The 288,358-nt window shown below is 49.3% G+C and overlaps 3 protein-coding genes across 15 annotated transcripts; 1 reads left to right on the top strand and 2 right to left on the bottom strand.

The window, feature by feature from the left end:
- Positions 1-19,171: 19,171 nt before the first annotated feature.
- Positions 19,172-28,576, top strand: smim1 (small integral membrane protein 1). The gene is made up of 4 exons (XM_052039490.1): positions 19,172-19,636; positions 20,576-20,765; positions 25,910-26,046; positions 28,054-28,576. Exons 2-4 carry the CDS (start codon positions 20,628-20,630, stop codon positions 28,178-28,180), a joined length of 402 nt encoding a protein of 133 aa, XP_051895450.1. The 5' UTR covers positions 19,172-19,636; positions 20,576-20,627; the 3' UTR covers positions 28,181-28,576.
- A 25,697-nt stretch (positions 28,577-54,273) lies between these two features.
- lrrc47 (leucine rich repeat containing 47) lies at positions 54,274-77,438 on the bottom strand. Of its 2 annotated transcripts, XM_052039257.1 has the most exons (8): positions 76,878-77,438; positions 74,025-74,480; positions 72,053-72,169; positions 67,792-67,907; positions 63,348-63,450; positions 61,837-61,926; positions 58,643-58,736; positions 55,498-55,631 (listed from the first exon to the last, which is right to left on the bottom strand). In XM_052039257.1, exons 1-7 carry the CDS (start codon positions 77,427-77,429, stop codon positions 58,683-58,685), a joined length of 1,488 nt encoding a protein of 495 aa, XP_051895217.1. In that variant the 5' UTR covers positions 77,430-77,438; the 3' UTR covers positions 55,498-55,631; positions 58,643-58,682. The 2 variants fall into 2 exon arrangements, with proteins under 2 accessions (XP_051895216.1, XP_051895217.1); XM_052039256.1 differs by lacking the exon at positions 58,643-58,736 and having other exon boundaries at positions 54,274-55,631.
- Positions 77,439-86,544: 9,106 nt separating this feature from the next.
- On the bottom strand, positions 86,545-285,829 carry phc2a (polyhomeotic homolog 2a (Drosophila)). Of its 12 annotated transcripts, none has more exons than XM_052039333.1 (16): positions 285,802-285,829; positions 261,839-261,938; positions 194,457-194,642; positions 182,144-182,302; positions 160,011-160,088; positions 155,015-155,179; positions 147,885-148,037; positions 140,414-140,699; positions 112,863-113,290; positions 106,674-106,830; positions 104,212-104,414; positions 97,911-98,046; positions 97,101-97,218; positions 96,412-96,565; positions 93,055-93,301; positions 86,545-90,657 (listed from the first exon to the last, which is right to left on the bottom strand). In XM_052039333.1, exons 3-16 carry the CDS (start codon positions 194,559-194,561, stop codon positions 90,503-90,505), a joined length of 2,544 nt encoding a protein of 847 aa, XP_051895293.1. In that variant the 5' UTR covers positions 194,562-194,642; positions 261,839-261,938; positions 285,802-285,829; the 3' UTR covers positions 86,545-90,502. The 12 variants fall into 12 exon arrangements, with proteins under 12 accessions (XP_051895293.1, XP_051895287.1, XP_051895295.1 ...); XM_052039327.1 differs by having other exon boundaries at positions 93,055-93,304; positions 285,802-285,828; XM_052039335.1 differs by having other exon boundaries at positions 93,055-93,304; positions 147,885-147,971; positions 285,802-285,827.
- Positions 285,830-288,358: the final 2,529 nt, after the last annotated feature.

Below are 288,358 nucleotides of genomic sequence, written 5' to 3'. Positions count from 1 at the left end.
AGGAGGGATAAAAGCCCCAGGGTTAATGTATGAGGAGCGTTTGATGGCTCTGGGCCTGTACTCTCTGGAGTTTAGAAGGATGAGGGGGAATCTCATTGAAACCTACCGAATATTGAAAGGCCTGGATAGAGTGGACGTGGAGAGGATGTTTCCAGTGGTGGGAGAGTCTAGGACCAGAGGGCACAGTCTTAGGATAGAAGGATGTCCCTTTAGAACAAAGATGAGGAATTTCTTCAGCCAGAGGGTGGTGAATCTGTGGAATTCATTGCCACAGACGGCTGTGGAGGCCAAATCATTGGGTGTATTTAAAGTGGAGATTGATAGGTTCTTGATTAGTGAGGGTGTCAAAGGTTACGAGGAGAAGGCAGGAGAATGAGGTTGAGGGGGAAAAATAAATCAGCCATGATCGAATGGCAGAGCAGATTCAATGGGCCAAATGGCCTAATTCTGTTCCTATATCTTATGGTCTTACTAAATGGTGAGAGATTGCAGAGCTTGGAGAGTGGTGTCGTGGTCACTTTGGACACATTGGGTGGAGCTCACCATCATTTGCAGTCAGTTAGTCACCACTGGAACCATGGTGAGGGTTCCATAGAACATAGAACATAGAACAGCACAGGAACAGGCCCTTCGGCCCATGATGTCGTGCCGAACTAATTAAACTAGTAATTAAACACCTAACTATACTAATCTCTTCTGCCTGCACATGGTCCACTTCCCTCCATTCTCTGCACATTCATGTGCCTAAGAGCCTCTTAAACCCCTCCATCGTATCTGCCTCCACCACCACCCCTGGCAGCACATTCCAGGCACCCACCACTCCCTGTGTTTCTGGCTGGATTCACCTTGGATCAGACCACAGCGTTTCCTCCTCAGCCACAGTATGGGAGAAATTGGTGTCTTTTCAGTAAAATATTTGCAGAGCATGACACAAGGTTTGAGAAGGAATCAGCAGTGGAAGGGCCTGACACTGCCCATTGATTCCTCACACAGTGTCCCCTGCCTCACACTCCTGTGACCCGCCCAATGGTAAAGAATTGACTGGAGCCTCTCACTGATCCCTTGAGTTCGGAGGTATGATGACCACCCCTCGGACCGGCCCGGACACTATGCTTTCCTCACCCCCCGCAAGCCCTTCAGCTGCTGAGCTGGGGCTGTTGCTGAGGATCCACCTCCTGTCCCAGGCAGATGTGTGTGGAGATGCCCTGGTTCTGCTTGGTGTGCAGAACACCACGGCACCGCTTCCACTGTATTTTTGCCCAATGTTGTGAATGTTCTGGTGAATTGGAGTGGGTGTTAGTCCCAGACACAGCACAAGTCCAATAAACCAGAAGGACGTGAACTCCCATGTCTAGGAAATAATGTCCTGTACGATTTCACTGATGGGACATCCATTGATAACGTCCTCAGCCTCCCAAGGCACCAGCAGAGAAATCAAGTGATGAAAGCAAACTAGAGAGGCATGCAGAGTGGGAAGAGAGAGCATCGAGCCCCGATGACTATAGAAGGCCTCAGGAGCACCTTGTGTCTGAATCAGTCAAATCTGTCAGCTCAGTGAAATCAACTGATGGGGAGGAAGATGAATTGCTCACATCGGAAGATGAGGCGGTGAAGTTGTTGGTGATCAGGAATGAGGAGCTGGAGAAGAAGGTGAAGGAAATGGAAGAGAACTACAACATGTCGACAGGTAATGGGATGCAGGGTAGCAGGGAGCACTGCAGATACTCAGCAGGTCAGGCAGCATCTGTGGAGGGAGGGGTAGAGGTGAGGGTACTGGATCACAATGATTCCAACCTGTGCCTCCAGCCCAAACTCTCCCAGCCCTGGAAACAACCCAAGCTTCAGCCACAGCTCCCACCGCCCTGCGCCGTTCCATGAGGCAGTGCAGTCCGCAAGTGGACAGTGTGCCTTGGGCAGTGGACATTACCCTCACCCAGGGGAGATTGTGTGGTCAGAGGCCTTCTCACTGCTTCTGAATTTCACTGATGGACAGTAACATTTGGAAACAATTGAAAAAATATTAACAAATGCAAAAATTAAGCATGCAACATTTTTATGAACTAATTAAAAATATAACTTTACATTGAAATAAAGAAACATAAGAATAAAGCTTCACTGAACTTTTTAATTAAGGTCATGACCCCATTCAAATGATGGGCTTTGTCTGCCACACCAAAGGTGAAGGATCAGATGTGAAGTGCAATCTGCTCCTTGGATCAGCATCTTACAGATGCTGCCTGACCTGCTGAGTGTTTCCAGATTTCTATGTTTTTATTTTATTTTAAAATGTTGGATTCAGATGGGAGTAACCTGCAGCCTCAGATACATCCCATCAGATCTGATGACTTGTCTGCCAGATTGTGAATAAGGGCAGGCATGGTAGTGTAGCAGTTAGCGTAACGCTATTACAGCACCAGTGACCTGGATTCAATTCTGGCTACTGTCTGTAAGGAGCTTGCATGTTCTCCCCATGTCTGTGTGGGTTTCCTCCAGGTGCTCCAATTTCCTCCCACATTCCAAAGACGTACAGGTTAGGAAGTTGTGGGCATGCTATGTTGGCGCTGGAAGCGTGGCGACACTTGCGGGCTGTCCCCAGAACAATCTACAGAAAAGATGTATTTCACTGTGTGTTTCGATGTACGTGTGACTAACAAAGATAGCTGATCTTATGATTGATCTGAATGTGCCTCCGCTGATGTGTTACGTTATGAACTTATAAACAGCTGCCGCTTTTGTAGGTTTGATAGATCAACTGGTGAGACTAGAGGCCAAAATTCATCTTATGTACATACAAAAAGCACTATATATTAAGTATACATTTTCATCTGAGATTTGGTTCCATTGGGGTCAGATGACTTTCAGAAGCAGAGTTTAATGTGTATCTCTCATTATTCTCCATGTTTGCCTCTGAAATAAAAGCAGAGGATGAGTTTCAGGGTGTTATGGGAAGCTGTTGGAACTTTGGAACAATTTTAAGTTAATGCACTTTGTCACAGGGACAGTCAGTACCCTGAACAGAAAACTCTCACGAACTGAAGATCAGCTGAGGAACACGGAGACTGCGGTGGCAAGGCTGCAGAAGGAGCTGAGCGAGAGATGTTCCCAGCTGCAGGACATGTCCAACAAGGTGGGAAATATCACTTTGGGCACCCAGATTATTGGTTACCATGCTGCCAACTAGGTGGGCATCATGAGTGCCAGCAACCCTGCAGAGGGACAACCCCCACACACCCCACCCCCAACCTTGCAACACCCAATCTCCACACACCCCACTCCCCAACCTCGCAGAGGGACAACCCCCACACACCCCACCCCCAACCTTGCAACACCCAATCTCCACACACCCTATACCCCAACCTCGCAGAGGGACAACCCCCACACACCCCACCACCAACCTTGCAACACCCAATCTCCACACACCCCACACCCCAACCTCACAGAGGGACAACCCCCACACACCCAGCACTGGAGGAGTTGGAAAGAATATCATGGAGTGGGGCGGTAGGGCGGTGGGACGGTAGATTCAGTTTAGCAAGGCTTTTGACAAAGTCCCGCACACTGGGGTGGTCCAGAAGATTTAAGCACAAGGGATTCGACGTGTGTTGGCAAACTGGATCCAAAACTGGCCTGCTGATAGGAGGCAGAAGGTAGTGGTCCAGGGGTTTTCTGACTGAAAGTCTGTAACCAGTAGTGTACCACAGGGATCGGTGGTGGGACCATTGTTTGTCCGACGCATATAAGTGGCTTGGGTGAGAATGTAGGTGGACTGATTAGTAAGTTTGCAGAAAACATAAAAATTGGTGGAGTAGTGGATGGTGAAGAAGGTTGTGAAAGAATGGAGAGGGACATGGACCGGTTGGGAAGTTGGGCAGAGCGGTGGCAGATGGAATTTAATCTGGACAAGTCTGAGGTCATGCACTTTGGAACATATACAGTAAATGGCAGGAACCTCGGGGGTGTTGATGTACAGAGGGACCTTGGGGTGCAAGTTCAAATGCTGACACAGGTGGATAGGGCTGTGAAGAAGGTATTGGCAGACTTGCCTTCATCGGGCGAGCATTGAGTTGGGAGGTCATGTTACAGATGTACAAAACATTAGGAGCACTTGGAGTACTGTGTACGGTTCTGGTCACCACGCTACAGGAAGGATGTGGTGGCACTGGAGAGAGTGCAGAAGAGATTCATCAGGATGTTGCCTGGAATGAAGGGCTGTGGTTATAAGGAGAGATCAGATAGGCCGGGTTTATTCTCGTTGGAACGTAGGAGGCTGAGGGATGAGGGATTATAAAATTACGAGGGGCAAAGTAGAAATTCAGAGCCTTTTTCCTTGCATGGGGGAGCCTACAACTAGAGGGCATAGGTTTAGGTGAGAGGGGAGAAATTTAAAGGATATCTGAGGGTCAGGTTTTTCATCTGGAAGGTGGTGGGTGTGTGGAATGAGCTGCCAGAGGAAGTGGTAGAGGGGGTACAATTACAATGTTTAACAGGCATTTGGACAGGGTCATGGATAAGAAAGGAGTAGAGGGATACTGGCCTAATGCGGGATAGGGATCACAGTCGGCACGGACGAGGTGGGCCGAAGGGCCTGTTTCCACGCGGTACACTCCATGACTCTGTAAGTATACCGACAAATTATTTGAGAGATTGAAATGTTTTGGATTTAATCTTCAACAGTGAGTCTGATTTCTCCCCATGTACAGTTCTCCAGTCTGCGAGAGGAAAATAATCAGCTTAAGACGGTGACAGAGCTGCAGAATGAAAACGTCAAGCTCAGGGAGGTAGGCTCCTGCAAACCTCACCCCCTCAGTCGTGTGGGGAGTGTCCTCAAACTGCACAAGCTCCTGAAATCCACTATTGTCAATGATCATCATTGTACTCTAATCAATTCTGGGACAATTAATCATTGACTCCAAAACTCAGTGCAGGAGCAACCAACCCCTCCTGATCCAGGGGCTGGTGGGATTGGGAAAGGTCCAGGGTCCAGAGTCTAAGCTCATTTGATGGTGCATTTAGATCCTGGGGTAGGGCCATCAGGTCACTGCTCTCTGACGCATCAATAGCTCTGTGATTTGATGCTGAATACATTTAGTAGACTGAAGTCCAAGGTACCAGAGATCCAAGCATTCTTTTACACAGCCATTAAAGGTTGACACAATCCCAGAAGGTGTCATCTCTGATCAGAGGTTTGGACTCAGCTCCCGTCCAGAGAGAGCTAGGCTGGTCCCCAGTGCAAGAGTAAGGAGTACTGCCATGTTGCCTTTGTTAAAGACACCAGGGTTCATTTTCAAAGGAGGAGAGGGAGTTCTCCCCAGTATTCTGGGGCCAATATTTACAAATTATTGATCACCACTAAAGCAATTGTTCTAGTCCGTATTACATCAAAATCTGGTTTATTATCACTGACTTATATGACATGATGTGTGTTGTTTTGCAGCAGCACTACAGTGCAAGACGTAAAATTACTATAGATTACAAAATAAATAAATAGTGCAAAGAAAGGAGTAATGAGGCAGTGTTCATGGGTTCATGGACCATTCAGAAATCTGACGGCGGAGGGGAAGAAGCTGTCCCTGAATTGTTGAGTGTGGGTCTTCAGGCTCCTGTACCTCCTCCCCGGTGGGAGTAACATGGGCAACCAAAACTGTACAAATTCCCCCTGGGATTAATTCCAAAGATAATCCATCATCTTTGAAACTACAGCAACTGTCCTTGTTTGAGACAATTACTGGGCGACTGTTCTCACTTCCGATGCTTAGGATGGACCGCTGACACAGGCAAGTGATATCGCTTTAAAAATTAACTTCTGATTTACCCTTAGATGGTTGCTAAACTGCAGGCAGAGGCAACAGAGGCAAGAGACACAGTGGGGAGGCTGAAGGAGCAGACAGACAATCTGCTGCTTCACAGCAGTGCAGCAGAGGCAAGGAAAAGGCAGCTGCAGGAGGAGTGTGACACCACCAAGGCAGAAAACCGCATGCTCCAGCGCAACCTCCAGGAGCAGCAAGTGGTGCTGCAGGCAACCAGCACCAGGGTAGGAGCATCCTCCCCTCCTCAGATCCAGAACCCTGGCTCCTGTCACGGCGCCGGTCCTCACGTCTCACCCACCAGTCCTCTTCCAGCATCGTCCCAAAATATCTTTTTCAAATGAAAAGTTGGGGTGGGCTGGGGGAATGCCGAGATCCCAGCCCAGCTTTGGAATGCTGCCTGATTGGTCTGAGGAATTTTCAGGAGTTGGATCCATTATTTCGGGAAAAGTAAAATCACAACTTGCAAAGTGAACAGCATCCACTTCCGCAGGATTGTCCAGTCCTCAGTCAGATGCAGCCTGTGACTGAGCTTCGGTCCTTCCTTCCATGGACCCTCCCATTCCTGTGCTGTATTTACCAAGGACACACTGACATTACCCAGTGATGGAAGGTCCTCTTGGTTTCTGCCACTGAAGTGTCTTGAGATCACTGGTCATCTTCATTAAAGTCATCACTGGGCATTACTCTGGGCACCCAACACCTTAACGCTCGCTAATCGCAAAAACCCAGCTGGAAAATTCCACTCAGTCATGTTTCGTATCACTCTGAACAATTCTGTCTCTTCCTCGTAAAAATGTTTGCATCTTCTAAGGCCAAACCTTTCCTTGCCATTTCCCTTCACCCAATCTCTCCCCTTCTGTAAAAACCTCTCTGAAACACCTTGTGACTTACTTTGGGGATGCTGCTTAAACACAGGCATTTGTTATTGTTGAGATTGAACCAGACATCAGTCTCAGAAAATGAGGGCCAACCTTGCTGAAACATTCTGAGGGTACCAGACTGGCTGAATGCTGAGAGGATGCTTCCACGAGAGGGCAGGGTCTCAGAATATAGGCACACTCATCTAACACAGAGATGAGGAAGGACTTCTCAGTGTTTGGAGCTCCTTGCCACAGAGAGCTGAGGGGGCAGAGTCCTTGGTATATGTAAGGCTGAGGTAGCTACGTGTGTAATCAGTGACAGAATCAAGGGTTGTGAGAAGAGGCGGGAAAGTGGACTTGCAGAAGGTTGGACCAGCCAGATGGTTTGACGGGCTGAATGGCCTTCTCCTATCCTACTTCTGGTCCTATAGAAGGGAGCAGAGGGTCACACTGATAGGGTTAGCTGAGGAAGGATACGAGGAGGCTTAAGTGGAGTGTGGAGGCCTGTTCCTGCACAATCTTTTGTCACATAAATTACACAGATTTTACCGCACAAAAACTCTCGCTTCCCATTGTCCTGTCACCACACACTCCCTGAACGTATGGAGTTTTTCTTAAGCAGAAGCTCATTTTTAAAGTCTGTCATCAGTACTTCAAGTCCCTTTCGAATCTCCCCATCCTCAAAACCCTCCAAGATACTTGCTTTTCCCCAACCCTGACCGCATGACGTCTCCAAGGTTAAATCACTCCACTATTGCGGGCAGGCACAGTAGTGTAGTGGTTAGCGTAACGCCATTACAGCGCCAGCGACCCGTGTTCAATTCCAGCCACTGTCTGTAAGGAGTTTGTACGTTCTCCCCGCGTCTGTGAGGGTTTCCTCCGGGTGTTCCGGTTTCCTCCCACATTCCAAAGACGTACAGGTTAGGAAGTTGTGGGCATGCTATGTTGGCGCCGGAAGCGTGGCGACACTTGCGGGCTGCCCCCAAAACACTCGATGCAAAAAGATGCATTTCACTGTGTGCTTTGATGTACATGTGACTAATAAAGATATCTGATCTTTTCTTATCTAACTGGCTGCTGCTACCTGGGCCCTGACCCTGGAATTCCCCCACAAACCTCTCTCTCCCCATTTAAGATAATGCTTTAAAACCCATCCCTTTGGCCCAATATCTCCTTAAGTGTCTTGTTTCAATTATTGGAGACACAATAGTCCGCAGATGCTGGAATTGGGAACAACAAACAATCTGCTGGAGGAACTCAGCGGGTCGGGCAGCATCTGTGGAGGGAGATGGACAGTCGACGTTTCAGGCCGACACCCTGCATCTGGACTGAATCACGTGGCCAAGCTGGGGGAGTCTGTACCATCCACGGTTTCTGGCAGAGGTTCAGGTGGGACATGCCGACCTGCGCACTCCCTCAGCGGTGCTGCTCCCAGCCAGTCCCTTCATCTGGATCGGACTGATGAAGTGTCCATTTTTGTCTGGTTACGTCCCTGTGAAGCATTTTGTTTTTTAACATTAAAAGTGCTAGAGAAATGAAAGTTTGAAATGAAAGTTGTTGCAGTTGTTGTTGGATAGGGAAGGATTATTTGTTGCTTTAATGTGATCTTTATACTTACCTGTAGCTGGAAAGATTCATCAGTAGAATGGTGCAAGCTATCTACAGTGCACCTGGGATTGAACAGCCAACCACAGAGATTACTGATGAGGATACTCTGAGAGCATTCAAGGTAAGAATTATTGGCATTATTTCATTCGTCCCTTCACCCTGATGAATATAAATGGCTCCATACAGATGTACCTTCACATCCACTGTGATCTCCCTGTCTGACAACCAGACCCAATGTTTCTGGTAGAGGTTAACTTGCAAAACTGTAAACGTCAAATCTGACTGCAACAACTTTTCTCAGAAAAAACATGAAGAGGAGCAGGAGGAGGCCATTCAGTCCCTCGAGCCTGTGCTGCCATTTGAGAAGGTCATTCTGTGAGCCGTCTCTGTTCAACTCACTGCCCACATTGCTGATCAGTCTCACTGCTGAACTCAGTTCACAACGGGGCCCACAGCCTTCCTGGGAAGAGAACTGCAGTTTTACAATCATCTGAGTGAAGAAGTTCCTCCTGGTGTACAGGGTCCGCCCTTCACCCTGAGATTGTGCCCACCCCACGAGCCTGTCCTTGACCACCCCAAGCTGCAGAAACATCGGAGGTGTCAGTCCCTCTCCGAATTTGTACATAAGGGCGGTGTGTTGGGTGGACACTCTGAGGTCTCACTGAGGGGTGGATAATCACAGTGATGTGGCAGGTAGTACTGCTGTCTCACAGCTCCAGAGACCCGGGTTCAATTTTGACCTCAAGTGCTGTGTGCGTGGAGTTTGCACATTCTCCCTGTGACCTCGTGGGTTTTCCCCAGGGTGCTCCAGTTTCCTCTCACGTCCCAAAAGTCTGCAGGTTGGTAGGGTAATTGTCTCCTGTAAGTTGCCCTCAGCATAGGTTAGTGGGAGGAGAACAGGGGAGAGTCCATGGGCATGTGAGGGAGAACAGGTAACGGGGAAGGTGTGGATTGCTCTGAGTGCCAGCAGTAGACCTGATGGGCCAAATGGTCTCCTCCTATGGTAGGATGAAATATCAAGTAGTGATGTCAGTAGTGAAGCTGGGGGAAAGCTGGAGAGTGTTAGGATCTACTGGAACTGACAGAAGTCTGATTGACAACAGCGTCCAAATATGGACCAACTTTAACAGAGTAAATCACCCCAAGGCACATCACTGGGGCCAGAACCAATACAGTCTGACACTGTCATCTAAGAGGATAGGAGACAGCATGTGGTGCAACTGGTGAAGCCGCTGCCTCACAGCTCCAGTGAATTGGGCTTGATCCCGACCTCTAGTGCTGTCTGTGTGGAGTTTGCATGTTCTCCCTGTGACTGCGTGAGCTTACCCGAGAGCTCCAGTTTCCTCCCACATCCCAAAGACGTGCAGATCAGCAGGTTAATGGACCGCTGTAAATTGCCCCCAAGTGTGTAGGAGAGAGGCAGAGTCCGGGGCGAATTGATGGGAATGTGGGGAGAATAAAATAGGATTGGTGTAAATAGATGTTTAATGGTTGGCATGGACTTGGTGGGCTGAAGGGTCTGTTTCCGTGCTGTGTCTCTATGTGACTAATAGCTTGGCCACAACGAGAGTCCCAAGAGACATTGGTGGAGGAGAGAGGTCAGAAACCGTGGGGTTTGTTGAGAGAATTCCAGGCAGTGAAAGGCAGGAAAGCCAATGGTGGAGTGAATAAATCTGGGAACATCCCTCGGAGGTTGGACATAGTTACAGAAAATGGGAGGGGCAAGACCACGGAGGGATTTGAAAATGAAGATGACAGGTCTCCAATTTGAAGCCTGAACTCTGCATCTCTCCACAGTCGCTGCCTGACTCACTGAGTGTTTCCAGCATTTCCTGTTTTATTTCAGATTTTGTTCCTGTATTTCCATGCATCGATTGTTGCTTAAACCAGGATAAGATAAGATAAGACCTTTATTAGTCACATGTACATCGAAACACACACAGTGAAATACATCTTTTGCGTAGTAATTTTGGGGAGCAGCCCGCAAGTGTTGCCACGCTTCCGGCGCCGACATAGCATGCCCACAACTTCCTAACCCATACGTCTTTGGAATGTGGGAGGAAACCGGAGCACCTGGAGGAAACCCACGCAGACATAGGGAGAACGTACAAACTCCTTACAGACAGTGGCCGGATTTGAACCCGGGTCGCTGGCCCCGTAATAGCGTTATGCTAACCACTGTTAGAATTTCTTCAGCTCATTTATTATTTTATGCATCATTCAACATTGCTGGAATGCACTCTTTTTGCCAGGGAGGGGGAGCTAAAAACAAGAGGGCATAGGTTTAAGGTCAGAGGCAAGAGATTTAAAAGGGACATCAGGGGCAGCTTCTTCACGCAAAGGGTGGTGCGTATTCGGAATGAGCTGCCAGAAATAGTGGTTGAGGCGGGCACATTAGCAACATTTAAAAGCCATCTAGATAAGTCCATGGATAGGAAAGGTTTAGAGGGCTCTGGGCCAAACGTGGGCAGATGGGACCAGCTCGCTGGGCAACACAATCAACATGGATGAGTTGGGCTGAAGGGCCTGTTTCCATGCTGTATGACTCTAGAATAAGATTTTCAGATTGTTATTGTCCTGGTGCCAGTGGGATATTGCTCTGTACACGTTGACTGCTGTGTTTCCTATATCTCAACAGTGACAAGGCTTCAGAATTACTTCATTGGCTGTAAGTTTTTCAGGAATGTGAGTCTTTCCTCTCTATGTTCCCACGTCAGTAGGTCAAGAGCTAACAAGCAAGGCAGCAAAATGGGATCCATTGATTTACTAGCTCTTGGCTTCACCCTATAGTTTCCCATACCTGGAATTGGTTTATTATTGTCACATGTACTGAGGTACAGTGGAAAAACTTGTCTAGCATACCGTTCATACAGATCAATTCATTACACAGTGCATTGAGGTAGTACAGGGTAAAACAATAACAGAATGCTGAATAAAGTGTAACAGTTACAGAGAAAGTGCAGTGCAGGCAGACAATAAGGTACAAGGTCATAACGAGGTAGATTGTGAGGTCAAGAGTCCATCTTCTCATACCAGGGAACCATTCAGTAGTCTTATAACAGTGGGATAGAAGCTGTCCTTGAGCCTGGTGGTATGTGCTTTCAGGCTTTTGTATCTTCTGCCCGATGGGAGGGGGGAGAAGAGAGAATGTCTAGGGTGGGCGGGTCTTTGATTACGTTGGCTGCTTTACCAAGGCAGCGAGAAGTATAGACAGAGTCCATGGAGGGGAGGCTGGTTTCTGTGATGTGCTGAGCTGTGTCTACAACTCTCTGCAGTTTCTTGTAGTCATGGGCAGAGCAGTCACCATACCAAGCCATGATGCATCCAGATAGGATGCTTTCTGTGGTGCATTCATAAAAGTTGGGGAGTGTCAAAGGGGACATGCCAAATTTCTTTAGCCTCCTGAGGAATTGGAGGCGCCAGTGAGCTTTCTTGGCTGTGGCATCTACATGGTTAGACCAGGACAGGCTATAGGTGATGTTCATTCCTAGGAACTTGAAGCTCTCAACCCTCTCGACCTCAGCACCATTGATGTAGACAGGTGCATGTATACCGCCCCCTTTCCTGAAGTCAATGACCAGCTCTTTTGTTTTGTTGACATTGAGGGAAAGGTTGTTGTCATGACACCATTCCACTAAGCTCTCTCTCTCTTCCTGTACTCCGACTCATCATTATTTGAGACACAGCCCACTACGGTGGTGTCATCTGCAAACTTGTAGATGGAGTTAGAGCAGAATCTGGCCACACAGTCATGAGTGTATAGAGAGAAGAGTAGGGGGCTGAGGACGCAGCCTTGTGGGGCACCAGTGTTGACAATAATCGTGCCGGAGGTATTGCTGCCTATCCTCACTGATTGCAGTCTGTTTGTCAGAAAGTCAAGGATCCAGTTACAGAGGGAGGTGTTGAGTCCCAGGTCTCAGAGTTTGGTGATGAGCTTGCTTGAAATTATTGTATTGAAGGCAGAGCTGTAGTCAATAAACAATAGTCTAACATAGGAGTCTTTACTGCCCAGATGCTTCAGAGCTGAGTGTAGGGCCAGGGAGATGGCATCCACCGTAGACCTGTTTCGGCGGTAGGCGAATTGCGGTGGGTGGAGGTTGTCTGGGAGGCTGGAGTTGATGTGTGCCATGACCAACCTCTCGAAGCACTTTATGATGGTGGATGTCAGAGCCACTGGGCGGTAGTCATTGAGGCACGTTACCTTGTTTTTCTTAGGTACCGGGATGATAGCGGTCTCCTGAAAGCGGGTGGGAACCTCAGATTGAAGCAGGGAGAGGTTAAAAATACTCATTATTTTCAACAGGCTGTGATATAATGTTTCACTGAACTCTAACTTCAACTTTACTGCAAACAAATGCATTGAGCTGTGGAAAGGGCTGAAGATAGAGCAGAGATACAGCACAGACTTTTACAGTAACATAAAGAAAGTGAAAAGCTGTTAACCACTGCACTGAGCTATGTTGAAAGCAAAATGACGAAGTTACAGTTATATTCCTTCCCCTGTCAGCTATTGAATCTGTTGATCCGGACAATTTAAAATCTATAAGCAGTGGTGTAGCTGTTAGAGCCACTGCCTCACAGCAGCAGAGACTTGGGTTAAATCCTGACTTCTGGTGCTGTCTGTGTGGAGTTTGCACGTTCTCCCTGTGACCATGTGTGTTTCCCCTGGGTGCTCTGGTTTCCGCCCACATCCCAAAGACGTTCAGGGTCAGTGGGTTAACTGGCTGCTGTAAATTATGCTTAGTGTAGGTGAGTGGTAGAGAGTCAAGGGGAGGAGCTGGGCATGTGAAAGGGAACAGGTTACGGGGAAATAGAGGGGGACAGGGAATGCTGGGATCACTCTGGGAACCAGCATAGACAATGGGCTGAATAGCCTCCTTCTGATTGGAATCATTCACTGATTGGAAAATGACTTATTAATAAATACTTTGAAGAAGTATGTTGGACACCACACAGAAAAATAACTAACTGATTGCCTAATGAATGACACAATCAGATCTTCTGAAATGAATCCCATCAGTACTGGCACTGAATTCTTGGGCCTTCGCTCTAACATCAAGCAGAGCAAAGTGTGACATTTGCAACAGCTGAGTGAAACTAAAAGAGATGTTCTTTAACAGCTGTTCTAAGAACTGATGAATGCTACAGCATTGAAAGAGGCCATTCAGCCCATTGCCCCACATTGGCTGACTATCCAGCCTAGCCTTCACCAGCATCCAGTTGAGGCAGCGGTTTGACAGGGCCTTGATTCCCACACATCAGGGTTTTGGTGTACTTCAGCTGGTCACTGGGAGGGGCTGTGTTCCTCCCGAGTTACCACCTCTCCCACTCCTGAGCTCCAGCCCGTCTCTCCAGCTGCGTCTGGGCAGGGAGCTGTTCCACCAGACTGTCTAAGATTTAACTGTTTCCTCTGACCCTGTGATATTTTAGTGAAGAGGACAGTGGTGTGAGCTGTCCATGGATTTATAGCCTTATTGAACAGGACATGCCTTCCTTGTCGATGACTGTCAAATTACTAAACAGTGGGGCACAACAAAGAAAGTGTCGAGAAGTCGACAGTTTCCTTGCGGGTCGGGCTTTCCAATTCTGGAAACTTGCAGGAATCAAAGTACAGAAATTGCAGGGGCCCTGGCAGAGGTATTTGAGACATCCTCAGCCACGGGTGAGGTGCCGGAGGACTGGAGGATAGCTAATGTTGCTCCATTGTTCAAGAAAGGCTCTAAGAATAAGCCGGGAAATTATAGGCCAATAAGCCTGATGTCAGTCGTGGGTAAATTATTGGAAGGTATTCTGAGGGACAGGATATATAAGTATTTGGATATTTGGGGCCCGATTAGGGATAGTCAACATGGCTTTGTGCATGGTAGGTCATGTCTAACCAATCTCAAATGTTGTGAGAGTCTCTGCCTCCAACTCCCCCAATTGGATTCAACGTTGGCTTAGCGGGAGAAGTCAGAGAGTGGTAGTAGATGGTTGTCTCTCTGACTGGAGGCCTGTGACTAGTGGTGTGCCATGGGGATCGGTGCTGGGTCCGTTGCTGTTTATCATCTATATTAATGACTTAGATGATAATGTGGTAAACTGGATCAGCAAATTTGTGGATGACACCAAGATTGGGGGTGTAGTGGACAGCGAGGAAGGCTGTCAAAGCTTGCAGCGTGATCTGGACCAGCTGGGAAAATGGGCTGAAAAATGGCAGATGGAATTTAATGCAGACAAGTGTGAGGTGATGCACTTTGAGAGGGCAAACCAGGGTAAGACTTATACAGTGAATGGTAGGGCTCTGAGGTGTGCGGTAGAACAGAGGGACCTGGGAATACAGGTCCATAGTTCCTTGAAAGTGGTGTCACAGGTAGATAAGGTCATAAAGAGAGCTTTTGGCACATTGGCCTTCATAAATCAGGGCATTCAAGATGTTGGTGAGGCCGAATTTAGAGCATTGTGTGCAGTTCTGGTCACCTACCTACAGGAAAGATTCCAATAAGCTTGAAAGAGTGCAGAGAAAATTTACACGGCTGTTGCTGGGACTTGAGGAACTGAGTTATAGGGAAAGGTTGAATAGGTTAGACTTTATTCCCTGGAGTGCAGGAGAATGAGGGGAGATCTTGTAGAGGTATACAAAATGATGAGGGGTATAGATAGGGTGAATGCATGCAGGCTTTTTCCCCTCAGGTTGGGTGAGACTAGAACTAGAGGACGTAGGTTTAGGGTGAAAGGTGAAATATTTAAGGGGAATCTGAGGGGGAATTTCTTCACTCAGAGGGTGGTGCGAGTGTGGAACGAGCTGCCAGCGGAAGTGGTGGATGTGGGTTAAATTGTAATATTTAGGAGAGGTTTGAATAGGGGTGGGGTTTGGAGGGATATGATCTGGGTGCAGGTAGATGGGACTAGGCAGAAGATCAGGTCGGCATGGACTAGATGGGCCGAAGGGCCTGTTTCTGCGCTGTAGTGCTCTGTGACTAGTCACCTGGATAGTGCTGTGAGCAACAGCTGGAGAGAAAAGCCCTGGAGGCATTAAAACTCTTTCCACTTCCTTTTGTGGAACTACCGCAGAGGGGGCAAGACTCTGGAACAACCCCCAGGAACAAATCCCGAGCTGGAGGTGCAGGGATGTGTCCGCATCATCTGGAGAGCGAAACCTTATCCTCCCAGACTTTCTTCTTCCTACGCTTCTTCACTGGAATATCCACAGCTTCAGTTCCGGCACCTTCAGTGTAACTTCTTGCCTCTCTGGCAAGGTTACGTTAAGACCGGTTTTGAGTTGTCAGCGGTTTGGACTCTGCCAATTCTTTTGATTTACTTTTGCTGATTCTGCAGTTTGGCGTGTGTGAAATCCCTGTTATCAGTGAAATGTTCAAAGCCACTACATCTAGGGAAATGCTTGATTTGTGCTTTGTATTTCCAAATATTTTGAGTAATCACAAAGGGAAATAAATAGTAGTTCTTAGGGAATTAATAATTAACTTGTTTCCCTTTTCAGAAAATACTAGATGAGCGCCTTGAATTTTATGGGATGCTGACAGTTCATGAAATACCAGTGCAGCCTCTCTTCACCGGCAACACCAAGGAAACCGAAGTGGCTCCATAACTGGGTCAGCAGACGTGCTCCCTGACATCTAGTTGGGTGTTTAATGAATGACTAGCACCCAGAAATAATAAGAGAATAAAGGCAGCATACATTATGTTTTCAATGCTTTTCATGTTTAATTATTTTACTTGGTGAAGTGGACAGAGATGTGGGGAATAAAGGATTGTGGTTAAATCACTGCATGTATTCCAAAGTTGTGAGTTTGACACCCACCGTTGTAACTCAGGAAGTTAAAGTCAAACGACTAACTGCTGGCCTGGGTTCCTTTGTACCAGTAAGTTTCGGTACAAAAGTAGCAGTGTCCAGTTCCCAGATGGACTCCTGGCGGAGTGGGAAACCTGCAGATATTCCCAGGATCTGTCGAACCCGCTCAGGATGTGCAGATTGTCGGGCTGTAGGGAAGGAGGTGTTAATTATCTGTATTTTGTTTAATATTTCAAATTATTTAAATGCCTTTGATTAATTTTATTTTTAAAAGGTTTTCATTAACTTTCATAAGGTTTCCTATTTGCTTCATGTTAACTGTCACAGAATTCAGAAATATCTAAATATTTGACAAGGAGACACAAGAGACTGCAGATGCCGAAATCCGGAGTGAAAACGAGCGGCTGGAGGGACTCAGCGGGTCGGGCAGCATCTGTGGAGGGAAATGGACAGTTGACGTTTCGGGTTGAGACGCTGCATCTGGACTGAATCATCTGGCCAAGCTGGGGGAGGCTGTCCTATCCACGGCCCACTCCCCCAGCGGAGATCCTCAAGCCCCTGCTCCCATCTAGGGCTGTGTGGCCCAGCAAAACCAGCTGCTGGATTGGGTCAGGACTGGAGGGAGTGAAGACTGTGCCAGCAGAGAGTCAGGAAAATATGGGTCAATGGAAAGAATCTGGAATTTTAAACCTGGCATCAGTAATGGTGATCAAAACATTTCCTGGTTCTAGCATGAAGGATACAATTCTAAAGAGGAAGGTGTAGGAACAGTGGGTTCTGGGTGGACATTCCCTCCCTCCCTCAGTCTCAGCCCTCTGGCAGCCCTGGTGTCACAGTTAACCACAAAAGCTGAGCTCCTTGCACCGTGACTGAGATTGTGAACTCCCACCTCTGCAACGTTCCCTGCCGCATCCAGACCTCGGCTCGCCTGCTGCTGAGACGATCAAACATCCCCAGAAGCACCGGTCTTATCTGCCTGAACTTTGTTAAATAATTTATCCAAAAGAAATCTATTCAAACAATAACATCTACATTTGTATAGCACTTTCACCGTAATGACATATCCAAAGCAGCTGGGCAACGACAACTGTTAAACTGAATGTGACACTGGGTTATCCAATGGGAAAGCTGAGAAGACATCACATGTACGGGAAGAAGGAGCTTCAACGGGGAAGGATTTCTTCAGATAAGGTTACTTTTAGGGAATTATCTTTGATGTTATTATATCGTTGAAGATTTAAATATCTGTACATGGACATTTTATGTTGGAAGAATTGATTATTTCCCAGTGATTTGACAGCCTCTGATCCCTGGACAAACGATTCCAAGTCGACTCCAGTTGACTGAGGTGCCGGTTACAAGGCCTGGTCCTTGTACATCGCACTTTGATCCATGATCTTCAGCACAGCTCAGAAGTGGCTGACAGATTTCAGACTGTCTAATTTACTAGCAAAGTAAATAAAGTTGTTTTGCAAAAGTAAATCTCTGTTTGACAGAAGTCAACTTTGAAAATGTGTTTCTGTTGTAATGAACTAATTGATATTTATTTTGAAATATAATTACAAAGGTCATCAATTTACATTGTCTGCCTATGTTCCTGTTCTAAATGTTATCTTATTATTCTGCCAATAACTAGCACCAAACTACAATACCTAATGCACCTCCCTGGGTAGAACATCCCAAGGTGAGTTATTGAGCAAATTTGAGAACAAGCCACAGGAGATATCAGAAGAGGTGAATAAAAGTGTGATCAAGGAGGAGAGAGAAGGAGGGAGGTGGAGAGACATGGGGACGAAACAAACCCAGGCACAGCAGCCAACAGTGGAGTCAGGGATGGCCAAGATGCCAGAATTGGGTGAGTGTAGAGACCTTGGATGGCTGTGGGGCTGGAGGATGCTGCCAAGATAGGAAACTCAATAGTTTACTAATGTTGACAGTCACAAGAAGCAGGCTTGAATCTTGAGGAAATGAAAGCTGTACAACTGGTGGAGAGTTGGAGGGGAGTAATCATCCACACCTGAGACACCACGGCCAGGAGATCACACGGGCAGCTCACCCTGTCCTCCACATTTAGGCAACTGCATTCAAAACCCACTGTCTGATTTATTTGTAAGCAGACAAGTAAGTTGGAGCCAGGAATACACAGCAAGGAAAAAAGGGGTCGTTCGATCTATTTCACAGGGAGAGAGATCCCATGAATTTGGGTGGAGTCCCTGCTACAATGGGCAGGATGTGAATGGGTGGACAGGAAACTGGGACAGGATAAATGGGACTCTCCTTGGGTGGCAGGCGGTAACTAGTGGGATACGGCAGGGATTGGTGCTTGGGGACCAGCCATTCACAACATATGTTAGTGACTTGGATGAGGGACCTGAGTGTAATACTGCCAAGTTTGCCAAAGATATGAAACTGGGAGGGATTGTGAACTGTGAGCAGAAAGCAAAGTTTTTCTATTTAGTGATGTCCAAGTGGCCAGACTGGGAGGAGAACAGAGAGTGGAATGTTGTAGGGTGGAGGTTGTAGGGTGGAGGTTGTAGGGTGGAGGTTTTAGGGTGGAGGTTGTAGGGTGGAGGTTGTAGGGTGGAGGTTTTAGGGTGGAGGTTGTAGGGTGGAAGGTTGTAGGGTGGAGGTTTTAGGGTGGAGGTTGTAGGGTGGAGGTTGTAGGGTGGAGGTTTTAGGGTGGAGGTTGTAGGGTGGAAGGTTGTAGGGTGGAGGTTGTAGGGTGGAGGTTGTAGGGTGGAAGGTTGTAGGGTGGAGGTTGTAGGGTGGAGGTTGTAGGGTGGAAGGTTGTAGGGTGGAGGTTTTAGGGTGGAAGAGGTTCTGGAGATAAGAGGGGTAAGGAAGGAGATATTTAAAAATGAAAGTGTTTTAAAATCAAGGCTTTGTCCAACTGGCTCCATTATCTCAATGAAATAATTATCTTGGAATCTGTTGCCTCTGTTGGGCTCTGCACTGTATTTGCTGATGTGTATCGATGCAAAGCAGGGATTTGTCCAAGGCCAGGTCAGTGCTCGATCCAATTTTGTTTTTCCGGGAGGGTGGGGGGTGGGGACTGAGTGAGGTAGGTTAATAAGTGCCCTGGAAGGGATGAGGCAGAGCACTTTGACCCTGAACAGCTTCAGTTTACTGAATTTTGTAATGTGTTGCTACAAAACAAGCGATTCGAAGTCCAGCCCCTGGCCAAGAGCTCTTTGACTTCTTTCAGGATTATCACTGAAGAGTCACCGAGGCCGTTGGATTTTACTGCTGGCTGTTCGACAGCAGCCCGTAGTTGCTGGCAGCAACTACTGGTTGAAGTATCTGCTGAGTCTCTTCCAAACCCACATGACAGAATTCACTGGCAGGCAGCTGCACTATCTGTAAACTCCTCCAAGACTTGATTGCACAATCGTCTGCAAACTATCGGCTTGGCATTCTCCGATTTACAGCAAACTTGTAAGAAATTTAAAGGGGAAAAGTTTGGCAAAACTCTGATCTGGCTGCAGTTAAACCTTGAAGTAATTTCAAACACAGCGACCAAGGAAAGATCGGTTGCTCTATAACGAAGTGTTTACTTCTGACCGCAGTGGGTAAGCTCATCTCTCTACTTTGTTTTGGCTTGTAACAGTCGGTAAAATTTAGCACAAGGCTTGCTTGTTTTTGGTTTAAGTTTAGGAATAATCAGACGTCATTAATGGTATTGTTGGAATAGAGAAGTGGACCTCAATTGTTATTCCAACTTCAAGTAAAGCTATTTATTATTTGAACTAAGGTTCATTTATGAATTTTGCCCTACAAATCATCTGTCAGTTTGTCAAATGATACAATATTTAATCAACGTTGCTACTAGCAAGGTTGTTATGTCAGAAAGCACCGTGACTCCTGAAGTGTGATCCACATTAAGACACTGGCAGCATCGTGATTGCTTGCAGTTGGACACTGACTTCGTTTTCAGATAAAGTCCAGTCCACTGGGATTCCTCAGCTGGTTCTGAACCTCAGAACAATCCCTGACTGGGATCCTCTGGGCTGACGGACCTCGTTGGCACAAAGGACGTAACAAAATCAACTGGGCTTCCCGTCACTCTGACAGGGCACAGTTTGAGTTTACTTCACTCCTCAGCAGCACCTTAGAGGACCAGGGGCTGTGAAGGACAATCCAGAAACATGTTTTGTCCTGATCCCACTCCACATAACCTTTTAATTTGGATTAAATCCCCCAATTCATTCTGAACCCCAAACCACAAGGAATGCCACCCACTGCCCCATTAACTCAGTGCTTGGACCAGGAATCAAATCCCCCACAGGGTGAGGGGTCTGACCCCTTAAACCCCAGGCATGCTACTGCACATTGGAGGTTGGAACTCTGCACCATGTTCAGCTACAGCTGGGTCCTCCTGCCTGACTGGTAGCCAAGCCTGTCAGTCACACTAACTTCCGGGTGGGAATCCAGTTTAGATGTGGAGGAACTCTGGCTTTTCCCTGTGATAGTCTGTCCACTGCTCCTGAAATCCACTTGTCCCAATCCAGGCATCAGCTCCGGAAGTGGTAACTCTGGGCGAGATGGTCAGTGGAAGCCACAATGAGTTATCCGCAGTGCTGGCAAGCACCGGGCAATTATTGGATCTGGAGCTTCAGTGCCAACATTACAACACACCGCACTCCAACTTGCTTCCCACAACAGTGGCTGTATTTCAACATGCTCATCATTGCTTGCAAGGTACTTTGCAAGAAATCCAAGTCTTTCTTTACAGCAATGAATATTTCTTCTTGTATTTTTCAATTCTGACCAAACCCCTAAATACAGACTCCCACTGACCAGTGTAACTGGGGCCTCAGTGCCTATTCTTAGCCACAGGTGGGCATTGCAGAGGTAGTGAACTCTGCAGTGGGCTTGTCAACCAGAGGTAGTGGACTTGTCAGCTCTTCGGACTGTCAGGAAGTTTCCTAGTTAAATAAAATCCCTCGGGACTACTGAGAGTGACTTGGGAGAAAACTATCTCAGTCAGTGTGTGGGAGCCCAGGGATTGAACCAGCCTAGAGGACAACAGCCCAGACATCAAACCAGTTGGGCTGACAGATTCAGAGGGGCCAGAGCTTCCTATTTGTGGGGGGTGCAGTGCAGCTGTGTTGGGACACTCCCTCTCCTTCCCAGAGAGAATGTCAGGTGGGGACGGGTCCGGCGCTGTGGAATTTCACACATAACAACACAGTCTAACTGAAGGTCCAGCTCCGACATCAGTCCCTGGTGTGTCTGGCCCATCCTGTGATGAGACTTCCCACCAGCTCAAACACAGCTGGCAGCTCTGGCCGTCAGGGGCAACAGTCTGGGTATTTATCTGTAACCTGTGTTCATTGTTAAGCACAGTACAGAGTGTGCACAGAATCTCCCAGCTGGACATTTGAATATTCCTCAAATTAAAAATATCACGGCAGCCAGCCGGGTGTCCAGCACTGCCCAGCAGCAATCTCCGTATGTTCCAACTGATTGCACAGAGACAGGGTGTTCTAGCACAGCCTGATTGGTACAGCTCGTGCTGAAGTGTTAACGACGTGACTCCCAGGCTCAGTCACCGACCTGCTGCCTTGTGATAGATAACAGCACAAAGCAGTGTGTGACCTGGCTTCAGCAATGCCAAGGAACAAACTGTCCTGTGTCAGAGAGGAAATGTCAGACTGTGTCAGGGTCCACTGTGCCATTAAGGTCTGCCGGGAGGTGAATATCTCCAACCAAACCCAGTCAGTCAATCCTTGCCTTAAATATCTCCAATATCCAGACCACGATCTCAGTGTGAGGGTGGAGCACCACCATATTCCACAGTTCATACAGTCGACTGGTTCATGGTAACACACCAGTTACGTGGTTGGACAAAGGGCACGGCAGGACCAGCACACGATGTACCTACGTCCCAACCTCCAGTTACAGCACAGAGCTGCGTGCATCCAACAGGGTGAGAGCAGCAAATGTGGGCTGACCCATGCTGAGCCATGGCCACGAGTCCTGATGAGAGCTCCGTAGGACTGCCAGGGATGGTGCTGGACAGGAGGAGGAATCTCTGGGAACAATCCCATCCTTGGTGATGGTCGGGCACTGTGTGTGATCCTGGCAGCAAGGCTGAAGCATCACAAATATCTCTAGCCAGAAGCCCTTGGCCTTCTCTGTGTACCCACAAAGCTCCTCTGGTACAGTTCCAGTGCTGGCATCTGACCAACCTTGCAGAAACTTACACAGATAAATCCTGCCCAGATAAAGCAGAACAAATCCAACATCCTGCTAATTAATCCCATCAATCCACTTCCAATCATCAGCTTGATGGCGGGAGGTGTCATTGACTGTGCTACCAGCAGCTCTCACCAATAACCACTTGGCTCTGGATATCATCACAGCCTGGGTCCAAGCACAGAGTCATAGAGTTATACAGTATGGAAACAGGCCCTTTGGCCGAACTGGTCCATGCTAACCAAGATGCCCTTCCAAGCTAGTCCCATTTGCCCACATTAGGCCCATAACCAAAGGCCAAAGTTCAGGAGGTGAGGTGAGAGTGACTGCCCTTGACATCAGGGCAGTGTCCCAGACCCAACGTCAGCCTCATCATAACTTCACAAGCGGGATGTTCAGTGATGAACGCAGAGCTCAATTCAGTTGGTTAGTGGCAAATAATTTCCTGCTACACAAGTGCCAGACAACGACTGTCTCCAACAAGGGAACATCTAACCACCTCCACTTGACATTCAACAGCAATATCATTTAGAAAGATCAATTTCCTAGAGAATGGAGACACAAGAGACGGCAGACACTGCAATCTGGAGCAACAAACAGTCTGCTGGAGGAACTCAATGGGTCAAGCAGCAAAGATCAACATGCTGAAGAACATTGTTGAACAGAACTTCAACTGGACCAGTAACATTCATACTTTATACCAAAGACAGAGGCTTAGTTCTGAAGCAGTGTGTGAACTTTACCATTGATGGGGAGTGTTTGAAAGCATGCAATTCTCCAGCAAGTCCTTGCCACAGATAGTGCAGGTCAGAAGTCGGAAGTTGTGTGGTACTGAGACACGACCTGCTTCCCTCTCCTTCCTCCATTTCAACTTCCTTTCAGCCTCTGGCTCTCTGCACCTGGGTGTCCCTCCAGATGTGACCAGCTGTTGGCCACCCTGCCATTGGCTCTATCAGCACTGAAGATTTTCCAGTGTTCTGTGCACCTTAGTTGGTCCAGAGGCATGGAGCATCTGCAGTCTCCTCCCACTGTGTGCTCAGGCCTCTCCCCCTCCTGACCCTCCTTCCTTCACTCTGCCTCACTCAGGAGCTGGGACTGAACAGCCACGGTGGAGTGCGGAGAGGAAAGGCCAGTAACTGTGGCGTTGCTGTTTCTGAGACAGCTTCTTTTTCAAATTCCAAAGTTAGTTAACTTCTGAATTTAAATTCCCAGCTGCCCTGGTGGGATTTGAACTCACATCTCTAACCAGTGGTCTGAGTGCTAGTCTAGTAACTGAACCACTAAACCACCATAGCCCATTTGTGCACAGATGGTGGTAGATATTTGGAATTTATCCAAAAACAGCAACAGATGTCGATTAGTTATTAAATGTTGAGCTGACATTGACAGGTTTTGTTAAGCAAAGGCCTGAGGGATGATGGGATATGGAGTAGGGCACAGCCCCGTCAGGATCCCACTGTGACAGAACAGACTAGAGGGGACAAACAACCTTCTCCTGTCGCAGAGCAAAGTTTCACAAACAGCAATGGCAACAGACTATTCACTTAATGACCAGTTACAATGATACATTTTTGCTGTGTGGGTTAATGGACAGGTTTTGGTCAGGCCTCGTGGAAAATTTCCTGCTCTTATTATTAGTGATAGGGTCACAGAGCCACAGAGCACAGAAACAGGCCCTTTGGCCCAACTTGTCCATGCTGAACAAGGTGCCTTCCTGAGCTAGTCCCACTTCCCCCTGTTTGGTCTGTATCCCTCTCAACCTTCCGTCCATGTAGCTGTCCAAGTGTCTTTTAAACGTTGTAATTGTACCCACATTTACCGCTTCCTCTGGCAGCTCGTTCCACACACCCACCACCCTCTGTGTGAGAAACTTGCTCCTCAGGCCTCTTTGAAACCTTGCCCCCTCACCTTAAACCCATGCCCTCTAGTTTTAGACTCCCCGACCCTGGGGAAAAGACTGTGACCGTCCACCTTATCCACACCCCTCATGATTTTATAAACCTCTATAAGGTCACCCCTCAGCTGCCTGTGCTCCAGGGAAACCATCCCGGCCTATCCAGTCTCTCCTTAATAACCCAAGCCCTCCAGTCCCAGTAACATCCTCATGAGTCATCTCTGCACCTTTCCAGCTTAATGCCATCCTTCCCATAGCTGGGCGACCAGAACTGCACACAGTGCTCCAAGTGTGGTCTCACCAACCTCCTGTACAGTTGCACCATGACACTCCAACTTCTGTACTCAGTGCCGTGGTGTCATGAAATCCTTCAACATCCTCTGCCACTGGGAATGGGCCTGGGACACACAGGGATGCAGCATCCCATTTTTGATTACTTTCCGCAATCATGCTGTGCTTTATAAAATCTCAAATGGGAACATATCCTTAAATTATTAGTTACTAAAGATTTGAAGTCTATGGCAGAGGATTGTATCAGTGATAGGAACGATGGAACGTTCAAGCAAGTTTGTTCTGTAAAGTTTTATAGAGGGTTTAGGGTGACGAGTAAGAGACTTTGAGGGGATCTGAGGAAGAACTTCTTCACGGGGGGGGGGGGGGGCGGTTTGGGATCTGGAACTCACTGCCTGAGGGGGAGGTGGAGGCAGAGACTCTCACAACATTTAAGAAGCATCTGGACCAGGACTTGAATTACCAAGGCAGAGAAGGCCAGGGACCTATTGCTGGTAACTGGGGTTGGTGTAGATAGGTCCTTGATGGTCTGCATGGACATTGTGGGCTGAAAGGCCTGTTTCTGTTCCATCTGATGCTATGATTACACAGGATTGCAGCACAGAAACAGGCCATTCAGCCCATCTGGACCCTGCTGCTGATTATTCTCCATTGAACCTCCTCCCATCTCTCTAAACCTGTGAGTTTGACCTCAGTTCCCCTCCCTATCCATTGTTCCAGCTTCCTGTTACTGCGTCCACACTACTGCCCTCAGCCCCTCCCTGTGGGTGTAAGCCCCACATTCTCCCCGCTCTCTGGGTAGAGATAGTTCTCTGTACTGTCAGTTGGATTCTCAGTGACCACCTTGTACCTACAACCTCTGCCTATACCTTTCCCATCTAACAAGGCCCTGCATCATTCTAAATGTCTCTCTTAGGTCACCCCTCAATCCTTTCTTAAGGCACCCAACCTGCTCTTCCTTTCCCAAAGTACAACTAAGTTAGGATCCAGATTAGCCCCCACTGAACTGAATGGGTTTGAGGGGCTGAATGGCCTCCTCCCATGGTTATGGTGGCCTTCTGGCTCTTATTATCGTATCAACTCTGGGAAATTAGATTCTATTTCCAACTTTGACTAACTACAAGAGTGTCACACAAAACGCTGGAGGAACTCAGCGGGTCGGGCAGCGTCTGTGGAGGGAAATGGGCAGTCGATGTTTTGTGTTGAGACCTTTCACCAGGACTGAAAGAGTAGAAGGGAGAGAGCCAGTTCCCTCCACCTTCTTGTACTGGCTATCTCCCCTCTATCTTTCAGATGAAGGGTCTCGACCCGAAACGCTGATTTCCCCCCACAGATGCTGCCTGACCTGCTGAGTTCCTCCAGCACCTTGTGTGTTGCTCCAGATTCCAGCGTCTGCAGTCTCTGTGTCTCCTTGTAACTACAAGAGTGTGTTAGACCTTCGAGTTTTGTGTCATAACAGCTGCTGCTAATCCTCAGTGCCAGGAACTTGACAATGAACACCAATGCGACAGATGTACAGTACAGCCGGTGGAACGACAATGCTCACGAACAAGTCACCATAAGTGTTTCTGCAATTGAAGCCTCGGGCTGTAAAAGGTAAGGCCCATTCCAAGACAAGCGTGTCCATACCTGCCGTGTGTTTCAGGACAGGTACACAACGACTATCCCCCACCCTCCAGCCAGCTTCACCTGCCAGCTGTTTCAGCCCAGTTATAATAGAGGGACTCAGCCCAGGTTGAAGCTTGTAACAACCAAAAACATCATTAAATTGTAAAGGTGTATTTGTGTAAAACAGGAAGTGCTGGAATTACTCAGCAGGTCAGGCAGCATCTGTGGAGAAAGAAGTAGAGATGATATTTCAGGTTGAACTTTCAATGGAACTGGTTTACTTCAGATTTCCAGCATCTGCAGGCTTTTATCTTTAGGTCTATTTATGTGATAGGAGTTTCAGCACATTAACTGATGCCCTTAAAATTTATGTACATTGTGTTGGGAAAACTCTGAGAAATAATTCTAAGGCAGTGAAATGAAAAAATAGCCAGATGGCTTCTGAACAGATATGTGTTTACATTGGTTTGGTTGTAATTACGATTCATTTCTCCCATATTTAGTTTCCAGCCAAAAGTTCCATCCTTCCCTGAAAAACCACTTGCATTTCTAAGGCACTTCACAGGAAGTGGTGGTGGGGGCAGATACATTGGACAGGTTCAAGAGTTTGTTGGATAGGCATATGGAGGAACGTGAGATAGAGGGATATGCGGGAGCAAGGGGTTAAGTAGTGTGAGGGTGGTCTGATGGACGGCACAACATGGTGGGCCGAAGGGCCTGTTTTGTGCTGTATGGTTCTATGGTTCTATGGTTACCGAAGAAGATTTGACACCAAATGACACAATATTTCACATCAGCAGTCAAAGACAAATTCCTTTCCTGCGGTGTTCATTGGCTGGAATGCAAATATTTTATTGATTTAAAATGGTTAAAAACCCTTTCTAAACAATGCAAAACTGTCAAAGAGAGAATAAGTGATGGGAAATAAAGATAACATAAGAAATAAGACAGTGCACCGAATACTGACATTTGTCAAGTGTGGTTATTTCAGAGGAACGGGGTTACAGCAAAGTAATTAAATTGCGTGAAAATCAACAAGGTGCCGAGCTAGAAATCTAAAACAGTTCATAGGCTTCAACTCCCCTCTTCACCCTACAGACACACAATATGTTAGCCTTCTTAATACAGTGTTGGGTCCCAAGCTTTCCCTGGGATTGCTCTGATTCTGGTAAGAGTGGTTGGAAGTCACAGAGAGGGGGTGGATGACAGTGACAATCTAGGGACCCAGTGTTTGCTTCAGCGTCAGGCTCTGCAGGCTGGAAACAATAAATCAGATTGAAGGCTTGTGTCCAGCATTCTGTGACGCACAGAGTCAGTCACACAACACAGAAACAGGCCCTTCGGCCCAACTCGTCCGTGCTGACCAAGATGCCCATCCTAGCTAGTCCTAGTTGCCCGTGTTTAACCCACATCCCTCTAAACTTTTCTTATCCATGTACTTGTCTAAACGCCTTTTATATGTTGTTATTGTAGCTGCCTCAAGCACTTCCTCTGGCAGCTCGTTCCAAAAAGTTGCCCCTCAGGTTCCTATTGAATTTTTCCCCTCTCACCTTAAACCAATGCACTCTAGTTCTTGATTATCAAAGTCAAAGTCAAGCTTATTGTCACATGCACGTCCATGTGTGCACAGGTCCAGTGAAAAACTTGTAGCAGCATCGCAGTCACATAGCACAGAAGCAGCATTCACAAGAAAAACATAAATTAAACATCATTTTTACATGAAAGAACATAATTAGAACAAAAAAAAGTCCATTTTAGTGCAAAGTGATCAAAATCGTCATAGTGTTGCTAAACTGTAGTGATTGGGGTTGTGCCGGTTGGTTCAAGACCGAATGGTTGAAGGGAAGTAGCTGTTCCTGAACCTGGTGGTGTGGGACTTCAGGCTTCTGTACCTCCTGCCCGATGCTTCTGATTTCCTGCATGTGCCCCTGTCAAACCTGCTGATGGTTCATCTGACTTCAGCTGAGAACACTTCTTGTCTGCTTCCCTCCTCAGGGTATACAATAAACTCTGCACCGGGAGACTAGGCATTGCAATGAAAGGCCTCGGTGGGATGGCTACTTTCGTGATCATCTTCATCATTGGATACATGACAGGTTACTATGTGCACAGGTGCAAGTAGGCATGGTGAAAGCAGGAAGCTACTTCATGACTACAGCTAGATCAAGAATGCACCTCATAATCCTTCAGGTCTGACCTCTGCAGCTGCTGCTTGAATCTATGTGTAAAAGTTTTCAACCAGTCAAAGAGCAAACACGACAGGATAAAAAATAATCTTTTTCCTTTTTACCTTTGGGTCCAAAATGTATTTGTCCAAAATGTATAAGTTGCTGGAGTTGTCATTTACCTGACTGATCTTGATGGAATTTGCTTTACTTTCTTTAAGGAATATTGTAGTTATGGGGTTGTGTTGAGGAAAGTCACGGTTACAATGAAGAGCCGTCAGTGACACAGGGGCATCAGTACAAAGTCACCAGCAGCAGAATAAATTGCAGCAGTGCTAATTTAATGATTTTTCATTTTTAAAGAATTAAAAGCTAAAGTGCCTTCCTCCCACTGACCCGTTCCACTAACACAGGTAAAATACTGCAGAGGTGGAGTATTTGAAATAGGACGTGAGATGTTGGGGATCCTCAGGCAGAATCAACAGAGTTAACATTTCAGTTCAGCAACTTTCCCCAGCTCCGGTGAAAGGTGACAGACCTGAAACATTGACTCTGTTCCTCTCCACACTGAGGCTGACTGACCTGCAGAGTCATCCAGCAGCCACTGTTCATATCCTGTGCTGGTGTTACTGGGTTGGCTAGACCAGGCTCTCCCAGGTACCTTGTCCCTGCTGCTAATTCCTCTCAGTGTCCTCAAAGGTCAGGAGGGAAGCATCCTGAAGGTGCTTCTCCAGCGTGTTACCCTATGATATCCTCCCTCCAGCCACGATAGAGAAGGGGGTAGGTGAGGAGTGGAAGGGTGCTTGATCAGAAAGGGAGGGGCTTCGACCAACTGTGGCTAGGTCAGCTCTGAGTCAGCACACCACAGGTCCAGGTACCACTACTGACACTTAGCCACAGAGTCCTAGAGCAATACAGCACAGATACAGGCCCTTCGGCCCAACCAGTCCATGCTGACCACAGTGCCCACCCAGCTAGTCCCAATTTCCCATGTTCAGCCTATATCCCTCCAAGCCCCGCCCCTCCATGTACCTATCCAAGCGCTTCTTAAATGATCCTGTTGTGCCTGCCTCACCCACTTCCTCTGGCAGCTCGTTCCGTACACTCACCACCCTCTGTGCGAAAAAGTTGCCCCTTAAGTCCCTTTTAAATCTTTCCCCTCTTACCCTAAACCTATGCCCCCTAGTTTTGGACTCCCCTACCCTGGGAAAAAGACTGTTACCGTCCACCTTATCTATGCCTCTCATGATTTTATAAACCTCTGTAAAATCACCCCTCATTCTCCTATGCTCCAAGGAATAAAGACCTCGCCTGGCCAACCTCTCCCTATAACTCAGGCCCTCGAGTCCTGGCAACATCCTCGTAAATCTCCTCTGCGCTCTTTCCAGTTTAACCACACCTTTCCTATAACAGGGCGACCAAACCTGCACACAGTGCTCCAAGTGTGGCCTCACCAATGACTTATACAACTGCAACGTAATGTCTGAAGTCCTGTACTCAGTGCCCTGACTGATGAAGGCCAGCGTGCCAAATGCCTTTTTTACCACCCTGTCTACCTGTGACACCACTTTCAATGAACTATGCACTTGTACTTGTACAAATGGAGGGTGCAATAGTTCAATCTAAAACCAGTGTATTAGGCCTAAGCGAGGGAGACTGCAGTAGGATGAGGGAGGAGTTGGCCAGCGCAGACTGGGAACACAGGCTGTGTGGTGGGACGGTTGAGGAACAGTGGAAGACTTTCAAAGAGATTTTTCACGGTGCTCAACAAAACTATGTTCCAGCTAAAAGCAAGGACAGGAAGGGTGGGGAGAGCTAGCCGCGGATAACTAAGGAAATAAAAGAAGGCATCAAGCTAAAAGCTCATGCAGACAAAGTCGCCAAGAGTAGTGGGAAACTGGAAGATTGGGAAAACTTTAGAAAGCAACAAAGAACCACTAAGCAAGCAATAAGGAAAGGGAAGAGAGATTATGAAAGTAAACTAGCACAAAATATAACAACAGATAGTAAAAGTTTTTACAATTATATAAAGCAGAAAAGGGCGGCTAAAGTGAACGTAGGTCCCTTGGAAGATGAGAAGGGGGAATTAATATTGGGTGATGTGGAAATGGCCGAGGCCTTGAACGACTATTTTGTGTCAGTTTTCACGGTGGAGGACATGTCTAACATGCTAAAGAGAGATGTTGTGGATGTGATGGGAGGTGAGGACCTCGATACACTCACTATCACTAAAGAGGTAGTGATGAGCAAACTAGTGGGTCTGAAGGTAAACAAGTCCCCGGTCCTGATGGGATGCATCCCAGGGAACTGAAAGAAATGGCGGAGGTTATAATAGACACGTTTGTGATAATTTACCAAAATTCTCTGGACTCTGAGCAGGTCCCAGCAGATTGGAAGACAATGAATATCACGCCACTGTTTAAAAAAGGATGTAGGCAAAAGGCAGGTAACTATAGGCCAGTTAGCTTAACGTCTGTAGTTGGGAAAATGCTTGAAGCTATCATTAAGGAAAAAAAAATAGTGAGATCTGGATAGACACAGTGTGGATACAGGAAAGGCAGGTCCTGTTTGACAAACTTACTGGAGTTCTTTGAGGATATAATGAGCGCAGTGGATAGAGGGGAATGTTGTGTACTTGGATTTCCAGAAGGCGTTTGATAAGGTGCCGCATCAAAGACTTACCCGTAAGGGTGCATGGAGTTGGGGGTAAGGTATTAGCACGGATAGAGGATTGGTTAACCAATAGAAGGCAGAGAGTTGGGGTAAGTGGGTGTTTCTCTGGTTGGCGATCAGTGGTGAGCGGGGTGCCGCAGGGGTCGGTGCTGGGCCCACAACTGTTCACGATCTACATTAATGATTCAGAAGAGGGGACCGAGTGTAGCGGATCTAAGTTTGCTGATGACACTAAATTGAGTGGGAAAGCAACTTGTGCAGAGGATGCGGAGAGTCTGCAGAGAGATATAGATAGGTTAAGTGAGTGGGCAAGGGTCTGGCAGATTGAGTAAGATGTTGGTAAATGCGAGGTCATCCACTTTTGAAAGAAAAGTAGAAGATCAGATTATTATTTAAATGGTGAAAGATTGCAGCATGCTGTTGTGCAGAGGGACTTGGGAGTGCTTGTCTGTGAATCACAAAAGGTTGGTTTGCAGGTGCAACAGGTCATCAAGGCGGCAAATGGAAGGTTGGCCGTCATTGCTGGAGGGATTGAATTTAAGAGCAGGGAGGTTATGCTGCAATTGTACAGGGTACTGGTGAGGCCGCACCTGGAGTACTGCGTGCAGTTCTGGTCTCCTTACTTGAGGAAGGATATACTGGCTGTGGAGGTGATGCAGAGGAGGTTCACCAGGTTGATTCCGGAGATGAGGGGGTTAGCCTATGAGGAGAGATTGAATCACCTGGGACTATACTCGCTGTAATTCAGAAGAATGAGAGGGGATCTTATAGAAACAAATAAAATTATGAAAGGGATAGACAAGATAGAGGCAGGAAGGTTGTTTCCACTGGTTGGTGAGACTAGATCTAGGGGACATAGCCTCAAGATTCAGGGGAATAGATTTAGGATGAAGATGAGGATAAACTGCTTTTCCCAGAGCGCAGTGAATCTGTGGAATTCTCTGCCCAGGGAAGCAGTAGAGTCTACCTCATTAAATATATTTAAGACGCAGTTAGATTCTTGTATAGTAGGGGAATTAAGGGTTATGGGGAAAAGGCAGGTAGGTGGATCTGAGTCCACGGCCAGATCAGCCATGATCTTATTGAATGGCGGAGCAGGCTCGTCGGGCCAGATGGCCGACTCCTGCTCCTATTTCTTATGTTCTTATGTACTCCTAGGTCCCTCTGTTCCATTACACTCCCTAGTGCCCTACCATTCACAGTATAAGTCCTATGGTAGTTTGACTTTCCAAAATGCATCACCTCACACTTCTCTGAATTGAAATCCATTTGCCACTCCTCGGCCCACTTCCCTGAATGATCAAGATCCCCCTGTAACCTACAACAACCTTCTTCACTACCAACAACACCTCCTAATTTCATGTTATCCACAAACTTACTGATCAAGCCTTGTGCACTCGCATCCAAATCATTTATATAAGTAATGAATAACAAGGTCCCAACACCGAACCCTGCGGCACACCACTAGTCACTGGCCTCCATTCCGAGAAACAGCCTTCAACCACCAGCCTCTGCTTCCTAACTCTGAGCCAATTTTGAATCCACCTAACTAGCTCTCCCTGGATTGCATGGGACCTAACCTTCCAGACCTGCCCACCATGCGGGACCTTGTCGAAGGCCTTGCTAAAGTGCAAATAGACAACATCCACTGCCGTCCCCTCAGCTACCTTCCTAGCTACCTCTTCAAAAACTCTAAAAGGTTCGTCAAGCATGACTTTCCACCCACAAAGCCACGCTGACTCCTCCTGATCAGACACTATCTATCCAAACACTGGTAGATCCTGTCCCTCAGAATTCCATCCATAACTTCCCCACCACTGATATCAGACGTCACAAAATACACACTGCACTGTGGGAGGCATGGGACTGAGGGAGTGTTGCACTGTGGGACGGGCGGTACTGAGGGAGTGTCGCACTGTGGGAGGGGCAGTACTGAGGGAGGGTCCCACTATGGGAGGGGCAGTACTGAGGGAGGTTCCCACTATGGGAGGGGTGGTACTGTCACACTGTGGGAGGAGGGTACTTGAGGAAGGGTCACACTGTGGGAGGGCGGTACTGAGGGAAGGTCACACTGTGAGAGGGGTGGTGCTGAGGGAGGGTCACACTGTGGGAGGAGGGTACTTGAGGAAGGGTCACACTGTGGGAGGGGTGGTGCTGAGGGAGGGTCACACTGTGGGAGGGGTGGTGCTGAGGGAGGGTCACACTGTGGGAGGGGTGGTACTGAGGGGGTGTCGCAGTGTGGGGGGGCAGCACTGAGGGAGCTCCCTTGTCCAGTTGGATGTTGTGGGTGTGAAAATCCAAAGGTACTGTTGTGGAGAACGCTGGAAGGTGGGGAGTGTGGGTTTCATCCATGGCGGTGGACTTCAGCAGCTGTCTTCTCGGAAGCGCCGTGTTTTGCCAGGTGTTAGAGTCCATGCTCCTAGTGCTGTGGGGGTGGCAGTGGCTGGCGGGTTGCCAGGGTTCGTCTCTGAACTTTGGTGGAGCCGGGACAGGATTTATTCCAGTCAGTAACATCGATCGGCTCCCTCCCACCCGAGGACTTGGCCTGGAGTGACTGGGTGAAGAGTTTTCTGGACAACTCTTTGGACTTTCGTGTGGCCGGAGGAACATTGGATTGGCCCGGAGGCGGACATTTTTCCCTGCACAGTGGGAGGGACGGTGCTGGAGTTTCATTGAACAGACCGTCTGCTTCTCTGGAGAAGTCTCCCACCTTCTCCCTTCTCCACACTGCTCCTTTACAGAACTAATTACTGGTGAGCCCTGCTGTTGTGTCGCTCTTTATCGCACCAGCAGTGTTCTGTGATCACTGACTGCGTAGTGCCTTGTCATGGCAGCTGTAAAGGCTCTAAGATGGCGGGGCCTCGGTCCTACGCAGCAGTTGCAGCTCCTGGAGGCATGGCTCCTGCGAAGTTGTCACCTTTCTGTCTGTTGACTGAAGAATGCTGTGTGCAATACTGTGCCTCCGTCAGTCGGTCTGGATGGTGGTTTACAGGCCATGACCGAGACTGTGGGGGGTGAGGCAAGTGTTGTTGCATTTACCTAGATGTTCGGTAAAATTGTGTTTATCCTGCGGTGAGGTGGAGGTGTCCTTCGCCTCGAGTAGGGGGCAGACGTTGGGGGAGGTCTTCATGCCGGTGGAGCCAGTGGGGGCCCGTGCAGCAGGTTGTCTTTTCTGATGTCATTCCCCATATCCCTGATGAGGTCCTCCCCCTCACTTGCGGTCTCTGGGTGAGGTGCGGTCGGACATCACTCCAATGTTGCACAAGCCAGCCGTACCTGGCTTCAAGAACGTGTATTCCTTCAAGCACTCTCTGTTCATGCAGTTGGTGCGGGGTGGGGATGCTGAGGGGCAGTTTCTGATCTAGTATGCGGGGCAATACTATCCCGTCACTGTGGGGGATACCCGGGAGTTCCTGGTGGACACCCGGGGGAGGAGGAAGCCCAAGGCCCAACTGGTCACCTCCTGCTGGATCTGCCAGGGCTCGTGCGGTCCGTCCACGACATCCTTGGGCAGGGGAGAGAGTTGGGAGTGTCCGGGGAGACGCCAGTTCAAGGAGCTGCTGCAGGTTCTGGCAGCTGGGTGTAGGGTGCAAGGGAGCTCGGTGGGGAGCCCTGCTCCTTCTTTCTACCTGTAGCGCTAGTGAGGGCAGTGTAGTGTAATCGTCATGAAGATCACTGTCGCCTGTCTGAACATCAATGGCGGCAGGGGGTCTCTCCGCAGGTTCCACCATCTCTCGGTCCTGCGGGATGGGAGGTACACAGTGAGCTTCCTGCAGGAGACCCGCACCGTTCCGGGAGACGAGTCAGCCCGGCTCCTGGAGTGGCACGGGGGGGTGTCTACATGAGTCACCTCAGCTCCACTTCGAGCGGGGTGGCGATTCTGTTGGCCCCAGCCTTCCAGCCTGAAATATTGAAGGTTCAGGAACTGGTGCCGGGCTGTCTGCTTCATATCGCCGTAAGCTTGGATGGTGTACCATTGCACCTTGTCAACGTGTACACCCCCGAGCTCGGCCCGATGCAAGCGCGTCTGTTTCGGGAGGTGTCTGCTCTGGTGGGCTCCTTTGACCAAGGCGAGTGCATCGTCCTCGGTGGTGACTTCAACTGCACCCTCGAGGAGAGGGATCGCTCCGGGCCCCAGTGTAGCCGCACGTCTGTGCGGCTGTTGCGGGATCTGGTTGGATCCTTTGACCTGTCGATATCTGGCAGAACCTTCATCCCGACGCCTGCGCCTTCTCGCAGAGGTCCGGGGGAGGTGGAGGTTCGCGGATGGATTGGCTGTACATGTCCAAGGTGCACATCTCCCTTGTGTCGGCAGCCTCCATGTGGCTGGTGGTGTGCTTGGACCACCGCCTGGTATGGGTGGCGCTCAATCCGCGGCCCGCAAGGGCGGGGTCCACGTATTGGCATTTCAACAACTGGCTGCTGAACGACTGGCAATTCCGGGATTCGTCCCGCCTGTTCTGGGCAGCTTGGAGGGAGGAGCTGAAGGGTTTCTCCTCCCTCAGGCTCTGGTGGGATGTGGGCAAGGCTCACGTCCGGCTTTTCTGCCAGGAGTACGTGCGGGTGGGGGGGGGGCGACCAAGGGGCGGATGTCCGAGGACTCACCCCTTTGGCGCAGGTATCAGGAGGCGAGAAAGGCGCTGAGGGACCTGCAGCTCGAGAGGTCCCGAGGCATATACATGAGTTGGCGGGATCTGGGCCACGCCTTGCCTTTCTATTCTCTAGTCCTGCCCACTGCCTTCATCGTCACCAGCCAGAGGAGGTTGATGGACTTCTTCTGGGGCGGCCGGAGGCACTGGGTCTCTGTGGCGGTCCTGAGTCTGCCAATGGCAGAGGGGGGTCTGTTGCTGGTGTGAGTGCATACCCGGCTAGTGGCCCTCTGCCTCGGGGCGCTGCAGAGGTACCTGTACACAGAGCACTCCCCGAGGTGGCAAGCTGGCCACCTATTTCCTCCGCCGGGGACGCTGCCTCCGGGAGGGGGCGCGTCTCCCAGTGGCAGGCGTCGGCTGTGCCGCTCTGCGGGAGCTGCCCGGGTTCTATGGGGATCTGATGCGGGTGTGGGGCGTGGTGTCTTGCGGCGAGTGCGAGGCCGCTCCCCCTCCCGTCGCAGCGGGCGCCGGTGGGGAGAAGTGCCGGGGGTGGGGGGGGAGTCCCAGCCGCGCTGGCCCCTGCCCAGCTGGAGTTGCTGGTCGGGCCCAGGGCCCGGCGTCTCTCACGGGAGGCGGCGCAGCGCAACCTGAGCTGCCTAGAGGACACGCCGACGGTGCTGTTCCGCGAGGTGCTGAGGCGTTTCTTGTGTGGGCTGCTCCTACACACCTTTCACTTCCTCGCCCTGGTCTGCCTGCTGGACACGCCGTGGCGGTTCGTCCTGCTGGCGGGCGGCGAGGGACAGCTCCCCGGTGGGGGTCTCTCTACGCGGGGGTCCTCCCGCTGTACATCGGGGACCTGGGGTGGAGGGTGCTGCACCGGGCCGTGCCGTGCAACCGTTTCCTGAGCCGGTTCACCGACACCCCGGCCGCCTGTCACTTTTGCGGCTGGAAGGAGACGGTGTACCACGCGTATGTGGAGTGCGAGAGGTTGCAGCCCCTCTTTGTGCATCTGAGGGGGATGCTGCTCAAGTTCTGGCCGCACTTCAGCCCGTCGCTGCTGATCTACAGTCACCCGCTGCAGCGCAGGGCGGGTCGCGCTGGGGATCTCCTGGTGGGTCTTCTGCTGGGCCCGGGCAAGCTGGCCATCCACGGGATGCGGCGACGGGCGGCCGAGGATTCCAGCCGGTCGGCCTGCCTGCCCGTCTTCTGGGTTTACGTCCATGGGCAGGTGTCCTTGGAGAGGGAGCACGCGGTATCCGCAGGCACCCTGGGAGAATTCCAGGATTGGTGGGCCCCTCAGGGGATTGCGTGTGTCGTGGACGGTGTTCAGGGTATTTTGATTTTAGTGTGTTTTGCTGTGGTTTAGTTTGGATCTGCTGTAGTTATACATCTGTCTGATTAATGGGGATTTAACAGAAGTTCAATTTCCCAGCTGCTGAGATGGAATTTAAACTCGTCTCCAATCATTTGTCCAGTGACAGAATCAATCCTCAGGAGGTAGAAACTCCCAGGACCTAGTGGATTGTCGGAGGACTAAATATCCCAGGGGGTTTGTGGATACTCCCAGAGAAGTGTGAACATGGTGAGGTGAGGTGTGGATATTCCCAGCATGTTCCTGGTGAGTGTGGGAATATTCCCAGATTGACAGGATATTCCTGTACAGAATGTGAACATTCCAAGGGAAAGTACGAATAATCCCAGGACATGAGGATATTTGCAGCAGGAGTGAGGGTAATCCCAGAGATGGTGTGGCTATTCCCAGTGAGAATGTGGAAATTCCCAGGTGGGAATATGAATTTTCCCAGGGAATGAGGAAATTCCCAGGCTGTGCAGAAATTTCTAGGGTGTGTGGATGTTCCTGGGAAGCATGTGAATACTCCAGGATGGGGATGGATATTCATGGAATTTTGTGTATTCCCAGAGTGACTCAGATGGGGTGAAAATTCCAAGGGTGAGTGTAGATGATCCCTGAGAGAGTGCCAATATTCCCTGGTGAGTAGGAAGATTCCCAGAGTGAGTGTGGATATTGTCAAGGTGACTGGGATTATATCACACTGATGCAATCACGAAGAAGGCACGAGGCACGCCAGAGGCTCTGCTTCATTAGGAGTTTGAGAGATTCGGTATGTCAGCAAAGACTCTTGCAAATTTCTACAGCTGTACGGTGGAGAGCATTCTGACTGGTTGCATCACCACCTGGTGTGGAAGCTCCAATGTGCAGGAATGACAGAGGCTGCAGAGGGTTGTAGACTCAACCAGCTCCATCACGGGCACAACCCTCCCCGCCACCGAGGACATCTTCAACAGGCGGTGCCTCAAGAAGGCGGCATCCATCACTAAGGACCCTCACCACCCGGGAAATGCCCTCATCTCGTTACTACCATCGGGGAGGAGGTACAGGAGCCTGAAGACCCACACTCAACAATTCAGGAACAGCTTCTTCCCCTCTGCCAGATTTAGGAATGGTCCATGGATATGACCTCGTTATTCCTCTTTCGCACTACTTATTTGCAACTTATATGACCTGCACTGCACTGCTGCCACAAAACAACACGTTTCACGACATCCGTCAGCGATAATAAACCTGATTCTGATTTCCAGGAAGAAAGTGACTATTCCAATGATGTGTGAAAAATCCGGGGCTGACTCAGCCCATTCCCAGACATGGTGTGCTCTTTCCACTGAGAGTGTGGAGATTCCCAGGAAGTGAGGAAGGGCATTGAGTGCAGGACTGGGAGCTGGTGTCACAGCTGCACAAGGCATTAGTGAGACCACAGCTGGGGCACTGGGTGGGTGCAGTTCTGGTCGCCCAGCTACAGGGAGGGTGGGATTCAGCTGGGGACGGGGCAGAAAAGTTCAAGAGGATGTTACTGCAACTGGAGGGAGGGACTGGACAGGCTGCAACTGTTTTCCTTGGAGTGTAGGAGGCTGAGGCCTGACCTCATCCAGGGTTATAAAATCATGAGAAGAGTTCTTTTCCCCAGGGGTAGGGGAGTCTAAATCTGGAGGATATAGATTTCAGGTGAGAGGGGAAAGATTTAACGGAGACCTGAGGGGCAATTTATTCACACACAGGGTAATGGATACATGACTGTATGAAATTCCCAGGGAGTAAATATTTACAGGAATAATGTAAAAAGAAATTCCCAGGAAAAGTGGGGAACCCCGGGAAGAGAACGGCAATACCCTGGAGAGTGGTTGTCCCCGGGACGGGTGTGGACGTTCCCGGGACGGGTGCAGACATTCCCTGGACGGTCCCCGGTCTGCGCCTCCCCTGGGCGGGCCCGGAACGGGTGGGGCGCGGCGGCCGTTCATAAGGCGGGAGGCAGCGGCCCGGCGGCTCTCGGGTCCCGGGAGCAGCGCCGAGTCCAGCCGGATGCCGCCGCCGGCGCGGAGCGGGAAACCGGCCTGGCGGAGCCGTGGGCGCGGAGCCGTCCCGGGACAGAGGCAGACGCTGGCCCGCGGCACCCTGGGGTGCGCCCGGCAGCCGCCGCTCCTCCCGCCCATCGCCAAGCCCCCGGGGGCCGCGCCGAAGCCGGAGCCCCGCAGACTGGCCGGGACCTGGCCGGGAACCGGCGGCACCGCCGCCGCGGGCAAGGAAAATTTCCCGCCGGTGCTGCGCCGGGCGCAGAACGGGCGCAAAACGAGCGCACGGAGTCAGCCCGCGGGCGGCGGGGCGGCGGAGCGTCCGGAGCGGGGAGCGGCCGGTCCCGGAGCCGACAGGGAGGTCGGGCCGGACAGCGAGCCCGGCAGCGAGGGGTCGGGGTCGGAGGAGGAGGAGCCGGGGTCCCGGGACAGGATCCTGGAGTGGCTGCAGGAGGTGAACCTGTGTCTGTTCCGGGCGCACGACCCCCGGGCCTGGGGCCCCCCCACCCGCGCCGACCGGGAGCTGGACACCTCCATAAAGATCGTGTACCAGGAGGAGTGAAGGACCCCCGAACCCGGGACTGTGGGACCCCCGGCTGTGGGGCCCCCGACCAGGGACTGTGGGACCCCCGGCTGTGGGGCCCCCGACCAGGGACTGTGGGACCCCCGACTGTGGGGCCCCCGACCAGGGACTGTGGGACCCCCGGCTGTGGGGCCCCCGACCAGGGACTGTGGGACCCCCGGCTGTGGGGCCCCCGACCAGGGACTGTGGGACCCCCGACTGTGGGGCCCCCGACCCGGGACTGTGGGGCCCCCGACCCGGCATCAGACATCAGACGCACAAAGGTGCTGGAGGAACTCAGCGTGTCGAGCAGCGTCTGTGGAGGGAGAGGAACTATCGACGTTTCGGGTGGAGACCCCCCCCCCCCCCGATGCCGGGACCGGTGGAGATCCCCGATGCCGGGATGAAGACCCCCGATGCGGCCATGGTCCCGGCCTCCCACCGCTGTCCGTGCACTCTCCCCCCACCGGGTCCGGTCTGTGCTGCGGATCGGGTGTCCGGTGTCCGCCGCCGGTCCTCACCGGTTCCTCACGGGACGTCCGACCGCCCGGTACCGGAGAACAGTTTTCATCCGAGATACTCTGACGGCGTCAGAAGCAGCCCAGGCGGACGGTGGTTCAGTGTGACACAACCCGCCGCTGGCACTTGGGTCAGGTCTGTCGTGTGCACCTCCAGCGGGCACGGAGGTCTCTCCCTCGGACCGGGGGTCGCGGACGGAGCCCCGCCGGGTGGATGTGAACGATGCCGAGGCAACGCAGGCGGGTGTCCCCGTGTCCTCGGCCATATCCCCTCCCCCTCCCACTTGTGGGAGCTTGCTGTGCACTAATTGACCGGGTTCGGGAGCTGGGCTGTGTCACGTTGGGTTAGTGAGCGTGCCCGCGGTGGGGGACCACAGAGGGACATTCACCCCAAACCTGGTGCCACTGAAGGAGTGTGTGACCGCCGCCCCTCCACAGACAGTCCGTGCTCGGTCACCATGGGTGGGGGTGGGGGGGGGGGGTGTCCGCATCCCTTCACGTTCTGTATTCCCCGTGTGGAATAAATCCGCGACAGGCAAAGAACTGACGGGATCTGCGATATGAACCATGCGGAACGATTGCGCGCCCCAGACACGGATCCCCCTGCAGTGGACTCATGTTGTAACAGACCCTGGGGAGATGGTTCTGCATCTGTTGCGGATATTTTTCTGTTTAAAAAAAACTTTTATAAAAAACCCGCTTTTTTCTGTAAAGAACATTTGACTTCTTAATAAATCATTTTGAATAAATAACCATTTCCCGTGCCTGCTGCAATAGCTCGTGTGTGTGCCTCTGGGTTTACGTTATTTAGTGTAAAGATCATAATTCAATGCGTCCATCTGCTTCATACACCTCCTGCTGTTTGGGTGCACCAGGGCAGACACAGGGACAGATAGAACACAGGCCCTTCGGCCCACCGTGTCTGTGCCGACCATGACGCCTATTTTAACCAATCCCATCTGCCTGCAGATGGTCCGTGTCCCTCCCCTGCATTCCCTGCCCGTTCGTCTGTTTGCCTCAATCGTCAAACATTGCTGTATCCAGCTCCACCACCTCCCCCGGCAGCCCGTTCCAGGCACCCACCTTCTGTAAAAAAAAGTCTCATAAACCCCCCTTTAACTTTCCCCTCTCACCTTAAACCTCTGCCCTGGAGTATTTGACATTTCTATCCAGAGGAAAAGACTCGGACCATCTACCCTATCTCTGCCTCTCATAGTTTGATAAACTTCTTTCAGGTCTCCCCTCAGCCTCCGACGCTCCAGAGAAAACAAGCCGGGTTTGACCAACCTCTGCTTATAATTATTGTAGCTACAGTTGTGTAATAACACGGAGAACTGTGGGCTGAGGCTCTGCGCGACTCGATATGATGTTGGATGGGGAAATGTTGTCCACGGTGAGAGAGATTGGAATTAGAAAGTTGAAGTTTGGTTGTGACTCGTTGGAAGAAAAAATCAGCTTGACAAATGCCTGAATGAGTTTGTGGAAAATCTTGACGTGGCATTGGGATTATCGCTGTATTTAGGGAAATAATCCTGGTGCTTGTGATGCGACATTGTGCAGAAGGATGTCATCCTTGAGGTGAGCTGGGAAGGTGACACTTGCAGGTTAAAGTACTGAGTCTCTTGCTTCATGCTGCAAGTTCTGGATATGGAATAATTCCACAGACAGTCCCCCAGCTCTGATCCCAAACTCAGACCACCTGTTGGTATTATCCCCACCCGTCTACCTGTGGCCGTCACTGAGTGAGGCCGCGCCGGAGTGTGGAGACTCTGCGGATCCACTCACTGCTTCCCTTGTAATCGTTCTACTCCTTTAAATCTAAATTCTATGTTTAAATCTAAATTCCATGACTCTAAGACACGTTATTCTGCATTCTGTTACTGTTCTCCCCTTGTGTTGCCTCACTACACTGATGTGATGAAATGATCTGCATGGACGGCATGCAGAACAAAGGCCAGGAGCTGCTCACAAACGGATAACCACACGCAGTCCAGCTGTGAACTGGGTTGGATGTGTGTGTGTGTGATTAATGAATGAAAAGTCTGGAGCCGGCCAGACCGGGTACAACGGCCGCATGCTCCCTGTGTTGGGGGAGCTGTTCCCAGGATGCCCGGCAGCCGGTGGCCAGCGGTGTAACACACCAGACCGAGTGAGCTTGTGATCGTTCAATCTCCCCTCCCGCTATTTGCAAACTGTAACCTGAAGTAATTTCTGAGAAGGTCAGCAAGTCCCTCAAACGGGGCAGTGAAACCTGCCTGGTGGGAATAGAGAGGTTTTTATTGTGTTTGGTGAGAACAACCCACCTTCACATCACTGACAGCCCAGCTCACCGACATCAATAAACACCACCGGGTCACACACCGACACAGTGCCAGGCCATTCAGTCCAGCACCAGAGCACCAATCAACCACTTCCCCTTTGGCACCGGGTTTCCTTAATTTCACACTGGGCCTATCTTACACTTGAAAGTTTTTCAATTCTATTCGTCGATTCTCTTTCAAGTGATGTAGCTGTGTCGGGCTCAGCAACCAGGGAGTTATTACTGGCACCCTTCTGCAGAGGAGTGATTCTTCTCACTGCCTCAGTTCAGAGACCAGTGAACCTTCCATTGGTTTAAACACCTATCGCATTCACATTATCCCGATTAAGCAATAGACATGGTGAATCGGGCATCACTGCCAATCCATCAATGGGCCGACAGTCACCATTCACAGAGCTGTGGCAACCCATGAAATATAGGATGGGCAGTACCACTTATTACGGCGACGTGGGCATCGCTGGCCTTGCCAGCATTTATTCCCCATCCCTAGTTGCCCTTGAGAAGGTGGTGGTGAGGGGAGTCCCTGAACTGCCAAAGCCCTTGTGGTGAAGGGCTCTCACTGTGCTGTTGAGTGGGGAGTGTTCGGAGTTAGAAAAAGCACCAGCAATGACAATTATACTTCCAAATTATACCTATAACCCCAGCAACACTACCTTGTTATTCACCTTTTGCACTATATATTTAGTTTTGTAACTTACAGTAATTTTTATGATTTTCTGTCTTGCACTGTACTGTACTGTTGCCGCAGAACAACACATTTCACGGCATATGTCAGTGGTAATAAACCTGATTCTGATTCCAAATCAGGATTGCTTTTGGTGAAGGGGAATCTGCAGGTAGTGGTGCTTTCTGCTTCACTTTTTTCTTGATGACAGCTCATGGGTTTGGGAGGTGCTGTCGGAGCAGCCTGGGTGAGTAACTGCGGGGCATTTTGTGGATGGGACACACTATAGCCACTGTGCCCAGGGGAGAAGGGAATTCATTTTTAGGGTGCTGTACGGGACACCAGTCAAGTGGCTGCCTTGTCCTGGATGGTGTTGAACTTGAGATTTAATCACTTTTTGGTAATTGGTATATTATTGTCACATGTACCAGAATACTCTTTAAAAAAACTTAGTTTTGCATGCCATCCATACAGATCACTCCAAAGCATCAGCACATCGAGGCAGTGCAAAGGAAAAAGCCGTAACAGAATGCAGAATATAGTGTTACAGAGAAAGTGCAGTGCAGGCAGACAACTAAGGTGCAAAGGCCACCGTGAGGTAGATTGTGAGATCAAGAGTTCATCTTTATTGCACAAGAAGTCCATTGAAGAGTCTTATAACCGCGGGATGAAGCTGACCTTGAACCTGATAGTACGTGTTTTCAAGTTTGTATCTTCTGCTCGATGGAAGGGGGGAGGAGAGAGAGAGTCTGTCAGTAGATGGTCTTTCAGGCATTAGAACTGAAGTGTGTGAATCAATGATTTCTAGACTCTAACCACAAGAGGAAGTTAATTAATAGAAAATATGTAGCAGCAAATGATTAAACTGATGATGAGGGAACTTCTAGTGAATTAAAAACTCAGAGAGGGTCAGGCGGGATAACTGAACATGGAGTGAGACCAGTGAATTAATAAATTACTTGCAAAACAATAAAATACTGCAGAGCTGGCTACAGAGGACAGAGGAGCCATCCAGACCAACGAGTTAATAAATACTGTACCAGGACCTGGAGGCATGTCCGTGAAATAAGAAATTACAGGAACTGCTAATACCAGCAAAGTCAATATTGCAGTTACAGTGCGGAGAGGGTGAGACACTCGGGGATAATAATTGATCAATAAGGTATAGAGGAAGGTATAAGGGGGATGTCAGGGGTAAGTTTTTTACACAGGGTGGTGGGTGTGTGGAACGCACTGCCGGCAGAGGTTGTGGGGGCAGATACATTAGGGACATTTAAGAGACTCTTAGATAGACACATGAATGACAGAGAAATGGGGAGCTATGTGGGAGGGAAGGGTTAGATAGATCTTAGAGCAGGATAAAATGTCTGCTCAACATTGTGGGCCGAAGGGCCTGTACTGTGCTGTAATGTTCTGTGGAGGAACAACAAATCCACAAATCGCTGGAGCCTTGAGAACCAAACAGTTAATGATTCCATCGGTAGCAGACTGTAGTTAAACGCCACATTTGGCTGATGATGTCCCTGCTTCCCCTGCCCATGGCCGTGAGCTGACCCCACCTGTTCACCGGACAGCTCGTTTCCAGGGAATTGCAAACACTTCCAAGGGTTGTTCTACAGCTGGGTGACCCTGGAGTGGATCAGTACAGGAAACCGCTGTGGTTTAATTGCTCCATTAATTTAAGTGGACGGAAACCAGACATTGATCCTGCGATCACTTGGCAGCCCTTCTGTGAGACTTAAACAGCCAACCGCGGGACTAACCCTTCCAAGGTGACAGAGAGAAAGGGTGTACACTGGGTGTGCTGGAGGGGATGCAGGATTAGTGGGGAGTCACAACGCACTTACCTCAGAAGGCCACCAGCACCAGTAAAAAGAGCTGCATTTGTATAGCAGCTTTCATGTCCCACTCAGAACATCCCATAGCGCTTGGAGCCACTAAGAGTGCAGAAAACAGGGGGAGGGTACTTGTGTACAGAGGGAGAACTGACAACCAGCTCACAACCGAGACTAAAGCAGGACGCAGAGCTGCAGCAATCAAGGCTGGAAACTCCCTGGAACTGCCTCAAGGACTCCGGTAGTTTCCCATCTATTTGGGAATAAACCAGATCACTCCAGATGGAAACTCACCCGAAACCAGCCAACCTCGTACCGGCGGTTTTCAAACTGAGGTCTGGGGTCCCTGGGGGTCTGTGGGAGAATGCGTCTGTATGGAGCGAGGGGTCTGTGGCTGGGAGGTGAGGGCTGGCTCTCTCGCTTCGGTCTGGTTCTCAGGCTGGCCAGGGGTCTGGTTGTGGCCATTCGGCCCCTCCTGCCTGGGCTGCCATTCATCTTTCACCTGCAATAACCCCACATCCCTTGATTCTCTTCATGTCTAAAAAACCATTGATCTGTCTTGAACGTACTCAGTACTGGGCAGAGAATCCCAGAGGTTCACAATCTGAAGGAATCTCTTAGCTCTGTCCATTCAAGTCATTTTAAGTTTAGTTTGGTAAAGTTTACAGTTTGTTCTCAATGAAATGGCCGATTCCTCAGGTCCTTCAACGTTAGTTACTTCAGAACCAGAGATTGCATTGTGGCTGGGCATGCGGAATCCCAATCCAAACGTGGGAATTCCATGGATTTTTCAGAGGGAAAGTGGATGGTGGGAACGTGGAGAAAGGTTGGGAGAGTGCTCTTGAGGGCAAATGACTGGCGATTTATCAAGCAACAAATGCCGAGAGAAGGATGTGACGAATGTTTAACCTCAACGGGTGCAGAGTCTGCCAGGTTATTGGGCTAGGTTAGTTCCTCACTGGGGGGGGGGGGGGGGGGGGGGGGGGGGGAGAGAGGACAATAAAGGTAATGGGAACACGGATTTGGAACATTGTTCACATAGACCACAGGGGCTTGTTGGTCCAAATGGGCTGTTCTTGCTTCACAGTTTCCTTGTAATTCAACACAAGTTGCTGGGCTGTGGGACATTGTGCAAATTAGCTGTTCCTTTACTGGGGTGGTCATGGTGATTGCGAGCTTCATCTATCCCTGGCAATATTTCTACAGAGCAAATAGAAATCTAGCTGGTATCAGGTAGCAAAACCTGAAATACAGGGCTCTGAAAAATGGGAGAGGAGGCAGTGAAATGAAAGAGGGCCAGAACTACAATGATCTGGGCTCCTTCTGACCATGGAAACTGGAAAGATTCCGAATTTCCGAATGTGAACTTCAGAATTTTTGGAAGCCTTTTGAAGGAAAGAGGGTCTCAACAACACATCTTTGAAAGGATTTTAGGTTATTTTTGGCTGTTAATTAATTTCAATATCATATAGATTTGTTTTCTAGAAGTACAAATATTATAACAGACAAAAAACAAGATATACACAGAAAATGTTCAAAACACTGGAGTCAGGAGGTATTTGCGGAAAGAGGAACAGAATCAATGTTTCAAGTATCTCTCCACAGACGCTGCCTGACCTGTAAAGTGTTGCCCACATTTTCAGATCTCCAGCCCTTGCAACTTCTGGACTTTCAAGGTGTATAGAGTGTTCACGGCAGATTTCCAAGGGATTTAGTTCCAATTATTACCAGTGCTAAGCTTACTGTTAATATATAATTCCACTCTATTATAGGTCTGAACAAGAACCAAGTAATTAAAAAAGTAACCTGATAATGAGATCACACAAAACTCTAATCAGTATTTCTCACAAATTTCTCTAGATGTACGGTGGAGAGCATTCTGACTGGTTGCATCACTGCCTGGTATGGAGGCTCCATGCAGGGGGTTGTAGACTCAGCCAGCTCCATCATGGGCACAACCCTCCCCACCATCGAGGACATCTTCAAGAGGCAGTGCCTCAAGAAGGCAGCATCCATCATTAAGGACCCTCACCCTGTGGGACATGCCCTCTTCTCGTTACTACCATTGGGGAGGAGGTACAGGAGCCTGAAGACCCACACTCAATGATTCAGGAACAGCTTCTTCCCCTCCGCCATCAGATTTCTGAGCGGTCCATGAACACTACCTCGTTATTCCTTTTGTTTTTACTAATTATTTATTTTTGCAATTGATAAATTTTGATGTCTTTGCACTGTGCTGCTACTGCAAAACAACACATTTCACGTGTCAGTGATAATAAATCTGATTCTGATTCAGTAGAAAGGTGACAGATTGTGCACTGGCACCAGCCCACCAACAAACATGAACTATGAACACTTCAGTGTGATTTATCACCTCGGAGTCAGACAGCCACTCCAGGTACATCAGCACCGTGTACTATTGACAGAGTGCCGCACTGTCAGAGATGTCGACTTGCAGATGAGATTTTAAATCAAGACCTTGTGTCACCCCTTCCCTGGGTATAAGAGATCCCCGGTCTCTACTTCAACAAGAGTGGAGTGTACCACTAGATGTCTGTCTTTCACAGTTGGGGCTGAACATAACTCTGCAGAGTTTCCAGGTTTGAACAGCATATTGTCAATTGGAAGCTGCCTTGGTGGTTCCTTTAACGTGGGGTGACCGTTACCAGACCGGCTTCACAGAGCAAGCTCTTGGTCAGTGGCAAAGAGGACCTAGACCCCTGGAGATCAGACTCCGCTGCATGGGCACAATATTCATCCCTCAATCAATGCCAAGCTCAGATTACATGACCAAGATGACCATGGGTGTTTGTGGGAGCTTGCTGTGCACATATTAGTCCCTGACTTACAACAGTGACTACTGATGTGCTTTGGGTCTGAGGGTCCCCTGGACATTCTGAGGTGGTGGAAATGTTAACCTTTCCCAAATTACTGCAGAGATAAAACTACAAGAACAAAGAGGACCAAGTTTGAAAGCAACGGATAGGAAATGGTTAGAGGGATATGGGCCAAGTGCAGGCAGATGGGACTAGATCAGGTAGGCAACTTGGTCAGCATGGACAAGTTGGGCCGAAGGGCCTGTTTCCATGCTGTATGACTCTATGACTCTATAATGTCTGATATTTTTTCATGTAACTAATAACAAATCATTTTATTTTTATAAAACATCCCCTTTCTCTTCCCTCCTTTTCCTCAACCCCTCACTCTGGGACACACAGTATGGTCCGAAATATTTGGGGAAGGTGTCATTCAATTCAGCCTTACAGGCAGATCAAAGTAATGATGGAAGTTTAGAAAAGGACGATTGCACGATTATAAATTCTGCATCACTTCCGATTTCAAAGTCACGGCCCTAATAATCCAGTGATAATTCACACAGGGTTTGTACCTAATGGACCCCCAGCTCACTTCTGTGGCCAGTCTCCACAGCTGATCCCACCCCAGCACTGAGCTGGCTGGAGCAACACACAAAACGCTGGAGGAACTCAGCGGGTCAGGCAGCATCTGTGGAGGGAAATCGACAGTCGACGTTTCCTTTCATCTGGATCTGTTGCTCCAGATTCCGGCATCTGCAGTCCCTTGCGTCTCCACTGAGCTTGCTGGGTTTGATCCAATCAGAAGATGTTGCTTTGCAAAAGCCATCACTCAGGCATTCATCAATCCATCGTGGGATAGAAGGACATTCAGCCCATTTAATCTGTGCTGGCTCTTTATACAACAGATTCAGAATTATACAATCAGACCCAGATCAGAACCATTCCCTGCATGAAAATCTTCCTGCTGTCAGGCCCCCTCTCTAGTTCTTCAGTTTGAATGTCTCACTGAGCCATCCATGAATGGCAAGAGGTTGTCTCTGCTGATGCAGCAGGCACGTTAATCCAGAGCCAAATTGTTTTTGAATGCAAGTTGTCAGACTGCAACCTTTGAATCTGGCATCTGGAAACATTCACCCCCTTCCCTCCTTCACACAATAAAATTTTATCCCATGGATTTGTGTCGGATTGGACATGGAATTTCACTCCTGGAATTTCACATCCCTTTGAAGTTTGTCTTTTAAAGGCATCTTTCCAAACTTACAGAACACACAACGGGGAGGGCACAGTGCACGTTTCAAGGGCTGGGAGGCTGGAGGAGAGTTCATCGAGGTGCATAAAATCATGAGGGGCCCAGACAGAGTGAACGGAAAGAACTTGTTTTCTCAGTGGGAAGGTCAGTAACCACGATGGAGAGATTTCGGGGAATTGCTCAAAGGATCAGAGGAAGCTGAGGATTTTTTCCTTCAACGGATGTGGGGATTGAACCTCACTGCCTCGGATGGAGGTAGAAACCTTCACCATATTTAAACAGGGCCTGCACAAGCACTCAAAGAGCTGTGGCCAGCAGGGCTACAAGCCAAGAGTTGGGAGGTGGGGTTAAGGTTGGCATGGACACAATGGGATGAATGGTCTCCTTATGAGCCACAAATATACGCGACTCTGCAAAACACGACAGGTGATTGGCCAATTCAGTGACATTTGTCTACAGAGATCCCAGGAACAAAGGCTTCGTGAAAAGGAGCAGCACGGCACGCCAGGTGTGGTCAGTGCTGCTGTTTGACATCAGTTCTCCTGTAGTGAAGCATCAACAGCATCAGGATGCAGAACTTCACACCAGCCAAAATAACAGAGACCTGACAACTGTAAGGAATTCAGGATGCAGTAGGTGAGACCTCTTTGAAGAACCCATCCTGAGAGATGCTAATTACTGACTTAAAACTATCAACAAACAGCACAGATCTGTGAATTAGTCACAGTTGAGTTTCTGTATGCAGCACCACAGGCACACAGCATCATATAAGCAGCACTCGCAAGCAAAAATATAAATTAAACATAAATTATACACAACTTTTACAAGAACACAATTAGAACAAAAAATAGTCCATTTTAGTGCAAAGTGATCATAGTGTTGCTTACCTGATCTAGTCCCATCTGCCTGCACTTGACCCATATCCCTCTAACCATTTCCTATCCGTTGCTTTCAAACTTGGTCCTCTTTGTTCTTGTAGTTTTATCTCTGCAGTAATTTGGGAAAGGTTAACATTTCATGCGTAAATGGGGATGCCATTCCATTCCCCCCACACTCCGATAAACTCCCCCAGAATCCACCCCTCCCCTACACACTGGGGGCAAGTTACAGTGGCTAATTAACCTACCAACCCACACATCTTTGGGATGTGGGAGGAAACTGAAGCACCCGGGGGAAACCCATACAGTCACAGGGAGAACGTGCAAACTCCACACTGACAGCACTGGAGGTCGGATCGAACCCGGGTCACTGGGGCTGTGAGGCAGCGGCTCTTCTATCCTGGTGAAACAGCAATAAACCTCATTATAGAGCATGCAGTGAGGATGTCAAGGAGTTAATGATTTCCTGAGGCAGCCCTTTCAGAAAGTGGTTGAGAGCAGATGCCAAGACAAGGAGTATCCCAGGGTGACCCCCGGTGCAGTGAGCTGCAGTAGCAGGGTCCCGTGGTGACTGGTGACATTGCCCCCCCGCCCCGACCTCATGTACCCTTGCAAGGCTGGTCAACTCTAGTGAAACCAGCCCATCACATCAAATGGCCACCTGCCTCCAATTATCCCCAGCACCACTTCCCATCGTTGTCTCTTGTTGTGACACATCGCTCTCCCAAGGAGAGCAGAAAGACTGGGATTCGTTCTTGATCTCCAGTCTAACTGCCTTTTACCCCTCTACCTTGAGTATCAGCCCACACAAGAATGAGAGGGGAATCACTGACACATACAGGATTGTGAGAGGAATGGACGGGTAGACACTGGTTCCTAGGCTGGAGAGTCCAGAACAGGGGGCCACAGTCCCAGGGCAAGGGGTCAGCCATTGGGACAGAGATGAGGAGAAATCCCTTCATAGTTTGCAGTCAACACCGGCAGTTATTGTCCACTCCTGGCTGCCCTTCATCCTGAGAAGCAGTTAAGCATCAACCACATGGAATCAGGTATAGGCTGGAGAGAGTAAGGGTGGTACATCAGTGAAACAGATGGGCTTGCATGACAATCCAGCAATGTTACTATCGCTGAGACTCCCTTTTCCGCAAGCACCACATTTAATTATTTGAATTTCGATTTCCTGTTTACCTGGTGGGATCAATGGTCCAGAACTCAGGCTGCTAGGGCAGTAAGTGAACCCTGTGCCACCTCTCCAGAGCTCCACGAGAGACGGCTGTAGGTGCTCAGTCACTGAGTACATCAGAGGCAGAGACACCGATGGGATCAGCTGTGATCCTATCGAATGGTGAAGCAGGCTCAAGGGGCTGTGAGACCAACTCCCACCCTGATCCTCCATGAGCCTGGAAGTTTGGTAACATTAATCCTTGGACATGAAGAACTCACCAGTTGCTCTCCGATAACTCAATAGAATGGCATCAACTCAGCCTCGTGGTCTGGGATCACAGGCCTAGGGAGGCCAATCAAAGTCATAACAGCACAGGAGGCCATTCAGCCCTTTGCATCTATGCTGGATCTCCATAGAACAACCCAATCAGACCCAGTCCCTGCCTCTCCCCGTAAACCTGCAAATGCATGTCCCTCAAGTGCCAAAACCATTGATCGCCTCCCACCATCATCTCCCTCATAGGCAGCAAGTTTCAGCTCATTAACACATCCTCATATTCCCCCAACACCTCTTGCTCCCAGTCCTTATACCATCAGCTAATGGGAACAGCTCTTCTTATATAAACCCATCATGATCTTGTCTACCTCTTTCAAATCTCCCCTCAACCTCTCTGCTCCAAAGCTAACTACCACAGCTTTTCCAACCGAATTTTGTGACTAAAATCGCTCATCCCCAGAACCATTCTGGCGAATCTTCCCAGGACCTCTCATCCCATGTTGTAATGAAATAATGAGCTCTTTGTGAATTACACATTGGCTGTTTCTTCATAATTCTTAAAACCTCTGAATCTTAATTTTGCAATTAACCCCACAACAAAATGAATCCGACTTTGCATAAAAATTTCTATGATCACTGAACTTCTTACGAGGATGACTGAATATAACAGACACTAAGCAGCAAAATTACTTGAGGTTGCCAGAGTTACACACACACACACACACTTACACCACAGTACAGTCATGGTATTTAATGGACTACTTACCTCATGCCGGAGATGTCCAACAGTGTGTCTGCTGCGGGCTTTGAACTGTTCAGGTCACCACCCATGACAAGGTCTGGCTTGGCAGAAAGGAAATGATTTCTGCTCATTGTGAGTCTGACGTGATGGCATCACAAGGCACGAATAACACAGATACAATTAATTACGTGTGACAGCACAGGAATAGTAATAGTAAAGTCAGGTGAAGCATAACATCTGCGTGAGGAAATAACTTTTGAGAAGTGACTCCATAGAAGAGGAAGCAGACTGAAACCTGCATTAACAGATTATTCATAGTTACACAGCACAGAACCAGGTCCTTCAGCTCAACTCGTCCATGCCGACCAAGATACCCACCTACACTAATCCCAGTTGCCTGCATTTGGCCCATATCCCACTAAACCTTCCTATCCACGTACCTGTCCAAGTGTCTTTGAAAACGTTGTAACTGTACCTGCCTCTACTACATCCTCTGGCAGCTCGCTCCATATACCCACCACCCTGTATATGAAAAACCTGACCCTTTAAATCTTTCCCCTCTCACCTTAAACCTGTGCCCTCTAATTTTAAGACTACCCTACCCTGGGGAAAAGACTGCGACCATCCACCTTATCCTTGCCTCTCATGAATTTATAAACCTCTATAAGGTCACCCCTCAGTCTCCTTTGCTCCAGGGAGAACAGTCCCAGCCTGTCCGGTCTGTCCTTATAACTCAAGCCCTCCAGTCCCGGCAACATCCCTGTGAATCTTTTCTGCAGCCTCTCCAGCTCAATCACATCCTTCCTAGAGCACATCCAACAATGCAGCACTCCCTCAATGTTATACAGCAATGTCAGGTTAGGTTTTTTGTTCTCAAACCTCTAGAGAGAACATATGTGGAGTATCGTGTACAGTTTTGGTTGCCTTACTTAAAAAAGGATGTACTTGCGGCAGAGGGAGTGCAGCAGAGATTCACCAGACTGGTGCCAGGTGTGTTTGTCGTATGGGGAGAAATTGAATAAACTGGGATTGTATTCTCTAGAGTTGTGAGGAACAAGGGGAGATCTCACTGAAACACTAATCACTACAGTACACCAACACTATGAACACTTTGCGTTAACATGGACAGTTCTTTTTTGGTTTAATTTGTGCTCTTTCTTGTAAAAATTGTGTATAATTTACATTTGTTTTTCTTGTGAATGCTGCTTATCTGATGCTATGTGCCTGTGATGCTGCTGCAAGTAAGTTTTCCATTGCACCTGTGAACACAGGTATTTGTGCACATGACACTAAACTCGACTTCGAAACTTACAAAATTCTTACAGAACTTGACAAGATGGATGCAGGGAGGATGTTTCCCTCGGCTGAAGAGTTTAGAAGCAGGGGTCACAATATCAGAAGAAAGGGTAGGCCAATTAGGATGAGATGAGGCTGTTTCCTCACAGAGGGGGTGGTGAATCTTTGGAATTCTCTGTCCCGGAAGACTGAGGAGCCTCATTCGAAGCAGGGATGAGAGAGTTCCAGATATTAAGGGAATCAATGATATGAGATGGTGCAGGAAAGTGGCAATGAGGTAGATCAGCCAAGATGATGAATGATGGAGCAGGCTCAAAGGAGCAAATGGCTCACTTCTGCTCCTAATTCTTATACTCTCAGCTTGAAAATTAACCAAAACTTGGAATTTCATACATTGCGATATAGTTTGAAAACCTAAACAAATTGCATTACATCTGTAATGACACAGTGGAGAGACAGTGGAATGATAAATGAAGCAGTGTGCTCTCATGCTGAACTCATGGACCACTGGAAACTGTCCTCAACCAGCTTCACTAGAGAGAGGCACTGAGCAGCAGGAATTTCTGGTCAGGTAGCATGAGCCGTTAGTTCACTTATTTCCCCCTCCAACACACACACCAAGCCAGGGAGGCTCACTACATTTCCTGCTCAGGCTGCTCAGCTGCACCCAGTAAAAGCAACTGAAACCAAGAACTGCATCAGGACTTGTCTGCTGGCCTGTGTAAATGGGAGGAACTTCGGGAAAATCAACAGAACTTTGGATTCAAAAGGAATCATATGTAGTGGGAGACTAGGTTGAAAAAATGGCCGAGCAGACTCAAGAGGCCATGCAATCTACTGCTATTTGTTTTTACAATGCTCAGTAAATTGTAATATAGCAATGGAAGATATCACAGAAATAGGGATATACCAGTTTGTGTAGAAGGGTCCAGCACCTGAAGTGTTAACTGTTTCTTTTTTCCACAGATGCTGCCTGACCTGCAGAGTATTTCCAGCATTTTCTGTTTTTGTTTCAGATTTCCAGAGTCCGCAGTTATTTTTGATTTTCAGTCAGTTTGATAACTGATTGTACAGACTAATCAAGACATAATTTATCAACGATGCTAGTTTTTATTTCAGATGTTAGTGAACACCACCATTCCACGAGGTACAGCAAATCAGAATGGATTTACTTTTACACAGCCGCCCCTGCTCTAACCACACACACATCCTTTCCAGAGCATGCCCTCCCTCTCTCCAAATCAACTTCTCCACAACACCCTCAAATACTGAAGCTTCAGACTAATGGCACAGCTCAATAGAAAGGCAATCTCCAAAGCACTACACGTGACGTTCTTGCAATGAACTTATGGGATGAAATTTCAAAAAAAGTTTCCTTCACAAACTGGAGGCTAAATTGGAACAGAAATTTTTTTCTTGAAAATACTTTGCTTGGGTCAACAGATTATGTCTTCACTGTTCACTTAATATTTTCTGTACAACAGTCTTGACACATTGTATTCATGGTCTAATCTTGATTCCCTCCCTCCTTCCTTCCCCTCATGTCTGTGGGCACTGACCAGCTGCCCCTCCGTTGTAACATGTCATGCTTCAGCTGACGTTCACCTTTCAGAGAGCAGGGTAGGTATGCTGCAGGTCAGTTTGTCTCAAGGCTCTCGTCCTGTTGCACCCATGGTACTGGATGAGTACTGGGTGGTCACTCAGGCAAACTACCACACAGCTCCTGAAATTGTATTCCAGCCAAACCTGCACCTTCAGGACAGAAAAGGAAGCAGGTGAAAACAAAACGCAGGAAAAATATAACAAATAGTTCAAGCTTCTTTTCAAATTTTCAAAGAAGGTTTCTTTGATTCATTATTGGACAGAGGCCTCAATGGAAAAGGCAGCATGTACTTGTTTCCCACACGGGAAAAAAAAATCACATATCCATTGCTCTTTTCACCACAAAGCACTTTACAGAAGTAGATATTTCTGCTGTATAAACACAGCAGCAGTAGATGAAACACGATGGATAATTTCCTCAAGCACCAACACCATAATGAGCAGATTATTGGTCCTTTTAGAAAGGTTAATTGAGAGTCAAATATTGGTCAGGTCATTGGGGATAACTCCCTTGTTCCTCTTTGAAGGGGATATTTTGCATCCACTCGAGAGACCAGATGAGGCATTGTTTAACACCTCTTCCAAGAAATTTCGTGTGGGAGTTATCGGATAATAGTCACACAATTGACATTCAAGTTTAAGTCAGTCTTGGCTGGGTAAACCACCTTCAGATTTCCATCTATGTCGACAACACGCACTTGCTTCACTGTCAGTTCGGGAGTGGCTGCCTTCGTCACGGTCTGGTCAACTGTGGGATCCAGAGCTGCAGTGCTGTCACTTGCCACTTCAGTCTCGTCACCCGATAAAGACTCCTGTTCCTGATTTTCAAAGGTGAATTTGTTCAATTCCGCCATTCGCTGTATTGAAAAAAAAACACTCTATAGTTGCTTGAACAAAGTCTACCCTTTCAATACAGTTCACTAAATCATTCCTGGAGCTTTCCAGCCTGTTCTGTAATCTACTGTGTCATTTATTCATGCAACCAAAATAAAGCACTCACATGTAAAACTTGCTATTGTTTTGCAGATAATCAGTGTGGCTAGACTCTACAAGTGGAATCAGAAAGTACACAATAACCCATGGTGTGAAATGTGGCATAGAATCTGTAGCTCTCTCTCCTGCTGCACAGACAGTCAAACACCAGCACCCTCAGATCACCTCAGCTAACTTCAGTACTTCCTCATAACTGAACCAAGGACTGTGTTTACTGTAATAACCTGCCACTCCTTCAGTGTTATGGATTTTATGTCAGGAAACCTCACTCACCCTTCTGGCTAGCATATATCAGCTATGTCCTGTGGATGAATAACCCTTTAAACAGATCATTTCTCATACCTCAAGACACGGGAGGATTTTCGAGGTTCCTGAAATTCTGCTCTCATTTACTTATGGGAAGAAAACATACTGAGCTTTCTAGCTTTCAAAGATGAAACTCCTGGGCTGCACCAACAATCAGTATACGAGCACTGTGAAGTAATGCAGGACCTGTGAATTATTCCAAGAATCCTGAAGAAGGGTATACAAAAACAGGGAGAAAAATATTTTCATCCCACTGGAGACAATTAAAGCAAAGCACTACAAATTAATCTTGAATTGCTGAGCCTTCCTCAATGCAGGGGTATATGTGAGGGTAGGGGGTTATAGAGGAGAAAATGGAACACATAATTTGCCCCACACTCGAGTTTCAATGGCTTTTATAGATGGACTTGGATGCCCTTACCCAGAAAACAAACATATTCACTGACAACCGAAAATGTGAACAGCGAGGGCTTAACACATTGGGACAGTGTAACAGGACAGAGTCAGGAGCTGTTCCAGACAATTGGCTCAGGCACAATGGACATGATGGACTTCTCATAGAGTCATACAGCATGGAAACAGGCCCTTCAGCCCAACTGGTCCATGCTGACCAAGATGCCTCATCCAAACTAGTCCCATTACCAGTGTTTGGCCCATAACCTTCTAAACCTTTCCAATCCATGTACCTGTCCAACTGTCTTTTAAAAGTTGTTACTGTACCTGCCTCAGCCACTTCTTCTGGCAGTTCATTCCACACAGATACCAGCCTTCGTGTAAAAAAAGTTGACCCTCAAGTTCCTATTCTTTCCCCTCTCACCTTAAACCTATGCCCTCTAGTTCTTCATTCCCCCCAACCCTGGGAAAAAGACTGAGTGCATTCACCCTATCTATGTCCCTCATGATTTTCTACACCTCTGTAAGATCATCTCTCATTTAATTAAATTCTGTTGAACACGACAGGCTGATTGGTAAAGTAAAAGTCCATACGACCCAAGGGAAGGTGATATTGTGGATGCAACAAGTGGCTCAGTGGCAGAAGTGAAGGACAGGTGTTGATGGGTTTTCCACTGGGGCCCTGCTATCTGTGGTATATCTCAATGTGGTGGATTCAATGTAGGGATCAGGATTAACGGGTTTGCAAAACCTTCGCTGTGATTGGGGATAAGGAAGAAAGCTGTGGACTGTGAAAGTAGTGCAGTGGGCTGGCTGGGTAGACACTGAGGTGGCAAATGGAATTTGGGGGCTGCAAAAAAATACAAGAGACTACACAATAAATGGTAGGACAATGAACAGTGTGGAAACACTGAGACAGCATGTCCACACTGAACAATTGGAAAGGGTAGTCGACTGAGGTACTGAATACCAGACAGGGAGATTATGTTAGATCTGTAAGGAGCATTAGCTGGGCCACAGCTAGAACGTATCCCATCCTGGTCAGTACACCACAGGAAGGATTTGATGGAACAGTGAGGGATGCAGGGGGTCTTCAGGAGACTGCTGCCAGGGCCAGAGGATGATAGTTATGGAGGGAGACTGATAAAGCTGGGCTTGTTTTCTTTAGAACAGAGGGAAACGTAAACAAGCTATAAAATTAAGGAGGGGGGTGGAGCAGAACATTCACCAACAACAGAAGGAATCTATTTCCTTCAGCAGAGAGGTCAAATGCTGGTGGACATGGATTGTACATAATAACAAAAGGATTAGAAAAGAATTAAGGGAAAGGTTTTTCACCAAGAGAATTTGGAACACAGTCTAGAAGCTCTCAGTAATTTTAAAAAGTACAAGGACGTGCACTTGAAATCCAATAACCTTCATTACTATGGACTGAGAGTCTGTACATGAGACTAGTTGAAATAGGCGTCTTCTTTTGATTAGCATAAACATGACGGGCTGAAGGGCCTCCCTCTATGCTGTATATTTCCATATATAAAATTACACAGCACTTCATATAAAATAAGATCACAGAACCTCAGTGGTTCTAATTTTGTTGATTTTACAATAATTCTGCAATGACATGAGGTGGGCAATGTGGGAGCATGGAGCCTGAATCCTGAATTCTGCAGGAGGGAGTCTTATTCCAGTTCACTCAGGGATCACTCTGGGCCAGCAGTGCAAGGTGTGCACCAGTACACTGTGATACTACACCAATATCTAACTTCAGGGTACGGATATTCAGTGCAAAAATCTACACCTGCACCTGCGAGAACCCACTCGTACTTTTGCTTTCATGCTCCTGGTACCTGACACACATAAACCACAACAGGTAGAGCCTCTGAGAACACAACCACTATTTCAACAATGTGGTTTGTAGGAGATGGTGGTCTAATATTTACATAGTTTTACCATAAAGTACTCACAACTCAATCACACTGAACAAAGCCCTTAGGCTGTTCAAAACACACACACAATGCCCATTATTAATGGGCTGAAAGTACAATGAAAGAGGAGGAGTTCCTTGCCCCAGCGGAGACATCTAGTACAATGGAAAGCTGCTTATTAAAAGCAGTAGCAGCTCAAATTCCACCGGGACTTTGTCAGCACATCACGAAAGGATATACAGTTACCCTACATTTTGTTAAAAGGTTTCCAACTTCATGCTGCGGACTGCATCAACTGCAAGCCAGGGTAATTCTCCTGTCCTCATTAAAGGCCATCTTTGAAATCTGTTATCAATATAAATGGAAGGATGCATCATATGTTCACCAGACATGTCAAAGCTGTGGCATATTTTTAAATCCTTCAAACTTCCTTGCTCCATTAGTGAAAGATCTTTATCGAAGCATACGGCAATTATTCAGGGCAAAATCAAACTTGGGAGCCTTTAGCAAGGGATGCACAGAGAGGCAGTTTCAGGATGACACAAAAGAATTTTACAATGGCTTAGATTTTGTGGCCGGCAGTGAAGTGAGTGTTTATTTATCATTGGCCTCAGGGGAAACTGCCATAATGATATAACAATCTTTTGCTGTTAACACTTGTTGCTGTTAGACATCAGTTCAAAGGCTTCCCTGGTGTTGAGCAACAGTTATATGATCATAGCCCTAAACCTGGGGGAAAAAAGCAATTTTTCACTAATATTTTAAACATCTTAGAGTTGTTGACTCATGGAGTCATACAACACAGAAACAGGCCCTTCGGCCCACCATATCCATGCTGACTACCTATCTACACCAATCCCATTTACCAGCACTTGTTCCACAGACTGCTATGCCTTAGCAATTCAAGTGCTTGTTCAGATGCTTCTCAAATGTTGTGAGTGGACCTGGCTCCACCATATTATAATATATACACATGATGAAGGTGGAAACTAAAATATCAAACATACTTTACATCAAATCATGACCTGAAATTATGCCCCATAGTTTTCCAGGTTTCCCACAAAGGGAATCATTCTCACAAGGTTTTCTCAGATCAAAGACTCACCCATCTAAAATGGAGATGAGGAAGAATTTCTTCAGAGTGGTGAACATTTCGAATTCTCTAAGTGACAGAGCTGAAGGGCTAAATCATTAAGGACATTCAAGGCCGTGATAGATTTTTCAACTATCGGGGAGTCAAGAGTTAAAGGAAACAAATAGGAAAGTGGAGCTGAGACCAAGATCAGATCAGACATAATCTTGTTGCTTCTCCTTTCTAATGTTCTACCAATAAAGTGCGTTTGATATTTCAGTTCCCACTAGAGTTTGGCACGACAGTGGTGCTTTTCTCATCCACACCCTCAGAATCTTACACCGTTTAATCGGATCATCTCCCATTCTTCTACATCTAAGGACTAATCCACTCAATCTTTCCTTGCAAGATAATCGGTCGGTACGGACAAGTTGGGCCAAAGGGCTGTAATGCTCTATGACTCTAAAACCCTCTCTTTTTCTCCCTCCCTCTATTTTCTCTCTCTCTCTTTCTCTCTGCTCTGTCTCAGGAGATCATCTCTCCTCTGTCTCCATTTCTGGCCAGAAATTAATTTAGTCTATCTTCTCTGAACTGCCTCCAAGGAAAGTATGTCCTTCTTTGAATTAGGAGTCCAAAACTTCATGCAAAACTCCTTGTGTGGTTACTAGATTTAGCTAGATTTCCTTATTCTTATATTACACCCCTCTCAAAATGAAGATCAACATTCTGCTTGCCTTCCCAAGTACTCGCTATGACTGCATGCTAACATTTGGTTTTTCATCCTAGGACACCATATCTATCTGAACCCCAATATTTAATTTTGTCTCACATTGCTTAAACAAATTTCTGCTTTTTATTCTTCCTACCAAATTGGGTAACCTGATAGTTCCCCACATTAGACTCCATCTGACAACTTTTTGCCTACTCATCCAACCTTCATTGTTTGCAGTGTTTTTGTGAACACCTCACAATTTACTTCCCAATTTTTTTTGGATCATCAATAAACTTTGATACAGTGCATTCAAACCTAATGTCTAGGCTATTAATATCATTTGGAACTAACCAGGCCCCAGCACTGATCCCTATGACACTCTACATGTTCCAGCTTAGCAGCTTGAAAATAACCTATTTACCACTGTTTGCTGCCAGTTAATCAATCCTCCATCCATGCTAATAAAGCACCCTCATTACCAGAACCCCTCATTGTAACATTTAACATAGCTTCATATCATATATCATTTGGAAATCCACATACACTACTTCCAAGAATGACCCATCCCACTATTATGTCCTCAAAGTACTGTAATAAATGTCAAACACAATTTTCCTTTCATAAGACAACACCAACTCGGATTAATCACATCGATTTTCTAAATTCCCTGTCAGTATTTCCTTAATAATGGACTCTGACATTTTTCTTGTTAACATATTGGGCTGACAGGTTCACTACTTCTCCCATTCTTGAAAAGATGAGTTCCATGAATCTTTCTACAATCTGGAATTCTGAACGATCACAACCAATGTCTCTCCACCTTTGCTGCCAAAAACACCCAAATATTTTAAAATCCACATATTTTGAAATGCTTATCTAATGAAATGTTAATCAACAGATGCAAAACTTGTTTTACTTTAAGGTCAGTGTTTGCTATGAACAATCAGACTTTAGATGTTACTACATACAAAGCATAACAATTAGGAACATTGAAATAAAGAGTTTGTGAACACCTAAATGTTTTGTCAATTTACTGATTTCTGAAGAGTTCAAGAAGGCTTGAAAACAACAGGAAATTCTGAGCATCAATTCCTGTGCTTGACCAGGCACGTGCAAACCCTACCAGCCAACTGCTTCACTGCACAATGACAGCACGTAGTAACAGTTTCACTTCCATAATGACAGCGAAACCCTGGCTGATATTGCCTTAGATCTTGCAACCACCAGAGTGGAATTCACCAGGTTATTCAAGGAGGGTTTGCTTGTGGAGGAATGGTCCCTTCTCGGAATACTTTACAAGTCTATTGTGCTTTCTGAACCTTAGATAGTTTACAAAGGAAGGGCAGCTAATAATTGAACAAACCTCTACCAGTGGCTGCAGTCCCACATAGAAAAGCATCTAATTACTGTCTTGACTAATGCATCCAGGAAGAAAGATTGGGGCAATGAAAACTCTACCATATCCTGCGTTTGAAACTGTTTGTCAATTGAAAGCTCCTAAAGAAGCTACAGTTAAATTTTTACAAAAGATCAGATCAGGTTCAACCACCAAGAACCCCTAGTCCAACAAAGCCACACAACTTCATACCAGTGACGACAAGTATGGATTCAATATGTAACCAGTGGCTACAGAATGACAAAGAAAATCAGACGCGACTCACCATAATCAAGCTGTCCATCACTTCTTTGCAGGCCTGCAGACTGGCAGAACTGGTTACTTCCAGGAACAACTGACTTGTGGATTTTCTGATCTAACAAAAGATTGAAACATAATAATGTAAAAAACAAAACAGCATGAGGACAACAGTGAGCTGAGGGGAGTGCTTGCACAGACTTACCGCAGACAGTCATCAATGTGCTGTGCTTTTCCAACATTTCATAATTTTATTTTTGGAAAAATAATCAGCCAGTTATGATCATTAACATGCAATATTTAGGGACCCTGTTCCTCAGCTGCTGAATTGGTTTCACGAACACTTTCCACGAAACTAAACCTATTAAGAAGTAACACTGTGTTGGCTCTCTACAGGTACTTCATAGTGAACAGATAGTCAAGTTCAGTGTCAAAAAAGGGTGGAGACCCTGCCCTGTTTTTGTGGCCTTACATGAGTTATGTCTGAATTGAGATATCAGCTAGGATTTCCAATCCTGTCAACACCCTGCACGTCCCACTCGAGGTGAATAGCTGTCAAGATGGAGACAGAGGAGAGATGATCTCCTGAGACAGAGCAGAGAGAAAAAGAGAGGGTTTTAGAGTCATAGAGCATTACAGCTCTTCAGCCCAACTTATCCATACTGACCGAGTTGCCTTGCTGACCTGGTCTCATTTGTCTGCATTTGGCCCATATTCCTCTACACCTTTTCCACATAGCTCTCTAAATGCCTTTTAAGTGTTGTAACTGTACTTGCCTCTACCACTTCCTCCAGCAGCTCTTTCCATATACCCACCACCCTTCTATGTGAAAAAGTTGCCCCTCACGTGCCCTTCAAATCTTTCCCCTTTCACCTTAAAACTATACCCTCTAGTTTTAGACTCCCTGGGAAAAACACTGTGACCATTCACCCCTATCTATGCCCCTCATGATTTTATATTCTTCTGTGAGGTCACCCCTCAACATCCTATGCTCCCAGGGGAAAAAGCCCTAACCCATCCAGTCTCTCCTTATAACTCTAGCTTTCCAGTCCCAGTAACATCTGGTTTTGGGAGGAGATTCCAAAGCTTAGGGTCTTGACAGCTGAAGATACACCAGTTAATGGTATAGCAGGAATATGCAAGTGGCCAGATGATTATGGAAACCTCTGCACTTCCTGCATCAGCCACACTGTGGTCCCTCTGACACTGTCTATGGAGAGCGACTAGTAGTTTTGTGCTGTCAGTCCATTTTCATTGGAATGAATCAAATTAATTTCATGTTGTGTCTGTGACCCAGCAGACAGACTTGGGGTAGGCTGGATACGAACCCATTTAATTTCAAGCACCAGGATAAAGGTACATAATCCACTGCACACTTATTCTCCAAAATATTCTCAGTTTATTCCAAATAAGAATAATAAACTGTCAATGGACTCTGGGAATGCACAGATTTAACACAACACTCAGCTAAACAGCTGACCCCTTGACCTCCCACTGTAGAGTTACTCTAATTACTACAGCCATTGCTAGGCAACATACCTTGGTTTTATCACTGTTTGTGATTGGTGGAAAAGAAATCACGCAATCTTCCGCATCGACTAAACAGGGAAAATTCTCTTTCCCATTCAGTAACTGGAGATATCTGGAAGACAAAGAACAGTACAGATAAAAAAAAAGTCTGCTTCAGGTTCTGTACACCAACATAGCATATAAACACTTGGAAAATGAAAAAACCCTAGCATTTTATTAAACACCTTTCATGATTGGGATTCTCCAAAGCACTTTCGAGCTAATGGAGGAGGTTTGAGGTGTCCATACTGTTGCTTAACAGGAAACAAGGCAGCGAAGTTGTGTACAGCAAGGTTACAACGACCAGGTGATTTGTTTTGGGGTTGTGGATTGAAGGACAAGTAAGGTTGCCAGGACACTAAGAAGAACCCCCCCCCCCACTCTTCTTCAAAACCATTCCACGGGATCCACACAAGGGGCAAACATAGCCTCAGTTGCCTGGGTTGCATCTGACAGACCCGCCCTGCCGAGACTGCCTACCGCTTTGTGCTCAAGTTTCCAAAGCGGAATTGGACCCACAGCCTTCTGACCCAGAGGCAAGGGGCTCCCACTGAGCCACAGCAGACACTGTTATAATTCCACATCTGAGCCCCATGATTCTCAATAACAACTCCACTGTAAATCACTCCTTTTGCCTTGCATGCAGAGCCAGTGAAAATTTACAGCACAGATGACCATTTGGCCCACCATATTCATGCTGGTCAAAATCTACCCGATGTCTCAGATTGAGTCCACAGTATTCTTGAGGGGGAGGGTGAGCAGCCAGAAGTCGCAGTCCACATTGGCACCAATGACATAGGCAGGAAGGGTGACGAGGTCCTGCAAAGTGAGTTCAGTGAGTTAGGTGTCAAGTTAAAAGACAAGACCTCCAAGGTGGTGATCTCAGTATTGCTACCTGTGCCACGTGCTAGTGGGGCAAGAAATAGGAAGATAGTGCAGTTTAGCACGTGACTAATGAGATGGTGCAGGAGGGAGGGCTTCAGATTTTTGGATCACTGGGCTCTCTTCCAGGGCACGTAGGATACACCTGAACTGGAGGGGGACCAATATCCTTGCGGGAAGGTTTGCCAGTGTGGGGGGTTTAAACTAGAGTTGCAGTGGGGTCGGAACCAGAGCTTCAGGGCAGCAAGTGGAGGGGCTGTAGGGAAAGCAGATGTTAAGCCAACAAGCAAAGACAGAAATCAACTGGTTGATGAGCGTGGTGGGACTAATGTTCTGAGATACGTCTATTTCAATGCAAGGAGTATTGTAGGTAAGGCAGATAAAGCATGGATCAGCACGTGGAATTATGATGTTGCAGCCATTAGTGAGATTTGGTTGCAGGAGGGGCAGGACTGGCAGCTTAATGTTCCGGGGTTCCGATGTTTTTAACATGATAGAGAGGGAGGTATGAAAGGGGCAGTGTGGCATTACTCATCAGGGAAAACGTCACGGCAGTGCTCAGAGAGGACATACTGGAGAGCTTGCCTACCGATGCAATATGGGTGGAACTGAAGAATAAGAAAGGGATGACCACGTTAATGGGACCATATTATAGACCTCCCAATAGTCAGTGAGATTTACAGGAACAAATCTGCAGAGAGACAGCAGACAGTTGCAAGAAAAATAAGGTTATGATAGTAGGTGATTTTAACTTTCCACATATTGACTGGGACTCCCAAAATGTAAAGGGATTGGATGGGATAGTTTATCAAGTTTGTTCAGGAAAGTTTTCTTAATCAATACGTGGAGGTCCCAACTACAGAGAGCACGATACTGGATCTCCTCTTAGGGAATGAGACAGGGCAGGTGACAGAAGTGTATGCAGAGGAACACTTTGAATCTAGAGATCATAATTCCATTAGTTTCAAGATAATTATGGAGAAGGATAGGACTGGTCCTCAGGTTGAGATTCTAAATTGGAGTAAGGCCAATTTTGATGGCATCAGAAGGGATCTGGCAGGTGCAGATTGGGATAGGTTGTTTTCCAGCAAAGAGATGCTTGGTAAGTGGGAGGCTTTCAAAAGTGAAATATTGAGAGTACAGAATCTGTAATGTTCCTGTTAGAAAAAAAAGGCAAGGCTAACAGGTTTAGGAACCTCAGTTACTGAGGGATATTGAGGCCCTGTTAAAGAAAAAGAAGATGCATATCAGGAATAGGCAGTTAGGAAAACACTTGAGGGAAACCAGGAGGGAAAAAAAAGGACATGAGGTTGCTCTGGCAGACAAGGTGAAAGAGAATCCCAAGGGTTTCTATAGCTATATCAAGAGCAAAAGGGTAGCAAGGGACAAAATTGGTCCTCTTGGAGGTTAGCATGGTCATCTATACATGGAGCTGAAAGAGATGGGGAGATCTTAAATGAATTTTTTGCACCGTATTTACTCTGGAGGCAGACACAGAAAAGAAAGAACTCAGGCAAGAGTAGTGAGGTCATGGACCATATCTGGATTACGGAAGAGGAGGTGCTGGCTGTTTTGAAGCAAATGAAGGTGGATAAATCCCCAGGGCTTGACAAGTTGTCCCCTTGAACCTTGCGGGAGGCTAGTGCAGAAATTGTAGGGGCCCTGGCAGAGATATTTAAAACGTCCTTAGCCACGGGTGAGCTGCCAGAAAACTGGAATATAGCTAATGTTGTTCTGTTGTTCAAGAAAGGCTCTAAGAAAAAGCCGGGAAATTATGGGCCGGTGAGCCTGACGTCAATCGCGGGTAAATTATTGGAAGGTATTCTGAGGGACAGGATATATAAGTATTTGGATAGACAGGGCCTGATTAGGGATAGTCAACATGGCTTTGTGTGTGGTAGGACACGTCTAACCAATCTTAGAGTTTTTTGAGGAGGTTACCAAACCAAGAAGGTCGATGATGGATAGGCAGTGGACGTTGTCTACATGGACTTTAGCAAGGCCTGTGACAAAGCCCCACATGGGAGGCTGCTCCAGAAGGTTAAGTCGCTTGGCATTCAGGATGAAGTAGCCAATTGTATTCAACAGTGGCTTAGCGGGAGAAGCCAGGGAGTGGTACCAGATGGTTGTCTCTCTGAATGGAGGCCTGTGATTACTGGTGTGCCACAGGGATCGGTGCTGGATCCATTGTTGTTTATCATCTATATTAATGATTTAGATGATAATGTGGTAAACTGGATCAGTAAATTTGCGGATGACACCAAGATTGGGAGTGTAGCGGACAGGGTGGAAGGCTATCAAAGCTTGCAGCGTGATCTGGACCAGCTAGGAAAATGGGTTGAGAAATGGCAGATGGAATTTAATGCAGACGTGTGAGATGCTGCACTTTAGGAGGACAAACCAGGGTAGGACTCACACTCTCTCCTCACCCTTTGACTCCCTTGTAGTGTATATGTTTGTCAATCTTTGTTCTGAATACACTCAATGCTCCACATCTCTCCAGAATAAAGAATATCAAAGATTCATGACCCTCTGAGAGAAAAACAACCCTTTATCTCCATCTTCAATTGGCGACCCCTTAAACTAACTCGCCTGTAATTACTAGGTTTATCCCTTCCCCTTTTCTAAACAATTCAACATTAGCAAGACCTGCAATCCTCCAACAACACTCCAGTAGCCAGGGATGAGTTGAAAAATAAGTTTATATAGCATGGTAACAGGCCCTTCCGGCCCAACAATCCCACGTTAACCTACCTACCCGTACGTCCTTGGAATGTGGGAGGAAACCGCAGCACCCGGAGAAAGCTCAGGCAGTCATGGGGAGAACATACAAACTCCTTACAGACAGCAACAGGAATCCTATGCTTATCCCATCCAATATTTCATACACTTCCTCCTTATCTACAACATAACCATCGTTCTGCCGGTTTGAGTACCTGCTCATTACCCCATTACTATCGGTTGCCCCACGCAAAGCACTGACAAGTGGCACTGCATGAGACATCTAGTACTACACATACTTTATGATGACAATGTTTGATTTAAAAAGGGAGAGGTTGCTTCTTTGCATTCAGTCAAAAATTGTAAATTATTTAATGTACTGGAGGCACTGCCCAACTTGGGGCAATACTGACAGAGAATGTCAGTACTATATATATATCATCTTAAGCCAGCCATTTAAAGAGAGTCTGCAGCTTCCCAAATAGCTCACTACATTTAAACGGTTAGGGCCACAACAGAGACTAATGAAATGCTAGGTTGGTCTTTGTTAATCCCATGGATGCAGAGCATGGACGAGAATTATCATCTGGGTGAGAAACTAGATGTGCACATTGCCTAGTGAAGAATTAAATCCACAGATTCTGTGGCTTAATTGCCAGCAAGACCACCAGAAATTGACATCATTACACGGAAAAACTGATAACAACACAAGTGATTTTCATACACAAGTGTATCAGATTTGCATTTAACCAAATTTGAACAAGGACAGAATCACATTGTGACACAATTGATGGTATTATTCATTACTCACTTGTGAAGCCCAGAAACATTTTGCCGCTTCTTCTGCTTTCGTTGCTCGTCAGCTTCCATCTGTAACTGTCGCACCAGATCAGCCGCCTTAACCTCCTTCCTTCCAAGTGGGGTAATCTGAAAGTTCAGATGGAATTGCTTGAGTATTAAATGTCTTTGTTTTGGTGAGATATTTTCAGTGGAAAAACAATGGACGGAGCAAGGCTGAGGTAGCCCAATTAAAGGGCATCCTTATTTCAGTTGATGGAGACTAACCCAAGGCAAAACCTTCCGCTGCAGATTTGCTGACATGAGCTGAGTCTCAAGGTACTGACTGTACCTCATCCATTCTTTCCAAACACCATTGTAACGGGTAGCAGAACGAACAAAGCACAATGGGCACGGTCACAAGGTCGACGCCTGGACATGTGGTTGGTATCAATGTGAGAAAATCACATTGTGCTGACCCACTCTGTGAGCTGACCCCGAGCACAGAACACACAGTTAAGGATGTTCTGCTACTAGCAGGCATCCTGATAATTACAGAGCTGGTGGCTGAAATGTTAAAGTGATTATGGAACATTGCCAGCAGGAATTTGGAGAAATTAAAGAAACAAGTACATAAATGGAAAAGGAGTTGACTTGCAATTAGCCATAAAATCAAATGTCTAGGTGTGCAAAGGAATGTATAAAAAGGTGCCTCACAGGATGATCAGCAGCAACAACTTAGGGTCCTCTGCGATGGTTGTTCTCCGAAGTCAGGTACTTGGAGAAGAACTCATCAAGTCGAACCAGGCCAGGTTCATCTAGAGTGGGGTAATAACAATCTGCCACAGGAACTCAGCAGGTCGAACAGCATCTGCTGGAGGAAAGGAAGTGTTGACGTTTTGGGTCAAAACCTTGCATTGGGTCCTGATGCAGGGTTTTGACCAGAAACGTCGACAATTCCTTTCCCCCCCACAGATGCTGCTCGACCCACTGAGCTCCTCCAGCAGATTGTTTGTTGCTCCAGATTCCAGCATCCGCCGTCTCTGGTGTCCCCATCATCTAAAGCTGGTAATGTCTGAATGCAAGAAGTGAGTTGAAACTAATTAAAGAGTTGTGTAACTAAACAGTTAATGAGTCTTGTTTAAAACTACATCGTGAATCTTTGAGTTGTTTGAACTAATTGTGATTGATAAAGAATAGTTATTGGGAAAGCTCATTGTGTAGTTTATCAGGCACTGAATATAATTGGCAACTCCATACCTTACTGCTCATTTCCCTATTGGATTGTTCTGATTTTCCCAATGCTGACTTACACTTCACATAAAATACTTATGGAAAAAATACCAGGTGACTCTCAACATGAACACTGTACCTGATGGATATCTATGCCGATACTGTGTGATTATCAAATTTTCTTTGCTAATGCTCCAACTGATAAAACCCAGGATAATTTAACTTTGATGTTGATATTATATAAATATAAACTGTGTAAACTATATACTGCAATTTTGAAACAAAGCAAAATTATACCCACTGGTCACTGTTAATAGTGGATACAAATTTAAGATTAAGGGAATGATGAGGGACAGGGAGAACTTATTTTCCATATCTTAGCTGTGGAATGTTAGGGCAAGGAAGGGTCTTTCAGACAAAATTCTGAACAGCAGAACCAGAATAAATTTTAAAAGGAGATGATAAGTCTTGAAAAAGGGAAGAGAAAAGAAGCATATGAATATGGGCAATAGATAACATAGCTTATGTAGCTAATGGGACTAAATAGTTGTCATACAACAGAAACAGGCCAGGCTGGCGACTGTGCTTCACACACCCTTCTTTATCCAAGAACAACCTTCCATTCCTTTCCCCTCATGAATTAATCTAATCTCCCCTCAAAGGTACTGATAATAGTTGCCTCAACCACTCTATATGGTAATGTGTTCCACATTCTACACCCTCTGGACATTTGATGAAAGGTCATTTGACTGCAGCATTGGCTGTCTCTTCCTCCACAGATGCTGCCTGATCTACTGAGTCTTCCCAGCATTTTCTGTTTTTATTTCAGATTTCCAGCATCTGCAACTTTTCCCGAAGACTGTCCTCTCCATCTGACCAACCTTGTAAAATGAGTGTAATGTTTGTTGCTTGATCGATTTGCATGAATTGTGAACCCGGCTTTAATTCAATAAAGGCTCTACAACCAGTCTGGCTGTCATATTAAATGCAAAAGGCAAATCTTACAGGTGGTACAAGTAAACCTAATGAGTAAGACTGCATAGAGGCACAGCACACTATCTGCTAATTAAATGAAGACGTGAAACCTGAGCAAGGCACTTAACTGTCATTTCCTTCTACTTGTGCACTGTATTGTTAGACATCATCACACATAAAATGCAAAATGACAAATTATTCATAATTTACTGTAAAACTCAGATAGGAAGAAACCATTTTGCTCCACCATCAGAAACAGCATCCACTTTGATAAAAGCCTTTGGAAATAAAATAAATTATTTTATATTCAAAGTCAACAAAACTTCCAGTTTCTTAACTTCCAGATTTCTTATCGTTCCCGGAATAAGGGGGGGTCTAAACATACACCCATCAGTGATGAATACATCAACATAGTGCACAGGTCACTTCTTTACGTTATTGACAGGTGTTTCACACTGCATGAATACTGCACGAGTATCTAAGAATTCTTCGACTAAATTTGCAACAAATTGCAACCTGAAATCTACCAGCTAACCTGCCACATGTATTTAGTTCATAAATTCAAACTTCAAAGCATTCTTTATGTTTAAAATGCAAGCGACATTTTAAATTCAGAGACCTGTCAAAAAAAGAGAAAATGCATTCAAAAACAAAAAGTTTTTAGGTGTTTCAGGGTTAGATATTAAAATTTATGGGTGTTGGGGCTATGGACAGAGAAATTAATTGATGCTTTGATTCCTGCAATCCGTGACTTCTACATTTGCTAATGTTGGATGCTATCTTGCAGATTACAGAGTTGAATGTGTATCAATCACACATTTAGGTAATGGCTCCTCTACTGACAAACACTGACATAAAAAATAACATTTTACGGATTAGTTTTAAGTCCAAATAACATTGAAGAATACAGTTTTAAAAAGTCAAGTGTCAAGGAGTCAGAGATGTAGCCTACAGAAACAGGCCCTTCAGCCTATCATGTCCATACCAACCTTTTAGCCGATCTACACTAATCTCATTTGCCTCATTAGAACTGTATCGTTCTATGCTTTGCTCATTTAAGTGCTTGTCTAAATGTCTCTTAAACATGGTGGCTGTATCTGACTCTACCATCTCCTCTGGCAGCAAATTCCAGATATTAATTAATTCCACTTTGTGGAAATTACTTTCCTTTCAGGATCCCCTTAAAACTCCTACCTCTCAACTTTAAACCATGCCCTCTTGTTTTTGACACCCCTACCATACAACTACTGTATTGGAAAGTCAACCTGATTTTTTGTGGACAAGTCTCCAGAGTGGTACTGAACCTTTGACTTTCTAAGATGTGTGTGTGACCTACTGAGCCACGGTTGACACTGTAGATTCTGCTTTCTAGTCCTCTCCAGCTCAGATAAACTTCTTGCTTATACTAACCATTATGTGAAATGTTGTCCTGAGCATGAGTTTTCCAGATTCATCAGGACGGAGCCAGAAGCTGCAAACAAATGAAATGGCTATGATGTGATGTGCCAAGATGGACCAAAGTAATCAGCTTCACCCAGACACAGCCTGATGATCTGGCAGCACCTATGGAGGGAAATGGATAGTTGACATTTTGGGTTGAGACTCCATCTGAACATTAGGGCTCAAATGAAGGGTCTTGACCCAAAATGTTGACTGTTCATTTCCCTCCATAGATGCTGCCTGACCGGCTGAGTTCCTCCAGCACTTTTTGTGTATGCTCCAGATTCCCGCACCTGCAGTCTCAAGTCTCCACTGAGCTTGCTGGGTTTGGTGCAGTCAGAAGATGTTGCTTTATAAAAGCCATCACTTTGGTATTCATTGCTCTATCATGGGACAGAAGGACATCCAGCCCACCAAATCTGTGCTGCAGCCTGATGATCTATCAGGGTTACCATCCCAGTCATCTTCAATATTGGCATTAGCTCTTTTCTAATGCTTTGATAAACCACACATCACTTACAACGTAAAACCATATTGGATATTTTGTTTTAAAATGGCTCACAAACATGATTCTATTCAACTCATTTAACCATTTTTGCTAGAGCACAGTCTAATTTACTGCAACAATACTTTCACTTCACATTTACCTTCAAGGAATGGGAGGGTCTGGCATCATACAACAAAGGTCCTTTCACCAGCTGCAGATCATGAGTGGCAATAGTTGCCAATGTTCTTTTAAGACAAACATCATCATGCAATTTGGTCTGGGGAAAGAGAACAAAATGACATGGTTACCTACCTGGCCATTAAACAGAGGTTAGTTATAGTATGGCATGGGAGAGAGATGGGCCGGGCAAATTATTTCCCACACAAACTCCAAACATGTATATAAAAGGAAATCATTGATAAGATAATACATTTCTAAAGAGTTGACCTGATCATTCCCAAGCATTTTCTCCTAATAATATAAAGTTTGAGAAATGGCTTGTTTGGTCTCTAGCCTCATCAGAGGCAGGTCACTTTGTAAGCATCATTTTTTGTTACTAAGGCACAACAGGCATTCAAAAGAACGGACAAACAGATGACAATGTAGAGATCTGCACCATGAAAATTGTATGAATCTTCAGTGGTAGAGTGCACGCCACAAATTCCATAATGGAACATATGGGCAGGGTAGCAAAATGGGTGGAGAATTGGCTGGTTGGCAGGAAGCAAAGGGTGGAAATAAAAGGATCTCGTTCTGGTTGGTTACCGGTTACTAGTGGTGTGCCGCAAGGGTCGGTGTTGGGGCCTCTCCTTTTTACCTTGTACATCAATGATTTGGATGATGGAATAAATGGTTGTGTGGCTAAGTTTGCGGATGACACCAAGATAAGTGGAGGAGTAGGGAGCATAGAGGAAATAGAAAGAATGCAGAGGGACCTAGACAGTTTAGGAGAATGGGCAAGAAAATGGCAGATGAGATTCAATGTTGAGAAATGTGCAGTTGTACACTTTGGAAGTAGAAATAAGCGGGTAGATTATTATCTAGAAGGAGAGAAGATTGATAGTGCGGTAGTACAAAGGGACTTGGGGGTACTTATACAAGATACCTTAAAAGTTAACCACCAGGTTGGATCGGTGGTTAAGAAAGCGAATGCTATGTTGGCATTCATCTCGAGAGGTATAGTGTATAAAAGTAAGGAAGTGTTGATGAGGCTCTACGGGGCGCTAGTGAGGCCTCATTTGGAATACTGTGCGCAGTTTTGGGCCCCGCATCTTAGGAAGGATGTGCTGACGTTGGAGAGGGTTCAGAGGAGATTTACGAGAATGATTCCAGGAATGAAAGGGCTTAAGTACGATGAGCGTTTGTCGGCTCTTGGACTGTACTCGCTGGAGTACAGAAGGATGAGAGGGGACCTCGTAGCGACATTTAAAATGTTGACAGGTAAGGATAGAGTAGATGTGGCTAGGCTGTTTCCCTTGGTGGGCGTGTCCAGGACCAGAGGGCACAATCTTAGAATTAGAGGGTACAGTTTCAAGACAGAGATGAGGAGAAGTTTCTTTACCCAGAGGGTGGTGAAATTGTGGAACTCCTTGCCACGCACAGCAGTGGAGGCCAGATCAGTGGGGGTGTTCAAGGAGGAGATAGACAGATATCTAAATAGTCAGGGTATCAAGGGATATGGGGATAAGGCTGGCAAATGGGATTAGAATAGTTTTTTTTTTCTCTCTTTTTTCCCACCCCATTTCTTTTTCCCTTTTCCTTGGAGCAGACTCGATGGGCCGAATGGCCTGCTTCTGCTCCCTTATCTTGTGATCTTGTGATCTTGTGAACTGTGCAGTAGTACAGCTTTGTCAAGCATGTTCCTTCTTGTTTTACCTTCTTAAACTTCTTTCTCTAAGACAGGTAGTTTTCTCTTTTTAAATACTCTAAAAATTTGCTCAGTGATTTATTGCTTTTGGAAACTGACATTTCAGCCAAGTGCAAATGCACGTGAAATGTGATACGTTAAAAGCAAAAACGGAAATGTGGAGTATAACAGCTTAGAAATAGATAAACTGGGCATGTTAGCAAACTACATGAGAGCAGTAGTTTATTTTTAACTCAAGTCCATAGAATGAGTTTAAAAATATTACCTGAGCCATGAGGAATCGCTTCAATGCATTTCCTGGCCTCAGCTGCATTCCTTCCACAATGCAACACACAATGTAAGGCCTCACATCCTTGACATTGGGAGTGACTTTCACTGACACGGTGCAAGGACTTTCCGAAACGTGCAGCACTCGTAACACCAGCTTGTTCAGGTCCTCCATTCCATCTGATTCCTCAGCATCATCTCTCTTCACAGATTTCTTCTTCCTTGCTTTCTCCTTGTTCTCACTTTTCTCACTGCTGTCTGCCTTCCCTCTCCCCTTTCCACGGCCTCCTGCCTTCAGATAGTCCAAGATTGATTTAGTCTGGCAACCATTTACCATTTTCTCTAGTCGTTTGTCTTTTAATTTGTTTCCTTTGAAGTTGATTTCTTTCAGCTTGGGACAGTCAGCGAGCTCACAGGGAATCTCCGAGAGGTTGTTGTCTGATAGATCCAGAGTCTGAACACAAGGGGAGAGAGGGGCACTTAGTGATTATTGCATAATGAAAAGGTTAATGTTAGTAACATTATAGCATCATTGTCCAGGGTAGCTGGTCACAAGTTGCACTCCCACAGAACTGTTAACACAGAAGGCAGCCACTTGGACCATCACTTCCAAGCTGGCATTGGTACCCAGCAGCTGAAAACAAAGTGAGTTTTTGGGAAGCTTCAAGGCAAATTTGATGGCAGATTCTGAAGAGAGGGAAAAACAATATAGTATTGTGAAATAGCTCCAGAGAGCAACAGAATTGAGGCTGAAGAAGCATTGATCTGAGGAGCTGAGAGAGTTGATGAGGGAAAGGTGTATGTAGGGATGTATTATTGGAGGCAAGATGAAAAACACCGTGATGCTGGAGGAACTCAGCTGGCCAGGCAGTATCCGTGGAGAAAAGCAGGCAGTCAACATTTCGGGTCAGGACCCTTCTTCAGGACTCAAGGTTTTTCCGTGCTTTACTCCATGAATGCTGCCTGGCCTGCTGAGTTTCTCCAGCATCACAGTGCTTTTCATCTAGATTCCAGCATCTGCAGTCCTTTGTTTCTCTATTATTGGAGGCAATTTGTGGGGCTACAGGGAGTATGGATTCCAGTGGGTTGTCATACAAAAGAAAGTGCATCCTTAAAATATAGATTTATTACAGCACAGAGGGAGCCAGTCATTTCATTGAGTCTGCATTTACATTTTATAGCACAATGCAGATTCATACACCCAACTTTTCTCCTTACAAATTCTTTAGCTTTGAATATTTATTCAAATCCACTGTGAAAGCCACACTTGTATCTGCATTAACTGCACTTTCAGGCCATGTGTTCCAAACCATAATTGGCATGTAAAAAAAAGTCCTTTCGTCACCACTGGATCTTTCGCCAATTACTTCCACAGTATATACAAGGGAATCAGCACCACCGACAGGGATAGTGGTGGCTGAAAACACCACCCCATATCTCAGGAAGCTTACATGAAAAACAATGCACCGGGAGAAAAAGAACATCCCTGTTTTTTTAGCACTGGTGAGAGACGGAAGTAAAATCACAGTACAGCCAATACAGGTTGCAGCACAGGTGAAATATGAAACTCGAGACCGGCATGATTTGTGCTTCCTGGGCATAAACCATCCTACAGTGACATTGAAAACAGGTTGACTAAGGGGGAAGTAGTTCCTAAGCAAGTATTATTTGCTACTTCTGGTAGCTGATCTATGAACGGCTTTTACAGAAACTCAGGTGGCAAGACTACCTGCTGTCCACCCTCGTGAAAAAGTGGAGTGTGATCGATATACCAACCACAGCCTTTGAAATATGTACTCCACACAGAGTTATTGTGGGAATTTTAAAAAAATGACAATTTTGAGTGCTTGTTCAAATAAACTCAGAGCTTATTGGCATATTGAACACAGTTTTACAAGGCAGTAGAATTCTGCTCAAGAATGTCTTAAATACAATTCAAAGACACCATTGACTAAAGATGCTGGAATATGGAGGAACTCGAGAATCACTGACTTTCTGGGTCAAAACCCTGCATCAGGACAAACTATTTTGGTATGAGAGAGAATATTGGATTTCTTCCAGTTTTTAGTTAGGTTGGATGCACGTAATATACTGGAAACCCAAGTAAATATTTCAGGGGAAGACTGGAGTGGGACAGGGCACCGGGAGTGGGACTGGGCTGCCATGCGAGGGAGCAGAGAGCAGGGTAAACGGCGGTCCAGAGTGGGCGGGCACCGGCCGGGAGTGGGTTGGGGGGGGGGGGGCACCGGACCCGGGGGGAAGGGTGGGAGGGGACGGGGGTCACCGGGCCCGGGGGGGGGGGAAGGGTGGGAGGGGACGGGGGTCACCGGGCCCGGGGGGGGGGGGGGAAGGGTGGGAGGGGACGGGGGTCACCGGGCCGGGGGGGGGGGGGGAAGGGTGGGAGGGGACGGGGGTCACCGGGCCGGGGGGGGGGGGAAGGGTGGGCGGGGACGGGGGTCACCGGGCCGGGGGGGGGGGGGAAGGGTGGGAGGGGACGGGGGTCACCGGGCCCGGGGGAGGGGACGGGGGGCACCGGGCCCGGGGGAGGGGACGGGGGGCACCGGGCCCGGGGGAGGGGACGGGGGGCACCGGGCCCGGGGGAGGGGACGGGGGGCACCGGGCCCGGGGGAGGGGACGGGGGGCACCGGGCCCGGGGGAGGGGACGGGGGGCACCGGGCCCGGGGGAGGGGACGGGGGGCACCGGGCCCGGGGGAGGGGGGAGGGGACGGGGGGCACCGGGCCCCGGGGGGGGGGGGGAGGGGACGGGCATAGCCTGAGCCCGGGCTCCGGGCTGCCGTGCGAGGGAGCGGGGTGGACGGCGGCCCCGGCCCCACCCCCGGCCCTTCCTCACCCGCAGGCCCCGCAGGTCGCTGACGCCGCCGCCCAGCTGCTCGATGCGGTTGCGGGCGGCGCTGAGGACGCTGAGGAGGGGGAGGCCGGGCGCCAGCAGCGCGGCCGGGAGCTCGGGCAGCAGGTTGTCCGACACGTCGAGGTGGGCGAGGCGGGAGCAGCGGCCGAGCTCGGGCGGCAGGCCGAGCAGCCGGTTGTGGCCGGCCTTGAGGCTGCCGAGCTCGGCCAGGCGGCCGAGGGCGGCGGGCAGCGCGCTCAGCTGGTTGTGCGAGACGTCGAGCAGCCGCAGGCCGCCCAGGTCGCCCAGCTCGGGCGGCAGCGCCCGCAGCCCGTCGCCGCTCAGCACCAGGCTCCGCAGCGCCCGCAGGCCGCCCAGGCCGGGGCCCAGGCCGCGCAGCGCCGCCAGCCCGCTCAGCTCCAGGTGCTGCAGCGCCGCCAGCCCGTACAGCCGCGGGTCCAGCTCGTCGCCCTCCGGCCGCCGGCCCCGCACCACCAGCTCCCGCCGGCCCTCCGCCAGCGCCTGCCCGACCTCCGGCCACTCGGGAGCCGCCATAGCACCGGGTGCCGGCGCTTCTCTGGCGCGCAGGCGCGGCCGGGCCCCGGGTGCCGGCGCTTCCCTGGCGCGCAGGCGCGGGCGGGCACCGGGTGCCGGCGCTTCTCTGGCGCGCAGGCGCGGCCGGGCCCCGGGTGCCGGCTGTGGTCAGGTGGTTCACTGGGGCTGCCCGTCAATCAGGGTGTGGGTGGGAGGGTCTTACATCAGTGCGGAATGTCCCGTTACAGCTGCGGGACTTTAACGCTGCACTGCGGGCAGGGCAGGTACTTCTACATTCTCAGAAACACGTGGCAATGAAATGTCTCTGGTGCAATGTAGAAAAGAACACAGCACGAAAAAATGTAGAATCCGAATCAGTGGAATTGGTATTGGTCTATTATTGCCACGTACCGAGTCTTGCATACTGTTCATACAGATCAATCATAACACAGGGCATTGAGGTAGTACAGGGGAAAACAATACAGGATGCAGAGTAAAGTGTCACAGCTACAGAGAAAGTGCAGTGCAGGTAGACAAGAAGGTGCAAGGTCATAACAAGGTAGATCGTGAGGTCAAGGGTCCATCTTATCGTACTGGGGAACTGATAATCATCTTATAACAGCGGGATAGAAGCTGTCCTTGAGCCTGGGGGTACGTATTTTCAGGCTTTTGTAGCTTCTGCCCAATGGGAGGGGGGAGAAGAGAGAATGTCCGGGGTGGGTGGGGTCTTTGATTATGTTGGCTGTTTACCGAGGCAGCGAGAAATGTAGACAGAAGTCCATGGAGGGGAGGCTGGTTTCTGTGATGTGCTGAGCTGTGTCCACAACTCTCTGCAGTCTCTTGCAGTCATGGGCAGAGCTGTTGCCATCAGATTTATTATCACTGACTTATATAACGTGAAATGTGTTGTTTTGCGGTAGCAGTACAGTGCAAAAACATAAAGTTACTATAAACTACAAACATAAATATATAATGCAAAAAAAAGGAAAAACGAAGTAGTGTCAAAGATCAGTTTATTGTCATATGGACTGGTGCACAAAAAATTTACTTGCAGCAGCATCACAGGCACACAGCATCAGATAAGCAGCATCCACAAGAAAAACATAAATTATACACAATTTTTACAAGAAAGAACACAATTAGAACAAAAAAACAACTGAAGTCCAATTTAGTGCAAAGTGATCAGAGTGGTCACAGTGTTGCTGAACTGTAGTGATTAGTGTTGTGCCGGTTGGTTCAAGAACTGATTGGTTGAAGGGAAGTAGCTGTTCCTGACCCTGGTGGTGTGGGACTTCAGGTTTCTGTACCTCCTGCCCGATGGGAGCTACAAAAAGTGTTCATGGACCATTCAGAAATCTGATGGCAGAGTGGAAGAAGTAAGTGCCAGGAGTGTGATGGAATACTCCCCTTGCTTGGACAAGAACTGCTCCAACAATACTACCCCAGTATCACAGCTCTATGACCACTTTGATCACTTTGCACTAAAAAAAGACTTTGATTATTTTGTTCTAATTGTGTTTTTTCTTGTAAAAATTGTGTATAAGTTATGTTTAATTTATGTTTTTCTTGTGAGTGCTGCTTATCTGATGCTCTGTGCCTGTGATGCTGCTGCAAGTAAGTTTTTCATTGCACCTGTGTACAGGTACTTGTGCAGATGGCAATAAACTTGACTTTGACTTTGTTGCATGGGTTTAGGTTGGGAGGCTGCGAACAGTGAAGTGCCTCAGGGATCGTTGCTGTGGTTCAGCTGTTCATAGTCTAGATCAATTACTTGGATGAGGGGATCAAGTATAAGTTTGTTGATGATATGAAGCCAGTGTGGGTTGCAAGGAGGGTGCAAAAAGGCTTTAAGGGAGATGTAGACAGATCAGGTGACTGGGCAAAGGCATATAATGTGGAAAAATGCGAGGCCATCCACTTCGGTAAAAAAAACATTGTTTAAATAGTGACAGATTAAAAGGTGTTGACATTTGGAGACACCTAAGGATCTTGTACACAGGTCACTGAAAGTTAATGGACAAGGAAAGCAAGCAGTTAGGAAGGTAAATAGTATCCCACAGGATGTTAAGGACAGGAGTAAAGTCATTGCACGGGGCCTGGTGATACTGCTCCTGGAATAGTACAAGTGTGATCTCCCTACTAGGAAAGGACACACTTGCTGCAGAGGAGTCCAACAAGGGGTGACCAGATTGATTCCTGGGATGGCAGGTTTGTCCTCAGAAGGGATTAAGCAGGTTGGGCCTTTGTTCTCCTGAGATTAAAAGAACAAGAGTTGACCTCACTGAAATATACAAAATTCTGACCGAGTTTGACCGGTAGATGTGGGGCTGCTTTTACCCTGGGCTGGATTGTCTGGAACAAAGGATCACCATCTGAAACTAGGGGTTTGTCATTCAGGGCCAACCTGGGTAGACATTACTTCACCTGGAGGGTGATGAATCTTTGGAATTCTCCGCCACCAGAGTTCTGGGGGTTCATCTGCTGCGTACATCCAATATAGGTTTTGAGACATTAAGGGAATCAAGGGATACGGGCTTGGAGCAGGAAAGTGGAAAGGAAGTAACAGATCAGCCATGATGTTACTGAATGGCGGAGTAAGTACATGGAGCTGAAACCAGCAGAAAATCACACAGTCAAGGGAAGGACGTGCAAACACCACACAGACAGCACCTGAGGTCAGGATTAAACCAGGGTCCAGTAGCACATCCCTTATAGTTATCCCTCGCTTAATATTTCAAACAAATACTTTGATCTTTATCATATTTTTATGGGAGCAGTGTCTCAGGATGTCTCAGGAAGGCAACTTCCATCATCAGGGACCCCGACCACCTGGGCCATGCCCTCGTCTCGATGCTGCCATCAGGCAGGAGGTACAGGAGCCTGAAGACCCACACCTCAAGGTTCAACAACAGCTTCTTCCCCACTGCCGTCAGGTTCTTGAACCCACCTGAAGAACCCCAACACTGCCTCGGACTGAATTTCCTTCAACTTGCGCTGATGTCGTTACGTTATTTTTGTTTATTTTGTCGTGTAAGTTACGTATAATTTATGTTGATTTAAGTTTATGTAATTATGTCTCTAATGCACTGAGCTGCTGCTGTAAAAAGCTAATTTTCGTGGCATTTATACCCCGGCTATGTCTGTCCGTGACAATAAACTCAAACTTTAACCAATACCAATGCAATTCTTTCTTGAACATATTCTGAAACATTTATCTGTTGACAGATTAGGTGAGCCATTTCACAGCTGACCTCACGGCTTGGTTGGGCTGAAGGTGACGGGGAGGACCTTCCTCCTGCTTATTGTCGTGCAAATAGTTTTACCCTGTCCCGTGATGCAGACATTGTGCAACATTTACTTTCCTCACTAGATGTCAGCAGAGGAAAGGAAGTCACTGTTTGTTGTAAGTGAGATGTTTAAACATCACTAAGGTGCATTGGGATTGCTCTGGGCAGTTGTGTTACAGACTCTTCTGCATCCTGTGGTTGGCTACCACTTGTGATAATGCTAACGTGGTGGGTGGCTGGAACATGCTGCCAGGGGAAAAAGTGAAAGCAAATACAATAGCAATGTTTAAGAGGCATTTAGATAGGCGCATGAAGGGATGTAGACCACTTGAAGGCAGATGTGCAGTTTAAATTGGCATCATGGTCAGCACAGACATTGTGAGCCGGAGGGCCTGTTCCTGTGCTGCACTGTTCATTGCGCAGAGTAGCCTTACCTTTGCCCATTTACCAATGAAGCGAGCCTCGTCCCTTCCTCTCTCTGTTATCTCCTCCGGCCCTGTACCATCCAAGACTCCTGCAGCACGCTCAAAGATGCCACCCTTATATGCTGTGCCTGCGATCTTACCTGGGCAAAGAAGGTTCAAGGGCAGCAGACAGCAGAGCAACCCTTGCAGCTTTCTCTCCAAGGCGCACACCAACCTGACTTGGAAATGGAGAATCACAGAGCCGTACTGCAGTGAAACAGGCCCTTCGGCCCACCACATCCATGCTGACCTTTTCACCCATCTACACTAATCCCATTTGCCCACACTAGGACCGTATCCTTCAATGCCTTGCCTAGTTAAGAGACTGTTTTAATGCCTCTTAAACATAGTGATTGCATCGCATTCCAACAGCTCCTCTGGTAACAAGTTCTAGATAGTAAACACTGTGAAAAGATTTTACCCCTCAAATCCCCTTTAAAACTCCTACCTCTCACCTCAAACCTATGCCCCACCATGGGAAAAAGATTCTGACTATTTACCCACTTTATGCCCCATCACATCACCCTTCAGTCTCCTTCACTCAAGGGAAAACAAACCTACTCTATCAAATCTCTCCCCATAACTAAAGTCCTCCAATGCAGACAACATCCTGGTGAATCTCCTCTGCACCCTCTCCAGCTGAACCACATCCTCCCACAGTGTGGTGACCAGAACTGCACACAGTGCTCCGTGCAGTCTAACCAGTGTTTTGTAAAGTTGCAACATAGCATCCCAATGTTTAAATGCTATGCTCCAACCTATGAAGGCAAGCATGCCATATGCCTTCTTCACCACCCCATCTACCTGTGATGCCACTTTCAGGGAGCTATGGATTTGAATCCCGAGGTCTCTCTGTTCATCAGCATTCTTCAGCACCCCACCATTTACTGTATATGACCTACCTCTATTTGACTTCCCAAGATTCATCACCTTACACTCATTGAAAGTATCCTGACTGGGTGCGTCATGGTCTGGGACGGCAATTCAAATGCGCAGGAATGTAAGAAGCTGCAGAGAGTAGTGGACTCAGCCCAATACATCACGGGCACATCCCTCCCCACCATCGGTAGTATCTACAGGAGACGCTGCCTCAAGAAGGCAAAATCCCATCAAAGATCCCATCATCCGGGCCATACCATCTTTACACAGCTACCACAAAAGCCTGAAGTCCCACACCACCATGTTCAAGAACAGCTACTTCCCTTCAACCATTCGGTTCTTAAACCAACTGGCAAAACCCTAATCACTAGAGTTTAGCAACACTATGGCCACTTTGCACTAAAATGGACTTTGTTTTTTTGTTCTAATTGTTTTCTTGTAAAAATTGTGTGTAATTTATGTTTAATTTATGTGTTTCTTGTGAATGCTGCTTATCTGATGCTCTGTGCCTGTGATGCTGCCTCAAGTAAGTTTTTCATTGCACCTGTGCACACATGGACTTGTGCAGATGACAATAAACTTGACTTTGACTTGGACTTGTTGGGATTAAATTCCCAACGATCTGCCCAATTTTCCATCTGATATATCATTGGTCCTTCATTGTCACTGTGTCCAAATCCTGGAACACCTTCTGCAACAGTGCTGTGGAAGCACCTTCAGCAGGACTGCAGCAGTTCAAGGTAGCTCATCACCATCTGCTCAAGGGCAATAGGGGCTGAGCAATAAATGCTGGCCTGGCCAGCGACGCTCACAAGAAAAAATCTATGGAAAATGATATCATCTCTTCTGTCAATTAGTTTTGAAGTATAACCGGTGTTGCAATGGTGATTAATCTGTTTTCGTGATGCTGATTGAGGGGTGACTATTGGCCAGGGATCTTTCCAGCTCCACTTCAAATTAATACCTTGGGATCTTTCAGATTTCAGAGGTCAGTCAGAGCTCGGGTTTATCATTGCTCCTGCGGTGATGGCCCAGCAGGACTTTGGAATGAGACTTCTGGCTCAAATCAGAGTGCCCCCCTATTGAGCCACGGCTGCCACATGGGACTAAAGTAGATAATATGTTTTTAAAAGAGTCCTGGGTAACATTCTCCAGGTTAAGTGGTAAGTTATAGAGCAGTACTAACAGCAATAAATCTAAAGCAGTAAATGAAGCAGAATACACATCTAAGGAGATTTATTGCTGTGTTGGAAGACATCAGTCAGTGCCCATTTGGAGTATTGTGTACAGTGCTGGTCATCTTGCCAGATGGAGCATTCCATTTCTCTCGAGAATGCAGAGAGGAATGTTGCAAAGGTCAGGTGGCTGTCTTGAAAAGATTTGTGTAGAATTAATGGCCTTTTCCTGTCTCTGTAACAGCCATGTCTCTGATTAGAAGATCCTGCTGCCAATGACTGGACATTGTATCTAAAGCAAGGAAAGTCACCTTTGCCATCAGATATTGGGTGTCAGTGAAGTTGGTACAGCGGAGAACAAGGAAACACTGCCTGTCCCTCTAGTCTGCAGGTCAGGCGACGTACGTGGAAAGGAAAACAGGATTAATGTTTCAGGTCTGAGACTATCACTAAAACATGACTAAACCTCATTTAATGTTTCAGTGATGTTTTTGAGGAATAAATATTGGCCCCAGGATGCCAGGGAGAACTCCTTGGGTCTTCAGAAGAGTGCCATGGGATCTTTGACATCCACTTGAGAGAGGATCTAGGGTTATGGTTTAATGTCTTGTCCCTCAGCACATATTGGAACACCAGCCTAGGGTGTTGGACATGGGTTTCTGTACTGGGGCTTGAACTCACAACCCCCAGCTTCAGAGGTGAGAAAGCTGTCCACCGAGCAGCTGTCTTCTGAAGTTGCAATGCACACAGATCAATTCTCACACCGAGCAACCTCTCTGAACGCCACTCACTTTCTCCAGATCAAACGTGTAGCTATGGGAACATCGCATGGACCCAAGTTCCACCTGTCTTTCTGTGGGATAGGTGGAACAGTCTCCATTCAAGTGCTACTCAGGTTCCCTCTCTCAATTCCTTTCTCTGTACGTCAATGACTGCATTGGTGCTGCGTCCTGCACCCACAGAGAACTCACATTTCATCACTTCTGCTGGCAATTTCTGCCCTGCCTTCCCCTTCTGATGGTCCATCTCCGACCCTTTCCTTTCTGGATCTCTCTGAATCTATCTCAGAGGACGGACTAGCAATAAACAGACTCCCACAGCTATGCCCCTACCCTACCTCCTGGAAGGCTCCGTTCCATTCTCCTAGCTCCTCTATCTTTGCTCCAGTATTTGCTCCAGTGACGAGACGTTCCTCACAGTGGCCCGAAGCAGCTTTGTCCCTGAACCACGTCTCCCCCTTTATAGTGAACAGTAGACAGACCCCTTGACTGCATCTCATCCAATCCCTGCCCTTCTACCCTCAGACCCTCTCCTCCTGGCCAGAGCAGGAACAGAGTTCCCCCGGTCCTCACCTTCCACCCTACCACCATTTGTATTATTTGGATCATCCTTTGCAATTTCTGTCACCTGCAATGAGATTCCACCACTGGTCACACCTTCCTCCGCACCCTTTTCTTTCCCTCATGACTCCCTAGTCTGCTTTCCATCCCCACCAACCACTCCCCTTCTTACAGCACTTTCCCATTCACCATTAGGAGGTGCAACACCTGCCCTCTCACCTCTTCCCTTCCCACCGCCCCAGGACCCAAACAGTCCTTCCAGGTGAAGCTGTGGTCTTGTTAACAATGTGGTCTAAGTTCATCATCCTTGTTCCTGATACTTCTCACATTCCGATGAACTCTGCAGCTTCAGGTAACTCCCTTTCTCTGTGCCAGACCTGGCTCATTGGCACCTGCGTCACTGGCAGTTTGTCTCTCTCCAGCAGCACAGCCTTTAACCCATTGACCAGATGATCTCATATAGAGTTATCCCCCTGGCAACCCTGGCCTCACCCAAGGGTATTCCCTTTGTCCTATTCATCCCTTCTCCACCCTCCCCGAAACCTAACGACAGCTTACTTCCTCTCCTTCCCAGTTCTGACGAAGGATGATTGATGAAACATTCTCAGTTTTACCCTCTTGACAAAACTGCTGAATGTTTACAGCATTTTTAGTTGTTACGTTCTGATTTCTTAAGTTTTTTGTTTTGATTTTTAGGCAGATCAAGTTTTATTCCATTCAAACCCAAATGGTTAATTATCTATGTGTTTAAAATTTGGGGCCTGCTGCCTGGTAGAGTGCCTGACTCAGTTGTAGTTTTAAGGGAAATTGAGGAAAGGCTATGGGATTGAGATCAATCATTCTCCCTTTGAAGAGGACAGTGCACACTTGATGGGCTGAACAGCCTCTTTCTGTGCTGTCCTAGTCTCTGATGCTGAGATTCAAATCATGCATTCCCTTCCTGACCTGGTCAAACCTGACTCGGCAGTTGGAACAATCCTTTACCCTAAATTCCAGATGAATTCACCAGGACAGGATCTAATAACGTGATAGGACAGGCATGAAGGGCTGAATGGCTCATGCTTGCTCCTTATCTTGCACTTGGCTGATTGGATTGGTTGGGTGCAAGACCAGAGGGGAACTGGATGGGACTTCCCAATCACTGATGAACAGATGAAACATAAATGGTTTAAGCACAGAACCAAACAGCAAGGACACCCATTCCACTTTCACTCTACCTACTGCTTCCAACCAATGAGTCACAGAGTCACACAGCACAGAAACAGGCCCTTCGGCCGACCAAGATTCCCATCTAAGCCAGTCCCATTTGCCCAGGTTTGGCCCATATCGCTCTGAACCTTTGGCATCCATGGACCTGTCCAAGTACTTTTTAAATGATGTTAATCTACCTGCCTCACCCACTTCCTCTGGCAGCTCGTTCCATTTACGGACCACCCTCTGGGTGAAAAAGTTGCCCCTCATGTTCCTATTAAATCTCTCCCCTTGAATTCATTATGCCCAGGAAAATTAACCCATTGTACCTCTGCTGATAGAGATATCCAGTTCGTCTGCAAGACCCCTTGTTCTTCTTGTGTTTCCTGTGATTTCACTCAGTGAGAACAGAAAACCTCTGAAAATTCTTGGCCCAAGTTTAACGTAATTGGACTATATTTCTTTTTCTCTCCCTCAGCTTGCACTAAATGTTATGTTTATTTTGTCATGAATTACGTATAATAAGTTAAGTTTCTGTTAACTTATATTTGTCATGTATGTAACATACTATGCTGCTAATTTCCATGCATTTTTACCCTGGGGATGTGGCGTATGCCTATGACAATAAAGCTGAACTTAATCCACCCGGACATTAGACCAGATTCCCCTTTTCCCTATTGGGTGAACAGAGTAATAAAATTTACTGCAAGATCTCAAATAAACGTATACAACAATATTATTTTCAAATTGATTTATTACTTATCAATACAACAAACAGAAAAAAATTGCCTGCTGTCAGACATCAATGTTTTACCAAAGGAGTTGTGTTTCACCTCTATACAAATGGAATGGCCAAGTTGTAAGTTATTGCAATCTCTTTCAGCAGGTTATCAATGCACCATGGGAGCCCAAGTATCAACAATTTCCGTGTAACATTTACTTCGTGTGTGTAATGTAACAGAATATTATTGAAGTAATGCAGGTATTGCCAGAATTGAACTTGGCAACACTCTGGGCAGTTGCTGGTGGAAAACAAGACATCAAGCGGGGTCGTAAACACTGCTACTTCAATTCACAATTACGTCTGTCACAGGACCCTCAACTATGCAAATTCGGCAAAGATACAGGAGAAATGAGTAGATTTTTGACAAATAATCCAAAACCTGGAATGAAGATTTAAAAACTGGGCCCCTATCTTGATGTGTAATTCAAATATGGAGAGAGAACTGACCAATACCTGATGTTGCAAGAAAAGCTTAGAAGTAAAAAGTCAAATCATGTTTCATTACAAAGAGAATTACAGAATTTTAAATCAATCCACATCGTTGCATTAAAACAAATTACAGGAAACTGAAAAACATAATTGATCCAGCTCAATTTCTTCAATCTTATTAATCTGATCAAAACCTCAATATCCTCTAAATTTTCTTTCAAACTAGCCAACTACTAACACTAAAGTAAAGAGAAAATGTTGGAAACACTCAGCAGGTCAGGCATCAACCATGGAGAGAGAAACAGCTCATGTTTCAGGTTGTGATGAGGAGTCTTCAACCTGAAACGTTACCTGCTTCTCTCTCCACAGATGCTGCCTGGCCTGCTGAGATTCCAACATCTTTTTATTTCAGATTTCCAGCATCCTCAGTATTTTGGTTTTCACTAACTTATACTGAATGTGGTTAAGGCTAGGTTTCATTTGTGTACTTCCATGAATATCGCAAGTCAAAGATAGCCCTTACGCAGGAGGAGATATATCGTTACCAACACCAGACGGCCACTTCTCAAGGTTGGAGAAAACACGACCTGCGATGGCTGTTCAAGCGAGACATCAGGATCAGCACATCTGGATGTTGTGAAGGGCAAGGTGCACTAAAGCTAACACTTCTAATCACTGTTCTATCAACACTATTATAATCTTTTGGTTGTTGAATTTGGCAGGAGAGGGATGCAAAAGCTGGAATGCGCAACCTGTCAGAACGACATACCCCAGGCAGATGCTATTTGTGTTCTGAAGAGCAGTCTTTTCCTTTCTTTCCTCTCCCAGGTTTCAGTCTTCATTTCCTGAAGGCTGGGTCCTGCAGGGGGATGGTTTCACCAACACCAGGGCCGTCTTTGATGTGTGCGTCTTATTGCTGCTCATGCAACTCAACCTCGGATGGCATCACAAGCAGGTCCTCACCTGACTTTCCAGCATGGGCTACTGGATATCACCAGGGTCTCGAAAACTCAGCACCATATCAGGCTCCACCACTGAGCAAATGCAAGGAATAAATATTCCCTGAATAAAAGATGGTGGAATATCATCCAATTTGCCTGGACTGACCAGGGAATTTACTTCTGACATTTCCCAATTTGTCAAGCAAAAAAAATCCATTAGCTTTACAAAAATACATAAATGAAACACAGTAATTCAAAGATTTAAATTATGCTTAAAAAAACTACAAACAACTTACAATACAAAAATCTTTCACAGGAGCAAGAGAATTCAAGTCTGACTCAGACTGAAGTGTGGCCACAGCAGAGATTCCTCCAACAAGAAACAGTCTCAGAAAGCACCAAGAGTAAGTAACAAAAGTGAATATCCAACTGTCTTTGGTCGCCCCAAAGTCTTTCTTTTTGCAGTGTTGAAAATATTGAGCATCCCTACAAAGAACAGATGGAATGGGGTCAACAGGGATCAGCGGACAATAGACTTGACCGAGGCAGAAATTCATTGTTGGGTTGCTTGTGCTAAAACACAATGGAGGAGTGGCTGTGTGGTGCAGTGAGCTTCCAAAGTTCAGCCTGAGTGAGTTCAACAGATTTTGGAAGCAGATTACAATGTGTTACCAGCCCAGGATGAATCTCCAGGCTATAATTTCAATTTACCAGCCCTTAAGGGGCTTTGCCTTTCCAGACCTTTGCAAAAGAAGGCATTGTATTCCATTATTCACCTTGATTAAATTTTAACTTCAAGACAATAACTGCACAGACTTTCCAACAGCCTATTTGAGCAAAGTTATCTGGGCAGTTGAAGGCTAATCTTCCCCTTTCCTTCTGACATTTAAGGTAACTTGGTATTGCTTTAAGTACCAAAAAAAATCTTGTTATGAATAGAAAGTAGAAAAAGATTTGTTGAACTGATATTGGCCTCTTTGTAAACGGCCATCTGCGGTTATCAAGATAATGGGCACTAGGGTTTAGAGATTCATCTCGGGAGGTGACATGGGCCATAGAATTAGCCTGTAATACAGTGCAATGAAGCAATGGCAGAGATTTAAGTATCAAGTGTGCAGACACACCCATTTTCAACCCCAGGTCTCTCCTCTGTGTAAACATTGAAACTTTTCATGGCTTCAACTTAAGGTGTGCCAGAACAAGTCCAGCACAGCAAACATTTCAGTGCTTACACACAAATACCGACACTTAAAGTAGTATTTTAATTGCCTGCACTGTAAAGTCATCCTCTGTTTTAGGGTTAATTGCTCTTGGTCTGTGTAATGGATCAGTGATGGCATGAAGACAGAAACCAGTGAAGCACAAACGAACGCCCCTCTGAATCCTGTGGTGCTGGAGAGATTGTTTTGTCACAGAGCTGGTAAAGGTTGCACTGAGCTGATACCCACGCTTGTTGTATCTGGACTAGTTCAATGGAACTTCTGGAAGACTGGTCTCTAAAATGTCCAGCAGGTGAGCAGTAGCACAGGAGAACCGTGGCTTGTATCCTGACCTGAGCATTGATTCACGGGGCTGTGTCACAGAGATGAAGGGGACTGGGGGTGGGGAGAGTCAGTGGGGATTCTGCTGATGCAGGGGTCCACCCTGGTGCTGTGCGCGTGGGAAGTTGGCATCTATGGGTTTCCATCTCCTCCAGTTCAGATAATCTGTTGCCCACACTGCCTAGAATCAAACTTGGGGCAGACGGGCAGCATCGTGATAATAAGCTGGGCAGGACATTGATTCTGCCCTTTGACCCTTCCCAACTCACTCAGCACAACGGGAGAACCAACTCACCCCTTCACCTTTTAAATCAAAATCACAGCAGTCGGATCTGTTCAGCTGCCTAAAGAAGTCTGGGAGTGAAGATTGGTTCGGGAAAGTAGTCCTTAAACTGTAATAGGTGTAAGTCCCAGCAGGAAGTAAGACCTTCACAGCCAGAGGGAACACTGCTGTACACACACACCGGTCAGTCACTGGCACCTTAGAGATGATCTAAAAATTCTAGAAACTGCATGTCCACATGGAAACTTCATCATCCTGCATTAAACAGTTACAAAGAGTTTTACAGCAACATTTTGTTATTCCAGGCACATAATAAGATCACAAAATGGATCTGTTGATTATCAAACCAATCTAAAGGAAGTCTAATCTCTAAACATGCAGATCCAAACAGAAACCAACCTTGCGACAGATCTAAATCCGAAAATCAATTCTCTTCAGCTACATAATCACTGGCGGATTTACAGTGTTCTGTAAAGAGTTATCTTCTAAACACTCAATGCATTGGCTCAGCTGGTGAGCTGACTGCTTCCGCCGATGTTCCTGTCTTTATCTTTGCTACTGGGATAGCACCATGTAAGTTTCTCATTTGGGAAACATTGTACCCAGATTGCAGGCTTCTCATGAAGCCAATAGTTTGATAGTGTGCTCACTGTACTCTGGAGCATTACACCTCAATTCTCTTTGCAAAGAGCACCAACATCTACGGTGACCAGAAACCTTGGCTTTAAGAATAGCTGCCACTTCAGCCTCCAAAGTTCCTCAACGTCCCAAGGGTTCTGGTTAGGAATCTTTCAGCATGTTGATCCTCGCATATATTTTCAGGGCTGGTCCTAACTTAATGTTCATGGCGCTCATGAGGTGATCTTCTTTGAGCAGCAGGAGGGCCTGCCCGTCAATCTCCTGGGCACGAAACTCATCGGCAATCTCCTGGCAACCTGAAAGGGAAACAATACGAGGAGGTTACAGTCCAGCCCATGACAGGGAGTGCCCAGCTACGTTCTCACTGGGTTCCTGCAGGAGGATGACACCACCAGCCTTGGCAGGCAGTGCAGGACTTCCTACAGGAGCTGATTCTTCTACAAGGAGTGTTAAATTAAAACGTCCCAACATTTAATCCTTCCATTGCGATCAAAAAGGAAACAAGCTGCAGATGTTGGAAATCTGGCAATACTGAGTAGGGCAGGCAGTGTCTGCAGAGAATGGAACGGAATTAACTTTGGGTTAATTGGCCAGTTCTGATACAAACTGGAACAGCTGGTTACCTGGAATTGCTGAATTCTGCGGTTGGTCCCATGGGCTGTAATGTGCCCAGGCAGAAGCTGAGCGCATGTTGAGCTTCGCTGGCACAGGGCGAGGGGCCACAGGTAGGAAGCTCAGGGTGGGAGTGAGATGGAGAATTAAAGTGACAGACAACTGGAAGTTCAGGGTCACTGACTGACTGAATGGAGGAGCTCTGCAAAGTGGTCACTTGGTCTGCATTCTGCTTCTCAGTGGAGAGGAGACCATGGCAACAAATGCCTCTTCTCCAAACTGGATGAAGTGCAAGTGAATCACTGCTTCACTCGGAGGCCTGTTTTGTCCCTGGATTGTGGAAGGGATGAGGGGAAAGGTGTGGTATCTCCATGGGACGGTGCTGTGAGAAGGGGAGAGGTGCAGACGGGGACAATAAAAACAGGGAGTTGTGAAGGAAACCGTCCCTTTGAAATGCTGAAAGGGGAGGGGGGAGAGGGAGGGTCAGCGGGTGGCATCTCGTTGGAAATTACACAGGATGATCCATAGACTGTGGAGGCTGGTGAGGAGGAGAAGGGGAAGAGAGGATGAGAAGAGAAATGGAACAAGATGGAGGGACTTGCTGACTGTGCTGGAGTGGAAACCATTAAGCTGAAGGAAGACAACTGAGGAGCAAATGGCACTGTGGCCATCGGCATCAGAAGAGGTACGATGGAAGCAGAGAAACTGGGACAAAGGAGAGTGTCCTTGCAGGATGCAGGGTGGGAGCAGGTGCAGTCAGATAGCTGTGGCCTCGTAATGGTCACTAACCTGAGGCAGAGAGAGGGAAGGGAACAGATGAAGCAGACGTGAGGAGGAGCTGGGCAGCGACGGTGATGAAGATTTGAATTCTGTACGAGGTCAGGAAGCAGCAACAGGACAGCCACCAATGGACTGGAAAACGAGGTGAGGGAGGGGCCTGGGTAGGACCCAGAAAGAACAGTTGCGCAGAAAGACAGGCATAACTCGGACCCCTGCGAGTTCCCATGGCAACAGGTTTAATTAGGAGAAAGTTAGCAGAGTTAAAGGAGGAAGTGTTTTATGTGAGGAGGAGTTCAACCAGCTAAAGGAAGGGGTGTGTGGAGGGGCCTGGTGGGGCAGGGGGTCTTCAGCCCCTCCTGGTGTAGGAGGGGGGTGGACGTCCATGGTGAAAACAAGCTGGTTGGGACCAGGGATCTGCAAACTGCCGGAGTGTGAGGGATGTCGTGGATGGAAATGGGAGGAGCCTGGAGAAGGAACAGAGGCACGGAGTGAAGACACAGTGACCGTGGGTCAAGCATGGGCTGAAACTGAATCTCGTCAAAATCAGAAAAACTGCAGATGCCGGAAATCTGAAAACAAAACCAGAAAACGCCAGAAACACTCAGAAGCATGGTCCGTATCCCTCTATCCCTGCATATTCACGTGTCTAAGAGCCTCTTAAACACCACTGTAGTATATCAGCCTCCACCACCACCCCTGGTAGCCCGTTCCAGGTGCCTATCACCAAAAACTGGCCCCATACATCCCTTTTAAACTTTTCACATCTCTCCTTGAATATGTCTTCTAGTATTAGACATTTCTACCCTGGGAAAAAGATCCTGGCTGTCTACTCTATCTGTGCCTCTCATAATTTTATAAACTTTTATCAGGTCTCCCCCCCCAGCCTCTGCCACTCCAGAGAAAACAACCTAAGTTTGTCCAACCTCTCCTTATAGTTCACACCCTCTAATCCAGGCAGCATCTTGGTGAACCTCTTCTGTACCCTCTGCAAAGCCTCCACATCCTTCCTGTAATGGGGTGACCAGAACTGCACGCAATACTAATCAAGTTTTATACAGCTGCAACATGACCTCCTTACTGTTTATACTCAGTGCCTCTACTGTAATTATTCATCATTCCCAACTCCCTGGGTGGACAACAACAAAGATTCACAGCTCTCGAGAAGTTCCAGTGCATCTGTGCCTTCACCTGGAGTCTGGCCCACGTTCCAGACTCTGGTACCAGAGGAAGCCGCCTCTCAGCATCCTCAATCTGTTCAATTCCTCCCCCAATCCTGATCCTGCCCGTCACTCAAACGTTACCTGGCAGCGAGCGAATGAATTCGCACACATCCTCCACATTCCACTTGGTGGGGTCACTGGGCAGGAAGTGGTGTCCAATTCCCATCAGGTCCCGCATCCTCAGGTCGTGGACGTCGAGCTCCCGCTCTCCCTGGCGTCTCCGAGACGTGGAGGAGCTGGCAGAGATGGGCGACAGAGGCTCCTCGTAGCTGGAGTTATCTGACCCTCTGCTGGAGTCCTCCTGACTCAGGCCCACGGTCGCCGGGGACTGCTGAGGAGCAAGATAAACATTGCAGGGTTGTCAGAGCTGAAGCCCAAAGCTCAAAACACCAGAGGTTGTGGATCACATTTCCAAAGCTCCCCATCCTCACCCCATCCCTTTCCCCACTCCTTCAGGCCGCCGACGTACCAAAATCTTCCCCAGGACCAAACCAAACCAACAGTGTCATAGAGGCCTGTGGGAGACACTGAGGCCGACCGTCAAAGCTCAGGCAAGTTGGAAGCAGCAACTTATGGGAGGTGCCCACAGTGCAATGATTCATCGGTAATTGGTTTATTAATGTCACATGTACTGAGATAGAGTGAGAAGCTTTTGTTTGCGTGCCATCCGGACAAATTATTCCATACATAAATACATTGAGGTAGTACAAAAGGGAAAAACAGAGTGCAGAATATAGTGTTATAGTTACAGGGAAAGTGCAGTCAAAAATTGGGGTGAACAAGAGGCCAGAAGTAGAGGAGTACAGAGCTGTACTGAGATCTCCTCAGAAGTGGAGTACAGAGACCCCGGAGGGCAGGGGGTGACAGAGACCTCGGAGGGCAGGGGGTGACAGAGATCAGGGCCACATAGGGATCAGAAAGGAAACAAGTTTCAACACAAAGGTGAACATTTTCAAGTTGAGGCTCGAATGCTTTAAGGTGGCTGCCTTCAGACTGACATTTGTTTATTGGTAGCCCAGGGGATGTGGAAAGCCCTGGGACCCTCACGGGCGGATTGCAACTCTCCGGGTTTCCCATTGCACCGTCCATTTACCCAGTGAGACTGCCCAGCTGACTGCTCGGCAGAGTGTAAAGACCAGAAGCCTAGCGTGCTACAGGCACTATGTAAATGGCAGTTGTTGTTGTGGTCCAGTCCCTGGTGCATGGAGTGTCTCTCAGCTGTGTGGGGGTGGGGGTGAGAGAGGGAGCACACGCACACACATGGCTATGATGCTTTAAGTCCCCTGGCCTGGGGCCAGGCTGCTTTGTGGGGTACTTGTGCCTGGCTGAGTCCCGCAGCATCTTTGATTATCCACCACTTGTTCTCTTTATGAGTTTGAAGGCAGCTATTTTTCCGCTCTCCCTCGGACTGCAAACGTCCACCAGCTGCGGGCATTGTACCTCGAGGGCTGTCTTCACTCCTGCTCCTATTCAGCGAGGCCAGCTGGAGCTTTGAACACAATCGCCCACCTCGGAGACAGGGCTACAAACACCGACTTCATTTCAGCGACACCGGGGCTGGCCCTACATCAGCCTCATTGTCAGCGTGCGTTGGAGTGATTTTAACACTGTGCTAACCAAGCTAGAGTTCATGATCCAAGCCCAGTCTCCTGGTTAACACTGCTACATTCAGCATCAAACACCACGGCAGACAACAGGCTTTTATTCCAAGCTGCAGATCAACTCTTTGTGTGAGATGTGTAAAAGGAAAACTAATTGCAGTGGATCTGAGAATCAACCCCTCAACGTACGCCACACTTCAGTGTTAGGAGGCCAGTTCCGACACAAAGTTCTACCTTGGATTAACGCCAGAGGACTCTCACATTTACCGTTAGCATAGACGCCTGCTCGTTCACACCCTGCATCACCCCACACCAGGGCCTGCACCCCCAGCTCCCGGGTTTACAGTTCTCAGCCTCCCAGGGATGTGGCTCCCCCCGCACCCTTCCCCCCCCACCCAACATCCCGTCCTCTGTGTCTCCCTGTTACCCCCACTCCGTTCCTTGTCTCCACCTCCAGTGCTCTCCGTCATTAGACTCCAAGGAATTTCCTTTCCAAACCTCTCTCCACTTCCCAGTCCAGCTTTGGTCATCATTCCGGATGTTTCTGAATCACAGAATGGTCCAACACAGGAGGCCATTTGGCCCACTGAGTCTGGCCTGGCCCGGCCCAGTGCCCTGCTCTTTCCCCACACTCTTGCAAATTCTTTCAAGTACTTTCCAGTTTCCCTTTGGTATCTGCGAGCGTATCTGCCCCCCATAACTCACCGGCTGTGTCCTAGACTCCATCCACTCGCAGTGTTAGGGTTCGTGCTCCTGCCACTCTCTGCTACTTTTGCCAGTCAGTTTCACTGACTGTCCGAGTATTATCCAGCTGCTTCCCTGCCAGCCTGCACCAACCCTTCTGCTGCACCAAAGGCGCTATATAAAGGCAAACTGAAGTCACCTTCCCTGCAGGGATGAACTTCAAGCTAAACCACGATTAGTCTGTAGAACGCAGAATGAGGATTCACATGCTGTGTTCCGGGTAGTGCAGAGAAAGATCCCAGACACGCTTCAGAGGGGAGCCTTCTGAAATATAGCAGCTACCTAAAGATGAACCCACACTACCGTTTCTGGTGTCATCACAGTCCCTCCGCCATTGGCGACTGAGCCCTCAGCTGCCTGGACCGAGCTCTCGAATTCTCTCCCCTAAACGTTCCACCTCTCAGTAACCTTTTCATTTGTTCACTGCTTGTGCTGTCTGAATACCCACCTGTGTGGCTCGGTGCTGTACCTTGGCAGCAACCCTGCCATCCACCTCGGGATACTTTGCTCGGTTAAAGACACACAACTTTCACGATTCAGTCCCTAGACTGGATCACTAGCAAGGGCAGCAGTTATTGAACAGCGTCGACTTCTGGGCCATTTGAGAGAGCAGTTAGGAGTCGATCACACTGGTGAGCCATGTGTCACATGTAGGCAAGAGAGGGGACTCAGCAGATGTCTTTGTCCATGGTCATGATGAACCAGCTGGGCCACAACAACCCAGCACCGCTGAGTTACCATTACACCTACCAGCTTCTCTGACCGAGTTTAAACTCCTCAGCTGAAGTGGTCTCCTCTCCAGATCGGAGCCCTCAGCTGGCTCAATGGTGGGACGTGGGCTCCCACTGGATCAGGCCCCTCAGTGGTGGGATGTGGGATCCCAGTGGATCGGACCCCTCAGTGACGGGACGTGGGATCCCAGTGGATCGGGCTCCTCAGTGGTGGAACGTGGGCCCCCAGTGGATTGGGCCCCTCAGCTCCCTCAGTGCGGGGGACGTGGGCTCCCCCCCCCCCTCCAATCCGCCCCCTCAGCAGAGTACCAGTTCAGCCATGGCCACATGCTACCCACTGTTGGTTGCCCGTGTCCCCTCACCTTGAGCTGTTTCTTGGGCTGCTCGCTGTTGGTGCTGTGCAAGTTGTTCTTCCTGGGGCCTCTTTTGCCTAATTTGCCTCCTTCTTTCTTCTGCAGGTACTTGCTCTTGTCAGGTTTAAACAGACCCACTCGCTTACTGCAGCCGACGTTGTACCTGGAGATAAAAGAACAGCTTCTGTCACACCTGGAGTGGCCAGACTCCCCTCTTTCACCCGAAGTGGGCGAGTGTACTGCTGGCTGCATCAGGTAACGCACCCTAAGGTCTCCGTAAACACGTCCCTGCATTGCACAAATTTCAGAAAGTTGTGTGTGGTTTCTACAGGAGCAGTCTGAGAGATCCAGCACAGGAACAGCCCCTTTGGCCCATTGACTCCATGCCAACCATCCGCTACCCATTTACATTAATTCTACATTAATCCCATTCTCCCTACATCAACTGCCTCCAGATTCTACCCCTCACCCACACACCCGCACGTTGTTGGGATGTGGGAGCACTCGGGAAACTGACACGGTCACAGGCAGAACGTGCAAACTCCACACAGAAGCGCCGGAGGTGGGGATTGAACCGGGGTCTCTGGTGCTGTGAGGCAGCGGCTGTACCCGCTGTACCACTGTGCATCCCCAGTGATCGAACCCGTCAGCGAAGCTCTTGCTTTCCTCACACCGTGAGTGCTTTGCTGAGATCCTACCTCTTGGCACAAGCCATGGAGCAAAACCTCTTTGACCCCTTGAACTTGTGGGCATAGTCGAGCCTTCCGCAGAACTCGCACTTCAATTTCAGAGCATCTTCCTCCTTTTCCTTCGAATCTGAGGGAAAGACAAGGGACAAAAGGGGTTAACAGTAGTCCAGCCAGCCTGACACTGAAATATTCCCTCCTCTCACATGGCCATTCGTAAACTGAATGTTTCAATGTGTCAGCGCTGTGGATCGGTGAAAGCTTGGTTCACCCCCTAGTACAATGATCACTCCAGCAGGCACCACTCTGGACACAAGCAGTGATCTGGCCCAAAGTGGCTGGAGTGCACTTTTTATGGCTCAAACCAAAGTGACGTTGCTGGTTATCAAACAAATGCCCATCAGGCCCAGTGAGTGCTGGAGCAGCCCTGATCACAGGGTAACCCACCCAGCGTCTGACACAGCCACAGGAAGGTAAACGTACTTCGTTAATGGGGTTTCAAAGATTAAGTTTACCGGGAAGAGGAGGAGAAAGTCAAGGGGTTCCATGTTGTTTTACACCTGAGAGAGAATAAGCTGGGGCAAGAGACTGGGGCCTTCATCTTGATCACACCTTAGTCTGACGAGGGCAGGAGGATCAAGTCTCAGCCACCGAGCGCTGGGAGCCGATTATGGGAGGGATAGGCTGATCGAATGCGGAGCAAATGCAATGGGCCAAATGGCCTAATTCCGCTTGTATGTCTTATGGTCTCATGACTCTGTTGATGCTGGGTTATGTTGAGGTGTCCTGTCTACGGTAGGGGCCCAGGATCAAACAACACACCTTGCTGACTGAGGTCATCCATCTCGGAGTCGGGCTGGTCCAGCTGTGGCACTTTCTCGGCCGGCTGCACAGACGCCGACTGCTGCTGTTGCTTTTGTTTGGCCAAATTGTCAATCAGCAGGGAGGAGCGTCCCACCTACGACATGGGAGACAAGGACAATTCCATCCATCTTATGCAAGTTAATTCGCAAAACCTCAGCAACGCCAAGCAGCACTCTGGGTCTTAAACCGGGCCATGGGCATCTCTCCCTAGGCTTCACCCTGGGCATCTCAACTCAACACCAGGGGGTCATCAAATGAGGCTCCCTCACCAGCCACCTTGGCTGACACACGACCAAGATGAACTCAACGTATTGGGGACTTGTTGGGGGGGGGTTCCATGTCCCAAGTGTAGACCCAGAGCTAACAAGCTGATCTGAAGCTGTCCTCACTTGGCAACACTGATCAAAGCCCTAGACCTGTTCGGTCAATGACTGAGGGACACAACTATCTGGTCAAACACCAACTCCTAGATACCAGAAGACTCTTGTACTCAGTTCTCTCAGCTTCCTGTCTCGGCAATCTCCAGCGACCCTACAACACTCCAAGATCTTTGGGCTCCTTGAATTCCTGCCTCTTCTTCATCTCTGAATTTAATTCCACCACCACAGGAGCCCATGCTTCAGCTGCCTGAGCCCTGTGTTCCAAAATTTCCTCCCTAAACCTCTCTCCCCTCTCAGCAGATTCTCTGGGACTCGGTGATCAAGCCTGCAGTCACCTGACCTCATACCTCCTTCTGCGTCATATTTTGTTTCAGCTCCAAAGGTGCTCCCTGGGACATTTTATTCTGAACTGTGGTTGGATAATGTACTTGGATCACTGAGCTTACGATGGCAGTGATCAGGTTGAGCTAACACTTCTTCCAAAGAAAAATTCAGAAACGTTACTGGGTATCAACAGCCAATCAATGATCTGGTTATGAAACATGGCTCGGCGTCCATCACTTTGCTGTACAAACTCCCCTTCTCCCACTCCCTCCCTGGACTGGGTGACTGGGGTAAGATTCAACGAGTGACAGCAATCAGGAACACAAGAACTTGAGAACGTGAGGCCATTCAGCCCTTCGACCATTCAATGAGATCATGACTGACCTGTGACCCAACTCCACGCTGTAATGGGTCTTGGTCGGGTGGGTGTGGAAAGGATGTTTCCTCTTGTGGAACAATCTAGAACTGAGGTCACTGTTTAAAAACAAGGGGTGGCCCACTCACAATGGCAACAAAGTGGAAACGGCTGTGAACCTTTGGAACTCTCTTCCTCAAAGGGCAGTGGAAACAAAGACTTTGAATACTTTTAAAGCAACGATAGATAGATTCTTGATAAGTACGGGGATGAAAGGTACCCTGATACAGGAGGGAGATAGGAGAGGGTTGGGTCACCACAGGTAGGCATAAATATGTTCAGGTTACAGTCAGTGACAGGGCAGGCTCGAGGGGCCGAGTGGCCTACTCCTACTTCTAATTCATGTGCAATCGTACGTTCCCTGGGTTTTCGCCAGATCACCGTATTTAATGAAAATCTACCACCCTCAGGCAATGAAAGGATGTAATAACTAAACCAAGGATACCCTCATCCCAAGGACAAAGTGCACGATATGTGGAACATGACACCATCATGTAAAGGCTGGCGACATTTAAACTAAGAGATTAGGAATGGTGACTGATTGAGGGAGGTCAGATGGTGGCCAGGGGTGTTCACTCAACCAGTTCTTACCACTGGGCAGTCACCAGGGAAGGTTCAAAATCTCTTTTACTTTACTTTTTCTGTTCTAATTGTGTTCTTTCTTGTAAAAATCCTGTATAATTTAAGTTTAATTTATGGTTTTCTTGTGAATGCTGCTTATCTGATGCTCTGTGCCTGTGATGCTGCTGCAAGTAAGTTTTTCATTGCACCTGTGCACACATAGACTCGTGCAGATGACAATAAACTCGACTTTGACTTTGATCTTTTAAGTTGTTGAAGAGTATCAAACAAAAATAGACAATGAAAAGGGCTGATTAGTGACAACGTGTGCTGTGTGGGGTTGCTGTGATTCCGGTTCCACTGCAGAGCAGGGCAGCAGCAGGTTCCACCTCCAAACATCACAAACAGCTTTGGCTTCAATTGGATGGACCCCACACGGTGTGAGCACCTTAAACACACTGTGGCTACTGATCTCTGTCCAGCTCACTTCCACGGCCTCTTTAGTTTTATTTTAAAACTTTATTTTCCACTTCGCTCATGAAATGCAATTGATGTGTTGCAGCCAATAGCCACACAAGTGCAGCCCGCTGGTAAACTCTCCTGCACTGGGGTGTCTCCTGCACTGGGGTGTGGTTGCAGAGGATTTTGGTTTTCAGGCCAAGTGAATATGCAGCAGGAGGAATGAGATCAGACACCAGAACTGGGGCCAATCAACCCATCAGGCTGTGCTACCATTCAGTTAACTGACAGCTTTTTTTGGGGGGGGGGGTGGGGGGGAGGGGGCGGTGGGAAAGAGTTCCAACTTGTTACGGTAAGACATGTCCAGATTTGATGAGGTTCCTCCATCTGCCAGTTGAGCAGCGCTCCCAGTTGCTCCTTCCTGGCTCTGCATTTGTCTGCACTGAACACTGCACAGAAAACTTTGGGTGTTAAGATTTTCCAGACACCTACTGACAGTGAAAGTTGTGTTCTCCGCTCTGAGGGAGGTCAGTTGTTCAGCCCGGAGTGGCAAACACCCCAGTGATCCGCACAGAATCCCAGTGCACAGGAGCTAGCTCAGACCCACACTTTCCTCAGAACCCACTGACCTTTGAGCTTATGACACTGAAACTAATTTTGGAACTTCTACTTCCTCATGCCAGATCATTAGTGCAACCACAACAAGAGCATACCCTCTACTCAGGCTTCCTGGCCTCTCTAACCGAGAACAAGGTCAGGACATTCAGCCACTGAGCTGCTCCACCACTCGATACGAGTATGGACAACCTCTTCCTCAACATATCTCCGTGAGCTCTATGGTTCCTTATGGCCTTAACATCAAATATCCACCCCAAATCCACGGACTCCAAATCTACACTTCTCGCTGCCTCAGTAAAGCAACCAGCACAATCAAAGACCCTACCCACCCCAGACATTCTCTCTTCTCCCCCTTCCCATCAGGCAGAAGATACAAAAGCCTGAAAGCATGTACCACCAGGCTCATGGACAGCTTCTATCCCACTATTATAAGACTATTGAACAGTTCCCTGGTACAGCAAGATGGACTCTTGACCTTGCAATCTGCCTCGTTATGACCTTGCACCTGACTGTCAACCTGCACTTTCTCTGTAACTGTGACACTTTACTCTGCATTCTGTTATTGATTTTCCCTTGTACTACCTCACTGCACTGTGTAATGAATTGATCTGTATGAACGGTATGCAAGACAGGTTTTTCACTACCTCGGTACACGTGACAATAATGAACCGATTCCATTCCCTCCCATTCTGGTCTGACTTTGAAGTTTAGCAAAATGGAAAGGCATACTTTTACCTCACCCCTTCCATTTTACCCAGTGGTTCCCCTCCTTCCTGACTCTCTGCCTGAGGAGGCTGCATGGTTTGGGACAACTTGTGGTGCAGGCTGTGTGGACTGGTGAGTCACCTTCCCACCATTGGTCACTGACATGAGATCAAAGGAGATGCCCTCCCACTGCTCCGACCCTGCTACATCTCATGGGTTCCAAGCAACAACACCAAGTCAAGAGGCACTTTCATGACTCACATCAAGGCAGTTCTGCAAGCAAGTTTGGCTTAAACATGCAGGTCGACCTTACTGCAGGTTACACAGTACACACACAGGTGGGATTGCAGCAGCAGAGCTGAGAAGCTGAGGACAGGACACTGCCACAGTACAAATCAGCAACATGACACAGTATTGTAAAGTAGAAAAGTGAATCACTCACAAAAATCGCCCATGGAGAGAGCGTCGATAGAGAAGGTTGTGGAAACCATTCAAAAAGTGGTTCAAACGTGATGAGAAGAGAAGTATAGACATGAAAATGTCATTGTAAATTAGTGCAAAATCTCCCAAACACCATTACTTGCTTTGACCCCCTCCTCCCCACCCACCGAGAGACGCGCGCAGACGCGTACACCACACACAAAACGCTTTTGTCACCAGTCGTGAGAGGGGGCAGATTTGACCCAATCCCCCGACAACAAACCCACCAGCTCAGTTAGTTTTACAGGACACCTGGTTTCACTCAGTATCTTTCTTTTATTTGTTTTTTTCTGGGGAGGGGGGGTGGGGTGGGGGAAGGGGGTGCATTTACTGCCTATCCCCAGCAGCCCTGGAGAAGGTGGTGATGAGCTGCCTTGAACTGCTGCAGTAACGCAGGGGTTGGGACACAAATAGCTCGCTGGACAGTTCATAGTGAAGCAAGAGTCCCAACACACTGCTGTGGGTCTGGAGTCAACTACAGACCAGTTGGGGCAAGGGCAGTCGATCTTAGGCCCTCAAGGACACTTGTGAATCAGTGGATGATATTCTCGTAACATTGTGGTTGTGTTACTGAGGCAGGGTCTTTCTAACAATTCCTGACTACTAAATTAACCGAGTATGTTTTTCCCAGGGTCGCAATGTCCAAAACTAGAGGGCATGCACATGAGAGGGGGTAAGTTCAAAGGAGGTGAGCAGGGCAGGTAATTTTCTGTTAGAGTGCTGGGTGCCTGGAATGTGCTGCCAGGGGTGGGGGTGGAGGCAGATACGATAGAGGGGTTTAAGATGCTCTTAGTCAGGCACATGAATGTGCAGAGAATGGAGGGATGTGTATGACATGTAGGTAGAAGGGATTAGTTTAGTTGGGTGTTTTATTACTAGTTTAATTAGTTTGACACAACATTGTGGGCCGAAGGGCCTGTTCCTGTTCTGTGTTCTAAATCTCACAGCTGTCACAATGGGATTTGATATCAGGTCTCAGGATCATTAGACCAGGTTTCGGAGATTAACGCTGGCAGGACATGATCCCGGAATCCTGCAAGATCCCACCAGTTTCCTGTCCAGAGCGTTGGTGAGGAGAGACCTGGAGATTCCTGTCCGTGTACCCGGCGTAAACATCACAGCACAATGTGGAATCACTGCCTCCTTCAACCTGGAAACGCCAGGTGTGGTCAGTGAGGAGCAGAGCGGGTCTCTGGCCTCTCTCCTGCCCCCTGTGGGTTCATCGTGCCTGGTGTTGTGGGCTCTCTGGGTTGGATGGGGTGTGTGGGGGGCATGGTCGAGGGGAAGAAGGATTCCTACAGGTAGAGCTCCAATAGAAACCATCTTTACCACAATCCCCCCAACCTGCTGCTCCTTACTGGGGGTTCCTTCAAGTTTCCAGGAGGCCAGGATGCTGGGCAACACAGCGGGTAGAGCCCCTGCCTCACAGCACCAGGGAGCCGGGTTCGATCCTGACCTCCGACGCTGTCTGTGTGGGGTTTGCACGTTCTCCCCCGGGTGCTCCAGTTTCCTCCCACATCCCAAAGATTTGCAGGGTAGGTGGGTCAATTGGCCCCTGTAAATTGCCCCCAGTGTGTGGGTGACGGGTAGAATCTGGGGGGAGTTGATGGGAACGTGTTACAGGGAAATTTAGTGGGGAGTAGAATTACTCTGTGAGCAGGCTTGGCTGAGATTCCCGCTCCCACTGATGGAGCAAAATCCACCCTGAAATTTCCTGTTGTAAACCCTGCCTTTCCCTGTGTAACTAAGGCAGCGTTAACCAGCAAACCGGCATGCAGGCGGGTGACCAGGCTCCGAGCCACTATTCCGAGCAGATCAGAACGCAGCTCCTGCCCAGTCAGTGAGATGCACGGGACCCGTGCTCTCAACCACTGCCCAGTCAGTGAGACGCACGGGACCCCTGCCCTCAACCACTGCCCGGTCAGCCTGCCCTTTCTGTCCCGCTGATCTGGGACTGCAGTGCTGACAGATCACCCAAGTGAACAGGCAGTAACCAGTGCGGTTAAAGGTGCAGCCCCAAACCATGCTGCTAGTTGCAGTTAACTTGCTGGGTTGCTTTGTTACACCAAGCAAACACATCGACTGACTCATAAGGCAATACAGAAAACAGTTCTGAAAACTGCAGGTCAATCTTAGTGGTGCTAGTTAGTTAAACTGTTGGGTCAAACTTAGTGGTGCTAGTTAGTTAAACCACCCAACTGTCACTCGACAGTGGGAGGCAGAAGACCACATTGTGAAGCTACGTAAGACCAGAACACGGACTACATGAACAAACTGACACAACCCCAGAGCAAAGGTGAAGTCCGAGAGTACTCACAGGGAACGGCTCGGCACCCTCCTGGATAACGAAGCCCTCAATGACATGGGTGAGGATCTGGGGCTTGACAATGGCCTGAGGCGGTTTGTTCTCTGTGTTCTGCGGCACACTGGCTGTCACAGACGAGGTTGTGTTGCCATTTCCGGATGTCATGGTGGGAGCAGGGGAGGTGGTCTTTGCATTCACGTTCTCCGGCCCTTTCCCTGCGGAGGAGGGCAACAACTGCGTTACTGCCAAACGCCCTCACCCCTCACAACTGCCGTTCCCACCCCGGAACCCCACATTCCCACCCGGAGCTCCCACCAGCAGCCCCCCCTACCCATTCCATCCCAGACCACCCCTGCTCTGACCCAACACCCAACCAACCCCCCCCATGCTCCACCCACCCCCATCAACCCCACGCCCACTGCCGTACCGCAGGAGTATCGCACTGTTGGGGTTTTCCAATGGGATAGCTGGGATGAAAGAGAGGAAGCAAAGGGAGGCAATGGAAGGGTAGAGGGAGATTCGAAGGTTGAAGGGGAGGGGAGCGGTGGACGGGGGAAGAGGTGGATGGAGAGAGGGGTGGAGGGTAAAAGGAGTTGGGGGGCAGAAGGGAGAGGAAAGGGAGGCTGGGGTCAGGTGTGGAGTGGAGAGAGAGAGAGGAGGGAGACAGGAGGGAGGGGGAGAGCGGGAAGAGGGGAGGACAGAACTGTGGAGAGAGGGTACAGAGGGAAGGAGAACAGGAGAGGGGAGGGATCTGGGAGAGGGTCTGAGATGGAGGACGGGTCTCAGTCTTTTGGCTGAGATGTTGCACTGAGACCCTGTCTACTCTCTCAGGCGACGTGAACGTTCCTACTTCGAAATGCCAGTAAGATCAGGGGACTTGTTGCCAGCGATCGGGGCCAGTGTTTAACCCGCCCTCAGCATCACTGGAACTCATCACCTTGCTGTTTTGGGAGCTTGCTGTGCACAGATCGGCCACTGTGGCTCCTACATGAGGACAGCGTTGTTGGCCGTCAGTGGCCATGGGGAGACCCAGGGTTGGGGAAGAGGCTGGAGAAATCCCAGCCTACCTTTACCAGGACGTGAGCTGAGGAACCAGAGCGGGAGGTTAGTGGATGTACAGAATGCTTTGTGTGAGCCTGGCTCTGGAATCGTGTTCAAAGCCTCATCCCTCTGCTGTTGGCAGCCAGAGATGTTTGGACGATATTTGGATCATCCCTGGCAGTCTCCAAGGGCAACGGCTTTAATTGGCCTCAAATGTGACAACAAATGTATTAACGAGCCATGAGTCAATCCGAGCGGATTGTGCAAAAGCATCGTGGGGATCAAAAAAATTAACCCTTTGTGCACCGTTGAAGTGATGTCACACACCACCGCGGAACTGGAACTTGCTCTAATATCTGAATATTAACTCGAGAAGGGCGAATCGTCCCATTTGAAGTGCAATAAGTTAGAGACCAAATGGTGTGCAACACGACTTCAGTCTGAGCAACCACGGCCAGGAGCCACAGCCAGCTCAGCCTCGTCTTCACGTGACTGCTTGTCCACTTCAACACAGGAACTCCACACCCAGGGCCAGCAGTGATCAGAGGCCGGATCACCCATCACCAACACGTACACGTCACCTTAACCCACTGAGGTCAGCACAGCAGCTGCCTTGGCCCAAGTTTCTCCCGGGTACCTCGGGGAATGAAGCACCTCTCCTGTCCCAGGGAGGCGGAATACTGAAATGGGGATTTATTACATCACAGGGAAGTGCAAGTGATGTGATATAACTGCCAGAAAAACTGAAAATGCTGGGGATGTTCAGTGGGTCAGGCAGCAGCTGTGGGGAAGGAAAGAATTAATGCTTCTGGTCCATGGAGGATGGACTGGTGGAAAACTGTTGGCTCAAGTCCCACTCCAAAGGCTGGAGCAGTACTGTGCAGGCTGGCACGCCAGTGCAGGGGTGCAGGACTGCTGATCCAGTGCAGGGGTGCAGGACTGCTGATCCAGTGCAGGGGTGCAGGACTGCTGATCCAGTGCAGGGGTGCAGGACTGCTGATCCAGTGCAGGGGTGCAGGACTGCTGATCCAGTGCACTGATGCAGGACTGCTGCTCTGTCAGCACGGCCACCCTCCAGCTGCTCTGGAGCAGTACTGTGCAGGCTGGTGCTCCAGTGCAGTTGTGCAGGACTGCTGCTCTGTCAGCACGGCCATCGGCACAAGACCACATTCCCATTGGTCAGACAGAAACAACCCTTGCATTTCTGCAGTGCTGTTCATGGCTTGTCCCAAACCACCTCACAGCCAATGAAACGTGGCAAGGAGCAGCCAGTCAGTGTGCACAGCGAGATCCCACAAAAAGCAATTCAATGACGGGACACCTTTTAATCGAGAGATAAACTGGCCTGTGATTGTGCAGTCACCTGAGGCAGCTTCCTGTGGGCCCAGACTGACAACAGCCTGCCAACCTCTCCAAGAGCCATTTAGTCTCACCTTGTGTGACGGGCTTGGCTGGCTCGGCCTTCTTCTGGTCGGGCGTGACCGAGGACGCAGGGGTGGGTGGTCTGCTGGGTTTCTCCACGGGTCCCTTCTCAGCCGCCGGGTCGAGCTTGTCCCTCCTGTCGGGGCCGTTTCTCTGGCACTGCTGGATCTGCAGCAGAGTGGATCAGCAAGCAACCATCAACCTCACCCCAGCCCCGAGCACAGATACAACGTCAGCACATTCAACCAGAGCTACTAACGGAAATCGTGCCTGAAATATTCACCACAGCTCAGCACTCTCAGAGAGCACCGCTGAATGGCTGGTTTGTTTCTGGAGGATGACTTTTCCGAACGGCCCAAAATTTGACCTGACGTTTGCGACTGGGCGGCAGTTGATCAGAAGAGTAATGATGAGACTGTGCAGTCAGAGCACGGGAACAGGCCCCTTGTTCCACTGCGTCTGTGTTGAGGATCAAGCAGCCATTTACACTAATCTCAATTCATTCTCCCCACGTCCCATTGACTCCCCCAGATTCTACCCCTCACTAGGGGTAATTTACAATGGCTGATTAACCCAACCACCTGCGCACCTTTGGGGTGTGGGAGGAAACCGGAGCACCCGGGATCACAGGGAGAACGTGAAAACTCCACACAGACAGCACTGGAGGGTTGGAATTGAAGGCCAGTCTCTGGCGCTGTGAGGCAGCGGCTCTGCCCACCACACTGCCCCCTGCAATGCCTCCTGGCCTCAGAATTATCCCAATGATTTTGTGGGGGGGGGGGGGGGAAGAAATCACTTCAACCTGCAAGGAGTTAATTCAGTTTGAAAGGGTGGTGGTCTGGATTCCTTGGTGTTTGGAAGAATAAGGAGGGGTGACCTTATTTAAACATACAAGATCCTTCGGGGGCCTGACAGAGTAGAAGATGGGATGAATTCACCAGTGGGATGGTCATGAACAAGTCGCTACAAAGTATGGGCTGGTCATTTACACCAGAGGTGTGTAAAAATGTCTTCCCTCAGAGGGGGGTGAATCCCTGGAATTCTCTGTCCCTAGGGGCGGTGAGGCCGGATCACTGGGTATATTTAAGGTGACGATGGATGGAGGAATTGAGTGTTGTGGGGAACGGACACAGAGGAGGAGCTGAGGCCAGCATAGATCAGCCATGGTCATATCAAATGGTGGGGCAGGCGAGGGGCCGAGTGGCCTACTCCTGCTATATTCCCGAGTTCTTGCATTGGAAGCAGATTTAAGCATCACATTTTTTTAAAAAAAAGGGAACCCAACAAGGCTCATAGGAAAAGAATGTGCAGGCCTCATGAGACGCCCAGGGAGAGAGACTGTCTGGAATGTTCTTACAGCAAGCTTGGTGGGTTGAATGGCCTCCTTCAGAGCTAGAAACATTCTGTCATCAACACCCAGAAATTCAACATGAGAAGTGAGCCTCAGTCCAGGTCGGAGACTGGGATCCTGTGGGAAGGGGAGGGGAGAAGTGGAGAGGACGTGGGGGGTGGGGGAAGAAGGGAGGAGTTGAAGGGCAGGTGGTATAACTTCAGACTCTCCAAAACCTCTTCACAAGTCAGCAATGCGGGACATTCCGGTCAGTGGGGCATCCCCCAGACTGACTACACAACCTCGGTCAGCAGAGAAGTCACAGTAAGTTCATCTGAAGGACAAAGAACTGCATTTCTCTAGCTCCTTTCATATCCCTTTCAAAAGTCCCAAGTAATGGCATGGACTGTGAGGTACTTGCTGAGGTGTACAATGTAGGAAGTACAGCTGTCAGATTGTGCACAGCAAGATCCCACAATCCAGCAATGAGATAATGGCCAAGTAACCTGCTTTGAGAAGGTCATCTGAGGGATGTATGTTGACCATGGGACAGAGGGGATAGCGCTCCCTCTCCACTGCAGAGTAACCCCATGGGACCCTCTATATCCATAAGAGTACAGACAAGAGCTCAGTTTAATGCATCTTCTAAAGGGCTGCAGAGGGAGGGTTGGCCTTGAACTGGTGCTGGGCATTTGGAGCAGGACTTGAACCCACAACCTTATGACACAGAGGTGACAGAGCCCCCACTCCGCCCACTGACACTAAAGAAGTGGTGTGTTGCAATGCAATTATTTTTGCATCAGCTCAGCTCCTCACTTTCGACTGACGCCCAGCTCTGTGCAAAGTGTGGCTAATTATAAACTCACAGATGTTCAGAGGTGGTGCAGCACCTGCCCACGGACATCACTCCAACAACCTCAACACATCCCCACTGAATTCAAAGGAAGCTTCACAAACCCAGTGCTGAGAAAACACCTGGCTCTGAGAAAACTCGTGACAGAACGTTGCAGGTTCCATTTCTTCACTGACAGGATGTGATTGTCACTGGACAGGCCCATCTCTACTGCCCAACCTTAGCAAACACTCGGATCAACAGGTGTGGTGTCCCTGTAAACACCCAACTAAAGCCCAGACTGGAACTTGGGTCAGACCAGGGAAAGTGCCAGATATCCATTCCAGATTTATTGAGTCCCCAGCTGTCATGTTGGGATGTGACCGGATTACTATTCCAGGCCTTTGAGTAACTAGTTTGGGAGTTTAACCACAACGGCATTGTTTTGCAAGTGGAGTGAAATGCAAAAAATGAGCTTCAAGTCACTTGTTGAATTGTTAACCAAGCAGGAAGAGCTGTAGAGCTGGGCTCAGTAGCAATAACAATGAGACGACAGGTTTGTTGCAGAAACATAACTGGTTCACTAATGCCCCGGGAGGAGGAAATCTAATGTCCTCACCTGGTCTGTCCTACGTGTGACTCCAGACCCACTAATGGGGTGACTCGTCACAGCCCAGGGCCGTGAACAGTAACACAACAAACAAACAACCTTCTGGAGGAACTCAGCCGGTCGATCAGCATCTGTGAGGGGTGGGGAGGAACTGTCGACATTCCGGGCCAAAACCCTCCATCAGGAAGGACTGCACCATAAACGTCAATGCTGCTCATGTTGTCCACACCAGGTAAACAAATAAATAAAACCTCATTAAGATTCACCTCCGTGACCTACGTTTTATGTATTCATTTTTTATTCATAATATATTTTATTTCTATTTAGGCCAAGTAATTAGTTATGAAAAGCAGCAAACATTTGGGCCAGGGGTAGCTCCAGGAGGCAGCAGAGGGAGGGAGGGAGGGAGAACAACTGCTGTTGGACGTGGGGCTGAAGAGCTCCAATCTTCGGTCATAGAGGACAACCGGCAAGGTTCTCCACACAGATGGGTTCTCCACACCTGTGTCGCAACATGGAAGGTGCTGGAGGTGGGACGTACCACCTGCTCCCTGCTGCCCTCAGCACTGACACAGACTGCAGCAGAAACACCTTGCGCACTGGTTTAAGGAAGGAGGTGTCTACCCTGGAGGCAGTGCAGGGAAGGTTCACTCGGCTGGCTCCAGGGAAGAGGGGCTTGATCTGTGAAGAGAGGTCAAGCAGTTTGGGCTGATACTCACTGAAGTGTAAAAGAATGAAAGGTGATCTTATTGAAATACATCAGACCCCAAGGGTGACGGTACATCAGACCCCGAGGCTTTGGCGAGGGTGCAGAAGAGGATTACCAGGATGCTGCCTGGATTAGAGGGCATGTGCTATCAGGAGAAGTCTGGAGTATTGGAGGCTGAGGGGTGACCTGATGGAGGTTTATCGAGTATGAAAGGCACGGATGGGGTTCTGTCAGTCTCCTCCCTGAATCCATTCAGTGACTCCCTGGGGAGGTGAATTCCACACATTCACCGCCCTCAGAGAGGAAATCCCACCTAATCCCCAGAGTCTTTTTCCCAGGGTAGAAATGTCAAACACTAGAGGGCAGAGGTTTCAGCTGAGAGGGGGAAAGTTTAAAGATGTATGGGGCAAGTTTTTTTTAACAACAGAGTGGTGGGTGCCTGGATCTGGCTGCCAGGGGAGGTGGTGGAGGCAGACACCTGATTAGGCAGGGAATGGAGGGATATAGACCATGTAAAGGCAGATGGGATTAGTTTAATTTGGCAACGTGGTCAGCACAGACATGGTGGGCCGAAGGGCCTGTTCCTGTGCTGCACTGTTCCATGTCTAAGGCAGTGTGGGGAAGCTTCAGGTCCCACCACCTGAGACCTAGTCACCATTTGCTGACTGCTCCACTTGAGGGAGAGCCATGTGAGTGGTCAAACCCATTCGACACAAAGGGTTAGTGAGGTGGTGGGGGTTATGTGGGGGGTGAACGTGACCCACATACGATCTGGCCCTAGGTTCTTACCTATTGAAACAGGTGACACACCTGCCAATTTTGTCCAACAAGAGGGCCAAGTTTAACAGTAGCAGAGCTGACCCATACTTCAATGGGTGAAAGAATCACAGGATGTCCGTACTCAAACTGCCCGAGGCCACAGGTTGTGAATTTAGGCGATCACAGTCAAGAATAAACAAGGGGGTGTTTCAATAGGCCTCAGGATCCCTGGGTAGGGTGAGGAGGGAAGGAAAGTTGGTTATCCCTCCATCCTGGATTGTTATTACCAGAGTGCCAGTCCTTAAGCATTGTAGTGAAGGTCCTGCTGGCAAACACCCCCTCACCATTAACCGTGGACATGTAGAGCAAGAGATGAGCGTGAGTGTGGTGACCACGTCTGGTTGATGGTTTTGGGAGCAGTAGGAATCAAGGACAGGAAAAAATGCTGGGAAGTAAATTATTAACAGCAACCACCTCTCATTTATATCGGAAAACATTCCAAAGTGCTTCACAAGGGCTCTGACACTGAACCATAGAGGGAGTTACCAGGGCACAGAGCAAAAGCTCAGTCAAAGGTCTTAAGGAGAGTTTCAGATGTGGAGAGAGGGACAGAGAGACTTATGGAGGGTACTCCAGAGCTAGGGGCACAGGCAGCAGAAGGTACAGCCTCCGGTGTTGGGAGTGATTAAATTCAGCAACCTGGAAGTGATTGAGTGATTGTAGGGCTGTTGGATCCTACATTATTAATAATGAGAAAGGAGGTATATCCTGTGAATACACGAGCGACTATTGGCAAGTTTGACTGGAAGGAATGAACCCAGTAACTCTGCAAATGACAGTTTTCCCCAGAGTTTTCTTTTGCCAAAAAAAAAGACAAGGAAGTGATGGAGGCAGAGCTATCCCAGAATTCACAGCACCCGTGAAAGGCCTGTATTTAACCAGCAGCAGTGAGGTGAATACATTAATGACATAGTTTATATTTTATAACTCATATTTCCTCGCAACATGGAAGGAGCCATTTGGCCCATCAAGTCTATGGCAGCTTTCAGTCCTGTCCCAATCTCCCACATGTTGGCCAGTAACGCATTCTCTCCCATGCTCACCAACTCCCCCCAGATTCTACCACCCATCTACACACAAGGGGCAATTTAACTGGCCAATTAACTTCTATCCAGAACTGGGAGACATGGCGCTGGGGCCGTTGAATGAGGCAGGGCAGAGGGTCGGGAGCAGGATCAAACCGCTTGAAATCTCACCAATGAACAAGAGAGAATTACATCAAACTCACAGCTCAGAAGCTGGCCATCAACATCCCAACTCCCCCCGTCCTCAGGTTCATCAACATTTCCTTCTGGGCCCACTCCCCCCTCCGTCCAGCTTCCCCTGGGATGCAATGATGCGTCCATCATTCTTGCATACAATGTCACACTGGCAGTGACACTGTGGGCCGAATGGCCTCCTTCTGTGCTGTAATTTTCTATTTTCACAGGAAGCCCCTCAGGTCCCTTCACAACAACCACCAGCCCCCCTCCCTTCTCTGACAGCCGTGACCTCTGGGGTTTGCTGTTGACCTTCTATAAGACCATAAGAAACTGAAGCAGCAGTTGGCCATTGGTCCCTGATGCTTGTTCCTCCGTCCACTACATCAGAGCCGAACAGTCCCCCCCTCCTCCTGCACCAAGCCCACAGCCCGGCGTTTTCAGAGCTCGGTATAATTTCCATCTTTAAGATGTAATCTACTAGATGATTAAAATAGGGAGATTTAAGTAAAATCAAGTATTAGTCTATCAACTGAATCATTTGCATTTAACACAGCAGCAAAACACCACGCAGAGGCTGACACTGAGCCACACAAGGAGAAGGTAGGGAGGGGGTCCCAACGCTCGGTGAGAGGGGGAGCGCTGTAGAGGAGCCGAGAGTCACAGAAGGGAATTGCAGAGCTGGGAGAAGGTCACCTTACCACGTGTGCAGACGGCTGGACCTGCAGGTTTACAGCAGCGGTCTGCGGTGCCTGTGTGTGCTGCACATGGCTGTCTGTCTGTCCGCTGTGCCCAGCTTGTGGCAGGCTCTGTTGGGCGTGAGGCACGGGCTGCAGGACGGGGATCTGCGACTGAGCTGCTGAGGTGAGCACCTGTTGCTTGGGGTGCACTGCAGGCTGGCAGTGCTGCCCATGGGACAGGGTCTGCACCGGTGTCTGCAGGGGGCTGGAGGCCACCGGCGGCTGCTGCAGAGGCTGGAGCTGGGTGGCGGAGTGGAGGAGCTGTGGCTGCTGCTGCCTGTGCTGGATCTGCTGCTGCTGAATGACAAACTGATGCTGCAGATGTTTCTGCTGCTGCAGCTGGATCTGCTGCTGGTGGATCAGCTGGTGGGGCTGAATCTGGGTGTAGGCTGCAGAGAGAAAGCACAATGTTAATAACTGGTCACCACCACAAGTGATTCAGCTATCTCACACCAGCTACTAACGCCCAGCACAGGGACTTCCGTCCCCTGACCACAGAACCACAGGTGAGAACAAAACAAGCTGAGTTTGCTGCCACGTCCACTACGGTCAGGTACAGGGGAAACTTGCACCAGGACATCGCAGGGCAGTTGGCCAAGGAGAAGAAACGAGAGTGACTGGAAGGTACTGTCGATAACCTGCACGCCTGTAGTGGTCCCAACCGAAGTGTGGGGGGACCAGCCCAGGCCCAGAGTGGGAGCCTCAGCCCTAGTCCACACCCCGAACTCTGGAGGTGGGGCGGGGGGACTCCCTGCTTGGGGTCTGGGGGAAGGGAACAATCCCCAGAGCCCCACAGACAGGAGTCGGGAACTCCCCCCCTCCCTGATCCTTGGCCAACATTCCGCCTTCCACCCCAGAACTTCCCAATCCACCCGACCCATCCACTCCTCATGGAATCTTGCTGTGTACAGACTTACACCTGACCGCAAAGGACCCAAGAATAACAATACAAAGGCCTGGCATCGAGAAGCACAGATGGGAAGGCAGAACTGGCGGCAGACACGGGTCATCGGAAGGAGCGCTGTGGAGGTGGATGCAGAGCCCGTGGGTCAGGCAGCTGAGGGCACAGCCCCCAGCAGGGGGGTGGCTACATCTGGGGGTGACCCAGAGGCTGGAACAGGAGGAGCCGAGATCCTGATGGGTTGTAGGTGACGGGGGGGGGGGGGGGGGGGGGAAGGGGGATGAGGAGGCTGCAGTGGGGAGGATGCACAGCCACTTGAGAGTGGGCCGAGGTCAGGGAGCACAGGGGTCTGCGTGAACCGGCCTCACCCCACACAATAGTGGCCACATTTTAAAAGGTGAAGCAGTTGGAGTGTCCCGGGGCAGTACTTCAATGCAAAGTCATTCACTGTTCGGAGGTAGAAGGCGACCGCTTTTTATGTCCGGAACCTCAGTCAAATCCCCGTTTACATGAAGCTCCCTGTGACTGAGCGACAAAGCTTTCTGGAAGAGCCGGGCTGGGCTGCAGACACCGGACTCTCGGCTCTCAGTGTCCCTGCCTTCCCTGAGCACAGATCCGGCGAACGCATGGGGCGGTTACCGGAGTCGTTAACGATCAGTCCCGATACAGCGTGCGATCCGCCCACGGAGCAGCTCCGGTCAGCTCGGGGGTCCCACCCTCAGGAGCCGGCGCAAGCGACTGCCGCCTCCCACGCCGGGTAAACACTAGCGATCCGAGGGAGAGGGGCAGTCAGCGGGAGGGGGAGACCACCTCGCACACTCCATGTGCCCGGCAGTTGCAGCCCCCACGCCTTTGTGTCCCCGTCCCTCTCCTCCCCTGAGCCACCCATTGTTCGGTGTCGGTGGCAGCCCCGGCCCCCGGTGCATCAGAACTGTGCTCACTTCAACGTGAAGACTGAATCCCCAGCGAGCGAGAGGGGGGATTTCACCTGAATCCCGCACAAAGAGCGAGCATCCCCACACCTCCCGGAGCCAACACTCAGCGCAGCGCTCCCGCTGCACCAACGACCGCCCGACCAAACGCCACCTGGGAAGTCACAGTAATGTGTTTACGTGCGGAGACAATGAGAAACATTCTCCTACCGGCCGTCTCACTGCAGACCAGCGGCCACAGCAACACATCGCGTCCCCGACCGAGTGGGAGCCGCTGCCTCGCCCCCCACCCACCACCACCCGACCCCGCGGCCAGAGCTCTCTCTGCCCACACAGAGACACGGAACCAATCTACATCAACCGGCTTCCACCCCCACACCCCTCTGGGGTCGGGCAGATACCATCTCTGGAGTTAATCAGCCTCAGTCTGAATTCCTTTTGAGAAGCCTGTTTGCGGCCCTGAAGGATTTGGTTATCTTGTGAGCGACTTTTAACATCGCACAATGCGTGACAAAGTTAATTAAACCCAACAATCTTTAGGCAGGCTGCACGCTGCAAACTTATACGATGCATTTACATGCTGGAGTTGTTCGGTGTGTGTTGTGGGGAGAGCTGGGGTGCGTGCCTGCTTTCCATATTTACATTACCATAAAAGGCCTCCCAATGTTCCACAGGTCCGCCTGCATCGTAACACAGGGCCGATTCACTGAGGCGTCCCCTGCATTTCAATAACAATAACTCGCATTTGTATAGCACCTTTAATGTGGCAACGTTTCACAAGGCGATTCACAGGACCGTTATCTGACACTGAGCCACTCAAAACTATAGCACGGACAGATGGCCGGGAGATCAGGAATCATGGAGGTTTTAAGAAGTAGAGAGGCGGAGGTTGAGGGAGGGAATTCCGGAGCTCGGGGCCCGGGCAGCCGCCGGCACAGTGTCAGTTGTGGAGCGATTCATTTCAGGAGACAGGAACACCTCAGTGAATCTGCCGCGTGTTTACAGCACCAGCAGCAGGCGGCCTGCCCTACTGAGAGCACAAGGAAGGAGCATTCCAGACGGGATGCTGCTCCCCATTCGCTGCAGCACAGAGGGCAGGAGTTGGGAGGTCTTGGTACAACTTCATACAACATTGGTTAGTACACAGCTGGAGTCCTGCGCAGTTCTGGTCACCACGCCACAGGAAGGAGGTGACTGCACTGGAGAGGGTGCAGAGGAGATTCACCAGGACGTTGCCTGGAACGGAGGGAGGAGACCCCGGAGAGGCTGGGTCTGTTCTCCCTGGGGCGGAGGGGCTGCGGGCAGACCCGTTAGGATCATACATAATTATGAGAGGAACTAATGGGTTCGATAATGAGAAACATTTCACCTTAGCAGGGGTGTCTGCACCAGTAGGACAGGAGGTTCAGAGGGGATTTGAGGAAGATTTTTTTTACGGTGGGGGGAGGTGTTGGAACCTGGAACTCACTGCCTGAGGGGGTGGCGCAGGCAGAGATTCTCACAACATTGAAATATCTAGAGTGCTTCAAATGCCGAGGCACAGAAAGGTAAGGGGCAAGTGTTGGTAAATGGGATTAGTGCGGATAGATACCTGGTGGCTGGCATGGAGATGGTGGACCAAAGGGCCTGTTTGCTGTACCCTGTGACTCTAAGAGGCAAGAATTAGTAGGGCTGGAAGAGGTTCAGAGGTACGGAGTGCAGTAAGGCAAGGGAGGGATTGGAAAACAAGGATAAGAATTTTACAATCAAGGCATTACTTAACCGGGAGCCAGTGATGGGGAACAGGACTGGGTCCACGTCGGGAAGTGGGCTGTGGAGTTCTTGATCACCTCGTTAATGAAGGGTGGAAGATTGGACCCTGCCCAGGACCAGCAAACTCTACCTGGTCAGACAGCCTGGGTTTGATTACTCAACACTGCTCCCAAGGGGCTTTTTCCCCATCATCTCCCCCTCTTTAGCCAGAAGTGCTGGCTCAGTATCTGTTACACAGCTGCCTTCCAGTGCCTGAACTGCTCCCACTCCATCCAACATCTGTACTGATGTAACAATCCATCAAGGATCAATGGGAATCCTGGTCCCATTCCTGGTCTCCATCTCAGGCAAGGGAAGCTGTGCCTTCCGTTACGCCCAAGCCATCTCGCCAAGGGACCGAGTGTGGTGAACCCAAAATGATTCATCTCCCCAGCAACACCACTTGTGACTGGCCCACCCAGCTGAGAGCTTAGATCATTGATCTATGCAATTAAAGGGTTATTTTTACCTAATCACTTCCAGTGTAGGAGCCAGATGTGCTGTGCCATTTGTGTGGGTCAGGAAGTAGGAGCCAGATGTGCTGTGCCATTTGTGTGGATCACGAGGTGTGTACACACCACACTAAACGCCTGTTCTCCAGAAGTCAATCTGGAGCTCTGGAAGGAAGATTTGTTGTTTGTCCTCTTGTTCTCATTTCAAAGTCAAAGTTAACCAACCAGCCTCTTAACCAAGGCTCCCACCCCACTTCCTCTCATGCTCCACACACAATCTATCCAAAGCAACAAACAAAGTGCTGGAGGAACTCAGCGGGTCGAGCAACGTCTGTGGAGTGGGGGAAGGAATTGTCGACGTTTCAGGTCGAAACCCTGCATCAGGTCTCACTTCTCCCGGGCAGATGCTGCTCGACCTGCCGAGTTCCTGCAGCAGATTGTGCGTTGCTCCAGATTCTAAGCACCTGCAGCTTCCTGTGCCCATCCAACGTACACAGGTTGAGTTCTTTGGGGCAGGGAGTTTGGATGAAACTCCTTCTGTCACTTTTCCTTCTGCACCTTCCACACCTCAGGACGTCCCAAAACACTGCTCGGCTCATCGCAAGTAATGCAGGGAAGTGCAGAGCAAGATCCCATGTGCAGCAACTTGATTACGGGCAGATATTGCGCTTTAGCAGTTGAATGAACACTGGCCCGGGATACTGTAAGTAACTCCCTTCCCTTCATTAAATCCTGGCCAAGGTTTAGACAGTGCAGCGCTCCGTTAGTGCTGCACAGGTGGGCGAAGGTGGACTAGGTGCTCAGGTGTCTGGGGTGGGACTAGAATCCACAACCTTCTGGGGGGGTGAGAGAGTTGCCACTGCTAACACCCGATGCAGTCGTGTCCTGAACTTTGTGCGGCACACCTTTGCGACTGTGGGAGAAGTTGGAGCGTCAGACACTGCAGCCTGCCTGCGGCGGCAGCACAGGAGCTGCAGGCAGCACCCACCCAAGGTGCCGAGCCGGCTGTTTCAGTGCAGGGTGGTGGGCACCTGCTGGACGTGGTCTCACTGCCTCTGCAGTAACCAGGGAACAGGTAGGTAGTGATCCCAATCCAGGCAGCCAGAAGGATGGGGTGCGGACTGATGGGGAAAAGGTTGGTGTGTGGCCCCGGGGGTACGGTCACCCATTGTGGGAAAGACTAGAGCAGCCATCCACAGACAGAGCTTTATCCGGTGGGTTAAAAACACTGAATCCAAGGAAAATTGTCAATAGCTTCCTATTGCTGGTGCACAGTTAGTGACCAATCATCACAACTCACCAATCAAAACAAAATCAATACTTTCAGTGGCAGCTACACATTCATTCTGCGCAAATAATTCCAGCTGCTGTTGTCAATGTGAGGTACCTTGGATTTACATGGAATTCTCTGTCATTGCTCTTTGATTAATTGAACCAAACCAGTTGGAACGCTGCCTGTTTTGCTTACAGTGTGACGAGGTTACATGGCTTGCTACAACCAACAAGTTTGTAATATCGCAGCCTCGCCCCCGATCGATAGCCTGAACAAGAAGCGCCAAGGTCGAGCCATGCTCATCACTCAGACCTTCCACCATTCATCAAGGCTTCACCCCAGCAACGTCCAGCAAACGAGCTTCTAGTTAATTCCTGATGACAGTCCTGATGCAGGGTTTCGAAACGTCAACAATTCCCTTCCCCCCACAGATGCTGCCCAACCCGCTGAGTTCCTCCAGCAGATTGTTTGTTGCTCCAGACTCCAGCATCTACAGTCTCGTGTCTCCTTTCCAGTTAATTCCCCCTATTCAATCTTTTTCTTAAGTCTTTTGTGTGGAACCTTGATCAAATGTTTTTTTAAAAATGTACTCAAGCTTCCATATCCACTGGAGAGAGCCTGTAGACAACTGTTTGATCAGACAATTGACAATTATCTTTTCTTGCTCCCTTTGATGAAAACTAGAGGCCTCAAGCTAAATAACCTCAAGGATTTCACTCATCACTGGCGTTGTGGTCCTGTGAATCATCAGCATTTCTCAACAGTAGTTTGAGTTCTCAGATTACAGATGAAAGTCAATTTCATGAATTCATGGAGACACCAGAGACTGCAGACACTGGAATCTGGAGCAACACACAATCTGTTGGAAGAACTCAGCAGGTCGAGCAGCATCTGTGGAGGCAGTGGGATGTGGGCAATGCAAGAGCCAAATTGCACACATCAAGCTCCCACACACAGCAAGCTGACAGTGATCAAACTAGCTGTTTCAGTGATGTTGACTGAGGAGCAGATTGGCCTGGACACTATGCAGCAACTGCTGCCATGGGGACTTGGACACCCCCCCAAGAGAGTACAGGGTGTCTCACCTTAACACCTCATCCAAAGAAGAGCTCCTCCAGCAGATTGTTTGCTGATGTTGGAATCTGGAGCAGCAGTGTCTGGTGTATCCAAAGGAACTGTCAGCCTAGAGCTACTTGGTCCAACCACATTGGGGTCACGGCCAAGAAAACTCACCAGCGCCTCTACTTCCTCAGGAGGCTAAAGAAATTTGACATGTCCCTGTCAACCCTCACCAATTTTTATCGATGCACCATAGAATTGACCTGTACGATCAGTTTGTAAGACAAGCTTTTCACTGTACCTCGGTACAAATGACAATAATAAACCAATACCAATACAAAACATCCTATCCAGATGCATCACGGCTTGGTACGGCAACTGCTCTGCCTGTGACCGCAAGAAACTGCAGAAAGTTGTGGATACAGCTCAGCACATCACGGAAACCAGCCTCCCCTCCATGGACTCTGTCTACACTCTTGCTGCCATAATCAAAGAACCCAACCACCCCGCACACTCTCTCCTCTCCCCCCTCCCATCGGGCAGAAGATACAAAAGCCTGAAAGCACGTACCACCAGACTCAAGGACAGCTTCTATCCCGCTGTTATAAGACTATTGAACGGTCCCCAGTACGATAAAATGGGCTCTTGACCTCACAATCTACCTCGTTACGACCTTACACCTTATCGTCTACCTGTACTGCACTTTCTCTGTAACACTTTATTCTGCATTCTGTTATTGTTTTACCCTGTACTACCTCAACGCACTGTGTAATGAATTGACCTGTACAATTGGTAGGCAAGACAAGTTTTTCACTGTACCTCGGTACATGTGACAATAATAAACCAATTCCAATTCCTTCTCTGGTGGGTGAGTGAGGCATGAACCTTCAGCCTCCAGTGCCGGGTTCCAGCACTGACATCTCAGTCGAAACACCAACTGCTTTATTTTAGTGCTGCCAGGAAGACTCAACTAGCAGAGATATGATGCGGACACGAGATGTAACATCAGGAGCACAGGGCAAACTCCCCGAGCAGAACCAAACTAAACAGAGTGTCTCTCCAAATTCTGGCCCCACTTACACCCTTGGATGGTGAATCCGATCGAAACACTCCACGCTCATAAACCGTGGACTCATGCCTCTGATTACTGGAAGGAGAGTCTGTTGCTCTGAAGGTTAACAGGCAAGTAAATGAAGTACAGAAGTGCCTAACACAAACGGCAGGAACAGGCTAGGACAGATCCACATCACAGCACTCAGCTGGCAAACGGAGAGCAGTCCTTCCTGCTCAAGGAACAGGTAGGTCTGCCTAACACACACTACACAGGGGTTTACGCAACCTCAGGCTGATGAAAACACCTTCGTTGGTGAAGCAACACCGAGAGAAACAGACTGGTTCAAGCAGTAACTAAATCTCCCACCTTCAGCTATCTGGGAAGTTAATCCATCACCAATCTCTGCTCTAACCAGAGGAATCAGCGACAGTGATTGTTTACTTGAACAAAAAAGGAACATTCTCGCAACTCACCATTTCTGCCATTTGTAGGTGATTAAAGAGGTCTTTAGTCAGACAGATCTCCTGTGCCACCTCGTGTTCTCATTATTCACCAGTCAGAATTAATTGGGTCTTTCCTGCTACATTAACCCTATTAATACCCGCCTCACACATTACCGACTGCACCTCGGATCACAGGAAGTTTGCAGAGGAATGAGAGCCAGTTGCTTGAGTGGCTGCTGCAATTAACAAGCCCTCTCGAATCTCCCTGCCTCAGGGGACTGGCTGGGAGTCTCCCGAACGTCAGAGGGAGAGTGAGTAAGAATGTGCTTAGAGACAGCCCATTCCAAATGGAGAGAGTGGGCGAGTTCTCTCATCTCCTCTCCTGAGTCACAATGTGCTGCCGCACATCAGTCACAGAGGGAAGATATCCAGCAGAGATCGCTCTGCTGTGTAACTTAACCCGCTAACCAGACCTGGCAGACCCCAAACCAACACAGGCTCTGCTGCATCGAGACTCCACGCCCCCGGAACCTGCTGCTGCGGCTGACGCGCAGCCTGACCGGCAGCAATGTGCAATAAAAGGCAGATGTGCATTTTTCTGTTGCCTCGTTAAACACCTCGGCATACCCAGAGGATCACACCTTACAGCACTGTCGCTGTAGGGGGAGGCGTTTGTAGGGAATATTGCAGCCAATGTACAGCAAGATCCCACAAACAGTAACATCGAGGGACCCAACCACAAAATTCTGCAGATGCTGAAAATCTGAGATCAAAAGGAAACAGTAAATGAGCGGCAGGTCAGGCAGCACTTGTGGAGATGGAAGCAGAGCTGACAGCTCAGGCTGATAACTTTGCTTCAGAACTGTTATAGTGAGGGATAAATATTGCCCCAGGACAGCGGAGCACTCTCCTCTCCCTCCTTCCCTCTCAGCTACAGGTAGAGGATCCCATCCTGCTATTTGGAAGATGGGGAAAGAATAAAATCCTTTATCGCATGGTGGGGGTGTCACAACACAGAACACTACAGCACAGTACAGGCCCTTCGGCCCACAATGTTGTGCTGACATTTTATCCTGCTCTAAGATCTATTTAACCCTTCCCTCCCACATAGGCCTCCATTTCTCTTTCATTCATGTGTCTACCTAAGAGTCTCTTAAATGTCCCTAATGTATCTGCCCCCACAACCTCTGCCGGCAGTGCGTTCCACGCACCCACCACTCTCTGTGTAAAATACTTACCTCTGACATCCCCCTTATACCTTCTTCCAATCACCTTAAAATTATGTCTCCTTGTCGCACTGGGAAAAATTCTCTGACTGTCCACTTGATCTGTGCCTCATCATCTTGTACACCTCTATCAAGTCACCTCTCATCCTCCTCCTCTCCAAAGAGAAAAGCCCTAGCTCACTCAACCTATCTTCATCAGACATGCTCTCCAATCCAGGCAACATCCTGATAAATCTCCTCTGCACCCTCGAAAGCTTCCACATCCTTTCTATAATGAGGTGACCAGAACTGAACACAATACTCCAAGTGTGGTCTAACCAGAGTTCTATAGAGCTGCAACATCACTTCGCGACTCTTGAACTCAATACCCCGACTAATGAAGGCCAACACTCCATACGCCTTCTTAACAACCCTATCGACCTGCATGGCAACCTTGCGGGATCTAAGGGCGTGCAGCCCAAGATCCCTCTGTTCCTCCACACTGTTAAAGAGTCCTGCCATTAACCTTGTATTCTGCCTTCGAATTTGAACTTCCAAAGTGCATCACTTCACACTTTTCCCGGTTGAACTCCAGAGGGCACAGGTTCAAGGCGAGGGGTTTGGAGGGGGGAATCCTCTCACAGAGTGTGGGTGGAGTCTGGAACGTGCTGCCTACAGAGGAGGGGGAAGCAGAGATTCTCACAACATTTAATAAGTATCTGGACAAGTACCTGAGTGGCAAAAGCATAGAAGGTATGGTCCCAATACTGGTAACTGGGATTAGTGTAGGTATGTACAATGGTCAGCATGGATATGGTGGGCCGAAGGGCCTGTTTCTGTATTATATAACTCTAAAGGTCCGGATACCTCCAGCTGTCTGTGCTTCTTCACAGCAACACCACAGGCTCAGTGAGACCTCTGCGCTCGTGTCTTTGGTGTGAAATTTCCTGGTGAGTGCTCAGCCTTAACTTCCCAAGACAATTCAGATGGACAGTAAATGCCAGCCTTTCCTGCATCATGGGAGCGAAGACTGTACCTCTCACCGAGCAACAAAATGGTTTCTGTGTATCAGGAGAGAGAGAAAGCGTGTCCACTAACTTGAAGAGACTGAGTAATTAATCTGCAGTGTTTTTGGTGAGTGTTTGCTTCCCTCAGGAGATCACTCCCCAGTCCAGTCTCCAGATATCTAATCCCCCTTTACATTCTCAGCGACGCTGTCTGCTCTCCCCGGTGCCCTGGGATTTAAGGTAACAGCAGCTCTGGGTCAAGTTGAGGGAATGAAAGGGCTCCCACCTCGTGAAGCACTTGTAGCCATTCGACAGTGAACTTCCAGCCACAGACCAACTGAACCAGCAGCGGCTCAGCCACACTAGCATCCAGAGAATGGCATTAAAGGGGAATTATCGCAGACTAATTCTATAATCCTTGAATCATCTGTGCAGCTGAGAACAGATGATTTGCACTGTGTTATAAAGCTAAACACCAATGTTCAGAGCATTAGTCCCCAGTGAAATTATTTCTCAAAGAGGAGAATTTTATCCAAAATTCTCCAGGGGAAACTGGCCGAAGTTTGGGCTCTTTGTAACATGCTCCTTAAACACCCAGCTGTTAGTGTGAGGGACACAGCAGTCCGTGAGGTCAGCAAGCCTTCATCGCAGATGAGACCGGCACTGGCTCGGTGAGAGAATGCACCGCCCTGTCTATAACTAAGGAACAAGGGGGTGGAAGTCCCAGGAGGAACAAGCTGCTGGGAAGGAGGTGTGAACGATAGAGTCAGGGGTGGGGGCACTCACCGCTCAGCTCCCTCAAATGTGCAGCGTCCGTGGAGATTGCTGCATTAACACAAGCTCAGGGCAGTAGCTCCCAGCATGTTCAAGTGGCTTTTGCTAATTTGCCCTTTCATTTGAGACGTAGTTCAGCTTGTTACAGCCCCACTGACTGCCGGTGATAATTCAGCACACTTGCTCTTGTCATAAATTTTCACAATTCCCACAAGTTATCTCTTAAACATCACAGCTTCAGTTAAAAATAAAACCCTTCGCCTCTTTTAACACTGCAACCCAGCATCATCAGTGATATCTTACTGAGTCTATGCTGAACCTTTACATTAGTTAGTGTCCTGAACACCAAAAGTGTTTGGTTTTCCTAGTGTGGCCGAACTAAAGTTGTGGGAAAGTGTAATATCCGACACCCCATGCATGTTTATTATCGCCACGTGTACTGAGATACAGTGAAAAACTTTTGTATGCATGGTATCCAGACAGTGCATGCTGTACATAACTACATCAAGGTAGTAGAAAGAAAACAGAATGCAGAACACAGTGTAGCAGCAACAGAGGAAGTGCAGTGCAGGTAAACAAATACAGTGCAAGGGCCACGACGAGGTAGATTGGGAGATCGAGAATTATCGTTATTTCCTTTCCCATCCTTGAACCTTCTCACTTTCACACCAAACTGTATCAGACACCAGCTTGACCAAGCTGCCCATCACCCACCTTCCTCCTTTGATGTGCACGGCTGGTTACTGTTGCCCTCACCATCTCCCTGAAAGCCAAGTCAGGACCATTCCTGTGAATGGCGTCAGGAGTAGCTGTGGGCCACAACCTTCAACAGAATAGCACTCATCATCTACAGAGCAGAGCCAATAGCGCCATGTCGACAGAGGAGAGGAGAGACTGCGCAGGTCTAAAGAGAGTGGTGGCCCACGTGTGTCAATCCTTGGAACTGACCGCATGTGTCAGAGAGCAGCCAGCTCAGCCCAGGCTTCGGGAATTGATAAGGACCAGAGTATACAAGAACACAAGTAACAAGCAAGATTCCTTAAATCTCCTAAAATCTATCCATCTCTCTCTCAAAAATGCCCAGCAACTTGTCTTCTCTTGGGTAGAGAGTTCCAAAAAAATCATTGTCCCCTGGGTGAATAAAATTCTTCTCATCTCAATCCTGAGTCACCCCTGGTTCAGAGACTGTGATCTGTTCCCACCAGGGAAACATCTACCCTAGCAAGCCCTGTGAGAATTTTAAGTGTTTCACTGAGATCACCTCTCATTCTTCTGAGCTCACGTTGCAGCTCAGTCTGCTTAATATCTCCTCACCATCACCCTGGTGAACCTCCCCACACTCCCTCCATCGCAAGTACTGTATATCCTTCCTTAGGTAGGGAGACCAGTCCTGCACACAATATTCCAGGTGCAGTCTCACCATGGCCTATATTACTGGCATAAGACAGCCCTAGTCTTCTACTCAAATCCTCTTGCAATAAAGGCCAACATACCATTTGCCGTTCTAGTTTGTTGAATCTGCATGTTCTTATAAAACACTGTTTGGGCTGCAAACACAGCCATAAAAATAATTAAAAATTAGCAACAAGAAACAGAAATATTGAGGATACTCAGCAAGCTGAGCAGCATCTATGGAGAGAAAAGGACAGTCAATGCCGTGGGTTGAGACCCTTCATCTGGAAGGGTCTTGGCTGGAAACATTTCCCTCTGTAGATGCTGCCTGACCCACTGAGTTTCTTCAGTAGATAGTTTCACGTCGGCTGCTGTGTCCTGAGAACTGTTGGAGCCGAACTCGTCCAGGCAAGTCGGAAGTATTCCAACACACACTTGACTTGTAGATGGTGGAAAGGGTCTGAGGTGTTAGGAAGAGTCACTCGCTCAGCATACCCAGCCTCTGACCTGTCCTGTAACCATGGTTTGTGTGGCTGGTCCAGTTGTGTTTCTGCTCAGTGGTGAGTCTCAGGATGTGGGCAACTTGGTGATTGCATCTCCAAGGCAGGTGGGTAGATACACTCTTGTTGGTGACGGACATTTCCTGGCATGTTTGTGGCATGAATGTTACTTGCCACATCCACGCCTGAATGTTATCCAGGTCTTACTGCGTGTAGGCATGGGCTGCATGGGCTCCAGGTCTTACTGCATGCAGGCATGGGCTGCATGGGCTCCAGGTCTTACTGCATTGCAGGCATGGGCTGCATGGGCTCCAGGTCTTAATTCATGCAGGCATGGGCTGCATGGGCTCCAGGTCTTACTTCATGCAGGCATGGGCTGCATGGGCTCCAGGTCTTACTGCATGCAGGCATGGGCTGCTGTGCAGCTGAGAGGTTGGGGAAGTTGAATATTGTGCAGTCATCAGTCAGCATCCCCACTGCTGACCTCATGAAGGAGGAAGGTCACTGATGAAGCAGTGAGAGACTGTTGGTCCCAGGACACTGCCCTGAGCAACTCCTGCAGTGATGTCCTGGGGCAGGGATGGTTGACCTCTGCAGTCAGAACCATCTTCCTTGGGGTGAGCAATGATCCCAACCACTGGACTGATTTCCCTTCGATATCTACAGACTTCAGCTTTACCAGGGCTCCTTGGTGCCACACTTGGTCAAACGTCCTAACGTCAGGGGCAGTTACAGTCACCTCACCCCTGGAGTTCAGCTCTTTGGTCCGTGTTTGAGTAATCACGGCACAAGATCTTCCATCACTGATTGGGCAGAGCTCCCTCAGCAAGGTCATCTGACAACACAGAGCTTTGCTCTGACAGGGAACACTCCTCAGTACCGCCCCTTTTTTTTTAATAATAAATGTTTATTCACTAAAAGCACTACAAAAGACAACCAGTGTCAATACACGACATCTAATACAGAAAAGAAGAAACTACGCAACGACATACTACGGTAGAGAATGCAAACTAATACTAACGAAACACACATGCGCCGCTACACCCGTCAACGCAACACGCGACACTTCAAATAAGAATTGCGTTCGTACTGTCCACGACACATGTGATCCTGAGGGGCCCACCGAGCGCAGAACTCAGCTAGGGTGCCCGCGGAAACCGCGTGCTCCCTCTCTAAATGCACCCGCGAGCGCACGTAAGCACGGAAGACGGGCAGGCAGGCCGACCTGCCGGTACCCTTGGCTGCCCGCCGCCACGTCCCGTGGATGGCCAGCTTGGCCAGGCCCAGCAGGAGACCCGCCAGGAGATCCTCTGCACGCCCCACCCCGCGCCGCACCGGGTGCCCGTAAACCAACAGCGCCGGGCTGAAGTGCAGCCAGAACTTCAGCAGCAGCCCCCGCAGGTACTCGAAGAAGGGCTGCAACCTCTCGCACTCCGCGTACGCGTGGTACACCGTATCCTCCTGGCCGCAGAATTGACAGACGGCCGGGGTGTCGGTGAACCGGCTCAAGAATCGGTTGCACGGCACGGCCCGGTGCAACACCCTCCACCCCAGGTCCCCGATGTACAGCGGGAGGACCCCCGTGTAGAGAGACCCCCACCTCAGTACTGCCCCACCCACAGTGTGACCCTCCCTCAGTACTGCCCCTCCCACAGTGTGACCCTCCCTCAGTACTGCCCCTCCTACAGTGGGGCGCTCCCTCAGTACTGCCCCTCCTACAGTGGGGCGCTCCCTCAGCAAGGTCATCTGACGACATAGAGCTTATATAATTGGCATAAGAAAGGAAAGAGCAAGAGCAAGTAACCTGGCCCCACACGGTTGCCCCACCATTTGATAAGATCACGGCTGATCTGTGCCAGCCTCAGCTCCTCTTCTGTGCAAGATCCCCAGAACCCTCAATTCCTCCATCTATCTCCACCTTAAGTATACCCAACGATCTGGTCTCCACCAGCCTCGGGGCAGAGAATTCCAGAGATTCACCCCCCCACCGAGAGAAGACATTTCTACGCACCTCAGTTTTAAATAACCGGCCCTCAATTCTGTAGCTGTCCCCTTGTTTGTGATTCTGTGTTCAATTCTCTGTAGCAGGGTTCAAATTTACAACTTCTGAGTCAGAGGGGAGAGTTCACTCCCGCTGCGCATGGCTGACAATTCAATAGTTATCACAATAACGGATTACAGATGAAGATTAGAACTAACCCCACCTGCGGTGCAGATTTGCTGCACACAGCTGCTCCCCAGCTCGCTGAGGCTCTCTCAGTACACAATGCACAGCCTTTGACACAGCTTCTCCCAGCCTCCTTCAGCTGCAGTAATGCCCTACATGGAACCTTTTCATCCCCCGACTAAATGGGATGCACAATGACTTGACCGGAGAAAGCAGCCACCGCCTCACCAAATCCTCTTAACTCCCAGATTCCGCACGGAGCTCCGTTTGTCCTGGTGCCTTGCATTAACTGAGAACTGACTGACAACACATCTCCAACACAGGAAAAGTCACTAAGTACTGCAAGGGTGGTTTTGCCTTCTTGGCTCACTTTCACACAGGAGACGGATTTGTATTTGCATTTCCCTCACGCTTCCACCCACCCATCCCCAGAGTTTACAGCCATTCTCCCCGCCTCGTCCACTGACGCTCCACGAGAACTGCTCCACACTCGTCACTGCATCAGTCCCAACTCCAAAGAAAACGCCCCTGGAAGAGCCTGCTGCTTGCCCATGCAGTGGGATGTGGGGAACTCGACAGTATCAGGAGCAGCTCTGTATTCTGAGTGCAGAAGCAGACAGCTGGTCTGCACAGGAGGGGTGAAGGGTTAAAGTTCTGCTCAGCTTGCTTCAATGACTGAAGCCTCCAGAGACGCAGCATGAGCCATGGCAGGGTACACATCCCTCACCCTCACTGGAGTTTGGACCATGGTTAAACAGTCTTATAGAGGTTACAAGAGGGACAGGTTGCACCTGAACTGGAGAAGGACCAATATCCTGCAAAGAAGATTTTCTGGTGCTACTCGGGAGGGTTCAAACTGGACTGGCAGGGGTGGGGTGGATCCCTGAGCAGAAATGAAGCAGTTGAGAAGTTGGGGGCACATACTGTACTCAATGACAGCACAGCAAAGTGAGAGGAAAGACCAGTGGTTTAACCTGCATTTATTTCAATCCAAGAGGCTTAACAGGTAAGGCAGACAACCTCAGGGTGTGGATTAGCTCAGGGGACCGGGATATTCCATCCATAACAGGAATATGGCTGAGAGAAGGGCAGGACTGACACCTCAATGTTCCAGAATACAGATGCTACAGGCGTGACAGAGTTAAGAGAAGAGGGGGAGTTGCCTTTTTGATGAGAAAGGACAGGCTAGCAGTGCTCAGAGACGATATTCTTGGGGGATGGTCCAGGGAGGCTACGTGGGTAGAACTTAGAAACACGAAGACAATGATCACTTTGATGGGACTGTAATATAGGCAGGAATTAGAGGAGCAGATGTGGAGGGAGATTGCAGATAGTTGTAAGTATCAGTGGGAGATTTTAACTTCCCTAACATTGACTGAGCCACCCAGAGTGCAAAGGGCTCAGACGGGGTGGAAAGCTTCCTTAATCAACATACGGAGGGCCCTGCTGGAAAGGGCACAACAGCAGATAGGGAGCGAAGTAGGGCAAGTGACTGAAGTGTCAGTCAGGGAACACTTTGGGTCCAGTGACCATAAGTCTATTAGTTTTAAATAGTTATGGAGACAGGCGGGACTCGTCCACAGGTTAAGGTCTTAAACTGGGGCAGGGCCAATTGTGGAGGTCAAGTGGGTGAGACAGTTTGCAGGTACAGGGACATCTGGCAAATGGGAGGCTTTTAAAACTGTGATATCAACAGTTCATGGGCAGCATGTTCCTGCTGGGGTGAAGGGCAAGGCTGGCAAGTTTAGGGACCTCAGGTTGACGAGAGATATTGAGGCTTTGGTCAGGAAAAAGGAGGCATATATTAGGCTTAGATCAAGCGCATCCCTCGATGACTATAGTGTAGGAATAGATAACAGGGAAATCAGGAGGGCAAAAAGAGGTCATGAGTTGGCAGGCGAAGTAAAGGAAAATCCCGAGAGATTCTACAGGTATATTAAGAGTAAAAGGGTGGCTAGGGAGAGAATCGGTCCCCTTAAAGATCAGCATGGCCGTCTGTGTGTGGAGCCACAGGAGATAGGCAAGATTTTTAATGAATATTCCTCTTCAGTTTTTACTGTGGAGAAGATCATGGAAGCTAAGCAATTGAGGCAAATGAGTTGTGAGGTCCTGGATCATATACAAATGACCACAGGTGAGATATTGGTGGTCCTGATGCATAAGAAAGTGGATAAATCCCCAGGGCTTGGACCTTGTGGGAAGCTAGGGAAGAAATTGCTGAGGTCCTGCAGAGATATTTGGGTCATCGTTATTTAGGAAGGGCAGCAAAGACAAGCCAGGGAACTACAGGCCGGTGAGCCTGACATCCATAGTGGGTAGGTTACTGAGGGACAGGATCTACCAGCACTTGGACAGACAAGGACTGATTAGGTATAGTCAGCACATGTGTGGGGAATCACGTGAAGAGATTTTTTTTAAGAGGTAACCAGGAAGATCGATGAGGGCAGGGTGGTGGACGCTGTCTACATGGACTTTATCAAGGCCTTTGACAAGGTCCTGCATGGAATGCTGGTCTGGAAGGTTCGATTGCATGGGATACAGGGAGAGCTAGCTAAATGGATGCGTAATTGGCTTGATAGTAGAAAGCAGAGGGTGATGGTGAACGGCTGTTTCTCGGACTGGAGGCCCGTGACCAGTGGTGTGCCACATCAGCGCTGGGCCCTATGTTGTTTGTCATCTATATCAATGATTTGGTTGAGAATGTACGGGCACAGTTAGTAAGTTTGCAGATGACACTAAAATAGGTGGTGTTGATGGTAAGAAGCTGCCCTGCAGGCTGGGATGATGCTGGTTTGGTCATCTCAGCTGCCTGCTCCACAGGAAGATGCAGCTTCAGGGCTGAAGCAGTGTCACTGGCCCAGAGGCAGTTGGTCATGCACCCAGTGACCACACCCACCTCAAATGACCTCAGCTGAAATACAATCACTGCACACAAATATCACCACTCCTGCAGACAAAGCACCGGGAACTCAGCAAATATTAAGGCCACATCAGCTTCAGTTTAATGGTGAATACCTCTGGTCTCTGGGCACCAGCAATCCCATCTGTGAGGCAGAAGGTCGTGGGTTCAAGCCTCACTCCAGAGATTTCAGCAAAGTTGATGCTCCAAGTGCAGCACTGAGGGAATGCCACACTGTCATCGATGTCGTCTTTTTAAAGAGATGTTAAACCAAGAGCTTGTCTGCAAGGTTCATGGTCATTACTTTAGACAATAGACAATAGGAGCAGAAGTAGACCATTTGGCCCTTCGAGTCTGCACCGCCATTTTGAGATCGTGGCTGATCCTCAACAATCAATATCCTGTTCCTGCCTTGTCCCCATATCCCTTGATTCCCCTATCTATAAGCAACCTATCTAGCTCCTTCTTGAAAGTGCCCAGAGAATTGGCCTCCACTGCCCTCTGAGGCAGTGCATTCCACAAATTCACAACCCTCTGGGAGAAAAAGTTTTTCCTCACCTCTGTCCTAAATGGCCTAGCCCTTATTCTTAAATCATGCCCCCTGGTCCTGGACCTCCCCAACATGTGGAACATATTTCCTGTCTCTATCTTGTCCAATCCCTTAATAATCCTGTATGTTTCAATCAGATCCCCTCTCAATCTTCTCAATTCCAGCGTGTACAATCCCAGTCTATCCAACCTCTCAGCATAAGACAGTCCCGACATCCCCGGAATTAACCTCGTAAACCTACGCTGCACGCCCTCTATAGCCAGGATATCCTTCCTTAACCCTGGAGACCAAAACTGTACACAATACTCCAGGAGTGGTCTCACCAGGGCCCTGTACAAATGCAAAAGAATCTCTCTGCTTTTGTACTCAATTCCCCTTGTAATACAGGCCCACATTCCATTAGCCTTCATCACTGCCTGCTGCACTTGCTCATTCACTTTCAGTGACTGATGAACAAGGACTCCTAGATCCCTTTGTATTTCCCCCTTACCTAACTCCACACCATTCAGATAATAATCCGCCTTCCTGTTCCTGCTCCCAAAGTGGAGAACCTCACACTTATCCACATTAAACTTCATCTGCCAAGTATCTGCCCACTTACCCAACCTATCCACATCACCTTGAATTCTCCTAACTTCCTCTACATGTCGCACTGCCACCCAACTTTGTATCATCAGCAAACTTGCTAATGTTATTCACAATGCCTTCATCTAAATCATCAACATAGATCGTAAACAGCTGCGGTCCCAGCACCGAGCCCTGTGGCACCCCACTAGTCATGGCCTGCCATTCTGAGAAACATCCATTCACCCCTACCCTTTGTTTCCTATCCGCCAACCAGTTTTCTATCCATGTTAATACCCACTCCCCAATTCCATGAGCCCTAATTTTACCCACCAATCTCCTGTGCAGCACTTTATCAAATGCCTTCTGAAAGTCGAGGTATACAACATCCACTGAATCTCCCTCGTCTATTTTCCTGGTTACACCCTCAAAAAACTCCAGTAGATTAGTCAAGCATGATTTGCCCTTGGTCAATCCATGTTGACTCGACCCAATCCTATCATTGCCATCCAAATATGCCGCTATTTCATCCTTAATAATGGACTCTAGCATCTTCCCCACCACAGATGTTAGGCTAACTGGACGATAGTTCCCTGTTTTCTCCCTCCCTCCTTTCTTAAAAAGTGGGATAACATTAGCCATTCTCCAATGCTCAGGAACTGACCCCGAATCTAAGGAACATCGGAAAATGATCACCAATGCATCCACAATTTCTAGAGCCACCTCCTTTAGTACCCTGGGATGCAGACCATCTGGACCTGGGGATTTGTCAGTCTTCAGCCCCATTAGTCTACCCATCACCATTTCTTTCCTAATGTCAATCCACTTCAGTTCCTCTGTCACCCTCTGACTTTTGTCCATCCTTACCTTTGGGAGATTTCTTATGTCTTCCCCCGTGAAGACAGATCCAAAGTACTTATTAAATTCGACTGCCATCTCCCTGTTTCCTGTAATAATTTCACCTGATTCAGTCTTCAAGGGCCCAACATTGTTCCTAACTAACTTGTTTCCTTTCACATACCTAAAAAAGCTTTTGCTATCCTCCTTAATATTCCTGGCTAGCTTGCCTTCGTACCTCATTTTTTCTTCCCGAATTACCTTTTTAGTTAAATTCTGCTGCACCTTAAAAATTTCCCAATCTTCTATCTTCCCACCAGCTTGGCTCTGCCATACTTCTTCCTTTTTAACACAATGCTATCTCTGACTTCCTTTGTCAGCCACGGTAGCCCCTTCCCCCTCTTTGAGTCTTTCCTTCTCTGGGGAATAAACTGATCCTGCGCCTTGTGCATTATTCCCAGGAATACCTGCCATTGCTGTTCCATTGACAATTCTGCTAGGATGCCCGCCCAGTCAACTTTAGCCAGCTCCTCCCTCATGGCTCCATAGTCTCCTTTGTTCAACTGCAAAATTGACCCTTCTGATTTGCCCTTTTCCCTCTCCAATTGCAGATAAAAACTTATCATGTTATGGTCACTACCTCCCAATGGCTCCTTTACTTCGAGTTCTCTTATCAAATCCTGCTCATTACACAGCACTAAATCCAGAATAGCCCTCTCCCTGGTCGGCTCTCGTACCAGCTGCTCCAAGAATGCATCCCGGAGGCACTCTATAAACTCCCTTTCCTGGGGTCCAGTACCAGCATGATTTTCCCAGTCCACTTGCATATTGAAATCCCCCATAACTACTGTGACGTTACCCTTGCCACATGCCAACATTAACTCACTATTCAGCTTGCACCCAATATCCATGCCACCGTCCGGAGGCCTGTAGATAACACCCATTAGGGTCTTTTTGCCCTTACAGTTCCTCAGTTCTATCCACACTGACTCTACTTCTCCTGATTCAATGTCCCCCCCTTGCAAGGGACTGAATCTCATTCCTCACCAACAGGGCCACCCCACCCCCTCTGCCCACCTTCCTGTCCTTACGATAGCATGTATACCCTTGAAAATTCATTTCCCAGGTCTGATCTCCCTGCAGCCATGTCTCTGTTATCCCAACAACATCATACTTACCCATTCGTATCTGAGCTTCAAGCTCGCCTACCTTATTCCTGACACTCCGTGCATTCAGATATAGGATTTTTAACCCATTTCTCCTCTCTCCATTCGTATTAATGTTCCGAAATTGTGTGGTTCCAACCTGTCCTCTACCCTCCATCTCGCTATCCTCTCTCTCATTCTGGATCCCCTCCTCCTGCAAATTTAGTTTAAACCCCCCCGAGCAGCATTAGCAAACCTTCCTGCAAGAATGTCAGTACCCCTCCAGTTCACGTGTAAACCGTCCCGTTGGAACAGATCCCATCTTCCCTGGAACAAATCCCAATTATCCATAAACCTGAAGCCCTCCCTCTCGCACCATCCCCTCAGCCACGTATTAATCTGCCTAATCTTCCTATTCCTCTCCTCACCTGCATGTGGCACAGTTCTATCGCATGTGGCGCTTTGAGGAAGGGCAGGAGGGTTCACCCACATCCTGGGCCAATATTCATCAATCACTCCCGTCAATTGCCTGGAAATCCATCACCACTCCGCAGCGATGGCACGTTGCACCCGGCCTCAGAGCTGCATTCCCTGAAGTTGGAATCTTGTACTCTGCATTGGGTGGATACAGCTCAATAAAGCAGGGACATGCTGCTCAACTCTACTCAGTGAGGATTTCTGTGCAATCACATTAGTGACTGTGGGGCTTGCTGTGCCTTTCCTATATTACAGCAGTGGCTGTTCTGGCTGTAAAGCCCTTTGGGACCTCCAGAGGCAGGGAAAGGACCATCACGTCCCGGATCACATCACGTAAGGAGAAGAGGACATGTCCCGGATGTGAGGGTCCTTAATGTCCTCTTCTCGTTACTACCATCAGGGAGGAGGTACAGGAGCCTGAAGACCCACACTCAACGATTCAGGAACAGCTTCTTCCCCTCCACCATCAGATTTCTGAATGGTCCGTGAACATGACCTCGTTATTCCTCTTTCACACTATTTATTTATTTGTAACTTGCAGTAATTTTTATGTCTTGCACTGTCCTGCTGCTGCAAAACATCACGTTCATGACATACGTCAGTGATAATAAACCTGATTCTGATTCTGAGTCATGCCTGTGGTACATCATCCCTACAGAGTAGAGGAAGTCTGTACCACAGGTTGTGTAAAGCTACACATTCAGACAATTTCACTGAAGGTACAACCATTCCCAGATGATCAGCGTTTCACACATTGCAGTAACATTGCCCGCACAGTAGTCACACAGCACAGCAGTGAAACATACAGTGCTAACACTTGGCTCTTTAGTTGGATGCAAAGGCTCATTTCCCAGCCACCTACACCGTGCGGTGGAATCGCTCCTACAACTCGCAGCAGAAGTTCATCTTCCCACAAGCCTATTTATTTCTGCAATTATACTAAAAGCTTTGACCATTCATAGCGTCATACAATGCAGAAACAGGCCCTTCGTCCCAACTCGTCCATGCTGACCAAGATGCCCATATAAGCTAGTCCCATTTGCCTGAGTTTGTCTTGTATCCATAGAAACCTTCTCTATCCATGCACCTGTCCAAATGTATTTTAAATATTGTTATTGTACCTGCCTCAACCTCTTCCTCTAGCAGCTTGTTCTACCTACCCACCACTCTCCGCGTGAAGAAGTTGCCCCTTTTAAATATTTCCCCTCTCACCTTAAACCTATGCCCTCTAGTTTTTCGTTCCCTTTTTCCCATGTGCATTAACCCTATCTGTGCCCCTCCTGATTTTATGCATGATTTTTCAAGTCACTTTTCAAAGCTCTTTTGCCTATCGAGTACTGTTGAAGTGCAGTCACTGTTTTGATACAGAAACTGCAGCGGCAATACTTGCACAAGGCTAAATCCCACAAACAGCAAAATGAAAATAGCCAGACAACCATTTTCAGTGACACAGATTGAGGTTTAAGTACTTGCAAGTAATCCTCATGCCTTCTTCAAAACCAACACCTCTGTCTGGGCAGTGCTCTCTCAGTACCGCACTAAAATGTCAGTCTACATGTTGTGATAAAACTCTGGATGGGATCTGAGCCCGCAGCTTTCTGTACACTGAGGTGAGAAAGTCACTTGCTCAGCCACAGTTGACACCTCCTAACCAACTAATGAAATCACATCCTTACAACTCACAGAATAATCTACAGCTAAGCCACTAAGATACATAGAAAATGTACCTCTTTCGCACTATTTATTTATTTTTGCAACTTATAGTAATTTATACGTCTTGCACTGCACTGCTGCCACAAAACAACACTTCTCGACGTATGTCAGTGATAATAAACCTGACCCTGAGATAACAAAAACATTTCTCACTCTTCATTTGCAAAGCTACAGTCAATTATCAAGGTTTTCTCAATGCTTGTGAGAAGCAGAGACTGGGTAGGTGGGAGTGCTAACTGCAACAGCGTCACTAAACTTTGAAGCATATGTTCCCAGGACAGGTGAATGAAATAACTGAAGTACCCTTACATTACAAATAACGAAGCTGTAGTTCTTAAGTTCTGGAGAACGTTGCACCTCTCCACTCTACCATCGGGAGTATCTACAGGAGGCGCTGCCTCAAGAAGGCAACATCCAATATCAAAGATCCCCACCATCCGGGCCATGCCATATTCTCGTAGCTACCATCGGGCAGGAGGTACAGAAGCCTTAAGTCCCACACCACCAGGTTCAAGAACTGTCTTTACCTCTCGCTGTCTTGGTGAAGCAGCCAGCAAAATCAAAGACCCCACCCACCCGGGACATTCTCCCTTCTCTCCTCTTCCATCGGGTAGAAGATACAGGAGCCTGAGGGCACGTACCACCAGACTTAAGGACAGTTTCTACCCCATTGTGATAAGACTATTGAACGGTTCCCTTATACAATAAGATGGACTATGACCTCACGATCTACCTTGTTGTGACCTCGCACCTTATTGCACTGCACTTTCTCTGTAGCTGTGACACTTTACTCTGTACTGTTATTGTTTTTACCTGTATTATATCAATGCACTCTGTACTGACTCAGTGTAACTGCACTGTGTAATGAATTGACCTGTACGATCGGTTTGTAAGACAAGTTTTTCACTGTACCTCGGTACAAGTGACAATAAAAACTCTGACATCCACCATCATGAAGTGCTTTGAGAGGTTGGTCATGGCACACATCAACTCCAGCCTAGCAGACTACCTGGATCCATTGCAATTTGCCTATTGGCAAAACAGATCTACAGTGGATGCCATCTCCCTGGCCCTTCACTCAGCTCTGGAGCATCTTGACAGTAAAGACACCTACGTTAGACTATTGTTTATTGACTACAGCTCTGCCTTCAATACAATAATTCCAAGCAAGCTTGTCACCAAACTCCGAGACCTAGGACTCAACACCTCCCTCTGTAACTGGATCCTTGACTTTCTGACAAACAGACCGCAATCAGTGAGGATAGGCAGCAATACCTCCGACACGATTATTCTCAACACTGGTGCCCCACAAGACTGCGTCCTCAGCCCTCTACTCTACTCCCTATACACTCATGACTGTGTGGCCAGATTCTGCTCTAACTCCATCTACAGGTTTACAGATGATACCACCGTTGTAGGTTGTATCTCAAACAGCAATGAGTCGGAGTACAGGAACAAAACAAAAGAGCTGGTCATTGCCTTCAGGAAAGGGGGCAGTGTACATGCACCTGTCTAGATCAACGGTGCTGAGGTCAAGAGGGTTGAGAGCTTCAAGTTCATGGGAGTGAACATCACCAACAGCCTGTCTCGGTCAAATCACGTAGATGCCACAGCCAAGAAAGCTCACCAGCGCCTCTACTTCCTCAGGAGGCTAAAGAAATTTGGTTTGTCCCCTTTGATTCTCACCAACTTTTACCGATGCACCATAGAAAGCATCTGATCTGGATGTATCACGGCTTGGTACGGCAACTGCTCTGCCCAGGACCGCAAGAAGCTGCAGAGAGTTGTGAACACAGCCCAGCACATCATGGACACCAGCCTCCCCTCCTTGGACTCTGTCTTTACCTTTCGTTGTCTTGGTGAAGCAGCCAGCATAATCAAAGACCCCACCCACCCGGGACATTCTCTCTTCTCTCCTCTTCCATCGGGTAGAAGATACAGGAGCCTGAGGGCATGTACCACCAGACTTAAGGACAGCTTCTACCCCACTGTGATAAGACTATTGAACGGTTCCATTATACAATGAGATGGACTATGGCCTCACGATCTACCTTGTTGTGACCTCGCACCTTATTGCACTGCACTTTCTCTGTAGCTGCGACAGTTTACTCTGTACTATTATTGTTTTTACCTGTGCTGCCTCAATGCATTCTGTACGGACCCAGTGTAACTGCACTGTGTAATGAATTGACCTGTACGATCGGTTTGTAAGACAAGCTTTTCACTGTACCTCAGTACAAGTGACAATAATAAACCAATACCAAACAGCTACTTCCCTTCAACCATTCGGTTCTTGAACCAACCGGCACAGCCCGAATCACTACAGTTCAGCAACACTATGACCACTTTGACTGCTTTGCACTAAATTGACTTTTTTTATTCTAATTGTGTTCTTTCTTGTAAAAATTATGTTTAATTTATGTTTTTCTTGTGAATTCTACTTATCTGATGCTGTGTGCCTGTGATGCTGCTGCAAGTTTTTCATTGCACCCGTGCACACACGGACTTGTGCAGATGACAATAAACTCGATTCTGACAACATCACTGTTAAATGTCGTAGTAAATCAGTGCATCAGTGCCTTCTCCTGATCAACAGCAGGTTGGGATATTTCTGTTTGCCGGAGAAATACTTCAGCCCCACAACATTTCTAACATTCAATAATTTAAAAATAATTAGCAAAGATTAATAAAATAAAAAACTTGAGAACTTTAAACCAATTACAAACAATTAACTAATTTTAATTAATTCAAAAGATGGAGACCAACAAATAGTAAAGTCAAAAAACTGCAGATGCTGGAAATCTGAGGGAAAATAGAAAATACAAATGCTCAGCAGGTCAGGCAGCATCTGCGGAAACAGTTCATCAGTCTGGAACTGTAAAGGTCTTAGACCTGAAACATTACCTCTGTTGCTGTCTCCACAGATGCCGCCTGACCCGCTGAGTGTTGGCAGCATTCCCTGCTGCTCTGGTCTTGTGGCTGTGAATGAATGTGGAATCTGTTCCAGTGTCCATTTCCTGGAGTTAATTCCCTGGATGAAGTGCTGGAGAATTACAGGAATGTTGCACTCCTTGTGAAGTCCAACACTGGAACAGCCAGAAACCTCAGCAAACAGATGCTGGCACGTTTGGGACTTCTACATGGGTATCCCAAAATTGGTGGCACTAACAAGATAAACCGACGGCGTTAACAAGGTAACTGGTGCAATTAACAAGGAAAACTGAGCAGCACTAACTAGGTACAGCAGCGACAATAACAAGATAAACTGAGACACTCACAAGGTAAACCGGTAGCATTTGCAAGGTAAACCAGCGGCACTAACAAGGTAAACCAGTGGCATTCCCTGCAAAATCCAGGTCTCTTAAGCGAACAGCAGGCGCAGAGACACCCAACAATGCACGCTCCACGCTCCATGCTCCATGGTTTATTCTCACCCTCTGACACATCACTAATGTAGAACAACACACTGCGGTGCTCTGCAGGAGCATTATCAAACAAAACCCGACACCGAACAATAAAGGCAGCTCAATTCAGGGGGAAAACGGCCAAAGAGGATGTTTTGGGCAGCAGTTTTAGACCATTTATTCATTCCTTGGGATCTGGGCAATGAGGACTGTCCGTCTCCAGCTGCCCGCGGGGATGAGGTGAGCTGCTTTTGTGAACTTCTGGGGAAGGAGCCCCCACAGTGCTGTTGGGGAGGGTGTTCCAGGGTTTACACCCAGACATGGTGAAGGAATGACAACACATTTCCAAGTCAGGATAGCAGGTGACTGAGAGCGGAATCTGCAGGCGGCGGTGTTACCAAGCCTGGTGCTTTCGACCTTCATGTTGGCCGAGGTGATGAAATTGGGAGATGCCGTTGGACCAGCCTGGGTGAGTAACCGCGGTGCATCTCGTGGGTGCACTCTGCAGCCACTGTGTGTCGGTGATGGAGGGAGGGCGTGTTCACGGGCTGTCAGTCAAGTGGCTGCTTTGTCTTGGACGGCGTCAATCTTCTTGGGTGACGTTGGAACTGCACTCATCCAAGCAAGCAGAGAGTGTTCCCGCACTCCTGACTTGTAGATGGGGGGGCAGGCTTCAGGGTGTCAGGAGGTGAGTCAGTCACCATAGGATACCCAGCCTCTGAGCTGTGCCTGTAGCCACTGGATTTATGTGACTGGTCCAGTCACGCCTCTGGTCAGTGGTGACACGCAGGACACGGATAGTGGGCGGAGAGGTTTGGGGAGGGAATTCCAGAGGTCAGTGCACAAGCTGTGCGTGCTGTGGAACCCCTCCCCTCCCAGTAGCTACCTGTCTCCCTCTCCCTCATGTCTGGCTGTTGGGTTTGTTTGATGACCCTCCTGTGAAGCGGTGTTACTTGAGCCAAGGTGCACCTACCTGTGGTGATGAGAGGGTGTGTGTTGACCGGGGTGGTGCTGTGGGCCACACTGATACCCCTGGTGTCTGGGCTGGAAGCAATGCCGGACTCGCCCTTCTTCCCATTCTCGGCCATGCCCTCAGACTGGCCTCCTTTGCCGCCTGGCCCGGGCGCCGAGCCCGATGGTTTAGCCTGCGGGACACTGGTGGTCTGAGCGGCCGGCGTGGTTGCTTTCAGAGTGACGCTCTGCAGTTGAGGCTGCACTGCTGCTGCACTCTGCTGGTTTCTGATTGCTAGGTTCTGCACCTGGTTGAGGTAGGGAATGCATTGGAAACCGTCGTCATTAGTGAACACAGTTAACAGCATCAAAGTACAGACAAGAGGTTAAAACACGTAGAAAACAAAAGCAAAATTCGATCATTAACTCAAAAAATCGTTGGGTAAATCTGATGCCACTTTCCAAACTGCTTGAACTAAAGAATGCCAGGCAGCTGGGGTCGTGGGCACCACCATCTCCTCACAGTCAGACCGTCATGGGTTTAACATAGAATGCAGAACAGTACAGCACAGGAACAGGCCCTTCGGCCCACCATGTCTGTGCTGAACATGATGCTAAATTAAACTAAACCTCTTCTGATGCAGGTGATCCGTATCCCTCTGTTCCCTGCGTATTTATGTGTCTGTCTAACAGCCTCTTAAACACCACTGTGGTATCTGCCTCCACCCCCACCCCCGGCAGCTCGTTCCAGGCACCCACCATTCTCTGCATAAAAAAACTTGCCCCGCACATCTCGCCCCACTGTCACCTTAAATGCACGCCCTCTAGTATTTGACATTTCTACCCTGGGTAAAAGATTCTGACTGTCTACTCCAACTGTGCCTCTCATAACTTTATAAACTTCTATCAGGTCTCCCCTCCGACGCTCCAGAGAAAACAACTCTGATTTCTCCAACCTCTCTTTTCCTCTAATCCAGGCAGCATCCTGGTGAACCTCTTCTGCACCCTTTCCAAAGCCTCCATGTCCTTCCTGTAATGGGGCGACCAGAACTGCACACAGGACTCCAAGCGTGGCCTAACTGAAGTTTTACACAGCTGCAACGTGACTTCCTGACTTTTATACTCAATGCCCCAACCAATGAAGGCAAGCGTGCTGTATGCCTTCTTTACCACCCTATCTACCTGCATGGCACCTTCAGGGAGCTATGGGCTTGGACCCCAAGGTCCCTTGTACTCAATGGTTTGGTTCAGTGTTTAACACAGGCTTTGAACGCTGATGTCAGAGGCAGCCAGAACGTGGTTTAATTTCTGCTGCTTTGAGATTACCAGTGGGGCAGTATCACCTGTTGCTGAGACCCTGCCTCAGTGATGGTGTCAGAGACCTTACACCCATGTGGAGATCCTGGTCTCTGTACAAGAAACTCTGGCCAACCTTAGCTCCATGTCCTACCTGCTCTGTGCTGAGAAGGGATGGGCAGCTCAGGCCAAAGGAACAGAGGAGCATGAGAAATAGGAGGAAGAGGCTATTCGGCCCCTCAAGAAATTTCCTCTCACTTCCCTTATCCTGAGAGTGTCCATCCCAGCCCAGGACTGCCCCGCCTGAGAAAGGAGCCTCTCGACATCCATCTGTCCATCCCTGTGGGTCTCAGTCAGATCGCGCCTCATCCTTCTCAATTCTCGGCAGCATGCTGATCACACAGAGTGTCTCAGTGTGGGACAACCCCAATAAAAGGTCAATTCTACTGGCTTAGGGCAGGTGTGGAAATACTTGTAGATTCCTGTCCTGAGCAGTGTCTGGGTGTGGAGTGGCCACCGTGTGGTCAGATCGGACTCAGACAGGCCGCGGCGCGGCAGGGGTCGGACGGGCGGGGGTCAGACGAGCGGCTGGGGGGGGGGGGGGGGGTCGGGGGTTGGACGGACTGAGTGTGGTGGGGTGGGGTGATGGGGTTGGATGGCTAGTGTGAGGTGCCTGAGGAACAGAGGAGGTTCCCCTGTGCCTCCTGACCTGTCTTACTTCTCACTTAAAATCCCCTTTTGTTCTGAATTTGCCCCGTTTCTCTGTGACCTGCTCCTGCCCTTCAACCATCTGCCATCTCTGTATTCCTTGCTCATTCCTCAACGTAAATTGCTCCAAGTTCTGGAGTATCCTCCCTGAACCTCTCTGCCTCTCTCAGATGCTCCTTGGAACCTTCCTCCTTGACCCATCCATAGGCCACATATCCTGCTGTGGGAAGGATGTCATCAAACTGGAAAGGATACAAAAAAGATTTGAGGATGTTGCCGGGACCGGAGGGCTTGGGTTATAAGGAGAGGCCGGACAGGTTGGGACTGTTTTCCCTGGAGTGAAGGAGGCCGAGGGGTGACCTTAAATCATGAGGGGCACAGATAAGGAGGATGGTCACAGGGTAGGGGAGTCTAAAACTAGAGGGCATGGGTTTAAAGTGCAAGGGAAAAAATATAAAAGGGAACTTTTTCACGCAGAGGGTGGTGGGTATAATGGAATGAAAGGAAGTGGTATTAATGGGTACAATGACGACATTTAAGACATTTTACTCAGAGTGGTTGGGGCATGGAATGCGCTGCCTGGGGTGGTGGTGGAGGCAGGTACATTGGTCAAATTCAAGAGATTGCTAGATAAGCAAATGGAGGAATTTAAGATAGAGGGATACATGGGAGGAAGGGGTTAGATAGTCTTAGGCGAGGTTTAAAGGTTGGCACAACATTGTGGGCCGAAGGGCCTGTATTGTGCTGTACTGTTCTATGATTCTATGAAGATGTGTGGGGCAAGTTTTTTTTACACAGAGGGTGGTGGGTGCCTGGAATGGGCTGCCAGGGGTGGGGATGGAGGCAGATACGTTAAGAGGTGTTTAAAAGGCTGTTGGACAGATCCATAGATGTGCAGGAGTGGAGGGATATGGATCACGTGCAGGCAGAAGGGATGTAGTCTACTTTGGCATCATGGTCAGCACAGACATAGTGGGCCGAAGGGCCTGTTCCTGTGCTGCACTGTTCCGTGTTCTATATTCCGTGGCTGGCAGATTAAAGGGAACTAACAGATGAAACTGATCTCAGGAGAGCGACGTAGAGCTGCCTGGTTCTTGGTTTCAGTGGAAGGCTGAGCCAAGCCAAGGAAGCCGTGTGTGTCTGTGCATTACTGAGTACCCCCCAGTGCAGAGACGGACCCCCCACCCATTGCACTCTCGGACTACCAGAGCAGTGATGGACCCTCCAGAGCACTGACGGACCCTCCAGAGCACTGACGGATCCCCCACCCAGCACACTCTCAGACCCCCCAGCACAGTGATGGACCCCCCCACCCAGTGCACTCTTGGACCCCCCACCCAGTGCACTCTCAGATCCCCCAGCACACTGACAAGTTTCACTGTGCTGGAAGATCCCAGGTCTAACACTAGCAGTGCCCGATCCAGTGGACACACTCAGGTCCAAGGCGCAGAGGGAACCCTGGCTCTCTCACACCTTTCATCCTGGTGGGAGCAGCTCACTCCCCCACACCCCACTGCAGGGCAGTACTGTAGAACCAGGCCAGAAAACAGCCAGGCAGATCGAGAATACAAACTAAACCGAGCTGCTACTTGCAAATGAGTGAAATTCGGAGTTCATGCCTGGCTGGTGAGAACATAGGAACAAGAGTGGTCCGCTCGCCCCTTGAACCTTCACCGCCATTCAGAGAGATCATGGCTCATCTGATTTTGGTCTCAGCTCCAAGTTTCTCCCTAACCCCTGTAACATTCGACTCTCCCGTAGAACAAACATCTGGAGCCATACAGCATGGAAACAGGCCCTTCAGCCCACCTCATCCATGCTGACCCTGATGCCTATCTATGCTAATCCCGCCTGCCTGTGTTAGGCCCAAACCCCTTTATTCCTTCCCTATTCAGTTTCTGTCCAACCCACCTTTAATCATTGTAATTGCCTCCACCTTCTCCTCTGGCAGCTGGTTCCACACACATGTGGAAAAACTTGCCCCTTAATCTCCTTTAAACTTCTCCCCTCTCACCTTAAACCTGTGCCCTCTAGTTCTAGACTTCACTGCCCTGGGATAAACATTCTGACTGAATCTCTTCTGCACTCTCTCTACTGCTACCACATCCTTCCTGTAGAGTGGTGACCAGAACTGTACACAATACTCCAAGTGTGGCCTAACTAATGTTTTGTACAACTGCAACATGACATCCCAACTCTTATACTCAATGCCTCAGTCAATGAAGGCAAGCCTTCTTGACTACCCCATCCACCGATGGTGCTACCTTCAGGGAGCTATGGACTTGCATCCCAAAATCTCTCTGTACATCATGCTCCTAAGGTCCCTGCTATTTATTCTCTATGTCCTACCAGAATTTAACCCGCCGAAGTGCATTACTTTACACTTGTCTGGATTAAATTCACCTGCCATCACCCCACCCATTTTTCCAGTTGATCTATGTCCCGCTGTATCTTTAAACAACCTTCTTCGCTATCTATGACTGCACCAATTTGTGAGCTGTCTGCAAACTGTTACAGATTTCCAGTTAGAAGAACATCCATCTACCGCCACCTCTGCTCCTATCACCAAGCCAATTTTGGATCCAGTTTGCCAACATGCCTGAATCCCTTCTGGACCAGCCTACCAGACGGGGACCTTGTCAAAGCCTTACTGAAGTCCATGTAACCCATGCCTACCACTCTGCCCTAGTCACCATCCTCAGACACCTCCATCAGATTGCAGGCTACCCCCAGAATAAATCTACACAAAAGATGCATTTCAACTGTGTGTTTTGGTGTACATGTGACTAATAAAGATATCTTATCTCAGATCTTATCTTATCTTACATGATCTCCCCTGCACAAAACCATGCTGACTCTTCCTAATCACTCCTTGCCTTTCCAAGTGAACATAAATCCTGTTGCTCAGAATCTTCTCCAACAACTTCCCTACCACTGATGTAAGGCTCAGCGGTCTGTAGTTTCCAGGCTTCTCCATACTGCCCTTTTTTTTGAACCATTAGACATCCTCTGGTCTTCTGGCATCTCACCCTTGACCAACAAGGGTGCAAACTCTCCATAAGAGCCCCAGCGATCTCCTCCCTGCTTCCTTTTCCCAAATAATGTCAGAGCACCTGCTTCCCCCACACCTCCGGCAGTGCATTCCAGATTGCAAACACCCTCTGTGTGGGGGAAAAAACCTTTCCTGAGTTCCCATCTGACCCTCTTACTCATCACCTTAAAACTATGCAATTAATTATGTCTAATTGATCTATGCTCCCTCAAAATTCTGTACAGGTCCTCAACCTCCTCCACCCCAAGGAAAACAAACCCAGGCTCTCTGCACCCTCTCCAGCACTATCACATCCTTCCTGTAGTGTGGTGACCAGCACTGCACGCAGTGCTCCAGCTGCAACCTAACCAAAGTTTATAAAAATTGGACCAAGACCTCCCTGCTCTTTTACTCTCTGTCCCGGCCAATGAAGGCAAGTATCCTGTACACCTTCTTCATCACCTTACCTACCTGTGCTGCCAACTTCAGGGACCCTTGGACTTCTGCACTGAACTCCAGCTAATTCAGCCTTGAATACTCAACCTGCACAGCTCCCTGAGATGGAGCAGGATCTCGGCAACAATTCAGAGACCAAAACAAGGTAGGCTGATTTCCTGGATTCCATGGATATGGTGGGGTCACTGGCCTCTTCCTGTGCCGTACATTAATGAATATTTCTCCTCTGTTTTTACTGGGGAGAAAGACTTGGAACTAGGAAAAGTAAACGGGAGGTCTTGGGGATAGTCCGCTTTACAGTAGAAGAGGTGCTGGATGCCTTAAAAGGTATGAAGGTAGACAAATCTCCAGGGCTTGACCAGGTACATCCAAGAACACTGCCCGAAGCTAGAGAAGAAATCGCGGGAGCCTTGGCTGAGATATTTGCATCATCGTTATTGATGGGTGAGGTGATGGTAGACTGGAGGGTGGCTAATGTTGTGCCTTTATTTAAGAAGGATGGCAAAGAAAAACCTGGCAACTACTGTGTAACATCTGTGGTGGGTAAGTTACTGGAGACGATTCTGAGGGATAAGATATACGTACATCTGGAAAGACAGGGGTTTGATTAGAGGTAGTCAGCATGGCTTTGTGCGCGGGAGATCATGTCTTACAAACTTAATTGAGTTTTTTGATGAGGTGACCAAGAAAGTCGATGAGGGCAGGGTGGCAGACGTGGTTTATATGGACTTCAGTAAGGACTTTGATAAGGTTCCACATGGTAGGCTGCTCGGGGAGGTTAGATCGTATGGAATCCAGGGAGAGCTGGTTAATTGGATACACAGTTGGCTTGATGGTAAGAAGGTGAGGGTGGATGGTCGTTTCTCGGACTGGAGGCCTGTGACCATTGGTGTGCCTCAGGGGTCGGTGCTGGGCCCGTTGTCATTTGTCATCTATATCAATGATCTGGATGAGAATGTACAGGGCACGGTTGATAAGTCTGCAGATGACACGAGAGTAGGTGGTACTGTGGGCAGTGAAGAAGGTGATCAAAAATTACAGGAGGATCTTGATCAGCTGGGTCAGTGGGCCGAGGAATGGCAAATGGAGTTTAATTCGGATCAGTGCGAGGTGTTGCATTTTGGAAAGTCAAATCCAGGTAGGACTTTCACAGTGAATGGCAGGGCCTTGGGGAGGGTTACGGAGCAGAGGGACCTTGGAGGACAAGCACATGGTTCACTGAAAGTGGAGTCACAGGTAGACAGGGTGGTGAAGAAGGCTTTTGGCAATCTGGCCTTCATCAGTCAGGGCATTGAGAATAAAAGCTAGGAGATCATGGTGCGGTTGTACAGGACACTGGTGAGGCTGCACTTGGAGTAGTGTGTTCAGTTTTGGTCGCCCTGCTGTAGGAAAGATATTAGTAAACTGGAAAGATTTAGAAGGATGTTGCCAGAACTTGAGGGACTTATTTGTAGGGAGAGGTTGGACAGGCTGGGACTTTATTCCATGGAACGTGGGAGACTGAGAAGTGATCTTATAGAGATGTATATAATCATGAGGGGCATAGATAGGGTGAATGTGCACAGTCTTTTTTCCAGAGTTGGGGAATCAAGAACTAGAGGGCATCGGTTCAAGGTAAGAGGGGAGAGATTTAATAGGAACCTGAGGGGCAATGTTTTCACCCAGAGGGTGGTCAGTACATGGAACGAGCTGCCAGAGGAAGTGGTTGAGGCAGGTATAATAACTTCCAAAAGACGGTTAGACAGGTTTATGGATTGGGAAGGTTTAGAAGATTATGGGCCAAACACTGGCAAATGGGACAAGCTTGGATGGAGCATCTTGGTCGGTATGGACCAGTTGGGCCAAAGGGCCTGTTTCCGTGCTGTATGACTCTAAACGTATCTTTGATTGGATGATTAATTTGCAACTCTCCAAAAGCCGGAGGCCAAATGCGAACACTTTGCCCGTCCATTCCCACCAGCCCCCGAGACAGCTAAACCAAACCCCGCGGCTGAGAACTGACCTGTGAGACCGCTGACTGCTGGTTGCCTGAAGACACCGTGACCTCTGGCTGGACGGCAGCGACGGTGGCAGTGGGCGTGAAGATGAGCTGGGGGGACAAAGGAACAGCACGACCTAGGGTCCTAGCTACTTGCACAAGGTTACTTTGCTGTGCCTGAAAATTACATGAAACGTGTTGCCTTTTACCTCATCAAAAGGTGCCTCGGCAAAAAAGAACACAGGTCCCAGCAGACGGCTAACGTGGTCTCAGCAACAGGGCACACAACTAGCTGAGGGGTGTGGAGGTGTGTGTACCTGCACCCACAATCTGAATGGTGAGTAGGGGCCAGAAGGCCAATAAACCCCACAAACAATTTAGTTACCCAAATATCTTAACTCAACTCAACTTTTGGAGACACAAGAGACTGCAGATGCTGGAATCTGGAGCAACACACAAGATGCTGGAGGAACTCAGCGGGTTGAGCAACGTCTGTAGTGGGAAATGGAGAGTTGACGTTTCAGGTCAAGACACTTATCGTGGGTCAAGGTCCAGGTGAAGGGTTTCGACCCGAAACGTTGACTGTCCATTTCCCCCACAGATGCTGCCTGACCCGCTGAGTTCCTGCAGCTCCCTGAGTGATGCTCATCTTTTGGTCCAATTACATCCTGTCTGCTTTGTGGATGATGCAGAATGATTCCTCGGGGCTGTCAGCTCCCACCCGAGGGGTTGACGCACAAGAGCTGGGGCAGCTGGCTGATCAAACATGGGAGGAACCACAGCCGGTCCTGACCTCTGAATGTGCCTCTTTGCATGCATCTATCTACCTGTGTGTGTCTGTGTGTATTCATCTACATGAGCATTTGTCAGTACATCCATGGGCATCCGTGTGTGAGTGTGCATGCCTGTGAAGGAAAGGAACAAGTGGTGGTGTGTGTGTTAGATCTGCAATGAAATTGTGGGTGTGTGCCCAGAGTGCGTGTATACATGCATCCTGAGAGGAGAAAGAGAGCGAGTGAGAGGGGAGCCCCACAACGTGTGAGAGATTGTGCACGCGTGTGTGTGTGTGTATGTCTATATTTCACCATGTGAACTCACGTGTGTGTTTCACCATGCACACTCATGTGTGTGTGTACATATGTCTATATTTCACCATGTGCACTCACATGTGTGTGGTTCACCATGCGCACTCACGTGTGTGTGTGTGTGTGTGTGTGTGTGTGTGTACATACGTCTATATTTCACCATGTGCACTCACGTGTGTGAGAGTGTACACCAGCTCCGGGGTACCCCCACTGACACAGCACTGAGCTGTCCCGTGTCCTGGCTCTCGGTCCCACTCTGGGACGCAGCGGGAACACCGCAATGGAAGTCCCGTTCCCTTCCCGCGGCCAGTGGTGGGTGTGAGGGGAAGCGGTTACCGTCACTCCGACCCACAAAGCCCATCCACCTCCCTTCACACAGCTCACAGAAAACACCAGCCACACAACTCCTCAAATGCGGTCACGGCTGATGGGGACCGACAACATTCCCACGTGTGATGTGAGCGGGGGCGTCAGTGGATGTGGGGTGGGTGAGGGGGTCAGTGGGTGGGGCTGGGGGTGGGTGTCAGTGTGTGGGATGGGGGTGGGGGTGGTTGAGGGCATCAGTGGGTGAGAGGGGGGTCAATGTGTGGGGTGGGGCAGCACCGTGCCAGGATCCCATTGCCAGCTGCCAGCCCTGATGGCCAGGCACGTGACCCTGGGTGGAGGGGACACAGACAGGGCGCGTCCCAGCAGGTTGAGAGACTGCAGCCGTCACTGGGAGGGCTGTGCTCGTCCTCCTGCTGGGCTGGGGAATGTGGTTACCCAGTCGTGTGACAGTGGAGACTGGGCAGCTTCCCCAGAACAAAGGAGGCCGAGGAGAGAGTCTGAAATGAGGGAGGACCCATTAGTAACTGGGGAACACGGTCAAAGAACGTTAATTGGGAAGAGGATCAGAGGGAGCCAGGAATTTTCTTTCATGGGTGTCTGGAACCATCTCCCTGGGCTCGGCCTGGGGAGTCTTTGAACGGCCATGACCTGCAGGGTCTGAGCTGCAAAGTGGGATTCACCTCAAGTCCACCCTTGGCCAGCATGGGCACTACGGGCCGAATGGTCTCCATCCAAGCTCTGAACATCTACAGTTCACGTTGCAGGTGGGATCACTGGATGAAGTGACTGTCCCGAACTTTCACGACCTGATTTTATTTCCCTTTTAAACAGTTTAACGTCAATCTCCCCCCTTCCCTCCCCCGCTGGCTCGTAATTCCACTCTGGGATGTAGGGGAAATAGCATTGGCCTTCCTGGGGGAGTCTGCAGAAACCAACCCAGGTAAGTGGTTGGGAAGGGATGCAAGAGACAGGTGGAGGCCATTCCACCCATCCACTGGGGGTTAGAGTAAGGAGGGACCTGACTGAAACATAAGAGTGTGAGGGGTCTTGGCAGGGAGCAAGTGGAGCGGATGCTTCTCCTTGTGGGAGAATCTGGAACGACAGAGATAGACAAGGCAGTGAAGAAGGCATGTGGCACGCTTGCCTTCATCAGATGGGGCACTGAGTACAAGAGCTGGGACGTCATGTTACAACTGTACAAGACGTTGGTGAGACCACAACTTGAGCACTGTGTGCAGCTCTGGTCACCACACTGTGGGCAGCTCTGATCACCACACTATAGGAAGGATGTGATTGAACTAGAGAGGGTGCAGAAAGGATTTGACAAAGATGCTGTTGGGACTAGAGGGTTTGAGTTATGAGGAGAGGCTGGGAGGTTTTTCCCTGGAACGAAGGAGGTTGAGGGGTGACCTACATAGGATTATAAAATCATGAGGGGCAGAGATAAGGTGGATGGTCAAAAGTCTTTTCCCCAGGGTAGGGGAGTCTAAAACCAGAGGGCATAGGTTTAAGGTGAGAGGGGGAAGATTTACAGTGGACCTGAGGGGCAAGTTTTTCACACAGAGGGTGGTGGGTATATGGAACGAGCTGCCAGAGGAAGTGGTGGAGACAGGTACAATTACAATGCTTAAAAGATGTTTGGACGGGTTCACGGGTAGGAAAAGTTTAGAGGGATACGGGCCAAACGTGGGCAAACGGGACTAGCTCAGGAAGGCACCCTGGTCAGAACGGATGAGTTAGGCCGAAGGGCCTGTTCCGTGCTGTAACTCTGTAACAAGGGGCCACTGTTTAAAAAGAAAGGCCCACTCGTTCATGAATTTTTGGAACACTCTTCCTCAAAGAACGGGGAGGTAGATTCTTGATAAACGAGGCAGTAAAAAGGTTACCATGGTAACACGTGGAGCTGAAGATGTTACAGTCAGATCAGCCACCATCTTACTGAATGGCAGAACAGGTTTGAGGGGCCGAGCGGCCAATTCCTGCTCCTCTTTCACATGTTCACATCAAGCCTGTTCTGTCATCATGGCTGACCTCTGACCCAACTCTTACCTATACCTTCCTTTCTCTTTCCTCGACCAATCCTTCAATATCTTTTGTCATCCGAGGTTCCCTAATCTTGCCATCTTTACCTTTCACCCCCACCAGAACATGCTGGACCTGAACTCTCACTAAATCGCTTTTAAAAGACTCCCACTTTGTGAGGTATTGCATTTTGGGAGATCAAACCACAGTAGGACTTATACGGTGAATGGTCGGGCCCTGGGGAGCGTCTTAGCACAGAGGGACCTAGGAGTGCAAGTGCATAGTTCACTGAAAGCAGTGTCAAGGTAGACAGGGTGGTGAAGAAGGCGTTTGGTACGCTGGCTTTCATCAGTCAGGGCATTGAGTACAGGAGTTGGGAAGTTGTGATGCAGTTATATAAAATGCTGGTGAGACCTCACTTGGAGCACTGTGCACAGTTTTGGTCACCCCGGAAAGATGTTATTAAACTAGAAAAAGTGCAGAAAAGATTTACCAGGATGTTGCCCGGACTTGGAGGCCTGAGTCACAAGGAGAGGTTGTGTAGACTAGGACTTTATTCCCTGGAACGTAGGAGATTGAGGGGTGACTGATAGAGGTGTATAAGATCATGAGGGGCATAGACAGGGTGAAAGCACAGAGTCTTTTTCCCAGGGAGGGGGAGCTAAACACAAGAGGGCAGAGGTTTAAGATCAGAGGCGAGAAATTTAAAAGGGACATCAGGGGCAGCTTCTTCACACAAAGGGTGGTGCATATTCGGAATGACCTGCCAGAAATAGTGGTTGAGGCGGGCACATCAGCAATGTTTAAAAGCCATCTAGATCAGTCCATGGATAGGAAAGGTTTAGAGGGCTCTGGGCCAAATGCGGGCAGATGGGACCAGCTCGCTGGGCAACACAATCAGTATGGACAAGTTGGGCTGAAGGGCCTGTTTCATGACACTTGTCAGATATTACCCACAGGCATCTGCTCCCAATTTACTTTGCTTGCCTTCATCATTCAGGGTGTTGAGTATAAAAGTTGGAAGGTCATGTTGCAGCTGTGTAAAACTTTGGTCAGGCCACATTTGGACTATTGTGTGCAGTACTGGTCTCCGCATTACAGCGAGGATGTGGAGGCTTTGGAGAGGGTGCAGAAGAGGTTCACCAGGATGCTGCCTGGATTAGAGAATTAGCTTTAAGGAGGAGGTTGGACAAACTTGAGATGTTTTTTTCTGGAGCAGCAGAGGCTGAGGGGAGATTTGATGGAAGTTTATAACATTATGAGAGGCATAGACGGAGTAGACAGAGTCTGTTTCCCAGAGAGCAAGTGTCAAATACTAGAAGTTTAAGTAGAGAGGGGGAAAGTTTAAATGAGATTTATGCAGGAGAGGTGTGGAAGCAGATACAACAGCAACATTTAAGAGGCATTTATACAGACATGTGAACAGGCAGGGAATGGAGGGATATAGACCACGTGCAGGCAGGTGGGATTAGTTTAGATTGTCATCATGGTCAGCACAGACATGGTGGGCTGAAGGGCCTGTTCCTGGGCTGTACTGTCTACGTTCTACTTACACCAGGTCCTCTCTTACGCTACTGAAATCAGTCTTCTCCAGTTCAAGACCTTAACTTGAGGCCCAACCTTATCTCTTTCCGTAACTCCTGGAAACTTACAGAATTGACGCCACTGTTCCCAAAGTGCTCCCCACCGACATTTCCACCAGCTGCCCAGATTTGTTTCCTACCGACGAATCCATGCGGCATTACTCCACCCACAGAGCAGCCCCAGCAGGGCTTAAATAAATTTGTGGTGGGAGATGGAAATATAAACAGAGCAAATACTCAGCAGGTCAGGCAGCCCCCGCGAGAGAGAAATAGAATTAATGGCTCCAGCTCCGAGGAACATGGACCGTGTTTCTTTGGCCACAAGGTAATGAGAGTGGATGGGTCAGAGGTCAAAGGCTGGTCTATGATTGGATGAGTTAGAGATCAAAGGCTGGTCTATGATTGGATGAGTTAGAGGTCAAAGGCTGGTCTATGATTGGATGAGTTAGAGGTCAAGGGCAGGTCCCATGATTGGATGGGTTAGAGGTCAAGGGCTGGTCCCATGATTGGATGGGTTAGAGTTCAAGGGCTGGTCCCATGATTGGATGGGTTAGAGGTCAAGGGCTGGTCCCACGATTGGATGGGTTAGAGGTCAAGGGCTGGTCCCATGATTGGAGGGGTTAGAGGTCAAGGGCTGGTCCCATGATTGGATGCCACCAGTGGAGAGTACAGGGTGAGATCCACAGGTACTCAGTTCCCTCTGCCAGACTGTTCCTCAGGTGTGAATCAGAGTCAGGCTGCCTTGTGCCCACACTGACCCATCCTCTCTGGCCACGGGGCTCTCCCTCTGCTCTCAGCATCCACTGACTCTCATGTTCCAAATGATTTAATCACACACCATCCACTGACCACCCTGCGATCCCTCCGACAGCAGAACGAGCGACTTCCCAAACTCCCGGTGCCATGTGTCAGCTTGGACAGTACATGGAGTGTTCCTGAAGTTGGGAATGGGAGGTGGGAGAAAGCTCCTGTCTCATTCCTAAGGATGACCTGAGGTCAGTGTTGGGAATGCTGTGGGCATGTTGGGCAGGGTGGGAGGGTGGGGAAGAGCCCAGGATGACAGTTGGAGATCATTCCACAGCCCAGCCACAGAAACACGCGGATAAAGAGAAGTGGGCCAGGTGTCGAAATCCACAGACCCATAAGGTGGGGAGGGGAGGGGAGGGAGAAAAGTGGGATAGGGAGTGGACATACATTCAGCAATGCTGGATTGTGTTTGTGCTTCAGATCTTCAGCCGTTTGAGTCAATTTTGCATTGTTTCAAAACACCTCAAACTCCTGCTTAAAACTGTACCAATGTAATATGGCGACTGAACGCTAACAGCATAACTCTGGTGTTGTCCTGTCTGGGATGTGAGGCTGCGGTGAGAGGGAGTGGGTGCTCGAGGATGTGTGTCCTGGCTGCTGTCTTGCACGCAGGGTGCATTGTATGTAAGGTGCAGATATGTTTGGTTACGTGCGCGCGTGTGTGCACGTTTGTGACTCTGTGTGTGTGTGTGTGTGTGTGTATGCGGATGTGCGCGTCTGTGTGTGTGCTTGTCTGCGTGTGTGAGTCTGTGTGTGCATGTGTGCAGCAATACCAAAGACACCTATTATACGTAGGCTTCTGGCTATTGCTTGCTATATAAAACTTGCACAGATTCTGCTAACTAGAACTGTCTCATTAAATTAGTTAGTTACCATGTTAACCGATCAATGAGCTTCTACAATTAGGACCAAATAATGCAATTGGAAGAGGGCACGTCTCTCTCAAGGCCAAATCACACTCAAGTTCCCAAATGAACCTTCTGCTCAGATCAGCCTTTGAATGAATATTCTTTGCAGATTTGTTTCCTCTGCATAATGTCAGATTGGAATGGAAATCAGACAGTCCAAGAGTGGAAACAAATGCCCCAAGCTGGAGTATAAGCGGAAGAATAATAATTGATTCCCCAAAGGATGATCAGAAAGGATCAAAGGTTGTGGACAGACTTTGAAGTAAATGTTGATGAATTAATCTTCAAAGGGAGCAAAGTGTGTGGCAGCACCCTGTGATTAATCACTCCCTGAGCTGCCCATCGCCCATTAGGATGATACACCTTTGACATCGCACCATGAAGGGAACACTTGTAGTAGGAAGCACCAGCTCCCTGCTTACCATCTGTGCCCGAAGGTACATCTGTGCCTGGCTGGCAGTAAGAGCAGGGCTGGTCGAGTTTCCCAGGAGGACAGCCTGCTGAGCGATCCCCGTGGCACCGGCAGAGTTCACACTTTGCGCGCGGCTGATTAACTGAGCCGCAGCGGGGGACGTGGCCAGGTTAATCTAGATCAAAAGGAATAGGACGCTGACAGTTAATGTTTTAAACAGAACTCGCTGCAGTGCTTTCACTGGCTCAAGGAGAAGCCACCGAGAAAGCAAGTTCAAACCCTTTATGCCTACAGACGGCAGAGAAGTCCAGTGTGTTGGCCCCTCTCCCACCTCTCACCCTCCCTCCACCCTCCCCTCGCCCTCCCTCCCCCACTCTCCCCCTCCCAACCTGCCCCTAAATCTGTCCCCACCAGGATGTGGACATTTCTGGGAGTTAAGATGAAATCACGCTGAGGGGTCTGGGGTCACACAAAGCTCAGGTACGGTAGGGATGGCAGAATTCCCCCCCCAAAGGACATTATTGACCTGTAGCCTAACTCTGTTTCTCTCTCCGCAGATGCTGCACGAACTGCTGAGAAGCTCCGGAAGTTTCTACTTTTATTAGGAGATTTATGGTTTTTTTTGACAATTTGGTTGGTCCAGGGTTACTGTCCCTGAAACTGGAGTTACTTCCAAATTTATTCAATTACTTGAATTTAAATTCCCCAGCTGTCAAGCTTCTCTTCAGTGTTAACTAAATCTGGCAATTTGGTTCCGTCTGCAGGTCCAGAGGTTGTACTTTGGTTCCAGACTCTATCGTGATGACCAACAGGCGTTCCAGCATTGGGACCTGTTCCCCACCTTGTGCATCTCTGAATTGCCTCCCTACCCCCACCCCACCCCCACCACAACTTGCAACTCACGAGACAGACCCTCACATCCAAAAGGGCTGGGCATTCTGTGACAGGTTCCCACACCTTCCTGCTGTAACCGTGGAAATCCTGGCAACTTCAGCTGAGTTTATATGGGGTATCTGTAAAACCTCCGGGGAATTTGAGGGCATGAGCGAGGATGTCCTGCTGCAGCCTTGAGGTGAAGTTTTGGTCTCCGTATCTGAGGGAGGATGTTCTTGCGAAGGAGGGATTGCAGCAAAGGCTCATGAGACTGATAGCAACACACAATGTGCTGGAGGAACTCAGCGGGTCGAGCAGCATCTGTGGGGGGGAAAGGAATTGATGTGTCGGGTCAGAACCCTACAGCAGGGTTTCGACCCAAAACGTCAACAATTTCTCTCCCCCCTCCCACCCCCAAAGATACTGCTCGACCCACTGAGTTCCTCCAGCAGATCTTGTGTTGCTGCAGATTCTATCCTGAGTGGGCCTGTCCCAATGAGAAGTGGCTGAACTTTAACATCTGGGTCCATAGTGGCAACAAACTGTCTACAAGGTCCATCAGCAGAAATCCCACTACCAGGAGATACAATCCCACTAAAACAAAAACTGGAGCCTCCGCCACCAGTCACAGTTACGTGCATCAGTGTTAGGCTTTTTGTACAGAGTCAGAGTTACACAGCACAGAATCAGGCCCTTCGGCCCAACTCATCCATGCTGACCAAGGTGCCTATCTGAGCTAGTTCCATTAGCCCGCGTTTGGCCCATATCCCTCTAAACAATTATGTGGATAGGAAAGGTCTAAATGTCTTTTAAACATTGCAATTGTTCCCACCTCTACCACTTCCTCTGGCAGCTCGTTCCACACACCCACCACCCTCTGTGTGGAAAACTTGCCCCTCAGATCCACTTTAAATCTTTCCCCTCTCACCATAAATCTTTGCCCTCTCGTTTTAGACTCCTCCACCCTAGGAAATACACTGTGACCGTCCACCTTATCTATTACCCCCATGGTTTTATAAACCTCCACAAAGTCACCCCTCAGCCTCCTTCGCTCCAGGGAAAACAGTCCCAGCCTATCCAGCCTCTCCTCAGAACTCAAGCCCTCCAGTCCTGGCAGCATCCTCGTGAACCTTCTCTGCACCGTCTCCAGCTGAATGATGTCCTTCCTACAGCAGGGCGACATATTCAGTGATTGGTCCTCCAGAGCCCTCTGTGTAGAGAATTCCCAAGGTTCACCATCCTCTAAGCAAAGAAAAATCTTTTCTCATCTGTGTGCTGAATGGTCAACCCCGTGTGTACCAAACACCAACCCTCTTGACACAGAAGACCCACAGGGCAGTCAGTGGGTTTAACCTCCTCTGTGCTTTCTGTTGTGTTGCCCAGGGCACAGCTGTATAAAGCAACAGCTGGATTTGGTCTGTTGTCCACGGACAGGGGCAGTGATGAGAGGAAATGACCCTCCTTCCTGTCCCCTCCGATAACTATAGAACCATCACACTTCAGGAGAGAGGAGGAGGGAGACATGAGAGACTGCAGATGCTGGACTCTGGAGTAATGAACAACCTACTGCAGGAACTCAGGAGGTCGGGCAGCGTCCATGAGGGCAAAAGGAACTGTTGATGTTTTGGGACGAGACCCTTCAAATGCACAGAGAAGGGGGCTGGACACTCTGTGAGCAACAGACACGTCTGCCCAACCACCCGTGGATTCTTGTGTGACCAAGAAGCTCAATAACTGGCACTTCTCTCCAGTAAGAACAACCCCACCTACAGCCAGGACTTCCCAGTAACTCTCCCTTTCTCCAGAGAAACAAAGGACGGCCGATGCTGGAATCTAGATGAAATAACAAGATGCTGGAGGATCTCAGCAGGTCAGGCAGCATCCGTGGAGAAAAGCAGGCGGGTCAGGACCCTTCTTCAGGACTGGATAGGAAAAGGGGAAGCCCAATATATAGGAGGGAGAAACAGAGCAGTGATAGGAGGACAAAAGAGGGGAGGCGGGGTGGGCACAGGGTGGAGATAGGTAGATGCAGGTAAGAGACAGTGATAGGCAGGTGTGGGGGAGGAGAGGAGAGCAGATCCACCAGGGGATGGGTCAAAGGGGTGGAGGCAGGCGGCATGGGGTGAGGGGAGGAGTGGAAAAGGAGAGGGAAAAAATGGTGATGAGATCAGCTAGGAAATGGAGGTATATGAGAGGCAAAGTGGGCGGGGGGAGGGGTGAATTGGTTTACTTAAGGTGGGAGGCCGCAGTTGGAGCACCGAATGCAGTAGATGATATTAAAGGAGGTGCAGGCGAATCTCTGTCTCACCTGAAAGGACTGTTTGGGTCCCTGGGTGGAGGTGATGGAGGTGGTGTAGGGGCAGGTGTTGCACCTATGGCAGGGGCAGTGGAAAGTCCCCAGGGTGAGAGCGGGATGGCTGGGGGGGCGAGGGATGAACTAGGCAGTCGCGGAGAGAGCAGTCCCTACAAAAGGCTGAAAGGGGTGGGGAGGGGAAGATATGCTTGGTGGTGGGGTCCCGTTGGAAATGGCAGAAGTGGCGGAGAATGATGCGTAGGCTGGTGGGATGAAATGAGGACAAGGGGGACCCCATCCCTGTTGGGTCTGGGAGGGGTGGGGGTGAGAGCAGAGGTGCGGGAAATGGCAGAGATGCGGGTGTGAGCTCTCTCGACCACAGTAGGGGGGAAGCCACGGTTAGGAAAGAATGTCCAGAGTGGAAAGCCTCATCACCAGAGCAGATGCGGTGGAGGCGGAGAAATTGAGAGAAAGGGATCACGTCCTTGCAAGAGACAGGGTGGGAGGAGCTGTAATCGAGGTTGCTGTGGGTGTCAGTGGGTTTGTAGAAGATGTCAGTGGATAATGAATCTCCTGAGGTGGAGATGGAGAGATCGAGGAAGGAGAGAGAGGTGTCAGAGATAGTCCAAGTGAATTGGAGAGCAGGGTGAAAATTTGTGGCAAAATTTATGAAACTGTTGAGTTCCACATGGGTACAAGAGGTGGCACCAATGCAGTCATCGGTATAGCGGAGAAAGAGTTGAGGAATGGGGCTGAAGTAGGCGTTGAACAGAGACTATTCAACATAGCCAACGAAGAGGCAGGCATAGCTGGGGCCCACGTGAGTGCCCATGGCTACACCCTTGGTCTGTAGGTGTACATAGGTACAACACCTGCCCCTACACCACCTCCATCCAGGGACCCACACAGTTCTTTCAGGTGAGGCAAAGATTTACCTGCACCTCCCCTAATATCATCTACTGCATTCGGTGCTCCAAGTGTGGCCTCCTCTACATTGGTGAGACCAAACACAGACTAGGTGACCATTTCACAGAACACCTGCGCTCCGTCCGTAACCGCGACCTGCATCTCCCCGTTGTCGGTCACTTCAACTCCCCCTCCCACACTATCTCTGATATGTCAGTCCTCGGCCTCCTCCACTGCCGGGAGAATTCCAAGCGCAAACTGGAGGAACAGCACCTCATTTTCCGTCTTGGAATCTTCCAGCCTAACGGCATGAACACTGAATTCTCCCATTTTAAGTAAACCAATTCCCACCCCACCGCCCCCCCCACACACTTTGCCTCTTTCTCTCTTTCTTCTCCTCGCCATTTTCTTTCCCTCTCCTTTTCCTCCCCTCCCCCAATGCCACCTGCCTCCACCCCTTTGACCCATCCCCTGGCAGATCCTCTCTCCCCTCCTCCCCCGCACCTGCCTATCACTATCTCTTACCTGCATCTACCTATCACCACCCTGTGCCCACCCCACCTCCCCTCTTCTGTCCACCTATCACTGCTCTGCTTTTCCCTCCTATATATTGGGCTTCCCCCTTTCCTATCTTCAGTCCTGAAGAAGGGTCCTGACCCGAAACGTTGACCGCCTGCTTTTCTCCACGGATGCTGCCTGGCCTGCTGAGTTCCTCCAGCATCATCGTGTTTCTCCCCTTCTTCAGGTTTAGTGCTTAACCCGGGCTCTGACAATGGGCAGCTGGGCCACCGGGGACTGAGAAACACTCTTGTCAAAGCTCTAAGCTGGAACCGGTGCAGAGGCTTTGACCGTTGATGTATTTCTTCCTGTGCATTTGGTCAGTTGCACCCAGTGCTGACCTCGTGTAGTCAGGGCACTCGCCAGCAGTACTCACAGTGGTCTGTGAAGAGGCAGGCTGCTGAGACACGGTCCCATTTGGTGATGATCCTTGCCTGGTTGCAGCTAAACTAGCCTGCAAAACACAAGAGAGGGGTGAAGTGTGGATGCGCCCCCGTCAGTGACAAACCCAGTCGGGGTGGGGAGTCATCGGCTCAGGCTGTGTCTCAGCCACTTGCGAGCTTCAAAGGACATTTGGTTTGATTTACGGGTGGGGAGGTTGTTAGAGTGCAGTCAGTCACTGCCAAGTTCAAAACCACTCTCCTCCAAGAGCAGCCCAAGGACTTCTGTTTGAAACAAACTGTGCAGTCGGTGGGCAGGAATGTTCGACCTGCTGCACAAAACCACCGTTGGTTCTGGCAGGATGCCTGGGAATGAGGGGAAATAGACAGCCCCTCCCTCACCCTCACCACCTCCCCTCCCCCCCATCAACTGCTCCCTTCCCTCCCCCCAACCACCCCTCCCCCCCACCAACTACACCCTCCCCTCCCCCAACCACCCCCTCTCTCCCACCAACCGCCCAGGGAGGGGGGAAGGGTTGCCCTGAGGGGGGTGCCTCACGGTGGGGGGGGTGGGGGTGGGGGGGAGGGGAAGTGTTGCACCATTAATCAAGAACCTATCAATCTCTGCCTCAAATTCACCCAATGACTTGGCCGTCACAGCCATCTGTGGCAACAAATTCCACAGATTCACCACCCTCTGGCTGAAGAAATTCCTCCTCATCTCAGTTCTAAAGGGGTCCCTTTATTTTGAGGCTGTGCCCTCGGATCCTGGACTCTCTCACTGATGGAAACATCCTCTCCACATCCACTCTATCCAGGCCTTTCAGTATCCGGGAGGTTTCAATGAGATCCCCCCTCATCCTTCTAAACTCCAGCGGGCACGGGCCATTAATCTTTGTCACCATGCACACTGCCTGGGGAGGAGGAGCTCTGTGTCCCTGTCACACTGACCTGCCCATTGATAATCCCACAGGGATACCGCTCCTATTGATTTCCCAGCAACAGCGAGCCTGGGTGCCGACGTAATCTGCACCAGCTGCAGGAGCTCTGATACTGCTTCCAATCTCATCCAGGCGCTGACTGCTGGTCCTTGGGAAGATGCAAATGTTGGGAGCGCTGATTGACACTACAGAGCCCCAGGGTTACGGTGTCGCCTGTCCCTGGACCCCAGACCCCAACCACCGCCCCAGGGTCATGGTGATTACACCTGTTGCCTGTCCCTGGGCCCCAGACGTGACCCACAGTCCCACCCACAGTCCTGCCCACAACCCCAGGGCATGACCCACTGCTGAGAGAAGAGCTCCCACTGCAGAGGGAGAGCCCAGCTCCATAAGTGAGGTATCCGGCTGTGTCCAGGTTTCAGATTTGACACCTGACACCAGATTTCACAGCTGCCTGGTCAACACTCCCCAGCTCCTGCCCTGTCCTGTGTCACCAGTCACACCCCCCAGGGCACTGGTTACAGAAATGTGCCCTTTGACTTTCCAACCTGGATGTGCATGCAGCACCTTAACCCTTGACGCTATACCCTGACGACCCGCCCATTCAGTCTGTCCAGTCGACTGGTCAGTGTTGGTGACCTACCTGCCCACAGCCTGTTGTACTTTGTAGGACAAGTGAGCTGAAGTCCTCAAACCCCGATGGAGTTGGGCACCCCCACCATCAGCCTGGCCGGTACTCCCATTGCTTTTTATGGGAGCTTGCTGAGCACAAACCATTTGCCACATTTCCCACAACAATGACCACAGCAGCAGGTCCCCTGAAGTCTCCCATTGGCTGTGAAGGTCTTTGGCTCGAGGTTGTGACTGGTTTAGAAATGCATGTTTCTCTCTTTGTTGGTTTCCCATTTGATTCCAGTGCTCAAGAGTGGAATCACAGAGTCCCATTCACTGGTCAATGGCCCTCCGCCCGCCGAATGTCATTGCAGACAGATGTTTGCTATGAACCTGCACAGTCAGGCAAGTTAATCCCAAATTCCTCAACTGTAAAAACCTTTATCCATACGTCCCATATGAAGTGGTACAAATCAATAGTTCATCATTAATAAAGCTTCACAAGATCAAAGGACCCGACTGGCCAGAGTTTAACTGACCATCTGTGGGGCTGAGAGGAGGGAGACCAACTCACTCACGTACAAACTCAGAGGGAGAAAGATCTCACCTCAGAATGACACAAAACACAAAGCAGAAGCCACTCAGCTCCTTGAGCCTACTCCGCTATTTAACCTAATCATGGCTGATCCGACAGTAACCTTAACCTTCTCCTAGGGACCTTTCACTCCCTTACTCATCAACCAAAGACCCTGCTTCCACTCCCCATTGAGGCAACAGAGTTCAAAAGATTCACCCCCAGAGAAAAAAAGTTTTACCTCGTATATGGGTGACCCTGGAAGTAATGTCACAGGTAGACAGGGTGGTGCAAGTATTTGGCACACTGGCCTTCATCAGTCAGGGCATTAAGTTGGGACGTTATGTTACATTTATACAAGGTGTTGGTGAAGCCGCATTTGGGAATATTGCGTTCAATTTTGGTCACCATGCTATAGGAAAGATGCCATTAAGCTAGAAAGAGTGCAGAAAAGATTTACGAGAATGTTGCCTGGACTCGAGGGGCGAGGTTATAGGGAGAGGTTGGGCAGGCTAGGACTTTATTCCTTGAAGCGTAGGAGACTGAAGGATGACCTTATAGAAGTGTATAAAATCATGAAGGGCACAGATAGGGTGAATGAACAGTCTTTTTCCCAGGGCTGGGGAAATCAAGAACTCGAGAGCATAGGTTTACGGTGAGAGATAAAAGATTTAATAGGAACTGGAGGGTCAGCTTTTTCCATCCAGATGGTGGTCCATATACGGAACGAGCTGCCAGAGGAAGTGGTTGAGGCGGGTACATTAATGACATTTAAAAGGTAGGAAAGGTTTAGAGAGATATGGGCCAAACATGGGAAATGGGACCGGCTTAGATGAGAACCTTGGCTGGCATGGACCAGTTGGGCTGAAGGGCCTGTTTCCCTGCTGTACAACTCTATTACCCCTTACTTTTAAACTCTTGAGTCTAAGTTCTCCCACAAGAGGAAACATCCACTCCCCCACCGCACCCCCCCCCCCCACCACCACCCATCCCCCCCTCCCCCACCGTCTGGATCTCCCAGGATCTTTTATCTTTTAATTAAGTCCCATCCCACCCCTCAAAGCTCCAGTGGATACAAGCCCAGTCTGTCCAACCTTTCCTCAGTCCAGTAACCCCTCTCTGAACTGCTTCCAACACATTAATAAGCAGACCAATGCTGTGCACATTACTGCAAATGGGCTCTCTGCAGTGCCCCATAGCTTTGGAAGGAGTTCACGTCTGTGACAAAGGGTTAAATTTTGGTTGATAAAGACGTGTGAGGTACCCAGTGGCGATTGGCTGCGTTATCCGTGCCACATAAATACCAGCTGCTGCAGTGGGAGGTGACTGAGCGGAGGCAAGCAGCAGAGTTTACTGGAAACGGCTGATCTCAGCTTCCCCCGTGCTCATTATCTGCTGTCAGAGAGCTGGCTGCTGCCACACTCTCTCAGAAACTGGCTCAATGGAAGCAAATGTTTTGTTGAGACAGAAGTGAAGGCACAAAGGCAGTGGGTGCACTGCTGTTAAATGCAGCGAGTCACGAAGTGGGGCAAGGCCAAGCTGACGGTTGCTGCCAGGCTTTAGTGCAGTCAGGCAGGAGATGCTGCGTGGCAACGTTTGGGAGCAGCGTGTGGAGAGAACAGCCACAGCTGTCCCCTCCCTGCGCCGTGAACCATCTGCCACAGTCAGCACTGTGACAACAGACAGCCCAGCAAAGTAACCAAGGACACAGACAAAAGATGGAGAGAAGCAAATCTTAACCATATCCAAAAAGACAAGTCCAGTGAGTTATTAGGAGTTGCACAAGCTTGGATTGTTTTCTCTGGAGTGTTGGAGACCTGATATAAGTTTATAAAATGATAAGAAGCATGGATAGAATAGACAGTCTTTTTCCCCAGGGTGGAAATGTCAAATACTAGAGGGCAGACGTTTAAATGAGAGGGGGAAAATGTGAAGGAGATTTATGAGGCCAGTTTTGTTTTTACACAGAGTGTGGCAGGTGCCAGGGAGGTGGTGGAGGCAGATACAACAGCAACATTTAAGAGGCATTTAGACAGGCACATGAACAGGCAGAGAATGGAGGGATGTGGACCATGTGCAGGCAGATAGGTTTAGTTTAATTTGGCATCATGTTCAGCACAGACATTGTGGGCCGAAGGGCCTGTTCCTGTACTGTACTGTTCTGTGTTCCGTGCAACAGTGAAGCTCATTCAGATGAATTACAAAATCAGTCCCAAAACAATGCCAACTCTGACCCATGTCCAGCAATATTGGGACAGATGTCTCCAGTTAAAGGAAAATCTTCAAAAAAGATGGACAAGTTAGAGGGGTGTTGAGAGCTGGGGCCCAGGCAGCCGATGGGCAGCAATGAACAGATCACTGCACAAGAGCAGCAGCATGCAGATCCGGTCACAGAGCCAGGGAGGGTGTAGGGGCCGGAGGGGGTTACAGAGACAGGGAGGGGTGTAGGGGCCGGGGGGGGGTTACAGAGACAAGGAGGGTGTAGGGGCTAGAGGGGGTTACAGATGGAAGGGTGTAGGAGCCTGAGGGTGTTACAGATGGAGGGGTGTATGGGCTGGAGGAGGTTACAGAGACAAGGAGGGGTGTAGGGGCCGGGGGGGGGGGGGTTATAGATGGAGGGGTGTACGGGCTGGAGGGGGTTACAGATGGAGGGGTGTAGGGGGCCGGAGGGGCTTACAGATGAAGGGGTGTAGGGGGCCGGAGGGGCTTACAGATGAAGGGGTGTAGGGGGCCGGAGGGGCTTACAGATGGAGGGGTGTAGGGGGCCGGAGGTTACAGAGATAGGGTTTTGCAAGATCATGGAGGGATGTGAATAGGGTGAAAATTTTAAAACTCAGGCAGTTGTAAAGTTTATATCTGAGACACCACATTGCTTTCTGTTCACTTTTTGAGTTGGGATTGAACTCTCCACCAGCAGTGCTCCAGAGGATGGCCCTCGCCTCTGTCAGAGGTTGTGGGTTCAAGCCCACTCCAGAGACTTGAGAACAGAAGTCCAGGCTGACCCTCCATCCAGTTCCGGGGGAGTGCCACACTGCCAGAGGCATCCTTAAACCAAGGGCCTGTCTACAACACATGCATGGTGTGATCCCATGGTATGGCTTGGAAGAACAGGTGAGTTCTACGCCATTGGAGCTTCAGTTTTGCACCCTCAATCAACCTGACTGTGACAGATTATCGACCCACAATTACTCCACTGTTGCCTGCAGTGTGTCAGTTGGCTACCCTGTTTACTGAGGGACATCATAGAACCATAGAACATTACAGCACAGAAAACAGTCCATTCGGCCCTTCTAGTCTGTGCTGAAACAGTATTCCGCTAGTCCCATTTACCTGCACCCAGTCCATAACCCTCCAGACCTCTCCCGTCCATGTATCTATCCAACTTATTCTTAAAACTCAAGAGTGAGCCTGCATTTACTACATCAGATGGCAGCCCGTTCCACACTCCCATCAGTGAGTGCACCTCTGAAAATCCCAACTTTTACGTTCCGTGCCTCGACCTATGAGGCAAACGTGTCACATGTTTTATGTTCTGTGTCCTAACCTATGAGGCAAGTGTGTCATGTTTTACGTTCTGTGTCCTGACCTATGAGGCAAGCATGTCACATGTTTTATGTTCTGTGTCCTGACCTATGAGGCAAGCGTGTCATGTTTTATGTTCTGTGCCCTGACCTATGAAGGCGTGTCACGTTTTATGTTCTGTGCCCCGGCCTATGAAGGCAAGCATGTCACATGCTTTCCTCACCCCTCTATCCACCTGTGTTGCCACTTTCAGGGAGCTATGGCCATGAATCCCAAGGTCCCTCTCTACATTAACATTCCTCAGTGTCCCACTGTGTACATCCTACCCCTCTTTGATTTCCCGAAATGCATCACCTTGCACTTGTCATGACTGAATTCCATCTGGTAATGCTCCACTCAGTCTTCCAGCTTTTTGATCAAATACCCTGCTGTAGCCTGAGGCAACCTTCCTCACTAACCACAACACCAACAACTTTCGAGTCACCTGCAAGTTTACTGATCCTGCATTCACATCCAAGTCGTTAATACACATCACAAACAAGGGTCCCAGCACTGATCCCTACACACGCCACTGGTCAGACTACCAACCAGAAAAGTGTCCTTCCACGCCCATCCTCTGCCTCTTGTCAACAAACCAACTTTGGACCCAATTCACCAGCCTGCCTTGGATCCCACGTCCCACCTTCTGGCCCAGACTACCACGTGGGTCCTTGTCAAATGCCTTACTGAAGGCCATATAGACATCTACTGCTCTGCCATCAATTTTCTTATTTACTTCCCTGAAAAACTCAATTAAATTAGTGAGGCAGGATTTCCCCCATACAAAGCCATGCTGATCAGCCCCTGCCTTTTCAGATGTACACAAGTCCTATTCACTAGGATATTCTGCAATAATTTCCCAACACCAACATCACAAGATCACAAGACAAGGGAGCAGAAGTAGGCCATTCAGCCCATCGAGTCTGCTCCAAGGAAAAGGGAAAAAAGAAAAAGAAACGAGAAATTTGGGGGGTGGGGGGGGGGAACACACACACTATTCTAACCCCAATTTCCGGCCTTATCCCCATATCCCTTGATACCCCGACTATTTAGATATCTATCTATCTCCTCCTTAAACGCCTCCAATGATCTGGCCTCCACTGCTGTATGTGGCAAGAGATTCCACAAATTCACCACCCTCTGGCTAAAGAAATTTCTCCTCATCTCTGTTTTAAACCTGTACCCTCTAATTCTAAGATTGTGCCCTCTGGTCCTGGACTCACCCACCGAGGGAAACAGCCTAGCCACATCTACTCTGTCCAGTCCTTTCAACATTTTAAATGTCTCTATGAGGTCCCCTCTCATTCTTCTGTACTCCAGTGAGTACAGTCCAAGAGCCGACAAACGCTCATCATATGTAAGCCCTTTCATTCTGGGAATCATCCTCGTAAATCTCCTCTGAACCCTCTCCAACATCAGCACATCCTTCCTAAGATATGGGGCCCAAAACTGTGCACAGTATTCCAAATAAGGCCTCACTAGTGCCCCGTAGAGCCTCATCAACACTTCCTTACTTTTATACACTATACCTCTCGAAATGAATGCCAACATTGCATTCGCTTTCTTTACCACCGATCCGACCTGGTGGTTAACCTTTAAGGTATCCTGCATGAGTACCCCCAAGTCCATTTGTACTTCTGTACTTTGAATTTTCTCTCCTTCTAGATAATAATCTGACCATTTATTTCTGTTTCCAAAGTGTACAACTGCACATCTCTCAACATTGAATCTCATCTGCCATTTCCTTGCCCATTCTCCTAAACTATCTAGGTCTCTCTGCAACCTTCCTGTCTCCTCAATACTCCCTACTCCTCCACCTATCTTAGTGTCATCTGCAAACTTAGCCACCAAGCCATTTACTCCATCATCCAAATCGTTAATGTACAAGGTAAAAAGAAGTGGTCCCAACACCGACCCCTGCGGCACACCACTAGTGACCGGTAGCCAACCAGAACAAGATCCTTTTATTCCCACCCTTTGCTTCCTGCCAACCAGCCAATGCTCCACCCATTCTGTTATCCTACCTGTAATTCCATGACCTCTCATCTTATTAATCAGTCTCTGATCTGACCGGCCTGTAGTTACCTGGCATATCACTGCTGCTCTTCTTAAAGAAAGAAAGAACATGAGCTATCCTCCAGTCTTCTACCATTTCACCTGTGGCTAACCAAGATGTAAAATCTCCTTCACAATGAGCAGTTTGCGTGTTAGTAACTTCAGTGACGTCTCTTGAATCACTGGGTGTAAGGTTGGTTGTCTTCTGCACAATCTGGGATATTACCGATGATGCTAATGGTGCAACTAGACGTGTATTCAGAGCGGGAGTGGGATCGGAGGTCAGCGGGACAGTGGGAGTGGGATCAGAGGTCGGGGGACAGTGGGAGTGGGATCAGAGGTCGGGGGACTGGGAGTGGGATCAGAGGTTGGGGGACTGGGAGTGGGATCAGAGGTCGGGGGACTGGGAGTGGGATCGGAGGTCAGGGTGACAGTGGGAGTGGGATCGGAGGTCAGGGTGACAGTGGGAGTGGGATCGGAGGTCGGGGGGACAATGGGAGTGGGATCGGAGGTCGGGGGGACAGTGGGAGTGGGATCGGAGGTCGGGGGGACAGTGGGAGTGGGATCGGAGGTCGGGGGGACAGTGGGAGTGGGATCGGAGGTCAGGGTGACAGTGGGAGTGGGATCGGAGGTCGGGGGGACAGTGGGAGTGGGATCGGAGGTCAGGGTGACGGTGGGAGTGAGTTCAGTGTGGGATCTGTTTCCATTGGTTACTCTACGACTTTGAGGATTGGTTAAGATGAGGTGAAGCATTAACTCAGTGGCTTTAATTCGATGGAATCATGACATAACTTCAGGTAAGGTAGCATTTTGGGGGCCAGCTTTAGTTTGAGCTGGGTGTTAGACTCCAGGTATGTTTGATCGGGTATCTGGCACATTGAAGATTTCCTGCTCTTTCTCTCCATGTTGTCTGCAGTTTCAACACAACTTAAATCTTTGTGAATTGTGAGGTTTCACGTATGAGCTTGCCAACCATCGACAGGATAGGACACAGGAGTCCGGTGGAATATTCTTCACTTCGTCTTGGGACCAATTCCAACAATCAAGAAGCTCGACACCATCCAAGAACAAGTAGCCTCGCAACTGGCATCTCCATCAACAACAATAAACGTTCACTCCGTCCACCACCAGCTCCTACAGGCAGCAGCGTGTCCCGTCTACACAACACACTGCAGTTACTCACTGAGACTCTGTTATCACCTCATAAACCCGCGACCTCTCCCACCGAGGACAAGCGGTTTGCAACACCACCCTGTACAGCTTCACCTCCAAGTCCCACACCGTCCTTCATTGTCACGAGATCTATATCCTGGAACTATCAGGCAATACTGTGGGAGCATCCTCACCAGGAGGACAGCAGTGGTTCAAGAGGATGGTTCACCCCCACCCTCTCAAGGGCAGTTGGTAATGGGAAGTAATTGCTGGCCTTGACAGCTTCAGCTGATGAATTAAGAATACTTCGTTTATCTAACGAGTTTCAGGCAAGTTATTCACCTCCTGTTGAAAATATTTTGAGCAAACATATTTTGTGAGATCCTTGAGGAACTATGTCCCCATTACATATTACTATGTCAACAATTTCCATTCAATGTTGCGAGGGTAGTTTTGTGCTTTACTCAACAGGTAGCCCTGTAGTGTAAATTCTCAAGTTTTGCTTCTTAACTCCATCAACTGACTTTGGATAACAGCACATTTACCGTACTCATCTACGGATGATTTTCACAAAGTATCTCAGATACACACCGACCTCAAACCTCATCTCCTACTTCTACTTCCTTAAACTGTAACACAATCAAAGGGTGTCAACAGGAAAGTTACTGATCTGGAGTCCGAAATGTGCAACTACGTTTGAACCACATGTCGAAAACTTTATTCCACACGATTAAAAGCACCTGCCTCTGCGTTGAATTGCTCCAAATACGTCCATTAAACTCACAGATCACAACTGTGCTCCACATTTGTAGATTGGTGTCAGCAGCCCAGGGACAGATTCACCAGCACAGTGTATTAAAGCTTCTTAAATTGTTCAGTCTTAAAATCACAGTGGAATTTCCATTCTAGGTCATTGGTCTCCCCAGGTGACTCAGTGTCCCAGATTCCGACTCTTAGATGGGGCACAAATGATTCTACTCACTAGAGACAAGACACATAGGATATAAATAGGACACTGACTTTTAGCCTCAACAGGAGGAAATTGGTGTGCAGTGATCTGACATCTTATGTGAGGGTTAAAGGTACAAAAAGAAATTCTGTCTGATTACCAGCAAGATAAATTATTGATAAGAGTTCTCCAGCTGTGCTGGCAAAGTCCAGGAGCATCTACATTGGGTCATTTTCAGAAAATGTAACTAGCACCTTACACCACCATAACCCTACCGATTAGAAATGTACGTTTACATGGCAAATATTCATACAAGTGAAAAGTGAACACAAGTGCTGCAGGAGGTTTAGAAGCAGTTTAAATCCTACACTGAGAGAGGCCACACACAGCTTCCAGACTTCGGTTTTATAAATCTGCTTCGTCCAGAGCATCATTTCCCAGGGTGGAAATGTCAAATACTAGAAGGCATAGGGTTAGCGTGAGAGGGGGCAAGTTAAAAGATTAGATTTCTTTATTAGTCATGTGTACATCGAAACACACAGTGAAATGCATCTTGCGTAGAGTGTTCTGGGGGCAGCCCGCAAGTGTCGCCACGCTTCCGGCACCAACGTAGCATGTCCACAACTTCCTAACCCATACATCTTTGGAATGTGGGAGGAAACCAGAGCGCCCAGAGGAAACCCACGCAGTCACGGGGAGAACATACAAAGTCCTTACAGACAGCGGCGGGAATTGAACCAGGTCGCTGGCGCTGTAATAGCGTTATGCTAACCGCTACAATACCTTGCCTGCCCCCTCCTCGTAAAAGGAGATTTACGAGGCATTTCTTTTCAACAGAGAGTGGTGGGTGCTGCAACATGCTGCCAGGGAAGCAGTGGAGGCAGATACAATAGCAATGTTTAAGAGGTGTTTAGACAGACACATGAACGGGCAGGGTATGGAGGGATATGGATCATGTGTAGGCAGAAGTGATTTAGTTTAATTTGGTACCGTGTTCAGCACAGACATCGTGGGCCGAAGGGCCTGTTCCTGTGCTGTACTGTATTATGTTTCTGCTACATCAGGACGTTGATAATGGGTGCTTGTAAGACCATAAATAGGAGCAGAATGAGGCCATTTGGCCCATTCGATCATGGCTGATTTATTTTTCCCTCTCAACCCCATTCTCCTGCCTTCTCCCTGTAACCTTTGATGCCCTTACTAACCAAGGACCTATCCACTTTAAATATACCCAATGACTTGGCCTCCACAGCCGTCGGTGGCAATTTTTGTTTAAATTATTGTGTTTAAATCCTTTTCTTCAAGGCTGCACATCAGCAAAGCCCCTTCAGTGAATGCCTTCTGCACTATTCGTTTCTAATCAACTGATTTCACAAACTAAACACATCCCTTGAATTTTACAAAATCTCATCACTTGCTGCTCAATTAATTCAACACACAACTAAATCACTCTACAGGTGCTCAGATATTTAACAGCTGAGATACTACAGTAAAGATCTTTGTTACCTGTCAATCGTCACCATTTAAGACCTGATTTCATCAAATCAACACTCAGATTTGATCGACCAGTTACAAACCGTGTGAAATTGATGTGGTCTGCTTGGTCAGTGAGGTGATGTGTGTTTGCATTGTACAGTTCCAAGCTCAGGTCAGACCTGCCACAGAGATGGCCATGAGCACCTCTTCACACCAGTACCCAGCTGGAGAGCGAGAGACGGTGATGGGCAGGCTCTGGGATCGAACATTCCCACCCACACCTGATAAATGCAAGCTCCTCGTAACGGCAAAGGCACCACTGAAGCTGCATACCTGCAGCCCGCATGCATCCTGCGCCTATCACCCAAAACCATCTCGCAATAACCAAGCTAATGCCTTTTGTGAGGAGGAACTGGCCCCCATTGTGTTGTTCATTTCTAGGATGGACCACGTAGATAGCATTAAAGCTGGCCATTATCACACCGACCACAGAACTCCCAAGGCAATTAACTCATACTTCCTCCTCTGCTGGGAAAGCTCTCAGGAGAAATCTGATCCAGAGACGGCTCCTTTTTATCCCTTAACTCTCTCTATATGGCTCTAGCTTTATATGGCTCTAGCTCCGAATGTCTGTGCCTCGTCTTGGAAGCAGCCTGGGGAGAAGCATTGTGTTTTGCCCTGCTAGATCAGTCCGAGTGCATAGCCCACCTCCTCTCTCCATTTCTGTCCCCGTCCCTCTCACAAACATCACTTACAAATGAAATTGAATTGCAGTCTGGACACTAACCACTTATTGCCACTGAAAACATTAATCTCCCTCACCGTCTTCCAAGGGGTCTAATTTGTTTTTGTAAATTTCATTCCAGAGCCTTTTAGGCTTGGGGGTCATTCAATGACATTCTGTCAGAGCCACAGCTTGGGTCCAATCAGGGAATCCATACCTGTGCTGCATGCTGACAGACGAGGTATTGGCAATCTACTTCCTAGGCTGATGTGCTTCAGTTCTCACTGGGCTCAAACCTCAGCAGTGACACGGAGATACCACCGTTCAAATTCAGTGAACATCGAGCACAGAACAATACAGCACAGGAACAGGCCCTTCGGCCCACAACGTCTGCACTGAACACAATGTCGAATTAAACCAAATCCCTTCTGCCTGCACGTGATGCATATCCCTCCATTCCCTGCATATTCATGTGACTATATAACAGCCTCTTAAACACCACTATCGTATCTGCTTCCACCCCCACCCCCAGCAGCCTGTTCCAGGCACCCACCACTCTGTGTAAATAAAAACTTGCCCCACACATCTCCTTTAAACATTCCCCCTCTCACCTTAAATGCATATTCGCCAGCACCTGACATTTCTACCCTGGGAAAAAGATTTTGACTGCCTACCCTATCTATTCCTCTCATAGTTTTATAAACTTCTATCAGGTCTCCCCTCAGCCTCTGCTGCTCCAGAGAAAACAACCCAAGTGTGTCCAACCTCTCCTTATAGCACATGCCTGCTAATCCAGGCAGCATCCTGTTGAAAACTCTTCTGTACCCTTTCCAAAGCCTCCACATCCTTCCTGTAATGGGGTGACCAGAACTGCACACAAAATACTCAAAGGTTTCATGTGCCATCTGTCAGAGGAAACACTGGTTTTGCTGAGCAGATTCTTGCCTTGAATTCATTTATTTCCCCACTCCCAGCCGTCTGCCAATGACCTACACCGGTCAATGTTACATTGATGGGATAACTCAGCTCATGATATGATGTCCGAGGAATGACTCATGGTTCTGGGCGCACAGGGAGTATTGAATCCCGTGTCGATAACAGCAGTGAGGAGACACAGTCAGTGGACCCACCGAGTTCCTTTTCCCTCTAAACTCATGGAGTTTCCCTGGGTGCCCAAGTGGAACGATATACACCTGGCTCACCCAACTGCTTTACTGAAGAGATATTTGACTGAGATCCTCTCTGTCCTCGCCCAGGTGGTACCTCCCAGTGAACAGCAGGAGGAGGCCACTCCGTCCCTCGAACCTGCTCCACCAGTCATTGTGATTGTGGCTGATCTGATTGTACCTTCACCTCTGCCCTTGTTACTTGTGTTAACCCTTCACTTCTTGCTTTCGAGGATTCATTTCAAGACTCTGTTTCCATCACCTTTTGAGGAAGAGAGTTCCGAGGACCCCCAACCCTCCACGACAAACAATCCTGCCTCATCCCCGAGTGAAATGGGTGACCGCTTATATTAAGCACTGACCCCTTAGTTCCAGTTTCTCCCACAAGAGGAAACCTCCTCTCCACAACCCCCCACCCCCCATCAAGACCCCTCAGGATCAAATCTCCACTCACTCTTCTAAACTCCAGCAGTTACAAGCCCAGCCTGTCCATCATTTCCCGATAAGTCAACCCACCTATTTGGTTTAGCAAAACGGCATGAGTTGGAAGGGCAGGAGAGTTCGCACCCTCCTGACAGATACTTATCCCTCAAGAAACATCACCAGGACAGGACCGGTAAATGCTTCACTGCAATTTGTGAGATCCTACTGTGCGCCAATGATCTGCTGCGTTTCCAATATTATCACAGTCACAAACAGTAGACGATTGGGGCAAGAGTTTGGAACGTTCTGTGCTGTGAGGGACAACCAGGCAGTTAACTCTCCTGAGTACTGAAGGACTTTGAAATTTGCCTTACTCAAAATATTGCTTTGGGCACTTCCAGACTTGTTTGAACTCAGTGCTTTCCTGCCATTCGAAAGCATAATTTGACATGAATCTGTAAACCAAACTGCTGAAAGGTTTAGTGGTTCTGCGAGGGGAGGTTTCTCACGCACTGAACCATAGGCACAGTCTGCAGAAGGTTCCTCAATGGGAAATGTGATGGTGGCTCTCAGGATCCCATCCTTCAACCCACAGGACAGGTTATGGAATCGTGACCGCAATTCCTCCCCTAGGATCACCGGCCACCTGAAATTATGAGCTCAATAATGGCAGTGATTGTAAAGATCAGAGTCACTTGTCACATAATGAGTAGAAGCTGGCTGCAAAGCATAAATGTAAGCAGCTGGATAGATAATTAGTGATATTTCAGCTGAAACAGAGTGGTACAGCACAGAAACAGGCCCTTCGGCCCAACACTTCCATGCTGACCTTTTTGCCCCTCTATACTAAACCCATCAAGTGTCTACCTAAATGCCTCTTGACTATGGCAACTGTACCTGACTCCACCACCTCCTCTGGCAGCACGTTCCAGATATCAACCCCTCTCTGTGTAAAAACTTACCCCTCAGATCCTCCCTCTCATCTTAAACCTCTGCCCTCCTGTTTTCGATACCCCTACCATGGGAGGAGTATTTTGTACCCTCCCCATGCCTCCCATAATGTTCTGTACCTCTGTCAGATTAACACTTGGCCTCCTTCACTCTCGAGAAAGCAAGACTGCCCAGCCTGTCCATATTCCTTTGGTACTACCTCAGTGTCCGTATTTATGGAAAGATCTCTCTGGATGACACACAAAGCTTTTCACTGCATCTCGGTACATGTGACAACAATAATTAACAAATCTCTCCCCATAACTAAAGTCCTCCGATCCAGGCAACATCCTGGCGAATCTCCTCTGCACCCTCTCCACCACAACCACATCCCTTCTGTAGTCTGGCGACCAGAACTGCACACAGTGCTCCAAGTGCGGCCTAACCAGCGTCTTGTAAAGCTGCAGAACATTGACAATTCCTTCCACGCTCACAGATGCTGCTCGACTCTGGAGTTGCAGAGCCCATCTCTTCTCTCCATTACTGTTCCCCATGCCCCCCCCCCCCCCAGGGTGGACACAAACCACTTATTGCCACCTGAAAGATCAATCTCCCTATGAAGGGAAGCACACCATATGCCTTCTTCACCACTCCACCACTCTATATGGACTTGCACCCCCAGGTCTCTCTGTTCATCAACAGTTCCTAGCGCCCTACCATTTGCTGTGTATGTCCTATTCCTATTAGACTTCCAAAACTGCGTCACCTCGCACTTGTCAGGATTAAGTTCCACCTGCCAACACTCCCTCCGACTCTCCAACTGATCTAACTCCTGTTGTAGCCTTAGACAACATTCCTCGCTATGCACAACACCAGCAACTTACACATCATTCACAAACTTACTCATCATTCCTCTTCCATTCACACCGGAGTCGGCAAATTACATCTCGGCCAAGAACCGATCCCTGGGGAACACCACTGGTCAGACCTCCGATCAGTAAAACACCCCTTCCCCACCACCCTCTGCCCCCTAACACCAAGTCAATTTGCATCAAGTTAGCCAGCTCACCTTGGATCCAAAGAGTCTACTCAATCTTTGCAATTTATATTTTACTAAATTACAAGAATTTTTAAATAATTCTTGGATTTACAAATTCTTTCTGGGAATGTGGAGAAGATCCCAAATGCCCAAAAGCACCGGGCTCCTGTTCTTGGACACCTCAACCAAGGCTCAAAACAAAGTTGCCCAGAAGACAGGGAGGGAGCCACTGAACCACCAGTTTTATAGTCACAGACCAGCCGTCTCAGACTTGCTGTCCGCTTTGGACGGAGTCTTCTACCCTAATGAACAAGCATGGCAGCAGATGCTGCTGCTGTGATCTAACTTCTGTTAGGATGAGCCGTTGGGAGGCAGTGAGAAGCTGATATGGACCAGGTGAGATGCAGTCAGTGTGACCACAAGCCTGACTGTTGACCAGAGGACTGGGCATCTGCCCAACCCCCTCCCTTGACACTAACTCATGCCTCTCTCTCAAGGGCCACATGCTGGAGGGTTACGCACTAAGAACTGGGAAGTGGGATTAACCCGAAGTTCATACTCGCCAGCATAGGCATTGGACTGAATGGCCTCCTCTTGTGTTGTAAACTGCTCCAATTCTACAATTCAATGCAGGGAATCACAGACATCCACACGATAGGAGGCCATTCAGCCCATCTGACCTATGACAACCCTTCCGACAACAGTCCCATCTTGACTTGGACCAGAACAATCCTTCTGTTCCATCACCTTGTTCTTTCTCCATCCCTCCCTCCTTCAGTCACCACGGTCAACATCCCGCCGCCTCTCAGAACATGCCCAAGCTCTTTATCGCATCAAAGGACATTACTCCTGCTTTGTGGCCCACACCTCCTCGTTAGTTTTAGATTTGTCCACGTTCCCAAGTGTCCAAAAACTCTGCACTGGCTGTAAAGTGTAATGGACATCTCAAGACGGAGATGGTTTCTCCATCCCCATACCCAGACTCCAAAGCTCTCCAGCAATGCGACCTCCTGCTCAGTGCCTGCCTCTTGGACCACAGTCACCACCGACTCCTCAGTGTGTTCCTTAACACCAATATTCAAGCTTGTTCCATTACCATCCTGGTTCTTGATCCTCGGCACAGTCTCATCTTCAGTCTTGGCTGCTGCAACTCCTCATTGTGAATCTTTCCCTCTCCTTTGAGGTTTAGGTACATTGAAGACAAGGACTAACAGACGTTCGAACTCCAGCGATATCACAGGATGTGGGGATCGGGCAGGAGAGGGAATGGGTACAGAATCTGCTGTGATCTTCAGTGACGGGTGTAGGCTCAAGGGACCACATGACCAACTTCTGCTCCTATTTCATATGTTGCTATAACCAATGTTACTGTTGGAAATAATTACAATGGGAAATGTCCATGTAAACTTCTTACTGTAACGACACTCTCTTACCAATGGAGTCTCCACTGGGGGAGTGTGTCACCCTGCAACTCCAGTTTCCATTATCACTGTCAGTATGAGAATGTATAAACAGAAAAGCACACATGCATTATATTGAGATACTTTTTGCACAATACAGACGAACTCTCCAGGTGAGTTACAGCTGGGATGAAATGCAGCTGTTTGTAAGAATTTGGATGAACACGTAATCCAAATTCTCAAGAGTATGGAGTAGATTATTTCCGCGCAGGGTCAACCTGCTCCACTTGTCAAACACTTTTCACCTTCTTTCAGTGCATAAATCTGGCAGTCCTGACGGATAGGTTGGGTTTGTGACCTCTCTCGGTTGCCAGCTGAAGATGTGCAGTGGTCCCTGGGAGTTCTGCTGCTCCCCCTTCCCCAGTGGGGTGGATCGTCCATCCTTTTTCTACCTCTTCCCCAAACCCTCCGCAGGATGGAGATGGGGAGGGAGGGAGGGAGGGATGGAGGCAGGGAGGAGGGAGGGAGGGATGGAGGCAGAGAGGAGGGAGCGAGACAGAGCAGGAGGGAGGGAGGGGTGGAGACAGGGAGGGAGGGATGGAGACAGAGAGGGAGGGAGGAGGGCAAGAGGGAAGAGAGGCAACACCCAAGACACAAGCTTGGCGATCTCCTCCCTGAACTTCACAGCTCCCTCACAACCCACCGCCACGGTCTTACACAGCCAAATCCAACCAAGATGCCAGTCCAGGCAAGTCATTTGATCACAGACTGAAAAAGCAAATGCCACTCTTCCAAAATGAAGGGCTGTTAATCACACAGGTGAAATGTAAACGACAAGGTGTCGTCTGACTCTGGGACACGAGTTCTGTCAGATCTTCATCCTTGCTGCCTGACTGAAGAGCCGAGTGCTGGAGCTGCAGGAGTGGCTCTGCAAACCATCGTCCCTTCATCGAGAGTAAACCTCGGCACTGACAGATCCCACAAGACACGAAGCAGAGACTTTGCATTATTTACAGTGATGTTCTGCCTGCTCACTGTTGCTCACCACTGGATTACTGCCACTGACTTCACGGTTCCAGAGCTGCTCGAGCCAACCTCCTCGTTCAACTCTCTGCAAACCCAGAGCTCTGCTGCCTGTGACACTGGCCCTCTTCTCCCTTTGCCCTCATGTTCACTGACCTACCTTGGTTCATGGATAAACAACAATTGTAAAACTGTTCTCCTCATCTTCACATCCTCCTTGGTCTTCCCCTGGTGGACCACAGAACCCTACAGTGGTGATGGTGGTCACACAGCTCACAGCTGTAAAACAGGAAATGCTGGAAACACTCAGCAGGTCAGGCAGCATCTGTGGGGAAAGAAACAGTGGCAACATTTCAGACCCTTCATCAGAAAGTCCAAAACATTAACTCTGTTTCTCTTTCTTGCTGCCTGACCTGCTGAGTGTTTCCAACATTTTCTGGTTTTATTTTGAATTTCCAGCATCCAGTTTTCTGACTTTTGTTCAGCCCATGAGACTGGATTTACTCTGCTCCGGACACTCCCATTAATCCCAGTTCACTTTCCCCAGTTCTGTCAACTTCCCCTTTATTCCAGTTGTTATCTTAATTCTCTTGTAAAGGTTCCCGATGGATCTGCTTCCCCTGCCCTCTCAGACAGTGCGCCCCAGACCACTGCACCCTCAGTGACCTTCTGCTCCAACTCCACACCTGCCGGGTACAGACAGACTGCCTGTGGCGACAGCTCCTCCATCAAATCCCCGTGGGATCATTCACTCCCCAATGGCGTTTCAGGTACTGGCTTTCTGTGCTGGCTGGATTCATCGCAGGAACCACCCCGATCTCGATAATCCTTCTGCACACTTGGCATCAGTGGAAACTTTCAATGATCGCTGGACACCTGTGCCGATGTGAAGCTTCCTTCCTGGGATTTAGTTTCAGGTGTAGCCTACAGCCTATCTCGACATGATTTCAGTGCGGACCCTTGGGAAGACTCTGGCTACAGTCTGTGTGTACAGTACACTCACACAGCAATCCACCCAGCAGCGCTCAGCCATCCCCGATGCTCCTTCAGAATAACGCCAAGCACGTAACTCACTGGAAGTGCTGCGTATTTATAAACTCATTGGCTGGTGACTGTTCCCGCTGTTATAAGACTCTTGAACAGACTTCTTGTACGATAAAGGTGGGAGGCTGGAGAAGAAATTGCGGGAGCCCTGGCTGAGATATGTGCATCTTCATTAGCGGCAGGTGGAGTGTCGGAAGACTGGACGGTGACTAATGTTGTGCCTTTATTTAAGAAGAAAAACCTGGGAACTATAGACCAGTAAGCATAATATCTGTGGTCAGTAAGTTACCAGAGGGGATACTGAGGGATAAAACAGACGAGCATTTTGAAAGACAGGGGTTGATTAGGGATAGTCAGCACAGCTTTGTGCGTGGGAGATCATGTCTCATGAATTTGATTGAGTTTTTTGAAGAAGTAACCAAGAAGGTTGATGAGGGCAGGGCGGTAGACGTAATCTATGTGGACTTCAGTAAGGCCTTCGATAAGGTTCTACATGGTAGGCTGCTATGGAAAGCTAGGTTGCATGGAATCCAGAGAGAGCTGGCTAACTGGATACACAATTAGCTTGATGGTGGGTAGCAAAGGGTGAGGGTGGAAGGTTGTTTCTCAGACTGGAGGCCCGTGACCAGTGGTGTGCCTCAGGGGTCGGTGCACCTCAGGGGTCGGTGCTGGGCCCATTGCTATTTGGCATCTATATCAATGATTTGGATGAGAATGTACAAGGCATGGTTAGTAAGTTTGCACATGACACTAAAATAGGTGGTGTCATTGACAGTGAAGATGGTTCTCAGGATTTACAGGGGGATCTTGATCAGCTGGGTCAGTGGGCCGAGGAATGGCAAATGGAGGTCAATTTGGATAAGTGTGAGGTGTTGTACTTTGGGAATACAAATGAGGGTAAGACTTTCACAGTGAGCGGTAGGGCCCTGGGGAGCGTTGTAGAACAGAGGGACCTAGGAGTACAAGTACATAGTTCACTGAAAGTGGTGTCACAGGTAGACAGGGTGGTGAAGAAGGCATTTGGCATACTGGCCTTCATCAGTCAGGGTATTGAGTATGGAAGTTGGGATGTCATGGTGCAATTGTACAAGATGTTGGTGAGGCCGCATTTGGAATATTGTGTTCCGTTTTGGTCACCCTGCTATAGGAAAGATGCCATTAAGCTGGAAAGAGCGCAGAGGAGATTTATGAGGATGGTGCCGGGACTTGAGGGACTGAGTTATGGAGAGAGGTTGGACAGGTTGGAACATTTTTCATTGGAGCATAGTAGAATGAGGGGTGACCTTACAGGGGTGCATAAAATCCTGAGGGGCACAGATAGGGTGAATGCGCACAGTCAGTTGGGGAACCAAGAAATAGGGGGCATAGGTTCAAGGTGAGAGGGGTGAGGTTTAATAGGAACCTGAGGGGCAACTTTTTCACCCTGAGGATGGTCAACATCTGGAACGAGCTGCCAGAGGCAGTGGTTGAGGCAGCTACATTAACAACATTTAAAAGGTACTGAACAGGAACGTGGATCGGAAAGGTTTAGAGGGAGATGGGCCAAACACGGGCCAATGGGAATCTTGGACAGCATGGACCCGTTAGGCCGAAGGGCCTGTTTCGGTGCGGTCGGACTCTGACTCTGTAATGATGATCTCTCAGTCTACCTTGTCATGCCCCTTGCACCTTATTGTCTTCCTCTGTAACTGTAACACCAGATTCTGCATTCTGTTACTGGTTTCCCCTTTGTTCTAGCTCGATGTACTGCTGTTCGCAATGGTCTGTATGGATGGAATGCACACCAAGTCTTCCACTATGTCTTGGTGCATGTGATAATAATAAACCAATTACCATTCGGCATTTCAGTCCCTCCCTTCCCCCTTTTCACCCTCTCATTAACTCTGCACCACCCCCTGCAGACTCACCCACAATTCCGCTGCCTGTGCCCCAACACAGCCAGCCCGCCCACACCTCCCCAACACACACTACCTCTCACTGTTGCCTCAGGCAGGGCACCTTCTGATTGCAAAAGACTCAATTTGCTGCATCAAAAAATCAGATTCCAGCGGGAGGCCATTCAGCCCATCTCTTCTCTCCCTGCTGCAGAACAGTCTTCATTCAGATCCGAGCCCCGCGCTCAGACCACTGCCTGCAGATCCCAACCCTTCAGCAGCAGGTCCCGGCACGCTGTCAGAACGGGAGCAGAACCCACTTCAGCTTTTCCCCTCCTCCATCAGATCTCTAAATGGTCTGTGAACACTACCTCGTTATTCCCTTTTTGCAATTTATAGTAGTTTTATATCTTTGCACTGTACCACTGCTGCAAAACATATTTCACACGATATAAATCAGTGGTAATAAAGCTGGTTCTGATTCTGCCAGCTGCAGTGATGTGTGCACACATTCTCCAAGCTCCCACTCGGTCCCACAGTTCATTCCCTCTCCTTGTTTGCCCTTTCCAAATGCATCATCTGCGTACTCGCCTGGACCTGACGTGTCATTTTTAAGCCAGTGGGACATCTTTCTACGCACGAGGATGGGAAGGGCGGCTCATCGTGGCACCGCTACTCCGGCTGAGAGCTGTTACAGTGAACCCATTGCCCAGCTCTGCGGGGCTGGAGCTTTGCAGCGGGCTGCTAGCTGCGGGAGAGGCGGCGCTGGGGGGGGGGCGGCTGGGAGAGGGCGTCTACGTTGGGCGTCCTCACACCTGTCCAAAGTGAAACCCTGCTCCCCATTCCTTTCACCCTGAATAACTCTGGGCGGCTTTGTCCTTCCGACACCCCCGTTGTGAGTGACACCAAAGGTGGGGGTGCCCTGCAGGCAGCTCCTGTGTGCACAGGTCCACAAGCCTGCAGCAGCCATGCAGCAGCCAGCCCAGAGACACTAAGGTTGGTGCAGGGCTCACCCTGCACTCCAAAACCTCAACCCACAACTACAGGATGCAGCTTCAGATGGATCGCACTGGCGTCAGATCCTGCAGAGTGCGCTGACGTTAACTCTAATGCGACGGCGCATTACTTCCCGTCCCAGCACCAACCGAAGCGGTGCCCTCTCCCCCCCGCCTCGCCTGCTGCTTACCTGCTGCACAGCTGCCAGGCTCTGCAACTGTGCGCTGCTCAGGTGTTGCTGTTGGAGGGCTGCAGTTTGCAGCATCAGGTGCTGCTGTTGCGCCGCATACATCTGCTGCAGGTACTGGGCGGCAGTGTTGGGCTGTCGGTGGAGGGCCTGTTGAATCACCTGTGTACAGGACAAGAGCTGGGTCAGACTGTGCAGTGACACCTGACACACACACCTCACGGTGTGAACCGTTCCAACCAAACGCAGACCGCCTCAACCAATGCAGACCGCCCCAATCCAACGCAAACTGCCCCAACCCAGCGCAAACCGCCCCAACCAAATGCAAACCTTCCCAAACCAGCGCAAACCACCCCAACCAAATGCAAACCGCCCCAACGCAGACCGCCCCAACCCAACGCAGACCGCCCCAACCCAACGCAGACTGTCCCAACCCAACGCAGTCCACCCCAACCCAACACAGACCGTCTCAAATGCAAACCGCCCCAAACACAAACCTCTGCAAACAAACGCAAACCGAACAGCAACTGTCCCAACCAATTGAAACTGTCTAAACCAAACGCCAACCATCCCAACCAATTGCAAATTGCCCCAACCAAATGCCAACAGGCCTGAACCAGAACTAGCTCAGAAGGTATCTTTTACCCATATCATTCAGAACCTCTTCCATAACCTCACTACTAAACTGACAAACCCACCCTACTCCCAAATCAACACTTAACAGGTTCCTGGGCTCGGCTTGGACTCACTGTCCGGCAACGAGTTCAGATCCCACAACGGCAGCTGATGAACTCAAACTGATGTTCAGAAAATGTTCAGCGATGAATCGGAGTACAGGAAGGAGATAGAGAGCTTAGTGGGATGGTGTCATGGCAACAACCTTTCCCTCAATGTCAACAAAACTAAAGAGCTGGTCATTGACTTCAGGAAAGGGGGCGGTGTACAGGCACCTGTCTACATCAACGGTGCTGAGGTCGAGAGGGTTGAGAGCTTCAAGTTCCTGGATGTGAACATCACCAACAGCCTGTCCTGGTCAAATCACGTAGATACCACGGCCAAGAAAGCTCACTAGCGCCTCTACTTCCTCAGAAGGCTAAAGAAATTTGGTTTGTCCCCTTTGACTCTCACTAACTTTTACAGATGCACCATAGAAAGCATCCTATCTGGATGTATCACATCTTGGTACGGCAACTGCTCTGCCCAGGACCGCAAAAAACAGCAGAGAGTTGTGGACACAGCCCAGCGCATCACAGACACCAGCCTCCCCTCCTTGGACTCTGTCTTTACCTCTCGCTGTCTTGGTGAAGCAGCCAGCATAATCAAAGACCCCACCCACCCAGGACATTCTCTCTTTTCTCCTCTTCCATTGGGTAGAAGATACAGGTGCCTGAGGGCACGGACCACCAGACTTAAGGACAGCTTCTACCTCACCGTGATAAGACTATTGAACGGTTCCCTTATACAATGAGATAGACTATGACCTCACGATCTACCTTGTTGTGACCTTGGACCTTATTGCACTGCACTTTCTCCGTAGCTGTGACACTTTACTCTGCACTGTTATTGTTTTTACCTATACTACATCAATGCACTCTGTACTAACTCAATGTAACTGCACTGTGTAATGAATTGACCTGTACAATCGGTTTGTAAGACCAGCTTTTCACTGTACCTCAGTACAAGTGACAATAATAGACCAATACCAATACCAAAATCTGGTGACCATGAACCTCCTGGACAGTCAGAGGCACCTCCAACACCTCAGAGGGAGGGAAAGCTGCTGCCTCGAGCAGTCAGGTCCAGAGGCAGTGGACAGTTCTGCTCGAGCAAGTCACCCAGTTCTGGGGCAGATTATCCCCCATGGGTATGTCCCCAAGGACCCTACCTGCACACTGTTGGTGCCCATGCGTACCCTGACCACAGCTGACTTGTCCCCAGTACCACCCCCCTCAGTCTCGGACTCTGGATGAGCAGAAACATCCCCCGATCAAGCATCAGCAAGTCTGAAGCCAGCTCTGATGAAAGGTCGTCGACCTGAAAGTTGAACTCTTGTTTCTCCCTCCACAGACGCCGCCTGACCCGCTGAGTGTTTCCAGCATTTCCTGTTTTTATTTCAGATCGCCAGCATTTGGTTTTGTACCGAAGGAAGTTGTAATTTGGAGAGAAAGTAACTTTGTGCTGGAGGGAGTTGGAGAGACCAAGGTCAGCAAAGTGTGACAGCACTGCAGGAACCTGACTACTTTGATAAACTGGCCATCACAAGGAATGAGCTAACTCTCGACTGACCTTTCCTGGAGAGGGTGAGAGGGCAATAGGTCACATTTTTGCATGTCAAAGGTGACATGAACAAAATGAAAGCTGTCTCCGAGCTGCCACTCCATCAGCGAGGCTGTGATCGCCCGAACTCTGCTCCCGTGCCCCACAGTAATCCCTCACCAGCGAACAAACACAGCTGACAGCACTCTGAGGGAACACTACCTCACTGCAATCTGCAGAGACCCGAGACTGAAAGCAAAGATCAGCAGGCTGCATTTCACCACTGCACAGACAGCCACAGTGAGTGGGAAGGTGGGCAGGGAGGGGGCTGAACCCAACGATTACCAGAGACTGCAGATGCTGGAATCTGGAGCAACACACAAAAAAGCTGGAGGAACTCAGTGGGCCGAGCAGCATCCCTGGAGGGAAATGGACAGGTGAAGGGTCTCGACCTGAAATGTCGGCTGTCCATTTTCCTCCACAGACGCTGCCTGACCCGCTGAGTTCCTCCAGCATCTAGTACGTTGCCCCTGCCAATCAACAGCATGTTGGGCCTCACCCACTTTAGGAAGACCTGCACTGATGTCTGTAAACTCCTTCACTTGTCCCAGGAGCTGTCACCCATCCATATCCTGCAATATGCCAGGACTTTGAGTGTTGGTTTGTGGCCTCAGGCCTATGGAAGGGAGAAGGGAATCACCACAGGAACTGATGCTCTGGGCCCCACACCGACAGAGACATGAGAGTATCGTGAGTAATCCCATCTCACCGGGCTCCACATCTGCGCACAGCTGTACAGTTGTTACCCACAACTGGAATGACAGGTGGTTTCCTACAACACCCAAACACCAAGCTTAGAGACTGTTCGGCCCACTGGGGCAAGACAGTGCCCAACCCAATCCCACAGATGCTTACCTCCCCTAGTACAGTCCCCACTAGCTCAGGGCAGGGACAAATCGCCCCACCTTACCCTCACCAATCCAGGGTCCTGACGCCAACTCCTGAAGGAGCGACCTGCATCCTGTGTCCTTCAGAGCATCCCAAAGCTCTACAGCCGATGGAGTGCGTCTGAAATGTGGTCACAGCCACAATCTAGCAGATGGTTTGTGCACAGCAAGCTCCCAGGCAGCAAGTCATCTGTAGTTTTGTGTGACGTTGGACAGATGTTGGCCCGGCATACTGAGGAGAACTCTTCAAAACATTCCATCCCAACTTCACATCCTCTGGAAGGAGCAGGGAGTCTCGGTTCTGCAGCTCGGCTTTGGAAAGCACCCAGGAGAGAAAATAAATCAATTCCAAGACACTCCCGGGGGGAGGGTGGGTGCAAGGCCAGGAGAGGACATTCCAACTCATGGAGACTGGACATTGTCCAAGTGACAGTCAGCTGGTCCAGCGGAGGCTGCGGTTCCCTGGTCTGGGTCAGCCAGGGTGTGAACCAATGACCCCAGGATGCCAGGGGTCTGAACATCTGTAGCAGCCAGTGTGAACAAACCTCACCAATCAGACTCTCTCCTCACCAACCCACAACCTACACTGGTTAGTGGCTCATTCTGAGCCCAAGAGTTAATCACATCCTTACAGAACAATGAGAGGTGCCCTTAACCAACCCCCAGTCATTGACTCCACTGAAACAGAGAGCTTCCCGAAGTCCGGAGTCGGGCAAGGATGCCCACTCTCCTCCGTCTCGTTGGTGTGTTGGATCAAGCACTTTGCCGAATCCATCAGGAATGATGTGGGAAAAGAGGGGGTGATGATTCCATACAGCGGGGGCACTCAGATCAAGGCCTCCCTGTACATGGACGCCATCGCCACCTTCTGCTCGGACCCACGGTCAGTCCAATCGATCAGCACCTGCAACACGTTTGAGGGCGTCAGGGGCCAGAGTCAACTGCAGGAAGAGCAAGGCCATGCTCTCCTGTAACTGGCCCGACCGATCCACCGTCCCCTTCGCTGTCGGGTCCGACTACTCGAAGGTGCTGGGGATCTGGTTCGAGGCCAGAGCTTGCGGCAAGAATCATCTGGGGACGATAGCCAAGGTGAAACTGAGACTGTGGGAGCGGCACTGCCTCTCGATGGTAGGCAAGGGCCTGGTCATCAGGCGCGCTCAGCGTCACTGCATGTGGTACAGGTGTGGCCACTCCTCTGCTGTGGCAGTCACCCGAGCCGCCTTCCATTTCCATTGCATCTGATGGATCATGATGTACAGGTCTCCCTAGAACCCAGCACTGCCCTGGTCCTGATGGACACCTTTGTGTATGGTTGCTCAAGCTGTGTGTAGAACACACACACATACACATGCACACCCCCCAAGTGTGACCCTGTGCTGAGGGTCTACCCGGCCCCAGCGTCATCGAGGACAGGCCCGGCCCCGGTGTTGTCGAGGACAGGACAACAGTGGGGCCGGTTGAGGACAGGACCGGCCCTGCTCCATTCCAGTCAGCTGGACATCACCGCAGCTCTTGTCCTTCACAGACAGGTTCCTTCAGGACAACACCTCTGATCATGAGCAGTGTCCGCGTGGGGTGCTCTGTAGGCTGTGGGAGGAGGGTACGATGGACCCTGTTGGATACTTGGCTGGCAGTGAGAAAGGCCCTCCCCATCAGATCCCCTGCACAGCTCAAGGTGGCTGCAGTGCGGTTGAGGTGATTGTCCATGGACTGTGCGTTTGCCAAGGCAGTCTGGAGAAGGATGCACGAGTCCTTGTCAAGATTTGCCCCACGCAGCTGCGTAACAGAGGACTCTGGTCTCCAGGCTGTTCCCGGGGACACGCACTGGGACAGGCATCAAGTGTTGGAAGATCACCGACCTGGTGAAAGGCAGACACCGGTGGCACATATCTTGTTGGTCTTCCAGCATAAGGAGATGTCTGCGACCCTACTGGGACATTCCAGGGTCCGGAAGGACGAGCCGAGTGGTGCACCGAAGCTCGGTGCAGCACCCCAAGGCTCTGTGAGGAAGAACTGGAGGGCAGGGTTTTGCTGCTACTGGGCACCAAGGGTCTGGGCCCTGGGTAACAGCCAGGACCGGACCGGTGCGCTGTTCAAAGGGGAAACGCGAGCGGTGGTGACACATTGTCAGGGAATGAACTGACGGTACAATGACTGCAGAGAAAACACGGACTGGTTGTAGTTACTGGGTAAATTATTATGAATAAAGTATATTTTCGAAATTAAAAATAAGTGATTACACTCACACAGAAATCCACACACAGACACCCACAAATAGACATTCAGAGACCCATACACCCACCCACAGACACCCACCCACAGAGACGGACACAGGCATGGACACACCGGACACAGACACACATGGACACACACACAGACGGACACAGACACACACGCACAGGGATGGACACCCACACCCCGGGGGAGTTGCATTGTTCTGCAGCTGTGCCCCCTCACCACCCCCCCCCCCCCCCAGTGTGGATCACAAGGTGTGGCTGCGAGGAGCCCCTGCCCCCCCACCAGGTGTGCTGAGGAGCTGATCCCTCACCACAGACCCCAACCACCCTGTGGGGAGACCCCAGACAAAGACTGGGGAACAACCTGACCCCTGAACACCAGGGCCGTCCTGTGGAGTTACAGCAAGAGCTCAGACACGGCCGACTTACAGAGAGAAAACACAATAGGCTCCCCGAAAAATACCCACTCTTAAAAGAAAGACCATGAATTAACAATTAAAAGTAAAAACAAATTTGTTTTTACTGTGGCACCTCAGAGCACTGCAGTGGCAGCTACAATCTCTGCAGTTGTCACACAGCTTACGAGCTGGGTGATGCCAATTAAAGAATAAACAAGGCAGACTGTGCAACACAGATCTGCTACTCACAACATCATACTTCAGGGAGCAGGATCCAGCACACACTGAAGAACTCACCACCCCTCACAAGCAGGGAATACTTGAAGCTGCCTTGGTTTCCATGTGTAGGGACTGGTCTCCATGCAACATTAAACCCACAAAGGCCAGGAGTTAGGATAGATCCTCTGCTCCATCACAAGCTGTGGCCAATTACTTCGGGAAAATCCGCCCCCTTAGCTCCGCCGCATCAACACGAATGCAAATCTCGCTGGCACAATGACTCAGACCTTTTCTTTTGTGTGGGAGTGATTGTCAGTTGCACAGGCCCCGGCCGTATCCAGGCAACCGGCCGTAGGGAGGGGGGTTTGGGAGCCTCCCCCTCCAAGGGGAGAACCACTGACCTCTGAATGCCGTGCCCCGACGGAATCTGCTGCCTCGGAGACGAGGGCCGGCGGCCTTAAAACAAGATCTGCAATGCTGGGGGGCTCTCTGGTGGAAAATATGCTCACAATATTGAGGCACTTAATCACGGCAAGAGTTAGGCCTGGCCAATGACACTTGGGTTCAAAGGAGCAGCAGAAAGCAAAGCATTCATCTAGGAGGTCACAGGTCACAGATGGTAACCACAGTTACTGCCTCACACCAGGCCATCAATTACTCCACACACATTAAACTGATGAATGGGAAACCCACTTAAAAGTCAACTGCGGTAAGTGTCCAGCTCTCCTTTGTTTGGTCTGTTTCATCCTGGGCTGGAGGGAGATGTCTCAGATAAGCCCAGCTCCGCATTCTCTCGCTGATTTGGTTGAGGCAGACCTGAGACATCAGCGAAGCTTTGAGGGAGGAAACAATTCCAGCACAAAGATCAGGCATTTCTCACGGGACGGGGCTGCCTCAGATTCCAGGCAATTCCGCCCTGCTTTCGGGGGTTTAAGTGAAACATTTCCAGAGCAAGACAGCAGCAACTGTGTGGGAAACGTCTTCAATGATTCAGGAGCAGCTTCTTCCCCTCCGCCATCAGATTTCTGAACCGTCCATGAACCCGTGAACACTGCCTCGTTCTTCCTTTCTTGGGCCCATTTATTTATTTTGTAGTTTACAGTAATTTTATGTCTTGCCCTGTCCTGCTGCTGCAAAACAACACACTTCACAACATACGTCAGTGATAATAAACCTGCTTCTGATTCATCTGAACTTGTGTTGCTTCCACGATCGATCGATCGATCGGACCTTCACACAATCACCGTCCAGCCTCTCCCATCGGACACAATCCAGCCCTCAACTCCACTTCTGCATTTCTCCCCGATCACCACTTCCCCACAGCTGCCTTCCACTGACAGATCAATAACCTTATCTATATCCACTTGGCAGACACTCTCGTCCTTGTGTGAGTGCGGGGGGGAGAGAAGGGAGGTTGGGGTGGGGGTGGGGAGTGGAGGGAGGGAGGGAGGGAGGGAGGGAAGGAGGGAGGGAGAGGGGGAGAGAGAGACGCAGAGGGGAGTGAGGCAGGGAGAGGGGAGTGAGGCAGGGAGAGGGGAGCAGACCTGGGGGCAGTACGTGTGACTGAGCTGAAACCCCTCAGGAAGCGTGTCTCATGGTCCCCTCCACCCCCCCCCCCCACGACCATTTGGATCAGTACACGGGCAGGAGGGAGTTAGACGGGTACACGTGCAGATGGGATCAGCATGGACAAGTAGGGCCGAAGGGCCTGTTTCCGTGCTGTGACAGCCAATGACAGACGTCCAGTCAGACTGTGTCACGTCTGGGGAGTGCGCCCACAGACACCTCTGCGACAGCGCGGGTTGGGGGTTTAATTGGAACCCCTGAACCCGCTCCAGCTGCTCCCAACCACGTAGACAGCTCAAAGCCGGCCCCACTTGGAGCCCCAGTCAGCCCGGTCCCTCCGCAGCACACATTCTGCCGGTCTCCTGCTCAAGAGCATTTCTCCCACTTCTTAGACACAAGAGATTCCGCAGATGCTGGAATCTGGAGCAACACACAAAGTGTTGGAGGAACTCAGCAGGTCAGGCAGCATCCATGGAGGGAAATGAACAGTCACTGTTTCGGGCCAAGACCCTTCATCAGGACTGGAAAGGAAGAGGGCAGAAGCCAGAATATGCTCTAAATTTGAATGACAGTTACTCTCAGACACAGAAATTCTGAAAACAGAGCTAAAATGCAGCTCCCATAATGAATTAATTACTGACAAACTCACAGCAACAAACAATTCTGACACAGGACAAAGTGAAGCTAATTATACTCAGAATGTAAATGAACAATAAATCGGACTGTTCAGGACTTGTGCAGTAAGCAGTCACATGGGGCCAACACACTAGAACATAAAACACTACAGCACAGTACAGGCCCTTCGGCCCACAATGTTGTGCTGACATTTTATCCTGCTCTAAGATCTATCTAACCCTTCTCTCCCACATAGCCCCCCATTTCTCTGTCATTCATGTGCCTATCTAAGAGTCTCTTAAGTGTCCCTAATGTATCTGCCTATCCTGGCTTCCTAAACTCCCCTGGTCTCCAAACATGTGAGGCCCAGTCAGTGCCTGGGATCGTGAGAACGCTCGCTGGGATCGGGCAGGTACAAGGGTAGGAAAGGTTTGGAGGGATATGGGCCAAACACAGGCAAATGGGACCAGCTTAGATGGGAATCTTGGTTGGCATGGACCAGATGGGCCGAAGGGCCTGTTGCATGCTGTATGACTCTACAAATCCCCCCTCCTCTGTGTCTGAAGTAGGTGCCCCAGTGTTCTGTGAACGTGGCCCCTGGTTCCAGATACACCCAGGAGGGGAGACCCCCTCCCCACTGCACTCGCCCAGAGGAGGGGGCCTGGAGCTCTCTCTCACAGGGAGGGGTCGAAGGGACCGACCCATGTCGTTGACTGGTTGCTCTCCCCCACAGATGCTGCCCGACTGGCTGAGTTCTTCCCCCACTGTTTCAGATTCCAGCAGCTGTAGTTCAGGTTGTTTCTCCGACAGGAGGCAGAGCGAGGATGAGAGGGGTGGTGGGGTGGGGAGCAGAGGGTGGGGGAGGTCGGGGATGTGGGGGGATCATCCCCCTGCTCTGCATCCTGGGGTCACACAAACGGTCTGGTATGGCCACCGCTCTGGACCAACGGAACCTGCGGAGAGCTGTAAACACTGCCCGTCTGTCACAGCCTCGTCACCTCCTTCCACCCCGTCCATCCTCACCATGTGCTGCTTCAGGAAGGCTGACAGTGTCGTCAGGGCTACCTGTCACCCTGGTCATTCCCTTTTCTCTCTTCTACCTTCTGGGAGAAGATACAGGAGCTCGAAAGCCCAGACGTCCAGACTCAGGAACAGCTTCTCCCCCACTGCTGTCAGACTCCTGAACCATCACCTCTCTCACACCCCCTTCCCGTGGGGCTGCCACGCTCCCGGACTCTGAACTCTCCCTCTCTCGCTTATTCCGTTATTGTCACTTCAGCATTTCGTTCTGCACTACCTCAGACCGCACGACAGTCTCTGCACCTGTCTGCTGTTTTGTGCGTCGCTGTATTTATTACTACGACGTACACAGTTCACTCTGAGCGCTTCACAGGAACGAGGAACCATTGCACCCCAGTGTGGATGACAGGAAACTGATCTGTGCCCGACAGTGAGGGTGAATCACAGACCGGTCGGTGCAGTGGCTCCTGTGGCGACATCACCACCTGCTGACAGAACAAGGCAGTGCAGCCCCAGGCACCACATCCAGCCGAACGACACAGAAGGCCATTCTGCACACCCAGTCCATGCTGGTTTGCGGGGAAGCAATCCCATCAGTCACACCGCCCTGTCTCCTTACTTCCCAGTACCTCTGCACCTCTCTCCCTCTCATCCCCTCACCCACACACCGGGGGCAGTCTACAGCAGCCAGTTAACCCACTGACCCGCAAGTCGTGGGCGTGCGGGAAGAAACAGGAGCCCCCGGGGGAAACCCACACAGTCACAGGGAGAGCGTGCAAACTCCACACAGACAGCGCCTGAGGTCAGAATCGAACCTGGGTCTCTGGAGCTGTGAGGCAGGAGCTGTACAAACCACATCACTGGATTAATCAAACTTCAGCAAAATAACTTTGGGAGGAATCTCATGCTGGATAAGTGTAAAGGCCGTGTGCATGTCACCTGGAGTCACAGAAACAGGCCCTTTGGCCCAACTGGTCCATGCCAACCAAGATGCCCATCTAAAATAGTCCTATTTGCCTGCATTTGGCCCAGATCCCTCTGAACCTTTCCTATCCATGTACCTGTCCAAATGTCCTTAAAAAGTTGTTGTTGTACCTGCCTCAACCACTTCTGTTGGCAACTCGTTCCATAAACGTATCACTGTGTGTGGAAAAAGTTGCTCCTCAGGTTCCTATCAAATCTCTCCTCTCCCACCTTAAACCTGCACCCTCTAGTTCTTGATTCCCCAACCCGGTGTCCGTTATGATTTTATACCCCTCTATAAGGTCACCTCTCAGTCTCCCACACTCCAAGGAATAATGTCCCAACCTGCCCAGCCTCTCCCTACAACTTAGTCCTTTGAGTCCCGGCAACACCCTTGTGAATCCTTTCTGCACCCTCTCCAGCTTAATGACATCCCTCCTGCAGTGTGGTGACCAGAACTGCACACAGTGCTCCAGATGTGACCTCACCAACGTTCTGGACAACTGCAACATAACCTCCCAACTCCTGCGCTCAGTGCCCTGACTGATGAAGGCCAGTGTGCCAAATGCTGCCTTCACCACCCTGTCTACCTGTCACGCTGCTTTCAGGGAACCGTGTACCTGTACCTCTAGGTCCCTCTGTTCTACTGCACCCCAGGGCCCGAACGTTCACTGTGAAAGTCCTACCCTGGTTTGACTTCCCAAAATGCAATGCTTTGCACTTAGAGTCTTACAGCACGGAAACAGGCCCTTCGGCCCAACTCATCCATGCTGACTGTGTTGCCCAGCGAGCTGGTCCCATCTGCCTGAGTTTGGCCCATAGCCCTCTAAACCTCTCCTATCCATGGACTTATCCAGATGGCTTTTAAACATTGCTGATGTGCCCGCCTCGACCACTATTTCTGGCAGCTCATTCCAAATACGCACCACCCTTTGTGTGAAGAAGCTGCCCCTGATGTCCCTTTTAAATCTCTCGCCTCTGATCTTAAACCTCTGCCCTCTTGTTTTTAGCTCCCCCTCCCTGGGAAAAAGACTGTGTGCTTTCACCCTGTCTATGCCCCTCATGATCTTATACACCTCTATCAGTCACCCCTCAATCTCCTACGTTCCAGGGAATAAAGTCCTAGTCTACACAACCTCTCCTTATAACTCAGGCCCCCAAGTCCAGGCAACATCCTGGTGTATCTTTCTGCCCTCTTTCTAGTTTAATAACATCGTTCCTACAACAGGGCGACAAAAACTGTGCACAGTGCTCCAAGTGAGGCCTCACCAGCATCTTATATAACTGCATCACAACTTCCCAACTCCTGTACTCAATGCCCTGACTGAGGAAGGCCAGCGTACCAAACACCTTCTTCACCACCCTGTCTACATGTGACGCCACTTTCAGCAAACTATGCACTTGTACTCCCAGGTCCCTCTGTTCCATAACACTCCCCAGGGCCCCACCATTCACTGTATAAATCCTACCCCGGTTTGAGCTCCCAAAATGCAGAACTTCACATTTATCTGGATTGAAAGCCATTTGCCAATCCTAAGCCCACATCCCCACCTGATCAGGATCCCCTGTCACTTTTCATAACCTTCTACATTATCTGCAACACCCCCTATTTTAGTATCATCTGCAAACTTACCAATCATGTCTTGCACATTGACATCCAAATCGTTTATATAAATGACAAACATCTGGCACCAGCTCCTGTGGGACACCACGGGACACCGGACCCCGGTCTGAGAACCACCTGTCCACCATCACCCTCCGCTTCCTACCAATGAGCCAACTATGAGTTCACGTCTCAGAAACGGAACCCACCCCTTCAGACGATCAAGGTCGGATCCAAATCCCTCCTGAAACCTTTAATTCTATAAACCGCCCACCCCGACACCCCTCCCTGTCTCTGTAACCCCCTCCGGCCCCTACACCTGTCCCGAGGGGTGAGGGGTGACCCTCCCCCAGTCTCAGCACTAAAAGAGGCTCCAGCCCGGTGCATCAGAGCTCCCCTCCCCCTCCCGTCAGGCTCTGCAGACCCCTAAAGCAACCGGTGTGTACCCCCAGTCCCAGCGTGGACCCCTCGTCCCCAGTGCGGACCCATTACCTGCACGGTCTGCCGGTCGGGCAGCCCGCTGTACACCGATATCTGCGGCACCTGTTGCCGGGCACCGGTGCTGCCGCTGCTGCTGGTGGTCTGGTCACTCTCCATCGTGGCTCAGGGACGGCTCACTCTCCACGGACCACCCGCTCTCCGTGGACCACCCCGACGCTCCCAGTCTACACGTTACACCTGGAACCAGACAAGAGGGTTCAGCAAAGGACCAGCCCCCAAGCGATCGATCAGGGTGGGGATGGGTTGTGTTCCTGTCCCTCCGCGCTCCACAGGCCATCCGGCACTGGAGACACCGCCCCCCCCCCCCCCAGCTCAGAGACCGCCTGTGGAACCAGCCCCCACACCCAACCCCAGGGCCTTGTCACACAACCCTCCATGGGATTGTGCTGTGCATCAACACAGACCTCGTGCTGCATTGGGCACAGAACATCCTAGATGTAACCACAGAACCGTGTGGGGGCGGGGGGGGGGGGGGGGGGGGCAGCGGTGCTGCAGGTAGTGCTGCTGCCTCCCAGCCCCAGAGACCCTGGTTCGATCCTGAACCCCGGTGCTGTCTGTGTGGAGTTTGCACATTCTCCCTGTGGCCGCAGGGGATTCCCCCAGGAGCTCCGGATTCCCCCCATGTCCCAGAGACGTGCGGGTCGGTGGGTAAATTGGCTGCAACAAAAATCTGCTGGAGGGTCTCCCAGGTCGAGTAGCATCTGTGTCGACGTTTCGGGCTGAAACCCTATCAATTGCCCCCGGTGTGTGAGTGAGGGGAATGTGGGGAGCATAAAATGGATTGGGGTAGGATCAACGTAAATGGGCACTTGATGGTCAGCATGCACTCGATGGGCCGAAGAGCCTGTTTCTGTGCTGTATCTCTCTGACTTTGCACAGATGGGAGCGGCTGCAGTGCTGGTGATGGACACAAGGTGGCAGTGGAACTGCATGGAGCAGCCACACTCTGTGCCCTGCCTGATCTCTGCTGCCCCTCCCACAGCTGGGTCCCTGCACCCAGCTACCCTCCTCTGTTCCTGTCCCCATGAGCAATGGGAATCCCCCGGATCCGACCGGGGTCAGCCCCAGCTTCGTAGATCCTACAACATGGAAACAGGCCAATTGGCCCATCTCCTCTACACTGACCAGTGGGCACCCATGTGTATTAACCCCATCATCCTGCACTTTGCCCGGGTGAGTCAGGGCTGATCTTGACACTTCCTAACTGCTGTCGGTGACTCTGCCTTCCCCACCCTCTCTGGCAGTGTGTTCCAGGTACTCACCGCTGTCCGGGTGAGGAAGGTCCCCCTCAGATCCACCCTCCCAAATCTCCTCCACCTTACCCCAAAAAGTTCCCTCAATATATTTCTAACTTAAGAAAAAGTTGATTTACTTCATTTGCAAAGCCATCCGAGGCAGAATTTTTTTAAGTTGCCCATCGGATTCTCACCAGCACTTTGGGGAGCAGGGGATTGGCTTCAGTTTTAATATCTTTTCCTTTCAAAGCTTTTTTTAAGTGTTTCCTTGAGCCTCCCACACACACTGGACACGCCACCCATGGCAGCTGCAGCTGGAGACACCCCCTCGAGCCAGGGGCTGGAGATCGGTGAGCGTTTGGCCCCCCCAACCTGTGGGATGTCTCCCAAGGAGCCGTGAACAGTGGGATCGGTTCAACCAAGGACATTGGTCACAAGTGGCATTAACTCCTCTCTGGCCCAGCAAGGCTTTGAACACTCCAACAGGTTGCCAGGGAAGGTGGGGGTCAAGAGGGGTCCAGTGGGTGGGGAGGGGTCCGGGAAACCTCAGCTGGTGCCAACCACGGCCCACTCATTGGATTGGACGATCCCCGATGTCCAAGCACACGGTGAGGTAACAACTCCCCCAACACCAGCCCCTGGTTCTGACCGGTCACTCTCACCAACGGGGACAAGAGGTGACAAACTTTATCACTGCCTGCAGGGGACACGGGCCACATCCCGAGGCAGAGAGTCGGGATCCCCACGGGGTCTAGAACCCCCAGCACACCCACCCCTCCCTCCTTTATTGCCTGCAGAATGGGAAGTGCCTTTCTATAGCTCCTTTCCCATCCCACTTAGAACCAACTCCAGACTGTTCGCAGCCAATGAAATACTCCTGAGAAGTTGGGAGTACAGAAAGTGCGAGCTGTGATACTCTCTGTAACGCTCTGCTCCCTCACACTGCTCTCTGACAGACCTCGGGGCCACTGCTCCTGTCTCCTGGTGGGCAGCAGGGGCAGGTGGGCACCTCTATGCCACGTTCAGCCATGGTGAGGGAGCTGACATTGTGTAACTGTGACTTGGGCGTGCTGGGATTGGCTTAAATATAGAGAGAGAGAGGGAGAGAGAGAGGGAGGGAGGGAGAGAGGGAGAGAGGGAGGGAGGGAGAGGGGAGGAGAGAGAGAGAGAGGGAAGGAGAGAGAGAGAGAGGGAGGGAGAGAGAGAGAGGGGGAGGGAGGGAGGGAGTGAGGGGGGGAGGGAGAGAGGGAGGGAGAGGGAGGGAGGGAGGGGGAGGGAGGGAGGGAGGGAATGGTGGGGGAAGGGGTAACTGAGGAGAGACACAGAGTGTGAAAGGAAGGGTGGCTAACGACCCCACGGGATCTGATCCCCTCCGGATGTCCCAGAACCCCCTAAGCCGATGAGCTGCTTGAAGTGCAGTCGCTGTGGTCAGGATGGAAGTGTGTTAGAGTGCCGGGGAACTCCCTGCTCGATCCGTAAGCAGCACAAGGGGCTGTTGAAGCCCTGACTGTGTGGCACTCCCTCTGTAATGCACTATTCCATCAGCCTTGGTTCCAGCATTCAGACCTCTGAAGTGTCAGGCGTCTGTGTCGGGGTAGGAGACGTCTCTGCACTGGTGCTTGTCACTGGCACTCACACAGCCCCCGGGACAAACACACTGAACTCATAAACTCATTTGGAACTTGAATTAATTTTTTCTATTCTTAACTGTTAACTTAAAACGTCAGTTCCAAGGAGATCTCACACAGCTTCTCAATTGTGTCTTTGATACTGACAGGGTTTCGGTTGCAAAGGAGAGATTTTCCAAATGGTCCCGTTTATAACTGAGGAAGAATCAAACATTTCTCTTCAGCTAATTCCAGGGCCCTGCCTGTTGAAGGTATAACCACACGAGGACGACTGGTTTTAATTAACGTTCCACACTCACCAAATGCAGACAATTTGGCAGGAACGCGTGTGGGGTCTACGGTTACACTGACCTCTCCCCTTCCCCCAATCTCCAAGCCCTGCAGCTTACGGTTCCTCAAGGGAATCAGTTTAAAGTGAGAGGGTTAAGATATAAAAAGGGGAACACCAGGGACTGCAGATACTGGAATCTGGAGCAACCCACAATCTGCTGGAGGAGCTCAGCGGGTTGAGCAGCGTCTGTGGGGGGGAAAGGAACTGTCGAAGTTTCGGGTTGTTGAAACCTGCATCAGGACAAGATTTAAAAGGGGGTGTGAAGAGCAGCTTCTTCACACAGACGGTGGCCAGTGTACGGAACAAGCTGCCAGGGGAAGTGGGTGAGGCAGGTACAATAACAACATTTAAAAGACATTTGGACAGCTCCATGGATGGGAAAAGTTTAAAGGGAGATGGGCCAAACACGGTAAATGAAACTAGGTTAGATGGGCATGGACGAGTTGGGCCAAAGGGCCTGTTTCCGTGCTGTATGACTCCAAGTACACAACTGTGCTGAGGGTTCCTGCCTCCCCCACCTCCCAGCAGAGAGCTCTGGGCGAAGGAAAAGGTCCTCCTTTTCCCTCCAATCCTTCATCTCTTGACTCCAAGAAGGTGAGAGGGCTCCCGGGTGGACAATTCCAAAGCTGCAGCCAACTCTGATGGAAGAGACTTCTCATCTCTGTCCCGGCTTCAACCCCTGCCCCTGGGCTTTGAATGATTTGCACGGGGGCGGGGGAGGGTGAGATCAGTCCTTCCCACCCGTTCTTCCTGAGACCCCCCACCCCCCCCAACACTCAGAACAAACCTCAACATCAGTTAGACCTCATCTTCTACATCGAATAACATCTCAAGGATACCCAGTGAACAAAACCGGCCACAGGAGATGTTACAGCAAGTGGCCGAACCCGGCGTCAAACACAGTACAGCTCTTGCTATCGAGTACAGAGTCATGCAGCACAGGAACAGCCCTCGACCCACCTCGCCTGCTAGGACCCTGATCCTATCTGCACTAACCCACTGGCCTGCACTGGGCCCGTATCGCCCTCTGCCTTCCCTGTCCAGCTCCCTGTCCACATGCCTTTTAAATGTTGTGACTGTATCTGCTTCAACCACTTCCTCTGGCAGCTCGTTCCAGATACCCACCACCCCTCAGATTCCTTTAAATTTCTCCCTCTCACCTTAAACCTGTGCCCTCTAGTTTTAGACTCCCCTACCCTGGGAAAAAACACCGACCATCTACCCTATGTCCCTCATAATGTTATAAACCCCGATAAGGTCACCCCTCAGCCTCCTGAGCTCCAGTGAGAACAAACCCACCCTCTCCTTATAACCACAGCCCTGCATTCCAGGCAGCATCCTGAAGAATCTCTTCTGCACCCCCTCTATCACTACCCACTCCTTCCCATAGTGTGGTGACCACAACTAAACAAAATACTCCAAGTGTGGCCTGACCAGTGCTTTGTTCAGCCGCAGTGTGACGTCCCAACTCGTATACTCAACGCCTCGGCCTATGCAGGCAAGTTGATGTAATTTATGTCGGTCATGTCTGTAACGCACTGAGTTGCTGCTGCCAGAAGCTCATTTTCATGGCATTTATACCCTGGTATGTCTGCCCGTGACAATAAACTTGAACCTACCACACCACAGTGAAGGCAGGACACCGGACACAGAAGCAGCAGTAGGCCACTTGGACCCTAGTTCCAGTGTCACCATTCAATAACAGCTGATCCTTTACCTCAGCACCATCTTCCTGCACTGACCCCATACCCCTCGATTCCCTCAACATCAGACTGCCCACTCACGACTTAGTCCCCAGTTAACTCGGCCGGTTGGCTCCCAGACCAGCCTCCACAACGCACATTGTACGCAGGTAATGTTCACTTCGTCTGCTGGTGGGTAATTTACTGGACCAGTATTCAAAGAACCAGATGTTCAAACCCCACCATGACAGCTGGGAAATTTAAATTCAAGTAATTAAATGAACCTGGAATCAGAAATATTAACAGTAATCACAAAACTACCAGATTGTCTAAGAAATTCCATCTGGTTCACTGATGTCCTTCGTCAGAGAAGATCTGCCATTCTTCCTTCTCTGGCCTACTTGTGACTCCTGACCCTCAGCGTCCCCACTTCAGGGGCATTTGGGGATGGATGATAAACAGGGAAACTGGGAGCAGGAGGCCACTCGGCCCTTCAAACCTGTTCTGCCATTCAAACTGATCACAGCTAATCAGTCCACTGTTCCAGATCCTCCTCAGTAGCATCGATCTCCTTGTATAAAACCTAATGTGTCCTTGAATCTGTTTAACGACTTGGCCTCAACTGCTTCCTCTGGGGACAGAGGAGAATTCCGCAGGTTCTCCACGCACTGGGAGAAGTTTCTCCTCGTCTGACTCCTGAATGGTGACCTTGTATCCATGGAACGTGCCCCCTGATCCTGGCATCAATCACTATCGCCAATGGTTCTCACCATCGGGAACATCTTTCCCACAACTGATCGGTCCGGCCCCATCAGGATTTTATGTTTAAGTGAGGTCCTCTTGCATCCTTCTAAAGTCTACCCAATGGTAGTCGTTGACTGCTCACCCCACTCCCACACCAGGAGCGTGGAAAGTTCCACCTTCTGAACTCAAAAGACAGAGGCACAGTCGGTGACCCCTCTGACAGACTCCGTCCCCACCTCTACCTCTGTGGTTGTTCTATCACCTCCTCGATCTGCTTCTTTCATTCTCCTCTCCGTAAACTTGAGGTCGTCCACAACTCTGCTGCCCTGTGTCCCACCGCTCACCCGTCACCCTGCCCCACAGTTACCCCCTCTGCCCTCCACATCTCCAACTACTCACAGCCTGCTGAAATCTCTGCCCTCCAGGTCTTTCTGTCGCCCCCAAATTTAGTCGCCCGTGATGACAAGACACCGCAGAGAGTTGTGGACACAGCTCAACACATCACGGAAACCAGCCTCCCCTCCATGGACTCTGTCTACACTTCTCGCTGCCTCAGTGAAGCAGCCAATGTTATCAAGGACCCCAACCACCCCGGACATTCTCTCCTCTCCCCCCTCCCATAGGGCAGAGGATACAAAAGCCTGAAAGCACGTACCACCAGGCTCAAGGACAGCTTCTATCCCACTGTTATAAGTCTATTGAACTGTTCCCTAGTATAAAATGGACTCTTAACCTCACAATCTACCTCGTTATGACCTTGCACCTTATTGTCTACCTGCACTGCACTTTCTCTGTAACCATAGCACTTTATTCTGCATTCGGTTATTGTTTTACCCTGTACTACCTCACTGCACTGTGTAATGAATTGATCTGTATGAACGGTATGTAAGAAAAGTTTTTCACCATCCCTCGGTACATGTGACAATAATAAACCAACTCCAACCCCGGCAGCTGTGGCTTCATCCATCCTCCCTCCCTGAATCACTCCTCGTCCCTCCTGCTGTGAGACACTTCTGGTCACCTTGTCTAGTAGCTCCCACAGACACGGTGAGCAGAAGTGTCTTAAAGCAAGAGGGAGGACACACAGTGCAGACTTTTGTTTGATAAACTTCTGTGAAGTGACTATTTTAAAGAAAGAAAACTTCTATTCGGACAGCACCTTTGACAACTTCAGTTCATCCAAAGTCACACTGGAAACACAGAACCAAAATGCACATCGGAAGTTCCCACAGAAAATAATTATTGGGTTATCTGTTTTTAGTGATACTGGTTGAAAGTCAAGTACGATGCACAGAGGGACCTTAGGGTGCAAGTTCCTTATTCCCTGAAAGTGGAAACACAAGTGAAGTCATACAGCACGGAAACAAGCCCTTCGGCCCAACTTGTCCATACTGACTGTGTTGCCCAGCGAACTAGTCCCATCTGCCTGTGTTTGGCCCATAGCCCTCTAAACCTCTCCTATCCATGGACTTATCTAGATGGCTTTTAAATGTTGCTGATGTGCCCGCCTCAACCACTATTCTTGGTAGCTCGTTCCAAATATGTACCACTGTTTGCATGAAGAAGCTGCCCCTGATGTCCCTTGGTGGGGTTGTAAAGAAGGTGTACGTGTTGCTTGCCTTCAGTCAAGGTGTTGAGTATAAAAGTCGGGAAGTCATGTTGCAGCTGTATAAAACTTTGGTCAGGCCACATTTGGAGCACTGTGTGCAGTCCTGGTTGCCCCATTACAGGAAAGGTGTGGAGGCTTTGGAGAGGGTGCAGAAGATGTTCATCGGGATGTTGCTGGGATTGGAGATATTAGTTATAAGGAGAGATTGGATAAACTTGGGTTGTTTTCTCCGGAGTGCTGGAGGCTGAGGGGAGACATGATGGCAATTTATAAAGTTATGAGATGTAGATAGGGCAGACTCTCTTCTCCCCAGAGTAGAATAGTCAAATACTCTTTAAGATGAGAGGGGGAAGTTTAAAGGAGACATATGAAGTTTTTGTTTACACAGAGAGCGGTGGGTGTGTAGAACAGCCTCCAGGGGAGGTGGTGGAAGCAGATTCAATAGCAACGTTTAAACAACATTTAGACAGACACATGAACGGGCAGAGAACAGAAGGATATGGATCATGTGCAGGCAGATGGGATTAAATTTGGATTGGCATCATGATCGGCACAGACATGGTGGGCCGAAGGGCCTGTTCCTGCGCTGTACTGTTCTGTGTTCTATTGGCCAGGACACCGGTGAGAACTCCCATGTTCTTCTTCAGAATAACGTTGTGGGAGCCCTCGTGTACCCCGAGAGCAGTCTCAGTTTAACATCTTATCCGACAGATAACACCATGGAGACTGTGGTACCACCCACCCCAGATTTAGAGCATCAGTTTGGTGGGGTATCACCTGACGATATCTTTAATCCAAAACTCCAGGGGAACTGAGTCACTTAGGCAGGTGCCCCAGAACTTGGCCAATGAGGTGGATTTTACAGAGGAATTTAAAGGAGACAATAGTGCAGGGGTTCAGGGTTGAAATTCCAGAGTCGGGGTTTGCCAGCAGAAGGTTTTGCCACAATTCTTCTCTGAGATGGTAAGTATTTTGCCCTGATCTCAGACAGCGCTCAGACAGTAGGGTGGACGGGTTTACCACACTCGCTGTCGTTGGACTGTTACCTCCACCGATCATGGACACGGGCTGCTTGGTCAAAGCTTCTCCCTGAACCTGCATCATGGTGCAGCTCCAGTGCTCTCGACCCACACGGAGCAGCCGCTGGTGACCAACGGATCCACAGTGACGTCCAGCAGCCAATTCCGTGTATTCAAGAGTCCAAGTGGCAGGACGTACTTTGGGAAGTATTTAAGATGGGGTTATGGGAATGGTAAAATGGCTGTTCCAAAGGCTTCTGACATCCTTTCATGTTTGGAGATGCCCCTGTGATGATCTGGGCCAGTGGTGATGGGGAGGGGTGGGTCACTCCACACCAGACTGCCAGCAGAAACTCACATGGACTTGGCTGCCACCACGAGGCCAGTTCCTGTCCAATGGACATTTGAGAGAAGTCTGGAGATGAGGCACTGCCCCTCAATCCCTGGCACCAAGCTCACGGTGCTCATCCTCTGGACACTTTGCAAACAGTAACACCTAACAGCAGGGACCTCAAAGCACTGGAGACATCACCAACGCTGCCCTCACAAAGTCCGACAGATCACAGGGTAAAGGGGCCAACTCCAGCACCCTCAGCCAGGCCAACACCCCCAGGCTCCAGGCATCAGCTCTGGTGGACAGGGCCTGAGCTCACACACCCAACACCAGCTCAGAGACAGGGAGGCAACTCTCAGCTCAGACGCAGGGAGGCCACTCCGAGCTCAGAGACGGTGGGACATTGTCAGGAGGATAAAACCATAGGTTAAGATTCAAGAGGGGATCTGAGGAGGACCTTCTTCACCCAGAGAGTGGCGAGTACCTGCAATGCACTGCTGGAGGGAATGGTTGAATCTGGGTCACTGACAGCATTAAGGAGTGTCCAGGCAAGCACCTGAATCGCTAGGAATAGAATGAACCAAGTGCTGGGAGATGGGATTAATACGGAAAGGTGCTCACTGGTCAGCATGGATGAGTTGGGCCGAATGGCCTGTTCCCATACTCTACGATCCTGTGATAGGTTCCCAGAAACATCCCAAGAACATCCTCTGTCACCTGGAAAAAATGACATCCTCACCCACCCCTGGATCGTGGGACCACCCGAGAAGGCAGCAAGCACCCAAGGTCTCCACAGCGCCGAATGTCCGACACTGCACCTACCCCAGCTGTGCAAGACCTCCAGATCCCACTGCACTGGAAGCGAGCGGCAGGCTTTTCTCAGCGGTTTCAACTGCGGTGAGATCGCCCAGCTCTCCCTGGACCTGCACCAGTTGGGTTGGAGTGACCGGTTTGGGATTGCAGAGAGAGAGAAAGGCCTTGTCACTCTACAGTCCCCAGTGCAGTCCAACCACCCTGCAACGCATTGCCTTAGACCCACAAATACCTCGGAAGTGGATAAGTGTTTTTAAATTGCCAAAAGACGGTGCCTTTTGGCAGTTTAAGGTGCCTCACATTTGCTTCCCATTAACTTGGACAAAGTGTGTTAGCACAGAACTGGTCTGTAGAAAGCTGACTCTGGAGTCCGGCCCCACACCACAGAGCAGTCAAAACACCAGCATCTGCGGCGCACACAGCCCCCGGCAACTCCCGCCCAGCAAAGGAAATTACTTCATCCAGCTCTTCACGTTATAAGTACAATTAAAGGCAGACTGGGCCACGGCATCAAAAATGTAAATCACAAAAACTGCTTCACTGCCGGCCCAGGACATGAAAGCAGCTGGGCACTCACTGCTTCTGAAGCTCAGACACTGCCGTAAATTTTGTAGCTTTCTTCAGACCTGGAGATGTTCCAGTCCTCCACAGCCCCACAAGCTCAAAACAAAAATACAAATTTGGTGGTTTTTTTTTAGAAATGTCAGTAAAAGCAGATTTCAAATTCAAACTGAGCCATTTCCCCAACCCTTGCTCATCAAAGGTGTCGTATACCCGTGACCGTCATGTCTACCCGCAATCGTCGGGTGTTCCCGTGACCATCAGGTGTACCTGTGACTGTCGGCTGTTCCTGTGATCGTCGGGTGTACCCATGACCATCAGGTGTACCTGTGATCGAGTGTTTCTGTGACCGTCAGGTGTACCCGTGACCGTTGCACGTTTCTGTGATTGTCAGGTGTACCCGTGACCGTCAGGTTACCCGTGACCGTTGGGTGTTTCTGTGATCATCGGGTGTACCCGTGACCGTCAGGTTACCCGTGACCGTTGGGTGTTTCTGTGGTCATCGGGTGTACCCGTGACTGTCAGGTGTACCTGAGGTGTTCAAGCAAGGTCCCTGCTGCTCACGTAAAGGGCCAGTATTTACTCTACAAGTTGAAGGGTTGCATCTCAACCCTGGGAAGGCAACTGCTCCACTCTGGACTGACGGAACCTGCGGAGAGGGGTAAACACTGCCCAGTCCGTCACAGCCTCGTCACCTCCTCCCAGCCAGTCCATCCTCATCGTGCACTGCTTCAGGAAGGCTGACAGTGTCGTCAGGGATGCCTATCACCCTGCCTGTTCCTTTTCTCTCTTCTACCTTCTGGGAGAAGATACAGGAGCTCAAAAGCCCAAACGTCCAGACTCAGGAACAGCTTCTCCCCCACTGCTGTCAGACTCCTGAACCAGTCACCTCTCTCACACCCCCTTCCTGGTGGGGCTGCCACGTTCCCAGACTCTGAACTCTCCCTCTCTCGGTTATTCTGTTATTGTCACTTCAGCATTTCATTCTGCACTACCTCAGACCGCATGACAGTCTGCATCTGTCTGCTGTTTTGTGCTCATTGCTGCGTTTATTACCACGTACATGGTTCACTCTGTGAGCTTCACGTGAGCAGGGAATTTCATTGCACCCTGGTGTGTGTGTGTCAATAAACTGATCTGAATCAACTGACATCACTGAAACAGGCGATCTCGTTGGTGCCGCTCACTCTGTGGGAGCTTGCTGTGCACAAAATGGCTTTCATGTTTTCTCTATCACAGCAGTGCCTGCAATTCTAAAGCTTTTCATTGGCTGTAGAGCGCTGATAGGAAAGGTGCTATAGAAAGATGAACTTGTAGAAAAAGGCATGATCCAAACAATGGAAATCGGGGAAATTACACAGAGGACAGATCCTTGCCCAAGTCTCCGGAGGGGTAACTGGAGGTCAGGTCAGTCCATCTGGGATAGGGTTGCAGGCACTGTGTGCCTCCAGTACAGGTGTCCGCAGACAGGGTGTCACACACTGGCCTTTGCTCCTCTTCTCCTGCTCCTGATCCTTAATGACGTCCTAGGATCCGGTTCAGTCCTCATGAGCCACGGCCCAGAGATGGGAGGTCCGGCCTGCAACCTCATAGTGGTCATACTAGGTCTGCCACAGCTCTCCCCCCACCACAATCCCCCCCCATTCCCTGCTCTTCCCACCACATATACCACCACCACCCCCCCACTCTCCCCCACCACATATACCACCACCACCCCCCACTCCCCACTCTCCCCCACCATGACCCACCTCCCCTGACCCCTGGTCCTCTCTCCAGCGATCCAGTCACATGCGATCCCACAGCGAGTTGATTAAATGGATCCAAATCTGGCTCGGTTAGAGAAGATAGGGTAGTGTGGAGGGGTGTTTTCTGGAAAGTTAGTCAGATCAGAGGTACCTCCAGGTCCAAACTCGAGTCTGTTTGCAATGCAAGAGTTTACATCGTAAACAGATGCTCAGTGGCATTTTATCTTTTTAAGTGTACAGGGATAAGACTGATGTCTTCACAGATCTATTGAGACAGCCGATATATTCAAAGAGATAGTGGTTTACTTGCTAAGCAGAATGTTTAACTGATACACATGTTGAAACCTTAAGTACTTGCTGCAGAGCGTCTGGCTGTGAGATTCTTCGGAAGCAGGCACATCAGATACTCTCCTCTCCGAGGAGAATCATTACATGTTCCCAGCATTAAAGATGCACTGTGGCCCTTTCACCTTGGGAAGAAGTGGTGCAGCCAGTAGATACGCTGTCTGACAGTTGCTGTGACCCAGGTTTGGTTGTGGCCTCAGGCACTGTCTGTGTGGGGCTTGCATGTTCTCCCTGTGACCGCATTTCCCCAGGTGCTCCAGTTTCCCCCACACCCGAAAGACGCGAGGATTGGTAGATTAGTTGGCCACAGTAAATTGGCCCTAGTGCGTGGGTGAATGGGAGAGTCTGCAGGAGTTGGGGGGGGCGGTGGTGGGGGGCTGATGAGAATATGGGGAGCACTAGAAAAAATGATTAACGTAGCATTAGTGTAAGCAGGTGTTGACGGTCATCACAGACTCATGGGCTGAAAGGCCTATTTGTCTCTACATCCAGAGCTTATTTTGGAACCTATTTATACTTCCAGCAGAGGGCACAACACACAAACCGGATGGAAGTGAAGAATACGGACCAAGTGCAAGCAGATGGGGTTAGTGTAGATGGACAGAGGTTACCGTGGATGTGGTGAGCCAAAGGGCCTGTCTTTATGCTAAACAACCCCACCCTGCACATCTGTGAACCCTCTGTGGTTTGGTGCTGAATCAGTCCTTGGGCAGTTTGATTCAGGATTGGAACTCCAAGGGAATTTTGTTTCTCCTTTGGACTTGCCTGGACTTCCTGACATCCGCACTAGATCCAACTCAGTCACTCCTTCCCGACCAAGGGCTCCTACTCCCCACGTGTGCCTTCAGGGCGTGCCAGAACAAGGAAACTGTTTTGCTCAAAACCTTGCTTTTTCCAGTAAGTTTCACCGTGATATTTTTGACTCAACTGCTTGTATTCAACTCTAGAAAGTGAAGTTAGCGGCACCAATCTGGTTCTTGATCTGCTCTTCACTGAGTGTTCTGCAGCCATGAACTCCATGGCCTTTGAACTTCAGCAGAACCTGGCCAGACAACGCCCTCACTGACTACCCCGGCAACCTTCGTCCCGAGAGCTTCCTGAACCATTCTATCCCACCTCAGCCATAGAGGCAGACAGGCCCTTTAGCCCACAGAACCTGCACTGACCATAGGGCCCCGCGTACACCAATCCTATTTTATTGTCCCCACATTCGGATCAGTTCCTCCCTGACTCCACCACTTGCCCAACGCCAGGGGCAAAATACAGCGACCAATTAACCCACCGACCTGCACGCCTTTGGAATACGGGAGACCGCAGCACCCAACTCCAATGGTCTCAGAGAGAATATGCAAACTCCACACAGACAGCGCCCGACGTCAGGATTGAACCTGGATCACCAGAGCCGTGAGGCAGCAGCTCTACCAACTGTGCCACCGGCTGAACAAATGCACTGAGACACAGTAAATACGTGTCCAAAGAGGCAACGGTTATTTGCTAGGCAAATCGATCAAACTGCAGACCTGCTGAGCTTTCAGCTCCTGGCTGGCTGCGAGATTGTTATTGCAGAGCAGGCAGGCCATGGCTCAGTCAGGTGCACATTGTGAACACACACGGGGATACACTGATGAAATCATGTCCGTGCTCGACAACGTACTACAAGACTAATTAGGGATTCTTTTACTGGGCCCGGTTGATTACAGTGACAAGAGGGAACACTGAAAGAACATTTGGTGGAACCAAGGAAGAAGTTCAAGAAAGTCATCAGCAATTTTGTAAAATTCACAGCAAGAGACCAAGCCGATCTTTGGAGGGAACTGTCTGGATACATATCAGAAACAGTCGTCCAAACTTTGCATTAAAATTAAATCTACACAACAGTAAAATAGAACGGTTGAGGGAAGGAATTCCAGAGCTCACGGACCAGGCTCTTATATCACGATCCCCAATGGTACAGCAACTGAACCCAGGATGATCCAGAGTTGGAGGAGCATGGAGATCCCAGAGGAAGGAGCTTCCAAGGAGGGAGGGGCAGGACTGTGGCGAGATCCCAAGTAAGACCGAGCTGATGCCAGACTACCCAGACGGGGTTCCCACTAATGCCAGAATTTCCCACACAAGCCAACGTCCAATCACAGGATTCCAACTACAGAAATTTCCAGCGAATTTCTCACTTCTGGCACTGTCACATCAGCAGGAGTGGTGGAAAGTTATGAACCCCTATCAAGGGTGATCGCACTCTAACTGCCGGAGTGAAGTTCAGTGCTTTACCCCTCTCACCAGTGCAGTCACTGGGGAACAGCCGGAGGCAGCTGCCGTGGGTTGTGGTTCACTGCTTCACCCACAGACTGCAAGAATCACTGCAAACCAGTTAAAGTGAAAGAGCAGGCACGCCTGCAGCAGGGTGAACTGGGGAGGTGTAAAGCAATCTACTGGATCACCACTGCTGTCTGCACTAAAGACCAAGTTCACGATCATACTCAGAAGGCAACTCTCCCAACTCAGCCAGAAGGTTGTGGGTTCAAATCCCACCCACTGACAGCGTACACCTCCAGCTGGTGGTGCACTGCAGGGCTGTGGTGATGCTGTGGGGTCAGAGGTACCACTGGGTGAGGTCTTAAGCTGGAATCTCTTCTGGCCTCTAAGGTCAACATGAACCATCCCCGACATTGCTTGAGCTGTCCCTGGTGTCTACAAGTTAATGTTCAGGCCTCAGCCAGCATCAGTCTAGCTAACGCTGTAGAGACACAGGAGACTGCAGATGCTGGAATCTGGTGCAACAAATGATCTGCTGGAAGAACTCCTCAGCAGGCCAGAAAGTCATAGAACAATACAGCACGGATACAGGCCCTTCGGCCCAACCAGCCCATGCCGGCCACGGTGCCCACCCAGCTAGTCCCCATTTCCTATGTTCAGCCCAAATCCCTCCAAGCCCCGCCCCTCCATGTACCTATCCAAGTGCTTCTTAAATGATCCTGTTGTGCCTGCCTCACCCACTTCCTCTGGCAGCTCGTTCCATACACTCACCACCACGTGTGTGAAAAAGTTGCCCCTCGAGTCCCTTTTAAATCTTTCCCCCTCACCCTAAACCTATGCCCCCTAGTTTTGGGCTCCCCTACCCTGGGGAAAAGACTGTTACCGTCCACCTTATCCAAGCCTTTCATAATTTTAAACACTTCTACAAGGTGACCCCTCATTCTCCTACACTCCAAGGAATAAAGACCCAGCCTGGCCAACCTCTCCTTATAACTCAGGCCCTCGAGTCCTGGCAACATCCTCGTAAATCTTCTCTGCACTCTGTCCAGTTTAACCACATCTTTCCTACAACAGGGTGACCAAAACTGTACCCAGTGCTCCAAGTGTGGCCTCACCAACGACTTGTACAACTGCAACATAATATCCCAACTCTAATACTCAATGCCCTGACTGAAGGCCAGCGCACTAAATGCCTTCTTCACCACCCTGTCTACCTGCAGTGCTGCTTTCAATGAACTATGCACTTGTACTCCGAGGTCCCTCTGTTCTATTACACTCCCTAGTGCCCTACCATTCATAGTACAAGTCCTACGCTGGTTTGACTTTCAAATGAGTTGAGGTAGGGCAGCATCTGTGGGAAGAAAGGAACGGTTGATGTATCGGGTTGATACCCTGCATCAGGACTGCCCTGTAGCCTACCCAGTACCTAGTGCTTCACTGGGGAACTTCACTTCACAAGATACCCGTTGGTTATAAGACACTGAAACATCTTAAGGACAAGGCAGAATTGGAGATCTCTCTCGTTAACCCTGTATTCCCTCAGCTGCTTGACACAAACCTTTAAATACCAACGTTAAACCACCAGGTCCCAGTGGAAGTGGTGGAGATGTCAATACATCCCTGCAGCAAAATACAAGATCACCCTGTTCTGAAATAATTGGTGAAGTTACTGAGATGAATAATAGAAAGGATTTCCATGAAATATAGATGAGATGGAGCCCCAGCCAGGCCCCACGGATCTGCTGAGCACCTTACCGAGCAGCCGTTGAACCATCTGTCTAAATGCTCGGTATTCATCCACGAAATGCCACATTTTAAACAGACCAGGCTTTAATACACATCCTCCTGCTCTCCACTGAAACATTTATAATTCTTCCCCCTGCAGTTAAAATTTAATGTCATTGCTCTGTAAAAATGCAGCAACATGGAAACGATCGGAACAGGAAACAGGAGGCTGGTGGGAGATGGTGAGGGACGTTCATGGGTCTGGAGCTGGTGTGGGCCAGTAACGCACCCTGTACCTGGGGCAACAATCTGCTGGAGGAACTCAGAGGGTCAAGCAGCGTCTGTGGGGTGAGAGGAACGGTCAACATTTTGAGCAGAAACCCTGCATCAGGACTCGTTTCCTTTCCCTCCACAGAGGCTGCTCGACTCACTGAGCTCCACCAGCATCTTGCTTGTTGCCCTAGATCCCGGTGTCGGCAGCCTCCTGTGTCCCCCTGTATTTGGAACTGGTGAAGTCAGACTTCCAGCGTTAACACCACAAGGTCAGTCACCTTCAGGCCCACCACAAATCCCAGTGCGATCGCATTGACTCACCGGCTGTGATCCCGAACCCCTCCTTACTTCAGATGCTGCATCTCCCCTTTCACATGCTGCTTGCTTCAGGTCACCAGCCGTCTTTACCTCACCCTCACCACCTTCCCACGGAGTCCTTCCCCACCCCCCACAACTGGTGAGGCTGCACTTGGAGCACTGTGTTCAGTTTTGGTCACCCAGCTATAGGAAAGATGTTATTAAACTGGACAGAGTACAGAGAAGATTTACGAGGATGTTGCCAGGACTCGAAGGACTGAGTTACAGGGAGAGGTTGGGTGGGCTAGGACTTTATTCCTTGGAGCGTGGGAGACTGAGAGGAGATCTTATGGAAGTGTATAAAATCATGAGGGGCATAGATGGGGTGAATACAAACAGTCTTTTTCTTTGGGTTGTAGAACGAGCTGCCAGAAGAAATGGTTGAGGCAATTACACTGACATTGAAGACATCTGTACTGGTACGTAGATAGGGAAGGTTTTACGGGATATGGGCTGAATGCAGGTAAATGGGACTAGCTTGGATGAGCATGGAACAGTTGGGCCAAAGGGCCTGTTTCTGTGCTGTATTACTCTATGGCCATTCCTGGATCTGAGCAAACCTCCCACCCACACCAACTTGCCAAGACCCTGCTGGTCACCGTCCACTCCGTCCCTGCCCACAGGTGCCCGACAGAGACTTGCGACACCTCTGCTGCTCTACAAAGTCCCCAGGGTTTCAGCTGTGAGAGAGACGTCAAAAACCTGCAGACGCTGGAAATGTGTAATAAAAGCAGAAAATGCTGGAAACACTCAGAAAGTCAGGCAGCACCCGTGGAGAGAGAAACAGAGGTGATGTTTCAGGTCAACAACCTTTCATCGGACCTTTCTGATCAGACCATTGATGTGAAATGTGAACTCTTGTTTCTCTCTCCACAGATCCTGACAGCTTCGAGTGTTTCCAGAAGTTTGCGTTTTTATCCCTTAAACTGAACTTTGGGCAGCTCTCGGAACCTCAGCCCCTTGACCTGTAGACACAGTGGCCAATCAGTGACGTACTCAGGAATTACTCATACCGAGGAGTGTTTATCAAAGCAAAGTGTGGCTGCTGTTGTGTGCAGTTACATCAGAGAGTGTGAGTGGACGCCGTGGTTTGTGGCGGAGGTAGAGAGAACATGTACACATATGCCCAGTGGGGTGAAAAGGAGAGGACACACGCATACCTGATTAGGGGAGGAAACTAAAGCAGTCAGTTGCAACACAAAGCACTAGAGGGACTCAGCGGGTCGAGCAGCATCTGTGGAGGGAAATGGACAGTCAATATTTTGGGCCGAGATGTTGACTCTCCATTTCCTTCCACAGATGCTGCTCGACCCGCTGAGTTCCTCCAGCATCTTGTGTGTTGCTCCAGATTGCAGCATCTGCAGTCTCTCCTGTGTCTCCAAAAGCAATCAGTTAATAGCCCTGATCATTAGCACCTCTAACACTTACCAACAGAAACATTGGGCAGGCCACCAGGAACAAGTTCCTTGCCCCTCAGAACAGTAACAGCATCTTCCAAGTCCCAAGAGAGGGGGCAAGGCTTTGCTTTAAAGCTCCATCTGAAAGATCGTACTTCCAACAGTGCAGCGCTCCCTCAGTTCTGCACAGCAGGATCAGCCTGGATGTGCGCTCAGCTCTATGAACTGGGACTCTGAATTGACTGGCCCCTCACCGAGCCCCATCTACCCGCTCCACACGTGTCCCAGTGAACAACCACTGCAGCTGCTGATGAGAAGCTGGTGCTCACGGGAAGCATTTGGCTCAGCAAATGAAAAACACTGGCAATGCAACCGCAGCTGTAGATCCATTTCGCTGGCTTCAATGATCAGACACACTGAGAACACAGAAGCTGCAGGTAAACAGAAGCCATCTGATGACATCCCTGGTCCGATAAGAAAACTCGTAGTGGCAGGAAGCTTATCTGACAACCGCAGGAGAGCAGCAACATTACCCAGTAGAGTCTGTGTGTTGCTATCAGTGTCTGACAGGCAGCACTGGTGTCAGGCAAACACCTGTGGCAAATACCACCAGTAACTTACAACCAGTCACAGGAAGCAGCACAGAGGGGAAGGGGAACAGGAGATTCACCAGGTGGGGCTGAGGGGCTTCAGCTCCAGGGAGAGAGGGGAGAAAACAGGGATCTTCTCCCTGCACCAGAGAAGCTCGAGGAAGATTTAAAGGCCATGTACAAATGACGAGGGATTGTGTGGCTGAGGAATGGCTCCAGTGGGAGTTAGCACAGGGCACAGACCTCAGAGAATTGAACAAAGGTCAGGTGGAGGGTTGGAAGAGGATGTTGTTTAGGCTGCTCATGGTTGTAAATGAATCCACTGACTGGGGTATGGAAGCAGATTCTGTTGTATTGGAGCAAAAGGCAACAGGATAAATGCTTGAGAAATGCCAAGGGAAAGATTTACTGTTGAAATCACTGCCTCTTGGATGAGTTGTTAAACTGAGGCCATTCTGTGCTCTAGGGTTACCAAGTTCCCAACACATCATTTCAATGAAGAGCAGCGTTCTTGTGGTGTCCTCATCAGTGGCCATTCTAGAACCAACACCAAGAATGGATGACGTGGTTATTGTCACTGGCCTGTCTGTGGGAGCTTGCTGTGCACAAATTGGCTGTCACATTCCTACAGTACAACAACTACAATCCAAAAAAGTACCTCACTGGCTCTAAAGCATTTTGCACAACTAGAAGTCCAGAACGTTGCTACAGAAATGCAACTCTTTCCTTCTCCATGACAGACTGTAACACACGTACAAGTTGGTCTGGGCAGTATGGGTCTATAGTGATGCAATCTGAAAAAACCTGACAGATCCTGGAATTCGAAATAAAAAAAGGAAATGCTGGAAACATTTAGCAGGTCAGGCAGCATCTGTGGAGCAAGAAGCAGGCTGACCTAAAGCATTAACTCTGTGTCTCTCTCCACAGATGCTGCCTGACCTGCTGAGTGTTTTCAGCAGTTTCTGTTTTTACTTCAGGTCCCTGATATAGTTCAGCCCAGGTTTTGTGTCAACAGGTAATGGCTGGACTGAAACCCTGGAGGAGTTGGGCTGACCTTCTCCAGCACTCTCCAGCCAACGATTGCCTCATCCACTCTGCATTCCACTGCTCAAAGGCCATCGACCTGAAACATCAAATCCGCTTCTCTCTCCACAGATGCCACCTGCCCTGCCGAGTGTTCCCAGCAACACCTGCTTTTATTTCAGGTTTTAAGCATGTGCAGGATTTTGCTTGGGAACTGACATGACCCCCGACTACTTTTCAATGGTTCTCTCAAACTATATCATGTTTAAACTTGGAAAAAATTAGGAGTGGTACTGTTGATCCTTTGCTTAAATTGGAGGAAGTTTGGAGTCCACTTATTCAATACTTTCATATGATATAGATCCCCTTTCAATAACTTTCCAACTTAGAGGAACAGTGTTGACGACATAATACTGCTCTGTTTCTACTGAGAAATTTTAGTCCAGTTTTTTTCTTTTTTTTTGTCTTTTTTTGAAATTTTCTTTTTAGTTTGGTTTGTTTTATTATTTACAATTTTTTATTGATTTGGGGATTTTCTTTCTTTTCTTTTATATACGCAATAAAGCTTTTTCCTTTTTTATATTACATTCATCTACTAAGAGATTGTGAGATCTAAAGATTTTTTTATATTTTATTATTCTTTATGATTATGCATGCCATGCTTGTTGTCCCGATCTCTCTGTATTACATGTACAAACATTGATGTTATATATTAATCTGTATTAATTTGGAAACTAATAAAAAGATTGAAAAAGAAACAAGAACTGACGGGGCTCAAACCCACTTCTTCCAACGACGAGCAGCCCAGCTGTGGAACGGTTCGGAGAGGAGATCAGGAGCGGCTACTCTGGCATGGGCAGGTTCGTCTGCTGCGCCAGCAGAGGCAGCTTCACGTGGAACATACAGCAGAGAGACAGGCCCTTCAGCCCCTCTAGTCCATGGAGTGCTGCTGCTCCACACCAGCCTAGCTCTGCCAGTCTCACCGCCAGGTTTAACCAGTTCCGCTGCCGGTTGCCTCAGTGTGTGGGAGCGGGGTCTCTGGGTGACTTCCCCCCCATTTCCGCACTGGAGCAGGGGGATGGGGCCAGTCAGTAGCCAACACCTCCTCCGTGCTTCGACCCCATAGCTCAGCATCTGGCTCCACCAGCTGTGGGCAGCACTAGGACCTGGTCACCCCTCCGACCAGGAAGGACGGCTGGCTGGCTCCCACTCACTGCTGCTCACATTACATCAGGAGCGAGGTGCCCCTGTCAATGCACAGCCCTAATTACAGCACAGGCTGGAGGTGTATTCCTGCATCCACACTCCCGCATTAAAGGCACACTCCCTTACAGTCAGCGCGTCTGGCAAACTTGTTTTTCCTACAAGGGGAGAAAAGAACCACCTTTAATTTGCCTTGCACACCAGTCACACGATGATCTATGGAGTGGTGTAGACCACCAGTCCAGTTACTAGGCCTTTGATCTAGGAATGTGGATTTACAATCACATCCCACCCCACAGCTGGGGTATCGAAATACAATTAATTATAGAAAACAATGGTTGTAAACGTGACGCCACCGACTGTTGTAAATACCCTGAGTGACCAATGCCCGGCAGGGGAAATCTGCCCCCCTAACGCTGCCTGGTCTCTACGTCACTCCAGACCCTGGGTAATGGGGCTGCCCCCCCGAGGTGGCCCAGTTGGACGAGCAGATCAAGGAATGGACAATAAATTCTGGTCCCACAGGTGAATAACAATACAGCTCATCTGAGTCAGTTTCCGCTCGCTCCTCGTCAAACCCAGGGTGTGAGGTGGAAGAGGGAGGCTGTGTCTGTCACAAATTATTCTCCCCCCCCCCCCACCCCGCACCAAACCTTGCCCCCTTCTCTCAGGGGGGTGGTTTGTACAGAAGCAGCTTGGAAGCATTTCGGGAAGGGAGAAGACAAGAGGACAGATGAGGAGCCACCATAAGGTGACCAAGGAGCAGGGTCTGACGAGGCTTGTGGGGGGTGGGGTGGGGTGGGGAGGGGAGCAGCATGAGGGGCTCCAGAGCAGGGCAGAGACGTTCGAAGGCACCGCCATCAAATTAGGGCAAAGCCGAGGACCCCAGATGTCCATGGTCGGAGAGCGAAGAGCTTGGAGATGGAATCAGAGTTGGTGGGGTTTACAGAGAATGGACAAGATCAGGGAAAGGCTTCATGAAACATAACAGCATAACCCCGCGATGACCAGTTCCAGCTCCTTCCATACACATTACCCTGCGATGACCAGTTCCAGCTCCTTCCATACACTCTGGATATCTGACTGGACACATCCTTCACATTGAGGACATTCCCAATGCAACATCACCTGAGGAACGTTGTGGAGAACAGGGACCATGTGACCTGGGAATGACTGTTGTTAGACACCGGTGGGAGAACAGTGTTTGCTACACCTGCCAGGTACATGGATTACCGACCTCCAACCCTCCCCTCACTCCAATCGCCAACCCAAAGCTGATCCCTGCTGGTACCAACCCCTCTCTAAGTCACAGCACAGACCCCGCCAGAAACCCCTTCCCCATCCCATCCGGCCCAAGCCCTGCCTCAAAGAAGAGGGCAGCGTATTGTTTACTCTCTGGACAAGCTTCCCCTGTGGTGCTTTGGCCCGAGGAGAACGGGTGAACTGGAATGTTGAGGTGTGGGCTTTAGTCACACGGATGGCAGGACCCTGCTTAGACCGGAGGACGAGAGTCTCCCCAGCGCTGAGCTTGGTCAGAGTCGGGGTCTCAAACCGGATCCTTCAATTTAACGAGCAGGTAAAAACCAATAGCTTCCAGTTTCTGTCAGTGGATCCAAGTTATCCTGGGCTTTTTGGTCCGGGACAAAGCCAAAATTCAAAACCAGCAAGGTGCAGCGGCAGGGGAGGGTCTCCACAGTGGGGTGGAGGCAGGACACACAGACAGGGTCCAAGTCCAGGCACAGAGAGCCCCAGACCACATCTGTGGGCTCCGTGCGGACTGGACCCCTGAAGCCACAACCTCTGACCAGTTGTGAGAAACACACAGGGGCTCGCCCACCTCAGTGGAACCCACACTGGAATCTGCTCACCCAGGGAACGGGTGGTTGCAGATCAAACGCAGTATCCCTGATGCACTACCCACTGCTGGAGCAAAACCATGACATCGGCCAAGGCATCGAGTACAGGAGTTGGGACGTCATGTTACAGCTAAACAAAACATGGGTCAGGCCAATGTTCTGTACAATTGTGTGCAGTTCTGGTCACCTCACTACAGGAAGGATGTGACTAAGCTGGAGGATTCACAAGGGTGTTGCCGGGACTGGAGGGCTTGAGTTACAGGGAGAGATTGGATGGGCTGGGACTGTTTTCCCTGGAGCGAAGGAGGCTGAGAGATGACATGGCAGGAGGTGTATAACTTCATGAGAGGCACAGACAGGGTAGATAGTCTGTATCTGTTTACCAGGGTAGGGGTGTCTTATATGAGAGGGCATAGGTTTAAGGTAAGAAAGAGGGGGTTTAAAGGGGATCTTAACGGTAAACTTTTCATACAAAGAGAATGAGCTGGCAGAGGTGGAGGCAGGAACACTACATGGGCAGGAAAGGTTTGGAGGGATACAGGCCAAATGTGGGCACATGGGACTAGCTTAAGTAGGCATCTTGGTCAGCATGGACCAGTTGGGCTGAAGGGCCTGTTTCCATGCTGTATGACTAAAACAGTAACATTTGAGGCATCTGGTCAGGTACATGAATGAGCAGGGCACAGAGGGATATGGAATTAATGCAGGCAGGTGGGATTAGTACAGTCAGGCATGGTGGTCAGTATGGAAATGGTGGGCCGAAGGGCCTGTTTCCATGCTGTACAACTAGATGACATCATTCCACCTACCTCTCCCCAGGCTCGGCCTAGTCACTGGCTCAGGGCCAGGGGACTGATTCAGCAGCCAGCCGGCCGGCTCCTGCCTCCCTCCAGCTCCCGTCATCCACAGGGTCTCCCTACGGTTACAGCCAGAATTGGAGTGAGCTGTGCCATGTCCAATGATAACGATGTTGCTAGGCAATGGCCAATTAGGCTTGCTGCCTTGATTGCTGCACTAACTCAAAGGAGCAGCAGTATAACTTGGGCCTCTTCCTCCGCAGATGGTCATTAAACCACCTCAAAAGAATTCGACACCCCCTGATGCTCACCCTTCCAGCAGTGGTATTGCTGCTGGGTTAAGGCAGCAGAAAGGCAACAGGAGGCCATAAAAACACATCAATTAGAGGGAGGAGACGACTGTTCATAACAACAGAGCATTTATATTGACCACCTCAGCAGAGGTAGAGAGCTGGTTGAGCTATTAGCTTACTTGAGCTATTACATTACACGGTCAGATCCTGTTAATTGCACTGACCAGGACCACAAAAGGACTTCTGTTCTGATGATGTGTGATCTGACACCTCCCTCAGAGGAGCTAACAACCCAACAGTCACTTTGCCCGCCTGTGGAAAGCAGCCCACATTGAAACGTGGAAATTCACGGCCAGGTCGGAGCAGGTCAGGAGTGGACCTCAGGTTAACACCAGCTCCTGTGGTCTCCACACTTCATTCAGCCGCTATCCTAGTGTGGGGAGAGCCTCAGCCTCCATCTCCTTCTTGGGAAGTAACAGACAGGTACCCCCACCTCGAGCCCCCACTCACAAATATTTTTTTCCCCTCACTCCTCTAGTTGTACAAAATGTTGGTGAGGCCACGTTTGGAATATTGTGTTCAGTTTTGGTCACCCTGTTATAGGAAAGATGCCATTGAGCTGGAAAGAGTTCAGAGGAGATTTACGAGGATGTTGCCAGGACTGAGGGACTGAGTTATGGAGAGAGGTTGGGCAGGTTGGGACTTCATTCACTGGAGAGTAGGAGAATGAGGGGTGACCTTATGAGGGGCATAGACTGGGTTAATGGTCACAGTCTGTTTCCCAAGGTTGGGGAATCAAGAACTAAAGGGTTTAAGGTGAGAGGGGAGATTTAACAGGAACCTGAGGGGCAACTTCTTCACCCAGAGGGTGGTCTGTATGTGGAATGACCTGTCAGAGGAAGTGGTTGAGGCAGGTACTATAACAACATTTAAAAGGAACTTGGACAGGTACATGGATAGGGAAGATTTAGAGGAATGTGGGAATCTTGGTTGGCTTGGACCAGTTGGGCCAAAGGGCCCGTTTCCAAGCTGTATGACACTTATTGGTTGTGCAACTTGCCCTGGTTACCAACCTCTCTGCAATGAGAAGATATCCCCTTGTTGGCAGAGCTCAGTCTCACCTGCAGAGACTGCACGAGACTCCACTGTCAGGGGTCAATGATCGACCAGTTCAACTCACGAACTGCAAGGGCTGATGTATCCATCCTGACGAGCGTGGCTGGGCAGAGGGTTTTAATCAGACAAATGTGCTGTATCTGCCACAGCAGGGGGGGAAGGATTGACGGGGCATCGCATTCCTATAACATCTTTCAAGTTGTCCCAAACCAGTCTACAGCCATTGAAGAGACTGAAGTGTAATCACTGTTGTAATACAGATAACACAACAGCTGATTTGTGCACAGCAAGATCCCACAGTGATAATGATCAGATCTGTTCATCGATCAACATCACCGAACATTGGCTCCAGCACACAGGGAGAATCCTCCCGTTCTCCTTCAAAGCAGGGCCTGGTGCATCCTTAACATCCACTTGAAAGAGGAGACAGGGCTTGGGTTTGCACATCTCATTCAAAAGACATCATCATGACAGTGTGGCACTCCCTCAGCACTGCACTGGGGTGTCAGCCTTGGCTGTTGCGTTTGTGTCTCTGGAGAAGGTTTTCGATCCACAACCTCCCAACTCAGAGGCAAAAGCAGCTCATGGGCAAGACCAAATTTTGGCGTTCCTTCCCCCTCGAGGTGCTGCCTCTTTCACCAAGCTTCTGCTCGCTTGCTCTGATACCACTTCCAAGTGACACCGGATGGGATGCATGCAGGGATTCTGGGGGAGGTCTGAGAGCAAATGGCACGGACACGGACCACAATCTCTCACGCTCCTTAGATACAGCGATGGTTCCAGAGTGCTGGAGAGCGGTGAATGTTTGCCCCTTGTTCAAAGGAAAAACAAGGATAAGCCCTGTAACTACAGGCCGTCAGTTCAACCTCAGTGGTGGAAATCTTCTGGAAACGTTGATCTGGGAGAATTATTAAATCACCTGGATCAAATGGATGTATTAAAGGCAAGTCATGTTCAACCAATTTTTGATGGGGTAACTGACGGAGTTGGTGAGGGCAACACAGCCAGCACCTGCCACATAAAAATGCTCTTCAGCAAAGTTAAGGCACATTGTAGACCAGGCACATTGAGAACATGCAGATGAAGTTAACTGAGTAACAGGCACCAGGGGGTGGCGGTGAATGGTTGTTTCTCAGACTGCAGGAGGGGGAAGAGTGATGTTCCCCAGGGATCAGTGCGGGGGCCATTGCTTTTTTGGATCTATATCAATGACCTAGGAGGTGGAGCTGCAAGCCCCAGTGTCTATATTGTGATGATACAAAAGGTGGCAGCGTTGTCAATGGTGAAGGTGACAGCAATAACAGGGTCATCAGGGGCGGCTTCTTCATGCAGAGGGTGATGCGGATTTGGAATGAGCTGCCAGAAACGGTGGCTGATGTGGGCACATCAGCAACATTTAAAACCCATCGAGATAAGTCCACGGATAGGAGAGGTTTAGAGGGCTAGGGGCCAAACGTGGCACATGGGACTAGTTCACTGGGCACCATGGTCAGCATGGATGAGTTGGGCCGAAGGGCCTGTTTCCTGCTGTAGGACTCTGTGACAATCGATAGTGGGGGGGGGGGGGGGGCCGGTATAAACAGGCTGGAGGATGGGCAGACACGTTTAACAGGGGGAAGTGCAAGGAGGTACATTTAGTGGGAAGGATGAGGACAGGTAACATAAATAGCACAGCTCTAAAATGGGTGGAGGAACTGAGGAGTACGGGTGGAGGGACAGAGGGGTACGGGCGGACATCGGAAAGTTATACATTTCTGATGAATCATCTTTGACCTGAAACACTAACTCTGTTTTTCTTTCCGCAGATGCTGCCTGACCTGCTGAGTGTTTCCTGTTCTTACTGAGACTAGCAGGGCAGGTTGGGGAAGTGGTTAATGAGGCACACACAATTCTGGGCTTTATCAATAGAGGATAAAAACAGCAACAATCTGCTGGAGGAACTCAGTGGGTCAAGCAGCATCTGTGGGGGGGGGGGGTGGAGGGGGAAGGAACTGTCAACATTTTGGGTTGACAATTCCTTTCCCTCCACAGATGCTGCTCGACCCACTGAGTTCCTCCAGCAGATCGTGTGTTGCTCCAGATTCCAGCATTGGCAGTCTCTCGTGTCCCCGACTATAAAAACCAAGAAGACATATTGAACCTTTATAAAAACACTGGTCCTGCCTCAGCTGGAGCGCTGTGTCCCTTTCTCATCGCCACATTACAGGAAGGATGTGGGAGCACGAGAGAGGGTCTAGAGGAGATTTACGAGAATGGCTCCTGGGACGAGGAACTACTGTTACAAGAACAGATTGAAAAGGCTGCGACCATTTTCTTTGGTGAAGGCAAGGTTGAGAGGAGGTCTGACAGAGGTATATAAAATAACCAGTGGTCTGGACAGAGTGGAGAGTGGGAGGCTGTTCCCATTGACTGAGGGGTCAAGGACGAGAGGTGACAGGTATAAAAGGAAAGTGAATTAAGAGTGACCTGAGGAGAAAACGTTTGATACGCAGAGTGTGGCTGGAATCAGGAACACACTGCCTGCAGGTGCGGGGGAGGCAGGTTCCACTGCGCCCTTCCAGAGAGAATCGGATAAACTACGGTGAGGAAAAGCTTGAAGGCTACAGAGAAGGGACTAGGATGGTTGGTCTGGTAAAGAGCTGGCACAGAGATGATGGGCCAAAAGGCCTCCTTCTGTGCTGTAACCTGTCTATGAAGCACCTCAAGAAGGTGAACATACTGTGGGAACACATTGTAGTTTGGTCCTCCACCACACACAGGCACACACCTCTGGGAACCCAAGGAGCCACAGGATAAGTGAATGGGACACTGTGCTTCCATGGCGCCACCGATGACTCAGGACCGGAGGGCAGGTGTGTAGTCGAGGTCACTGTTAACTGCTACAGGAAGTGGACTTGCTGTAATTCAAAAAGACTAAATACATTTGGCTGTTCCTTTCGACAGTCAGAGGCATGAAGCCAGCAACTGATGGACATCCCAACCCCTGCAATTAAACTCAGCTCACAATCCAAGTCAAAGGTCTACAGACAATAACAAACTGCTGGAGGAACTCAGTGGGTCAGGCAGCATCTGTGGAGGGAAATGAACAGTCGATGTTTCAGGTGGAGAGCCTTCTTCTCAGTGGTCTACAGGTTGAGACAATTACGGATTTGCTTTTACTGGCTGGGCAGTGATCACTGGGTGAAACACCTGCTGTCAGGTTTACAGCTGTGCCGAACTTTACATTAGCAGTTACGTTAAACTTCCTTCAAACCCTGCTGGAGAATCAGAGGGAGCGGGAAAGTCTAAAGACGGGACCCGCTGTGGACACCAAACCCACCGAGTTGAATGATCAGGAGAACCCCAACAGTCTGAGCTCTTTTCTCTCTGGGTCTGCTGCCAAATAACAAAAGGTGTAATGACAGATGGAGAGGTGAAACCAGAACTGGGGCCCATAACTGTAAGAACGTCCCTCACAATTCAATGGAGGTGGGTTTGGGGAAACCTCCACCCCAGAGAGTGGGGAGTCAGACAGAAACCTCCCCCAGCACCCCCCCCCTCTGACTGTGCCTCATCTTCCACCTGCACACCCAAACCGGACCCAATCCAGATATAAGGAAGCACACGGAGATGCTAGGAGGTGGTGGAGTCTCACGTGAGCACGTGGACCAGATGGGCCGAATGGCCTGGGTAGGTGCTAGGAACAGTGGGAAGGGGTGAGGGAGGCTCTGTGCTCACCCTCGAGGCCACAGCCCATCGTTCAAGCTACCCTCCGGGAGCCTGAGGTGAGGAATCCCAACACTAATCACGTTAGGCCACCATGTTAGTTCAATCACAAGAGTACCACTCAGTCTCCTGAGGTACCCAAGCTGCCCCAGGCTCTGACACAGGAAGGTCAACTCCTATCTATTCCAGCAACATCGAGATAAAAGACAGGATTTCCTCTGCCGCCTTGTCGGCACCCTGCACCCTGCCGTAATACTCTCTGTTCCTCTCTAGTTCACTATTTTAATGAAATTTCCCCATCTCCCTCTGCCAGGACCAAACTAAACTTCATTTGCCACAGCCTTGCCCCTTCACAAGAGGACTACCACTCGACCTGGTTCACAAATCTCATCCAAAACCCTCACACGTCAACACTGGGATTAACAAAGGTACTGACATTCTCAGGAACGTACAAAGTTTGTTTGAACATAAAACAGTACAGTACAGGAACAGACCCTTTGGCCCACAACGTCTGTGCCGAACACGATGCCAAACTAAACTAAACCTATCTGCCTGCATATGGTCCACATCCCTCCATGCCCTGCATATTCATGTGTCTGTCTAACAGCCTCGTCGTGCCTGCTTTCACCACTACCACCCCGGCAGCAGTTGAAGATGTTGCAATAGGATCTGCTTTCTTTTCCGACAGCTCAAACACAGCTCACCGTTACAGTACAGCGTGTCAAGGCAGCTTGTGGCTTTGGCATCAGGCTGCAACTCTCTGTGACTAACATACAGATGGCTCACAGCACCCACCAGGTGTACACTCACCAGCACTTTCCAGCAGTGTCCATCGGCAGATGTCCCCCACACCCACAGGAGAACCCGTGCCCAAGGTACTGACATGAAACAGAACAAAGACCAAGCAAGTTGAAACACTTCCACAGGCTGGTTCAAAACCTATGGGCTGTGTGGAACAACAAAGCTGTTGGTTTTACAGCCTGGTAGTCGGTGATGTGTGCCGACAGCACTTCGCACATCTCTTTACACAAACTCAAGCCGACAATTCCTCTTGATCTTCAGACAGATTACACGTCACTGATTCTGATTTCACATCAGTGTGTGGGATGCAATGCAAGGCACACCTGCATTTCTATAGCACCTTTCACCTCCACTCAAGGATGTCCCAAAGTTATTCACAGCCAATGAAGGGGCATCTAATGTAGGAAATGCTGCAGCTGATATATGCACAGCAAGATCCCACTAACAGCAAGGTACAGGTGGCCAGGAAATGGTCAATATCGCCTTGGTACTGCAGAGAAGTTCTGGAGAAAAACTGGTTGGCTGTGGAGGAAGATGGGGAAAAGGGAGGGAACAGCGGGCCACTGGCAGGGTTGGGAACATCAGGGGAGGGGAGGGGATTCAGCGACAGGAGGGAGCTGCCCAGATCTGTCGCCTCTCTTAGACTCCCCACAAGGGCAGGTGGTGCCTGGACTTCACAACTGATCAGAACCAAGGCACTGCTGACACTGCAGCTCTCCCATTGCCCTGCACTTTGTGCACACGCCTCAGGAGCAGGTTTTGAACTCCCAACCTTGGGAGCTGCAGGTGAAAGAGCTCCCACAGAGCTGTGGACGAGCCCCGATATAATTCTTGCTTCAGGTCTTTGAACAATCCAAGTTCAGCGGCTGACACCCACCCCTGTAGCCTGCACCACAGCCTTGCCCAGGTACGAGGAAGGAGCTGGAGCTGTGGGTGGGCTGCACGGTGGGAGCAGCACCACACCAGCCCACCCTGCTGGTCCCACTGCCTCCGGCCATGGACCCCCCCACCTGAGGCTTTGTGGGCTTCCTGTGACCACCCCACATCTCACCACCAAACCAAATCGAAAGATTCAATCCTGACCTCGCCTGCTGTCTGTGTGGAGTTTGCAGGTTCTCCCTCAGAATTCCTCGTTTCCTCCTGCATCCCAAAATCATGCAGGTTGGTGGGTTAATAGGCCACTGCGGCCTATTGCCCCTGGTGGGGAGGCGAGGGAGGGAGGGGGGGACGAGCTGGGGGGCAGGCGAGGGGCAGAATCTGGGGGGAGTTGATAGGAACGTGCAGAGAAAGGGATTAACTTTGGATCAGTGTAAATGGTGGTTGATGGTTAGTACGGACTGGGTGGGCCAAAGGGCCCGTAAATCTGAGACAAGACAGCCGGCAAGGCCCAGAGACCGAGATGGAAACCGTGAAAGGGTTTCATCGGTGAGAAGAGCCTGTAAACAGCTTCATCTGCAGGTCACTGGGTTAACCCAGAGTGCGGTAGGTGTTCTAACCAGGTGAACTCCAAATTAACCGGCCGGATTCTGGGGCCCAAACAGGCAGCGTGTCACCCCCGGATCAACGTCACAGCCGACAGCTGATGCTCTGGGTAACCGCTGCCCTGGGTAACACCTCACACAACAGAGAGCAGAAACCTGCTGGTGCGTTTCCTCCCGAGCCCCTTGTTCACAACCCTTCTGCTCTGCCCCAACAGCTGTACACCCAGGGCATGATGCAGCCATTCGGCCCATCACACTGTGCTGACTGTTTGACAGCCCCCTCCTCTTTCCCCACCCAGTACCCGCCGCTTCCTACTGCCACTGCAAGAGGCCAGATCTCAGCAGAGACAACTGTGGAAAGCAGGAAAATCCCACAAGGTGGGAACGTGGAGCAGTACAGCACAGGAACAGGCCCTTCGGCCCATCGTGTCTGTGCTGAGCATGGTGCCAAATTAAGCTAATCCTCCATTCCCTGCAGATTCAGGTGTCTAAAAGGCTCGTGAACATCAAATTACTGGGGAACTGGGTAAATATTCCCACCTCCCCCCCCCCCACCATCATTAGTGGGCTATTTGACCAGGAGAGGTGCCACAGAAGGACTCGGAACCAGCTACCCTTCCCCTTTTATCAGTTGTATCACACATACCTGACTATTCCCGGCTCAGCCTACAGGCACCACCCCCCTCCCCGGGTCACCCCGAGGGCCTGTAGTCACCCCCCTCCCTGGGTCACCCCGAGCGCCTGTAGTCATCCCCTGGGTCACCCCAAGCACCTGTAGTCACCCCCGGGGCACCCTGAGCGCCTGTAGTCACCCCCAGCACCTCCTGACGCACATTAAAGATCAATGTCTCAATGAGGTCCTGCGCCACGGAGACTGCCCCCGGGTGGGGTCTCCCCCGCACCGCGGAGTCTGCCCCCGGGTGGGGTCCCCCCTGCAGCAAGGGATCTACATCCCCACAAAGGATGAACACAACTCGGCTCGAAACTTTAATACGTAGAAAGCAAGTGTCCTGGGAACCACATCACCCGACACCACGTCCCACCCCGAGGAGGCAGTGTACTACCTGGCCCGGTGGCAGTGCAGGAGTTCCACACACAGGGGACGGGATGGCGTGTGGACCTGGTGATACACCAGGGCAGGGCAGCAGAAATTCTCCGCACTGAGGACAACAGAAATGAAGCCATTTTAAAATTCGACTGGGGACCATTTAGTCCACTTTGCATTTCCTTCCCTCTTCCACGTCTCACTGGCGTTTTTCCCCGGCTGGTTTGGAGGGCAGGAAGAGCAGACGATTTCAGCTGCAGCCTCACCTGCACTCCCCGCGGAAACCCCCGAAGGCAGGCACATTGACAAGTGACACCCACAGCGACGGTGACAGGCAGCAAGCCCCCAGTTTCCAGTGAAGGTGCCAGTGCCGTAACACTATCCACCAGCCTGCACCAATCCTAGCTCTTCACCTCCGCAGTTACCTCGGGCTGCCTTCCCTCATCCGCCCTGCGCGATAACTCACCGTGTCCCTGGGCTGTGACAGCTTGGTGCTGTCGATCTATCGCACCTTCCCTTCCCCTCCAGCCGCATTCCAGACCAATTTGTTCCTCGCATTTTTCCCTGCTACGGTAGGATGCGGGGGTCACACCAGACTGTGTGCCCCTGGCTGCACTCTCTGTAACATCAACAATCCACGCGGGAGCACAAAAGGCACAGAGAGGGTTGTTGAAAGGACAGCCCGGCTGTGACTTGGCCCCGGGTCCTCCCCACCAATCATCTGAAGCAGCCCGCTGTCTTTAACCCTTTGTACGGCAGACTGCAGCCCAGCCCACTGACAGCAACCCAGTGAAACCCACAGCCCGCTCACTCCCCGCTGAACACCAACACACTTACAGAAGGCTGACACCACTCTCTGCAGCGACAGCCATCCACCGCAGACCCGCGAGAGACGGCTACTGCTCCGGACTCACAAAATACCCATTCGACAGCCTATCAATTATTTAGCAGTGTTCTGGAACAGGCTAATCAGGCATAATCGCTTTGCATCCTCAGTAGCCAGACCTTAAAGAGGAAACGATAACTCCGTTCATTCCCCGAAATCTCCTGATTCCAGAAACACAAAGACTCACAAATTTAAAATAATCACGGCACTTGGATAACCTAAGCACAGATGTACGATGCTTCACATTTACCTGGACAGTCAGTGGTCAGTGCCTTTATCGCTGCTATACAGAAACCACCTATACCAGAAAACACACTCCCTCTACAGACACACACAAAAACTCCCTCTGTCTCTCTCTCTCTCTCATATATACACACACACACACACACACACACACACACACACACAAAAACTGTTATGCATAAAACAAATCAGGTCAATTCCATTATTTCCAAAGCTAAATAAACAGCGGGTCTCGCATTTCGCCACAACCTTCATTAAAGTGAAACTATCAATTTTCCAGCTGCTTCCAGCCAAGAGCAACGTTGGGAATTGCTGCAGTGTGTCGAAGGGAAAGGGGGGAGAGGTGGGGGTTGGGGAAGGGATGGGAACTGCAGGTCTCATTTGAATTCCTGGTGGCTCCTAGGCTCAGTCTGCGTGATAGCTGGGTGGTAGATGTTAGCAGAGTCGGGTACGGCACTGAGCTCCGGAGTCACTGACGTGCGGGAGTCAGTGAGCGGAACCGGACAGAGTGCAGCGATGCTGCTTCATGGTATCATCAGCAGCAGGGAAACTGAACTAAACAAATTGGCTCATATATGGCAGTATTTTTTTAATTAAAAGCAGATTCAGTTCAAATCTAATCAGTGACTGATTATGGGCAAAAAATATTCTATTCAGAACCTATTTCTCAGTTTACATTCATTTATGACAAGAGGGCTGGAAAATTCATAAATTCAATACATTCCGTGCAGACAGCTGATGGTGGCTTTGTCAACCAGAGCGCGAAGGATTCTTGTACAAACACCTCATGCAAAAGATCGAGTGATCCAGAGACCCATCGTCACAATCCTTTTCTAACCTTTGTTTCTCAAATATGTACTTTATTCATAACATGCTCAGTAAATACAATTGGGACACTTCCCTGCATCAAGTCAACACAATGTGTCAACGCGACCAATGTCTCCACCTCAATGCACCCATCGGGTGTCTGAGAGGACCCAGCCCTTCAGTGTCCAGTCAGCAGGACCTACACCGTGGTCCTTCCCCACAGAGCCTTAGGTGGTTGCACTGAGCTCCAGTGCGTCCCTCAGCACGTCCGCCTGCACTCTGGAATGTACCAGTTGGTAGTATTCTCCTTCACTGGCAGACCAACAGGTCTTGGGCAGACCACAGAGTAGATGATCATTTCACTCCTGGCCTGGAGCAACAAGTAACTTCACGAGTCCCACACACCAGCTGAGAGAAGGTGAGCACGCCACAGGGGACCATGGTGCAGGGAAGCAGGGCCCTGGCAATCTCACTAGCAATGGGAGGTGGCAGGAAGCCTCACACCAGGACTGGTAGCTCAGGGGCCAGGCCCCAGTGCCAGAGGGCAGCCACTGACCTCAGGAGTGTGGAGGAGATCAGCACGAGCAGCAACAAACCCCATTTCTCAATGGTTGCCCTGCACCCCACAGACACGGCACACAGACAAAGACCTCCCACTCTCCTTAACCACCACTCCCAGTGAGCTGGGAGGTTAGGTGTTGGGGGGGGTGGGGGGGGGGTGGTGTGGAGGGGTGAGAAGGCCAGGCCAGGGGTCCTCACCAACTCGGCTCCCTCAGAGCGAGGGACCAGGGAAGCAGAGGAGTTTGCTCTCACCTAAGAGTCAGAGGCTTTTTCCCAGGGCTGAAATGGTGGCCACAAGAGGACACAGGTTTAAGGTGCTGGGGAGTAGGTACAGAGGAGATGTCAGGGGTAAGTTTTTTTACTCAGAGAGTGGTGAGTGCGTGGAATGGGCTGCCAGCAACGGTGGTGGAGGCGGATACATTATGGTCCTTTAAGAGACTTTTGCATAGTTACATGGAGCTTAGAAAAATAGAGGGCTATGGGTAAGTCTAGTAATTTCTAAGGTAGGGACATTTTCAGCACAGTTTTGTGGGCCGAAGGGCCTGAATCATGCTGTAGGTTTTCTATGTTTCTATGTTAACCCGACCCCACAAGCCACATGTACCGAGCTGGGGGCGAGGGAAGGAAGGGGCTGCCACGGTTCCCACTCCTGCCCGCAGCCCGGTGAACTCTGCTGGGAGCCACAGGAGTGTGGGGCACCCGAGGACAGCTCTCACAGGCCAGGGCATCCCCAGACTGGCAGAATCAGAGCCTCTCTCACACCGAGAGAAAGCTGGAGGACAGAGAGGGAGGGAAGCCATCCATCTATTCATTGTAACCCAATCTCCCAGCATGCTACATCATTATTAAAGATAAGCCAAGTACCTTCAGTAAACTGATCTTGCTACAAAGTTCCTTACTTTTGCCTCCAAGCTTCGGCAGAACTGATGATTACAGGGTCGCATTACAGCTGCACGTGCTGCTAAGATCATACGTTACATCAGTACAAAGCTGTGGAAGATATTAGGGTCTTTGGCAAGTCTGGTGCTGCCCTTTCAAGTTTGATCCCGTGTGGGATTCTAGTCTTGCTGCTTTAATGAAGAGGAAGGGTTCTGGGGTCAGGATGTGGACATTCATCAAACAGACAGTCTTGTTCCAATCTTTTCCATTGCTTGTTGTGGCTGCTACCAATCAATGCCTGCCCATTTGAGTGGTGAACATGGTGCTGCCTTCAACATCAAAACCAACCTCAAGCACACCACTGCCCACTCTCCAGGCACGGCTCACCACTCCTTTAGGAGTGACCACTTGGCAGCCCACAGCCCTTGCAGGGTCTTCAAACAAAACTGCTTGATGATTCTGACCGGCAAACAAAGGCTGAGGATTTGGGGAATGTTGAAAGAGGGGCAGAGGGGTTTAGGGAGGGAGCTCCCGTGGCCCAGGCAGCAGAAGGCACGGCCACCAATGGTAGAAATGGTGGATGATCAGATGGTTGGAACAGGGGAAGTGCAGGGATCTGGGAGGGCTGTAGACCTGGAGTCTTTAACGTGTGATAACATTAGAGACTTCAGAGTAAAGCAAAACAAAACTTGTATTGCCGTGGAATCTTTCAGAACCCGAGGGGGACCCAGAGAACTTTACAACCAAGGAGATATTTCTGAAATGTAGAATGATTGCATGTCAGAAAGGTGTAGCCAGTGTACAGCAAGATCCCACAAACTGCATTGCAATAAAGAGCAGATTGACTGACCTTGGTTGAGAAATGTGCACTGGCACATGCAGAACAGTAGCTCTGGTCCATGAAGTAGAGTCACGAGATCTACATCCCCCCAGGTTAAAAGGCCGGTTTAACATCTCAATCCAAAGACAACACATCAGCACACCCACTTCAATCTCGAGAGCAGACAGAGTGAGATCGTCAGGATCCAAGAGCCAACACAGAATGACAAAATTCCTCCCAGGCCAATTTTACTGCTGTTTTTTGAAACAGGAACTCAATTTCAGTACCTTATGACTTTGCTACATTGCATTTTTTTAAAAATGCACAAAATGACAACAAACTCCAAGAGGCTGCAGAGGGTTGTAGACTCACCCAGCTCCATCACAGACACACCCTCCCCACCATCGAGGACATCTTCAAGAGGTGGTGCCTCAAGAAGGCGGCATCCATCACTAAGGACCCTCACCACCCGGGACATGCCCTCTTCTCGTTACTACCATTGGGGAGGAGGTACAGGAGCCTGAAGACCCACACTCAGTGATTCAGGAACAGCTTCTTCCCCTCCGCCATCAGATTTCTGAACGGCCCATGAACATTATCTCATTATTGGGTTTCTTTTGCACTATTTATTGTTGTAGTTTATGGTAATCTTGTCTTTGCACTGTACCGCTGCCACAGAACAACATTTCACATCGTGCAAGTCAATGATAAATCTGATTCTGATATTCCTCAGCAACAATTTGTATTTCTGAGGGCTTTTAGTACTCTGGAAGGACCTTGTTCTTGTCTGTTGGGTTTCTCTGTTCTCGGTGTTGAAACTGTGCAGTGAGCATCTTTTCTTCAGCAGTGATCTTTCCTAAACCCAATGCAGTGGTTAGTTCTATCCAGCAGCACACGTGGCGAGTCAGGGACACCATAAGCAACATGCAATGTTCGGGCAGTAAAGGAATACCCACAAGGTTGGGCAAGGTCGGATAACCAGCATGCCCTCACATTCAGGCTGCATAGACTGGTACTCGTCCGTGTCTGTGCTGAGGGTCTGGTTATGAGGGCACATCCAGGGATAATGGGTGGGCTGGGAAACAAAAAGCCATTGGCACACAGTACCACCGATCTCCTGCTGGTGTTCTAAGAGCAGCCACAACAACCTCTCCTTGGTGTGACAGCAGCTCAGACACTTGGCCACCAGTGCAGTGACCTGGCAATCTATATGTTACACACCAGCCCTCCAAACTCATCCCTCCTCATCAGTGACTCCTCCTACCCTCGCCTCGGACTCTCCCTCCTCTCCCTCTGGCATACCCCCCTGCCCTGGCTGGGCCTTGAGGCAGCAGCGTCCCACCCCCAGGCTCCACTCTCCCCATGTCACTGCACCCACCTCCAGTGCACAGCCACACCCTCGCGCTGCTTCAGAAGGCCGCGAGTTCAGATCGCACTCCAGAAACTTGAGCACAAGAGCCCACGCTGACCCTCCAGTGCCACACCGAGGGAGAGCCTCCAGCTGTACTGTGCTCGAGCTGCCCGTGTGTGACCTCTGAAATTCCCTCCTCACAACCCTGCACCTCTCTGCATCTCACTCTTCACTTCAAAGCATCTTTAACACCTTGCTCTTTGACGAGCTTTGGGCCATCCAACCCAACATCTTCTCATGTGGAGCAAAAAAATCAACCTGCTGGAGGAACTCAGCGGGTCGAGCAGCATCTGTGGAGCGAAAGGAATTATTGACGTTCCGGGTAGAACCCTGTGTCAGGACTGGGTGCAGAGCTTCGACCAGAAACGTTGACAATCCCTTTCCCTCCACAGATGCTGCTCGACCTGCTGAGTTCCTTCAGCGGATTGCTTGTCGTGCCAGAGTCTAGCCTCTGCAGTCTCCTGTCTCCATCTTCTCAGGTGGATCAGCTGACAGACTTCTGTAAAGTCCCGTGGGATTTTTGTTATGTTGAAGGCACTTCTTGCAGGGACATAGCCTAGTAACACGAAGCACAACTGTGCACCAAATACCCAGCATCACACAACCTGGTCTCCTCTGGAATTGACAGCCAGCCGCCCAAACCAAACCTCAATGTCTCCACGGAAACCACAGAAATTCCACCTCCAGAGACAGTGGAGACGACTGACGCCGTATCATCTGGTTCCGTACAACGTTTACGCTGGTCCTTTTGAAAATGTTAATGGGATTCCCCTGTAAAACACACCAGGTTTCCAACACGATAGCAGAGTCATCCTGGGGAACAGCAGTGTTCTGGTGTTCCACTGGAGCCAGATTCTTTGTGCACAACTTTGTTCGGAAGGTTGTTGATGAATCTTTGTAGCTGTGAAGCCAGCGATGTAATGCTTTCGTTATGGGTCCCACAGTGCAGTCCAGCTGTGAACAGCAAACTCTCCCCAGACAACATTCACAGCACTTACAATGGACGTCGCTCACATCAATAGCTTTGCCCCGGGTGCAGATGTAAAGTTGGCAACGAGTACAGGACTTACAAGCATGACCCCAGCCCATGGATACGGAGAACTCAGTGGGGATAACCTCGGATCTGACAGTTGCTGCAAACCACTTTGCGGTGCAGTACGGTGTCACTGACAAACCTTGTAACACAAGCCTGCAGGTCAGTGTAATAATGGAAGCAATTCTAATTGGTTACTGTCACCACAGCAACGCTACTCAGTGAAGAGATTTATGTCATCATCAGCTCTGGTTTAGTCAGTGACAAATTTCTTGGACCCGTTTCTCCAGCCTCCTGTCCTGACAGCAGTGACCCGGCCCAGTGTGGTCAACACCTTAACCCAGGAGTCCGTCCCGATAGAGTCCGCCTCCTCCACCCCCACCGGAGACTGGCCTCGTCAAGGTTAACTGTGGCGCCAGTGCTGGCGGCTCCGTCGTCTCCAGTGTGGACAGCCCTGCTTTCCCAGACATCCCACACTCCTCAGGATCAGTCCTGCGCTCAGCCAGTCATTGGGCCTGCCCACCTGCTGCCAGGCATCCCAGAAGAATTTCTGAGCCAGTTCCCAGCATTTCCCTAGAGCTGTCATTTGGAATCGGACACAGTGACGGCACAGAGGAGGCCATTTGGCCCACTGTGGCCTTGTCGGCTGATGAAAACAGACCAATCGCATTCCCCGCTCACGGTGTAGCCCAAGTTACCGCTCTTCAAGGGCTCATCCAGGAAATGCAGAGATTTCGGTCCTTCCCCACCCTCCTCCCAATGACGCCAAATCCCAACCCCTCACACCAACAACCGCATCAGCCCCACAACCTTGTCTGAGGGTCAGGTGCTGGCAGAGGAGTGCTGTGGTGGGGTGCCAGTGTGTGCAGGCACAGCTCTCAGTGGTGTGGAGGTAGTCACGCTGGGCAGAAGCGGGAAGGTTCCAGTCGCTGAGACAGAGACATTCGCTGGGCAGAGGCTGGGGAGGTTCCGGTCGCTGGGCAGACACATCTCAGAGGCTGGGAATGAGCTTTGCTGCAGCTCACTCAGCAGGCAGGTCAATGAACAGGTCCAGCTGAGGGAATGGCCGCATGGATACGTTAAACATCAAACTCAGCGAGTCAGGCAGCATCTGTGGAGGGAAACGGACAGTCGATGCTTCATGTCGAGACCCTTTATCTCATCGACTGTCGATTTCCCTCCACAGACGCTGCCTGACCCGCTGAGTTCCTCCAGCAGCTCGGCTGTGGCTCCAGATTCCAGCCTCTGCCGTCTGGTGTCTCGATTAAACATTCATTACTTGTTGGAACTGCTTCAGGGCTCCCCACACACTCTTCCATTGCCACACTGATCAGAATCCCCACAGTGATACCAAACCCAGCACTATAAATCCAAGGATAATATCTGTGTCAGCTGTCCGTGCTGGATAATGGAGACACACACGCTGCTGTTTGGAAACTCATCCAGGGAGCTGCAAGTTCCTGTGGAAGCCGGATGGTCCACGAGTGGCGGCTGGGACTACAGGCAACATCAACGTCCCCGCGAAGCCCCATTCATGCTCTGCTCCATTCCCAGCACCCACGTACTCCTGGCCAGGTTTTTTCCCCTACATGCTGATCCTGAAGTCACCCTGTTTGGTTTCAGGGGATGGTTAATAATCACAACTACCTTAACCAATTCCTTCCCTTCCTGTCAACCGGTTAACTGAAACACTAAGTTCCAATTCCAGCCGTTTGCCACTTGCATGTAAACAGACAAGGTCTGCTTTGGACCAGATGATGCAAAAGCATCTCAAAGACAACAGATAATTAAGGGGCGGGAGGAACTTCATCAATACCACCACAGAAACATTACTGGGCAAACCAATGGGCCTAAAGGTTGACAAGTCCTGATGCAGGGTCTCAACCCAAAATGCCGACCTTCCCTCTACCTCCACAGATGCTGCCTGACCTGCTGAGATCTTGCAGCATCTTGTTCATTGCTCCTGGACCCAATGACCTGTACCAGGGGATCTTTAAGAAAGTGGATGCAGAGGTTGTAATCTGTCAGAATTCCCTGGATTCTGGAGAGATCCCAGAAGATTAGAGAAAATGCCAAATGTAGCAACATTATTCAAGGAAGGAAGGACACAGAAGACAGGAATCCACAGGCTGGTTAGCCCAACATCTGCCTTAGGAAAGTGTTCTTGACCTCACGATCTACCTCATTGTGGCCTTGCACCTTATTGTCTACCCAGACTGCACTCTCTCGAACTGTTAACACTATATTCTGCATTGTTTTTGTTTCCCTTTTGTACTACCTTGATGTACTTGTGTGGAATGATCTGTCTGGATAGCATACAAACAGAAACTTTTCCCTGTATCTCGGTACATGTGACAATAATAAACCGATCACCAAAGAGAGAATCACAGAATATTTGGAAAATCACAAAAGACCATCAAGCAGAGTGAGCATGGGTTTATCGAAGGGAAATGACGTTTGATGAATTTGTTGGGAGTTCTTTGCGGATGTAACAGGCTGGATAAAGAGGTTAATGGGGATGTTGGGTGTTTGGATTTCCATAAAGAACTTGGTAAGGTACTATGTAAAAGATTTCTGCAGTAGGTGAGTGTGCGCAGTGTCGAGGTAATACAGTGGTATGGATAGAGGGGTGGTTAACTCACAGAAAACAGAGTTGGGCAAGGGTTAGTTATGAATTGGCAGTGAGTAACTGGTGGGGCTCCACAGGGATCAGTGCTGGGGCCTCACAATCTATGTCAATGACGTGGAGGAAGGCACTGAGTGCACATTTGCTGATGCCAAGATTGGAGAATGAGAAAGTTGTGAGGAGGATACAATGAGCTTGCAGTGGGTCAAGTGGGCAAAAAATTGGCAGATGGAGCATAATGGAAACTGCATGGTTATCCACAGAAGAACAAAAAACAAATTATTATTTAAACACAACAAAACTATAAAATGGGTACAAAGGGCTCTGGGAGTCCTGGAGTACGAAACACAAATGTTAAGGTGGAGGTACAGCCAGTAATTGGGAAGACAAATGGATCATTGGCCTTTATTGTGAGTTATGGAACATAGAAGTAGGGAAGTTCTGGTGCAACTTTACACAGCACTGGTGAGAGGGCAGTGCTGGAGTACTGTGCACTGTTGGTTTCCAGAGTTAAGGAAGCACATTGTATTGGAAGTGGTATGGGTGGTATGGGGAAGGTTCATTAGGTTGACTCCTGGGTGAAAGGAGTTTACGTACGATTCAGAATCCTACATTCATTGGGGAACAAAAGGTGATCTTATTGCATCAGGGTGTGAAGGCTGGATGCTGGGAGGAGGTTTGCCCCGGTGGATGGGGGTTCTAGTACTGAAGAGTCACCCACTGAAGACAGGAGATGAGGAGGAATTTCTTCCCCAGGGATTGGGGCTCTTTGGAATTCTCTATTCCAGACAGTTATAGAGACGGAGGTGGAGGTTGACAGAAGTTGGAACTGCAAAGGACTCGTGTTATGGGAAGAGAGTGGGAAAATGGGAAGAGAGTGGGAAAATTCAAACGGCTGACTGGCTGCAGAAGCCCATTGGCCAACTCCGGCCTCTCATGCACTTGGGCCCTGATCCACGTGTTTGGTTGGTTTAGAGGTTAGCAGTCGACATCAGACAGCTACAGGTGGTTCCAGGCTGACCTTCGTCCCACCATCTCTCAACCAGCACCACCACCTCCAGACCATTCAGTCTCACTCGGTCTTCACCCCATTACAGACAATTCCTTTTGTTCTCTGTCCCTCCTCCTTTTTCTCCCCAAGTTACAATCTGTATTGCTAACCTTTCCCAGTTCCGATCATTATCGGAAACGTAAACTCTTTCTTTCCCAGCTAAGGCTGCCTGACCTGCTGAGCATTCCCAGCGTTATTTCAGATGTCCATCTCTTGTTACAAGTCATCTTGCTATTGGGAATTTTGGAAGTTAATTGTTCTTAAATACACACGAATTCCAGTATCCCCCAGTGGGCACATACTGGGTAGACTTCAGCATTAACTAATACACAGTGAAGAGCAGATAGGGAGTGAGGCAGTTATGCAGAATTCCCTTGTTTATAAGGCATATTAACATCAGTGTTTATGTTCCAAGTCTCACGTGAGCAGGCCATTGGGAAAGCAAACACTACATTGGCCGTTATGACAGACAAGTTAAGACACTTATACAAGGCTCTGGTGAGACTGCAGCTGGAAATACTGTGTACAGGTCCGGTCTCCCTACTTTGGGATAAACTTCCGATAGGGGAAAGTACAGCAGAGGTTCACCAGACTGATGCCTGGGATGGCAGGTTTGTCACCCAAGGAGAGATTTAGCAGATTGGGCTGTACTCCCCAGTTAAGAAGAATGAGAGATGACTCAATTGAAAGAGTGAATGAAGGGAGATGTTTCCCCTGGGTGGAGCACTAGAACCAATAGTCTCCAAATAAGGGCTTGGCCATTTAGGACTGAGGTGAGAAATTAGCTGGGCATCCTGGGCAGCACGGACAAGTTGGGCCAAAGGGCCTGTTTCCATGCTGTATGACTCTAAATTTCTTCACCCAGAATCTTTGGATTCACAGGTTGGTGAACTTGTGACTATTAAGGGAAAATCGAGTATTTACGGGGTTGGTGCAGGAAAGCAGTGCTGAGTAAAAGGTCAGCCAAGATGTTAGTGAATGGGACAGCAGGCATGAGGGGCTGAATGGCCTCCCCTACTTCTACTGCTATTTCTTATTCTCTTCCTTCATCACACCCTGTCAGTATTTCCTTCTCTCCCTCCAATGCAGATCTGATTTCCCCTTAAACATCCCTGCTGCTAGAAAGGTAAAGAAGGCAGAGGGAGCTGCAGAAAGTGCAAGCATCTCCTCTGAAGGGATGAGAACAGAGCTAAGGAAAGCACCAGCGGCAGGAATGTCCTCGTTTAATCTCCACACAGCTCCAAAAGAGACTTGCACAGGCCGTGTGGTGCTGAGGGAGTCAGGGGTACCTTCAGATGGATGTTAAACTGAGACAAGATGAAGTGCGGGGGAGGTTTCGCCAGCACACTTGCCAACATTTCTGCTCATTAGCACGTTCTTTTTATGGGAGCTTGCTGTGCTCCATTATCACCGTGACTGAACTCCAAAATACTTCACCAGTTCTGAAGCACTCGAGGAGGCCCCAAGGTTGTGAAACGTGATCCAGAAATGCACTCTTAATTTTGTTAAAACTACGGTAAAATGGTGGCTGAAACACTGCTTCAGGTTGGAGATCAGTCTTGCTTGTAAGGAGGTCTCAAAGCTCTGACACAATTCTCTTCAATACTCCACACACGAATTGCAAGTGTTTAACCAAGCAGCTTCCCACAATAGGCAGTGCCCTTTTAAGAGCAGTCGATTTTATACATCTGTAAAATATCAGATAGAGTGGCAAGGGTTTGAAACTTGGACATTACAGAGTAAATGAAAGAGCACAGACAGGAAATGTGTAGCCTCTGGGCTGTAGCTGGGCTTCACTAATGCACCAACCCTGCAAATGCAGCAGCCATGGTGGGAGCATCACTCACAGCACTGGAAGGCAGCTTTAACTCTGCAAATCTATTGCATGCAACTAAACAAAAACCCAACCACAAATCCATTACATCCAGTCATTTTCTTGGCAGCTTTTATTCTTGTGTGCATTTGAATGGAGGGAATTAAAAAAAAAAATCATCTTCCTAACTGGGAACAAAGGATCAAACGCATGGCTCTGCCGGATTTGCCGAGGATGCCAGCATCAGAATTTATTCGCTGTAACTCCAGTACGGAGGAGAACACTCACCATATCCCCTCATACTTCAGGCTGAGCAAATACCAACAAACATGATTGTTTGTGGATTACGAGTTTGACCTGAACAGCGGGTAGGGCCACTGCTTCACAACTCCGGTGACCCAGGTTCAATCCCGACCTCTGGCGTTGTATGCGTGGTTTGCACGTTCTCCGTGAGTGGATGGGTTTGCCCAGGTGCTGAGGTTTCCTCGCACATCCCAAAGACGTGCAGGTTGGTAAGCTACTTGGCCACTGTAAATTGCCCCTACTGTGTAGGTGAGGGGTAGAACAGAATCCTAGGGAGTTGGGAAGGTGGGGAGAATGGGATTAGTGTGAATGGGTGGTTGATGGTCAGCAGTGATTTGATGGGCCGAAGGGACTGATTGTATGCTGAATGACTCTATTACCCATGGCTAACTTGACAAAAATACTTGCTTTTATATAACACCTTGTTTTTGGAAACTTCTGAAGTGCTTCGCAGCCACTGAAATCCTTTCAATAGCAAAGGTTTCCTTCATCAGTAATACGATGAACTGTTTATTGAAGTATGAATGTTGGCCTGGGAACGCCCAAGCTCTGGTGACCTTGGATTTAACCACAACAGTGACAGATAACACTAGGGGTTATCATCTCTACACATACAGCAAACAACACCCATTAATTAATACATTAAAGACAAGCTTAGACTTCTGTAGTTTACCCAATTCTGTTCTCCTGGAAGAGGATTCAGGAGCTTTTCCCTCCAGGTCTGTGCTCTCAGAGTTGGATTGTGAGGGCATAGCACGTTCCAACTAGGTCCAACTCACCACCACTTCTGCAATTTGCATTTATACAGCATCCAAAGACCCAAAGTGCTTTGCAGGAGCATTACCAAACAATAGTTATCATAAACAGAGTTGTATAGCACAGAAAAGGCCCTTCGGCTCACCCTGTCAATGCTGACCACTCTGCCCATCTACACTAATCGTATTAGCACCGTATTGTGTAGCGGTTAGCATAACACTATTACAGTGCCAGCAACCTGCGTTCAATTCCGACCGCTGTCTGTAAGGAGTTTGTACATTCTCTGCGTGTCTGCGTGGGTTTCCTCCGGGTGCTCCGGTTTCCTCCCACATTCCAAAGACGTACAGGTTAGGAAGTTGTGGGCGTGCTATGTTGGCGCCAGAAACGTGGCGACACTTGCGGGCTGTCCCCAGAACACTCTACGCAAAAGATGCATTTCACTGTGTGTTTCGATGTACATGAGACTAATAAAGAAATCTTATCCTTCTATACCTTGCCAATTCAAGTCCCTGTCTAAATGTATCTTAAATGTGGTGATAGTATCTGATCCCATCACTTCCTCTGGCAGCGAGTTCCTGATAGCATCCTGATTTCTCTTTTAAGTCTCCTACCTCTCATCTTAAGACTACGGTCTCTTAACTTTGACACCCCTACCATGCCAGAAAACATTTTGTCTACCTACCTAAGCCTCTTACAATTTTATGTATTTCTGTTGGTTCACCTCTTAACCTCCTTTACTCCAAGCAAAATATGCCCAGCCTGTCCGATCTCTCCCCGTAACTGAAGTCCTCCAATCCAGGCAACATCCTGAGGAACCTCCTCTGCAATCTCTCCAGCACTTACAACATAACGTTCATGTTCTATGACCCAACCTATGAAGGTAAGCGTGCCGTATGCTTTTTCTGCCACTGTATCTACTCGTGTAATTACTTTCAGGGAACTATGGACTTGAACCCCAAGGTCTCTCTGTTGATGAACATTTCTCCATGCCTGACCACTTACTGTATATGTCCCACCCCCATCCGACTTCCCAAATGCATCACCTCGCACTTATCGGGATTAAATTCCATCCGCCAGTGCTCTCCCCAACTTTCCCCACGATCCCTATCCTGCTGTAGCCTCAGACCTTTCTCTCAACCCACAAACTTACTAATCATTCCTCCTACATCCACATCCAAGTCATTTATATACAATCACAGGCAACAAGGGCCCCTAGCACCGATCCCTGGTCACCGACTCCCAGTCAGAAAAGCACCCTTCCACCATGACCCTCTGCCTCCCAACACCAAACCAATCACGGATCCAGTCAGTCAGTTCACTTTGGCTCCCAGGTGCCCTTACCCTTGGCACCAGTTACGAAATAATCCATGGCTACAGTGGAGGTGAAAGTGGGATGGTGCTGGCAGTTGATGCACTTCATGGAGGAACAGCCAGCAGACCGTCACCACCTATGGTTCATCTACAAGGGGTCACTTTGCAGACGTATGTGGGTGGGGAAGGCGGTGACTGAAACTCTTCAGAATGTGACCTTACTCAATGACCTGAGCTTCAAGACCTGGGCCTCTGCACCTCCCTCTGCAAATGGATCCTCAACTTACTCATCGGCAGACCTCAGTGAGGATCAGTAACAACATCTCCTCCTCGCTGATCAGCAACACAGGTGCACCTCAAGGCTGCATGCTTGGCCCCCTGCTTTACTCTCTATACACATGACGGTGTGGCCAAGCACAGCTCCATTGCCATCTACAAACTTGCCAATGTTGTTGGACGAATCACAGGTGAAGAGTCAGCGTACAGGAGCGAGATCGGACACCTGGTCGAGTGGTGTCGCAACAACAACCTCTCGCTCGACTGATTATTGACTTCAGGAAAGGGAAGGAGGGTGAACATGCACCAGTCTACAACGGGGGAAATCGGCGGTGGGGAGAGCGACATTACGTTTGTAAGGCAACTTACAAAATTCTCACCTGGGTCGACAGGTGGATCTGGGTGGGGAGGAGTCTAAGACCAGGGGTCACTGCCTCAGTAGAAGGGGTCGGCCGTTTAGGACTAAGATGAGTTGGATGGAAGTGGTTCAGCCAATTTGTACACAGGAAGCTTCCACAAACAGCTTTTGGAAAAGGCCAGATCACCAATTTCCACCATGGAGACTGAGAGACAAATGTTGGCTCTAGGAGAGAGGACAGAAGTCCCCTGCTGTCTTCCCAAGATGGAGGTGTGGGACCATTAACATTGACCATGGCCTCAGTCCAAGGTCCCGTACAACAGAAGGCAGCTGAGTGCAACACTCACCCAGTACTGCAGGATTTCAGGCTCGGGTCTCTGGAGTAGGACTTGAACCCACAACCTTCACCAGGGGTGACCCGTCCATTGAGCAACTCTTGCACATTGTGAAAACACAGTGGCAGGCCATTCAGCCCTTCTTGATCCTGCTCCACCATTCAGTAAGATCAATCTGTTCCTCCATTTCAAGCTGTATTCCCACTCTCTTCCCAGACTTCTGGATGTCTTTTAGGTCTCAAAATCTTCCTCAATACATCCAGTGAGTTGGGCTCTTGAGCCTTGAGGTATTCCACAGGTTCGCTCTCTTCACCTCGGTCTTAAAACACCTCCCTGACAACCAACCACTGGAAACATGCACCCACATCGAGCCTGCCTCAACCTGTCAGATGGTTGGAGAAGGGTCAGTTTGGGAAGAGGCAGCTCCCACTCCACTCTACATCACGGGGCAATACTTAGTGTATTTACCTCCAGATGTGGCTTTCTACATCTGGAGCACAGGACAGGTCTCCGGTTCCCCATTCACCAGGAGGTATTAGTGCCACCCCAACAAACCCAGAGAGTACGAGGTAACAGAAAGAATTTTCAGAAGTACAACAAAATACTGGCTGCAGGAACCTGGAATATTGAAAGGAAGCCTCAAACAATTTGCTTCATTCCAAAGCTGCAAAGTGCACCATTTACAAAGATTACCTCCACATGGGGAACGGTTCTGTAACTATTTATCAGGTTAAATTGTAAGTTTCTGGATCCTTAAACACTTCCCCTCAGTCTGAGTAAGGTCCTGTACAAGTCTCACTGCATTCCCAGTAATTAATAATGTGGGATACGGAGAACTCAGGAAGCTGGTGAAGGTTAAGGAATTGGTTTATTATTGTCACTTGTACAGAGATACAGTGGAAATAAAAGCTTAGCTTTGCAAGGCATGCAGACAGATCATTCCATACACAAGTACATCGAGGTAGTGCAAGGGAAAACAATAACAGAATGTAGAATGAAGTGTTACACTTAAGAAAGTGCAGTGCAGGCAGAAAATAAGGTGCAAGGGGCACAATGAGGTAGATAGCAAGGTCAAGAATTAAGCTTTAACAGACAAGAGGTCCATTCAAGAGTCTTATAACAGCAGGGTAGAAGCTGTCCTTGAGCCTGGTAGTGCATATTTTCAAGTTTTTATATCTTCTGCCCAATGGGGTTGGGGGGGGGGAAGAACAGAGAATGTCCCGGGTGGGAGGAGCCTTTGGTTACGTTGGCTGCTATTCCAAGGCAGTGGGAAGTATAGACTAAGTCAGTGGAGGGGAGACTGGTTTATGTGATGGACTGGGCTGTGCCCACAACTCTCTGCAGTCTCCTGTGCTCTTGGGCTGAGCAGCTGCAGCACCAAGCTGCGATGCAGCCGGATAGGATGCTTTCTATGCTGCACACAGCCTCCAGAAATAGGGAAAAATCCATGGAAGAGAGAGACTGTAATCGTGTGTCTGGGCCCTGCCCAGCTCCCAAACCCCAAGTGACTGCCTGCCTGTGGTAAGTGGACCCACACCACAGCCAGCAGAACCGAGGATCACTGCTCTGAGGTGCTTGGCAGACAACGGCTGCAGTCACCATGGAACAACCCACGAGGTGGGGTGAATCCTGAGCATCGAGAACAGAGGCTGGCTGATGCTGCGAGCAAGGCATTGATGGCTGATCAGAGACCCTGGGGCTGGTGCGCTGCTGATCTCCGTGGGGGTCCTCGAGGTTCATGTGAACATTGATTCCAGGTGGCAGGTCACTCCCAGAAGCTGCCGTCTACGCTGGCGATGGAGTAAGTGTGCAGCACCACTTGTGGTCTCAGACACAGGGAAGACACCAGCCACTCTACAGTGAGCTGCGCACAGAACGCCTGGTGGTGTAACGTCACCGGGAAACACACAGGTACAACCTAACCAGAGGGCATGCATTTAAGGTAAGAGGGGGTAGGTTCAAAACAGATGTGAGGGGTACTTTTTTTTAAACTGAGAGAGTGGTGGATGCCTGGAATGTGTTGCCCGATAGGGTGGTGGAGGCAAACATTGGGGACTTTTAAAAAGGGGCTTGGATGGGCACATGAATGAGAGGAAAATGGAGGGATATGGACATTCTGTAGGTAGGAGGGATTAGCCATGTCAGCACAACATTGTGGTTGAAGGGCCTGTTCTGTGCTGTACTGTTCCATGTTCCATGTTCTACCCCAAATAGAAGCAGATCGGGGCATGGTTTGTGAATGTGGAACAGGTACCAAATCATCCAGCTGACAGCCTCACTCCAGCAGAATATACCAGGTGGTTTGTTTGAACTTTTGCAAATTGCCTTGTGAAATGAGACGTGAAGTGTTCATCTGAAAGGAACGATTAGGACTCCCCTCCGAGATGACACAGTTGTTGAGCTCAGCAGATCAGTGCCCCTCCAAGAATTGGGGGTGACTGCAAAACACCCGGCAAAATCTGGCAGAGCAGGGTCACAGAATAAACACACAGGGCAACCTTGAAAACCAGCTGGTTCTACTGCCAAGAGCCCGTACAACAGCAGTGCACGTGGTGGGTTAGTTTAGATCCAGCTCTAACCGTGTTTGTGGAACTTGGTTCGATGTCTTAGTTTGGGAAGAGGCGTGTAGGGAAACCTGAGGTGCACAGAGAACCCCCCCTTGGCCAACCTTAAATCACACGTTGCACTGAAGGAACAGAGCTCCATCACTGATGGATGATCAAAGAACTAGCTCATTCACAGCGAGCTGAATGGAATCCTTCCATGCTGCTTATACTCCCTATGTTGTCAAAGGCACTACAGAAATGCAAGGTGTTGTTGTACGATTCCACAGAGCAGTATACCGTGGTGCAGGCTGGGCTTTAGTTTGCATCTCTGGCACGTTTAAGATGACAGAGAGGTTGATGGCCCACAGATCAGTGATCGGCCTTCCCAGGGTCAGAGCTGATGAATTATTCAGCAGGAACACCTGCTGCCTCGAGTGCTCGGGGGGAGGTACAGAAGGTGGGCTCTGCGTGCTGACAACACCTTTGTTCAATCATCACTAGTCTGTGCACAAGTAACCACAGGAGAAGGCCATTCAGCCCTCAGACCTATCCTGTCACTCAGTTAGACTGGTAGATTGGAGAGATCCACCCTTCCCCTGTACCCCCGATACTCTTGGAGCAAAGATCTGCAAATGCCCGATTTAAATCAACAATTGGCGGTTGCCACGTCGGCGTGTGTGAACCTCTCTTCCATTTTTGTGCACGGAACCATTTCTGTACTTCACTCCTGAAACCTGGGCTAAAACCTTTAGACTCTGCACCCCTGTCCCAGCAGAAAGTTTCCCTCCATCTGCTCATCAGATCCCCCCAATATCCCAAAAACCTCTCCCTAAATCTTGGAAACTTCTGGGATCACAACCCTGGCTGAAGTCTCCCTCTGTTCCCCACTGGTCTTCTTGTTTGTCTCCTGTCCCCATCCAAACACTTGGATTAGCAGGATGAGTGGACCAGAGCCTCTGGGAATGTGGTCTCTGGGTCTTCTCCATTTCACCCCTTGGTTCCACCTGGTGGCTTCACATTTGCCCTTGTTGAAATCCATTTGCCTCAATCTGTTACCGTCCCTGTGTAATTTAATGCCTTCCTCCACAGTGCTGCTTACGTGGCTCTCTACCCCAGCTTCCCAACAAACAGAGATTGGCACCGGACACCCACGTACAATCCTTTCACGTGGCCTGACACCTTGCTGCATTTTAGACCCTGCGTGGTTAACACAACTGCTCTCCGCATAAACTTCTGCAAACCCTGGGAGTGCGTCGAGACTGCCTTTAAATTTGTGTCAGTGCTGACACGGGTAACCACATTGGTGACAGGAGCACTCAGGATGCCCCGAAGTTAAGAGCAAATTCTTTGGGCCGCCACACACCGACAGTCTCCACCCCCTGTATGTGTGCTCTTCCAATGATAAGGGCACCTCTGTGGACAAACTGCTGTTGCAACGTTATTCACGGGGAAGCAGAGAGTCGCTGACTGCTTTTAGCAGCAATAAATCTTCAGGGTTTAACTGCTTCCTCCCACCCCCGCCCCCCCTCACACTGTGAGGTAGCCTTGGGAAGGTGGAACAGAAGAGCCTCATAATCAACTGTCAGCTTCAACCATGAGACAACTAAGAGACCTCAACAAACCAATGGGGAGACAATGGAGCAATACACAAAAAGTGCTGGAGGAACTCAGCAGGTCAGGCAGCATCCATGGAGGGAAATAAACAGTCGCTGTTTTGGGCCAAGACCCTTCATCAGGACTGGAAAGGAAGAGGACAGAAGCCAGAATATATTGGGGGGGGGGGGGGGGGGGGTGGAGGAGAGAGAGAGGAGCACACGCAGGCAGGGACTTCCAAACAATATTTGACACAGTGGACCACAGGACAAGCTGCAAGCCTACAGATCTCTGGGAGACCAGTGTCCAGATATAGGAAGAAAAGGACATGCATTTCTATAGCACCTTCGGAGCATAGATCCCTGTCACGTCAGAGCACTCTGCACCAATAGTTTGCTTCTTAAACATAATCATATAAAAAAGTGCAGCAGTTTATTTGTGCAGAGTAAGCTCCCACACAATGGTAATGACCAGATGATGCTTTTATTGGATAAATATTGGTTGGGAAATTGAGGCGAGATCCCTTGTTATTCCCAAAATAAAACTGTAGAATCATTTCCATCCTCAGGAGGCAGATGGGCCTCAGTTGAAGAGCTCCTCAAAGGTGGGGCAACCATTCGGTGGGCAATACCTTCCTCCCAACACAGCACCCCACCCCTCACCACACGGGGCAGATACTCCCGAACAACACGCACCCCCTCCCCTACAGGGCAGACATTCCCCTGGACAATGCCCTTCCCAGGAGATGGCTCCACCCCCCGTACCACACTGATGTGTCCTCTACAGAGAGACCCAAACCTGGAACATGCTGCACTTGGGATGGGTGGGGTCCCTTGGATGATCTATCCTCACCCTTAATCACCACCTGCACCCTGTTGGAGCTGTCGATGGGCTCAGTGTTCTCTCAGGGGGAAGGAACAAGTGATGACATTACCTCTGTACCTGCTACTGTGGGGCACCGTCAGCCCTCGCTGCCCCCAGCAAACAATGGGGACAGTCTCAGTCCCAGCTCCTGGCTTGTGTGCTGGATGATGCTGTGCAACTCTATTGACCTCCTCCGTTCCACGGAAAACAAACCTGGTCTCTCCCCATAACCGAGAGGCTCCATCCCAGGCAACGTCCTGGTGAATCTCCCCTACACCCTCTCCAGTGCAGTCACATCCTTCCTATGGTGTGGTGACCAGAACTGCACACAGTATCCAGCTGTGGCCTGACCAGTGTTCAGACAGGATGGATAACTGTCAGACGAGGTGCATTTGGTTTAGAGGGGATCCAAGAGAGTAAAAAGATCATCCAGAGGGTGGTTGGTATCTGGATCAAACTGTCTGAGAAGGTGGTGGACACAGAGACTCCTCCAACGTTGAACTGCCTGAACAAGCACTTAAATCGCCAAGGCATAGAAGGCCACGGACTAAGTGCTGGTAAATGAGACAAGGATAGATGGGTAGCTGATGGCCATCAGGGACACGGTGGGCTGAAGGGCCTATGTGGCTCTATGATGCAGGACAGATGGCCGTCAGCACCAGTGAATCACCAATAGACCAGTCTGCATTCCTCTGAGCTTCTGCAGATGAGTCCTCACCAGGGGGTAAAGGAGGGAGGGGGTGGCAGCTGATGCCACTTCCCCTAATCCCTCTCATTGGCCTGGGCGAGGGGTCTCCAAGCTCACCGAAACTGTCACACCGTGGTGAGGTTTTAGCTGCAACAGGGCAACACTGAGTGCTTCAGATGGGTGGGTGCCTGCCAGATGATTCACAAGTTTCGCTGGAACAACTGTGACACCAAGAGAGCGACAGACAGGCAGCCGTGGGGTGGGGGCAGAGACACAAGGCAGTCCGACAGACAGGGGAGGGAGGGGCGAGAGGGGAAGAATGGGAAAAACCACATGGTGCACAACAATCATCTCTTCTGCGGTTTAGTTATTGCACCGAATGGCGCCGGACCCCAGTCCTGAAATTCTAAATTATATTATGGTGGGATTTTTGTCAAAAGCTTCCTCAAAGATCGTCAAGGTGGTTACTGACGATAAAATTAAAAGAACATTCACACTGACAAAGGGAGCATTTCATGAAGGAGTAATAAATGGAAGGAAGTAGCCAGCTACGGTTACAGAACCACCTGTGACAGACTCACCTCCTCTCCCAGCAGCACAGTGGCTGCAGTGTGCACCATCTATAAATTGCACTGTAGGTACTCATCCAGGCTGCTGCAACAGCAGTGGGTTCAGGGGAACACCACCACCTGCAGCTTCCCCTCCAGGTCACACACCATCCCGACTTGGTCCTTCATCATCACTGGGTCTAGGTCCTGGAACTCCCTCCTCAACGTCAATGTGGGAGCGCCTTCCTCACGTGCACCAGGCTCTGAGACCTACAACACTGTGGTGGGGTGGGGGTGTCTGTTATCACTGTTTAGGGGAGAGGTCAGGATTGGAGATGACAGAGCAGGCAAGCAAGAAACTTCACCAGAAGATAACATGACCAACCCAATGAGCAGACCAGGAGATGAGGAGGTGGGAAGTTATAAAGCTTTGGTGTTCTTGGACTGGAGACAGACTGCCCCAGGAATTAAAACCAGTTCTACAGGCTCCTGAAGGGAGAGGTCCAACAGCACCCAAAGAGGCTAAGGCCAGAGGAGAAGGCACAGGAACCCCAGCACAATGCCGTGCGAGGATTCTGCACCACTGGTAATTCCACCTTCAGCCCAAACACCCACACCTCACCTGAGCAGCAACAAACAGAAACCCTGCCACAGGAAACCAAGTCCCAAAGAGCTTGCAGTTGGTGTGGTGAACAGGGCACTTACCGAACGACAGACCGGATGTCAGCTCCCACCGAAAACAGCAAAAGGCCTCCTCAACCCTGACTCTGACCAGCTCCAGTAGGCAGACCACATCATCCACACACCCCACACCAGACTCCTGAAACAAGCCCCTACTCCTCCTGTGGCAGAGAAAATACTTTGAGGACGTTTTCAAAGCTTCCTTGCAAAAATTGCAATATCCTGCCAACTGATGAAACCTGTCTTGTGATTGGTTAGAACGGAAATGGGGGATATAGAAAGGCGCTGAGCACCTCAGGTCTCTCAACAAGACCACCTGGAGGTCCAGCACTAACAGAAGGGAGGGCACAGCCTCTCACCCAGCCCAACACCAAGCTCCCCCACAGGGTCGGAGTCTGCACCTCCCACCTTGATCCCATCAACCTGCTCAGAACCCAACGAACCAGAGTGGAACAAGTCACCTCGATCCCAAGGGCCAGGCCAGGAGGAAGACCTGCAGCGGTTCATCACCACCTGCCCGTGATGTCACACCTTGTGTCAGCAGGTCAGTGGTGAAGCCGCGGACTGTGAACTAGAGTCCGTGTTCAGGAGAGGAGAGGAGAACAACGAGGTGGGGGGGGGGGGGGGGGGAAAAAGAGGTCACCGTGGGGCAAGTCTCCAGAGCCATCCAACTGAGCTGAGAGAGGAACAAAGAGACACGATCTGTCAGAATTATCTCTGAAGTGAACTTATGGTGAGGATTCCGGGAAAGCCAATGAATATCCATTGTTACTCTGAAGTAACCAGCAGGCCCCTCGAGTATGGAAAAGGGAAATGATGGTTAAAAGCAGCGTTACAGAGGCCAGCGAGCTACATCTCCAGCCCTGATAGGTTGGTCAAAACAAAGGGAAAGGAAGCTGTGGGTTGGACAGAGGATGGTGGAACCTGGGTTACCCCATGGATTACTGGAGGCAGCAGGGCGCAAGGAGAACACATTACCCAGACTGTCCCAGTGCACCGCTAACTTCACCAAATAAAATCCACTCAAACCAAACCAGCTTCACCAGGACCGTTGTACATGCTCAGTGCTACTCACCGGGCAGCAGAAAGGCTGGGAGGGCTCAGCTGGGAAATGTGCTGCCCACCCAGGTCAGGGAAAGGCCCACTCCATCCAAGTTGGATTAGAGTCATACAGCATGGAAACAGGCCCTTCGGCCCAACTCATCCATGCCAACCAAGATGCCCACCTAAGCTAGTCCCACTTGACTGTGTTTGGCCCATATCCATCTAAACCTTTCATATCCATGTACCTGTCCAAGTGGCTTTTAAGTGTTGTTATTGTCCCTGGTCATGAAGATGTCCCTTCGCATCTCAGTCCCAAATGGCCAACCCCTCATCCCAATACCGTGCTTGGTGCATCTTGCTGAGCACAGGTGGGGAACTACCAGTGACCAGCATTGCGGAGCCCCAATCCAGGCAGAGCTTTGCATTGGTCTGAATGGGGAGCGTGGTGATGATCAGTCCATGTCCTGGGATCACTCTGTTCCTCCCCCTGACATCCTGTACAACGGCTTCTGTTACCCACTGACGTGGAGAGCTCACCCCGACCACTGTCGTGAGGTCACCCACAGTGGAGGTCAAAGCTCCTTGACCCACGTCATTTGGCTACTTTGAGTGAAGTGTAGGCAGCAGAGTAGCAGTTTTACCTGACCGTGGTACATGATCCATGTACAAGGTACAAGGATAGGAAAGGTTTAGAGGGATATGGATCAAACGTGGGCAAAATGGGACTAGCTTAGATAGGAATCTTGGTCAGCATGGACTGGTTGGGCTGAAGGGCCTGTTTCCGTGCTGTATGATTATGACCAAGGCTCCACATCAATGCTGAGCTCGCTAACAGTAACTGCTCTCGAAGATCCTGCAAAGACTTTTCTTTTGATATTTTCCCTGCTCCACAGACTCACACAGAGCTACAACAACCTTGGTATTTAGACATCTACCGACTCTGTATTTAATCTTCAAAAAAAAAAGTATTTATCGACTTTGAGAAAAGATTGAGCATTTACAGTGAATTGAATGCAGTGTTCAAAATGCAAGAGTTTTCCAGGGAAGTGTGGCATGTTCCTTGCAGGAGCAATCCAGCAGAAACCTCTGCACAGCTGGCAGTAACCCTGCAGCAACAGAGAACACCTCACTGAGAGTCACGCCACATCCACCCCAAAAAGCCAGAGAAATGATAGAGAAACCCGCTCTCGCGATGCTCTCCCAACGGTGTACAATAAATGCCCCAGAACGAACTCATTCACTGGACTATGGCAGCCAGGAGATGTGGGAAATGGGTGAGTGGATTTACGGACATCCTGTGTTAAATGCCCATTTCTAATGCTCATGTTCTCATTTGCTGTCAGGACGTGGTGTTGTCAGCAAGGCCCAGCTTGTATTTTCCCCTCCTTATTGCCCCTAAATATTTCAGGAGCAATTAAGAGTTGGCTTCGTTGCTGTTGGGTCTGGACCAGGTTAAGGCAAGGACAGCAGATTTCCTCCCCTCAAGGGTTCTAGTGAACAGCTGGGATTTTACCATAACCAGGTAGTTCCATGATTCTCACTACCGATACTAGGTTTTAACTCTGGATTATTGAAATAACTGCACACCAACTGCCCCACTCCCGTGGTGGGGTGTGAATGCATCTGCAGATGTGAAGTGCAGGCCCCGATTACTGGTGCATACGCCCCGACTACACATCTGGTCCCAAGATCACAGGGCTAATGACCGTGCTAACTACACACCTTTCATTTTCCAGTTAGAAATGCGATTAGCTACATCTGGATCCCCAATTAGCCACGTGTCTGAAGCACCAACTGCATAGTGCTACAGCAACAGGATATCGTTATCTTCAAGTTTAAATTTTAAATTGATCACCCAGAGACCTCGTGTTTCCTTGAGAAGTGTTTTAAACTGATCCCTCCCAAAATAGTTCCTTTCATTCTCCAAGTGATAGCAACTCACAAAAAGGGAGGGGCCCCTCAAACGGTATTAGTCAGGGGAACTGTGTACCACAGGATTGAACAACACTGCGGCAAGAGGCAAATTTACAACCCAAACAAGTTTTGTCTCAACTATACACAAGCTAATACTGTATTTGTAGTCACACTGAAAGACACAGAGGCTACTGTACTTGCCGTTTCCTTACTGACCTCTCCACCCGGGTCCACCAGCACTGGACACTTGTACCCAGGAGGTGACAGCAGTTCCAACGTGGGCTCTGGGGATCGCACCTTCAACTGGTGTGATACAGCACGGAAACAGGCCCTTTGGCCCAAAACATCCATGGCAGCCAAGATGCCCATCTAAGCTAGCCCTATTTATCCATGTTTGACCCATATCCCTCTAAACCCTTCCTATCCATGTACCTGTCCAAGTGTCTTTTAAATGTTGCTACTATACCCACCTCTACCACTTCCTCAACAGTTTAGGGACCACACTGTCGATGGGCAAGGCCTCTGGGCAGTCACCCAGCACTGCTGGCGACACCAAGATATCCCAGACCAAATCTTGGGTCCAACAATGGGCAACTGCCCACTGACCAAACCACAATGGAGGGCTCCAGGACTGTGCTCAGTTTTGAATACACGCCAGTGCTAAGCTAATAAAATGAAACTGACTCAGGAGGTGTGGATAATGAACATAATTGATGCAAAGCACCTGGAAGTTCTAATCCAGGAAGTTGTGCGAGTTGCCCAGAGCCGCGGGTAATCGGAAACAAGCAAAACTAAAAAGCAAGCAGCAGCAATAAAATCCACTGCTTTTTCTGTTTGGCAGTCTGTGGGACTCTGGCACGTTACCAGAGCGCTGGGAGTTTGCTCTCGAAGCAGCAACTGGACATTACACTAGCAACAACAATCTGCAATTGTTCTGCACATCGAGCCACCTCTCGACAGCCTGGCTGCAGGAAGGAGGTTTTCCCTGACCGAGTACAGAACCAGGGTCATGCCCTGGAATAGGAGGAAGGTCATTCAGGACTGAGACAAGGAGAGGGTGGCGAATCTTTGGAATCAGATCAGCCGCGATTTCATTAATGGTGGAACAAAGTCAAGGGGCTGAGTGGCCAATTCATTCGTCTGGAGATCTCTGTCCCCAGGGTTGTAGAGGCTCAGTCATTGATGGACGGCAGAATCTGTGGGCAAGGAATTTGAAGATAGGGCAGGAGTGGTGCTGACAGAATGGTGCAGCAGGCGTTCAGGGCAGAATGGCCTTACTCCTGCTCCAATTCAACACCTTCAGCGTGGAGACAAAGATATCCTGTGTGTCTACAGCCACTCTCACATCCCTTTCCAGATGTCCACAAGACTTTACAGACACTGAGGTTCACTTGAACAAACATCTGTTGTACTGCAGGAAACACGGTCGTCAATTTGTGCACAGCAAGCTCCCGCAAACAGTGTGATAACAATCAGATGATCTGCTTTCGTGATGCCGAGGTACAAGTGTTGGTCCCAGAACACCAAAGAGTGGCCACGTGTTCCACTCTATCCAGGCCTTTCAATATCCGGTAGGTTTCAATGAGATTCCCCCCTCATCCTTGTGAAGTCCATCGAGTACAGGCCCAGAGACATCAAATGCTCCTCATATGTTAAGCCCATTTACTGTTCTACCAGAATTTATCACATCCCCAGAGAACAGATGGGGGTCCATTTTAACATCACATTCTGAAAGCACTGCCTCTGACAGTGCAACACTCCATCAGTACCGCACGAGAGCGTCAGCCCAGATTTCAACAGAACAGAGCGCAAACTCGTCCCAACAACCCTGAGTTGGGAGCGAGAGGGTGCTCCCTGACAGAGAGGTCAGAATGGGACGAGAGGAGAGACAAGGACAAGGTGATTGCAGGAAACTTTAGAGCAGACTGATTTTGTGATCATTGAGTTTCAGCCCAGGTTTGAGGAGCTGAGAGCAAGAGCTACCACTGGCGCAGTGAGAGTGGAGGCAGACAGTGAGATGGGGGCGTGGGGGGGCGGGGGAGATAAGAGAGCAGCAGAGCTGGCCGAGACTGGATTCCAAGTATTCCCACAGGATGAAAAGTTACTTCCAGAGGGCAGTGGAATTGTTTTTAAATCTCTGCAAGGACAAGAGCATCACTGGCAAGGCCAGCATTTATTGCCTATCCCCAACTGCCCTCGAGAGGGGGGTGAGGAGCCACCTTATTTGACCTGCTGCAGTCTCTCTGGTGAAGATACTCCCACCGTGCTGTGGCAGGGAGTTCTGGGATTTACACCCAGAAGGGCCGGTGATACATTTCCGAGTCAGGATGGTGCGCGACTTGGAGGGGAACCTGCAGGTAGTGGTGCTCCCCAGCACCTGCTGCCCTTGTCCTACATGGTGGTAGAGGTCGCAGATTTGGTGCATCTTGTGATGGACAGTGGTCCGAACATCTCGTCCAAAAGCTTCCCCAACAACCTCAGCACAGACCATAATGCCCATTTAGTGCCAGTACCTGACATCTGCCCACCCATCTGTGAACACAGAACAGGCCCGTCAGCCCACGATGTCTGTGCCTTACTCGATGCCGAATTAAACTAAATCCCTTCTGCCTGCACATGATCCATTCCCTGCATATTCATGTGTCTAACAGCCTCTTAAACACCGCTATCGTATCTGCCTCCACCCCCACCCCTGGCAGCCAATTCCAGGCACCTACTACTCTTTGAAAAAAACTTGCCACACACATCTCCTTTAAACTTTTCCCCTCTCACCTTAAATGCAGGTCCTCTAGTATCTGATATTTCTTGGCTGGATAAAAGATTCTGGCTGTCTACCCTGACTACGCCTCTCAATTTCATAAACCTCTATCAGGTCTCCCCTCAGCCTCCGCCGCTCCAGAGATAACAACCCAAGTTTGTCCAACCTCTCCTTATAGCTTATACCCTCTAATCCAGGCAGCACCCTGGTAAACCTCTTCTGCACCCTCTCCAAAGGAGCATGGACAGTCTAATACAGACCATCCAAGCATAGCTTCCATTTAAAAATCAGTGTCCAAGGGTTTCAGTAACAGACAGTCACTCAATCAATTGCAACACTTCTAAACCCAGGCAGTGTTGAAAATCCATTCCCCACAGAGGCAAGTCCTCCCCAACCCCTCCTCTTCACTGTGACCCACTGACCTCCCTAAAGCGGCAGCTCCAAAGCAAAAGCATTTCCCAGAGCCCACACGAGGTCTCTGACCTTCCGAGACCTCCAACTCTTAAACGAGCAGACTTTCCACTGAGCGACACCGCCAAGGATGGTTAAGACATGGTCTACATTTCACCTGATGTCGGTGCCACCATTCACTCAGACACTGCACTCCCTCACCGAATGAGAAACAATATTTCACATACAATTCAGGTGAGTGCTCCAAAACAAAAGTGGACTGTGCATCGTACTGCTTTGCAGAAGGGCTGAAATAGAACCAAATACCCTTCCGTCATTAAATTAATTAATATAATTTGACAGTAATAATTATCATACGAATTGATGAAATAAAATGGCCAAAAGATAAAGCACTCCAGCGACAAAATGCAAAGCAGTTGGACAGAAACCAAGCGAGCAGTCGCTGTCTGGACAACTGCCAAAGGAAAATAAAACTTTACCTCATGTGGCTCCAGGAATCAGGAAAACACTCGAGCTGCTAAAAGCTTTGTCCATTTAAATCGGGAAACAAAGCATTAATTAACCAGCATGGAGCCAGCTGTCCGATTTTATGAAGGCTTCTGCAAGAGGCCAACCCTTTATGTATGACGGCCAAGAAATAACTGGTTGCAAGAGAGATTTCAGATTCTTTGTCCTGTTCCTAATGTAAATAGATGCTTTGTTCAGCTGCAATAAACTCAAAAACAAGTCTTTTCAGCAGTTTGAGAGTCTGTTTTGGCAGCAGATAATGTGCCATTGGAGGTCACGCACGATCTTTGTTCATTTACACAAATATGTCATGAGCAAGTAATTACTGTCACAGATTCCTCTTCTACTATCATTACGTTTTAATACCGTGCACATTGTTTGGAGAAATGCCGTCATTTAAAGCAAGAACACCCAGAGCCATCAGCTCGTTCTACAGCTGCTGCTTTACATTTTTGAAACCAGCTGTGTCACCGTTTAACAGGGGCACAAATTCAGCCAGGCTCTGGTGTTTGACAGGATCGCTAGCTGGGGGACACAGCCGCAGACCGCCACCTAGCTTCTTGCACACCCCAACATGGAGACAAAGATGCTCCACCCTATCGTTCACGTGAACACCTCAGATCCTTCCCACCATGTGTCCCCCCCCCCTCCAGTGTGGCTTGCTCAGCTCAGAGCCAGTAGGCTGCGGGTTCAAGTCCCGCCGCAGCGAGTTAGGTATGAAAGAATGCAAGCTAAATATTTCCAGGGAATGACGGAATGTTGCTAGATCAGGGGGTTCCAACTTTCAGATGAGATACCACACCAAGACCCCGATTCCCACCTTGGGTGGCACGGTAAAAAAATTAGAGGGGGTGGGGGGAGTTCTCCCCACTAACGCAGGGCCAATGCTTTTCCCCTCAACCAACACTTCATGAAACAGATAATCTGGCTGCTGTCATGTGGCAAACCATCCCGGGACCAAGTCAGACACTAACTGATGCCAGCCACAAGGACTGGGTTTAAGGCACATATCAAAAGGTGGAGAGGTGAAGTGGTGAAGGCAGGGGATTCCAGAGCTCGGGGCACAGCCGCCAGTGGATCAGTGAGTACGGACGTGAGCAGCAAGGTGCTGAGAGCAGGGGGTGAAGGTAACATTGTGGTGATGCGGGTGGGGTGAGGTGGGGGTGGCGAGGACACTGAGTGACTGGAGACCGAGAGTGAGAGTTAAAATTGAGGCAATGCTCAACCAGGAGTCGGTGAGCGCAGGGCAGACGGGAGAATGGGATTGGTGCAAGCAGGTCAGGCTGCAGGAAAAGTAGAGCAAGGAAGGGCAGCCAGGACTGAGCTGGAGGTGTGGGTGAGGGTTTCAGCAGGGGGTAGGCAGATGCAGCTGGAGCTGGGTATCTGAGGGAGGTGGAGAGAGGATTCAGTGTGACAAAGGACACGAGGACCTGACCAGTGGGGGAGCTGATCCCACCAACCCCATTGGACCCTTTCCCAACTGCCCATCTCCCACTCCTTACCCAAGCAGCTGGGAGTGGGTGGGGATGTTGTGGCCTACATGTTGGACACCTTGATCAAATTATCAAGGCAACCAGATCTCCCAGAGTCTCAGGAAGCTGTCAGAACAGGAAAAGACTCAGCAGTCCCTGCAGAACAGTTGGGGGTGGGGGGTGTTCCAATAAATATTCAAAAAAGGTACAAGCCCTTCATTTCTTATTTACTTCCACCAGTTAACTTATACTAGTAAACAGCAGGTCAAACGTATCAGAACTGAATATTTTGAGACTGTTCTGCAATCCCAGGGTTGAACTGTGGTGAGGGGTGAGAGGGAGGGGGCAGGGTTGTGCTGGGAAATAACTCCAATGAACCATGAATTAAATGGCCTTCATCTGAACTTGGATTTAAATAGAATCAACTTTGCCCACCGTAGACACGGTCCCACACAAACCATACTTACTTCAGTATACCTCTCGACATAACTCAGGGAGTCACTAACCAGGGAACAGAAACCAACATCATAAATGAAGAGCAAATGAGGAGCTTGAGAGAGGTTTCATTGTGGAGAGTCCCTGGTATGGGGTATTCCACCAGAGGCAGACACCATCTTCGGAGGAGCTTTGGATCAATCGCCACTGCACTGGGCAAAACAGACGAGCACCGGGACTGAAGCGGAAACAATGTTGGTTTCCTCCAGCTGAGACCCAACAAAAAACCTGGGGCCAAATGGCCTCCTGTGCTATCGGCTGCTTTGGTTCACAACTGGGTTCCAACTGTTTACCAGCCAGAAGTGCAAACAAATTCAACTCTACAAGTCCTGATTTTAAACAGACTAAGGGTAGCCCATTTGACCCTTCACCGTTCAACACCATCATGGCTGATCATCCACTCCAGCCCTGTTCCCTCCATCTCCCGTATCCCTTTGGCATCGAGACACATCCACCCCTCTTGAATACTTTCCATGCCTTAGCCCCCACTGCTTTCTCCGGTGGAGAATTCCAGTGCTTCATTACCCCAGGTGAGGAAATGTCTCCCGATCTTACTTCTAAATGACATGCTCCATATCCGGGGACTGTGATCCCTGGTCTTGGACTCTTGCTATCAGGAACATCCTCCTGCATCTAGTCGGTCTAATCCTGATAGAAATTTATAGGTTTCTATGAGAACATACAACGGTACAGCACAGACACAGCCCTTCAGCCAACTCACACACACTGACCATGGTAAACAATCCCGTTTGCCCGCATTAGACCTGAATCCTTCTACATCTTTCCTGTCTGAGTACCTGCCCAAATGCATGATAATCCCTCTTCATCCTTCTTCAAAACAAATTGGGGGAGAAAGGAGCCAATGTACAACTTCTGGTGCCAAGGGCACAAGTCTCTCTCCGCTCTGTACCATCCCTCACACAGGATCAATTCACATCTCCCGTCGGCCTTATGCATCAGCAGTACATGACGTGTGTGCAGACGTTGAAGAGATCAGTAAATGGGACAGAGAAAACTGGGGAAAGCCTTACTGGTTTATTTAAAACATTTTGAAACCAATACCCGTGACTGACTAAATAAGACACAATAAGCCAGGCGTCTGCTTCAGTTACTTCCAGAACTGCTGGGTCACAACCCCCGATGCAGATATAAACTGCCCTCTGATTGCCATTATTCACGGAAAGATTTATGTAGCAACAACAGCACTGTTTACCCAGCACCCGTTCCAACTAAGCTGGTTTGATGCTAAACCTTGGAGAGACTTCAGGAATGGACAGAACTGCACTGGGCCAGACCTCAGCTGGAGATTCCGTCACATTGAAGTGGGAGGGAGGGAGGGAGGGAGGGGGAGAGAGCGAGGGCAGCACTGCCAGGCACCCACCTCCCCCACCCCAAGGCAACAACCAGGACCCTGGCAGCTGCGGGCTACAGCAGGCCGTCCACCGAGAGCTGGTCTGTCCACAAGCTCCTGCTGCTGAGGAGAGTGGAGACGACAGATGGAGCGAGATCAAGAGCAGGCGCAGGGGAGAGAGAGAAGGTGGGGGGGGGTCAGGTGGGTGGGAGACAACCAACACACCCCACCTCCTGGGCAGCCCAGGTTGGGTTGGTCCCTCATACAACATGGCGTGACCTCATCTGTGCAAGCCCACACACGTGGTTGACACCATGTCCCAACCAGTCCCAGCAAGGGTGTTCCATCTACCATTGCTTAATCACACAGAAACATGGCCCTACAAGACAGCATTCCCAGATAAAACACGTGCAATGAGGCTGCATCAAGAGCCCACACGGCTAGTCACTGCTGGTTCACTACTCGTGTGCATACAACACCTTTAATGCAGGATCAACTCCACTCCCCTACTGAAAGGTCCCCACATGTGTGATGTTTAACAAAATAAAACATCTGGGGCCAGTTTTAAGGAGCTTCTTGCAGGCAGAGGTAGCTGATGGGACAGTGGCGAAGCAATGGGGACCATCGAGAGGCCAGAGGCAGAATGGCACAGAGCTCAGGGCTTGCAGAGACCACGGAAGGGTTTGGAAATGGCCGCAAGAATGACATTATGGAGCATTGCTTAATGGGGAGTGGTGTGGGTCAATGAGCACTGGGGCTCTGGCTGATCCGGTTCTGGAGTGTGGGGAGCGGGGATCAGGATAGCTACAGGATGCGGCGAGGTAGGAGTGGAGATTTCAGCAGCCGAGAGAGACTGGGGTGGAACCAGTGACACGAAAGAGGAAACACGCGTCCTTAGCAACGGCACAGCTAGAAATCCAGCTCCGGCCAAACGTGAAGCCGTGGTGGCAGCCAGCCGGGTCAGCTTCAGACGACTGGCAGGGAGAGGGAAGGAGTCTGTGCGGAGGGAGGCCAAGGGGGAACCACCTGAGGGATAGCATGTCCATGGGATTCAGCAGACTCTCTGACTGGATAATCGGACAGAGGCCACTCCTAACCCACGTGGCCAAATGGTCAGGAACTCGGTGCAATGTCACTCACGTCCCCCCACCAATTCCACTCTCTATAAGAGCAGAGTAACACTAGGTAGAATGCAAAACCATGTCCCACACAACCCTGAGCTTTTAAACTCAGCAACAAGCTTGAGATTAACCCCAACATGTTGGTGCAGTTACACAGAACAGGTTTATGGTATTTATGTGTACTTCATTAACCTCAGTGCTTCCAAGTTCCTATTTTGGTTAAATTTACACATGGATACAAAATACCTGACACTGAGCTCCCCCCTCAGGGACTAAATCCATCCAAGCTCCGAGGACAATGAACCAACGTCAGTGATTACTGGCGATGGACGGCGCACAGCCCGAGTGTGGAGTGGATCGGAGGAAGAGGCAAGTGTTCCTTCCTGAACTGCTTCTGTACAAGGACTCTGACATCGTCTCAGACTCCCGAGTTACAAACGCAATCTATTGGTAACTAATTTCTTTCCATTAATGTTATTAATTCAAGACGAGGCTCTGACATCAAGGCATCATCAGACCAAGGTGTAGCACGTTCTAACACCAGAGCACCCTACGGCAGCGACACAGCCTCACCAGCACTGTGTCTCCGTCTTGCCCACACCCTGCAAGTGTCAAACACGGGCTTAAATGTTACTGCCTTCTCCAAAGTACTTCCAACTTGCACACAACCCCAGTAACCTTTCGACATTCTCCTCTCCCATTGCGTGTACCATAGTGCAGTGGTTTCAGGGGTAGCAGGCAGAGGACATTGTTACCAAGAGGCACATCTGTCCTGTGTAAAGTGACAGAGTGCCCGTCAGTGACTGCAAAACCACGGCAAGTAGGGCTGGCCCAGGCCCAACGTCCAATGTCCGTACAGTGTACCTTTCCATCAGATTACCCAGAGAGCGTTGATAAAGAGGAACCCCGGGTGATTTTAACACAGCGTTGCCAGGAGCTGTGATTAATCTTAGACACCCCGTCACATAGCTAACTGGTGCCCATTTATTCCATTCCAACTAGGCATCATGCCTCCACACCCAACTCTACCCAACCATTCAGCCCCTGCACCAGCCGGGCACTCTGCCTGTAGTGTGTGCCGTCTACAAACCACACTGCAGTTACTCAGGATCGTTACTTCTACAGCATCTCACAACCAATCACATTTACTTTCCAGAAGGACAGGAGTTTCAGGTGCATGGGAACACCGACTTCCACCTCCTCTTCCAAGGCCCACCCCAGCCCAACCTGGAAATGCATCACCGGTCCTTCTTTGTTACTGGGTTGAAATCCTGGAACTCCCTCCCCAACAGCCCCTTCACCACATGAGCTGCAGCTCATAGGGCAATACAAGTTGCCCTGCCAGCAATGCCCGCATCCCACACAAGAACAAAAACCAAGTCCTTGGTTAGAATGTGCTACTGCACAGAGGTGGCATAGATTGAGGAGGGCTTCAATAATTCCCTCCTTCCCACAGCCCAGTAACTGTCTTGGTCTTGACTTGGACAAAACATACGACAATAGGAGCAGGAGTAGCCCACTCGGCCCCTCAAACCTGCCCCACTATTCAACGTGATCCAGGCTGATCTGCCCTAGGCCTCATCCTCTTCTGTGCCAGTTCTCCAGAGCCCTCAATTCCTTGTTCTTCCAAACATTTACCTACCTCCTCTTTAAATACCCCAATGATGCAGTCTCCACAACCCTCAGGGTAAGGAATTCCAGAGATCCACCACTTTCTACCTGCTGAAATTCCCAGGTGCCTCAGTATTATGCAACTGCCCCCTTATCTTGTAACTGTGTTGCCACGTCTGAGACTCTCCCACTAGTGGAGACATTGCCATCTCCTCTCTTGTGCCCCTTTAGATCTTGTGTTTCAATAAATTCACACCTCGTTTTTCTAAACTCCATAGCCTTTAGGAAGAGAGGGTCCATGCATATACAAGTAACCCAGGAAACAAGTTACTCACTCACATCTGGATTCTGAAAGCATCCACACAGCCTGTTGGAATCCAACATCCAATTCTGCTCCTGAACATCGTTCAAATAAATCCCTCGGTCACAGTAAGAAACCCTGCAAGAAACCAGAATTAAATGTTTTACCGAGCTATATACTTCAAGGGGCATTGGATTATTGTTGACTGTTACATTGGAGCACCATCTTGACTTTCAACAAGGGTTTACATATCTTTACCCAAAACAGGCTCAGAGCCTGTTGCCTGGGTCATTTCTGCCCTTACTTCTCAACTGCATTTAATCAACGTGCAAGAACATTGCAGCTGAATTTAACTCGTGTGCAACAGTGTAGAAAGCAGGAGATTAACATTGGCCGATGGACTGGGAACCCAGAGTTGGAACGAAAGTACCCACACAAATCTCTGGTTGGGTAAGGCATAAACAACAGCTTATTTCTTTATAAAGTGACTCATTATTTAAGACAATAAATTACATTTTGTGCATTAGCGTGAAGAATAGCTTCATAGTCTTGAAGATAATGTGTTAGTACAATGACCACTGGGCACCTGTCGAGTCCCATGCTGGCGGCATCAAGAGACCAGAGGGCACCTTTTCCCCAAACTGGATCACAGCCAAGTATCGTATATCACCACAAATAAATTAGTCTTACAGCACGGAAACAGGCCCTTCGGCCCAACTCGTCCATGCCGACTGTGTTGCACAGCGAGCTGGTCCCATTTGCCCACGTTTGGCCCAGAGCCCTCTAAACCTCTTCTATCCATGGACTGATCCAGATGGCTTTTAAATGTTGCTAATGTGCCCGCCTCAGCCACTATTTCTGGCAGCTCGTTCCAAATACGCACATCCTTTGTGCCCCTGATGTCCCTTTTAAATCTCTCGCTTTTGATCTTAAACCTATGCCCTCTTGTTTTTAAGCTCCTCCTCCCTGGGAAAAAGATTGTGTGCTTTCACCTGTCTATGCTCATCATGATCTTATACACCTCTATCAGTCACCCCTCAATCTCCTACATTCTAAGTCCTAGTAAATTCCTAATAAATTCTCCCAACAATGGGTTGGTGGAAGAATACAACAGGCAGTACCATGGAGCACATGACCAGAATTAGGAAAGGCACAGCACATCACGATCCATTCAACACAACTCCTCAATGTGCTCTGCACCCTCTGTAAACCCCACACCATTTTATCATCATCTCAGGGATCATAGCACAACCAGAAGTAACGTCTCAAACCCTTAACACTGCAAGGGAAAGGTATTAAGGAATGTCAAACTATGTTTAGAAAAGTCAAGAACTTGTAGTAATATACAAAGCCTTCTGCATATAATCAGGCAGTTACTACAGTCAGGCACATGGGGTACATTAGATCAGTTAGCAAAAGCCCGAGTTGGTTCTTCATTAAGATGGAGGTTTCAGGAAGGAGCATCAATGTTCAGGACCCAGAGGAGCCCATCCATAGTGGGTGGGCCAGCAAGACCGGGGTGCAGGAGAGGGAAAGACTGGAGGGGGTTTACAGAAATAGAGAGGGTTGAGTGCTGTTTACAGAGAAAGGGGAGAAGGATCAGGTACGTTGGAGACAAGAGACTGATGCTGGAATCTGGAGTAAAAGATAAACTGCCGGAGGAACTCAGTGGGTCGAGCAGCGTCTGTGGGGGCGGTGGGGGGGGGCGAAGAGGAATTGTTGCGTTTCGGGTCGAGGCCCTGCATCAGGACAGAGAGGAGAGGGAAGATAACCAGGATAAGAGGGAGAGGGAGAGGAGCAGGAGTGAGACAGGGGTCAGTGGGTGATAGGTAGACCGAGAAGGGGTGGAGTTGGGACACAGAAACAAGGAAAAAAAAAGGTAGGGAGGTGGGGGTGGGGTGAAGGTGGAGGCAGAGGCAGGAGGGTGATATGAGGGTGGAGGATCAGGCACAAGCCTCGTGTGCGATCCCAGCATCACTGAGGGCAGGGAGCGACACAGGGCGATGATCACGGGGACAGAGAATGGAGTTTGGATGAGCTGTAGTCTATGGACAATGGAAGTCTGGATAGGGTCCAGGAGAGCGTTACAACGGCTTACTCCATCATCTGGCCCATGAAACTGCAACCTGATAAAGGCAGCGAAGCGGAGAGCTGGTTCACATGTCGGAAGGCTCAAGGGCCAGCATTACATCAAAGCTCAACACGTTTGTTCTTCCTGCACTTCTGATGTGAAATCAGACTCGGCAGTACAATTGCACACCAGCTCGTTACCAATTTCACACCAGCCACCGCCTGAGAGCACCAGAGAGGAACAGCATCAAGCACCATGTTACCAGGTACCTGGTAAACTCAAACAGACCTTCAGAGGGCAATCACAGTGTTGAGCAACAGCCCGATCTCATTAAATACTACAAGGGGCTATTTTACACAGTAACTATTGTGTTATCACCAGGTCCACCCGAGGCCTTGGGTCCAACATTGTTTGATGACTCTTCTCCTGCTTTACTGGTAATGAACAGAAGCTCTACATTTCTACAGCATCTATTACATCCCTTTTAGTACCTCCCACATTACTTCACAGCCAATAACGTGTAGTCACTCTTGTTACATGGGGGAAATGCAGTCATTTTGTACACAGCAAGGTTCCACAGACATCCCCGAGATATTGCTCAGATAAGAACACAAAGTGAGCAGGAGCAATTCGGCCCCTCAAACCTGCTCTGCTGTTCAAAAAAAAAGGCCTTGGTTGATCCAATCTTGGTCCCGTCTTCACTTTCCTGCCTGCTCCCCATGACCCCCGACTCCCCTACAGACCTTTCTCAGCTTTGAAATATTTTCAATCATTCAGCCTCTGCCAAGGGCGTCAACTAATTCAGCAGGGGAAAGGGGCACAGATTTTATGGACAGTTGGGGATGGGGAGGTGCAGTCAAATATAGAAGGAAAACCAAGTCCAGTGGGCAGGGCAGACATGGACATGAGGCACGTAGGAGGAATGCAAGGCCAAACTGCATCAGTGTCAGTGCAAGGAGTCTGACTGGTAAGGCAGAAGAACCGAGAGCATTAATCAGCTCGTGGGAATGGGATATTGTTGCCATCACAGAGACATGGTTGAAAGGTCAGGGCTGGCAACTCGACGCTCCAGGATGTAGAATGATGGGGTGGGGGGGGGAGGGGGGGGTTTGCAAGATAGGAGGTGCCATTCAATATTAAGGAGCCAATTACAGCAGTAATGAGGGAGGATATCCTTCATATGGGTTGAATTTGGAAACAAAATGGCGGCGACCTCTACACACCTCCCAATATCAGCAGGACATGGAGGGACAGATATGGAGGCAAATCACAGACAGTAATAGGGTTTTAGTAGGAGGAGATTTCAACTTCCCAAATATTAACTAGGATCAACTTAAGGATTAGAGTTAATAGAATTGTTGAAGTCAGCCAGAATGTAGATAGCCCTTCTCAGGAAGGGGAGGAGTCTGACCTAATGTTAGGCAATGTAGACAGGCAAGTGGTTGAAGTGTCAGTGGGAGAACATTTTGGGGATAGTATGACAACTCTTAAGTTTCAAGGTAGTACAGTCTAGAGATTAAGGTGAAAATCAAAAAAAATGCTGGAAATCTGAAATAAAAACAGAAAATCATGGAAGCACTCAGCAGGTGAGGCAGCACCCTATGGGAAGAGAAACAGAGTTAATGTTTCAGGTCGAAGACCTTTCATCAGAACTGGGAATGAGACTAAAGAGGCTTGTTAAGGTGCAGGGAGAGTGGGGAGGAGCGTCTCTGATGGGTAAAACCGGGGTGACCATGGGGATACGCTGCAAACACGGTTATCTGGTCAATGAGGAAATGGGAACAAGTTAGGGAGTGAGAACTTAGACAGAAGACGCAGTCCTGATGCAGCATCATGACCTGAAGCGTCGACTGTCCCTCTACCTCCACAGATGCCGCCTGACCTGCTGAGTTCCTCCAGCAGTTTGTTTTTTTGCTCGAGATTCCAGCATCTGCAGCCTCGTGTCTGTCTCCATTTTCAAAAGAATGTAGGAGTTGAAAAATACAGAGCAGGAGGATGTGCCCGGCAGGTCAGGCCAGACACATTCTCCACCCCCAGAGAGAACACAAACAAACTGAGCCACTGTCACAGATGGATGACCAATACAGGCAGAAATCAGGCCCAGGAAATTAATGTTCTGAGTTGGGAGAAGGCTGATTGCAATTTCATAATACAGGATCTTGCAAAGGATGACTTGGAGCAGGTACTTATAGGAAGATCTACATCCAACAAGGAGTTATTCAAAAATTAAACAAGAGTCCAGGGCTAACACGTTCCCAATAGGATGAAGACAAAGGGCTGGATAAAGCAAATATTGAGAAGAAAGGAGATTGGGGGGGGGGGGGGGGGGGGGAGAAGAGGAATTTAAATTAGGATGCAGAGAAGGGACACAAAATATCACTGGTATCAATGGCGGACAAGATTAAGGAAAATCTCAAAAGCATTTTACAAGTGTATTAAGGGAACCAAAGAGCAGGGCCCAATGGGCAATCAGTGCACAGACCCCGAGGATGTAGGGGAGGTCTTAAATGGATACTTCATCTGTATTCATTGGGAAGGACATGGTGATTGACGAATTCAGGGAGAGAACATGATATTATTAAACAAAGTGTATTAGATATCCTAGTAGGCTTTAAAGGTGTTTCAATCCCCAAAGCTGATGAGGGAGGAGATTGCTGGGGCACTTGCAAAGAACTGGTCACGCTAAGGCCCTGGAGAACAGCAAATGTAGTACCTGTAGTTAGGAAGGGCAGTAGGGAAAAGCCAAGTAATCACAGTCTGCGAATCTAACGCCAGTGTCAGGGAAGTTATTGGAAACCACTTTGAGGGACATGATTGATCTGTATTCAGAGATGCAGCAATGAATCACAAACAGCATGGATTTATGGGTGGTGGGAAGACAATTAGTGACCAAGCTGATTGAAGCTTTTGAAGTGGTAACAAAGCACGTTGAGTGCAGTAAGTGTTGTCTACATGGACTTCAGCAAGGCCTTTGACAAGTTCAAGTTCCCACATGGGACAATGGTCCAAAAGTTAAGGGCCCATGGGATCCAGAATAAGTTGACAAACTGGATCGAAAATTGGCTTGGTGCCAGGAGGCGGAGGGTGGTGGTGGAGGGATGGCTCTCTGACTGCAGGTCTGTGACCACTGATGTTCTGGAAGGATTGGTGCCAATGCCCTTGCTGCTATCTACACTTACTACTTGCATTCAAACCATTAGTCACCTGAAAGATGACCCGAAAGTTGGTGATAGTCAGTCTCCAGGACAATACTGTCGAGCTGCAAGGTGGGCAGAGCAATGGCAGAGGCAAAACGCTTTGGGAGGACTAATTAGGGTAGGACATACACAAAGAATGGTAGGACCCTGGGGTACTGAAGAATCACTACAGGTGACAGCGCAGGTAAATCAGGTGGAGACAGTGGCATGTGGATACTTGTATCTGTGCCTTCATTAGCTGCAACAGAGCTGGGACGTCTTGGTACAACCTTACAAAACACTGGTCAGGACTCGGCTATGCGCGGTTCTGGTCACCACACTACAGGAAGACCGTGATCGCAGGGGAGAGGGTGCAGAGGAGATCCACCAGGATGTTGCCTGGGATGGAGCGTTTCAGTTATAAGGAGAGACGGTAGAGGCTGGGCCTGTTCTCCATGGAATGGAGAAGTCTGAAGAGGGGCTGAGGGAAAACCTGATTGAGGTGGACAAAATTTGAAGGGGGACATAGATAGGATAGAGCGTGAGCAACTTCCATCTCCACCCCCACCTCCCATTGCAGAGATGTCATTGATTCAAGGTAAGGGGCTAAAGTTTGAAGGGATCCGAGGGTGACTGGAATCTGGAACATACAGCCCACGGGGGTGGTGGAGACAGAGACTCTCACAACAACATTTAAGTGTCTGGACAAACACCTGAATCGCAAGGCAGAGAAGGCCAAGGACCACATGCTGGTAAATGGGATTGGTGCAGATGGGTAACTGGATGTGTTGGTCACTTGCCTTTTGTGAGTGGGACATTTACTGATGCTCTGAACAACTAAATCTGAAGCCAAGACCAATGATTCAGCTTCACTGGAGCCAAGAGCTCCCACTACACAGCTGAATCAAGACCGAGTCTGTGTCAACCACAGTAATAGTGTGACAGCTAATACCCGACCTGCTTTAAATGGACAGTTCCCTCTTCTGGAAGAGGGTTAGCCAGTGACATAACTGAATCAAGTACATTTTGTACTGTCCAAGTACTTCTGTCTGCTTATCAAGTATGACATTTGTGCGTTAAACTCCCTATCCTTTAGCCAATGGGGTGACAGATGACTCAGCATAAACAATTAATCTGTTGGCCTGAATAATCCTGGGAACAGATTTTAAGATTGTTCAATATCTCAAGTGCTGGATCAATATAACATGTAAAAATATTGCCATGTTCAAGAATAATATTCCACACTCTAACAGCCTAAACACACTCTCAGTTGAGCTAAAAGTCTCTGGTTCTCATCTGGAAGTGAGGCAGGGGACAGAATCACCCATGTCTAAATGGATCAGACTGTCCAAGGAAAAATTAGACTGGAGAAGTGGATGCTGATTTAACCAGAATCTTTCCATCCATTTCAAGGTACCACTACGACAGAGGGGTTTAGAATAGGGAATGGAGGGATATGGCTCATGTGCAGGCAGAAGAGATTCAGCTTAATTTGGCATTGTGTTTGGCAGAGAATTGGTGGGCTGAAGGACCTGTTCCTGTGCTGTACCATCCTATGTACCAAACCTCCTCTGGTACAGGACCCAGGTCCCAAAACAGGGGCCCCCAGTAAAAGCCCACCTTCCCCAGTAACGTTGGACAGATGGGGGAAAAATACATCTCTGCCACAAATGGAGTCCCGATACCACATCTGCCACTCAAGGGCAGAGTGCTCCTTCACCTTGGATACAATGCACCGACACAGAACCTCCTGTCTCTAGTTTTCCCAGTCTGTGTAAATGTCAGAAACAGCAACCACAGACTGTAGCCAGATGTTACCCCAGTGCTCCCAGACCAAGAGAAGGAGGGAGAATGACGTAATCAGCCAATGTCACCTGCAGAATTCATCTGGTCATTGTCACCTTACCATTTGTGGGATCTTGCTGTGTGCAAGTTGGCTGCCATGTTCCTTGCATTCCTGTGATGACTGCTCTTCATTGAAGCATCTGAGACACCAGAAATGGTGGAAGACACTATACAAATGCAGACTTTACTGGGATTTCCAAAGCAGACCAGAATTCCTAATCAAGTGAGTTGCCCAGGAAACTAAGGGGTTAATTTCACCTTTGGCTGGAAGTGTAAATCAGATGGAGAATTGGCATTCTGCCACAAACCTCAGGCAATCTTCCTCTCCAGCAAGGACGTGAAGAGTTGGAGGGACACAGAGTGCCTGCGGCCACTCCACACGAGTGTCTCTCTCCCTCCCTCCACGAGAGTGCAGAGCAGATTCTCCAGGATGTCACCTGGATTGGAGGACTCTCGTTATGGGGAGAGATCGGACAGGCTGGGCTTGGTTTCCCTGGAGTGAAGGGGACCCGAGGGGTGACCTGGTAGGTGTACAAGGCTATGAGAGGCAGAGAGAGAGTAGAGAGTCAGAATCTGTTCACCAAGGTAGTGTATCAAAAACCAAGAGTGCGTAGATTTAAGGCGAGAGGAAGGAGTTTTTAAAAAGTGGATCCGAGGAGCAAGTTTTTCTTTACTACACAGAGAGGGGTTGATATCATGCTGCCAGAGGAGGTGGAATCAGATGCAGTCACTATGAGGAAGTGAAGGGTTAAGAATTGCAACCATACCTATAACTGGTAAACAAAATATATATATATATATGCATTTATATTTCTTTAGCAAGGACTAGCAAGCTGCTGACCCACTAGTTAGGTTGGAATGTTAAGTATGTTAACTGCCTTTGTTTTGGGTAACGGACCATTCCGATATGTCAGACGGTGGCGATACTGGGTGTAATTAACATCGAGGTGAAGGCTTGGTCTGAACAATGAAGGGTGATACCTGCCTTTGAAAGCCTTGATTATAACTCAATTATACTAAGACAAGAGGTGTGATAGCTGACTCGGGATCTCTATAGCTTGACCGAAACTCGCGGCGCCGTTTGCATGGGATGTGCGTGACAATTCCTGTACAAATGTCTGCCCTTTGTGTGTGGAGAACTCGGGAAGCGACTCTTAGTGAGTACTGAAGAGAATTCTCCTAGCAGTGCACTGCTAATAAAAAGGTATTTGTTCGAATCGACCTCGTAGCACTGTGTTATTTACAGCGAACAGAAGGGGAAAATTGATTTTGGGACGACAACTACGCTTAAGAGGCATTTAGACAGACACCGAGATAGGCAGGGCATAGAAGGATACGGTCCTAATGCGGGCAAATGGGAGTGGTGTAGATGGGTAGAAAGGTCGGCACGGAGGAGGTGGGCCAAAGGGGCTGTTTCCCTGCTGTAAAGCTCTAGAGTGGTGGGATACAGTCAGAGCCCCCACCACGCCCGATGCCCATCCACCAACCCATACAGCCCACCCACTGCTCATGCAGGTAAAAGCTGGGGCAATGGCTGTATGCCTTGACCCAAGTGTGGCCAGCAGCAGCCTCCAGCCAGCCCTGAAGACCGCCAGAGAAGTGCATGACCAGTGGTGGGTGGCCCTTCAAAGGGTGCAGCTGCAGAGGATGTGGCTGCAGTAAACCGTGGCCCCCGCCAGTGGTCAGTGACTTCCAAATCAGAAACCCTTGAGGCAACCATAGCCCCCAGTGACCTACCCAGGCAAGGCATGATGGACAACACTTGGAGCACTCCCAATGCACCAGGAACCACGCGTTACAAGTGCTGGGCAATTGTGTAAATTCTCACAAACTAACTGCGGCTTTGCACTTTGCTCCCAAAAGCACCAACGCTCCAACCAGCAGTACTGCAGGATTGAACTGCACAGCACACGTCCAACAGACACACGTCGCTCCAGCACACACCAGGACCCTCAGACAATGCAGCAGAGAACCGGAGACATTCACAGCACAGGAAGAGGCCATTTGACAGCAAAGACACACCCAGAGTAATGCCAGAGTCACTCCTGCAGCTTGAGTCAGAAATGCAATGTAGGAATGGAATGGCATGGCAACTTGTGCACAGCAAGACTCCACACAGCAAGGCAACAATCACCAGTGAATCTGCTTTGCTGGCCTTAGCAAGGGATAAATAATCGGCCCCAGGAGTCACTGCCTCATTTTGTCCCGTTGCAATGAGGTACAAGGTACTGTCGGAGACACAAGGGACTGCTGATGCTGGAATCTGGAGCAACAAATAATCTGCTGGAGGACTCAGTGGGTCGATCAGCATCTGTGGGGGGGAGAGGAATGGTCGATGTTTTGGGTCGAAACCCTGCATCAGGACTAGCATGCAGGGTGTGAGGTACTGTTGCCAAGTCCTGAGTTACCACTTTAACTAACCTGCCAATTCCCAATTTAAAACTGTGACTGAGCCCTATAGCAAGAGTTGTGGCCGATTTATAATTGTACATCAATTTTTTTTTACTACAAACCCCTTGTCCTGTCCTTTGCGATTCCCCCTTACAGGCCCGGCACTGAGCGGCTCACTGGGGTTTCAGGACCAGTAATTCACAGGCAGACACACTGCCTTTGCCTGAAGGTAACAGACAGATGTCGAGCCTACTCTGACCGGCCATTCCAGGGCAAAGCATTTCCACGCCCAGTATCCCAGCCAGAACCTGCCGCAACAGAACCCCAGCTAGAATCCTGGAGGATCGGATCAAAGCTATGTTTGCAAACAAACACGCTCAGAGTACACAGGACTACAGCTCATGTAGAACTGGTGCATCATCAGAAACAGATTTCTGGGCTTCTTCCAGAGAAAGTCCAGCACTGCGTCTTCAACCGTGCACCACTGGCTGCATTACTGGGCTGACCCCACTACATTGCCACCGACTGCCCCACAGTGGTACCCATGGGTCTGGCAGTTGGGCAGGAAGGGAGGGGAAACCAGCTGAGACTTCAGGATGTTTGAAAAGCCACTTTTGGCAGAGAAGCTGCTGGCAAAGCAAACAAGGCCGCACGACCAGTGCTGTGGTTGACAAACACCATACACTGGGCCTCCAAACACACTCAAACCTCCTGCAGCAGTGCCGAACTATCTCCCTCGTAGAACCTGAGCATCACTGGCTAGGTGAGAGGTCACCATCTTCAAACTGAGTGACTCTGTACTTCAGGGAACATAAAATTTCAATGATAACCATGTTCGGTCATCACGAAGTACAATGGTTTCCAGATTATTTGATTAACCAAGCTTACACGCCAAAATGGGATTGAAGCTCAAATATCAGAATCATTGATTCAAGCTTACATCCATGGATTTAACTGTGGTCCCAAGTGTGAGGGCCAGGTCTTCTGGACCCCCTCCCTACAGCAGGGCAGAACAGGAGGAGGTCTCCTGGGGAAGTTGCCCTTGATCTGCCCATCCTACAGAGGGAGACACGGTCCATAAACAGTGACTGCAAATGGCTAGCACCAACTCCCCATCACACTTGCATTGGTCAGGGGCTGGTTAGTAAATACTGGTGGTCATTGTTGACATTTACCATTTGAATAGCCACCAGTCTGGGACTCTGTACCATCGGACCCAATGATACAGGGCCCCACATCCATCACTTCACTGAGTCGCTGGCTCCTCTGCAGAGCTCAGTCCTGCTGAGATTCCCAGTGTTTAGTCAAGTCAGGTTTATTTTTCATTGCACCTGTGCATATGACAACTTACTTGCAGCCGCGTCACAGGCACAGAGCATCAGATAAGCAGCATTCACAAGAAAAACAAATTAAACATAAACCATACACAAATTTTTGCTACAGGATCCCGTACCCCCACTGAGCTCAGAAAGCGTGGGGAAGAGAAAGTTGTTCTTAAGCATGAATATAAATGTTTTCAGGTGGTTTAATAAACCATTTCCTTTAAAACAAAATTTGATTTTTAAAAAGGATAAAGTTAATTTATTTTCTGTTTTCAGATTTCTCAAGTGTCACCACAGCTCTCATGACCACTGACCGTGGGTGCCCGAGCAACGACACTGACCCATTTACATCAGGCTCTCCCGGCCAATCCCAATTGGTTCACTTGGCCCTTGGGTATAGATCCTACAATCCAGGTTTCACACCTGCACGTTTAATGGGGATAAACACATCCAGGTTAACATGGATTACACAGATTCCTCTTGCAGCATGCTCGATTCCCTTACAAATTCAATTACAATACTCAAAAAGGTTTATGCAGAGATTTCACTGACGGAGAAGGCGACAGCTTGAACCATCACAAAACTGCTCCCCATTTGTAAATCTACCATGTATGGGAGGTGGAGCCCCACTGGAAGCCTTCAGCAAGGTCTCAAACCGGCAGAGACTTCCAATCTACATCTCCCCTCAAGGCACAATTAATCCTCACCATCTGCATTCCTAACACAATTTTAGCATAACTTTGCGAATTAAAACCAAGTTCAGTACAGCAACCCTCATTTGATCTGCTTCCAAATAGATATGTGGAAATAACATTTCTTGAAGGACAGATTTCACAGCAGGAACATTGAACTGTTTGGTTACACCAGAGGACCGACAGTGTTACATCCAACTGCGTGTCACTGAAGAGTGCATCACACCTCCTTCTGATCTCAGTTCAATGAGTATCATTTTCTTTTTAAAAACCGGCTGCCTCTTTCAGCTGCTGAGGCACTGAAGCTTGGGAATTTCTCCGCTTCTTAAAACTCTGCCTCCTTAACACCTTCGGATCATATTTCCTTCTTCATTCATGGGGTTTGGGTCTACTGACAAGGCCAATATTGACTAGCTACCCCTAAATGCCTTGTAGGGGTGAGCCACCACTTTGAACCGTTGCAGGCCTTCTGGTGAAGGTGCTCTCACAGTGCCTTCAAGAAGGGAGTTCCAGGATTTACATCCCCACGTCAGGGTGATGTGGGACTTGGTGAGAACCTGTAGGGGGAGGAATACCCATGCAGCTGAAACCCTGTAGGGAGTGAAGGTTTCAGTGATGTCAAGATGAGTAACCACAGTGCACTTTATAGGTGGCACACCGTAGCCAGTGGGCACCAATCAAGTGGGCTGCTTTATCCAGGACAGTGTTGGGCTTTGAGGGATGTTGAAGCTGCACATCCAGAAAACAGATGTCCCGTGCTCTTGTTACCTTCAGGGCTTCTTCCAAGTGCTGCTCAACACAAGGAGCACTCATTCATCAGCTGAGGGAGGATGGGGTGGTGATCAGGAGGCTTCCTGCCCACAGGCTCAAAGCCATAAATCGTTCTGGGCTCAGTGGTGTCAGCCACATTTGTGGGTGTGGAGGTCGAGGCTCAGTGAGGGCAGAGCTCCTGCCCTGACTGAGGTTTCATAATAGATACTAAATTAACCAGTCAATTAAGTAATCCGAATACAGTCCACTCCACGCTATGGAGGAGTTGCATTCCTAGAAGACCGCCCAGATCACAATCTTCCATAACCCAGGCGCTTGACAATAGTTGCTTCTTTCACATTTTATTTTGTTAACTCTTCTCACGTAAATTCCATGGGAGTGAATCTTTATTCCGTTTCTCACATTTTTTGGTAATGATTTGTGAATTGCATAAGGGTGAATTTGTCACCCAAACAGCTGTAAGGTGGGGTACACAGCAGAAATGTTCCCCTGCTGCCGTGGTGGGACTTGAACCCACATCTCCAACCACCTGCCTTAACATCTGCCTTTGCATTGCTCAAGTCATTTATTTTGTTTTAAAGTGAGAATGTTTCAGTGAAACTTTGAAGGTGCTTGATAAAGAATCAGGTTTATCATCAGTGCCATACGTCGCAAAATGTGGCAGCAGTACAGTGCGAGACAAGAGACACGAAAACTACTATAAGTTACAGAAATAAATAAATAGTGCAAAAGAGGAATAACGAGGTAGTGTTCATGAACCGTCCAGAAATCTGATGGTGGAGGGGAAGAAGCTGTTCCTGAATTGTTGAGTGTGGGTCTCCAGGCTCCTGTACCTCCTCCCTGATGGTAGTAACGAGAAGAGGGCACGTCCTGGATGGTGAGGGTCCTTAGTGATGGATGCCGCCTTCTTGAGGCATCGCCTCTTAAAGATGTCCTCGATGGCGGGGAGGGTTGTGCCCGTGATGGAGCTGGCTGAGTCTACAACGCTCTGCAGCCTCTTGCGATCCTGTGCATTGGAGCCTCCGTACCAGGCTGTGATGCACCCAGTCAGAATGCTCTCCACTGTACATCTGTAGAGATTTGTAAGTCTTTGGTGACAGACCAAATCTCCTCAAACTCCTAACGAAGTAGAGCTGCTGGTGTGCCTCCTTCGTGACCGCATCAATGTGTTGGGCTCATGATAGATCCTCAGATGTTGACACCCAGGAACTTGAAGCTGCTCTCCACCGCTGACCCCTCAATGAGGACTGGTGTGTGTTCTCCTGACTTCCCCTTCCTGAAGTCCACAATCAGCTCCTTGGTCTTGCTGGCATTGAGTGTGAGGTTGCTGTTGTGACACCACTCAACCAGCTGATCTATCTCACTCCTGTACGTCTTCTCATCACCTTCTGAGATTCTGCCAACAACAGTGGTGTCATCGGCAAACTTATAGATAAATTCAAGTTGTTGTACATTCCTTAAACATCCCAACACAATCGATTACCAAAAGGAAGGTACAGTACATGCAGCCAGTGGCAAGGGAATGAAATGTTCTCTTGGGGACAGGGGCTCATCAACAGGAATACTGTAGACCCTTACAGACTGATTGATGGGGTCAGACAGCCCAACTATTACTGTAAGTTTGCAGCTTGCAACAAGTCACCCTGCTTCAGTGCCATTTTGTGTTAAGTAGTGAAGGGTCTTGAATTTTCTGGAGGCCAGAAAATGCCTTCTGATCTGGATACCTTTCCACTTTCTGAAGATCGGTCCTGAGAAGGAGCAAGCGGCCAGAGGCCTGGATGACCCTGGAGCAGCAACCTCAGAGGCCAGCTGGTGAGATTGGGTGTGGGGTGAGGAGCTGGAGGCAAGAGTTTCAGCCGGCAAGGGAAAGCTGAGAGAACACACCAAAGAAGTGAAAGGAGGGAGTCGCTGACAAACAAAGGAACAGTTAAAGCTTGCTGCTTTTTTGGGGCATTTATCATCCTGAGCCTTGAACTTTGAAATATTCTGGGCTGAGCAATTGTTCTCTGTGTCTCTGTGACACTTCACTGCCGAGCTCCACCAAGCAGCAACTGCACAAGGCAAACTTCAGGGAAAATCACACGCCAAGTATTTGCCCCTTTCTGTCTTGGTGTTTGCTGCATTGCATTTTTCATTTCAGTCCACAGCAAACACTCAATGCTTCGAGCCAGCCTGGTGTTATTGGAAGGGAAGTGATCCCTTTCCTGCAGCTTATAATCATTAACTGCAATAATTCTGGAATTCCAGGTATTGCAATAAAAACAGTGATTCACATTACTGGAGCCTTGGGGAAAATATTTGGACTCTGATAAAAACAAAGACAAAGCAGGAATAATGAACATTTAAAGAACTTGTGCTGTGGTATTGGCTTAGTTTAATAAAGTGCATCAGGATGCCTTTTGTCAGACAAGCAGAAATTAAAATACTCCCTCAGCGAGTGGCTGCCAGTGAATAGCAATGGCATGCTAAGTACAGCCCTTCCCCTCCGAACTTGCTCACAGGTCACTGGGTAAGTCTGCAATTGAGCTGTAAGAGTTCAAAGTTAGGGTCCAATTTGCCCAGGAACACTCCAAGATCTGGCCTGGGAAAGGCCAGAATTTCAGTCCTGCAAACCTCACGTAGCAGTTCCAAGGTTTATTCCTACAGCAAGAATTGTTCATAGACAGATGAAGATTTTGCCAGCTCAGTGATTCCTGAGTGGGGAAGTCTCACTGCCTAGGGACAAGCCACTAATGAGACCCCATCAGGAGCACAGAACAATTGTGGTCCCCTTCCATTTCACCGGAGGTAGTTCGGAGAAGTTTCACGTCGAGGATCCTGATGTGGAGAGGTTGCCCTACAAGGAAAAGTTAAAACAGTGACCCTACTCACTGGAGTTTAGGAGAATGAGAGGGGATCTTTTTTGAAACGTATATGACTTGGAGAGTAAATACCTCGAGGCAGTTTCCTCTGATGGGAGACCATAGACATAGGAGCAGAATTAGGCCATTTGGCCCATCCAGTCTGCTCCACCATTCGATCGTGGCTGATTTTCCCTCTCAACCCCATTCTCCTGCCTTCTCCCTGTAACCTTTGACGCCCTTGCTAATCAAGAACCCATCAACCTCTGCTTTAAATACACCCAATGACTTGGCCTCCGCAGCCGTCTGTGGCAATGAATTCCATAGATTCACAACCCTCTGCCTGAAGAAATTCCTCCTCATCTCTGTTCTAAGGAACGTCCTTTTACTCTGGGGCTGTGCCCTCTGGTCCTAGACTCTCCCACAATGGAAACATCCTCTCCACGTCCACTCTATTCCACCCCCCCCACCCCGCCCCCTCACCATGGGACAGAGTCCTTGGTATATGTAAGGCTGAGGTGGGTAGAAATGGAAGCTTATGGGGAAAGAGTACAAAAGTGGAATTGAGGAAAGTCAGATCAGTCATGATGCTACCGAATGGTGGTGCAGGTTTGAGGGCTGAATGGCCTCCTCCCATTGATCATGTGGTCCTACACTGGAGACAGGAGGAGCAGAGAATGGCTGACAGCAACTTCTGGACTCTGCATTTGGCGGCATGTGTGCATGCACTCCAGAGTCACTGTCGCGCTCTCCCCATTCCAACCAAGTGCCGATAGCCTCATGGCTGCTCTTGCCACCATATACAAGGCTGCAAGGATCGTTGTAACCTGATCACATCACAGGTTCACCAAGCTCAACGTTTGGAAAACAGATCAAAGCTTCCGATCTCAGCCTCCTGCCCAGTTACAGACAGGGTGCTGCAAGTTTCAGGAATATAACAAGTTGCATGGAAACCAACATCCGTAACCGATTACCGAAATATTTCTCCTGTTTATACAAAGGAGTTAATTACAGGCAATGTTGTTGTTCCAGTAAAATGGAGACTGAACTTGATTACCCAAGGTTTCAGGAAAATTTGCAACCAAAATAACGGATCAAGGATATTAATGCAGGCACAATTCTGCTAATTTTCACCACTCATTCTCCAGACGTGCAACTAAACCAAGAGAATTCAAAGAATTCCTCAAACTAGGGAGTGTGTAGATCTGTTGTCCAGCTCAATGCAGAGCCCAGAAAACCCAATTTAGAATCAGAATAATACAGCACAGAAACAGGCCCTTCAGCCCAACTCATGTCCACCAAGGGGTCTATCTGAGCTGGTCCCATTTGCCTGAGTTTGGTCCGTATCCCTCTGAACCTTTCCTATTCATGTACCCATCCTTTAAACATTGTAATAGTACACGTCTCTACAGCTTCCTCTGGCAGATCACTCCATACACCCACCACGCTCTGTGTGAAAAACTTGCCCCTCAGGTCCCTTTTAAATTTTTCTCCTTGCACCTCATGTGCCCTTTTACCCTGGAAGAAAGGCCATGACCAGTCACCTTATCCATGCCCACATGATTTTATGAAGGTCACCCCTCAGCCTCCCACACCCCAGGAAAGAAAGTCCAAACCTATCCAGCCTCTCCTTATAACAAGCCCTCGAGTCCGGGTCACATCCTCATGAATCAGTTCTGCACCATTTCCAGCTTAATGCCACCCTTCCTATGGTGTGGTGACCAGAACTGAACACAGTGATCCAAGTGTGGTCTCACCAACGTCCTGTACAGTTGGAACAATTTACTGACAGGGGGGCAGAGATGACGCCGCCATAGCCCCGCATGTCTGTACTTTTATATTGCAATTTTATTTGCAGTGGAGTCAGGAGGTGTGCCCGTACCTAGGTCGGATCCTGGGAGGGAGGGGCTGGCATTTTAAGGTGAGATGAGCAAGCTGGGCCAACGCCGATTGGATTTCAGTAGGATGAAAGGCAACCTCATTGAAACCAAGATTCTGAGGGGGACTGACAGTGGACCCGAGAGGACATCTCCCCGAGTGGCAGCACCTAAAATTGGAGGGCACAATTTCAGAACAAGCCTTCGCCCATTTATGCTGGGGGGGTAAGGTGGAATTTCTTGTCTCAGAAGGGTCAGAAGTTGCCTACCCCAGGGAGCTGTGGATACAGTCAAGCGGTGCATGGTGAGGGAGGAGCAAGAATAGTGTGGAAGCCAAGACTGGGTCAGCCACATTCTTGGTCCCTAAACCATTATTCAACAAGTGAAGACTCCTGCACCCGTTTCTTACCTTAATCTTACTGCCTGTGAGGCTGTCCTGAAAATTGAGTTGCTGCAGTCTCCATATTTAACAAACAGCTACATGCTGCCTTGTTGGTAACCACCACCCCTCTAGATTACGTGTGCTGTGTCTGCAATGCAATAAGGACCACACAAGTCAGCTGCTAAAACTTGGCAAAGGAGCAGTGAACGAGCTCCAACACAAAACCAGAATTCAGGGAGCACATGGAGGTCAAGAAGTGTCTATCTGGAGAGAACTGTGTCTCGAGAAGCTAAGAGGAAGCTTGAAGTTCCATGGAAATGGACTTGGATAAGGCTACAACGTGACTGGATTATACAGAACAAAAGCAAAATCCCAACGAATCCAGAAAATGCCGCACGTTGTCTGGTCAGGCAGCACGTCAGAGGTAGGAGCAGTTAGTGTTTCAGATCTGCGTGCAATCATTGGATCAGGTAGAACATCTGACAGCTCAACAACAAGGCGTTTAGAGCAGATGAAACCTGTGAAATGCCATAAACATGGCACAGAAGGACTTCCACCATAGAAGAGCGGCACACTAGGGGAATCAGCAATGCTGCCATCGTCTCCTTTCAAGAATGGTGATCCCCAACTACAATGATGATACAGGGGTCTGTCTCCGAGCAGTCCCTCCACAGGATCCCTCTCAACGGCCAAACATCTCCTCAGTGGCTGAGAGCACAGCTACTGTCCACCAGGAAAGTACAATGGAGACAGTCTTCACCACACGGCAAATCCACTGAAGTGGATGTGACCATGTAGAGTGGTCAGTGGTGTCTTGTTGGCCTCACTAAAGCATTCAACTCCATCAGTCAAGGGGGATGATAGAGAATCCTTCTCAAATCTGGCTTCCCCAAACATTTGACACCTTCACCACAATGACATGCAAACTAGGATCTAACCACAGCAAGTGATTCCCAGGATTACAGAGAAAAGGATGTTAGAATCAGTTATTCAGCACGGAAAGAGGCCCTTCGGCAGAACTCATCCATGCTGACCAAGGTGCCTACCAGAGCTAGTCCCATTTGCCATGTTCTCAGAACCTCCTCACCAATTTGTGGGATCGCTGGCCTGCGATGGTTGAGGCTTGTACCCAGGAAGGCTCCAAGCACATGGCGTCTCCCAGAATGAGGAGCCCAAGATAAACAGAACAAGCGTGCAACAATCCACCCTGACCCACTCCACCTGTGGATCCTGCACTGACCTCAGAACCGGAGGATTTTTTTTTATTCCAAAATAAACTATATACAACAATAAAACAGTGCAAACCTTTACATTTGTGTACGGATCCAACATTAGTGTTACCTTTTTATATAAAAACCACAGCACCGATGCCACTCGTGTGGCTCCCTGGGGGACTACCCCAATCCCATATTTACAATATTTAAGGGGCTTTCTTGCTTGACCCCACCCCTCCCTTTCCAGTGGCAGAAGAACCCTAAACTGTAGCCCTTCCCCACGACCTCAGAACCAGAGTTGAAGCAAGTCATCCTCGACCCCGTGGGAGGACGACCGAGAAAAGAGATCCTCTCACCAATTACATTGTACAACTTCACACTGAGACTGAGGAAACAATTTCACTGTACAAGCATTAAAGAGTCTAGAAGCTTTGAAGCTTGTTATTGCACACAGAAAGAATTTATTATCCTAATTCACACTTCAAATAGTTAAAACTGCAAAACTAGCAGGAGACAGAGGGGCTACGTTTTTGTCTCCCAATCACAAAAATAGAGGGACACTCCTTAGGAGACTGATCCTGATCAGATTGGAGTGGCAAAGAATACGTCTTGGGTATTGTTTTAATTATACTTTCTATGAGTGAAGACAGCCCAGTCCATCACACAAACCAGCCTCCCCTCCATGGACTCTGTCTACACTTACCGCTGCCTCGGGAAAGTAGCCGACATAATCAAGGACCCCTCCCACCCCAGACGTTCTTCTTCCCTCTCCCATTGGGTAGAAGGTACAAAAGCTTGAGAGCACGTATCACCAGATTCAAGGCCAGCTTGAATATTGCTAGCAAAGTCTTGAATGGACCTCTCACATGCTAACAGATGAACTCCTGATCTCCCAATCTACCTCGTCGTGGCCCTTGCACTTTATTTGTCTGCACTGCACTTTCTCTGTAGCTGCAACACTATATTCTGCATTCTGTTTCCCCCACCCCTTTTGAACTACCTCAATGTAATTATGTATAGCATGACCTGTCTGGATGGCACAGAAACAAAAGCTTTTCACTGTATCTCAGTACATGTGACAATAATAAACCAATACTAAGTCTACAGAATACAAGACCAGATTTATAATGGAATTTGAAGGCAATTTGCAGGAGTATTATGGAACAGAACCTGATACTGAGCTGTGCAAGGAGTGACCACAGCCTTGGACAAAGTGCAAGGAGAGAGCGGCCAGTCTTGGGGAGAGAACACTGTAGCTGAGAGCCCAGGCAGCAGAACAGCCGTCCACACCTGAGCAAAGGAAATCAGGGCACGATGAGCAGCACAACTGCAGGACAGGCCTGGGGTCAGACTGCAGAGAAGAAGGTGTGTGTGTGTATGGGGGGGGGGGGGGGGGGGGGGGCAGGGGGAGGTTGGTGGGGTTAGGGTTAGGTAAAGGAAGTTGTGAAAATGTTATGTTTGTGTCAGAATTTCCCAGGCTCCTTGCATTTTGTCGACTGCCTTCACCACATACTTGTTATACAAAGCCCAAAGCCAGTCGTTGGACACGCCAGCCCTGTGGGAGAGGACAAAAGAAACAATGCTCCGGAAAACTCCTGGGGAAAAGCCCTTCTTAAATTTAACAAGACAACAAAAATCCGGGTTCACAAGAAAGAACAGGTCAGTGTTTAAGGGGAACCTTGTAAACCCAGATTGGTTTGCATCCGAACAGATGTAACAGAGGCACGGTAGTGTAGCAGTTAGCATAACGCTATTACAGCGCCAGTGACCCAGGTTCAATTCCAGCCACTGTCTGCAAGGAGTTTGTACGTTCTCCCCGTCTGTGTGGGTTTCTTCCAGATGCTCCAGTTTCCTCCCACATCCCAAAGATGTACAGGTTAGGAAGTTGTGGGCGTGCTATGTTGGCACCAGAAGCATGGCGACACTTGCAGGCTGCCCCCAAAACATTCTACGCAAAAGATGCATTTCACTGTGTTTCGATGTACATGTGACTAATAAAGATGTCTTATCTTATATCAACGGGACTTTGCAGTCAACTTCCAGTGGCAGATCCTGACTGCCAACAGAATTTATAAGTTAAATGCTTAAATTAACAAGTTTTCCACTGAGCAGAGGGCAAGTGGGAGCCACTTTTCAGACAATGTCCATGCTTCAAAATGGCAAGCAATAGGATTTAAACAAAATCTCATTTGTTGATGGCTATTGCATTGGAACAAAAGCTAACCTTTCCTCTGTTGATGAGACCATCCATGATTGGCAGCAGGGTTTTCAACCAGAAGGAAGGGGCAAGTCAATGATTCCAATCTCCTGATGGACAGCTCTGTGGCAAAAAGCTTTGAAATGTAGTGCTTCAATTGGGTGTGGTAAATGGGTTCATCCAAGAGCTGAATACGATCTCAAGGGCAGACTTTATGCTGTCAACAGGCGTTTAGGATCTGGTACAAGATGGCTCCTCTTACCCTGAGTCATTGTGACAGAACTGGCTTTCCGTCAGTAGCCTGATCTTACTGTGGACACAAGGGGCTGCAGATGCTGGAACCTGCAGCTAAAATCAAACTGCTGGAGGAACACAGTGGGTCAGAGAGCATCCATAGAGGGAGAGGGATGGTCAATGTTTCGGGTTGAGAACCTGCACTAGTCCTGATGAATGTTCTCAACTTGAAACGTTGACCATCCCTCTCCCTCCACAGGTACCAAGTTCCTCCAGCACTTTGTTTTTTTTCTTGTGCCTATTTCTTCCCCCCACCTTTACAGATCTGGGTGTCACTGGCAAAGTCAGTGTTTAGTGCTCACCCCTAACTGCCCCAAGACAGTGCAAGTGAGCTGCCTCCTTGAACTGCAGCAATCTGTGTGGGGAAGGGAGTTCCAGGATTTAGACCCAGTGACCGTGAAGGAGCAGCAATATATTTCAGGATGATGTGCGACTTGGAGGGGTACCTGAAGTTGGTGGTGTTGCCATGCACCTACTCCCTTGTCCTTCCTAGTGGTGGAGACAGTGGGTGTGGGAGACACTCAGAGGGTGCACCCTGCAGCCACTTGTGTACTGGCGGTGGACGAAATGAACATTTAGCTGGGTGGATGGGGTGCTGAACAAGTGGACTGCTTTGCCCTGGATAGCGCCACGCTCCTTGAATTGTTGGTTCTGTGCTCATCCAGGCAAGTGGTGAATATTCCATTACATCCTGACATGTGCCTTGTAGACGGTGGAAAGATTCTGGAGCATCAGGACGGAGGTCAATCCCCAGGGGTGACTCAACCTCTTATTAGCCACAGTAGTTATGCGGTTGGTCCAGTTGAGTTTCTGGAAACTTTCTCCTCTTAGTCATGGTGGAAACTAAGGTCTGGCTCTGCTGCTGTTGCATCTGCCTGCACTTTTTCCTTCCATCCCAGGCCTGCATTGTGCCACCACCCATTCAGTACATGTCCTGTAGCTGCAAGGATCCTCAGCAGTCGTTGAGGGAGGTGGCAGTATAACTCCAGTCTGTGCACTGCTAGGGGAGTTATCACTTCCACCAGCATTTCTGCTGTGCTCATCCAGACCGTGGGATTGTTACAGGACAGGCCCACTTGAAGCTCTCTCCAACATCCAACACAAGGACAACAGCAGCAGACGGACTCAATCAATGGCATCGTTTGACTCTTCAGACCAATTCGTACCTTACGCTGAGGAACTCCACATTCCCAGCCGCTCCCCACCCACGCCAGAGAAAGAACTCAGAGTGGGTTACATCTGTTCATCCCCAAATCAATAACCTAGTCACGGGAACATTACCATATTACAGTAACAGCTTCCTTACACCAGGATAAACTCTTCCATTGATTAGTTGAACAACTCAGGAACAGCTGTGGTGGAAAATTTGAAGCAACGCAAAACTGCTGTAGATTTTAACTAGATATTAAGATATTTATTTAGTAGTCACATGTACAGGGAAACACACAGTGAAATGCATCTTTTTGCATTACTAAGTGTGCTGGGGGGCAGCCCGCAAGTGTCGCCATGTTTCCGGTGCCAACATAGCATGCCCACAACTTCCTAACCATATGTCTTTGAAATGTGGGTGGAAACTGGAGCACCCGGAGGAAACCCACACAGACACAGGGAGAACGTACAAACTCCTTACAGACAGCGGCCAGAATTGAACCCGGGTCGCTGGCGCTGTAATAGCATTACGCTAACCACTACACTAATCGCACCAGAGTCAATAATAAAGGACTATAGGCCAAAGGCGGGCAGATGGGATTAGCTCGCTGGGCAACACAGTCAGTATGGACGAGTTGGGCCAAAGGGCCTGTTTCCGTGCTGTATGACTCTAACATGGTTATAAAATATTTCTTGTTGCTATCAAATTAAAACTTTTAATGCTAAACGATAACATTAAAAAAAACAAAATAACTCCTTGTACATCCTAGTATATCTTTGGGGCACTTAAACTTATGCAAAATATTAGCATGAAATAGAAATAACAGAAATCACTGCTTTCTGTCTTAAAAAAAATGTTTCTTTACATTAACTCAGAGCCCACTGGCACTCTCCGTGTACAAGTGGACAGATCACAAATATTCATCCTGTCAGTAAAGCTCCCAACCAGTAATCCCTGAGTAGAGATATTTAATTTCAGTGGTTCCAACACAAAGTGTTTCCCCTCACACACAGACAGACACAGACACTCACATAGAAACACAGACAGACACACACCAGAGTACAGCAACTGCTTTTACAGAAGTTACTCGCTCTGGCGATGTTTTGTCTACCAGACATTTATTTCATTAACTATTTCAAACACGCACAGCCCAGAGGTCCCAGAAGACAGAGTTCTTTGCAAATGAGAAACTAATGGCAGTTTAAGAATGCCACACTGATTGTTTCCCTGTTACACGGGGCCATTGCCCCCCACTCTGGCCCTTGTGGGCGTAATTAAAAGGGAACCAGAGGCACGTCGATAACAATAAAGGAAACCTCCCGGGTCTGCGCTGCGCTGCGCCGCTTTTCCCAGTGCAGTTGGCACACGGGCAGTGTGAAGGCGAACTACAACCGGCCAGGTTCCACCAGACCCTGCGCAGACCAGGGGTGGCTGCAGGCAGGGGTTGCTGCAGCTGCAGCAGGGGTGGGGGTAGCTGCAGCAGGGGTGGCTGCAGCTGCGGCAGGGGTGGCTGCAGCGTTGGTGACAACGCCTGCACATCCTTCTCCAGCAGATTAACAATACGTTACCGCCCGGTAGCAGTGTGACACCGGCTCTCCGCTGCACTGGGGGAAGAGCACTTGCCTTAACCAAGCAAACTGCAGACATAAATCCAAGCTGCCACACATCCACCAAGCTCCCCAACTCCCAACACTCCAGTCATGCAGTCCCATGCAGGGAGCTGCAGCTGTTTCATGCTCCCACACCACTGGCAGGCTGCACACCTCCCGTTCCCCCTACCTTCCTCCTGCTCCCAGCACTTTGCACCATTTCTCTCTTCCTTGCAAGAGCAGGGGAGGAGAAAAATGCCACATTCATTTGCATTCCCCAAAATTGCATCATGTGACAGAAACCCTCCAATAGCCGTGGAGCAATGCACCAAGCCCCGCCCCCTGAGCATCTGGGTCAGGTCCAGAGTCTGAGCGGGCTGTACCACGGTGCAGCACACCCAGGGGTGGCTCTGGGCTGGAATTTGATGCATTTTATTTGCTGGTTATGCAGGCTCACCAACAGGAACTTGCAAACAGTAAAGCAGCACAAATTGCTGCTGTGTTGTGTGGTGCCATTGGCTCCCAGTTTGCAGATGTCTCCCTAATCCCAGGGAAACACTGCAAGCGAAGGACTCTGCTGCATGAGGATTTTATTTCCATTTACGCATTAAGACATCGGTGAAGAACCGAAGATGTAGCTCCGATCAGTGTGTGAGCAGCAGCAGGGTTTATTAGCTGCAGCCTCTGTTGCCAGGCAACTGGCTGAGACATCGCTGTGTAGGAGCAAATGCCAGCTATTCTTTGGACCCTGATGATGTGGTGCCAAACTGATACCACATTACAGTACTGAGTCTCAATTAATGCTAATTTATTGCATTTTCACACACAGACACTCTCTCACACATACACAGACACACATACACGCACACACACAATGACACACAATGACACAGACACACACCACAATAAACACACACACATGCAATGACACACATTCACGCACACACACAATCACACACGCACACACACACATCATTAGAGATGCCGAGCACGAGATCTCCAGTTACACAAACCAATCTGGGATCTCTGTGCCTCTCTATATTAAATAAATCCCAACCTGCAATATAAACACTGCACAAATGGAAACAGATCTCGGCCCTTTTCATTCCACAACAACAAATGCAATGATTTAAACGAGTTTGGGTATTTTTACCAGTCTATGTTCAAATACCTAAATGTTCAGCACATTTATTGGGCAGGATTTCTTTCTGATGCACAACCATTGATATTCTGATGGTGCCCTGTGGATTTATGAAGGTTGTCATTCTTGGTACATCTGCTGCCTGTACTTAAAGCAATGCAAGAGTTTTCCAGCATGGAACACCACAGCTTTCTCCTGGTACACAAGGCAGACTGAGCAGAAATAAGAGGGTGGAAATCTGAAACTAAAACAGAAAATGTGCATATTTTTCCTAGATTTGAAGTAATTGGTAGAAGAATTGAAGGAGAATAGTTTTGAATCAGAGGCTCTGGAACTCACTGGCCAAGAAGTGTGGTGGAGGCAAAGTCTGAAGGCATCTGCACGAGCACCTGAAGAGCTGTGAGCTGTCGAGTTTGGGAACTAGGATTAATCTAAGTGGTACTTCTCTGACCAGTATGCACAGGATGAGCCAAAGTCTCCTGTGTCATTAATTTCCGAGGTTCTGCAATGAAATTGTACCCCTGCAAGGGGTATCACTGACATTCTGCATGCAAGCATCTCATCAGAACTCACTTTCTCTTCAGGGGTAGACTAGACTGGAAAGAGTGCGGAAAGATTTACGAGGATGTTGCCAGGACCAGAGGGCCTGGGTTATAGGGAGAGGTTGGCCAGGCTGGGACTTTATTCCTTGCAACGTGGGAGAATGAGGGGCAACCTTGTAGAAAAGTTTTAAATTATGAGGGGCATAGATAAGGTGGACGGTAACAGTCTTTTCCCCAGGGGAGGGGAGTCCAAAACTAGGGGGCACAGGTTTACGGTGAGAGGGGAAAGATTTAAAAGGGATCTGAGGGGCAACTTTTTCATACAGAGGGTGGTGAGTGTATGGAACGAGCTGCCAGAGGAAGTGGGTGAGGCAGGTACAATAGTATCATTTAAGAAGCACTTGGATAGGAACATGGAGGGGCAGGGCTTGGAGGGATATGGGTCGAACGCAGGAAATTGGGACTAGCTGGGTGGGCACCGTGGTCAGCATGGACTGGTTGGGCTGAAGGGTCTGTATCCGTGTATCCATGCTGTATTGCCATATGACTCTATGACTGAATTAGAATTTCAGTTTGAATATCAGTTGGAGGAATATTACACTGACTGATATTTGTGATGTCTCACCTATCAAAGGATTATTATTTTGCTGTATAGGAAATAAACATCGTGGACTGAAATCCATTCTAAAGGTGCCAGTGTGATGGACCCATCCTGGCTGAATTGCCTATGTCTATTAAACTCTTGCCTGTTGATGTTGTTCCCTGCATATTCCTGTTAAATACGAGTGCAAGCTACATTCTGGCTTCCATTTGTAACAAAAGAACCTCTTCATCAAGCATACAAACAACCTGAATCAGCTTTCAAGGTCATAGAAGTGTGATTGACTAACCAACAAACCATGGGTTCACGTCATTCATCAGAGCCGTACGAGGCAGTAAAAGCCCCAATTATGGGAATCTCAGTGTATTGCTTTAATTAACCTCACTTCCCCACGCTCCCTCTGAATACTGACAGCTCTGTGGCTGCGGTGTTAGGAATGCTCCACTAAAGTCAGTTAATTCAT

Source organism: Pristis pectinata, chromosome 26, assembly GCF_009764475.1.
Source record: "Pristis pectinata isolate sPriPec2 chromosome 26, sPriPec2.1.pri, whole genome shotgun sequence".
NCBI lineage: Eukaryota > Metazoa > Chordata > Chondrichthyes > Rhinopristiformes > Pristidae > Pristis > Pristis pectinata.
This window is presented reverse-complemented; position numbering and strand designations above follow the sequence as displayed.

Coding starts and splice junctions, on each gene's coding strand:
- lrrc47 (XM_052039256.1), bottom strand. CDS start 77,429: ATGGCGGCTCCCGAGTGGCCGGAGGTCGGGCAGGCGCTGGCGGAGGGC. Junction 72,170..74,024: donor AGCGATTCCTCATGGCTCAG/GTAATATTTTTA, acceptor CTCTTTCCCCAG/ACCAAATTGCATGATGATGT. Junction 67,908..72,052: donor GACCCTCCCATTCCTTGAAG/GTAAATGTGAAG, acceptor CTGAACTTTCAG/ATTACCCCACTTGGAAGGAA.
- phc2a (XM_052039327.1), bottom strand. CDS start 194,561: ATGGAGAGTGACCAGACCACCAGCAGCAGCGGCAGCACCGGTGCCCGG. Junction 160,089..182,143: donor GCCTGGCAGCTGTGCAGCAG/GTAAGCAGCAGG, acceptor TGTGTTTTGCAG/GCTAGTTTAGCTGCAACCAG. Junction 97,219..97,910: donor GGATGACCTCAGTCAGCAAG/GTGTGTTGTTTG, acceptor TCTTTCCCTCAG/ATTCGAAGGAAAAGGAGGAA.
- smim1 (XM_052039490.1), top strand. CDS start 20,628: ATGAGTTATCCGCAGTGCTGGCAAGCACCGGGCAATTATTGGATCTGG. Junction 20,766..25,909: donor TGCTCATCATTGCTTGCAAG/GTACTTTGCAAG, acceptor GTGTCATAACAG/CTGCTGCTAATCCTCAGTGC. Junction 26,047..28,053: donor GAAGCCTCGGGCTGTAAAAG/GTAAGGCCCATT, acceptor TTCCCTCCTCAG/GGTATACAATAAACTCTGCA.